The following is a 285,704-nucleotide window of genomic DNA, read 5'->3' on the forward strand; positions in this document are numbered from 1 at the left end:
CTCCTTCTGGGAAAAAAAATAGACGACCAGCTTGTGTAATACAAGCTAAACTACTCAGTTACAACTGATGCATGATAAATACACAAAGACAATAATTAATCCAAATATTGTCATAGCAATCATCATTTTCATTGGATTGAGAAAGAGTTAATATAATGGAAGAGAGGTGGGTGTAAAGACGAAGCAATATGAGAAAATAGACAAGACAGCGATTGAGTGGGAGGCAGGGCATAAGCCAGGGAGAGACCATTTATCTAATCCCCAGTGGTTGATAGCTGGCAAGGCGGAGTGGAAGAACAGGACGTGGTGCTGGGGGGAGTCTGTCCCTGTGGAGAGGGGGTCAGTGTGGATGCTGTGAGGGCTTGACCACGCTGTGAGGGGTTGAGCCGGTTGACCACGCTTTGGGACCAGACCTCCGCTCCCAGACCCAGAGCATATGGTCCCTCTCACCGCTGCCCACAGGACCGTTCACACACACGCCTGGAAGTCACATGTGCTAAGCAAGCAACTGTTACTGAGTGAGGCAGCCAGGGTTCAAGTTCACCATCCCAAGCCCTTCCTCAATGGTTCTCCGGGTTGGTATTGCTTTAGCCTGACTGGTTGGATCCGGTCTAGTGCTGTGTGAGTGTGGAGGTCCCCAATGTCTAGTGACACCTCAGCCAGTGGGCGACTTAAACGGGCCAAATGTGAAAGTGTTTGAGTAGGGAAGTTGAAGGGTTGGACACCTAGGAATACTCATAGGATGTTTGTCAGGGGGGAAGATGGTGTTTGGGCATGGATCATCCCATTACATTGTCTGGCCTTCAAAGGAGGCTGAGGGTGTGAGATGGATTAGCAGCTGTTGAATGTAGGAAGCAGCTGCCAATCATCAGTTAGGGACATGTCAGTTAGTGGCGGCTCAATAAGCATAGTAAATCACATTAGATCAACATTAGTTTGTTAGACTAGGTTTATGTTACATAGTAACACATACATCCCCCATTCTGGAGAACAGCTTGTTTGAATAGGAGTCTTACCGCACCGTCACGGTTGGCTGTTTGATTCTCAGTCTTTGTTTAAGTTTTAGGAACATTTTGTCTTAATTGGCTGTAAACTGATCGAGAGCTGGCTCAGAAATACTATAGGCTCCATGGCACAGAGAGATGACAAGCTAGCTAGGTGTTATGTGCCCAAGTGGTGGTTTGGCACCTTAGTCCTCTGTGCTTGTGACACCTCCCGGTGAACTGGCAAAGCAACACTTCCATTTGGATAAGTTTCTGCTCAAATAAACACAATAAATCCTCTCCATCTGTGTGTGTGTGTGTGTGTGTGTGTGTGTGTGTGTGTGTGTGTGTGTGTGTGTGTGTGTGTGTGTGTGTGTGTGTGTGTGTGTGTGTGTGTGTGTGTGTGTGTGTGTGTGTGTGTGTGTGTGTGTGTGTGTGTGTGTGTGTGTGTGTGTGAACTTCTCAATAAAACTGTCAGCATAACACCCACCTGTGTACCAGTGCGGTCTCAGGGGGACGACATGCACAGCGTGTAGTGTCCCCTAGTGGACAACAGATACAGTGCTCTCAGATGCCTGTTGGGAACAACTTCATTCAGGGTAAACCCTCGCTTGGGTGGGTGAAGTTCCCCTAAGTACAGATGTAGGATTAGCTCCCCCTCCCCCAATCCTAACCATAACCATTAGTGGTGAAAATGCAAAACTGACCCAAGATCAGCATCTAGGCCCTAAGGGCAACTTCACCCTACTCCTTAACCCTCAGACTAGGGAGTTAACGCAGGATATGTGAGACTGGAACTCTTGCTTCTCACAGAGACTCTGGAAGTAAACATAACATTGCCCCATATTTCTACTCTTTTCCTCTCCCCTTGCTCTCCGTTTCTCCCTCTGCGGTGACCTGGTGTCTATTCATTAAGTACGAAACCTAATACTGTACATGAGAGCCAGCCAGTGGGGATAGTGTTGTGTAATAATGTGAAATGACATTATGACAGAAGAGGAAGTCAGAGTTGTTCATCACCTGGACATGGACTTATTTTACAAGGTTACGCACCTTTTAGCACACCCCTCCATGCACGCACACACACCTTTCTCTCTGCCCTCTCGCTATCTATATCTCACACACACATTCCATCTTATACCAGCCCAGTCCTGTGTCTTCATTTTGTTTTACAGTATACTAGAGTTAAAACATGGGGTAGTGGTAGATTACATACCAGCTGAGGCCCTGCAGCAGCCAGTCTTCAGGAGGTCCAGACTTGCAGTCTTAGAGGAGAGATGGTCAGTGTGATGATAATGGACGGAGTCTGTACGACTGGAGGAGCCGGTCACTTCACAAAACCACATGTTGCCATGCTACAAAATTCTGTTTAAGTTCATGAGAGAAAGGGGGAGGATGACAGGAAGGACGAAATCCATTTATAACAATATACACTACATGACCAAAAAGCTTGTCCGACATCTCATTCCAAAATCATGGGCATTAATATGGAGTTGGTCCCCCCTTTGCTGCCATAACAGCCTCCACTCTTCTGGGAAGGCTTTCCACTAGATGTTGGAACATTGTTGCAGGGACTTGCTTCCATTCAGCCACAAGAGCATTAGTGAGGTCGGGAACTGATGTTGGGCGATTAGGCCTGGCACGCAGTCGGTGTTCCAATTAATCCCAAATGTGTTCGATGGGGTTGAAGTCTGGGCTCTGTGCAGAACAGTCAAGTTCTTCCAGACCGATCTCGACAAACCATTTCTGTATGGACCTCGCTTTGTGCACGGGGGCATTGTCATGCTGAAACAGGAAAGTGCCTTCCCCAAACTGTTGCCACAAAGTTGGAAGCACAAAATTGCCTAGAATGTCATTGTATGCTGTATGTAGCGTGAGGATTTCCCTTCACTGGAACTAAGGAGCTTAGCCCGAATCATGGAAAACAGCCCGAGACCATTATTACTCCTCCACCAAACTTTACAGTTGGCACTATGCAAACCCAGATTTGTCCGTCGGACTGCCAAATGGTGAAGCGTGATTCATCACTCCAGAGAACGCATTTCCACTGATCCAGGGTCCAATGGCGGCGAATTTTACACCACTCCAGCCGACAGTGGCTGCTCTGCCATGGAAACCATTTCATGAAGCTCCCAACGAACAGTTCTTGAGCTGGTTGGTAGTGAGTGTTGCAACCGAGGACAGACGGCGGTACCATTCTGTGAGCTCGTGTGGCCAACCACAGAGTTGTTGTTGCTCCTAGACGATTCCACTTCACAATAATAGCACTTACAGTTGACCGGAGCAGCTCTAGCAGGGCAGAAATTTAACAAACTGACTTGTTGGAAGGGTGGCATCCTATGATGGTTCCACGTTGAAAGTCACTGAGCTCTTCAGTAAGGCCATTCTACTGCCAATGTTTGTCTATGGAGATTGCATGGCGGTGTGCTCGATTTTATACACCTGAGGTGTGGCTGAAATAGCCGAATCCACTAATTTGAAGGGGTGTCCACATACTTTTGTTTATGTAGTGTAGCTTGTAAGAGAAGACAACAAATGAAATATGATATGTAGACCTGCAGGCAGTTCTATATGTATATATCAGAAAATAACACACAATTCCATTACTGCAACATTTATTGACTCACACACTCCTTCACTCATTCTCACGAAAACACACACACGCACGTTTTAAAAGCAAGCTGCACCCAAGTATAGTACAATTGAAGAGTGGCCATCACAAGATTGCTGAATGAAAAATACGCTATATGGGGTGTTAATGAGGAAGTTCCATGGTACAATGCAACATTAATTACAGTGTACACACAACCGTCACAGTCATTCTGTTGCAGGGATACCCACCTGCATGCTGTGCAAAAAAACAATCATGGTCCACAAGGACCTGATTTAACACAAGAGGTATATAATATATGCATGTTTTGGCAGTACAAAATAAAATACTCATCTGCAAAACTAACCCATCGTCATCATTGAATCTCAGTGTACATTTAGGAGGAGGCAGAGAGAGCATAGTGAGTCCAGGGAGACGCTCTGAGAAGGAGAGGGAGGAGGAGGAAGAGGAGGAAGAGGTAAACCAGCCGAGGAGGAGGAGGAAGCAGGAGGAGGAAGCAGGAGGAGGAAGCAAGAGGAGGAAGCAGGAGGAGGAAGCAGGAGGAGGTGGTTTAGCAGGAGGAAGATGTTAAGGAGTTCTGAGCTTCCTGACAGTTCTCTTAGACGTTGCGTAGCTTTCCGTTGCCACCAACAACAGACATCGGGTCTCAGATATAGAGTATATACAGTACATACAGTACTTCTGACGTCATCTAATATGTGATATACCAGGTAACATTCAACCCCTCCCTCTTCTCTCCTGTCTTCTTACAACATGGGAACTCTGACTGAGGAATGCTGGGTGGGAGTCAAGAGTAGAGGTTGGTGGAGGATGCTGGTGGTGTAGGTAAGTGTTGTGTGTGTGAAGCCTCATGCCTCTCCATCTTTATCAGATGGTGGTCTAGTCTGCAAGCAGGGCTGGGGCACCTGGGGGTAGGGACAAAGCCCAGGGGGGTAGAGGTCCATTATCACCAGCACTTAGCCAAGGGCACCATCTGGGACGGTCTGATCCTTCGACTGGGACTGAAGATATCCTTCACCTCGGTCTCCAGCCTCACTCCGGGGACCTTGAAGACTGATACAGCTGAGAGAGCGGAGGACGTAGAGGGGGTAGAGAGAGAGACAGATACAGAGGGAGAGAGACAGATACAGAGGGAGAGAGAGAGAGAGAGAGAGAGAGAGAGAGAGAGAGAGAGAGAGAGAGAGAGAGAGAGAGAGAGAGAGAGAGAGAGAGAGAGAGAGAGAGAGAGAGAGAGAGAGAGAGAGAGAGAGAGGCAACTTTTTCGGCTTCACATCGTTATAAAGTCAGGTGAAAAAGTTACTCGGCCACTTCACCAACCGCAACAAAAAGATAAACATCTCCCACACTGACTCCTGGAGAAGCCTCATAGGGCAGTTGGTCTGACAGATACCGATCATGGCAGCTTAGAACCCAAACACCACCACGCCCCCCTTCCAGACTTACTGGCTACTAGCTGGGACGCGATCAAAGTTGGGTGTGGTCACAGTTCAGCTAGAGCCCCACCCCTAACAACTACAATGACTTCTCTTCTCAACACTTGCTGCTGCTCGCCACTGCTCCAGTTATATTGTGACACATTGTGTGAAGGTAAAAGGGCTACTCATTACTACTAGTCTGCTTCTAGGCCTTCTCACTTCTGCCCTGCCGAGACATGGCATCATTAAAATAAGTTTGTTCATCCTGGAGAGAACATTCTCTCCCCACGCTCTTTCACTTCTTAGTCGCTCTCTTTCTCTCAGTTGCCGCTCTCGCTACGTATTCTCCTTCTCCCAGTTGCCGCTCTCGCTCCGTATTCTCCTTCTCCGCTCTGTTCATTGATGTCTCTCCCCTACTGCCTCTTCTCCCTGTCTGGGATGCTATGCAGAGTAGTGGCAGTAATGATGGCTCATTATCGAAAGAGCAGAGTGTGTGTCTTTGTGTCTGTGTGTGTGTGTGTGTGTGTGTGTGTGTGTGTGTGTGTGTGTGTGTGTGTGTGTGTGTGTGTGTGTGTGTGTGTGTGTGTGTGTGTGTGTGTGTGTGTGTGGACGTGTTTAACTATACTTGTGGGGATAGTATACTGGGGACATTTTGCTGGTCCCCCACAAGGTCAAATGCTATTTCTAGGGGGTTTGGGGTTAAGGTTAAAATTATTATTAGAATTAGGGTTAGGAGTGTCAAGACGTTGGCAGGAGCTAGGGTTAGGGTTAGGAGTAAGGGTTAGGGTTAGGAGTAAGGGTTAGGTTTAGCGTTAGGAGCTAGGGTTAGGGTTAGGTTTAGCGTTAGGAGCTAGGGTTAGGGTTAGGAGCTAGGGTTAGGAGCTAGGGTTAGGGTTAGGAGCTAGGGTTAGGAGCTAGGGTTAGGGTTAGGAGCTAGGGTTAGGGTTAGGAGCTAGGGTTAGGAGCTAGGGTTAGGGTTAGGAGCTAGGGTTAGGAGCTAGGGTTAGGGTTAGGAGCTAGGGTTAGGGTTAGGAGCTAGGGTTAGTAGCTAGGGTTAGGGTTAGGAGCTAGGGTTAGGAGCTAGGGTTAGGGTTAGGAGCTAGGGTTAGGGTTAGGAGTGTCAAGACGTTGGCAGGAGCTAGGGTTAGGGTTAGGAGTAAGGGTTAGGGTTAGGAGTGTCAAGACGTTGGCAGGAGCTAGGGTTAGGGTTAGGAGTAAGGGTTAGGTTTAGCGTTAGGAGCTAGGGTTAGGGTTAGGAGCTAGGGTTAGGGTTAGGAGCTAGGGTTAGGGTTAGGAGTGTCAAGACGTTGGCAGGAGCTAGGGTTAGGGTTAGGAATAAGGGTTAGGTTTAGCGTTAGGAGCTAGGGTTAGGGTTAGTAGCTAGGGTTAGGGATAGGAGCTAGAGTTAGGGCTAGGGTTAGGGTTAGGAGCTAGGGTTAGAAGTTTGGGTTAGGGTTAGGAGCTAGGGTTAGGAGTAAGGGTTAGGTTTAGCATTAGGAGCTAGGTTTAGGGTTAGGCGTAAGGGTTAGGTTTAGGGTTAAGGTTAGGTTTTTGAGTTAGAGTACGGGTTAGGGGTTAAGGAAAATAGGATTTTGAATGGGACTGAATTGCATGTCCTCACAAGGTTAGCTGCGCAAGACTGTGTGTGTGTGTGTGTGTGTGTGTGTGTGTGTGTGTGTGTGTGTGTGTGTGTGTGTGTGTGTGTGTGTGTGTGTGTGTGTGTGTGTGTGTGTGTGTGTGTGTGTGTGTGTGTGTGTGTGTGTGTGTGTGTGTGTGTGCTCCTGGGCGTGCATCTGCCAGCATGTGTGTGTAGGACACATTCAGCGGGAAGCCTACTGCTCGACCATATCAGACACTGTATCCTATTGGGCTTTGTTCCTATCTAATACATTCCTCCATTTCACTAATATCTATCCTAGTACTCCCTGTACTCTTCTTCTGTTCACTGAATATTATTTCTATGGCCTTGAAAAACACATCTATGTTTAAACCAAACCAGGCAGACTGTCAGCGTGATAGACAGACAGGTGGAGAGAGACTTCAAATGCAACTTTGCTTACTTATACATGCATTTTCCTGATATATATATATTTAGCCACCCGAGAGCTGTGGAGACAGTCTGATCTTTTCAAAGGAACCATCTGTGCTCACAGTAGGAAGCTCGTGTCTTTAATCATGCGTCGGATGGGTAGACTGTTTAAGTGACAAACTGCACTGGAGTTTAGTGCAACGGAGTGCCAATCTCTCTCACTGGGAGGGAAAAACAGAGAATATTGATGGGGGGAATCAGAGGAGGGAAATATATGTACATGAATACGCACGCACACGTACAAACACATGCTTAATCTCCCACATGTGTACACACACACACACCACATTACGCATCACGTGACTGTTGTTGTGGTGACAAAACACACATTCTTATTGCATAGATAGATTGATATGTTATGGGTTTTACTGAAGTGTAGTGACACACACCCACACATACACTCACTGTCTCGTAGCTGCATGATGGGGGGCGGTAGCGTGTTGAAATAGGGGTGCTGCAGTGCATCCTGGGCCGAGATGCGGTCTCGTGGGATGGTCATCAGAATCTGCTGGGCCAGGTCCTCTGTCTTATAGGGCAACTGGGACAGTCTGAGGGGGGAGCAGAGGGGACTATAAGAGATACACACACACACACACACACACACTGACGGACAACCCCCAATAGATACACATACTTTATGTAAATGATTTTACATCCATAGCCATTAGTCATAAAACAACAACCCAGCTACACTTCTCAGGCATTTGCATTAATTCAAGTCAATTTTCCCTACTGGCGTGCATAGCTCTGTACCCCCCCCCCCCCCCCCCCCCGCTTTGTGTGCCTCCTCGCTGTCCTACCGAAGCAACTTTTATTTCACAATGTAATTATCTGCTATTTCTGTGTGTGTTTTTCTGACAGTGTCCATGTATTTGGAGAAAAGAGTGTTTGGTCCCAACAGGGGGTCTAGTTAATTAAATCCATGGCTAGAACAAGAGAGAGAGGGGGAGATGGGTGGGGGAGAGGGGGGAGGAGATGGGCGGGGGAGAGGGGATGGGCGGGGGAGGAGATGGGCGGAAGGGGAGAGATGGACTCCCATTCATCCATCTTGAAAAGACCTGCATTAAAAATCACACCATAACTCCCCTGAGTCTCGCTCAAACACCCGTCTCTCTCTCTCTCTCTCTCTCCCTCTCTCTCTCTCTCTCTCTCTCTCTCTCTATCTCTCTCTCCCCCCCCTCTCTCTCGTGCTGTGAAGCAGGACTGACTTTGTTGATGACCATGAGGATTCTCTCTTTCTTATCTCTCGTTCTCTCTCTCTCTGTCTCTCCCTTATTCACTGTCTCTCATTTAAATCCATTAGATCCATATTCCTAGTAATGTGTTTCCCTATTTCAGTGGGATTTTTTTCAGCCTAGACTGCATTAATGTGTTATAGACTGTTGAGTGGGTCTCATATTTGTTATGACAGCAAGTCAGAGACTACTCCAGACATCCTCTCTCTCCCATAACCCGACTGTGTGTGTGTGTGTGTGTGTGTGTGTGTGTGTGTGTGTGTGTGTGTGTGTGTGTGTGTGTGTGTGTGTGTGTGTGTGTGTGTGTGTGTGTGTGTGTGTGCCCGTGTGTCCGTGTGTGTGTGTCTGGCCCCCCTGTGGGCTGGTACAGGAGCAGAGCTGTGTTGGGTCAGATGTCATCATGTTGGGAGGAAGGGGGAGAAAGGGGGAGGTAGGCGGGAGGAGGGGGGAGACGCGCCTGGCCAGACAAAGAATCTCCTGTTACCACAGGGCTAACTGCCCACCTCTGGACCACCCTCACCTCCCCCTCCCCAGCCGGAGGCAATGGAATGGGCAAACACACACGGCTGTCCAAAACGGAGTAGTTCCATACCCTACACTATGTACACATGTATCCAAACTCTACCTTTACAGTAACTTATACACTGGAGCGAATGTTCACATTTGCAGGTTGCTGAGATACATTATACAAACATGCACAAGTTAACTAATCTGCAAGACATATTAAAACACATTCACATAGTTCTGACAGAACACTGAGCAAACTGATTTCACCGCACCTTTTCCAAACATTCCTGAATTGCTGGGGCTCACATGGTTGAAACCATTCTGTAGGAAGAGAACAGCACAAGCAGGTTAGTTAGGAAATGTTTGGCCTGCAACTATGGCTGCAAAGGCATGCAAGATGGAACAGTCAGCCCACAGGACACTAAAAAACAAATATCTGTGTAAACTTACGGTAAAGTAGGCCTTGTTCTCTTTGATGATTAATGCTACAGCTATGGTATCCTGGCGGCCAGACTAAGTGAAACATGCTTTGGCACTACTGATCGCAATTTGTGGTTTCTGGGCCCTGGCGTAGAGTTTTAACGGTTGGATAGCCGGTGCTTTGGACAGCCCCGATGCTCCATGATGAATTAATAGTCAACCGTGGAGATTAAACTGTTCGAAAATAAAAACTTTAAACAGAAATGTATGCGCTCAGTCTCTCCTGCAGGCAACGGAGCATAAACAAACACACATTTAGACAGGCATTCTCTATAGTACGGGCTAGCTATCACTTTCCCCTGGCCAGTCAGGTCACTGAAGGAATATTTTCCCAATATTTTCCCTCTTCCCTTCTTGGCCTCTCCCTGTTCTGTGCTGGCCACCCGCTCTGCCCTGCTGAAAGCTGCCCAGGCCTTTATCTATTGGTCCATTCAGCTCCCACATCTGGAGAGGCCCAGCGGTGCCAGCAGCAGTCAGGGGGCCAGGTAGGGAGCTAGCCAGGAGGGAGAGAGGGGGAGAGGGGGGAAGGGGAGAGGAGGAGATACCTAGGGTCATGCCCACACAAGGACATCCAACATGGGTGTCCTAAAACACCACAGTAACGTGCATGTGCACACGCACGCACGCCTGCACTCGCTCCCACACACACACACCTTCCCCCCACCCCCACACTGCCGTTTTCCCCCTATGTCAGCTCGTTCTCTACCCAAAAACACAGCAGATTGGTACAATATGTTTGAGTCTATAGCTGTCAGACACAGAGGTTCTAAGTCCAGCCATCCTTCATGCCCAGATTGCGTGTGTGTGTGTGTGTGTGTGTGTGTGTGTGTGTGTGTGTGTGTGTGTGTGTGTGTGTGTGTGTGTGTGTGTGTGTGTGGAGTTGGTGCTTGCACACTGCTCTAACGCTCCATGGGCTTTCATACTGCTCAGCTAAAAACCGCTCCGGGCTCACAGGGAGAAAAAAAATGCCACACCAAATTCGCTCCATTCATTAAAATCACTATTTAACCAACACCCATCTATTTTTGTGACTACCTGGACCAACCAATTGGTTTTTAAGTATTAAAACCAAACCAAGTATTTGAATAAACATGAAAAGGTGAATGTAAGAATGTCATATTAAACAGCATATAAACACTCTAAATAGGTCAGAACCCAGACAGGAAGCCTAAGAGGGAACAAAAATGAATTATTTTGGCTATATTATTTCAATGATTTCAAGGCTATAGCCTACAAAGAAATACATTGTGAAGCATTTGTGAGTGCGACACAATAGGCTGGTAGGGACATAAAGTGCTCAGCATTTAAACAACATTTTGTTGTATTAAATCATTATAGTCTATAAATTGTGCATATAGGCTGTGACTTAGAATGAAATACAAATTAAACAAAAAATGAAAACCTTTTTAGAAACATGAGTTTGGCCAGTCTGTGGTTTCAGGCTCATGCGATGGTGCCTGGAGAGCAGGCCAGCAGCGGGGAAAATCCTCTCCACAATTGCAGAACAATTGGGGATGCTAAACACCCTTTTGGCCATTCTTGCCAGGTTGGGCAGAGATGCCGAGTTGTGTTTTTTTTCTTCTATTGGTAGGCCTAAAGGTTTTTTAAGGCAAAATTACAAAATGAAAACGGAAAGCTCCTTGAACGTGGGAATATGACAGGCCTATTGGGCCAAAATCAATTATGGCCTATTGTATAGATAATATAACGAAAATTAACAAAACGTTTAAGTTTATAAATACTTTGTTACAATGACACACTTAGTTATCTACACACCTATTTCCTTTCTTTTAGCATGTGCATATAGCATGCTTTTGGGGTATGTGTCTTTTCAGATTCCACAATGATTCTAAATCCTCGCACTTCCTCTCTTGCTCTTTGTAAGTCACCTTGATTTAGCACCTGTGTGTTTTATCAGTTTCTTTATGAAAATATTGAGGGAACTCCGTGACAGTAGCCATAGCATGGGGCAATAACAGCACACAAGTAGACTACAAACGCATGCAGGGGCGGGCGTTCCCTGAGCTCGTAAAGTGAGCGCTACCGGAGCGAAATTGGAGCGGGCGAAAAGATCGACGCTCCAGCCTTTGAGAATCTCGCTCCACACTCCAGTCAAATTGGGCACGCTCTGCTCCTCGCTCCGCTCCAGCTCCACTCTGCTCACATACTCCAGTGTGTACAAGCATCTGCCTGTCTTGTCTGTCTTCTCATCTCCCAACCTCACCGCTCTGTTTGCGTTACACATATTTTATACAGAACGTTCTCTTTTATACTGCCAGACCTTTCTACTAGCCCATCTTATCACCCCCAACCAATGTCAGAGCCCTTATTGAACTGCATGGGGCAGCGCAGACAGGACCCACTGTGTAGTTTGGAGATTCATCTATGCATTTATTCAGCATTTATGAATCTTATGTTTATTTATTAATGTTTGCTGAGGAACTTTAAGACTTTAACAGTCGGAGGTTTTGAATTCCTATGGGTCTTGTAGGGGAGGAATTAGCAGAGCCAGAGAGTAACCCATATTTTCTGCAGCTGCAGCGCAACACACGCATGCACACACACACACACACGCACGCACGCACACACACACACATACACTCTTGTATAACTAACCTTGTGTGGACACAAAATTCAGTCCTTCAAAATGCTATTTTCCCTAACCCCTAACCCTAATGCCAAAATCTAACCTTAGTCCTAGCTCCTAACTCTAACACTAATTCTAACCTTAACCCTAAACCCCCTAGGAATAGCATTTTAACTTGTGGGGACTAACAAAATGTCCCCAGTTGGTCAAATGTTTGTTTGCTTACTATACTTGTGTAGTATAGTATAGTATAGTATATTTTCTGCAGCTGCAGCGCAACACACACACACACACACACACACACACACACACACACACACACACACACACACACACACACACACACACACACACACACACACACACACACAGCTGTGAAATATGTCACCCTCGAACTCCCTTTGTAGCCCATTACTGGAAGAGTGGGAAGACAGGCTGACTCAGGTTCAACTCAGCATGACGTTTCAATCTCAGGGTTGGATGGAAGAGTATAAAAGACTGACAAGCACACACAGCTGGGTATGGTGTCGTTGAGCATGGTTTACAAGGTGAAAGTGAGAGATCAGCATAGGCAAGTCAGAGGAGTAGAGCTCTGTCCAAAACCACACAGTCTGGAGGTCCATTTGAAGGTCTTCCTCGTTCCTGTCATCATTCTCTCTCAGACCAAAGAGTTAACTCCCACACATAGCCTTCACACGGACTCCTCTCGCAGGTGTGTTTGTCGGCCACACGTCAACTCTCTTGAACCACAGTGCTTTAGAAAGAGCTAAAGTACTCTCTTCCCACAGCCGTCTTAAATGCCACAGTCTGGAAAGCAAAAGTAGTACCATAGACAAATAGACCCACAGTCCCATACAACCACAATAAAAATGTATCTCATTGACTTCTGCTGCCCCCTAGTGGTTAGGGATGAGCCACACAGCAAACCACGAGTAGTCTGCTGTGGTTTATGTCGAGCTTTATTAAGTGTGTAGATTAGAATGTAGATTACCCAACCTAATCGCTCCCTGACCTTTCTCTGATCCAATGAGAATGACTGTATTTTCTCAGCAGCACATAGATTGGATTATTGTAATGGTCATGAGGGAGGAGGAGGATAAAAGGAATGAAGAAGTTCTGACCTGGTCTGAAGTTGGGCAGCTCGTTCACTCCTGGCCACGTCTCCTCAGTCGGGACCCCTACGACCTGCAGACAGACAGAAAGGGTCCAGAGTGAGCCATCAACCGTCATCTCTACTAGTTTTTATGGATCTACACTCTTGTAAAAAAAGGCTTCCAAAGGGGTTCTTCGTCTGTCCCCATAGGAAAACCCCTTTTTGGTTCCAGGTAGAACTCTTTTGGATTCCAGGTAGAACCCTTTTGGGTTCCATGAAGAACCCGCCGTAGAAAGGTTCTTCCTGGAACCAAAAAGTGTTCTTCAAAGGGTTCTCCTATGTGTACAGCCGAAGAACCCGTTAAGGTTTCAGCACCTTTTTCCCCAAGAGTGTAGAGAGGGTGATGCCATTGAAAAGAGTGAAAGGGGATCCTACTCACAGCCCATATTTTCTGCAGCTGCTCAAAGACGTCTGCCACCCCTGGAAAGGCTGGCGTCCCCTGGAGCATCTCAATGAAGATGCAACCAGCTCCCCTGGAAGACAACACAGGATTGAGAGAGTCATTTAATAAATCAGTGAAAAGAGAGAGAAGGACGGGACTTCATTCTTCAGTACCTCATAATCGGAACAATAAGTTAACTAATTTGGTAAAAACTAAGGGTAGGTTTTGTATCCTAAGCAGTGTATTCATAGAGGGCAAAAGATAGCGTAGAAAAAGGGGATGAATTCAAAAACGTATCCTTGGTAAAATATTAAAACACGAATTCAAATACCTAGGTTATGGCCAACACATTTGATCATTGCTGTTAAATTACTACCCTGTTGCTACATTTCTCTTTGTATTCAAAGTCCTTAAACAACATGTGGTCCTAATCTCTTCTATTTGGAAAGGTCAAATAGAAACCTGCCCAGATATCATTAACATTAATGCACAGGACGGTTTATACCAACGCTTATGCTATTCATTAGTACAAAATTCCTTTAACTCCGGGGGGAAATAATATTTTGCTTAGGAGAGCAACTCTAAACGTTTGTTTTTCAGTATGGCACCAAAACATCGTTAGACGAAGGCCAAGAGGTTAAACTCTTCTGAACACGCAACATTCTCTGAGCCAACCTGAGGTAACTCACTCTGTAGGAGAGTACTAATGGCAACACTAATGACAGCTACTCTAACACCACCACTGATGCCGCGTTCAAAACAGCTGGGAACTGGGAACTAGGAAATCTCCGACTTCAGTGCGTTCAAGACAACTGGGAACTCGGGAAAAACCCCAGCTCCGACTAGGGAAAATCTTTTTGAACGGTCATCCAACCCGGAACTCCAAGTCGGAAACTCGAGCATCTTTCTAGAGCTCTGACTTTCCGACCTGAAGATCACCGACGTCATGATTTGACCACGGTTTTTCCCCGAGCTCCCAGTTGTCTAGATAACACCATGACACAGTGGTCTAAGTAGTTATGTCATCTCTAGAACAGTGTGGTACAGTGGTATTCTGGTGTTATTCTGGTTCAGTGCTGGTGGGTTCAGATCTGGCTGCCCAGTGGGAAAAAGCTGACTGAAATGACGTTATTGCAACCTTGCCTGCAGGGTGGTTGGTTATGGAGGATGTTCAGACCCTGTTCAGATATGTCCAACTATGTCCAGTCCACTCACCAGATGTCCAGAGCAGTGGAGTAATCAGTGGAACCCAGGAGAACATCAGGAGGCCGGTACCACAGAGTCACCACCTCAGACGAATAGGTCTGGCACGGGATGGACTTGGACCGGGCCAGCCCTAGTGAATACAGACGGATCCATATAGTTATAACATGAATACAATACCACATATAACATAGACATAACACCACCTGTATACGTGACCAAATAACACATTAGAAAGAGAGAGTTATTAACAGAGTTCTACCATGTGGAGCTAACGTTACATGTGTGGGTTAGGTTAGGGACTGTACCTGACTTTTAAGCCACCATAGGCTTCTTCAGAGTTGGACAATGGACTAGCAGGAACTTCAGAGGGTGTGGAGGGGTTGGCTAGGGTTAGGGTTGTGGGTTAGGGTTGAACTGGGATCTGGACATGAAGCTAGGATTAGGGTTGTGATTCAGACTAGGATTAGGGTTGAACCGGAATGTGGACATGAAGCTAGGGTTTACCGAAGTCAGCCAGTTTGAGCTCCCCCAGGTAGCTGATGAGCAGGTTCTGGGGTTTGAGGTCCCGGTGCAGGATCTTCCGACCGTGGATGTAGGACAGACCCCGCAGCAGCTGGAACATGAAGATCTGATGGACACACAGACAGACAGACATGCAGGAAGAGTATGGTCAATGGTGAACAATTCAAACAATTGAAAGAGCAGAGGACAGATTTTAGGGTGAGAGGGAAAATGTATGGTATTTGTTGAGGTTCTGTTTATCGAAATATTGAACTTACCCTGGCATTGTAGGAATGCAGGCCCCCTGGGTGCTGCTTCATATACTCAGCCAAGTCTGTTTGTACATACTCAAAGACAAATGTGAGTGCCTCTTTGGTGTGGATGATGTCATGGAGCAGGACAATGTTGGCGTGTTTCAGGCCTTTCAGGAGGGAAGCTGGACAGACAGACACAGCGCTAATACTAATTCACTTTGTTCACAGTGGAAATGGAATATGATAAGCACGTGCAATTCTCCTAAACATGCTAAAGCTAACATGACTTCACTTCAGCTCATCTCCCGGGGGTTCTCTGAGACATAGAAGTATCAATCCTGTTTTGCATGAACAGTATGTGCCTCCTGGAAAAGCTCTCACCCTCTCGGATGGCAGTGAATGGTACGCCTTCTTCAGTCTTCATACGGATCACCTTCAAGGCCACCAGGTGCCCGTTTATCCTGAGGGCAGAGTAGAGGAGAGCAACAGAGAGAGTGAACTCCCCGCAGCTCAGTTATGGTGAGAAGATACAGGCAAATATAGTAATACAGACAAATACAGTCATCTATTATAATTTATAACGGAGAGATACAATTCATGACCTCAGTAAATGTCAATGAAAAACTCAAACGAACCTCACCTTCCATTTCTGCATTGCTGCCAACCAATCAAATCACATCTCCTACCCGACCGAAAAACTCTTTCTCTTAGTGCAGCTGTGGCTTTTGGCAGCTCTCTGCCTGGTCTTCTGGAGACTGACTTTATGTGTTAATAAAGCTCTCTGCCTGGTCTTCTGGAGACTGACTTTATGTGTTAATAAAGCTCTCTGCCTGGTCTTCTGGAGACTGACTTTATGTGTTAATAAAGCTCTCTGCCTGGTCTTCTGGAGACTGACTTTATGTGTTAATAAAGCTCTCTGCCTGGTCTTCTGGAGACTGACTTTATGTGTTAATAAAGCTCTCTGCCTGGTCTTCTGGAGACTGACTTTATGTGTTAATAAAGCTCTCTGCCTGGTCTTCTGGAGTCTGACTTTATGTGTTAATAAAGCTCTCTGCCTGGTCTTCTGGAGACTGACTTTATGTGTTAATAAAGCTCTCTGCCTGGTCTTCTGGAGTCTGACTTTATGTGTTAATAAAGCTCTCTGCCTGGTCTTCTGGAGACTGACTTTATGTGTTAATAAAGCTCTCTGCCTGGTCTTCTGGAGTCTGACTTTATGAGTTAATAAAGCTCTCTGCCTGGTCTTCTGGAGACTGACTTTATGTGTTAATAAAGCTCTCTGTCCTGAAAACTAGCATAACGTCACCAAAGATTTATATAACTAAAGCAAGACAGACCACAGCCTGTCGTTTCAAATGGGAACAAATTAGTCATAGTGGGCGGAGCAAGGAGGTGGGCAGAGCCAACCACAAGCTAGCGAGATCCTATTGTCACGTTCTAGCATACTTTTGCATATTTCCGTTAGGGAACGCCTACTCTGTGAAGTGGGCGTGTGCAATAACTAAATAACTCAATTCTCCTTCTAAACAATGCAGTTTTTTATAACTTCGGCAAAGGGTAAAGTCTACAAAACTTAGTCCACTCTATTCGTAACGGATTATACTTTTGGGAACCATAAACTGTATTGAGATCAAATGTTTAATCGATGAGAACATTTGCAGAATGTCGGCCAAAATCCATCTCGTTCCATCTTCTCCCACTGCCGGCCACTGGGCCTCCTCTCACTACCATATTTGGTAGTGAGTGGAAACGCCAAGCGGATGCTTCACATCTATACATCCGGTGAAATATCTGTTCTATCTGTGACGTAACCTCTGGCAGCCTCGGCTGTGTGCTGTTTGACCGTATGAAGTGAAACCACTGTGAAAGGCTTTATATGCTCTGTGCTCGTTAGCGTAGAACCGTCCAATAGATCTTCACAAAAAAACGTGTCCTTCGTCAAACGAACAGCACAGGGGACAAATAGGGTCAATCAAATCAATACCAGCTGACATAGCGGTTTAGTTTGTAGGGATAATGTAAAAGATGGGTCATATACGAACGACTACACTGACATATTGGATGTAATCAGGGTGGGTGATGTAATTATTGAGCTGTTCATCAGTGTTGAGTTGTGGTAATGTCTGGCTTATAGCACCAAAACTGACTCCGCTTGCTCTTTGGGGTCAAGGTCGGGTTACTGTATAAGCACTTGAGGACAACTGATTGATTGATTGATTGATTGATTGATACTGACCGGCTGATTCCCTTGTAGACTGTAGCGTATGTCCCCTCCCCTATCTTCTCCAGGTTCAGGTAGGAGTTAGCTGTGCCAAACTGTAGGCCTGTTTTCTGTGAGGACTGACACAAGTGTGTTAGGTGGGGTAAGGTGCCGACCTCAAACATTTACAGTACATCTTCATACTGACAGAGTGAGGTAACTGCAGGTACATTCCAGATCTCTTTGTACGATCTTGCCAAATCCTAAAGTCATTGTCACACACCATAGTAATCATACAGGTGTGTCAAAGCGGGGACCGAGAGACTGAAAAATAGCTTCTATCTCAAGGCCATCAGACTGTTAAACAGACATTACTAATACAGAGGCTGCTGCCAAAATACAGATTTGAAATCATTGGCCACTTTAATAAATGGATCACTAGTCACTTTATTAATGCCACTTTAATAATGATGTTTACATATCTTGCATTACTCATCTCATATGTATAAACTGTATCTTATACCATCTACTGCATCTTGCCTATGCCGCTCGGCCATCGCTCATCCATATATTTATATGTACATATTCTTATTTCATCCCTTTACTTAGATTTGTGTGTATTAGGTAGTTGTTGGGGAATTGTTAGATTACTTGTTGATATTGCTGCACTGTCGGAACTAGAAGCACAAGCATTTTGCTACACCCGCAATAACATCTGCTACCCATGTGTATGTGACCAATAAAATGTGATTTGATTTGATAACAGATCTGGGACCAGGCTAACCTTCCCAGTGCTCACCCATTGGAAGTCCTGATCAAAACTCTTTCCCCCCATAGGGTCACTGTTGCTTCGTCCTCTCTGGACCGTCAGCCTGCGGACCTGCAGCGTGTGGAACCAGTGAGGCTGGGGCTTGGAGTAGGACGGGTCTGCCTCATCCAACTGGCCAGGTTTAAGAAGAGAGAAGAGAGACAGACAGGAGAGAGAGACAGACAGGAGAGAGAGAGAGAGAGAGAGAGAGAGAGAGAGAGAGAGACAAGAGGCAATTTGAGGAGACTTATGGGTTGAAAAGTTTCTCAGCCTCCCCACCAACTGTAGCTAACACGATGAAAGATACAGTGAACACTGAGCATACAAAACATTAAGAACACCTGCTCTTTCCATTACATATACTGACCAGGTGAATCCAGGTGAAAGCTTTGATCCCTTATTGATGTCAGTGTAGATGAAGGGGAGGAGACAGGTTAAAGAAGGATTTTTAATCCTTGAGACAATTGAGACAAGGATTGTGTATGTGTGCCATTCAGAGGGTGAATCGGCCAGACAAAATATTGAACTGCCTTTGACCGGGGATATGGTAGTAGGTGCCAGGCACAGTGTCGAGAACTGCAAGTTCTCGTGTGTATCAAAAATGGTCCACCCCCGAAAGGATATCCAGCCAACTTGACACAACTGTGGGAAGCCTTAGAGTCAACATGGGCCAGCATCCCTGTGGATCGCTTCTGACACCTGGTAGAGTCCATGTCCAGACAAATTGAGGCTGTTCTGAGGGATAACGGGGGGTCCTAATGTTTGGTGTACTCAGTGTGAAAGTCACAGTAGAGTACAGGACGTTTCAACGTGAGCTGTGCTGATACAGAGGCCTGTGATGTCCCATGGGAACGTCATCCACCACCGTCAGGGTCTACGCTATTCAATGGAATTGCTTTCCTCTGTTCCTGTCGACGGCACCTTTTCCCAAAATACGTTTGTTAGACACAGCAGAATGTGTGTTGTGGATTCTCTGAATGTTGTGGACAGGCGTGGGCGAAGAGAAAGAGCTCGCATCCCTCCAGGGCCTAGAGAGACAAGCAGCCCGCTGTTGTGATGACACATCTATTATTGTAACTGGCCATCTTGTAGCTAGTCAGCTAGAATACATTACCCACCAGCTTTGCTTACAACTTTGGCATAAAAACAAAAACTCACAAGCTAGCTGAAAGAATCCCTGGCTACCCCGAGAGAAAAGGTTACTATCAATGCGGAGGTAGCGGCGTTTTCCGAGAGAGAACTCCCCGTCAGGAGCGTTTCACCGAACCTATTTGATGTGTGCACAGGGCACACTGACAGACAGAGAGACATCACTAAAGACACGCCAACGTTGACATCATGACACTCAGTGTTCGTGTCCAACGACACTGACAGTAATAACACAGTGGCACCAGCCATCACCCTAACCAAGCCTGCAGAATCAGACACACACACACACGCTCACTGCTACCTCAGCAGATGGTAAGGACACGACACTCCTGCTCTTGGGAGATGGGGGTTCCTCCATTTCCTCCTCCTCTTGCTCCTCCTCCCTCCCCTCCTCCTTCTCCTTCCCTCTTTCTCCATCTTCTTCGACCTCAACACAGCACCAGCAGCAACTCCGGACACACACAGCAGCCATGGCCCTGACCCTCCATCCCAAATCCTCCATCTTCCTCTCCTTCCTCTCTCACTTCCTATAAACTTTCTCTCTCCCCCCTCTCTCTGTCTCTTTCTTTCCTGTTTTCGGTGCGGTGGGTTGGCGCTGAAGCTCATATGACTAGCATGAGTCTGGCTCCAATTGCACAGTCCCATGACCCCCTCCCTATCCCAGTAGCAGAGAAACAGAAACACCATGGAACTCGACCTAATTTGAACAACAGTGTCCATTCAAGTCAGCACAAGCTGAAGAAGAGACGACGAGTGTGTCACGGTATGCGCGTGTGTTTGTGTGTGTAAAGAGAGGAACTCATAGAGGGAAATCTAATTTGAGTTTTTTATACGAAATGAACATTCTATTTCTGTTCCATTTAAGGGTTGGTGGAGGGGGAAGGGGTTCTGTCTCATTTCCTCTACACACCACCGGAGGCTTCTCCCCTGTCTTCCTCTTTTGGATTTCATTCAATGGAATCCCAAATATGTGCATGGGGCATTCCGAATATAATACAGCGAGTGATTGATAGAATTCCTCAATTATCTCTCAACCGTCATCGCTCATTGCTCCTCCGCCCCTCCAGAGCGTCTTGAAGTGGCGAGAAACACAGTTTGAGGCCTAACACAAGCTAGCTCCAGATCCATTCCAGCCTGTACGAGGGCGAGGTGTGAGGACTGAGGAGGATTGCGCGTGAGAGGAGAGACCAGCGGGTGAAAACAGTCTCCCACAGAGTCGCCATAACCTGCCAATCTGAACCACTAACAGATTTTATTCTCTGTGGTTCACTTTCCCCATTTTCCTAAAACAGGTTATTTCCCCTCAAACATTTTCTTAACTGCATACAGTGCATAACATTTCTGTGCAGGTTTTGGAGGACACAGGGCAGTTAGTACCACCACATAATGATGCTTTTTGGGAGTGCTGAGTGGTCCATGTAGGGCAGCAGCAAATGGGAATTAGCTCCATAAAGAGTATAATTACAGTTTTAGTAGTAGAGGACAGGACAGAGTTGAATGTAGAGCTCAGAGGGGAGGCAAGGCTATTTTTGTCTCACTTTCTTTTCAGAGATGTATAATGTAGAATCTCACGGTGCTCTTTCCGCTATGGGGAGGAGACAGGACTTAATGGCCCTTGAAATGAAATCCTCTCCAACTTCAACGTGACAGCGGGAGAAACGCTGAGTGGTGGGGGTGGAGTGTGTGTGTGTCTACAGCATCTCTCTCTCCTCCCTCTCTCTCTCTCTCTTGCTCCCTCTCCTTCTCCCACTCTTCTCAGCAGGGGGCAGTGTTGACTATTCTTTTCATCTTCTCTTTCCCCAGGAGGGACGGAGGACGCCAGAGAGAAACAGAGAGGGAACAACAAAGTACGTCTAACTGTCTCAAACTCTTGTGATACATAGTCGAATCTGACCCTTAAAAATAGTATTTCGTAAGTGTTTCAGTCACAGACAATAACACAGGGTATCTTACCTCCTCATATCCCAGCTGTCTTTGCTTCAGACCTGCCAGGAACAAAAGACAGAAAGCATGAACTCTTGGATAGAACACCGGTTAGAACACTAGGACAGAACTCTTGGATGGAACACTTGGATAGAACACATGGTTAGAACACTAGGATAGAACACTTGGATAGAACACATGGTTGGAACACTTGGAAATAACACATGGTTAGAACACTAGGATAGAACACATGGATATAACACTTGGATAGAACACTTGGATAGAACACTTGGTTAGAACACTTGGATAGAACACTTGGATAGAACACTTGGTTAGAAAACTTGGTTACAACACTTGGATAAGACACTTGGATAAGACACTTGGATAGAACACTTGGTTACAACACTTGGATAGGACACTTGGATAGAACACTTGGATAGAAAACGTGGATAGAACACATGGTTGGAACACTTGGATAAAACACTGGATAGAACACATGGTTAGAACACTGGATAGAACACATGGTTGGAAAACTTGGTTAGAAAACTTGGATAGAACAGTTGGATAGAACACATAGTTGGAATAGTTGGTTAGAAAACTTGGATAGAACACTTGGATAGAACACTTGGATAGAGCACATGGTTGGAACACTTGGTTAGAACACTTGGTTGGAACACATGGTTGGAACAGTTGGTTAGAAAACTTGGATAGAACACATGGTTGGAACACTTGGTTAGAACACATGGATAGAACACTTGGAAACAACATTTGGACCAAACAATTTGGACCAAACCATAAACTTTAAGATCCTGTGTTACAAGGATGCTACAATGTCTACTGCTGTTATCGTTGCTTTATAATCCTGAATTCAGCTGAAGATAGAATTTAACATTAAGTCCACTGTGGTACAATTCTGTAGCTGGGAGATTCTAATGGAATGTGAAAAGTGGAGCAGAAATGTCAAATTAGAGAGGAGTGGAGCAGGGAAGGAAGGAGAGGATCAGGAGGGAGAGGATGAGTGACAGGAGAAAGAGATGAAAATGTGTGCGTGTGACATGTGAGTGATGATGATGATATAAGTTGGGAAGAGAGAGACAGATAGACAGAGAGACAGAGACACAGATAGACAGAGACAAAGAGAGACTTGGAGAGAGACAGAGAGACACAGAGAGAGACACAGAGAGACAGAGACACAGAGAGACTTGGAGAGAGACACGGAGTGACAGAGAGAGACAGAGAGACTTGGAGAGAGACACAGATAGACGGGGAGAGAGACAGCAAGAAAGAGATACAATGACCGAGAGAGAGAGAGAACTTGGAGAGGAGTCTGGGTCGGTAGCTCTTTCTCATAAGTTTGCAGGAACATGACTGCTCCTTATCGCATCGCTGTACCCACCCAGACAAGACATTACCTTTAGGGCTGCTTGACTTCAATAACAATAGGCTTTACAGAAAGCCTTATTTTCTGTATAGCAACACATATAGTATGTAAACAGAATAGAATACAGTAATATAAAACTATAATTGTTTGTCAATAATTGATCATATCAATTTGATATGGGAAATGATTGAGGGTATAAATGTATGTTGTTGTTCATATAAAAGCCATATCTATAAATGGACACATTGGATAATTAAACCCATACAAATACAGTGAGGGAAAAAAGTATTTGATCCCCTGCTGATTTTGTACGTTTGCCCACTGACAAAGAAATTATCAGTCTATAATTTTAATGGTAGGTTTATTTGAACAGTGAGAGACAGAATAACAACAAAAATATCCAGAAAAATGCATGTCAAAAATGTTATAAATTGATTTGCATTTTAATGAGGGAAATAAGTATTTGACCCCTTCTCAATCAAAAAAGATTTCTGGCTCCCAGGTGTCTTTCATACAGGTAACGAACGGAGATTAGGAGCACACTCTTAAAGGGAGTGCTCCTAATCTCAGTTTCTTACCTGTATAAAAGATACCTGTCCACAGAAGCAATCAATCAATCAGATTCCAAACTCTCCACCATGGCCAAGACCAAAGAGCTCTCCAAGGATGTCAGGGACAAGATTGTAGACCTACACAAGGCTGGAATGGGCTACAAGACCATCGCCAAGCAGCTTGGTGAGAAGGTGACAACAGTTTCTGTGATTATTCGCAAATGGAAGAAACACAAAAGAACTGTCAATCTCCCTCAGCCTGGGGCTCCATGCAAGATCTCACCTCGTGGAGTTGCAATGATCATGAGAACGGTGAGGAATCAGCCCAGAACTACGCAGGAGGATCTTGTCAATGATCTCAAGGCAGCTGGGACCATAGTCATCAAGAAAACAATTGGTAACACACTATGCCGTGAAGGACTGAAATCCTGCAGCGCCCGCAAGGTCCCCCTGCTCAAGAAAGCACATATACATGCCCGTCTGAAGTTTGCCAATGAACATCTGAATGATTCAGAGGACAACTGGGTGAACGTGTTGTGGTCAGATGAGACCAAAATGGAGTTCTTTGGCATCAACCCAACTTGCCGTGTTTGGAGGAGGAGGAATGCTGCCTATGACCCCAAGAAACCATCCCCACCGTCAAACATGGAGGTGGAAACATTATGCTTTGGGGGTGTTTTTCTGCTAAAGGGACAGGACAACTTCACCGCATCAAAGGGACGATGGACGGGGCCATGTACCGTCAAATCTTGGGTGAAAACCTATTGAAAATGGGTCGTGGATGGGTATTCCAGCATGACAATGACCCAAAACACACGGCCAAGGCAACAAAGGAGTGGCTCAAGAAGAAGCACATGTGGCCTAGCCAGTCTCCAGACCTTAATCCCATAGAAAATCTGTGGAGGGAGCTGAAGGTTCGAGTTGCCAAACGTCAGCCTCGAAACCTTAATGACTTGAAGAAGATCTGCAAAGAGGAGTGGGACAAAATCCCTCCTGAGATGTGTGCAAACCTGGTGGCCAACTACAAGAAACGTCTGACCTCTGTGATTGCCAACAAGGGTTTTGCCACCAAGTACTAAGTCATGTTTTGCAGAGGGGTCAAATACTTATTTCCCTCATTAAAATGCAAATCAATTCATAACATTTTTGACATGCGTTTTTCTGGATTTTTTTGTTGATATTCTGTCTCTCACTGTTCAAATAAACCTACCATTAAAATTATAGACTGATCATTTCTTTGTCAGTGGGCAAACGTACAAAATCAGCAGGGGATCAAATACTTTTTTCCCTCACTGTATGTTCCAGTCTAAATATGTTCGTCTTGGAAGAATACAGTACAGCTGGCACATTGCCTTTTCCAACTAACTACAACTCCTCTTGGCTCAGCATGTGCAGCCATGGACAAAGTCAAGTTATAATTAGATCGGGTAGAAACTAGGAATGCAAACCAGGAAATGGAGGTCATGATCTGAGCAGTATAGTAGGAGACATCCTGGGGTAGGGATGTTCTGGTATGACTCTGACTGAAGGGCATTGGACTGAGGTAAGGTAATGTAGGCACCATAGAAATAGAATTCCTGGAACGGAGGCCTCCCGAGTGGTGCAGCGGTATAAGGTACTGCATCGTAGTGCTTGAGGCGTCACTACAGATCCTGCTTCGATGCCACGCTGTGTCACAGCCGGCCGTGACCGGGAGACCCATGAGGCGGCACACAATTGGCCCAGCGTCGTCCGGGTAACGGGAGGGTTTGGCCAGCCGAGATGACCTTGTCCCATCGTGCTCTAGCGACTCCTTGTGGCAGGCTGGGTGCCTGCAAGCTGATTGCGGTCACCAGTTCAGTGTTTCCTCCGACACATTGGTGTGGCTGGCTTCTGGGTTAAGCGAGCAGTGTGTCAAGAAGCAGTGTGGCTTGGTAGGGTCCCGTTTCAGAAGACGCATGGGTCTCGACCTTCGCCTCACCCGAGTCCGTAGTTGCAGCAATGGGACAAGACTGTAACAACCAATTGGACATCATGAAATTGGGGAGAAAAAGGGGTATCCCCATTCAAGTCAATGATGTCATGGTCTGAGGTTCTATGACTGTTCTAGGGATTCTATTTCTATGGCATAGGACTATTTCTATGTTAGGGACCCATGGAGAGGCTGTGTGTGGAGTGGTATGTTTTACCCTCTCACCACTTCTAGGTTAGGATATTATATTATTGCTACTAGCTCTGCCTTGGTACAGCACGTCACTGCAGTCAGGGTTATTTATGGAGGAGAGATGGAGGCACAGAGAGACAGTCACTCATGCTCCATCACACTCCGAGCCGAGCCCACCATTCACCACCTACCCTCCTCCCTCCATTCCTATCCCTCCATCTCGCCCTCATACAGACCCGTATATACAGATAGCCCTCATCAGTATTCCTGAGGCAGAACAGAGCAGAGTAGAGTGGGACGTAACTATTGGAGGTGGACAGTTGTCACAGGCAGGCCGGCAGGCAGGCAGCCTCCAGGCAGCTGGTTAATCCACTACCCACTGGGAGCAGCCTGGGGGGCCTCAGTGCCAGGCAGGCATATGTGCACCGGACCGAGCCACTGTAGCCCTCCAGCCAGGTCTACCAGACACATACAGATAGACATCACAAAGATGGACACCATACAGGTACAGCTTGAGGGGTTCACAAAAAGTGCAACGTTGTCTATTGTCCAACTCACCCAGGGGGGAGTGGGGGTATTGAGGAGGGGATGAGATGTGTCAGAGAGAGAGAGAGCGAAGCGGAAAAAGCACACATAAACACAGATTGGATTCTTCAAGAACCCACTCCTCAACGAATTGAGGTTGAGGCATTTTTGGGGGGAGTCGACGTGTCATTGATGCTCTTATACTATTTCCTCTGAGCTCTATTGGAATTGGAATGCCCTGTGGCGTGTCCCCCTCGTAGCCAGTCTTATAGGTTAGCCTACACTGGAGCTTTGGCCTTGGCACTTTCCTTCTATAATCTTACCTCTGGCGTACTATCATACTGTGTTGTGTGGGATACATGGAAAATGGTACAAGTAAGTAATGATTCAAGACATGAGTAAACTTGTGGTCACGTGTAGAAGCAGTGTACTAGCAGCCTAGTGTACAAACATACTATCAGCCTCTCTGAATAGCATAGAGATAGGCGCTCGTTTGGACATCCTGTGAGATATGCTCCCAGGCCAAGCAGCTGAGCAGTACATCCTCCTGATACGAGATCTCTCTTTCTGACAGAAATGTGCAAAGCACATCCGAGTCTCTTCAGATTAGAGAAAACAACAATTTCCTTGACAGGGCAAGAGAGAGGAACATCGGCTGTCCTTTCTGTGTACAATAACAAAATCACTTAGCATAGTTGCGATTCAAACCACACACAACCAATGTGGCGGAAAAACTGGTTGGAGGACGTGCCATTGCATTTGAATTGGCAGTGACCCTAACAGATTTGCCCTGAGTTTTTTAGAGGACTACAGAGCACTTACTTTATTTTGTTTACACTGCTGCTGTGAGATGATGAATTATTCATCTCCGTCTACAGAACCACCTGCATCCTGCTTCCCCAGCTCTATAACATTATATCTACCCTGAGTGTATAACAGCACTATATCTACCCTGAGTGTATAACAGCACTATATCTACCCTGAGTGTATAACAGCACTATATCTACCCTGAGTGTATAACAGCACTATATCTACCCTGAGTGTATAACAGCACTATATCTACCCTGAGTGTATAACAGCACTATAACTACCCTGAGTGTATAACAGCACTATATCTACCCTGAGTGTATAACAGCACTATATCTACCCTGAGTGTATAACAGCACTATATCTACCCTGAGTGTATAACAGCACTATATCTACCCTGAGTGTATAACAGCACTATATCTACCCTGAGTGTATAACAGCACTATATCTACCCTGAGTGTATAACAGCACTATATCTACCCTGAGTGTATAACAGCACTATATCTACCCTGAGTGTATAACAGCACTATATCTACCCTGAGTGTATAACAGCACTATAACTACCCAGTACCCATCCCCCCTGACAACCAACCTCCCCCCTAGGAACTGGAACCACCTGCACCTTGATGCCTTAGCTGTCTACCTTCCCTCCCCCTGACAACCTGCACCCACCCTGGGGGAGATGTGGGTTACCATCTCACTCCTCTCCCGTCTTCTCTTCCACTCAGCGAGAAAAACACATCTTCTTACCTCATCCTTCACCTCTCTCCTCACCCCTTTCCTCTCCCACTTAGCGAGCAAAACACCCCTCTGCTCCCGCTGGGGCTGCCTCCTCTCCTCCTCTCTTCTCCTCTCTCCCCTTGTGCTCACATCACCCCTCACATGTCTTCTCTCCTACTTAGGGAGCAACACAGCCCCTCTGCTCATCAGCATTTTTATGCTTTATTCAATAAGCCGTGGGCTTCCTAGCTGCATCTGCAGATCGGCAGTATAACTTGCCAGTCCGTGCCAAGCTACTGACACTTGGAACAGTCCAGTCCCTAGGGTTGCCCTCATCCCTGGAACACGGCAACATACCACGCTACAACACCCGACCCTGTTAACGAGCTGCTGCCTGTCATTACCTGAAGAGTGTGTAAGGATAGTTGTCATGCCAACAAGTTAGGTATTGTGTTCCCTAGGTAACATACAGTACATTCCCCATGCATGTGTATCTTGGAATCTGGCATAGTACAAAGATGGAACACAATAAGCATAGCAGGTTAATACCAACGAGAACTCCGTAAATACTGTTTGTGGGTATGAGGAAGCTTGAGAAAGCACTGTTCGATCCCCTAACCCGACTGGAGTCAGTGTGGTACTGTTTCTAGGGAGGGTAGGTTCGACTGATACTCACCCAGGCGATGGAAAGCCTCCGTGGCTACATGTCGTAGGTTCTGCATCCCAGTGTTGGTTCCTGCCTGGTGGTGCTGTGGAACTGCTATAGAACCTCACTTACACCCCGGGCATCCTTAGAACTGGACCCAGCTACAGCAGCACTCTCACCTCAGTCACAGCCCCTCCTTGTCTTCAGAAACCTAGGATGTAAACAGCTTTAGCAGCACAGACAGGATTTTCCTATTTTTCCTTCTCCCTCCTTCCTCCTGCCTGAAGGTGCTCTTGCCTCCTCTATTGCTCTCTCTGTTTTGCTCTCTCCCTCTCATGATATGAGTGTATCCTCCCTCTCTCTCCCTCCTTTCTCCCTGTCTCCTCCTGCTGCCAGTTCCTCTGCTGCCTGGGAGACAACATTCAATAGCCAATCAGCGGCGTCAGATAGGAGACACTGCCCAATGAGCTCTCAGTGGAGGAGAGAGCCGGGGCTGCTGGTGTGTTTTGAAAGGTTGGAGCTTGAGCATTGTGTTCAGGGAGTCACTAATGTGTGTGTGTACTGTGGGCTCCTGGGGGCAGAAGTGAGCCACGCTTTTGATCACCTTCATTCCAATAACTCAAGCATAGATTGGTTAAAAAAAACACATCGAATTTGGCACACAGAAACTAGAGGCCATGAGTAACTTGGTCAAAAGGAAAGGCACCAATTGGCCAGTAGTCTCACTTAAACCCACTTAAATATTTGCCGACCTGTTTGACCTAGAGACTTGAAATGTAGGTGTCTTTCCTCATGCTGAACAAATTTGCGTCAAGGACCCATAAGGTCCATCAGGATAGATTTTCCTCCATCTTGGACATTTTGGAAAACCTGAAAAACGTATTCTCATGACCCATAAGTCCACAGAACACCAAGTTTGGTATATAGGCCCATGGTGCAGCACTTAACTTAGTTTGAGAAACGCTTGGTTGGTTAAGAGATGGCTGAGGTATTGATCAATCAGGAAATCAGATTTGACATGTCCAATTACAAAATAAATCCTTTGTTAATCCACTTCACAATGGCTTATCAACTTGAAACGTTGTAGGGTCATCGCAGACATTACCACGATGAACCATGTTAAATTTGGATTATGTAATGATAATGCTTAGAATAAAAAAATCTTCTCGTGAACTAAGAGTCAGATTCAGTCCCAAAAGAGTATGAGAAAAGAACATTGACGCATTCACAGATGGCCACACTATAACAGTAGATGCATATTAGCATCTATGCTAAAATATGCCAAAAATATACACTACCGTTCAAAGGTTTGGGATCACTTAGAAATGTCCTTGTTTTTGAAAGAAAGGCAACATTTTTTGTCCATTAAAATAACATAAAATTGATCAGAAATACAGCGTAAACATTGTTAATGTTGTAAATGACTATTGTAGCTGGAAACGGCAGATTATTTATGGAATATCTACATAGGCGTACAGAGGCCCATTATCAGCAACCATCACTCCTGTGTTTCAATGGCACGTTGTGTTAGCTAATCCAAGTTTATAATTTTAAAAGGCTAATTGATCATTAGAAAACCCTTTTGCAATTATGTTAGCACTGGTGAAAACTGTTTTCTGATTGAAGAAGCAATAAAACTGGCCTTTAGACTAGTTGAGTATCTGGAGCATCACCGTTTGTGGGTTCGATTACAGGCTCAAAATGGCCAGAAACAAAGAACTTTCTTCTGAAACTTGTCAGTCTATTCTTGTTCTGAGAAATGAAGGCTATTCCATGCGAGAAATTGCCAAGAAACTGAAGATCTCATACAACGCTGTGTACTACTCCCTTCACAGAACAGAGCAAACTGGCACTAACCAGAATAAAAAGAGGAGTGGGAGGCCCCGGTGCACAACTGAGCAAGAGGACAAGTACATTAGAGTGTCTAGTTTGAGAAACAGATGCCTCACAAGTCCTCAACTGGCAGCTTCATTAAATAGTACCCGCAAAACACCAGTCTCAATGTCAACAGTGAAGAGGCGACTCCAGGATGCTGGCCTTCTAGGCAGAGTTCCTCTGTCCAGTGTCTGTGTTCTTTTGCCCTTCTTAATTTTTTATTTTTATTGGCCAGTCTGAGATATGGCTTTTTCTTTGCAACTCTGCCTAGAAGGCCAGCATCCCAGAGTCGTCTCTTCACTGTTGACGTTGTGGCTTATGTTTTGCATGTGCTATTTATTGCAGATAAATAGGAAATTACTAAGTGACCCCAAACTTTTGAACGGTAGTGTATATATTTTTAAACCTGTGAAAAATGTATTCTCATGAACCATAGGACCAAATGACAAATCAAAATGAGTTTTTGACAAATCCAAAATCTGATTTTACGTGTCCATTTAAACCACTGTAAATCTACTCCACAGTGGCCTATCGACTTGAAATGTGTCATCACTATCATGGATGTTCCTAAGACAAACCATACTGAATTTGGTTTTGATATCTGCAAAAAACAAGGAAACTATTAACAACATTCTTTGCATATGTAACGCTAATGCTGATGATCTGCAATCATCTTCTCCTCATGAACCCTTTGGAATTACCTGGATTTATGAATAAATTTTACATAAAATGTATCTGATATCTGATATTCATCTTAGTCACAACAATAGACAAACTCAGTGTGCTTAAACCAATACCACACAAATTATTGTATTTTTGTTGTCTATATTGAATACATAATTTAAACATTCACAGTGTAGGTTGGGAAAAGTATGGGAACCCCTAGGCTAATGACTTCTCCAAAAGCTAATTGGAGTCAGGAGTCAACTAATCTGGAGTCGAATCAATGAGATGAGATTGGAGATTTTGTTTAGAGCTGCCCTGCCACGTAAAAAACACTCATAAAATGTGAGTTTGCTATTCACAAGAAGCATTGCCTGATGTGAACCATGCCTCGAACAAAAGAGATCTCAGAAGACCTAAGATGAAGAATTGTTGACTTGCATAAAGCTGTAAAGGGTTACAAAAGTATCTCTAAAAGTCAGTCCACGATAAGACAAATTGTCTATAAATGGAGAAATTTCAGCACTGTTGCTACTCTCCCTAGGAGTGGCCGTCCTGCAAAGATGACTGCAAGAGCACAGTGCAGAATGCTTAATGAGGTTAAGAGGAATCCTAGAGTGTCAGCTAAAGACTTACAGAAATCTCTGGAAGATGCTAACATCTCTGTTGACGAGTCTACAATACGTAAAACACTAAACAAGAAAGGTGTTCATGGGAGGACACCATGGAAGAAGCTACTGCTGTCCAAAGAAAACATGGCTGCACGTCTGAAGTTCACAAAAGACCACCTGGATGTTCCGCAGTGCTACTGGCAAAATATTCTGTGGACACACAACACTATGTGTGGAGAAAAAAGGCACAGCACACCAACATCAAAACCTCATCCCAACTGTAAACTATGGTGGAGGGAGCATCATGGTTTGGGGCTGCTTTGCTGCCTCAGGGCCTGGACAGCTTGCTATCATTGACGGAAAAATGATTTCCCAAGTTTATCAAGACATTTTGCAGGAGAATGTAAGGCTATCTGTCCGCCAATTGAAGCTCAACAGAAGTTAAGTGATGCAACAGGACAACAACTCAAAAGACAGAAGTAAATCAACAACAGAATGGCTTGAATAGAATAAAATGTGCCTTCTGGAGTGGCCCAGTCAGTCCTGACCTCAACCCGATTGAGATGCTGTGGCATGACCTCAAGAGAGCGGTTCACACCCGACATCCCAAGAATATTGTGGAACCAAAACAGTTTTGTAATGAGGAATGGTCCAAAATTCTTCCTGACTGTTGTGCAGGTCCGATCCGCAACTACAGAAACGTTTGGTTGAGGTTATTGCTTCCAAAGGAAGGTCAACCTGTTATTAAATTCAAGGGTTCACATACTTTTTCCAACCTTCACTGTGAATTTTTACACCGTGTGTTCAATAAAGATATTAAAATGTATAATTGTTTGTGTGTTACTAGTTTAAGCAGACTGTTTGTCTATTGTCGTGACTTAGATGAAGATCAGATCAAATTGTATGACCAATTTATGCAGAAATCCAGGTAATTCTAAAGGGTTCACATACTTTTTCTTCCCACTGTATGTCAGAGTCACTCCAGATTTTGTATTTAGACTCATTACATCAGTCTTTAATGGTTTTTGCATTCAAATATGGCTGCACTGTACCTATAGATGCAAGTTAGCACATATTCTAAAGCTAAAAATACTTCTCAATGTTTTCACTGACTGCACATAAAGAAAGATAGTCCCTACATGATAGAGTGCTTGCTTTTTTATCCAACTGATATTGTCCTTTCTCATCATGTGGACCCCGATCATTGCTGCTTGCAGCTATATTTTTCCAAAATGTACACATTGTCAACTTTCCCGACAATGATTTATCACCTACATACACCTGTTTTTCACCTTGACATTGAGCATTGACACACGTTCATCAAATAGAAAATCACAGTGTAAAACAGCAGAATTACAATTACAGTGTAAAATCTGGTGAATTTCAAAATAGAGAGCTAAGCTACTTGACCGAATCGATGTTATAAAAATAAGAAATGTAAAAAAGGCAAGAAAATACACACGCTTTGTGGACTCTCGGCTTCCGTTCAACTAGTGGTCACAACGACAAAGCAAAAAAAGGATAGCGATTAGCTAGTCAGCTAATCCCTCGCATAACTCAGTCGCAGTACATTTCACAAGTTTATGACGAAATGGACATGGTCAGGGGACCGGTAAGTGAAAGACAATTGCATCTGAGATTGTACATAATATATGGTTAGTAGCTACAGTACAAGGAGCAAGTGGAAGGATACATGTCAGCCCCGAGTTGCTAGCTAACGGTCGTTACACATAGACTATAACAAAGTACTGAGACTGTCAAAGGCTTTGGTAGGCACCTAGTAATTATGGTATGAATGAATCCTTCTAGCTAGTTGCGTCATTTCAAGCAAACTAATTAATTAACTAATTAGTTAATGGACTGAAAATAGGATTTTATCAAATAAATAGTTAACAGTATTTAGCTAACAGTAGTTAGCTGGCTACTCAAAATCAATGGGGGGGTCAGTGTTAGATAGTTTACGTCACTCCCACATGATTGACAGCTAGCCATGTAAACCATGATGAAAAGAACGTGTGTGTGTGTGTGTGTGTGTGTGTCAACAACAACAACACCACAAACTCTCGCGTACTGTCACTCGTGCTCGTTATTTTGAAGCCACCTAGCTACCAGTAGGGGCTGTATGCAATTCAGTGAGGCAGTGTTACCATTAGCTAGTCATTTTTGTAAGTTGTCTTGTGTCTAATGTTGTTTACCGTATTCAATACAGGGCTGAATTTAGAAACGGATTTGGAGTTTTTCAAGTTGAGTTTCACCAGTCTATGCATCAGCATTGCCATGGACAAATCTAAGTGATGGAGTCCCAGAGGAAAAGGTATGTAGCCCCTAGGTAAGGTGTTGTCAATAAATGTTATGTGATCATCATATGACAACTCATAATATTCTTCATGTAAGTCTATGCCCTCACAAAGCTCTTGTTGTTTCTCTAGCTAGCTACTGTATCTTCTGTTCCAGGGCATGTTTTGTCTTGGTAGTTCAAAAACAATGTCTCCTCTATCTGTGTGGTTGTTCAGAATCCTTGAGACATGACTTGTCAATGTGTCTGTCTGACTGTCTACTTCTGTATGTATTCTCCAGCTCTGGTGAGGAGGACAGTTCAGGGGAGCGAGGTTCGCTCCACACCTGGAAGGGCTACTCCTATAGTGTCACCCCAGAGAGAGTGCTCCTGTCCAGGCCTGTGCTGCAGGCTGCCCTGGGGACACGCCATGGGGTTCTACTGGTGGAGGGTGAGAGTCAATGGACAGCCTTTGATATAATGGCAACACTGACATTTATTATTAGCCTGCTTGATCTACAATTAAAATCATTTATTTTGTTTTGGGTTTGTATACTGATGTACACATACTACTGCTAATCATTTCTAATAAATCCTCTTGTCTAATGACTTGAATGTTGTGATGTGATGTATTTAGGCGGGCAGGTGTACAGCTTCGGTGAGTTCCCATGGAAACAGAGCCAGGTCTCGGTGGTGGGCCCTCTGAAGCCTGTCCTAGAGAGCGCTCTCAGCGGCCAGCGCGTGGTCGCCGTGGCAGCGGGCAGCTTCCACAGCGGGGCGGTTACCGAGGACGGCGGGGTTCACATGTGGGGGGAGAACTCCTTCGGCCAGTGTGGCCTGTCCAGCCTCACTGTAGTCCCCAACCCTACTCCAGTGGCTGTCCTGGACCCCGACACTAGCCCCCCTCATACCATCCGGGTCCTGGAGCTGGCCTGCGGGGAGCAGCACTCCCTTGCTCTCTCTGCCCAGCACGAGGTGTGGGCCTGGGGCAGCGGATGCCAGCTGGGCCTGGTCACCACCATCTTCCCAGTGTGGAAGCCCCAGAAGGTGGAGCACCTGGCGGGCAGACATGTCCTTCAGGTGGCCTGTGGGGCCTTCCACAGCCTTGCCTTGGTGCGTTGCCTACCACCTCAGGAGGCCCGGCGGCCACTGCCAGACAAGTGTGGCCAGTGCAACCAGCTGCTCTACACCATGACGGACAAGGAGGACCACGTCATTATCTCTGATAGTCATTACTGCCCCCTAGGGGTGGAGTTGCTGGCTGACGGAGAGGCCAAGCTGGGGCCTGGAAGGTCCCCTCCGCTCAGGCTCCAGAGCTCCCCTTCAGAGCCCCTCTCCTCTCATACCTCGGCCTCAGCGCCTGGTCCCCATCCCTCCATAACAGAACATACAGACTATGAGAGGGGGAGGACAGTGGCACAGAATGGGGAAGTCTTAACCACTACAGACTCTGACATCTCTGCTGCTGGGACAGACTCTGATCGAACTGTTGGAGGTGTGGGGGGTGCGGGGTCTCGGAACTCCCCCTACCCTGATCAGGCAGTGAAAGAATATCTCAAGAAACTGTCTGACACCTCTTTGGCTGAGGAGACTGTCAAGATGACCATAGCAGGAGCAAGTTTTCAGGTTAGTAGTGATGCTTTAAGCCTAAAGCTACCCATTTTTTGCACACTTGGTGGGTGACATACCAACTTTTTGGGAGTTTGAGGGGTTTGAAAAGTGACAATGTGCTGTCATGCTGTGTTTCCTGGGTCGTGTTCATTAAGGCACGCAAAGGTGAAATTTTTTTGCTAAGGAAAACTAAAATCTGCTTTTCTTAAGTCTTCCTGTTTCCGTCAGTTTTCTTTTGTGTGTTGCCTAATGCACCCTGTGTTTGTTTCAGCCCCCAGCTGATAGCCTTGACCTCCTGACCTCTGATCTTATCCCCGGGGTCATGCCAGTGACCACCAGCTCTGCCCTCAACAGCCTGGTCTCATCCTGTGCCTCCGCCGTGGTCGGGAGAGTGGTCTCCACCTGCGAGGCTCTGTCCCTGAAGAAGAGGATTAACTACTACTACCCCGGGGTTGGGGGTGTAGCAGGAGTACCCGGTGGGGTGCCAGGGGGACCCGCGGAGGAGCGGGTGCGTCTGGAGGAGTCCATGCAGGGGAAGAAGAGCTGCAGCACGGGGGATATCCGTGAGGAGGAAGCCGAGGGCCTGAGTCGACGTCTCTCTCTGCCTGGACTCCTCTCTCAGGGTAGATACGCTGTTCGTCTCTTATCCTCCACCTCTGCTCATCGCCTCTTATCCTCCTTATCTTCCTCCTATACTCTGATGTGTAAGTATGTGTGTGTGTGTCCCCGCTCATCCAGCCTGCGAACATATTGAACGTCCATCTGAACTACAGTACTATACAGTATGTTTGGGAATGCTGTGAAGGCTCACCATTTGTCTCAGTGTGGTGTTTCATGGCTCTTATGTGTGTAACGTTATGTGGGCTACAGTCGGTGAACGGTGGTTTTTGTTCTGCGATTTAAAGCTCTCAGCCATCGAGGAATATGAGGCCATATTAATGTGAGTACTTAACCAGAAGGGTTGCAGTAAGGAAAGAGAGGGATGGGAGGAGAGAGGAGTGAGGAGAGGGTGAGAGAATAAGACGGAGAAGAAAGGAGCGAGAGTCCGTGAGATAGTGAGGGAAGGAGAGAACTGAGGAAGTGAGAGGGGGAAGAAGATGTATCTGTGTGTGAGGGAGAGAGGGTGAGGGAGAAGGGGGGGAGATGGAGAGGGCAAGATGGCCGTGATAATCTCTTGAGAAACCCAGTCAGAGTGGTAGTGCCTGCAGTATCGGAGGAATCTTCTATTGTCACTTTGGTAGGGCGACAGCTGAACGGTAGGATTTGTCCCTAGCTATCCGAGGGTGTCTTAAGGGGATTTGGGATATGCAAAAAACACATTTGACACATGCGTATAATACACGCTTGTATATGTCCTGTGAAACGGGACAAATAAAATGTAAAAAATATAAATAATTATTAGCTTCCTGCTGCAGCCAGGGAGGGGACAGACAGCTCACCGCTCCCCTCTCTTGGTGGCTCTCCTCTGGGCTGACAGATGGCTCTTTGTGGGGGACAGATGGCTCTCCGTGGGGAACAGGATGTCACAGTGGAAACAACCAACCCACGCCTCATCAGTGATGCCCTGGTCTGTCTGTCCTCATTAACACTCCCTCCCATATGCTTACTGTGGTACAGGACCTGGCTCCGGCTGGGCACAATGACTCATCATCTGGAGGATGCTGTGAGGCCTGTGTTCCTGGGATATTGCAGGGGCTTAGAAATGTTTTGTTTTTCCAGAGTAGATGAAGATCACTCCGTGACTAAACCAGTCATCCTGAGCACTTCTTTACAGTTGTTTACACTCACCTGTGGAACAGAGAGGACTTCATCCGTAACGTTAGCTGCAGTTGACCGCCGTAACTGAACATGGGCTTGAGATGAAGCACAGAAAATGTATCGTTAAGAAACATATCGGTCTGTCTCCGTCTGCAGTGTCCCCCAGGTTGCTGCGGAGGGCCAGCCGGCCCAGGGTGCGAGCGGTGCCCCTCACCCCTGTGGGAGGGCTCCCAGAGGCGGGGGAGCTGCTCCCCTCCCTGCAGACCGAGGTGTGGAGCTGGGGGCGGGGTGAGGAGGGCCAGCTAGGCCACGGGGACAACCTCCCCAGGTCAGTGTCCACTCAACACCAATCACTGAGGGCTGGGGATGAGAACCATGATGATTGACAGTTGTGTAGACCAGTAAAGCATCAGAGTATGAGCGCTGAATCTGATCTAGGATCTGTTTGGCCTTTGAGATAAATAAGATTACATGGACAGGGAGGACCTGCTCCTAGATTGGCACTCCTACTCTGAAATGCTTTGGCCCTGGTTGTAGACTGAGAGGTGTTTCTGACCTGCAGGCTGCAGCCACTGTGCATCAAGTGTCTGAGCAGTAAGGAGGTGGTGCTTGTGGCTGCTGGGGCACATCACTCCCTGGCCCTGACTGCACAGTCCCAGGTCAGGAACTACATTATCACTCCTCATGGGAATCTGAGTCTGAGGGATTCCTCCCAACTGTGTGAACATTTGTTTGTGTGTGTTCAAGGTCTTCTCCTGGGGTAGTAACAGCTCTGGCCAGCTAGGACACATGGACTGTCCTACTACTATCCCTCGCCTTGCCAAGGTAAGAGTGTGTTTCTTTAATTGAGGAAAATGGTGCCCATGCAGTCATCTTTACCACACACTTACCCAGTGTTCCTCCTTTATTCATTTAGCAGCGACGCCCCGCCGCTGGGCAATGCATGTGAATGGTGTTCTTTGGCACCCCCTCCCGTGCTGCCTTTGCCTCCGCTGCTGAAAACAATCTTAGGAGAAACACTGCTAACCTAAACTCAGCAAAAAAAAAGAAACGTCTCTTTTTCAGGACCCTGTCTTTCAAAGATAATTCGTAAAAATCCAAATAACTTCACAGATCTTCATTGTAAAGGGTTTAAGCACTGTTTCCCATGCTTGTTCAATAAACCATAAACAATTAATGAACATGCAACTGTGAAATGGTCGTTAAGACACTAACAGCTTACAGACGGTAGGCAATTAAGGTCACAGTTATGAAAACTTAGGACACTAAAGAGGCCTTTCTACTGAGTCTGAAAAACACCAAAAGAAAGATGCTCAGGGTCCCTGCTCATCTGCGTTAACGTGCCTTAGGCATGCTGCAAGGAGGCATGAGGACTGCCGATGTGGCCAGGGCAATAAATTGCAATGTCCGTACTGTCGCCTAAGACAGAGCTACAGGGAGACGGGACGGACAGCTTATCTTCCTCGCAGTGGCAGACCACGTGTAACAACACCTGCACAGGATCGGTACATCCGAACATCACATCTGCGGGACAGGTACAGGATGGCAACAACAACTGCCCAAGTTACACCAGGAACGCACAATCCCTCCATCAGTGCTCAGACTGTCCGCAATAGGCTGAGAGAGGCTGGACTGAGGGCTTGTAGGCCTGTTGTAAGGCAGGTCCTCACCAGACATCACCGGCAATAACGTCACCTATGGGCACAAACCCACCGTCGCTGGACCAGACAGGACTGGCAAAGAGTGCTCTTCACTGACGAGTTGCGGTTTTGTCTCACCAGGGGTGATGGTCGGACTCGCGTTTATCGTCGAAGTAATGAGCGTTACCCCTTGGCCTGTACTCTGGAGCGGGATCGATTTGGAGGTGGAGGGTCCGTCATGGTCTGGGGCGGTGTTACAGCATCATCGGACTGAGCTTGTTGTCATTGCAGGCAATCTCAACGCTGCGCTGTCCGTTACAGGGAAGACATCCTCCTCCCTCATGTGGTCCCCTTCCTGCAGGCTCATTCTGACATGACCCTCCAGCATGACAATGCCACCAGCCATACTGCTCGTTCTGTGTGTGATTTCCTACAGACAGGAATGTCATTGTTATGCCATGGCCAGCGAAGAGCCCGGATCTCAATCCCATTGAGCACGTCTGGGACCTGTTGAATCGGAGGGTGAGGGCTAGGGCCATTCCCCCCAGAAATGTCTGGGAACTTGCAGATGCCTTGGTGGAAGAGTGGGGTAACACCTCACAGCAAGAACTGGCAAATCTGGTGCAGTCCATGAGGAGGAGATGCACTGCAGTACTTAATGCAGCTGGTGGCCACACCAGATACTGACTGTTACTTTTGAATTTGACCCCCCCCCCCATTGTTCAGGGACACATTATTCAATTTCTGTGGAACTTGGTCAGTTTATGTCTGTTGTTGAATCTTGTTATGTTCATACAAATATTTACACATGTTAAGTTTGCTGAAAATAAACGCAGTTGACAGTGAGAGGACGTTTCTTTTTTTGCTGAGTTTATATACCCACATGAATAAACTCTGCAGCAGCAATTAAAGGACTCTCCATGGTAGAACAAGAACGGCACTTTTCCACTGACGATTTATCCCAGTGTTTTACCCAAAAGGCTGAGACTTTTCTGTTTCCATCTACGCACGCCGGCTCCCGTGTCTCACTGGGCCATGGCGCCTGCTCTGACTTAGAGCCAAGGCATGTCCCTGGGTACTTTTCAGATTTCATTTAAATAACAATGGCTAGCTGTGAACTTGAACACCTTCTCACGAAGCGACGGTCTTGAATGAGGTTGTTGATTCTGCTCGCCACAAGTCTCCTGATGGAGAAACAAGACTACATTAACATACAACAACGGAGACACCCTGGTGTGGGGCTAAGTCTCAATGGAAAAGCACCCTCGGCTGCTTATAGTGATCACAAATCATAGGACATTTTATGACTATTGAGTTTGTGCAGGACTGTTGGTATAAGCGTGAGCAGCATTGGCGTGTGCGAGCCAGAACTGTTCATAGCTGCATTTCTCCTGTTTCTGTAGCATAGGGCATCTTGATGTACAAGTACACCCCCTGGACAGGACGCTAGTCTATCGCAGGGCCCTTCCTCCAATCTATCTCCTTGATGCTGATTGCCAAGCGGAGACGCATTGGGTCCCATTTTTACAGTCTTTGGTATGACTCGGCCGGGAATCGAACTCCCAACCTTCCATTCTCAGGGTGGACACTCTAACTACAAGGCCACCGAGTTGTAGAAGCCTAGCACAACACAAATGTACAGTGATCTGATCTGCTCTGTTTGTCCCTGGTGTGGCCCTGTAGCTGTCTGAGGGGATTCGTGTATGGGACGTGGGTGCGGGGGTGCAGCACACCCTCCTCCTGGCCGATGGGGACTGTTACCAGCCCATCCTTTACTATAGCGGACAGCAGGTCATAGAGGGGGCGCAGGACGCACCCCAGGACCAGACAGAGGGGTACAGCTACACCCAGCAACCAGTGCTGCTCCCCTTCTGCATGAACGTGAGTAGTGGGTCACACACACACACTGTACTGAACCCCTGCTGTGTTCCGTTTTTAGTATATTCAGCATCTGCTTCGTGATTTCAACTGACATTTGGCCCGATGGTTGTGCGTGTGTCTGTTGGTTTTGTCCATCCATGTTTTAGTTGGGCTACGTGAGTGCCGTGTTTGCTGGGGGCCAGAGCTGCGTGGCGCTAGCTGACCGCAACGTCATGGGTTTCAGCGCCAGCCTCCACGAGCTGGCTACTGCCGAGAGGAAGTTCTACTGCAAGCTGAGCTCTGTGAAGAACCACATACTGCGCCCCCTGTTGGACCTGGGTGAGAACTACTGCTGCCGCTACAGCTCCACTGGACAGAGGCCATGGGTCAGAGGTTAGAGAGGGAGAGAGAGAAGGGCGAGTTTTATTATAATGGTAACCAATGTCCAATCAAAAGGAAAGGGATTGGTCGGCATTCAAAAAGATCTGGCATAAAGCTTACAAATTTGTTAAATGTTATTATTAGTACAGACCTGTAACTTTTGGTTAACCATGTGCTGGAATAGAGTAAGTTAGTACGTTTCAGAGTAAATATTAGGTTGATTATCTCTTGGATGTGTGTGTTTTTCCTTTCACACAGTGTTTTGTTAACAGGTGTGTGTGTTCTCCTTCTAACCCTCAGAGTCGTTGAGTACAGCCCTAGGCCCGGCGTCCACAGTGATGCTACAGAGCCTGGCGAGGTGTTATAGCCGCCTGTGTCACCTCACTGGCCAGCACTCCGCCTCCCTCACCGCCAACCTGCGCCGCCGTCGGGAGGTGAAAAGCTTGGTTATGCTGGAGCACGCCAGCATCTTCCTGGACACTTACAATGAGTATGTGCAGTTGTGCACACATACACACACACAATGTCTGACCCCCCCCACTGTCTGACATTTACTTCTTTACAAAAAGCACCTCTGCACTAGCTGATGTGAGAAATTCCCTCTCTTTGTTATTTGGTTTTTAATAGGTTGTGTACATGTAGTTCTGCGTGTATAATGACCTCTCCTTCTCTCCTCCTCTCTCTCCGTTCCTTCCCCCTCATCTCTGCCTGCCAGGTACTGCTGCTCTGTGGGTAACTTCCTGGTGATGGGGGGCTTCCAGGCTCTGGCCAAGCCCTCGCTGTGAGTGTGTACACACACACACAGTAGGACATCTAGCAGCCCTAGCTGATTATCCTTACCATTTGCGGTGCTCATTATATGTTCATTATCTTTACCATTTACCTAGGCCTGTGTGCTCATTATTCTTAACATTGACCTAAGCCTGTGTCAAGGGACAGCTGTTTGATGCCTAGTCGTTCTGCACACAATGAGACTGAGGAAGCTCATGCAGGTTTACTTCGAAAGGGAAAAGTCAAAGGATAAATTTTTATGGGTTCTTTTTAATTTTGAAAACGGGTGGTTTGAGCCCCGAATGCTGATTGGCTGACAAAAATACCACATATACCACGGGTATGACAAAAACATTTTTTCTACTGTTCTAATTACGCTGGTAGCCAGTTTTATAATAGCAAAAAGGCACCTCAGGGGTTTGTGGTTTGTGGTATGTGGCCAATATACCACGGCTAAGGGCTGTATCCAGGTTCACATAAGAACAACCCTTAGCTGTGGTATGTGGCCAATATACCACATCCCTTCTGGCCTTATTGCTTAATTATTAACCAATGTGTTTCTTCATCAAGGCTTCAACCAAGAGTGACTGAATGACCCTTCTCATGCTTTTAACTGGAAAGGTGAACAGTGAATTAAAACAGGAAATCTCTTATTTCCTTTTCCATCTCTCCTCCCCTACACTCTCCTCCATTCCCCACCCGCTCCTCCCTCCCTCCATCTTCCCCCCCACCCTCTCCTACCTCCCTCCCTCAATCTTCCCCCCCACCCTCTCCTCCCTCCCTCCCTCCCTCCCTCCCTCCCTCCCTCCCTCCCTCCCTCCCTCCCTCCCTCCCTCCCTCCCTGCCCTCCATCTTCCCTTGCCCTCCATCTTCCCCCGCCTTCTCCTCCACCATCTTCTGTTTCTCTGCTCAGAGATTTCTTTGGGAAGTGTCCAGAGCTGTTGCAGCGGCTGGCAGAGTCCAGCGAGGAGAACATTCCTCTGAGTGACCTGTTGGTGACTCTCTTCTACCTGCCCATGAGACACCTTCACGAGTATGGCAGGCTGCTGCTCAAACTGGGAACCTGCTTCGAGGTGGTACGTGGAGGAACTAGGACCGGGCCGTACACACACGCTCACACACCTTCATACAAACTCTCATGTTCGTGTGTGTGTCTCTCCATCCCTGCAGAGCTCAGTGGACTACCAGAAGCTGCAGGACGGCTGCTCTAAGTTTGAGGCCCTGGCTCTTCATCTGAAGAGGAGGAGGAAGGAGGCAGAGTACACGTACCACTTCTGGAAGAGCTTCCCTGGCAAGATGACGGTCAGTGGCCTGGTCAGTTGGTTTGACCACAGTAATCAGTGCCAGATTCACACTATTGAGCCAATGCCAACCGTACTGTGCTCGCTCAGATGTTTTATTTTCGCGTTGTCCTTCTAAGCAAGGTTCCGGCAGCTATGGTGGATGTATAATCAGGCCGGCAGAGTACAGCTTGGTTCGGTTTGGCTCCATAGTGTGAAACGGGTAGATGATGTTTTATTCAGTCCAATATCTCCAGTTTACCAACCTCTTATCCCATATCACCTGGCCATCCTGTTCCAGGATTCCCTGCGTAAGCCCCACCGGAGGCTGATCTGTGAGAGCAGTAACAAGGCCCTGACGCTACAGAACTCTGGAAGGTTCTCTGTCAACTGGTTCATCCTCTTCAACGATGCACTCGTCCACGCTCAGGTAAACACAGCTTCTCACAGCTCTTACAGCTGGCTCTTACAAAGGTGCCAATGTCTCTTTTTCTTTCTTTCACAGTTTCTTCCCCCATTTGTTTTGAACACCCTCAGAGCATTTGATATGAATATATCTGGTGTGTTGACTGACTCCTATCAAGTTGTGTGTTTGTCTTTGTCCTATCAGGGTGTGGTTCCCTATAAAAGCCTTGTAAGTATGCATCAGCAGCCAGTGTACTGCCCCCCTAGTCAATGCAGCGCTCCCGTGTGGCCAGGGCTTGGCTTAGGACGTAGGCTTCCTGCATCATCTCTTTAGGCACCTGCTGCCTGCCGTAAACCACAAACACCGGCTTCACAGCTTGAAATAACACCCACACCAAAACACACCGTTTTTCTGATCTTCTTCATGTACACATGGTGTACTCACTAACACCTGGCTGGAATAAGCCTCACTGATTTGATTTCTTGAAGCTCACAGTAAAGAATGGTAGTTATTTACCTTCTCTGCCTTCTCCCTTTAACTAATGCAACTGCTCCTGAACATTAGGAGCCCCACAGCGGGTTCTGTACACCCCTGTACAGTGAGCAGCTTCTCCTCAGCCGAGCCCGGTGCCCCCTGCCCTCTGATGCTAGCCTCAGGATACTGTGTGGAAAGCTGAACTGATACCTTTAATAACTAAGGCTCCCGGTAGTATATTGCCTACTTTTATGACATTGTCGTAGTCATAGCAACACGTTGACTCTGCTTACAGACGTCAATCTAAAAAGTTAAGTCTGACGTTATTGGGTCTTCCCGACGTGTGCGTCTTGGTTATCTAACTAAGATGCCTTTTTGACCCATTTTTATTTTTTGCTATTTGGAGCCTTAGTTATCATTACTCTGAAACCATGTGACGCAACACGTGAGGATCGGCCGTCTCCGGTTCACTTCTCTCAAACAGTTTCCTGTGATGTGCCGCTGTCTCTTAGTCTGCACCCACCTAGCTGTGTTTGATGACGTAGTGAGCGTTTTTAGCCTCTGTCGGTTGCACCCTGTGTGCTGTGTCTGTCGGCCTGCCTCGTGCCCTGTCACCCTCGCATCTCTGTGTGCCATGCAAGTTGGCATCTATTAGGTCATGTGACTGTGTTTAGCTCCAGTGCCCTGACTACTTCCTGACTGTTGAACCAGTGTACTGTAGCTGAGTGTATCGGTATACTGATGTCTCTCTCTCTCTCTCTTCCCTCCCTCTCCTCCAGTTCTCCACCCACCACGTCTTCCCATTGGCCACACTGTGGGTCGAGCCCATCCCGGAGGAGAACACTGGCCTGTGAGTCTATCTGCCCAATTAGAGTGTTTAGCTGGTGTGTTATTGAGCCCTTAGCTCAGCGTTTCCCAAACTTGGTCCTGGGGCCCCACCCCTGGATGCACGTTTTGTTTTTGCCCTAGCACTACACAGCTGATTCAAATAATCAATTAATCATCAAGATTTGATCATTTGAATCAGCTGTGTAGTGTTAAGGCAAAAAACAAAACATGCACCCCTTGAGGTCCCCAGGACCGAGTTTGGAAAACGCTGCCTCCGCTGAGCTGTGCTTTGTTCCATCCAGGTATGGACTGAAGTTGATCTCACCTGAGGAGACCTTCACCCTGCTGGCCTGTTCTTCCATGGAGAAGGTAGGCCACTAGCCAATAGCCAGGCCTCACTACTCACCTGCTCAGGTTACAAGTATGTAGTGGTTGTGTCTTTGTAGGTTCTTGTTAATCTGCCTAGTTGGGTTCAGTTTGTGGAGCGCGTGGTGACAGACGGTGTAACAACCCATTCAGTTCAATGAAATGCACTTCAATATGACTATTAACCGACCTGTGTTCTCCAGGCCAAGTGGCTTCGCTCCATCAACCAGGCGGTGGACCAGGCCATGAGTGGGGCGGGGCAGAGGGCGGAGCCTCCCATCTCCCGGACCGCCTCCTACACCTTCTACAAGGACAGCCGTCTGAAGGAGGCCACCTACGAGGGCCGCTGGCTGGCCGGCAAGCCCAATGGGAGGTGGGTCTGGCTGGGGAAGGAGGGATGCAGGACCCGGTGCCTCTGGTTCCACTTCCATACAGTCACAATGAATTGAAAATTGTTGTTTCCAGGGGAATGGTGAAGTGGCTTGATGGGAGAATTTACACGGGGACGTTCAAGAACGGACTGGAGGATGGGTCAGTCAGTGTTAATCAATCAATAAACCTATCAATAAATCAATGTATCAATCACCGTAGTCAGAAATAAAGGCATTTCTCATTGTTCTGCTATTTGTTTATGGGTCGTAGTTTTGGAGATTACGTTATTCCCAGCAAGACGTTGAACCTGAACGACCACTATCAAGGCCACTGGAAAGAAGGGAAGATGCACGGCATCGGAACATACAAGTGAGTCTGTTTGGCTGTGTGAGGAGTTCAGCGTTATTTAAGAAAGTCACCCTTTTGTAAGCGTGACCTGGAGTTTGCGGGCATGTCTATGTTTCTGCTGTGTATCCTAACAATGCGACTGTCGTCTATGCAGGTATGCTACAGGTGAGTTGTACGAGGGCTCGTTCCAGGACAACATGCGTCACGGTCACGGGATGCTGCGCAGCGGAACGCTAAATTCCTCCTCCCCCAGCGTCTTCATCGGCCAATGGGTGCACGACAAGAAGACGGGCTACGGTGTCTTTGATGACATCACCAGGTAGTGGACCGCTCCAGCCCACCCTTCTCATTCTGCCGCGCTAAACTGTACCGAGCTGGCCTGGTTACGCATCCAGCTAGCTCAGTACAATTGGGATTGGATTGATAGTGTGAAAAGTGTATTAGTGTATCTGAAGTGCTGATGGTGTTACGTGGTGACCTGTGTTGTACCGGTGTGTTCCGTCAGAGGAGAGAAGTACATGGGCATGTGGCAGGATGACCAGCGGCAGGGCACGGGCGTCATAGTAACCCAGTTTGGCCTGTACTACGAGGGAGCCTTCAACAACAACAAGATGCAGGTGATTCCTGGGCAGTGGGGTTCTTCCTCCTGACGCTAGCTGAACGTTAGCACATTAGTGCCAAGATATTGGAGGAAAGGAAGATAATCACCTCTCCATTTGCTTTTTTCTTTTTTCGCTGTCTCAGGGCACAGGGGTCCTGCTGTCTGAGGACAACACCACATATGAAGGAGAGTTCTCGGAGGACTGGACTCTCAACGGAAAGGTCAGTGAAAGAAGAAAGACACACAAACAAGCCTGAACACTCTGTCTCACACACACACAGCTTGCACTCACACTTATTTTCGCTTAGCCACATACGTTTGTGCAGACACATGTATAATACAGAACATTGCTCTCCCTATCTCTCAGGGTGTGCTGACCATGGCTAATGGGGACTACTTTGAGGGCTCCTTCACCGGGGAGTGGGGCTCCGGCCTGAAGGTCACCGGATCCTTCTTCAAACCCAACCTCTACGACTCAGACGGGGACAAGGGCCGCGCTGTGTAAGTCTCTGTACCATTCAATGCTATTGGTTTTAGTATGGTGGAGGATAAGCATATTCTAAGATTTTAGTCTTGATCTTGAGTGTTTAAAAAAACAAATATATATTTAAATGATAAATAAATTGCAAGGCAATCTGTCCACAGGAGGTGATCCTGCTCTGTTTTTGCATCTAAGCCTTGATTATTTTTTTTTAAATGAACCCAGTGAAGTGAACGTGTATGTGAACATAGAAATAGTCTATTTCCTTTTATGTGTGTCTCCAGTAAGCTGGGGCGTCTGGCGGTGCGTCCGGAGGAGAAGTGGAGGGCAGTGTTTGAGGAGTGTTGGATGAGGCTGGGCTGTGAGGCCCCTGGCCAGGGAGAGAACCAGCGAGCCTGGGAGAACATCGCTGTAGCCCTGACCACCAGCAGGAGACGGCACAGAGACGGGTAGAGAGAACAGAGACCACACACACAGTACTTCCACCTCACACACTCTCACGAATTTCTCTCTCTCACACACACACACAGAGTACAGTTGTCTAAGTGGTATTGATGTGTGTGTTCCAGCTCGGAGATGAACCTGAGTCGGACTCATAACAGAACTCTGGGGAGTCTGGAGTTCATCCCTCAGCAGCATGTTGGCCCTGTTACCATGGAGAAGTATGACCGTATCCGCCATTCCCTCATCAAGGTGAGCCAACGACCTCGGGTGACTTCCTAACCCTCTTAATCCCCCTCAGCAAATGGACCCACGCACCAACGTGTCTGACAGGCAAAAATACCAGCACCCACTGTTTGACAAGCAATATCCTTCAGTATGGTTTAATGATGATAATGATTATTATCATAATAATCATGAAGAAATGTCTGAGCTGTCGTCCTGAGGTGCCCCTGTTCATACTGATTTACTCTTTAGTTCTAACATGATTTATTCTCATTGAGAAAACACCACAAAATAGGAATATCCTGAAACTCTCACATTTAACCTTCACTGTCCTCCATTTTGTGCCCCCCCCCCCCAGGCGTGTGACATGCCCCTGCACCCCCTGGGCATGCTGATGGAGACCCTGGTGGCTGTCTACAGGATGACCTACGTGGGGGTGGGGGCCAACCGCCGCCTCCTACTGCAGGCTGTCAACGAGATCATGTCCTACCTGGCACGCATCTTCCAGCTCGTCAGGTGTGTGTGTGATTGTGTTGCCTAAAACAGTCAGATACTGTTTTTCCATTCAGTTTGACCCAAGGCTAGCCTGTTTTAAGCTATGTACTGTATGTGTAATGTTTGTTTGTCTCTCAGGTTCCTGTTCCCAGATCTGCCTGAGGAGGGTGGAGCGATCCCTGAACCATCCTCTGACCCCCAGGACAAGAAGGATTCCAACTGCGCAGACACCCAGCTAGAATCCCCCAAACCTGGGTACGACCATAGCATATCTTATGTAAAAGAGCACGTCACTGTTGTTTTAAATACTGTTTTCTTCCAGAAGAGAAATATGTTAAGCCCTTGAATGTGTGTTGAATAATGTCCTGTGTGTGTGGTTTCCCCAGGCGTGTAGTGAGTAGCTCTGCTCTGCTCCTGCCGGTGTTGCTGCCTCGTCTCTACCCCCCTCTCTTCACCCTGTACGCCCTGGAGAAGGAGAGGGAGGACGACGTGTACTGGGAGTGTGTCCTCCGCCTCAACAAACAGCCAGACATGGCCCTGCTCGCCTTCCTCGGAGTGCAACAGTGAGTCTCTCTCGGACTGACCAATGAGGTTGGGAATGACTAGTAGCCTCTTACAACCCTTCTGATCTCGCCGTCTTACATTCTGTTGAATCCGTGTTGCGAAACAGAATGTGAGGATAGTCTGGGCCTTTTTCATTTAGCCTCGTACAAGTTTTTTTCCGATCATGTAGCCTGACGGTCCTGACCTGGAAAAACTGTAGTTATAACATGTAAAAATGAATCTCTTTTTGCTTTCAGTAAGTTTTGGCCGGTTTCGGTTCCAGTGCTGGGGGAGAAGACAGAGGTATGACACTAAGTACATTCTGAATCACACTGCCCTCCTGTGGGTGAATTACAACATTATATCAAGTACATGTTAGATTGTCCTTACTGACAGTCTCCTCTTTCTAGGTTGTGTCCAGCACAAAAGACGCCTGTTTTGCCTCAGCAACGGAGACCTTACAGCAGATCAGGTACGCTTTATCCAGAGCAGTACTATATCGTCATGAATGCATGAGTTAATCTTTGAGTTACGATATTGTAGTTATACGTGGTTGATGTGTATTAAGACAGTTTGTTTTCAGCACAACGTTCACCCCATCCGACAAGCTGCAGGTGATCCAGTTGACATTCGAGGAGATCACAAAGGAAGTGATGTCATCTCTGGAGGATAACTTCCTGTGGTCCATGGACGACCTGTTTCCTGTGTTCCTCTACGTGGTGCTGCGCGCCCGGTGAGTCGATGAGAACACACACACACACACACACACGTCTCTATGTTCCTCAGAGATGCACAGAAATCTGTGCCTTTTCTCCAATTTTAGAATCAGAACTACATCTATTTACAGTACCGGTCAAAAGTTTGGACACCTACTCATTCCAGGGTTTTTCTTTATTTTTACTATTTTCTACATCGTAGAATAATAGTGAAGACATCAAATCTATTTGAGATTCTTCAAAGTAGCCACCCTTTGCCTTGACGACAGCTTTGCACACTCTTGGCATTCTCTCAACCAGCTTCATGAGGTAGTCACCTGGAATACATTTCAATTAACAGGTGTGCCTTGTTAAAAGTCAATTTGTGGAATTTCTTTCCTCCTTAATGCATTTGAGCCAATCAGTTGTGTTGTGACATGGTAGGGGTGGTATACAGAAGATAGCCTTATTTGGTAAAAGACCAAGTCCATATTATGGCAAGAACAGCTCAAATAAGCAAAGAGAAACGACAGTCCATCATTACTTTAAGATTTGAAGGTCAGTCAATCCCGAAAATGTCAAGAACTTGAAGTTTCTTCAAGTGCAGTCGTAAAAACCATCAAGCGCTATGATGAAACTGGCTCTCATGAGGACCGCCACAGGAAAGGAAGAGCCAGAGTTACCTCTGCTGCAGAGGATAAGTTCATTAGCGTTACCAGCCTCAGAAATTGCAGCCCAAATAAATGCTTCACAGAGTTCAAGTAACAGACACATCTCAACATCAACTGTTCAGAGGAGACTGCATGAATCAGGCCTTCATGGTCAAATTGAAAAGAAACCACTACTAAAGGACATCAATAATAAGAAGAGACTTGCTTGGGTCAAGAAACACAAGCAATGGACATTAGACCAGTGGAATCTGTCCTTTGGTCTGAGTCCAAAGTTGAGATTTTTGGTTCCAACCGCCGTGTCTTTGTGAGATGCAGAGTAAGTGAACTGATGATCTCCGCATGTGTGGTTCCCACCGTGAAGCATGGGGGAGGAGGTGTGATGGTGTGGGGATGGTAGGGACAATCTGTGAATTATTTAGAATTCAAGGCACACTTAACCAGCATGGCTACCACAGCATTCTACAGCGATACACCATCCCAGCTGGTTTGCGCTTAGTGGGACTATCATTTGTTTTTCAGCAGGACAATGACCCAAAACACACCTCCAGGCTGTGTAGGGGCTATTTGACCAAGGAGAGTGGTGGAGTGCTGCATCAGATGACCCGGCCTCCATAATCACCCGACCTCAACTCAATTGAGATGGTTTGGAATGAGTTGGACCACAGAGTGAAGGAAAAGCAGCCAACAAGTGCTCAGCTCATGTGGGAACTACTTCAAGACTGTTGGAAAAGCATTCCAGGTGAAGCTGGTTGAGAGAATGCCAAGAGTGTGCAAAGCTGTCATCAAGGCAAAGGGTGGCTACTTTGAAGAATCTCCATATAAACTGTTTTGATTTGTTTAACACTTTTTTGGGGTTACTACATGATTCCATATGTGTTATTTTATAGTTTTGATGTCTTCACTATTATTCTACAAATGTAGAAATGAATAGGTGTGTCCAAACTTTGGCTGGTACTGTATATGTGTGTCGTGTGTTAACCAAGGCTGTGTTTCTCTTCAGGATCAGGAACCTGGGGTCAGAAGTGAGTCTGATAGAAGACTTGATGGACCCCTGTGTACAGCACGGAGAACACGGCATCATGTTCACCACTCTCAAGGTACACTCGTAGCATACATTCTATGGCAGATAGCATCCAAATACAGGCACTCAACACTCCTAACTTATTCAGATACTCGTTACATATTCATGCGATCTATGCACGCTTAAACACACCGCTTCATAGGGAATAAATGAAGCTGTAACTATCTGTATAATATATTAATTTTATTTTCCTCTCTGTCAGGCATGTTACTATCAGATCCAGCATGAGAAGACCACATAAGAACCACAGAGAATCTCTGTACTGTATACTGCAGCAGCTCTGTGTAAAGTGGCAGTCAGACAGACAGACGATTTAGAGGGAAGGGATTGGAGAGGTTTTGAGTAATGCTGTGTCAGGGTCGTCACAGGAGGGTCATGATGATTGACAGACAGGCTGCTGACTGTCCATCTGCTCCCCCGTAGCAGGACCCCCTCCCCCTTACATACACACATACACTGACTCATGCGCTTACACACACATACGAAAACACACACACACACTACAAAGCTCCCCGCTCTAACCACTGCCTAATGGTGACCGTGTCATCAGGCTCATACACCTACTTGATTCATCAGGTTGACCTCTGTAAATCCAAGGTGTTGTAAAACTGTTTTGGCAGTTTGGCCAGTTCATCTGTCCATATGCTTTGTAATACCTTCGCCCCTGAATGAAGGAACCTGCTCCTTGAGCCGTCTGGAATAGGGGCTTACTGGGATGTGGGCAGAGCCAGTGGAGTTTCAGCCTTATCTGTTGTGAATATGACTGGCTATTTACTATTCACTCTATATTAGTGGCAGAGATCACTGCCTCTTGTCACCCAGCGCTGGTAGTGAAATGGAAGTCTATGAAGAGAAACTTAAAATCCAAGTGAGACTCACCCTTAACGTGGAGCCTGTCTAATAACAAGACGCCATCTTGTATGTATGAGGTGGCAACAAGTACGCATCGGATGGCCACCTGTTGCTTCCATCGGACCTCAGCCCTCAAAGCACATGTTATTTAATGGACCAACACAGTACATCACATTGATGTCACTTAAAACAAGGAAAGAGTTGAACCTCACAGATGCAGCGACGTCTGTGTACACCGAGCGCCAACCTACGCTCACTCAGACCAACACCAGTTGAAGTTGTTTTGTAGTTGAAATGTAAAATGTACACTCCGTACACTTCCGGTGTTATTGTTGTATTCTATGTTCTGAAAAACCTTGAATATACAACTGTTCAGGTGATTGAAGATGTGAAGTTGGGGGGCGCTCTGTTTCTCATGTAATGCAGTTATGACAGCCAGCTGATGTGCACTTCACCTGCTAGCCTTTAAAACATTTCAATTCATACTGTGTTATTTGTATTTATAACCTCTCTGTTTGCACAGTATTTATAATGCTACAAGGTGGTTCTTTCAGGTCACTTTGTTATTCTACACCAGAGCTAAAACCTCAGCCACCTGCATGAAATGTTGACACTTGATGGGTAACCCATAGAAGAAGACGGCTTATTTTTCTGTTATAAAACTTTTCCTGCAATATAGCTAATGTAATATTCATGTTTGTGGTTCTTCAAATCAGATGAAGACTTTTACTAGGAAGCAATATTGTTTATGCATGTGTTTGGTGTGCTCCTGTCATGCAGACAGACTTATGGCAGTATTTGTACCTGCAAGGCAATCACTACACTGAAACAACTGTCTCTGTTCAACTCGTGGTGGTCTGATCATGTTGTAATGGCAATATAATAGTTAGACAGTGGTTATACAGTGACATTGAAGTCTACCAAAAGAAAATCTTCCTGTTGCAACAATGTTCTTTAAAAAATCTATATCTTTATTCTGGGCAGAATTATTAATGTGGAGAATAGAATTTGTTACAACTGTTAACTGATTGTTCGATGGGACATGCAGGACATAAGAATCTATATTTTTAGCAGAATTTGATTGTAACTTGGTATTTGGTTAATTCTTTATTCAGCTTGTTTGTAATTTGTATGGTCATGCCAAGGTTTACCTCCATTTCCCCCCATAATTCCTTTGGAAAGGACTGTGATTATTTAACTGTATATCTGTTTACACCTGAAACACATGAGGTGCTGCATGATATGATATCTCTACAGTGTTTTACCAATAGACTGCATAACATACAGTTTGATCTATGAAGGAAGCTTGTTTTTATTTTTTATTTAAACTTTATTTAACTAGGAGAGTCAGTTAAGAACATATTCTTATTTAAAATGACAGCCGAACCCAGACGATGCTGCCCTATTGGACTCCCAATCACGGCTGTTTGTGATACAGCCTGGATTCGAACCAGGTTGTCTGTAGAGACACCTCTAGCACTGCGATGCAGTGCCTTAGACCGCTGCACCACTCAGAAGTGTACTTCCAGGTTAAGGTGTGTTCCATTGGATAGAGTTCTCTGTATGTTGTCACGTTTGTCCTTTTTAGGGGAATGATGTCAGCCTTTTGTCTAATGTACATATCTTAATGTAAACAAAGGGCAATAAAGCCAACTGACAAAGTTCCCTTTAAATAAAATTTGCCTCTGTACTAGTTTGTCTTAAATTGCAAACCGTATGTTCCTGTTACTTTGGTTTAATGGGTTAGATACAGTTGAAGTCAGAAGTTTACATACACCTCGGTTGGAGTCATTAAAACTCGTTTATCAACCACTCCACAAATTTCTTGTTAACAAACTATAGTTTTGGCAAGTTGGTTAGGACATCTACTTTGTGCACGACACAAGTCATTTTTCCAACAATTGTTTATACAGATTATTATTTTTCTCCCACTTACAATGAATTATATCACAATTCCAGTGGGTTAGAAGTTTAAATACGCTAAGGTGACTGCTTTTAAACAGCTTGGAAAATTCCAGAAAATTATGTCATGGCTTTAGAAGCTTCTGATAGGCTAATTGACATCATTTGAGTACCTGTGGATGTATTTCAAGGCTTACCTTCAAACGCAGTGCCTCTGCTTGACATCATGGGAAAATCAAAAGAAATCAGCCAAGACTTCAGAAAAAAACATTGTAGACCTTCACAAGTCTGGTTCATCCTTGGGAACATTTTCCAAACACCTGAAGGTACCACGTTCATCTGTACAAACAATAGTACACAAGTATAAACACCATGGGACCAGGCAGCTGTCATACCGCTCAGGAAGGAGATGCGTTCTGTCTCCTGGTGATGAACGTACTTTGGTGCGAAAAGTGCAAATCAATCCCAGAACAACAGCAAAGGACCTTGTGAAGATGCTGGAGGAAACGGGTACAAAAGTATCTATATCCACAGTAAAACGAGTCCTATACCGACATAACCTGAAAGGCCGCTCAGAAAGGAAAAAGCCACTGCTCCAAAACCGCCATAAAAAAGCCAGACTATGGTTTGCAACTGCACATGGGGACAAAGATTGTACTTTTTGGAGAAATGTCCTCTGGTCTGATGAAACAAAAATATAACTATTTGGCCATAATGACCATCGTTATGTTTGGAGGAAAAAGGGGAGTCTTGCAAGCCGTTGAACACCATCCCAACCGTGAAGCACGGTTGCATCATGTTGTGGGGATGCTTTGCTGCAGGAGGGACTGCTGCACTTCACCAAATAGTTTACCTTCCTCATGAAGCCATCTATGTGGATATATTGAAGCAACATTCCAAGACATTAGACAGGAAGTTAAAAGTTGGTCGCAAATGGGTCTTCCAAATGGACAATGACCCCAAGCATACTTCCAAAGTGGTGGCAAAATGGCTTAAGGACAACAAAGTCAAGGTATTGGAGTGGCCATCACAAAGCCCTGACCTCAATCCTATAGAAAATTTGTGGGCGGAACTGAAAAAACGTGTGCGAGCAAGGAGGCCTACAAACCTGACTCGGTTACACCATCTCTGTCAGGAGGAATGGGACAAAATCACCCAACTTATTGTGGGAAGCTTGTTGAATGCTACCCAAAACCATTGACCCAAGTTAAACAATTTAAAAGCAATGCTACCAAATACTAATTGAGTGTATGTAAACTTCTGACCCACTGGAAATGTGATGAAAGAAATAAAAGCTGAAATAAATCATTCTCTCTACTATTATTCTGACATTTCACATTCTTAAAATAAAGTGGTGATCCTGACTGACCTAAGACAAGAATTTTTACTAAGATTAAATGTCAGGAATTGTGATTTTTTTTGTTTAAAAGCATTTGGCTAAGGTGTATGTAAACTTCCGACTTCAACTGTACTTTGGTTTTAGCAGTCAGATTAGAGGTCAAAGGTGACTGTTTTGTAAATACTTGTAGTGCTGCTGATAATCCTCTAAGCTTTGTCCCATTTCTAAACAACTACAGAGGCAGAGGGTGAATTAATGACAATACAAAAATAACTTTTTTAAAGCCAAAACGTTTTACATTGCAGCAAGATAATCTTAGCTTAAAGTTCAGCAACAAGAATAAATTACTGAATAAATCACCATAAACAAACAGTTTCTGATGGTGTTTGATGAAACATTGGTAAATAAGTTCATGTTAAGGAGATGCTGGTGACACTGTCAGTGATTTATTTTGAATTATAGGCACACTTAACCAGCATGGCTAGCACAGCATTCTGCAGCGATACGCCATCCCATCTGGTGTGCGCTTAGTGGTACTATCATTCGCTTTTCAACAGCACAATGACCCGACATACCTCCAGGCTGTGTAAGGGCAATTTGACCAAGAAGGAGGGTGATGGAGTGCTGCATCAGATGACCTGGCCTCCTCAATCACCCAACCTCAACCCAATTGAGATGGTTTGGGATGAGTTGGACCGCAGAGTGAAGGACAATCAGCCAACAAGTGCTCAGCATATGTGGGAACTCTTCAAGACTGTTGGAAAAGCATTCCAGGTGAAGATGGTTGAGAGAATGCCAAGAGTGCAAAGCTGCCATCAAGGCAAAGGGTGGCTACTTTGAAGAATCTCAAATATAAACAATTTTAGTTTACTTTTTTGGTTACTACTTGATTCCATATGTGTTATTTCATAGTTTTGATGTTTTCACTATTATTCTACAATGTAGAAAATAGTAAAACTAAAGAAAAACCTTTAAATGAGTAGGTGTGTCCAAACGTTTAAATATATGTTCCTGTAATACTTTCTAAACCTACCAGTCCTCCCCTAATTGGACTAAACTAGTGAACAACAATGCTTAGGCTTCTACTTCCATCTTAGACATATTATATACATTTTACAGACACTGTCTATTTTACAATTGCTATATTTTGTTTGTTTTACTCCTGTCCTTCCTCTAAGCTCAACCTCTCCCATCTATTTATTTCACAACAGCTCTGAACCTATATATGTTTTACAGACACATTATGTTTAACATTAGTTATCTTGTTATTATTCCCAACCTTCATCTCTGTTCAACCCCTCCGATCTATCTCTTAACACCATCCACATTGGATTTCTGTTTGCCATATATTTTTCAACTGTGCTGTGATGATTAACAAATGTTCTGAACCTTTCTATTCTCAATTTCTACAGATTGTAAATAAAAAATAAACCGTTTTGCTAATAGCATTATATTATTGATCGATTGACTTTTCAGATCACCCAGTAGTGCTATCTGCAGAGTTAGCTCTAGGTAAATGTTGCAATTCTTCAGCCATTCCTGGACCTGTGACCACAAACAAGGTACTTATGGACAGTACCAAAACAGATGATCTAATGATTGTCTCTTCACCGCAAAATCTGCAGAGCTAGAAGGTTGTATCCCCCATATACATAATTCTATTGGCAGTGGTGGAAAAAGTTGCCAATTTTCCTACTTTACATTTTTGTTACGGATAGCCAGGTGCACAGTTCAACACTCAGATATAGTTTACAAACGAAGCATTTGTGTTTAGTGAGTCCACCAGATCAGAGGCAGTAGGAATTACCAGGGGTGTTCTCTTGGTAAGTGACTGAATTAGACCATTTTTCTGTGCTGCTTAGCATTCAAAATGTAACGTGTACTTTTGGGTGTAAGGGAAAATGGAAGGAGTAAAAAGTACTTTATTTTCTTTAGGAATGTAGTGGAGTAAAAGTAAAAGTTGTCAAAAATATAAATAGTAAAGTATAGATACCCCAAAAAACTAAATAAGTAGTACTTTAAAGTATTTTTTACTTAACCTCTCTTGGGTACGTGAGACGTTAGCGTCCCACCTCTTCAACAGCCAGTGAAACTTAAAGATGAACTTCTTGTGAATCCAACCACGTTTTCAGATTTAAAAAATGCTTTACGGCGAAAGCATACCTTACGATTATTTGAGAACATAGCCCAGCAGACAAATCATTACAAACAGTAACCAGCCAAGTAGAAGAGTTACACAAGTCAGAAATTGAGATAGAATTAATCCCTTACCTTTGATGATCTTCATTTGGTTGCACTCAGCAGACATTCATTTACTCAATAAATGTTCCTTTTGTTCGATAAAGTCTCTTTATATCCAAAAACCTCCGTTTTGTTCGTGCGTTTTCTTCAGTAATCCACAGGCTCAAACGCAGTCAAAACAGGCAGACAAAAAATCCAAATTGTATCCGTAAAGTTCAACATGAAACATGTCAAACGATGTTTATATTCAATCCTCAGGTTGTTTTTAGCCTAAAGGCACTCTCTCGGTCGCGCGCATGAAAACGCTCTGTGACACTTTAGGGTCCACTCATTCAGACGGCTCTTACTTCCTCATTGTTCAGAATACAAGCCTGAAACTATTTCTAAAGACAGTTGACATCTAGTGGAAGGCATAGGAACTGCAATTTGAGTCCTAAGTCAATGGATACTGTAATGGCATTGAATAGAAAACTACAAAACCAAAAAGAAAACTACTTCCCGATTTGATTTTTCTCAGGTTTTCGCCTGCCAAATCAGTTCTGTTATACTCACAGACACTATTTTAACAGTTTTGGAAACTTTAGAATGTTTTCTATCCAAATCTACCAGTTATATGCATATCATATCTTCTGGGCCCGAGAAGCAGGCAGTTTAATTTGGGCATGCTTTTCATCCAAAATTCCGAATGCTGCCCCCTACTTTACAACGTCTAATGGTTGCAAGAATTTTGTATAATAATTTAAATTTACAAAATTGAAGTTTTGATTCGACGTCGTTTTGCGTATCAATTCATAAACCATGTGCCATGGAATCAGTACGTCCAAAATCTCTTCCCAACTATTTTGCAATCTATAAGGCACAGATGTCATTTTTTGGTCCTAAAATGAAACCAGTATACTTTTTTATTTATCACAATTTTATTGAACTAATTATGGTCTTATTATGCAGGGCCTACAGACAAATTCCCTAGTTTTTCTCCCTTCCATTTACCTCTTCCATTGTTGTGGTTGTCACGTTCTGACCTTAGTTCTTTTGTATTTTCTTTGTTTTATTATGGTCAGGGCCTGAGTTGGGTGGGTTATCTATGTTTTGTGTTTCTATGTTGTGTTTTTCATTTGGCCTGATATGGTTCTCAATCAGAGGCAGGTGTTAGTCATTGTCTCTGATTGGGAACCATATTTAGGTAGCCTGTTTTCTGTTGTGTTTTGTGGGTGGTTGTCTTCCGTGTTTGTGTGTTCCACACGGAACTGTTTCGGTTTTCTTATCTATTCACTTTGTTATTTTTGTATTGTTGTCGTGTTCAGTATTATGAAATATAATGGACACTTACCACGCTGCGCATTGGTCCGACCTTTCTTACTCCTCGTCAGATGAGGAGGACGAATTCCGTTACAGTGGTAGTGCTTCAATTTGTTTTTTGTAATTTAGGGTAGAGCAGACATTTCCATGTGTGATATAACTCCAGGAGTCCTATTTATGACATCATTTACAAAGATTATACCTTTTTTATGTTTAATCTATTAGTATATTTGAGTTAACAAATAATGTGATTATGTATTTTCTGGTGGATTAAATTTGGGAGATAATTTCCTTTTCAAATAACTGAAAGTGAGAGGTTGTAATCTGAATAAAGGGAAAAGGCCTTTCTTGAACAAGGGGTGAGAAATTCCTATTAATTTGCTAGAGGACCAGTTCCGATTTAAGTATAACTTTTGTATGACTGAAGCCATTAGTGAGAGGTCTAATGCTTTAATATTTAATCATTTCTGCCCTTAATATTTCATTCATAATCATTATATCTGTCACGTTTGTCGTAATGTGGAAGAGAGGAGGACCAAGGCGCAGCGTGATATGAATACATCTTCTATTTATTATAACGAAGAACACTTAACCAAACTTTACAAAACAACAAAACGAACGTGACGCTATATAGAAAATAGTGCTGAACACAAAACACTACACATAGACAATAACCCACGAAATCCCTAAAGAATATGGGAGCCTAAATATGGTTCCCAATCAGAGACAATGATAAACAGCTGCCTCTAATTGAGAACCAATCTAGGCAACCATAAACATACAAACACCTAGACTAGAAAAACCCTAGACAAGACAAAACACATAAATCCCCCATGTCACACCCTGACCTAACCAAAATAATAAAGAAAACAAAGATAACTAAGGCTAGGGCGTGAGAATATCAATAGGCCCGTTTAATTTAGTCTGGCTTGCAGTTCCAATTACATGGAGAATTTTTTTTATTTGTAACGAGTGCGCCGAGAGTCGGGAAGCAAGAACAGGGAGTGTTTTAATAAATAAACACGAAACTCAAACAACGCACCGACATGAAAACAGAGTCAATAACACCTGAGGGGAAAAACCGAAGGGAGTGACAGATATAGGGAAGATAATCAAGAAGGTGATGTCATGAGGCGATGGTGCGCTTGACGATGGTGACAGGTGTGCGGGATAATCAGCAGCCTGATGACCTAGAGACCGGAGAGGGAGTATACTTGACAAAAGTATTATTTGTCTGGCACCATAATCCAAGACTCGATATGCTGTAGATATCGTTTGATAAAGCTTACTTAACAGCCTGCTGATGGGCCATCAACTGTTCCCATTGTACACTGGTTGGGTATTTTAGGCCCCCAGAACATTCACACTTGGCCCAATGGATAAGTACAAAGCTGTGGAAGTGAAGTCCACACAGTTTCAATGTTATTCAATCAAACCAATATGATATCGATATCAGATAAAACAAAATAAAATTTGATAGATTTTACTTGTCAGTGTCCATTACTAAAAACAATTAAGTCTGATGGTTGACTGGGAGGTACTGTTTCACTCTGCAGTTTTCTGTGGTAATGAGCTAATAGATACAACATGTATCAGATATAGATGGTGTGATGATCAGTTTTCACCATTAGTTTGTGTGTATTTTTCACCATTTGTTTGTGTTTTTATACTAAACTGACTTTTTCTTTAATGATACATTGGCTATGAAATGACTACATGTATTTATTCAATTGTATTTTAACTAGATATATTATTTGAGTAACTGATAATGAATGTGTTTGGAAAACTGCATCGAAGCCAACGTAATTAATCTGTCAATGAAAAATAAAATGTGTGCAATAATTTGTGCTGGTTAAACTCTTTTTCTCTTTTGTTGTCTGAAGCGAAAAAAGACAAGAGTTGCCAATGATCAAATAAATGTGTGCATTAATTTGTTCTGGTAGAGCTCTTCTTCTCTCATATATAGTTAAACACAAAAAAACTATGTTTGAAGTGACATATTTAGTGTTTTTCTAAAGCTGAAAGAGACAGGAAATTCAATTGACTATCACAAAGCTAAATATGATCAATGCACTAACATGTTTTTCCCAGAATAAGCGACTTTGAGACCTGTTAAAACCACATCTTTATTGATCTATTGAATCATATGCAATACGGAAAATATTATGTTTTTGTTTAATTCATGGAATTTAAAACAATATTTATATTAATCTACTCATCTACACATCACCATTGAGACAGGCCAATTTGCTCATCCCTAGAATTTTCTACAATGCATACAAATATATGTTTTGCAGTATAAAAGACGTAGACTACATATGTTTTCTTATTAAATGACAGTTAAATAAAACAACATATGTATTATTTGTCATTTTAAAGTGTTTTATATGGTGTCAAAGTCCAGGGACAGCATTACCACTGGAATTCAAGAATGACCAACTTATTATTAGGGAATGGTACCAGACAGCAATCTGGTGTTACCTTTCTCACACCACTACAGTATTGATTTCAACAGACCCTTTCCACGCCCCATTGTTAGAGCTTAATATCTTCCCAGGACTATTGAGGGTCGGGCTGTTGAAATGCCCTGTTGATTATGTTAATAGTCTGGTAGAACTGGTATGGATGGTCAATTTGAGGTTGATTCATTGATATGCATGTTCAGAGTGAAAGAGCTGTGAACTCACCAGTGATGGCTCATGTCTACCACAACCTTTTCTATTGTGTTTGTAAGCACCGCAGCATTTAAAGCAGCCATAGTTCAAAATGTGTTCATACATACAGTACAAAGGGATGTGGTGTGGCCTTCGGAGAGGAGGACCAGGAGATTGATCACAGATTCTATTTAGGACTGGGATCCTTATCCAGAGTTGCCAGATCGACAGTGAGGACAAACCCAGCGTGCTGAGTTCCTTCCACACGGAGTCCAAACCTGCAGTCACTGTGTACTGATTGTGACAGTTGAGGTGCAGTTTGCACCGTAGGATCCAGCGATGGCAGCAGTGAAGCTGGAAGAACGCAGTCACACACTGGAGCTGGATGTCAACATTAAAGATGAAGAAGAGGAGGAGGAGATGGGGAAATCTGTTTATCATGGTAAGAGCAGGTTCTATCTTTCTGTACATTATCTTCGTAAGTTAGACCTCCATAAGTTATGACCCAGTCTATTGCTAGGTTGAGATCTGTAATTCTGACATGACATATCGTTGATGAACTCCAGACTGCACAGAAAAGCTTGTATTGTTCATTACAACTTCCCACTGTGCATGAGAAGTTCCTCTATAGTTGTTTTATGATGAACCATTACAATGACAAGTTCTATGTTACTTCATGCTACTAAGACTTGCATGGTTTGACACCAGTATTGCCAGCGTGTTTTATCCACCGGGCTGTCTGGAGTGCTCAGAGAGTTTACGAAAGAAATGAAGTAGACAAACTGCCAGTGTTTTGAAGTTCTTTGAAATGAGTCTGTGTGCGTACCACGTTTCGGGTGTCAAATCCATTTAAATTCCAGTCAATTCAGGAAGTAAACTGACATTCCAATTAAAATGCTCTTCAATGCTTTTCAATTAGGAACATTTGAAATTTGGTTAAAAAAAAAACTTGAGTTGAAATGGAATTGACCAAAATCCTGGTATGGTATGGGCTTATAGTATTTTTTTTGCTTATTTTGCCTTACTTTAGTACTAGTTTTATTCCACTGTTGTATTGTCCAACCTACTTATATCATGTCATATGTATATCACACCAACTAACTTGTTCATCTGATGTTGTTCACACAGGAGACGGTGTTGAAACATTCTCTACATTCAGAGAGCAACAGCAGGAAGATCACAGAGATAAGAGGTCTCACCACTGCCCACATTGTGAGGAGACTTTCCTATTTCTATCAAAGCTAAAAATACACCAAAAAATACACACAGGAGAGAATCTGCATTCCTGCACTGACTGTGGGAAGAGCTTCACAGCATCATATTCTCTGACAGCTCATCAGAGAGTGCACACTGGAGAGAGCCATACTCCTGCACTGACTGTGGGAAGAGTTTCTCTCATCGGAGCTACTTAAACATGCACCAATGTATACACACAGGAGAGAGGCCATACTCCTGCACTGACTGTAGGAAGAGCTTCACAACATCATATTATCTGACAGTTCATCAGAGAGTGCACACTGGAGAGAAGCCATACTCCTGCACTGACTGTGGGAAGAGTTTCTCTCATCAGAGCTACTTTAAAATACACCAGCGTATACACACAGGAGAGAGGCCATACTCCTGCACTGACTGTGGGAAGAGCTTCACAAGATTAAAATCTCTGACAGTTCATCAAAGAGTGCACACTGGAGAGAGGCCATACTCCTGCACTGACAGTGGGAAGAGTTCGTCTCAACTGAGCGCCTTTTTAACACACCAGTGTATCCACACAGGAGAGAAGCCATACTCCTGCACTGACTTTGGGGAAAGTTTAAAAACCTCAGGGGCTCTGCCAGTTCATCAGAGAGTGCACACAGGAGTAAAGCCTTACTTCTGCTCTGACTGTGGAAAATGCTTCACAACATCATCTGAGGTAAGACTTCATCAGAGAACACACAGAGGAGAGAAGCCATATCATTGCTCTGACTGTGGGAAGAGTTTCTCTCAACAGAGCAACTTAAAAACACACCAACGGATGCACACAGGACAGAAGCATCATCCGTTCTCTCAGACATGCTAAGATTTAAGTTTGTCAGGACAGAAATTACAAAGTGATGTTATACTGTTATTGTATCAAATAGTTATTTCATGCAATAGAATAAGGGGTTGTTAGAATGCTCATTTGTGTGTGTTCTACTGAGGATGGGCCTCTGGAAGATTTACAATGTCTTTGGGTGATACCGCAATCCAGAGCGTAAGTTATTGTTTCTGTTCTATAAGGCACCAGGGAGAGATGACCCCAGGGCTAGACCTTAGTCTCCATACAAATATAACTGTTTTTACAGCAGATACTGTCAGATACTGTCTAATCTTAACCTTGTGACCCATTCCACACATCTGTTGTTTGTCATGTAGACTGAAGAGGGTGTATCTTGGCTATAAAATACTTTTGTACTTTTGTCTCGGGGCTCTCAACGAATCATCTGAGGGTGATTCATCGACCAGCCATCATTATTGTAGAGCACTCAATCGATTCACTTTATATGTGTGTGTTGTATTGACCTGCTCCCTTATTAATAAGTGAATAAAGATTTTGTTTCAGTATAACTCTGACTTGCGTGATATGTTTGTCTTTCCTCATTTGAAAGTTAAGAAATTAACCACCACAAGTCACTCCATCATTTAATTCTCATCTTATGGAAGTGCGACCAGTGAATTGGATTAAATGAAGAAAGAGTATAGATTTTGCATGTCTGATGCCCATCACTAAAAAACAATTAAGTCTGATGGTTGATTGTTCACTTAAAACATTTTTTAATGTTTTAAGTGAATCATTTAGTGTTTGTTTGAAGCTAAAAAAGACAAGAAGATGCCAATGATCAAATAAATGTGTGCAACTCTTCTTCTCTCATAAAAAAATTAAACACAAAAAACGATGTTTTAAGTAACATAAAAAAGAAAATGCTGAAGCTGAAAGAGACAGGAAGTTCAATTGACTATCACAAAGCTAAATATGATGTATGCACGAACATGGTTTTTCCAGAATAAGCAGCTTTGAGACCTGTTAAAACCATAGCTTTATTTATCTATTGAATCATTTGCAAAATGGAAAATATAATGTTTTTGTTTAATTCATGGCATTCAAAACAATATTTATATTTATCTACTCAAAACATATCACTACACCGCTACACATCACCATTGAGACAAGTCAATTTGCTCGTCCCCAGTATTTTCTACAATGCGTACAAAGATATGTTTTGCAGTATAAAAGACGTAGACTACATATGTTTTCTAATTAAATGACCTTTCTCACACCACTACAGTATTGATTTCAACAGACCCTTTCCACGCCCCATTGTTAGAGCTTAATATCTTCCCAAGACTATTGAGAGTCAGGCACTTAAGGCAGCCATCGTTCAAAATGTGTCCATACATACAGTACAAAGGGATGGGGTGTGGCATATTTCACCCGCTAAAGCCCCTCCCCATCCCAAGTTGGGTTGTTATCCCAGTGACCGGCAGGTCACCCCTGTCCCCCCGGATCCCTAGGCCCCCCCAGAGGCCAGGACCCATCCTTTGAAAATAGCACACAGTGCCACCCACTGAACAGAAGCAGATCCACCACTAAAAGCATTTCCACCTCAATATGTTTTATATATAGCTATTCAAAAACGACATATATTCAAAAATCTTGCATGTCTTCATTTCCATCATTAACAATGAATGTGAGTAATAATGTTGACAGTTCATGCAAAGGATTGTTACCAATAACCAGGATTGCCATTGCGTTACATATTTGTCAAGCAATTATTATTTTAGTGATTCATCTTATATTGTCCTTAACATCCTTACCCCCTAGCAACAGATGTGGGATACACGCACACGCACACGCACACACACACACACACACACACACACACACACACACACACACACACACACACACACACACACACACACACACACACACACACACACACACACACACACACACACACACACACACACACACACACACACACCTACACACTGAACCCATTTAGCCCACAATCAACCACAAACTCAGATGCTCAACGGTTGCTACATCCCAGAGCCCAACTCAAGAAAGGACCTGATGTATGAATGCATATACAGTTACAGCTGTTTGAGAAAGCATGCAAGATTGAGAAACATCGGCAAAAATGGGGACATTTGATTAACCAATGTCAAGTCCTAGGTGATGGAGATCAGATACACCCCCTTCCTCTGAAACACACACACACTGGTCGCCCTTTGTGACCATTTTACCAAGCATCTCTGTGCAATCAGACCTTTGATTATTTTGTGCCACCAGGTTCACAATAATATGCCCCCTCTCTGATTGTTCAAGTGTGACCCTCTCCCCATGCTTTGCTGCAGCCAGTGTTCCCAGCACTGCGCTACCTGGGTGGGGGTACCTGTCCTGTTGGAAGGTGAACTTGTACACCAGCGTGTACACACAGGAGAGAAGCTGTACTCCTGTTCTGACTGTAGGAAGAGTTTCTCTCAATTGGGCAACTTTAAAACACACCAGCATGTACACACAAGGCGAGGTCAGTACAGGTGCATCAAAGCAGGGACCGATAGACTGAAAAACAGCTTCTATCTCAAGGCCATCAGACTGTTAAACAGCCACCACTAACATTGAGTGGCTGCTGCCAACATACTGACTCAACTCCAGCCACTTTAATAATGGAAATTGATGGAAATTGATGTAAAAATATATCACTAGCCACTTTAAACAATGCTACTTAATATAATGTTTACATACCCTACATTACTCATCTCATATGTATATACTGTACTCTATATCATCTACTGCATCTTTATGTAATACATGTATCACTAGCCACTTTAAACTATGCCACTTTGTTTACATACCCTACATTACTCATCTTATATGTATATACTGTACTCGATACCAACTACTGCATCTTGCCTATGCCGTTCTGTACCATCACTCATTCATATATCTTTATGTACATATTGTTTATCCCTTTACACTTGTGTGTATAAAGTAGCTGTTGTGAAATTGTTAGGTTAGATTACTCGTTGGTTATTACTGCACGGTCGGAACTAGAAGCACAAGCATTTCGCTACACTCGCATTAACATCTGCTAACCATGTGTACAAATAAAATTTGATTTGATTTGACACAGGAGAGAAGATGTACTCCTGTTCTGACTGTAGGAAGAGTTTCTCTCAACTGGTCATTTGTATATGTAGGTAGGGGTAAAGTGACTATGCATAAATAATAAACAGTGAGTAGCAGGAGTGTAAAAACAAAGGAGGCGGGGGGGGGGGGATTATTGGCCCCAGTGATGTACTGGGCCGTACTCACTACCCTCTGTAGTGCCTTACGGTCAAGTTTTCCGAGCAGTTGCCATATCAGGATGTTCTCGATGGCACAACTTTTTAAGGGTCTGGGGACCCAAGCCAAATGTTTTCAGTCTCTTAAGGGGGAAAAGGGGTTGTCATGCACTCTTCACGACCACTTGGTGTGTTTGGACCATTATAGTTTGTTGGTGATGTGGACACCAAGGAACTTGAAACTCTCAACCCGCTCCACTACAGCCCGTCAATGTTAATGGAGGCCTGTTCGGCACTCCTTTTCCTGTAGTCCACGATTAGCTCCTTTGTCTTGCTCACATTGAAGTAGAGGTTGTTGTCCTGGCACCACACTGCCAGGTCTCTGTTTTGTTTAGTTTGTATAGTTTGTTTAAGTGTTCTTCGTTTAATAAATTGAAGAATGGATTCACATCACGCTGCGTTTTGGTCCTCCTCTCTTTCTCCCAAGGAAGATCGTGACAGAATCACCCACCACAACCGGACCAAGCAGCGTGGTAACGGGCAGTAGCAGCGATCGCAGGATTCCTGGACCTGGGAGGAAATTCTGGACAGTAAGGGACCCTGGGTACAAGCTGGAGAATATCGCCGCCCTTGTGAAGTGCTGGAGGCAGCTAAAGCCGAGAGGCGGTGGTATGAGGAAGCAGCACGAAAGCGCGGATGGAAGCCCGAGAGGCAGCCCCAAAAATGTCTTGGGAGGGGGCACACGGGGAGTGTAGCTAAGTCAGGTAGGAGACCTGAGCCAACTCCCCGTGCTTCCCGTAAGGAGCCGAGGATGGAACCAGAGCCAGTCGGGGTGGAATTGGAGGTGAGCAAGGGGAGCGAAGCAGAGACAGTGAAGGAATTAATGGGGAGATTGGAGGAGAGAGAAATGAGGGAGTTGCTATGTTGGCGCATGAGGCACCAACATAGCAATAATAATAATGACAATTACAACAATACTGAATGAACACTTATTTTAACTTAATATAATACATCAATAAAATCAATTTAGTCTCAAATAAATAATGAAACATGTTCAATTTGATTTAAATAATGCAAAAACAAGGTGTTGGAGAAGAAAGTAAAAGTGCAATATGTGCCGTGTAAAAAAGCTAACGTTTAAGTTCCTTCCTCAGAACATATGAAAGCTGGTGGTTCCTTTTAACATGAGTCTTCAATATTCCCAGGTAAGAAGTTTTAGGTTGTAGTTATTATAGGACTATTTCTCTCTATACCATTTGTATTTCATATACCTTTGACTATTGGATGTTCTAATAGGTACTTTAGTATTGCCAGCCTAATCTCGGGAGTTGATAGGCTTGAAGTCATAAACAGCACAATGCTTGAAGCACAGCGAAGAGCTGCTGGCAAATGCAGGAAAGTGCTGTTTGAATGAATGCTTACGAGTCTGCTGCTCTATCAAATCATAGACTTAATTATAATATAATAACACACAGAAATACGAGCTTTACGTCATATATATATGGTCAAATCCGGAAAATATAATTTCGAAAACAAAACGTTTATTCTTTCAGTGATATACAGAACCGTTCCGTATTTTATCTAACGGGTGGCATCCCCAAGTCTAAATATTGCTGTTACATTGCACAACCTTCAATGTTATGTCATAATTATGTACAATTCTGGCAAATTAATTACGGTCTTTGTTAGGAAGAAATGGTCTTCACACAGTTCGCAACTAGCCAGGCGGCACAAACTGCTGCATATACACTGACTCTGCTTGCACAGAACGCAAGAGAAGTGACACAATTTCCCTATTTAAAAGAAATTCATGTTAGCAGGCAATATTAACTAAATATGCAGGTTTACAAGTATTGATTTTAAGAAAGGCATTGATGTTTATGGTTAGGTACACATTGGTGCAACAACAGTGCTTTTTTTTGCGATTGCGCTTGTTAAATCACCCGTTTGGCGAAGTAGGCTGTGATTCAATGATAAATTAACAGGCACCGCATAGATTATATGCAACGCAGGACAAGCTAGATAAACTAGTAATATCATCAACGATGTGTAGTTAACTAGTGATTATGTTAAGAGTGATTGTTTTTTATAAGATAAGTTTAATGCTAGCTAGCAGTTTACCATGGCTCCTTGCTGCACTCGCATAACAGGTAGTCAGCCAGCCACGTAGTCTCCTCGTGGAGTGCAATGTAATCGGCCATAATCGGTGTCCAAAAATGCCGATTACCGATTGTTATGAAAACTTGAAATCGGCCCTAATTAATCGGCCATTCCGATTAATCGGTCGACCTCTAGACAGGATACCACAAACTCCAGCAGTGAGAAGTGGGTGGCATTATTCCAAAACCTAGGGAAAGCCAACTTGATCAACAGGTTCAGGATTGTCTCATTTGTTCTCAGTGTGACAGGCTCAAATGCCTTTGTAGAGAAGATTTTTCTCTCTCATGACCAAATGGTCACACTCAAGAAACAGATGCAGCACATCTGTGACAGAGCTGATCAAAAATGAACCTCAAATATCTGTGAACTGTGACTTGTCATGTAAGGACTTCTCTCTGGCTTTGCAAAAGGACAAAGGACTGCTTGAATCAGTCAAGAGCAGCAAAAAATATCCATGGAAAAAGTAGACTAGGTGAGTGACTCATGCCGCTCTTTTCCTCTTTTGCATGCATTTGAAATGTTTGTTTTTTTCTGCTGTAAATGTCCAAATTGTGATTTCTTTCATTTATATTGAGGTTTATTCACATAAGATTACATAATGATACAGTTTTAGTAAAGCTATAGGCTAAATGTAATATTAAAAGGTTTTGTCTTTCCAATTGAATAAGAATCTGAATATACACTGTATATTCATTCACACAACACCATACCCACACCGCCGTTGCACCGTGCACTGGCACGCCACCTTTTGGCCCTTATTTGGTAGTGAGAAATTTGGCAACCCTATGTGTGACTATGATTTTAAAAAGTTGCAAAAAAAGGCATGTGCTCTTTCTTGCCTCACTGCACACACTGGAAATCATTCACAAGTGATAATATATCATTCACAAGTGATAGGCTCATGCTGTCACACATCAGACTATTCTTAATTTAATGTTGTCTTTACATATACTAAATAATATATGTGTGAAACGTGAACAAAATACATGTCATCTATGCAAAATAGCAAATGGAGGACGCTTTTCCCATTCATTTTCATGCCAGCCAGGAATGCTATTCTCCTGTTGTAAAGTGAAGCAATGTGCTTAATATTAGGAAATTAAATACATTTAGTAGGCCTAGCCTATAGAAAGCTGATGGGATCCTCTTCTTTTTAAATCAATCAAATTTATTTATAAAGCCCTTTTTACATCAGCCAATGTCACAAAGTGCTATACAGAAACCCAGCCTAAAACCCCAAACAGCAAGCAATGCAGATGTAGAAGCACGGTGGCTAGGAAAAACTCCCTAAAAAGGCAGGAACTTCGGAAGAAACCTAGAGAGGATCCAGGCTCTGAGGGGCGGCCAGTCCTCTTCTGGCTGTGCCGGGTGGAGATTATAACATTACATGGCCAAGATGTTCAAACGTTCATAGATGACCAGCAGGGTCAAATAATAATAATCACAGTGGTTGTAGAGGGTGCACCAGGTCAGCACCTCAGGAGTAAATGTCAGTTGGCTTTTCATAGCCGATCATTCAGAGTTAGAGACAGTAGGTGTGGTAGAGAGAGTGAGTCGAAAACAGCAGGTCCGGGACAAGGTAGCACGTCCGGTGAACAGCTCAGTTGAATCTGGAGCAGCAGCACGACCAGGTGGACTGGGTACAGCAAGGAGTCATCAGGCCAGGTAGTCCTGAGGCATGGTCCTAGGGTTCCGTGCCTCCGAGAGAAGAGAGAAAGAGAGAGAGAGTTAGAGGGAGCATACTTAAATTCACACAGGACACCGGATAAGACAGGAGAAATACTTTAGATATAACAGACTTATCCTAGCCCCCTGACACAAACTATTGCAGCATAAATACTGGAGGCTGAGACAGGAGGGGTCGGTAGGCACTGGCCCCGTCCGACGGTACCCCCGGACAGGTCCAACCAGGCAGGATATAACCCTACCCACTTTTCCAAAGCACAGCCCCCACACCACTAGAGGGATATCTTCAGACCACCAACTTACTATCCTGAGACATGGCCGAGTATAGCCCACGAAGTTCTCCCCTACGGCACGAACCCGAGGGGGGCACGGAACCGGACAGGAAGTTCACGTCAGTGACTCAACCCACTCAAGTGACGCACCCCTAATAGGGACGGCATGGAAGAGCACCAGTAAGCCAGTGACTCAACCCCTGTAATAGGGTTAGAGGCAGAACATCCCAGAGAATCCCAGTGGAGAGAGGGGAACCGGCCATCGCTGTTGGAATTTGACTGCAATCATGACTCGTGACCACCGGTGTGGCGGTAATACGGTCACCATAACAGCCCTATCCATGGGCTTATTAACACTAAAGATAATTACGTTTTAGAAAAATAATGGCATAAATAGCTACTCTCTCATGGAATCTGAAAGGTCCTAATATTGCTATCAAACGTTCCAGCTGTCTTGATATTCCAGCAAGAACCCATTTTTATACACACTGAACAAAAAAATGCAACATGTCAAGTGTTAGTCCCATGTTTCATGAGCTGAAATAAAAGATCCCAGAAATTGTTCATATTCACTAAAAGCATATTTCTCTCAAATGTTGTGCACAAATTTGTTTCCATCCCTGTTAGTGAGCATTTCTCCTTTGCCAAGATAATCCATCCACCTGACAGTTGTAGCATATCAGGAAGCTGATTATTACACAGGTGCCCTTGTGCTGGGGACAATTACACTTTTTAATGTTTTAATTTATCTTTATTTATACAGGTTTTTCTCATTGAGATAACATCTCTTTTCCAAGAGAGACCTGGTCCAATAGCAGCAGGGGGAACAACGTTTCAGACAAAACAACTTACATACACTAACACAACATTAAACAAAACTATAAACACACATACAGTACAACAAGAACATTTTATGTTAAAAACACAAAAGTCTTGACTATAAAAGGCCACTCTAAAATGTGCAGTTTTGTCACACAACACAATCCAACAAATGTGGTGTGTGACAAGGTGGAAGGTGGCGCGGTGGTCCTTTGTGGGTGAGGGGGTGCTTTGCTGGTGACACTGTCAGTGATTTATTTAGAATTAAAGGCACACTTAACCAGCATGGCTACCACATCATTCTGCAGCGATACGACATCCCATCTGGTTTGCGCTTAGTGGGACTATCATTTGTTTTTCAACAGCACCATGACCCAAACACACCTCCAGGCTGTGTAAAGGTTATTTGACCCAGAAGAAGAGTGATGGAGTGTTGCATCAGATGACCTGGTCTCCACAATCAACTCAGTTGAGATGGTTTTGGATGAGTTGGACTGCAGAGTGAAGGAAAAGCAGCCAACAAGTGCTCAGGATATGTGGGAACTCCTTCAAGACTTTTGGAAAAACATTCCTCATGAAGCTGGTTGAGAGAATGCCACGAGTGCAAAGCTTTCATCAAGGCAAAGGTTGGCTACTTTGAAGAATATAAAATATATTTAGATTTGTTTAACACTTTTTTGGTTACTACATGATTCCATAAGTGTTATTTCATAGTTTTGATGTCTTCACTATTATTCTACAATGTAGAAAATAGTAAACATGAAGAAAAACCCTGGAATGAGTACGTGTGTCCAAACCTTTGACTGGTACTGTCTATATATATATTGCTATATATATATATGACAATTTGCTATCTAGCTAAATCTGGTGCAAGAGAATGTTGTACATGATCCCTGACAAATAAACGTAATAATAATGCTTTGGTTTTAACAGTCACGTTAGAGGTCAAAGGTTACTGTTTCGTAAATATCTCTGGTGCTGCTGATAATCCTCTAAGCTTTGTCCTATTTCTATTCCTAAAAAGCTACACAGAGGGAGGGTAAATTAATGACAATACAAAAATAAGAATTTTAAAGCCAAAGCTTTTTACAGCGCCTCACGGTTAAAGTTGATCTCTAAAATATATTCTGTATTGTCCTCAACATAAAAATCATATTTTTTCCCTGACATTACTTCATAAATCACCATCGACCCCCAGTTTCTGATTGTGTTTGATGAAACATTGGTCAAATAAGTCCACAGCAAGGAGACGAGTGTGCGACAGACTTACATTTTCATTTGTATGGTTAGAGAAGCAGAATGTGTAGTAGGGTACTATACTATATAATGACTTAATCATCATCATGTTCTGTCCCTATCTCCTCCAGCTGTTGGGAGCTCAGTACAGTGATGTGTTTAATTACACACTGTGGGCTATCCCCTCTTTTCCCTCTATTCAACACAGAGTAGTTGTGTGGCCATGGGTGCGTCCCAAAATGCACTCTATTCTCTATATAGGGCACAACTTTTGACCAGAGCCCTCCAGGGCCCATAGGGCTCTGGTCAAAAGTAGTACACTGTATCGGGAATAGGGTGCCATTTAGGACAAAAGCTTTATTCGGGCCACGGTCTGGCGGGTTTTAAAAGCAGAAAGAGTTAAGAAGCTTTGGGAGCAGAGCTGTAGGATAGCCTTGGACAGGCCAGCAGCAGGTTCGACACGCTTCTGTCACTTCCGGCGAGAGAGAGACAACAGCTCACTTGCCCAGGATTAACTGGGATAGAGAGAGGATTACACTCTTCTCTTCTTTGCAGTTCGCTACATAGTAAAAGCACAGACCTGTTACCAGCGAATCCCCTGGGGACTCTCACTCTGCGGCAAAAATTGGTAAACTGTATTACACAGATGACAAATCCTCCTCTGGAGCTAAGTATTAAGGGTTGAGGAAGCGGGTCAAAGGGACTGGAAGAAAAGAGACCACAGAGGTAAGTAGTGAGCACGCAGGAATGTGTAAAGTCTTTTATAGTTGGCTCCGAGCCCAGATACAGTAGACTCTCACTCTGACAGTTGAGGAGGTGGGATTGGGCTCTTCTAGTTTTCAGGATTAAAAAAATTGTTTTCCCACCAAGGGATCCTCTGTTTTTAATCCAAGTATTACTACATATTAAAGTCAATTGACGCACCCATCCGTCAATCTAATTAACATGATGAAAAAATCCCCATACTTCGGTTTAAGATGTAACACTACATCACCAGTATTGTTTTGTCTTTCTGTTGAATGGGTGACGTTGACCGACACAGGGACATGGTGGCACGTAGAATACGGAATTAGAAGAGACTGTGCTTCAGTGGGCCATTGACTTTTGAACCCTGAGCTTATTTCACACACAGGGCATTAAATGACCCTTAGGGCTTTTAACGTGTGACAGTGGAGGCTGTTTTTACCTGGGAAGTTATTTGACACCCAGTTGACATCCATTGTAGCAGAACTGATGACTATGTATATAGAGGTCAGAGTCTTATTAGTCTGGATTAATGTTATGTTACTGTTATCTAAAATGTGTAAGAAGATTAGATGTTATCATTCAGCTTTTAGATTAACTACTAAGCAAGAATATCTTTTTATTTAATTTCTCTCTTTCCAAGGTCTGGGTTGGGGTTAATTTCCAGCAGTCAGTGCTGGGTGATCACCATGAGGCAGGCTGTGGAAGCCGAGGTGGTGATGTCGTCCCCTAGACTGGGTGACCATGGTCAGTAATAGGAAACAGCTTCTCTCTCAACCTCTAGCTGATGGCAATGCACTTCTCACCTGTATGTTGTGATAATCCTATGGCTGTTTATCTTTATGATTATGTTGGTGTTGTTCTCCAGGCTTAAGGCAGATCCTGTCTGACGTGGTAGAGGAGGTGAAACATTCCATCAATAAGGAAATCAACGGGGCAGAGCTCCTATACAGCCTCCTCAACGCCCCCTGGCTCAAGTCTCTGCTCAAAGTTAGTCTGGGAGTCTAGTCTGTGATATACTCTCAACTGGGGTTTAGAAAGGCAGTGTTTCACTTTATCTCTACTTTCTCTCGGTCTCTGCTCCACCCAGTGAGTGGAGGGTGTCTTTGATTTGTGTTTGTCCATACTCTTGTCTTGTTCTGGGTGTAGGTTTAACCTTTTCTCTGTCTCTGCACCACCCAGGTGTATGAGTGTCTGCGGCAGCACCAGAGAGAGCCTCCTGCTCCTTTCCTACCATACACAACACAGCTCATCCAACAGGTAGGACCTTTCCCTCTACTGCTTTGCCCTCTTCAATCATTGGCTTGTCAGAAGTGTCAGTGGTGTCAGTCCTGTCCTGTGTCCACTCAACCCACCTTTCTGCTTCTCTTCTAGATTCTGACTGACCTGAGAACAGTTCGGAACACTTCTGCTGAGGCCAGGGAGCTTTACAGTCTCCTCAGGGGACCACACCTCCAGGTGAGAGATCCTGAGGCAAAAAGGGCTCCTATGATCCTAACCTTTGTATCTGTTGTTGCAGTAACTACGTTCTTCTGGGTTGTGTGAGTTATTTATGTGTGTTGAGCCCATCTAAATTAATGAATTGACTTAATAGTTGTGCTCTGTCCTAGGCTCTGATATCAGCCCATGATATGGTGGCCCAGAAGGATTATGAGCCTGTGCTGCCTCCTATCCCTGACAACCTCCCTGACGATGAGGAGGCCATGAGGATTGTCTGTCTGGTGAAGAACAAGCAGCAGCTGGTGAGTCATGGATTGGATACAACTGTTTGTTTTTAAGGAGGAAGGCTTAAAGCAACAACAAATACTAGATTAGAAGTATCATCAAGGGTGCAATCTTTTACACCTTGCTATTTTCTAACGTGGTTAGCAAAAACACACTTTTAGTACTTTGACACTTTTTCCTCCATGCAAGGTTACAGAAATGTCGTATTTTATGCACACCGAATACAAAGCAGCAACTCATGAGGACCTGACAGAAGCTGTAAGAAAGGGCAGATGATGCTTTCATAACATGTTATTAGTTTGATTGTTAAATTGTGTGACAGATGATTTCAATCAGAGTAATCGTAGTAGAGATGGTTTTAATACTTCAAAATTCCAAGATGGCTTATGATTAGTGTCACGATGGGTCAGTTTTGGACACCAAATATACCATTTCCAGTTACTCAGTTTGAACCCCAAAATATTCCCATAGTTATTAAGCTGTATATACTCGGAAGCTCCTACCCATCCACATCTGACATTGCGACCTCTTTTGGAACCCGTTTGGAACAATTCTAAATCCAATCCTGGTGTCAGACAGTTTTAGCAGTACCCTGTGTACCCAGATCCCTATTTCAGGGCTATAGAGGTATCTGTGGTCTCAGACAGAGGTAATCTTGTCTAGCCCTGTCTCTCCCCCTGAAAGAGGAGCTCAGGAGGGGGGATCCGCAGTCGCTGGGACACCCTGAGGAAGATGACCTGCCGAAGGCTGATCCACGGTGGGGCCAGGGCGGTGGAGGGCCCCTGGCACGGTGTGGGGGCTCTGGGGGCCGTAGTGCCCGGGGAGCGACCAGTCATGCCCAGCACAAGGAGAGTCAGCTACCCACCAGCTGAGTTGCTATCTTCTGCGGGTCCACCACCCCTGGGCAAGCCCCGCCCTCCGCCACGTTTTAAGCCAATGAGTAACTGCAGAATGTGCCAGACTGATGCACTCTGGAAAGATGAAGGTCTTAATCGCTCTGCCCCCTCGGTCTGTAACTCTGTCCTGATTGGTAAGAACTAATTACAGTTGAAAAGACCCTGAAAACAATATGATTCAATACTGTATCTACTGCCATGAGTAGTACAGTGCTGTACACTGCAATACATATCAGTTCAGTACATTATAGTACAACACAATGGAACTTCTACTCTTATTCAGGCTAATAGATTACCTTTTTCCAACCTCTCTCTCCTCCCTGCTTCTGGAGATAATGTGATCGAGGAACTAGACAGCGACGAAGACAGAGAGTCAGCCAACACCCTATCCCCTCTCCTACACCATGCTCCACCCCTCCAGCCCTGGACTCTCACCCCTCCCTGCATGGCTGCATACCACCATCCCCCCGGAACTCCTCCGCGGTTCCGGAGCTACAGCGTCAGCCCCCGGATCCGCACGGCTCCCCCCAGCCCCATGCAGCATCGGCGGGTAGATGAGATGCCTCGCGAACCCCCTGTGGAGCTGGCTAAGCAGGAGAGCCTGGATGAGTTGAGGTCCACGGTGCAGCAGGCTGCTAGCTCTATGGAGCGCAGCACCAATGACGTCCGGCTGCTGGGGCAGAAGATGGCCGCCGCCACAGAGCGCATGTCTGAGAGTGTCCAGGAGAATGCCCAGGCCCTGACGCTGCTGACCCAGGTGGTGAGCAGACTGCAGACACTCACCGCTGCCAGCAGGGCGGTAGCAGATACACCGGAACCACACAGAGGAACCAGCAGCAGTATCCCACCAGTCAACATATCAGCCAGCGAACAAGAATACACAGCCAGCAGCTTGAAGACTCAGACATCCCTTTCACACCAGTCCAGAGTATGCTCCCTGTCCTCCTCTTCCTCCTCCTCTTCCTCCTCCTCCAGCTCCTTCACTGGCTCTATGGACGGCATATTCACATCCCAGGGGAAGATCTCTCAGCCTCAGTCCCCAGCCTGCAATGGGTCACCCAAGGCAGGGTTGAAGACCAGGATTCCGCCCATGTCTTCCAAAAAGCATGTTGGTGCTTCCCCCACATCTCAAAAGAAGCATGTGGAACCCCAGCTCCAGCAACCCCACCTCTACAACAGCCTCTCAACACCTCCACCACCTGCCCCGCTTGGCCCCAACCACAACAAGACTGGCTGCTGCTCCAGCCAGGGGAAGAAGAAGAAGAAGAAGAGGAAGTGAACCAGCCAGGAGGACAGTGGTGCTCTCATGTCTTCAGGAGACCTTCTATTCCTCTGCTTCAGGGAATGGTCCTCTCCTCAAGATTCCCTCAGAGATCTCGGCTTCAAAAGGCATTTATTCTTTCTTCTGTTATCTTCGTCACCATCATGTCGCCCACCATTCATCCCGCAATTGTGATGTGTTGGCTATGCCCATTGTTGCGTTTCCATCCTCAAGCCGTCCATCTGTGTTTCATGCAACTATGTGTTTCCCGAATGTCATCTGTTATTTTCACACGATTTCATTTTGTAATTGTAAATAAAGCATGTCCGTTATTCCTTTTTGAGTCATGTTGTTTTCATCTCATATCACATGACACCCTCCATAACCTGTAATAGGCCAAATGTGTCATTGTTGCTGTTCCACCCCAATGATGGATCTACTTGTGTATTAAAGTAGTAAAAAGTTAAGTATTTGGTCCCATATTCATAGCACACAATGGCTACATCAAGCTTGTGAGTCTACACATGTGTTGGATGCATTTCCTCTTTGTTTTGTTTGTGTTTCAGATTATTTTGTGCCCAATGGAAGAATGGTAAATAATGTATTGTGTCATTTTGGAGTCACTTTTATTGTAAATAAGAATATAATGTTTTTAAACACTTCTACGTTAATGTGGATGCTACCATGATTACGGATAATCCTGAATGAATCGTGAATAATGATGAGTGAGAAAGTTAGACGCACAAATATCATACTCCCAAAACGTGCAATAACAGTGGAGGTTTTCTGGGGGGGTGTATAATATTTGTGCATCTGCAAATTAAAGCTGACAGTCTGCACTTTAACATCATAATCATTGCATCATTTAAAAGCCAAAGCAACTAAACATTCTTCAAAGTCCCAATACTTTTGGAGCTCACTACAGGACAATGTTTTAACCCTGGATTCATGTCCCCTCTCTGTCTCTCTTAGGGAGCCACGATAAAGCGAAATGGGATAACAGGGGAGATCTTTGTGGCACGGGTGATCCATGGAGGACTGGCAGACCGCAGCGGTGAGACCACCTCTCTCTCTCTCTCTTTAATCTGTTTCTTCTTTCTCATGTGTGCCCCCTCCCCCCTCTCTCTCTAGGTCTGCTGCATGCAGGGGACAGGATCACAGAGGTGAATGGTTACTCTGTAGATGGCCTGGAGCCTGAGCAGGTCATTGAGAGACTGGTGAGTCTACCAGCAGAACACTGCTTGGCTGCCCAAACATGCACACATTTCACACAGTCAACACAGATGTTGTCTGTAGTAAGTCTTCATCCACCAGTGATGTACATGGGCGTTTATCTGTCTTTGGACCCACAGGCCCGGTCTCAAGGCACCCTCATGTTCAAAGTGGTTCCCATCACAGATAGACCAGTCAACAACCAGACGATAGTGAGTAATGGCATGTTTACCGAGCTACCCTTCCCTGGTAACAGTATCAGACAAGTCATGTAAGCTGATTGAACCATAATGGCACCAAAACCAAAGTCTTTCTCTTGACAATAGGAGGTTACTATTACCAAGAAAACCCTATGGTTCAGTTCCTGTCTTCAGTGGAACTGAACCATACATTGTCCTTGTCTCTTGTTGTCTCTTCTATTGTGTCTCCTGGTGTCCCAGCTGTATGTACGTGCCATGGCAGACTACAGTCCCCAGCAGGACACGGCCATCCCCTGCGCCGAGGCAGGTATGGACTTTAGGAAGGGAGACCTGCTGGAGATCGTGGACCAGTCAGACACCCTCTGGTGGCAGGCCAAGAAACTACCCAGCACCTCGGCCTGTGCTGGCCTTATCCCCTCCACCAACCTGCTCAGGAGGAAACAGAAAGAGTTCTGGTGGTCTCAGCCCTACCAGCCTCACACCTGCATCAAACCCCGTGAGTAGAGTACAGTCTCACCTTTATGTCTGGCTTTTCAGCTCTTTTACACCAAATTATAAGCAGCTGGTAACAAGTATTACTGTATATCCATAACAGTAACAAATGACAATTCTCTTATTCCTCTTGCTTACCTGAAGTGAGCACTGTGAATGAAGGTAAGAACTATGATCCTTTTTTATGGTGCCAGTTTTCAATGAGAGGCAGTTATTGTTACACTACATGACCAAAAGTATGTGGACTCCTGCTTGTAAAAATCATGGGCATTAAATATGGAGTTGGTTTTCCTTTTGCTGCTATAACAGCCTCCACTCTTCTGGGAAGGCTTTCCACTAGTTGTTGGAACATTCAGCCACAAGAGCATTAGTGAGGTCGGGCATTGATGTTGGGCGATTAGGCCTGGCTCGCAGTCTGCGTTCCAATTCATCCCAAAGGTGTTCGATGGGGTTGAGGTCAGGGCGCTCTCTGCAAGCCAGTCAAGTTCTTCCACACCGATCTTGAACAACCATTTCTATATGGACCTGGCTTTCTGCATGGGGGCACTGTAATGCTGAAACAGGAAAGGGCCTTCTCCAAACTGTTGCCACAAAGTTGGAAGCACAGAACCATCTAGAATGTCATTGTATGCTGTAGCGTTAAGATTTCCCTTCACTGGAACTAAGGTGCCTAGCCCGTACCATGAAAAACAGCCCCAGACCATTATTCCTCCTCCACCAAACTTTACAGTTGGCACTATACATTGGAGCAGGTAGCGTTCTCCTGGCATCCGTCAAACCCAGATTTGTCCGTCAGAGAACGCGTTTCCACTGCTCCAGAGTCCAATGGCGGCGAGCTTTACAGCCGACACTTGGCGCATGGTGATCTTAGGCTTGTGTGCGGCTGCTCAACCTTGGAAACTAATTTCATGAAACTCCAGACGAACAATTATTGTGCTGACATTTCTTCCAAAGGAAGTTTGGAACTTGGTAGTGAGTGTTGCAACAGAGGACAGACAATTTGTACGAGCTTCAGCACTAGGGCATCTCGTTCTGTGAGCTTGTGTGGCCTACCGCTTCGTGGCTGAGCCGTTGTTGCTCCTAGACGTTTCCACTTCACAATAACAGCACTTACAGTTGACCTGGGCTAGCAGGGCAGAAATTTGACGAACTGACTTGTTGGAAAGGTGGCATCCTATGACGGTGCCAAGTTGAAAGAAACAGAGCTCTTCAGTAAGGCCATTCTACTGCTTATGTTTGTGTATGGAGATTGCATGGCTGTGTGCTCGATTTTTTTTTACACCTGTCAGCAACCGGTGTGGTTGAAATAGCCGAATCCACTAATTTGAAGGTGTCCACATACTTTTGTGTATATATATATATATACACAAAAGTATGTGGACACCTTCAAATTAGTGTGCAAAGTTAATAATGAAATACACTATATATATATATATATATATATATATATATATATATATATATAGTGTATTTCATTATTAACTTTGCACTGACCTGTCATCAGTGGTGGAAAAAGTACCCAATTGTCATACTTGAGTAAAAGTAAAGATACCTTAATAGAAAATGACTCAAGTAAAAGTGAAAGTCATCCAGTAAAATACTACTTGAGTAAAAGTTTTTGATTTTAAATATACTTAAGTATGAAAAGTAAATGTAATTGCTAAAATCTACTTAAGTATCAAAAATAAAAGTACAAGTAGAAATCATTTCAAATTCCTTATATTAAGCAAAGCAGATGGCCACATTTTCTAGTTTTTTATTTATTTACGGATAGCCAGGGGAATGCTCCAACTCACACATAATTTACAAACGACGCATGTGTTTAGTGAGTCTGCCAGATCAGAGGCAGTAGGGATGACCAGGGATGTTCTCTTGATAAGTGAGGGAATTTGACAATTTTACTGTCATACTAAGCATTCAAATTGTAACTAGTACTTTTGGGTGTCAGGGAAAATGTATGGAGTAAAAAGTACATACTTTTCTTTGGGAATGTAGTGAAGTAAAAATTGTCAAAAAGATTAATAGTAAAGTACAGATACCCCTAAAAATGATTTAAGTAGTACTTTTAAGTATTTTACACCACTGCCTGTCCTACTTTGCTCTTTCAGAGGAAGACCTGATTGATGAAAAGTGTGTTGAAGCTGGTAAGATTTCCCTAATTTCCTCTTCACTCATTTGTTTACTGCAAAATGACTTTGGTGGATTAATTTGAATGGTTTTTTCTATTTTCTAACAGACGAGGAAGATTTTGAATCTGGTAGGTAAGTCTTTGTTAGAGTTAGTTGATCATGCAGCCTATACAAAATACAGTATCACTCACCTATAACCCTGTTTTCTTTATCGCAATCATTTCTGAATTCCAATTTGGAATGTGAGAGGAGCTAAGAGAAGGTGAGCATGATCTGCTCTACTGAGCTCTCCTTTGATCTCAATTAGAATCAACTCCAACACCCTGTCCAGTGACATACACATTCATCCCATTATCAGGCTCTCCCCCTCCCTGTTCCCCCCGCTCCTAGAGGAGGGTGAGTTCAGCACTCACATCGAGGGGATCTATCTAACTGGGTTCAGACGTAGCCTGCGTCTGTGTCGGCGGCAGTCCCTAAGCACAGGCTCCAGTCAGCAGTCCTACACACGCTGCCCCGGCAGCGGCTACAGTACCCTCAACAACCCATACGAAGAGGTGGTACGATACCAGCGCAACCCACAGGACAAACACCGCCTGGTCGCCCTCGTGGGTAAGACACCAGTCCGGCACTAACCAGCAACACAAATAGATTGGCAAAATATTCAGATATGTATTGACTGTCATGAATATGTACTATTGTGTATATGGTTTCGTGGCCAATAATGCAGAGACAGTATGAAACATGTTGTGTTACTGTTTTTGTACATGTACAGTGTGCCTCTGCTTGTATTGACACAGAATATGTGTGATGACATGACGGAGACCTCACAAGTGTGTTCTTCTCTCTCAGGTCCCTCTGGCGTTGGAGTGAACGAACTTCGCAGACGGTTAATCGAAATCAACCCAGTGACCTTTCAAGGGGCAGTGCCTCGTGAGTACACCACCTAAGTGGTGTCAGCCTACTTGACTTTCTTCCATTGTTGACATGGTTACGATCAATGTCTTATATGACGGCTTGTCTTCCGATGATGTCATCTGACATATTTTCCCTTCTACCTCCAGACACGACACGAGCCGCTAGGAGCTATGAGGAGTCTGGTAAAGAGTATCACTTCATTAACAGGGAACTGTTTGAGAACATGGTTTACAACAACAGGTAGGTACTCATTGAATAACGGCTGCTCACTTTCCTCTCACGAACACATCTTGTTAAATCAACTGTCACAACATGAATGTGACTCGTGGCCTTATGTCCGAATGGGGACAAAGAGGATTAAGTAAGTTAATAACATTGATGTGGACCACCTGATTATAAGCCAGGGTTTTGTGTTGCGTTTTTAAAAAAAAACAGGTTTCTGGAACACGGGGAGTACCAAGGTCATTTCTACGGCACTAGTCTTGATGCTGTGAAGGATGTTTTGAACAGTGGAAGGATCTGTGTCATCGACATCGAGCCTCATGTGAGTCCTGCTGGGGTTCTTATCAGTGGGGCTTCATCATTGACTTGGCCCTATTGTGGAGTTAGCTCTTTAAAAAAAAATATATATATTTTACCTTTATTTAACTAGGCAAGTCAGTTAAAAACAAATTGTATTTTCAATGACGGCCTAGGAACAGTGAGTTAACTTCCTTGTTCAGGGGCAGAACGACAGATTTTTACCTTGTCAGCTCAGGGATTCGATCTTGCAACCTTTCAGTTACAAGTCCAACGCTCTAACCACTAGGCTACCTGCCGCCCCTCTGCGGTTGACTTCAGTTACATCTTGGCCAGGTCTTCATTGAAAATGAGAATTAGTTCTCAATTGACCCATGTATGATGACTGTCCCCTTCCAGGCCATCCAGTCAGTGAGGACACATGAGCTTAAGGCCTACATCATCTATGTGAAGCCGCCCACCGCAGAACGCATGAAGGAGACCAGAAAGGACGCTCAGATCACCACCAATTACTATGACAACAGACCTTTCAAAGTAAGCACTCATGGTTTTATTATCATTTCTCCTTTTTTTAATTGACCAGGAAGTCTCTCACGATTTGAACCTCTTTACCTCTTTTTCCAAAGAGACCTGGTAATAATACGCCATCCCTATGATGATCAATTGGTTGAAATACTGACCATCATGCTATAGTTAGGATAGTAACCAACTGTCATGTTATTCTGTTCCCAACAGGAGGACGACTTCCAGGAGATGGAGGAGGCAGCCAGAAAGATGGAGTCTCACTACTGCCAGTTCTTTGACTCTGTGATGGTGAACGACGGGCTGCAACACTCCTGTGTTCAGCTACTGAGGGCTGTGAGGAGGGCTCAGGATGAGCCACAGTGGGTTCCTGCCAACTGGATACGACCCACAGAGGAGTTTTGATGAGGAGAGGAGAGGACATAAAAGGATAACAAACAGATGGAGGGCAGGGCATTGTAAAAGAGGGAATGGAGAACAACATGGATGAGGAGTGGCTGTAACCTTTGGCTGCTACTTCTGAAGATACCCTCTGCTCTCAAGTGGAAGTTGTTTTGGATTGGATTTATTGTTTTGTTTTGTTTAGTGGTGAGTTTGAGAGACTCATACAGATACTGTCCTTGTGTCTGCTTGAATCTGTTGTTGAATAATTAGCATATTCAAGGCTATGATGGAGCTGGATTAAACCAAAAATCATGTGTCTGGTTTTTTTCAAAAATTGTGTGCGTAGTTGGAGATCATGTATTGATGTGCTACACAGGCATGCTATGAGAGTTTGTAGTTTAACCTCATCTTTCGTTTACAATTAGAGCAAATAATTGTCCATGCTGAATTTCTGTATTTTCTTAATGTTTTTATTTTATTTAATAAAAATAATATTAATGCCAAAGAATGTAAATTCAAGTGCTCAAGATTGGTACTATGTTTCAGTATGAAGGTGAGCAAGTAGGTGGAGTTTTGTGCTCACCATTTGAACACAATGTTTTCATAATACTGAAGGGTAAAAAACAGAATAAAAAAACATGAGCTGGCACACACCCAGAGTAACGGCGAATAAACTATAAAAACTAAATTCACCCTGAAGAAGGCACAGTGATGCCGAAAGGTTGGTGATTTGCCCAATATATTACTGGGAGTTTATATTGTAACGACCCTGGGTTTATAAGCGCGGAAATCGACTCTGCCGCTTGAGCATGCTTTTGCGGCACAGTCGATAGCGCGCCGGACCTCGGGCTAGAAGGTCGAGGGTTCGAGACCTGCTCCCTGCCTGTTTCATTACATTGGTGTCAGAAGTGGGATCGGACCTTGCATCCACGACAGTGCGTGTGCTTGGCCGGTGAGCGCGTTCCTGTAAGACGTAGAGTCGCAAGCTAGCGCGAGGACGCGCTCTTTGAAAGGAGGGAGTAGTGTAACGACCCTGGGTTTATAAGCGCGGAAATCGACTCTGCCGCTGGAGCATGCTTTTGCGGCACAGTCGATAGCGCGCCGGACTTCGGGCTAGAAGGTCGAGGGTTCGAGACCTGCTCCCTGCCTGTTTCATTACAATATATATATACGTGCGACTCTATTTTTATAGTTTATAATACTGAAGGATGTCTTCAGTAACATAATGGGATTTAGAATGCTAAAAGATATGATGTATACTGTTACTAATTTTTTTTATACAATTTTGTGTGTGAACACGACTTTTTGAATATGTGTTTGTGTGGCTTTCTGTGTCAACAAGTGCAGAAGAGAGAAGGCTTTTATTTTGAAAACAGGAAGCTCCTTTTTGTGTTCTCAGCTAAAAATCACTGTCATGGCAAGGTCGGGTAAACAGCGTGGCAACCAACATGCAGACGTTACAAGCCCAAAACGTTTTAACAGCTAGGAAGCTAACTAGCTAGTTCTTATCGGGGTTCTGTTTTAAAAGGGTATCGCGCAGAAATGGACCCAGGAGGATTCCAGGTATGTAGCTAGTTTAATCTTGTAAAGGTCGGAACACAAGGATGCTCTAGCTTAAATGTGCTAGCTAATTTAGCCGACTAACGTTACCTAGTTATCATTTACTAACGTTATATCTTAGTTAGCTATAACTATTTATCTATAAATTCGTTATAACGAGTGATTTTCTTTCATATTCCAGTTGCCCAGTTTGTTTTTTAATCAAAAATATTTATTTAGGCACAAAACACGCGACGGAGGGACCTCCCGCCTCTTCCACAGGTACCTACCATTAGCCGCGCATACTACACTTACACGACCATCCATATCATACATCTTAAGTGTATTTCGACTTGTAACTAGCTAGTATGCAGCACATTGGTAGCCTATGAGCACATGCCCAGTCAAAAGACTGCTCTCAGACAGCCAGTTTCCATAGGTCTCTCTGGTTTCTGCACTCAGCAACATGCAGAGGGCCCAACAACAACAAAGCAGGGACCTTGCTGCAGAACCATACAGCATTAGGAGCAAAGGTCAACAACACCATGAAGAGGTGGATGTAGCTAATGTCACTTCAAAACGGCGGCCCATATGGGAGGGAAATAAAACATGGCCCTAATAATCATCAACATTGTTCTTACACCAAATTATTACATCAATAAAGGTGTAGTTTAGTGTAGGCTATTTTTGTTGAGGGTCTTCTTCACGTCATACCTCAAGGGGTCAAATCCCTCAGGTCTGAATAGTCTGATCTGATCTATGCATTGATTGGTTGGTATTCCAGTACCTTGGCAGATGCCTACTGCAGATTTAGCCCAGGATTAGGCAGTGTCACCAAGGCTGTGGCACAGGAATATCCTCAGAGCCCTTCCTGATTCTTGGATGTAATGGTGAGAAAACAACTCACGGTAAGTTCTCTCTCATACACAGTCCTGGGCCTAGTTTTGGGAAACCGGGCCATGGTATTATTGGATCTTCTAACTGTATGAAAAGGACTCTCTTTTCTGAGTACAGGTTGTTGAGTTTTGGAGGATTTTATTGTTAAGATAAATTGGAGAAATGTACTGTTTGAGACTGGGAGTCTACTTTGAAAGCAAGTTTTGTAGAGAGCTTTGTACAACCACTTGCTCGGTTCCGTTGTTCCTTGGTTCCCCTCTGTTCCTATCTCTTGGCATGTATGGATTGAGGGCCTTCCAAGAGTGCAGCGGTCTAAGGCAGTGCTAGAGGCGTCACTACAGACCTTGGTTCGTTCCCAGGCTGTATCACAACCGGCTGTGATCGGGAGTCCCATAGGGCGGCGCACAATTGGCCCAGCGTCGTCCGGGTTAGGGGAGGGTTCGGCCGGGGGTGTAGGCAGTCATTGTAAATAAGAATTTGTTCTTAACTGACTTGCCTAGTTAAATAAAGGTAAAACATATTTTTTGAAATAATGAAGTATATTAACTAATCTTTAAGGAGTGTTATGTAAGATGTTGTCCAAGCCTCATTCTCTTCTTCCTTGTCCTCTTTAGCGTGGACAGCGTGCCCTGCCCCCCATGTCAAGGTGAGCCTCGCCTCCTTATGCTGTTGTTCTGCTGGGATAAATGAGTTGAAACAGTATCACATCTCTCTCTCTCACGCTCTCTCTTTCCCTTTTTTATGTATGGCATTTGAACAACTGCATGAAGTCAAGATACAGGTGGTGAGTTGCCTTCAGAAGGATGTTGTAATAGATAATTTAACTATTGAATTTAGGTTGGTGCTGCTGGCTTGGATATAGTTTTCTTAGCCTGTTTTGTCTCCTATGTAGATGAGATGCCGGTCCCTAAAAGCAAGAGGAAGAAGTTGAAGAGTCAGGTGGATGGTGTAGAAAGCCCAGAGGGTGGGTGGAAAAGGAATAGTTCCAAGGAATTGTTCTCGGGAGCTCCTTCTGTTGAACTGCTGGTGAACAGTGTTGTTCCAAATTTTCAAGGCACCTTGCCTTTAAGTTTCAAGCTATCAATTAATTATAAAGCTTGCATTCCACTGTCAAATAATAATGTATAAACTGTTGAAGTACTAGTAATGACTTGAGCCACATAGTAAGTACACCTCAAGTATATAATAAGAGAGTTGTGTTGTTTGTATGTGCAGCAGACCCAGGGATGGAGATGGCCCAGATGGGGGGTCTGAGCAGTCGCAGGTCATCTGAGGTCATCCAGGTCTTGACCACCGAGTCGCAGGAAGCTGCACCACAGAGAAGGAAGAAGAAGAAAAAGGCAGCGACCGTAGGTAAACAACATATCTGACTATAGGTAAACAGCATATCTGACTATAGGTAAACAGCATGCCTGACTATAGGTAAACAGCATGCCTGACTATAGGTAAACAGCATGCCTGACTATAGGTAAACAGCATGCCTGACTATAGGTAAACAGCATGCCTGACTATAGGTATAAACAACATATCTGACTATAGGTATAAACAACATATCTGACTATAGGTATAAACAACATATCTGACTATAGGTAAACAGCAGGACTGACTATAGGTATAAACAACATATCTGACTATAGGTAAACAGCAGGACTGACTATAGGTTAACAGCAGGACTGACTATAGGTTAACAGCAGGCCAGACTATAGGTAAACAACATGCCTCGGGGGAACCATATACCTACTCTTCCTACATTTGTAACTCAAACATTATCTTGTTTGTGTATTATTTATTCTATCACTTCTGCATGGTTAAGAATATATTCCACTTATATTCAATACATTACGTTCTGTTTTACCATAACCATTTATAGGCTATATGTCATAGTTGTACTTACTGTATTTGTGAAATGTACTAAGTTACATGTGGAGCGTTGTTCGTTCGCTTGTTTGTGTCTCAGACCTGGAGGATGACCAGGCTGACCTGGTGAACGGGGATGGACTGGTCCAGAACACAGCAGAGGCAGAGGAAGAAGTGACCAAAAAACCCAAGAGGAAGAAGTAAGAGACACTATAATATGGCCTATCTATTCTACGGTATCGTAGTCATTTAATGTTTACACATCTGGCATTACTCATCTCGTGTGTATATACCGTTTTCTATACTATTCTACGGTATCTCATTCACTTAATAATGTTTACATATCTTGCATTACTCATCTCATACGTATATACTGTTTTCTATACTATTCTACGGTATCTTAGTCTGTTCCGCTGTTACATCACTCGTCCATATGTATATAGTCTTCATTCATTTCTACTTAGATTTGTGTGTATGTTGTGTAATTTATTAGATATTACTTGTTAGATATCACTGCACTGTCGGAGCTAGAAGCACAAGCATTTCGCTACACCCGCAATAACATCTGCTAATCACATGTATGTGACAAATCAAATTGGATTGATCTATGGTGTTTCGACTCCCTAGGAAGTCGAAAGTGTCAGAGACGCAGTACGTCAACGAGCTTGATGTAGAGGACGATGACATCATCACAGACGCTCAGCCACCCATCCCCCAGCATTCTCTGTTCTCTGCTCCCCTGGGACAGAGCCAGCCTGTGGGGAAGGTGTTTGTAGAGAGGAGCAGTGAGTGTCCCCCTTCCTTCTGTTATTTTATGTTAGCTGTACATGGTAGAGTTTAAGAGTATAGGTTCGTTTCCAGGACACAGATGAATTAACCTAGTCCTGGACTATCAAACAATTGCAATGGAAAACCTCTATTGGAAGCCTTACTTGGTCGACGACTAGTCTCGCGTGTGTCTTGAAAAATTGGCCTTATATGAATTCTTTGGACATCCTTGTGTGTCCTGTCTTCTATGTTGGAAAATGATGTGTTGTTTAACTTTCAGAGAGGTTTCAAGCGGCCGATCGGTCAGACAGGCCGAAGCCCAGCGATCAGGTGGACAACTTAATGGACATCCAGCAGATGTGGACCACCAAGGATGTGTCTGTTAGGGTACATGGTGGCTTCAGGTGTGTGTGTGTGTGCAGGTGTCTGTTTGAAAGACTGTGTGTTTGTGCGTGTGTGTGTGTGTGTGTGTGTGTGTGTGTGTGTGTGAATGTTCCCTCAATATCACATCTCTCTAATATACAGGGGGATTGGGCTGTTCTGCCACGGCTTCCTAGCAGGCTATGCAGTGTGGAACATCATAGTGATCTATGCCCTGGCAGGAAAACATCTCACTACTCTGCCTAACCTACTGCAGCAGTACCACAGCATGGCCTACCCTGCACAGTCTCTCTTCTACCTGCTACTGGCTATAAGCACTGTGTCAGCCTTTGACAGGTAAGGAGGTGGGTGTCTGTGTGGCACATTGTTGTTATTTTGGGTCAGGCCCAAAATAAATGTGCCCTTTGTTGTGAAAATATGGAAGCCTGTGGCTAGAGCTAGGAGGTGTTTGTGTGTGTATGTATACAACACACTGTCGTTCTGTTCCATCAATGGACCCCCTCACAAACACATACACACACACACACATCTCCTTTCTCTAGCTACAGGCTTGCACATTTTACAACAAACCCTTGTGTGTGTGTGTGTGTGTGTGTGTGTGTGTGTGTGTGTGTGTGTGTGTGTGTGTGTGTGTGTGTGTGTGTGTGTGTGTGTGTGGACTCATTCTCTTTCCATTTCAGGGTGAATCTGGCCAAAGGTGCCATGGCTATGAGAGAGTTTGTCACCCTGGACCCAGTTGCTCTAGCCTCTTTCTGTGAGTGAAAACATCTTTACAGCATGTTACTCTATTCATTCAGGACAGACAGAGCCAACCTGTATATGATGCAGCCAGCCCAGCAAGCACTTTGTCTCTCTGGCCTTGGCAAACGGTCATTTCACTGAAGTAACTATCCCTCTCCTCCTTTAGTGTACTTCTCAGCTCTGGTCCTCTCTCTCAGCCAACAGATGACCAGTGACCGCATCAACCTGTATCCCAGTGCTAACGAGACCTTATGGTGTGCTAACTAACTGTTCTTATTATCTTGATATTAACATGCAGTTCTAAGTTAGTTCTTGTATATTGATTATGCTACTCAGCAGTATCACTGTTGGGAGTCGGAGAGAAGAGAACCCCCTTTTCTTCTGTTCCTCTGACTCCAGCCAAACAAACAAAAAAGCATTGTGACTTTTACAACCCCCTCCCATCTCCAGGCCTCCTGGGTCAGAGCAACAGATCCTGAACCCGTGGATCATAGTAAACCTGGTGGTGGCTGTGCTGGTGGGAATGGCCTGGATCTTCATCTCTGCCAGGCCTGAGATGGACTACACCGAAGGTGAGGCTGAAGTTTTTTTTATTTTGTTTTTGTAGATTTAATTAAACAAACAGCAACTTAACATTTCCACAGACGTAGTTCCACATGACATTGACAGAGACTTACTGCACAACAGTCACAATAAACAGAGGCGAAAGAAAAAAGACTACGAAAAACAACACCTACTCAGGCGTACATAAATTGCGACAGACATTGTTGACATGCTCAGTCCTATATGTTACCACGGTCTCAATACTTATCTATATATATTGTTTAATATGTTTTGTATACGCCATACTGAAATTGTATGCACCATAGATATATAATTACTAGAAGGAACAAAGCACCTCAGACAGACCACAGCAATTTGACTGGATTGTACACACACTCAGCAACCTTACCGAATGACACACATGTTAGTCCCTTCAGAGATGTGTTTTCATTTTTCATGTGTATAAAAGCTTTGTATGTCAGTTGCCTTTAGAAAGAACATGGGCTTCTAATCTCTCTATCTCCTAACCAGGATTCCTAATGGCTATGGAGATCGAGTCCTTGAGACCAGAGGAGAAATCAGAAATGTCTACTTGAGGAATATTTTTTTTCAATTTTTGCTGGCACGTCTTTTTTTGTACCGTATTTTATCAGCCAACACAAAATGTACACGTTGTTTGTGGCAATAAGCAGTTTATTTTTGTATGACCCGAATGTGTGCTTGTTTTGTCAAATGTATTGATTACCATTGGAAATAATAAAAATGTTATCCCACTGAGATGCTTCTAAATTTCATTTTGGGGACATTAAACCAAACATACCATTTGTAGTGTATGGCTGTGTCTTGTTATATACCACACCATTAAATAGAGTGCCTTCAGAAAGTATTCAACTGTAACTCAGCCACCTAGGAACATTCACGGTCTTCTTGGTAAGCAACTCCAGTGTAGATTTGGCCTTGTGTTTTAGGTTATTGTCCTGCTGAAAGGTGAATTAATCTCCCAGTGTGGTGGAAAGCAGATTGAAATCAGGTTTTTCTCAAATTTTGCTGTGTCCATTCCGCTGCTGATTATTTATTTTTTATCTGGAAAAACTCCCCCGTCTTTAATGATTACATGCATACCCATAACATGATGCAACCACCACTATGCTTGTGTAACAGTATAACTTTAGTACCGTCCCCTCGCCCTGACACGGGCGCGAACCAGGGACCCTCTGCACACATCGACAACAGTCACCCACGAAGCGTCGTTACCCATCGCTCCACAAAAGCCGCGGCCCTTGCAGAGCAAGGGGCAACACTACTAATACGTTTCAGAGCAAGTGACGTAACTGATTGAAACGCTACTAGCGCGTACCCGCTAACTAGCTAGCCATTTCACATCCGTTACACTTGAAAATATGGAGTGGTACTCAGTAATGTGTTGTTGGATTTGCCCCAAACACAACACTTTGTATTCAGGACAAAAAGTTAATTGCTTTGCCACATTTTTTGCAGTATTACTTTAGTGCCTTGTTGCAAACTGGATGCATGTTTGGAATACTTGTATTCTGTACAGGTTTCCTTCTTTTCACTGTCAATTAGGTTAGTATTGTGGAGTAACTACAGTGTTGATCCATTCTCAGTTTTCTATCACAGCCATTAAATTCAAACTGTTTTAAAGTCACTATTGGCCTCATGGTAAAATCCCTGAGAGGTTTCCTTCCTCTCTGGCAACTGAGTTAGTAAGGATGCCAGCATCTTTATAGTGACTGGGTGTATTGATACACCAACCAAAGTATAATTAATAACTTCACCATGTGCAAAGGGATATTCAATATCTGCTTTGTATTTATACCTATCATCTACCAATAGGTGCCCTTCTTTGCGAGGCATTGGAAAACCTCCCTGGTCATTGTGATTGAATCTGTGTTTGAAGTTCACTGCTTGACTGAGGGACCTTACAGATAATTGTGTGTGGGATACAGAGATGAGGTAGTCATTCAAAAATCATTTTAAACACTTATTGCACACAGAGTCCATGCAACTTATGTGACTTAAGCTTATTTTTTTACTATTTTGGCTTGCCATAACAAAGGGGTTGAATACTTATTGACTCAAGACATTACAGCTTTTCAATTTTTATTAATTAGTATACATTTTCAAAAAACATAATTCCACGTTGACATTATAGGCTATTGTGTGTAGGCCAGGGACACAAAAACCTCTAAACTTAATCGATTTTAAATTCAGGCTGTAACACAATTTATTTAGGAAAAAGTCAAGGAGTGTGAATACATTCTGAAGGCTCTGTATACCACACAATTAAACCAGACCATTACCACACTGTTAAATCAAATCCTGTTAAATTTGTTGCACTGGAACTAAGGCTGGCACAAAAATCGTATAGTCGTGTACCCGACAATGGCGGACAATAACCGTGACATTTGAAAATAAATATTGTCATAATCGTCTTGACATTCATTGTAGGACGGGGGATTCAACTTTATTCACAAGTAGATTGTTTACCCAATAGCAGTTCTTCATTATTAAATGAGGGTAAAGTTAGTAATCGTTTTATTAACAGAACAGCATGGTGGAAAGAAGATTATTTTCCAAAAGTTCCAGGCGATCAAAACCATTCGTTTTTGAGATGTGCTGTACATATGAGATATGTCGTACAGTGGCGAGTTTAGCATGTGAATCAAGGTGGGGCAAAAATAAATAAAAAAGTGGGATGCATGCCAGCAGTCACTACGCAACACTAAACAATACATTAATTACACTTTAACGGTGACAAACGGTGCCCACAAACTGTTAGGGCCTACATAAAGCTGTCCCAACACCCGCTACACCTGGCTATCAGTGGAGCCTTGTCTTACAGCGAAACAGTTCATTCAGCCTCATTCACTGCCTTTAAAAAAACTGCTGATATGGCTGACTTGCTTAAACAAATGTGGTTTTTACTGACATTTGAGATGTACAAACTATAGCATAAGGGGACAACAAACGAATAAAATGAAATCCGTAATTTCGATTGAGACATTAATGAGCGAGCCAGGACAGACTTAGTCAATATAACTACTTGTTCAGCACTTTTGAAATGTACAGCGACAGAGTTCAGAACATGGGCCGTTCTTACAGTGTTTCCCCTGAATACCAAGTCAGAACTGTAGGATAAATAAAGGGGGCATATAAGCAGACAATGAAAGCACATACAATATTCGATGATTACATTCTCAAAAACAGGTTATAGGCTACATGTGCACCACTGAGCCAAAACAGTCAATTTAATCTAAATTAAGAGTTGAAAATATACCAAATTATTAGGGTGAGGCACATGGGCTACTAACAGCTTACTACACAACATACACTTAGTATTACTAAGTCCAAAAATGTATTATATGCTGCTGCATAAATGATGCAATATGCCAGGGAGATATGTATACTGTAGCTAAGAAAGTAATACTAAGTGCATGTTGTGTAGTAAGCTGTTAATTAGCCCACCCTAATAATTTGGTCTATTTTCACCTTAATTTCACCTACAGTTCTGATTTGGTGGTGCACATGTAGCCTATAACCTGTTTTTGAGAAATGTAATCATCAAATATTGTAAGAGCTTTCACTGTCTGCTTATATGCCCCCTTTATTTATCCTGCAGGTTCTGACTTGGTGTGGCCCATGTTTTGAATCTGTCACTGTACATTTCCAAAAGTGCTGAACAAATAGTTATAATGACTACGTCAGTCCTAGCTCGCTCATTAATGTCTTCATCGAAATTACGGATTGCCTCTTATGCCATAGTTTGTACATCTCAATTGTCAGTAGAACCCACATTTGTTTAAGCAAGTCAGCCATATCAGCTATGTTTTTTTTTTAAAATGCAATAAATGAGGCTGAAAGAACTGTTTCGCTGCCAGACTAGGCTCGGCAGTTGTATAGTGCAATCAATGTGCTGTTTAGTGTTGTGTTGTGTAGCGGCTTTGCTGGCATGCATCCCACATATATATTTTTTGCCCCACCGAGATTTACATGCTAAAATCGCCACTGATGTGGATTATAATTAATGGGCATTTTTGTAGGGGTTTATTTATTTTATTTTTTATTGTAAGGGAAAATCAAGTCAGACATTTTAAAGTGGAAAAATTACAAACTTCAGAAGACTTTTTAAACCTAAAATACACTACACGTGTTTTCTTGCAACAGGGTGATCAAAGTAAGATACTAAAACTGTATCTGCTCTTCTCTATCTGCTCTCGTACTTATGATCTACCGACACTTTTGATATTGCCCAGAATATAAATGTGCTGTTCCTATTTTTGGGAAATGGACCATTGCTTCCTCCCTTGCCTAGGTCTAAGTAGGCCTGGCTAGGACCAATCACTAAGTTATCTGGATAGGTGAAAATTCATCTTTCTACGGAATTAATTTGACCAATTGTGCTATGCCAGATCAAGTAGCTAGTAACGTTTTGTAGTTAGATTTTATCTGCTTCTGTGCGTTCTGATTTATCCATGCCCTCTGAGATGCATTGCTCTGGCCTCACTGACTGTGTGCAGGCTTTGCAGTAGAACACAGAGTGGTAATGCTGCCGTAGACGTGGTCGCTATACCGTATGTATAGTATTCCTTTAGCTATCTATCTAAACGTTTTTTTGAATAACACCAGCAAACATGCTGGACTTTGCGATATTTGCAGTGACTTTTGTCATCATTCTGATCGGCGCAGTCCTCTATTTGTATCCAGTAAGTCAGTGCTTATATTAGCCAATATTTGCAACATCGTATATCCACCAATGGCATTACTAGCTACGTGTAAGCTGCTAACTTTGTGCACAGTTTTACAGTGACATGACAGTTAACAAATCACTGAACATATAATGCATCTACTTTTAGTACTCAAATGTTTCAGCAGTTTAAGTGAATTGTAGAACATATGGCAAAGGAGTGGACAAATATTTTGTTCAAAGCTCAAGTTTTTAGAGGTTACTGCCATGGACTTAGAATATGTAAACCCCACACCATTTCTTGTCATGTTTCATTTATGATATGTCTCTCTTGAAACTGAATGTAACATGCGTGATTATTTTTTTAAATCAAGTCATCAAGAAGTGCTTCTGGTATACCAGGTCTCAACCCTACAGAAGAGAAGTGAGTAGCCTATGACAAGATGTGTTTTACAACTTTCTAAGTACTGTCTCTCTTTAGCACTCAGGTAAGGTCACCACACTTGACCTGAGCCTGTATTTATAAAGCGTCTCTGTAGGAGTACTGATCCAGAATCAGATCCCCCTGTCTATTCATCTCCATATAAAAGGCAAAACTGATCCTAGATCAGCGCGCATACACTAGGTTCATATTGGTTTATTTGTCTCATTCTCTTAATCTAGGGATGGAAATCTACAAGACATAGTGAACCAAGGCAGTCTGCATGAGTTTCTGGCTAGTCTACATGGACAGTTTGGTCCTGTGGCATCCTTCTGGTTTGGAGGACGCCCTGTGGTCAGCTTGGGTTCAGTGGACCAGCTACGGCAGCACATCAACCCCAACAGGACTAGTGAGTATTGGGGAGGGAGGGAAACTATTGGGAGGAAAGGGTAACATGTGCTCTGTCCCTACTAACATACCACTTAAAATGCATGCTTAAAAGTTTGCACCATTCTAAGTGGAATGCAGGTATCGATAGACGTTGTAACAGATTCAGGTGATTTCTGTTTTACATGTACAGTGTTGTTTTGAAATTAAGAAACAGTAACATGTTTTCCACTGTGACATCTTCTACCCTTACTTGTAGCGGACTCATTTGAGACAATTCTGAAGTCGTTGCTAGGGTACCAGTCAGGAACGGGTGGAGGGGCCACAGAGGCTGTAATGAGGAAGAAGTTGTATGAGAATGCCCTCAACAACACCCTGAAGGAAAACTTTCCCCTGCTGCTGAAGGTTTGCCTCTTACACAATGGCTCATTTGGCAGTTTTTTATATTTGGCTGTAGTATTCTGCAATACTTTCTTATGTTTTTGTGTATCCATTTAGTATTTGTTTACTCAAAAGCTTTTTGTGCTCACTTCCCTGGGATGTTATAGTTTAGTAGCCTAGTGGTTAGATTGTTGGGCCAGTAACAGGAAGGTTTCTGGGTTGAATCCCTGACCTGACAAGGTAAAAATCTGTCGTTCTGCCCGGGTGCCGAAGACGTGGATGTCGATTAAGGCAGCCCCCCGCACCTCTCTGATTCAGAGGGGTTGGTTTAAATGCGGAAGACACATTTCAGTTGAATGCGTTCAGTTGGACAACTGACTAGGTATCCCCCTTTCCCATTGACACACACTCTCTGTCTCCCTCCCTTCCCTTTTGTCCTGTTCTAGCTGGTGGAGGAGTTAGTGGGGAAGTGGAAGTCTTTCCCTAAGGACCAGCACACACCCCTCTGTGCCCATCTGCTAGGATTGGCCATGAAGGCTGTCACTCAACTCGCTCTGGGTGACCGCTTCCGGAATGATGCTGAAGTCATCGGCTTCCGAAAGAACCATGAGGCAGTGAGTTAGCAGTCACATTTAAAGTCACCGTTTCTTGTGAAAAGATGCCCATTACGACCTGTGTTGTTTGCAGATTTTCACTGATAATTCCCTTTACTTGTCAGATCTGGTCAGAGATCGGAAAAGGCTATTTGGACGGTTCCATGGAGAAGAGCTCCATCAGAAAGGAACACTATGAGAGAGGTGAGTGAGAACTAGTTCACTGCTATGGATCATATGTGTTACATGTACATCTCAGCATTAAGAGAACTTCCACTTCCTTACTGAATGTATCTGAAATAAAAAAGAGATTGTTAGAGTATCTCCCTATGTGTATAAATTCTCTGTCCTCGTGCTAAGTACATAATTTTTTCCTAGCCACCGTGCTTCTACACCTGCATTGCTTGCTGTTTGGGGTTTTAGGCTGGGTTTCTGTACAGCACTAAGATATCAGCTGATGTACGAAGGGCTATATAAATAAATTTGATTTGATTATGTTTTTTTACAGCGCTGGCAGAAATGGAAACAGTGCTTATGTCTGTGGCTAAAGACAGGAAAGGACAAAAGAGCCAGACAGCGTTTGTGGACGCTCTTCTCCAGTCCAACCTTACAGATAGACAGGTGATGCACAGATTCCTTAATTATAAGGAGAATGGACTCATAGGGGCAGAGCATAGAGCCTCTTGTTGCTGTTACTCATGTGTAGAGGAAAATAAAACTTTCTTCCTACTTTTGTTTGAATTAATTCTTGTTTTCATTGATTCTCTTTTGTAGGTGATGGAGGACAGCATGGTATTCACACTGGCAGGATGTGTCATCACAGCTAATTGTGAGTACTAGTAATAAATAGATTATGCCTATCTACGTTAGAACTTGCAGCTTTTATGGTGTATCCAATCGTCATTTTTTTCTGAACAAATAAAATCATACATTTGGTTAGTATTCTGTCAGAAAATCTTTCTCACAAACTGTTGATGTTTCTCTTTGTGGTTGTAATATTTTCCCAGTGTGCATCTGGGCAGTACACTTCCTGTCCACGTCAGAGGAAGTTCAGGAGAAGCTGCATCAGGAGCTGGAGGATGTTCTGGGCTCTGAGCCTGTCTCTCTGGATAAGATCCCACAGCTCAGGTGACCTCTGACTCTGTCTGACAGCCAAATAACATCAACGATGTGATGCAGTGTAATAGAGGTGTTTCAGATCCACTCTTGCATGATGAGTACCTTATATGAGACCTGAAGACTGGTGTGAGCTTCCTGAGCTGATGCCTAAGCTAACAGGGGCTAACAGCCTTGTGGTCCACATGACACCCGGGTTCAAACCCTGGTCGATCACACCAGAAGGGGCAGGTATCCTCATGGTGGCATGTCTTCAAGGTATATTTATAGATACATGTTATCATGCCTATCAAATGCATCTTCTATACTATAGGTACTTCCAGCAGGTTTTGAACGAGACTGTGCGGACAGCCAAACTGACGCCCATCGCAGCCCAGCTCCAGGAAAATGAAGGCAAAGTCGATCAGCACATTATTCCTAAAGAGGTATCTTATTCTCCTCTTCCCTACTTAGTCCCTTTATTATCCACATCTCACTGTCACAGTCAGCAAGTGCTTGTGGATGTAAAATGAACAGAAGTTTAAAGTGAATAATGAAAACACTTTATTCCTATGTTTCTTTTAGACACTGGTGATCTATGCCCTTGGGGTAGTCCTACAGGATGCAGACACCTGGAGCCGTCCCTACAAGTCTGTTCATATGCATTTTTGCCAACTAAAGAGGCAATTTTTGCTGGATATTTTTGGTACCGATTTTGATTTCTTGCACTTTGTCCATCCAGGTTTGACCCAGATCGATTCACAGAAGATTCAGCCAGGAAAAGCTTCTCTCTGCTTGGATTCTCAGGGAGTCAGGCCTGTCCTGAGCTGAGGTAACGGGGATGGGAAAGGATAGTGGCGTGCACTTGAGATTAACCAAGGGGCTAGGGCATTTTCTAGTTGTAATTACACAGGAGCAACTTCTTATACAGTTTTACCATATTTCTTCTACAGTATCAAATGAAAGGAAATGGAGAGGATGTGGGCTTGTAACTAACTTTTTATACCACCATTTTGCCACCTTTCAGGTTTGCATACACAGTGGCCACTGTCGTCCTCAGCACTGTAGTGCGCCAACTGAAGCTGCATCAGGTAAAGGGACAGGTGGTAGAGGCCAGATCTGAGCTGGTGTCAACGCCTAAAGATGACACATGGATCACTGTGAGCAGAAGAAGCTAAACTAACAGTGGACATTTGTCTCAAACTCCATCTGTGGAAGAGGAACTGTGTTATTTGGGAAGGTGCTTGTCAGTTAGCCTAGATTCTAGACCGAGTGGAACTGTTAAAATAACTTTAAACATGATGGCGCGCTTTGTAGGGCTATTTGTCAGTCAGCTCTTGAACATGGTTTTGATTAGCTCAAGTCATTGCCAATGGTGACTCGTCATTTGAGCTAACACCTGAAGTAGCTTTTTGTTCCGCCTATTTCGATATGAGGATCAGTACCTATCTTTTCAAGTTACATGATCATTGATGTTTTGTCTTAAACCTTGCCTTAAACCAACATTCCAGCTGAACTGCCTTCCAAAACACGTGGTCCCCACTCCCCCAGATATATGGCATTGGCATTTTTGACAGTTCATTTTTAAAATAAAGTTTACACTACTCTTGTGTTAGGATAGGAATATAATATTTTGCACATTTGTTGCAGCCCCACTGTTGTGAGCATATCTTGCCACCTTCAAGACATCTTTGCCATTATTATCAACAAGTGCTCACTCTGTATCTGCAGGGTCTCTGGTTCAATCCCCAGCCCTGTTTCCCCTGTATCGCTACATTAGCATTGGTTGTTTAAAATAAAAATAATATTATTAACAGCCTTTTTCCAGGTGGTATTATTTCCTTTCAAAACAGAATCTTGAGGTGTTCTCATAATTTACACCAGTCACAATGTAAATTGACAAGGAATTGAAAGAGCAAAGATCTAGGTATCATATCCACTTAAATTTGTCACAGATTGTCATACACTCCGTCATAATTGGGATGCCCAACGCCACCTCTGCATGAGCGTTGGAGAGGCTGGGATCTGGCATGCATTGATTGCTAAAGATGTGAAAATGGCGGAGTTACAAATGCTTTTGGAAGAGGAGATTCCAGCTGGACGTAGTGCTTTATTAGATAGTTTTACCAATTTGGAAAGAGTTGCCGAGTATTGCGAAAGCAACTATGTTCAGGTAATGATAATTTTATAACATGATCAATTATATATTCTACGAGTATCATCTTTAACGGTAGGCGAGGTGATGGCTACGAGCTTTGCCGATGAGGTGCAGCGACTCAACTGCAAGGGTGCTCCTGTTAGCGCGACCAAGCTAGGCTATAGATAACTAGCTAACCTTAGTTAGCTACTTCATGCGGAACGTAGCTAGCTAGCTATGGTTTTCCTAATTTGAAAACATTGGTTGCCGTTCTCCAACCATCATACATGTGTCGTCATTTCTCAAACGTTTATGTAGTTGTTAGTATTTTTACTAACTTGACTTCGTTAACTATTTACATCCAACCAAATAATGCTTGCTAGCTAACTAGTTGTGCTAACTAGCTGAGTTAGCACGAATTATCTGGGCACAGCTGGTTTCATGATTGACAGTGTCGTGATGGGGTACACAAGGTATTCAGCTAAGGTAAATAAGTAAGGCATTTAATTGGATTTCAAATGATGGGACACGTTCTGATACCAGAAGAAAACCAAATAAGCCACAAGTAAACGAATTATGACTATAGCAAACGAGCTAGCTAATTCCAACTAGCCACGGTTTCTAGTTAGCTGCACTGGTAGCTGCCATTGCTGTCAAATTCTCCAGTGGCACGGGTTTGAAATTCCCAACTCATGTCAACATTAGCTAGCTGTTAACATTGGTCGTGAAGAAAATATATATACCATGTGTGGCACTTGTAAGCGTTCTTCTCCTGCCAATATTTAACGTTAGTTAGCTAATGTTAATGTTACAGCCTTATGTGTGCCAAAGCAAGTCACTGCAGATTGGTTAGGAAGATTGGACAGGACACCCTGTATCATCAATGCCGAACTTATTGTACTACTGACTGTAGAGTGGGAAAATAAATCTGTGTTTCATAGACTACTGGTGGATCTGGCAGTGGCAGAACAAGCTAAATTGTTCATAACGTTAGTCATGCCATAAAGTACGTTTTTCCTAATATAAAGTGAGGTTCTGACACCGAGTGAAACGTTTGTCAATTGTGCCACTGCCCTGGAACTAGAGGTCTTCACGGGTCCAAAAAGTTGGACGGGTTCCGAAATGGATCTGGGCTTTCCCACCCTGACCCGATATGCATAAATTCGTTTTTAAATATAGAGACCCGTTCTGAACGGACCCGAGGACAACTAGACCCATTCCATATAGACCCGGTCGAATCCAGGCCGATCCGAGTGATGGAGCTGATAAAGCCAAGAGGTGGGAGAGAGGTGCTGCTATAGCAGGTGGGGGAGGGGCCATACTTTGAGCAAGTGACATGGGGAGGAGGGAGAGATGAGACAGCAACCATCCAAGCCGACTCGCCCTATAGTATACTAATAGCTGCCATAGCTAGGTTATTTATCATCAAATATGATTATGTAGTACCTGTCTAGGACTGCATCAAACCGGGAGAAGCTAGCTAGGCTAAAAGAGGCTGCAGTGCATGCACGTTCTCATCCTACAGTTACAAATAACTCTATTCAGAATATTAAGTAGCAAGTTGGCTCTTGGTTGTTGTAACCTATCCTTCTTCTTTAACTTTTAATTCTGTCAAATCTAATCTTATTGGCCGCGTACACATACACTCAGTTGCCAGTTTATTAGGTACTCATCTAGTACTGGATTGGACCCCCCTTTGCCTCCAGAACAGCTGGAGTTCTTCGGGGGAATGTACATGTTGGTATCAAGGGTTTTCCACTCCTCAATTATCCAGTGTTGGTGATCGTGTGCCCACTGGAGCCTCTTCTTCTTGTTTTTAGCTGATAGGAGTGGAACCCAGTTTAGTCGTCTGCTGCAATAGTCCGTCCGTGACAAGGACCAACGAGTTCATTCCGAGATGCCTTTCTGCACACCACTGTTGTACTGCGCCGTTATTTGCCTGATTGTGGACCGCCTGTTAGCTTGCACGATTGTTGCCTCTCAACCTCTCATCAACCAGCTGTTATCGCCCACAGGACTGCCGCTGACTGTATGTTTTTTGTTTGTCGTACCCTTCTCGGTACGCGAAAAGCCCAGGAGGCCAGACGTTTCTGAGATGCTTCAAAAGGCGTGTCTGGCACCGACAATTAGTCGACGCTCAGTTGCTTAGGTCACTTGTTTTACCCATTCTAAAGTTCAACCGAACAGTAACTGAATGCCTCGATTGTCTGTGCCTGCATTATATAGCAAGCCATGGCCACGTGACTCACTCTCTGTAGCGGCAAACCATTTTCGTGAACGAGGTGGTTTACCTAATAAACTGGCCACTGTGTATTTTGCAGATGTTATCGCAGGACAGCGAAATGCTTATGTTTCTAGCTCCAACAGTGCAGTTTACCTAACAACACAAAATGGTACACACACATCCCCCAAATTTTAATTAAGAAATATCAGAATGAGCAATGTCAGAGTCCGGTGTATATGTATATAAATCATATGTGTAATGGTGTTAATGGACAGTATATGAATAGGAAAGGTGTGTACAGCAGTAGTTATATAGGATGAACCTTGAGTAGAATACACTATATACATATGAAGTGGGTAAAACGGTATGTAAATATTATTAAAGTGACCAGTGTTCAAATGTCCTGGCACTGAATGCGCAATGACATTATTGGGTTTAGTTAATAATTAACATGACTAAAGATGTCTTGACCTGTGATCTTGCTTCTGCCCAGCTGTGATCATGACTGTCATTCTCACACACACGATTCAAGCACGGACTCCATACTGGTATTTATTAAAACAAATATTTTCAGGAGCTTACGGCACCTGGTATTCCCAGGCGGTCTCCCGCCCCAGTACTAACCAGACCCGAGGTGGTTTGGCCACAAGCATATTTTTTTAAACCAAATTTCTCCCTGAATTAGGTCCCTTGGCTCATCTCTGCAACTCCTCAATGGACTTGGGAAAGGCGAAGGTCAAGTCATGCGTCCTCCGGCCGCCTACTTATCACACTGCTCGCTTAACCCTGTTGTCAGACACACAAATGTGTCAAGAGGAAACACCGTTCAACTGTAGTCGCTAGAGCGCGATTAGCCAAGGAAAGCCCCACCGGCCAAAACCTCCGCTACCCCGGAAAACGCTGGGCCAATTGTGCGCCCTCTTATGTGGCTCCCAGTCACAGCCGGTTGTGATATGCCTCAGAACTCCGGTGCAGTGCTTTTGACCGCTGCACCATCCAGGACTCAAGATATTTAATTAGGCTAATCTGAGATTGTTCAATGAAAGTCTGCTGGTTCCCCAATAGGCCTAGCCTATATAGTTAGTCACAGAATGGATCACTGTTCTTCTGTTTTAGATTAGTCACATGCACAGGGTCACAGAAGTAATTACAGGGTACAGTGAAATTCTTAAGCTCCGAGCACTAACTGTGCAGGTCAAAAAGAGAGGAGAATGAAACAATAATAACAATACAAATATGATTACACATATTTACAACTGTAGTAATGATAAATGTCCATTGGGGGGTGGGGGCAGGGTAAATGTCCGTTGTGGGGGGGGCGACAGTAGGATGTCGATGGTGCTCCTGTAGAACACTGAGGGTCCTCTGGGACAGGCTGGATTTCTTCAGCTTCCTGAGGTAGAAGAGTCGCTGTCGTACCTTTTTCACCGCGGTGTCCGTGTAGTTTGACCATTTCAGTTCCTCTGAGATGTGTACGCAGAGGAAATTGAAGTTTTTGACCGTCTCCATTGATGAGGACAGCCTGGTTCCTCCTGAAGTCCACAATCGGCTACTTTGTTTTGCTGACGTTGAGGGAGAGGTTGTTTACCTGGCACCACGCCGTCCGAATGCCTGCCTGCCTCTCTGTAGGCCGTCTCGTCCTTGTTGGTAATCAGGCCTACTACCTTTGTGTAGTCAGCCAACTTGGAGTTGGAACTGTGTGAAGCCATGCAGTTAGGAAGAGGTTCGATTGAAGTGCTCTGGTCTACCTGATGTAGGCCTATTTGTCAATATGTTTTTGCTGAAGTTTGTGTTGTATGAGTTAAACCTATTTTCGTAAGAGTTAATTGCAGGTTGGTTATGAATAAATGATCTGAAGAATGCTGTGTTGATCTTGAGACTGCTACAAGTGTGAGAGGTTGTGCGCTCTTGTCATCCCAGTTTACTACAGCTGCACCTTTCTTTGATTACTGACAACCTGTTTGTCTTCATGCTTGAAAATGGATGTAATTCCTTAGTGGTGCTCTTGACTCCCCGTAAGGCATGTGGAATTCGTGACTGAGGCTGCCTAGTTTTCACTGTTGTTAAAGTGCATCTGAAGGCAATAAACATATTCTCTGATAGAAAACAGCCTATGTGGCATCGATATTAGTCAGACACATTCATTCTAGTGTCAACATTGACTACAAAGTGGAAATAGGATCATTTTGTTCATGAAGTCAGTTTTGTCCAAAAGGAGTTTTGTAAGTGAGTTTGTCATGACTTGAGGGTTGGGTTTTGATTTCGACAATGCTCACTTGCCCTCTGACACGGGATACACAGCTGCTGTGATTGCGGTCTATCCAATCCTACCGCAGACAGTGAGACAGACCTCCCCATCAGTGCAAAGGATGTGACTTCTGTGCAACGGTTGCACTTTTTTTCTTTTCTTTTTACTTGAGAAATACTGCACCAAACACCTTAACTAGATGTAAAACCTCAGCAAAAATATAAATTAATTACCTATTTCTTGAGTTCTTAGAATCATTGACTATTTTGAAGAAGTAATACTGGCTTTGTTCCTATGGTGTTTCATTGGGGACAAACATCAGTAACTGCCACATCGAACCACACCCCCAAGACTGAAAACTAGTTTTTTCTTAATGAGCAGCAGAGATACGCATGCCAGAATCCCTGCATTCAGTCGGTCTTTAACACACCGTCCATGGAATTCAGGGCAGAAGGGGAGGGTAGAGGGTTGTCCTTTGAGAAAAGTAATGTCGTTCAGTACATACTGTCAACAAGGGAAGTCGTGGTCAGAAAAGCATGGAAAGGTTAATCTCCAGGAAACTCTGTTTCCCTCTGAAAACATATGGGCTTGCCTTGTCATCCTTCAGCCCCTGCAAGATCCTATTTATATGATATCGATGCTCTCCTTTTTATGCTGCCTGGCTTTATTGTTTTGTTATTGCCTCTACTCTCGATTCTCTGTTACTGATGTCTATCTGTTCATCCTCTCTCTCTCCCTCCTCAGTCACCAGATAAGCACAGAGCGTTGGAGGAGACTAAGAACTACACCACCCAGTCCCTGGCCAGCGTAGCTTACCTGATCAACACCTTGGCCAACAATGTCCTGCAGATGCTTGACATTCAAGCCTCCCAGCTCCGCCGCATGGAATCCTCCATCAACCACATCTCACAGGTACGCGGCTGCCGGGATGTGGAACACTCTGTCTACACACACATTGGATGCACGCGTTGCGAAATACACTCACTCACACACACAAACACGCATCCATATAGCCTAAAAATTACTTTATAGGCTTAGTTCAAAAAGCTGTTTTGTTCAAGTCTATTTCTTGTATTTCTGCCCCTTGTGCGGCCCCAGACAGTGGACATCCACAAAGAGAAAGTGGCCAGGCGGGAGATTGGCATCCTGACCACCAATAAGAACACCTCTCGCACACATAAGATCATTGCTCCGGCCAATCCAGAGAGGCCGGTGCGCTACATCCGCAAGCCAATTGACTACAGCCTGCTGGATGACATGGGCCACGGAGTCAAGGTAGGGAGCAGTGGGGCATTGACGTTTACCGACTGGATTCCTGATGATAGTAGTACATTTACATTTTTGTACTGGAGTGAGTTTTCATCAAACTTTTGTAGCACTAAGATCATGGACAAACACTGATCTTAGTGCGACAACCGTTTTGGGGAACTCCCCCCTGTTTGGTACAAAGACAGTAGTAGGCCCTTGGGAAAAGCACGAGGGCGTGGTGGTAACGGTGTGAGTCACTTTGACTAGGACAGTGTGTGACTTGTTCGCTGCTTCCCTAACAACATCTGTGGACTGTAGGCCTATAACATTGCTACACGTGTTTCTGTGCATTTTCTCACTATTAGTCACTAATCCTCCTTTCTCTTTCTCTCTCTTTGCATCACTTATTTGCCTTTTTAAAATGAACCTAGTGGTTGCTAAGGTTTAAGGTAAGGATTTCTAACAAAATGTAAACCCTAAAAACAACGTTGTTATGCGTGTAAGACCAGAGTGTGTTTTGTCTGATCCCAGGTTATGTTTTGTTGCTCTGTTGACTAGTACTTCCCTGTTGTTGTTTTTGTATCCTCTCTCACCGTGTCCTACAGGCCAGTGCTCAGAACATGAAGGCCGGAGCCGCAGGTCTCCCTCGCACCAACCCACCCACACAGAAGCCGCCCAGCCCACCCATGTCAGGGAAGGGAACCATTGGGTATGTAAACGTGGCAGGTGCCACAACTCCTGTCCATGCTGCTCATGTACTTGAGAAAAACATGCTTTCAGTCTCAGCCAACCACGATCAGACATCTAAAACATGTTTGTCAATGGACAAGATCTGATCATGCAGGCACCAGGTGTCCCTTTGTGCTACAGATTGCTTTAGTGTCCCTCTGCTCCTCCTAAGCACCATATGGTGGGCTAGGGACCAGGCTACCCCCGCAACACCCAGCAGCGACCTTCAGTAACATTTAAGGGTCCGTAGCAGACCTCTTTGTGAAAAGGTCAAAGCTAGCCTGTGGCACATGATATGCTGTTTGATGATATAATGAATGTGCATACCTAATTTCTTCAGGTGTGTGGTCGTTCCAGTGAATTGATATCTTCAAATCTGTTTATTGACGTTATGGGCTACTGTTATTGTTGCTCTGTCCTGTTATGTGTCCCTGTCCAGTTTGTATCCCCCTCTACAGACCTGTCCATAACAGTAATGTATGTAATGGTTTATAACGTTGTTTTTATGTCTCTTCTAATGTTTAAGCGCTGTGTGTGTGTGACCTTCAAACATGTCCCCCCTGAAACGAGACGCATGTCGGTCGTCCATGACACACTGCCCTAGTCCAGTCTCTGGTGTAGAGGAGGCATCTCTGTCTGTGGTGTTTTGGTTGCTTTTGTCCCCCCCCCCCCCACCCCCATATGTGTGATGTCATGTGACTCCTCCCCCCTCAACTCTAATTCGGGCTGTTCATGCTCTCCATGGCAACAGCGCTCAAAGTTCCATCCCTTACACAATCACAGGGGGAGAGTATACTTGGCTGCTCATCCATACTTTTGAGGCTTTTTATTCCACTGAAGCACATCAATAGACATCACTGTCCTCGGTTGATGTTGGGCTGTGTAAGAACTGAAGCAGCAGCAGCTGTGGATACGACTGATGCATTTAATGCCTTTTCCCACCTACACCCCATTTTGAGTTTGCACTGGTTCTCTTTTTTATTTATTTTGGTTCCCATGTTTGTCCTCCTTTTCTTGTCCTCCTCCACCCCTCACTTGTGGATGTTAAACTCCTCTCATACCCCTCCCCTCGCAGGCGCCACTCCCCCTATAGGACACTCGAGCCGGTGCGTCCTCCCGTTGTCCCTAACGACTACGTCTCGAGCCCGACGCGCCATGGCAACATGGCGCCCCCACAGCAGAGCCCTGCACGCACTGCGTCTGTTAATCAGAGGAACCGCACGTACAGGTACCCCGCCCCGCATGCTCCCAGCACACCGCTAGCTAAAAACACGTCTAGAACACACTTCGAGCGGCCCTGGACTCACTGAACAGAACCGCTTAGATTCAACTGCCCTGTAGTAAAGATCTGCTGCAATAGATTACAGACACTGTAGCTACATGCTACTAAACTACTTTTTTTCCCAGCCCTACCCACAGGACTTAATATAATATCACTAGAAAAACTGGTCTGAAACACTTTGAATAGGCACTACACCAAGCACACAGAACGAACGTACAGCTCAGATAGGCATGTATTCAAATATGTTTCTTGTTTCCAAGTAATGTATTTTTATCACCTGCGTAACAGCAGAGGAAATTCAGAGAAGCACGAGCAGCTCTGGGTGTCACTGAGGCTCCTACCAGGCAATGAGAACAAGATCTTTAGGATGACAGAGTATCTGCCACCAGAGAATTGAAGCTTGGCCATTGGAATACAGCTGATCCCTTTTCTCCGTCAGTCCCTTCTCTATTTCCTTCTGAGCACATTATTACGTTTGAAACTGACGTTAAATCCATCCAGTTTCTCACTCATTCCCTGTCTCCAGTCTCCTTCCTCTTTTCTTCTCGCCTTGATTTTCTTCAGATGCCTCCAGCTTTGTCGCGTCTTTGTCACGTCATGTCTCACTAGTCAACCACCGCTAAATGTCATGTTGTAATTTGTGACGTTTTATTAATTTCTTTATTGCTGTACATGTCATCTCAAAGCAGAGCTGTTCATTTAAATCTGTTCAGTGCTAGGTAGGTGTGGGGCAGGATTTTGGGCCAGGAGAGACCCTGGTTTGGTAGGTTGTGCTTGCAGGTCCTCTGATACCAATAGGGCTCTAAGGGCCGGTTTCCTGCACCACAGATTAAACCTAGCGCTGGACAAAAAAATCACAGTACTTTTTATTCCAGTAGTAGGCTTAATCTGTATCTGGGGAACTGGCCCTACAAAGTATATAACCTCTAATCTAGACAGTAAATGACTTAATGCCAGCGGGTGTTGATTGGGTTTTGTGATGGGCTGTGTGACATCATTAGCAGTGGCAGCAGTGGAGGCAGCCACCCCAGCAGCAGCAGCCGCAGCAGCAGCAGAGAGAATAGCGGCAGCGGCTCCGTGGGCTTGCCTATCGCCGTGCCAACGCCTGCCCCGCCCCCCACAGCATTCCCAGGTAAGGTCTGGCCACATGCCCTGTCCACTGTCTAAGCTCCACCTACTAGCTCTCAAAAGAGCAATAATGTCTGTCAGACTGCTTTAAACTCTCCTTCCTTCCCCCTTGATAGTGTCTGAGCACCTGTCTTTATCTTCCTCTCCTGTCTTTACTTCTCCTTTCCTCTTTTTTCCCACTGCTTTCCTCGCTTTCCCACCTGCTGATGGTGCAGGTACTGCCCCTGCCCTTCCCAACCCTGTTAAGCCACCTCCCACTACTACTCCCGTCCCACCTGATGGCCTCCCTGTACTCTCTCTAGCTCCTAACCCCTCCCCCACCCCCCCACCTGAGGGTCCACCCGTGCCCCCTCCCCCGCCCCAGCTCCCCACTTCCGTCACTAGCACCGGCCCTGCTGCTTTCAGCACTCCCGCACAAGGTGAGTGCCCCCCCACCACCACCCTCACCCCTGCATCACATCCATCTCTCCCATCATCCCAGGACCTGTATCTGTCTGTGTACCAGCGGGGATATTGTCACGTGGGCTGGTCGTTCTCCACCCATGCATCATCAGAGTTTCTCCATCACCCTCCCTCTCACTGTTTGATCTGTCACTGTCTTTTCCTTTTTCCTCTGGGCGTCTTTCTCATTCCCTTAGGGCAATTCTCTCCCATCGCCCCCAGTCACCACCTGCATGCCATCATCACACCTTGTGCATGAGTTAAATTGTCCTTGTGTTCTTACAGTAAGTGATGTTGAAAAGGGTCTTTGACTTGAAATATGCCATGATGATAAGACATCTGAATAACAAAAACGGCAAAGTGCTTACATCAAACCCTTGAATGAAGTGCATCATGTGATGGGAAACAGAAGTGATAAGTTCAGTGACATAGCTACACCATACCAAAATCTCTCTGGTTCCCCTTGCTGTCTGTACCCCAGGTGCCCCCCAGTTCTTCAGCATGAACCGACCGGTGCAACCACAGAACCCTCCTGCGGTGGGGGGGTCTCTGCCGTACCGCCGGCCCGCGTCATTGACGGGCCAGCCCAACTCCAACATGCCCCTGGTCCTAAACCAGCCTCAACCCAACGGAGGACCCCACTTCAACCAGGTCCCAGGTAACAGCCTGGAGCAGCAACACATCACTCCTACCAGAACGCAAATGGGATTTTGTGTTTAGAGATCTTTCTCATTTAGATTGAGTCTGCCTCTTTAAAGCTTTCTTTCATATATTACTGTCTGGTTTGGTTCCTGGAGCGTTTGGGCTTCTGGTCCATCCTGTAACTCATTTGTAGAAACAAAATGTATACCGGCCCAAATTATTTCTGTTACCTGGCTTAGCGTTTTGGTTAAAAAAACAACATTTTAAATACAAGCTGACAAAAATGTTCAGTTCTTGTGAAAGAAAACTGTCATTTTGTGAGTTCCCAGAACCTCACTTGAGTATTGAATTCATACATAAAAACTCCCATTTGATTTCGGCAGACAGGCGAACCTATGAGTAGGCACAAAGCGCCTAGGTCTAGGCAGCTCGCTGTCTTTTTTTTGTGTGAAAGGATTCCCGCTCTTGATTTAGCCATTTTAATGCCTAGTCTGCCTACTGATCTAACTCGCTTCTATCATGTTCTAAATTCTAATTCCACCACATCTCTCTTTCTGCTTTCCTTCCTCTCCTTTCTTGCCTAATTACAATCTGCTCCTCTTTTTCTTCCCTCTTTATCCTCTCTCGCTCTCTCTCTGCTTCTCCTGTGGTGTGTGTGTGTGTATAGCAGGTCCTCTTGTTGCCCCCCCTCCCCCCTCCATGCAGATCACTCCCCAGCTCCCTCTGATGGGCTTTGTGGCTCGGGTACAGGAGACCAGTAAGTGGCTTTTAGCTCCTCCGTCTTGTTGCCTGGTCTTCGCAGCGGCTCCGTCGTGCATGTGTTTATGTTACTCATGACGTGAGTCTATTTTTGTCTTTACTTCAAAGCTGAACTATCCATCGACTTCGATTTACCTGTCTGAAATAAACTTCCCACCTGTGCGCATTGGAAATGTGTTCTCCTTTTCCCCCAGAATTCTCAGTTTGTCTTCATACACTTTCAGCATGGATACCAAAACAACCACTCCAGCCCTCCGCCACATGCATGGGAATGCCAGTGTCAATCCACATGTAACTAACCAACCAGTGGAATGTAGACAAGGTTCTTGACTGTGTGTTGTCCCCCCCCCCCCCCCAGTCTCAGACGTGCCCCCTCCCCCGCCCCCTGTAGAAGAAGCTGTGTTTGAGGAACCCACCCCACCCCCTCCACCTCCAGAGGACTATGAGGATGATGAGGAGGAGGAAGAGTCAGCTGTGGTGGAGTACAGTGATCCCTACGCAGAGGAGGACCCCCCGTGGGCCCCACGCACCTACATGGAGAAAGGTAGCGAATGTTTCTCTCTTCCACCCTGATCTAAACATGCCCTGTCCACTTCTCCTGTTCTCTTTCATTCGCCCTCCCTTGTGCTCTACCCATCTCCTGTCCTCTTCGCTCCTCTAACATCCTCCTCTCTGATTGGTGGACAGTGGTGGCGATCTACGACTACGCGGCGGACAAGGAGGACGAGCTGTCCTTCAACGAGGGCGCCATCATCTACGTCATCAAGAAGAACGACGACGGCTGGTATGAAGGAACAATGAGTGGCACCACCGGCCTCTTCCCCGGGAACTACGTCGAGTCCATCATGCACTATGTCGACTGAGGAAGAGGTTATAGGAAGGTCAAAGACTTTGTTAGGCAGAGCATGATCATGTTGAGGAAGTCAATGAGGAAGAGACAAGCATTCATGAAGAGTATACAACTATCCTCAACCGGTCTACCAGATGAAGTACATTGTACAACGGCCACTTGTAGATATTTCCTGTGTTTTTGAATGATATGAGACTGTATGGTGGGGGGTTTTTGTATGTACTATTAGGGCTTCATTTTGTCTTTACTATTATTATAAGGAAGGCCACAAGGATTATTGTGATTTAAAAAAAAATATTTTTCTCATTTCCTTTTGCCCTTATTTTAAAGTTTTATTTATTTGGACCATGTATTATATAGGGAGGGATAGTGGCAAGGGCTGCTGATTAAGGATAGAAATAGATGTCAGATAATCCTGATGAAGTTCTCTACTCTCAACCCAAGAGAAGACGCTAGATGAGAATGCTTTTTCCAATAGTTTCTCTGACACTCCCCGAGCTTTTCTAGACTCATATTTTATTTTATTAAAACCAGAAGGAGCTCCTATTGGTTAGTGGGATTAGGAGATGGACTGTTGCGCTTGAACTTTATATAATGTCACGTTTGGTAACATAACAAAGCTGACAGTCGCTGAAAAGACAAGCACATACTGTATGTCTACATATTACAGTGGCAGGTAAGACTGGGGGGGAAAAAACTGAAACTGATTTGTTTTCAGCTCACCTGAACACCCATTTTGAAACTTTTCAGTTTGGATTCAGTAGTTAATGAATTGGTTCTGGCCCAAGGCTAGCTAGGGCAGCTTAGAGCATGCTCAGTCACTACTTCACTTGCCTCACTACACAGGCCAGGTCTAGTATCAGGATAGACAGGTAGAGCAGTGTTTCTCAACCTTTGTCAGTTTTAGTTTTAATTGAAGACGTTGGCTTCTATGGCACAAAACAAGTTTGAGAAACACAGCCATCTGGCCCAAAGTAGAAAGAGAACTCAAATTGCAAAATGAGTGAGTCTAAAGTCTCTGCCTTACCTTGTAATCAAGACAGAGAATAGATTGACTTGGTAGAGGGACTGTCTGGGAGCCTCTTTTAGGTACATAAATACTCTGGCCACTCATTTGCATCAATGATTTCAATATTTGATGCTTATTCGTTCTTATTGTAGTGGGTCTTCACCAAAGCGTAGCATACGGCATGCTTTTGAAAAAGAAAATGATTCATTAGTCTCCTTTTCTGCTATATTATTCCTGTCTTAATATTTTAGATATGGTGTGGTTACTGGTTTGGTTTTAAATATTCACCCATATTACCATCATTGACAGGTGGTTTCATGACGCATTTATAGGAGGTGATAAAGGAAGCTTGTGCCATATTGAAGTGTGTGCGTGTGTAGGTGTCACTTCCATTTGCAATAAAAAAAGCCAGTGGGATGGGTTTGAAAATGTAGATCTTTGAGTTGTTTGGGATTGAAAGCACATTTGTAGTAAGAGTGAATTGTTACTGAAATAAAAATAAGCTGTATTACTGTCTCAGATGAGGACTAATATTAAAGCCAGCCGTTGTAGAAATTATCCAACAAACCGGCACCAAAACCTTTCAATGACTCCATCATGCTGAAACTGATGCATTGAGTGTTTATATAGTCTAGAGGTACAAGTATTATTTCCAATGTGCTTGGCCGTGTCTGAGGGCTCTGTGCTTGTCTGTCAGTCAAATCCTTTATTTTGTATTAAGTGGGTCTGTTCTTGAGTCTTGCATGCCATTTTTCTTAATACTGTAGTGGTGTCTGAAACCCAGTTGGCCCTTCACAAAGCAGCCCCAGAACTGGACCCTGGGGGCATGGTCAGCAGAGCACAACTTTATTGAATATTCAGATATGTTATGCAGAATAAACATGCCTCTGACATGTAGCATAAGGATTCATGTCAGCTCTATTCAGGACATTTCTATCTGCAATGTTCCACAACGCTGTGCAACGCAAAATGCAACCCCAGGTACTATTAAACCAGCCTCATCCAAAGACTAACGTGTAAGCTAAAACCATGTCAACTTTTATCCTGTCTGAAGATCAATAAAGTTATGGGTTTTGGGATTCGACTACTCCAGGAGGAGCCATTCATTTAACGTGTAAATGGAGAATATAAGTGTAAGAACAAGTGTTCTATTCCCTCAGCCCAAGATCTCTCTGGATGTTAAGTAAAACAGTCCATAATGCCATTGTGTTGCACAGTAAAAAAGTTTAACTTTAGAAATATCATATTTGTAAAACAATGAGAACAAAAACAATAAAACGATTAAGATTTATTGTGGTAATCTTCCTTTTTACAGACTATATACACAAGTTAGTTACCACATGGTCCGTTTTCAGACGGACCTGTGGTGTGAGATTCCTCTTGTTTCATCGCACTGTAATGGTGACAGCTGATACAAAAATCATTCATTTTCTATGCTAAAGTAAGCATATTCTCATTGAGTTTATATTTCATCAATCTAGTTATATACCTTAACAGTGTAATTAACTGACTTAACAGTGTCTGTTTAAACACTTTGTTTCTTTTAACATTAATAAACCCCAGAGTAAAGATAGAAAACAATTCCCACAAAATATAGAAAAGCTGAACACATCTTATTCTTTGAAGAGTTGACCCCAAATGAAATGGTACTTACTTTACACAAAGTGGAAAATTCATTAGTTTTACACCTTATACAGTATTGACTTGGAATCATCTTGACAACTCTTCCTCAAAACTACCAGCAGTACAGAAGAGTAAAGGATCTATGAGGGGTGATACGGGAGAGAGCGAGAAGGGTTAAAAATCTCCCTGTAGACAGTGAAACTATACATGGGTTGTCTGAAGTAGCCAGTCCCCTCTCCCTTCTAAGGCTCACAGATGACTGTCTCGACCACAAACTTGTTCTCAAAGTGACGGATCGTCCTGCAGTTCAGGGCTTCACGCTTCTCCCTGCCTGCAAGGTACAGATGAAGGAGGACATATCAAAAATGGGCATGTAGGCCTATACAAACATCTGCTATAGTAACTGTTCATTGGCCAGAGTATAATGCTGTGTGTTCTCAGGTCCACCAAGGAATTTCACAAAATGGTTAATACATGACTATTCATCTTAAAGTGTGTGCCAGTACTAACCCAGTATGGTGTGTGTGTGTGTGTGCGTGCCAGTACTAACCCAGTATGGTGTGTGTGTGTGTGTGCGTGCCAGTACTAACCCAGTATGGTGTGTGTGTGTGTGTGCGTGCCAGTACTAACCCAGTATGGTGTGTGTGTGTGTGTGCGTGCCAGTACTAACCCAGTATGGTGTGTGTGTGTGTGTGCGTGCCAGTACTAACCCAGTATGGTGTGTGTGTGTGTGTGCGTGCCAGTACTAACCCAGTATGGTGTGTGTGTGTGTGTGCGTGCCAGTACTAACCCAGTATGGTGTGTGTGTGTGTGTGCGTGCCAGTACTAACCCAGTATGGTGTGTGTGTGTGTGTGCGTGCCAGTACTAACCCAGTATGGTGTGTGTGTGTGTGCGTGCCAGTACTAACCCAGTATGGTGTGTGTGTGTGTGCGTGCCAGTACTAACCCAGTATGGTGTGTGTGTGTGTGCGTGCCAGTACTAACCCAGTATGGTGTGTGTGTGTGTGCGTGCCAGTACTAACCCAGTATGGTGTGTGTGTGTGTGCGTGCCAGTACTAACCCAGTATGGTGTGTGTGTGTGTGCGTGCCAGTACTAACCCAGTATGGTGTGTGTGTGTGTGCGTGCCAGTACTAACCCAGTATGGTGTGTGTGTGTGTGCGTGCCAGTACTAACCCAGTATGGTGTGTGTGTGTGTGCGTGCCAGTACTAACCCAGTATGGTGTGTGTGTGTGTGCGTGCCAGTACTAACCCAGTATGGTGTGTGTGTGTGTGCGTGCCAGTACTAACCCAGTATGGTGTGTGTGTGTGTGCGTGCCAGTACTAACCCAGTATGGTGTGTGTGTGTGTGCGTGCCAGTACTAACCCAGTATGGTGTGTGTGTGTGTGCGTGCCAGTACTAACCCAGTATGGTGTGTGTGTGTGTGCGTGCCAGTACTAACCCAGTATGGTGTGTGTGTGTGTGCGTGCCAGTACTAACCCAGTATGGTGTGTGTGTGTGTGCGTGCCAGTACTAACCCAGTATGGTGTGTGTGTGTGTGCGTGCCAGTACTAACCCAGTATGGTGTGTGTGTGTGTGCGTGCCAGTACTAACCCAGTATGGTGTGTGTGTGTGTGCGTGCCAGTACTAACCCAGTATGGTGTGTGTGTGTGTGCGTGCCAGTACTAACCCAGTATGGTGTGTGTGTGTGTGCGTGCCAGTACTAACCCAGTATGGTGTGTGTGTGTGTGCGTGCCAGTACTAACCCAGTATGGTGTGTGTGTGTGTGCGTGCCAGTACTAACCCAGTATGGTGTGTGTGTGTGTGCGTGCCAGTACTAACCCAGTATGGTGTGTGTGTGTGTGCGTGCCAGTACTAACCCAGTATGGTGTGTGTGTGTGTGCGTGCCAGTACTAACCCAGTATGGTGTGTGTGTGTGTGCGTGCCAGTACTAACCCAGTATGGTGTGTGTGTGTGTGCGTGCCAGTACTAACCCAGTATGGTGTGTGTGTGTGTGCGTGCCAGTACTAACCCAGTATGGTGTGTGTGTGTGTGCGTGCCAGTACTAACCCAGTATGGTGTGTGTGTGTGTGCGTGCCAGTACTAACCCAGTATGGTGTGTGTGTGTGTGCGTGCCAGTACTAACCCAGTATGGTGTGTGTGTGTGTGCGTGCCAGTACTAACCCAGTATGGTGTGTGTGTGTGTGCGTGCCAGTACTAACCCAGTATGGTGTGTGTGTGTGTGCGTGCCAGTACTAACCCAGTATGGTGTGTGTGTGTGTGCGTGCCAGTACTAACCCAGTATGGTGTGTGTGTGTGTGCGTGCCAGTACTAACCCAGTATGGTGTGTGTGTGTGCGTGCCAGTACTAACCCAGTATGGTGTGTGTGTGTGCGTGCCAGTACTAACCCAGTATGGTGTGTGTGTGTGCGTGCCAGTACTAACCCAGTATGGTGTGTGTGTGTGCGTGCCAGTACTAACCCAGTATGGTGTGTGTGTGTGCGTGCCAGTACTAACCCAGTATGGTGTGTGTGTGTGCGTGCCAGTACTAACCCAGTATGGTGTGTGTGTGTGCGTGCCAGTACTAACCCAGTATGGTGTGTGTGTGTGTGCGTGCCAGTACTAACCCAGTATGGTGTGTGTGTGTGCGTGCCAGTACTAACCCAGTATGGTGTGTGTGTGTGCGTGCCAGTACTAACCCAGTATGGTGTGTGTGTGTGCGTGCCAGTACTAACCCAGTATGGTGTGTGTGTGTGCGTGCCAGTACTAACCCAGTATGGTGTGTGTGTGTGCGTGCCAGTACTAACCCAGTATGGTGTGTGTGTGTGCGTGCCAGTACTAACCCAGTATGGTGTGTGTGTGTGCGTGCCAGTACTAACCCAGTATGGTGTGTGTGTGTGCGTGCCAGTACTAACCCAGTATGGTGTGTGTGTGTGCGTGCCAGTACTAACCCAGTATGGTGTGTGTGTGTGCGTGCCAGTACTAACCCAGTATGGTGTGTGTGTGTGCGTGCCAGTACTAACCCAGTATGGTGTGTGTGTGTGCGTGCCAGTACTAACCCAGTATGGTGTGTGTGTGTGCGTGCCAGTACTAACCCAGTATGGTGTGTGTGTGTGCGTGCCAGTACTAACCCAGTATGGTGTGTGTGTGTGCGTGCCAGTACTAACCCAGTATGGTGTGTGTGTGTGCGTGCCAGTACTAACCCAGTATGGTGTGTGTGTGCGTGCCAGTACTAACCCAGTATGGTGTGTGTGTGCGTGCCAGTACTAACCCAGTATGGTGTGTGTGTGCGTGCCAGTACTAACCCAGTATGGTGTGTGTGTGCGTGCCAGTACTAACCCAGTATGGTGTGTGTGTGCGTGCCAGTACTAACCCAGTATGGTGTGTGTGTGCGTGCCAGTACTAACCCAGTATGGTGTGTGTGTGCGTGCCAGTACTAACCCAGTATGGTGTGTGTGTGCGTGCCAGTACTAACCCAGTATGGTGTGTGTGTGCGTGCCAGTACTAACCCAGTATGGTGTGTGTGTGCGTGCCAGTACTAACCCAGTATGGTGTGTGTGTGCGTGCCAGTACTAACCCAGTATGGTGTGTGTGTGCGTGCCAGTACTAACCCAGTATGGTGTGTGTGTGCGTGCCAGTACTAACCCAGTATGGTGTGTGTGTGCGTGCCAGTACTAACCCAGTATGGTGTGTGTGTGCGTGCCAGTACTAACCCAGTATGGTGTGTGTGTGCGTGCCAGTACTAACCCAGTATGGTGTGTGTGTGCGTGCCAGTACTAACCCAGTATGGTGTGTGTGTGCGTGCCAGTACTAACCCAGTATGGTGTGTGTGTGCGTGCCAGTACTAACCCAGTATGGTGTGTGTGTGCGTGCCAGTACTAACCCAGTATGGTGTGTGTGTGCGTGCCAGTACTAACCCAGTATGGTGTGTGTGTGCGTGCCAGTACTAACCCAGTATGGTGTGTGTGTGCGTGCCAGTACTAACCCAGTATGGTGTGTGTGTGCGTGCCAGTACTAACCCAGTATGGTGTGTGTGTGCGTGCCAGTACTAACCCAGTATGGTGTGTGTGTGCGTGCCAGTACTAACCCAGTATGGTGTGTGTGTGCGTGCCAGTACTAACCCAGTATGGTGTGTGTGTGCGTGCCAGTACTAACCCAGTATGGTGTGTGTGTGCGTGCCAGTACTAACCCAGTATGGTGTGTGTGTGCGTGCCAGTACTAACCCAGTATGGTGTGTGTGTGCGTGCCAGTACTAACCCAGTATGGTGTGTGTGTGCGTGCCAGTACTAACCCAGTATGGTGTGTGTGTGCGTGCCAGTACTAACCCAGTATGGTGTGTGTGTGTGCGTGCCAGTACTAACCCAGTATGGTGTGTGTGTGTGCGTGCCAGTACTAACCCAGTATGGTGTGTGTGTGCGTGCCAGTACTAACCCAGTATGGTGTGTGTGCGTGCCAGTACTAACCCAGTATGGTGTGTGTGCGTGCCAGTACTAACCCAGTATGGTGTGTGTGCGTGCCAGTACTAACCCAGTATGGTGTGTGTGCGTGCCAGTACTAACCCAGTATGGTGTGTGTGCGTGCCAGTACTAACCCAGTATGGTGTGTGTGCGTGCCAGTACTAACCCAGTATGGTGTGTGTGCGTGCCAGTACTAACCCAGTATGGTATGTGTGCGTGCCAGTACTAACCCAGTATGGTGTGTGTGCGTGCCAGTACTAACCCAGTATGGTGTGTGTGCGTGCCAGTACTAACCCAGTATGGTGTGTGTGCGTGCCAGTACTAACCCAGTATGGTGTGTGTGCGTGCCAGTACTAACCCAGTATGGTGTGTGTGTGAGCAGCACTAACCCAGTATGGTGTGTGTGTGAGCAGCACTAACCCAGTATGGTGTGTGTGTGAGCAGCACTAACCCAGTATGGTGTGTGTGTGAGCAGCACTAACCCAGTATGGTGTGTGTGTGTGAGCAGCACTAACCCAGTATGGTGTGTGTGTGTGAGCAGCACTAACCCAGTATGGTGTGTGTGTGTGTGTGTGAGCAGCACTAACCCAGTATGGTGTGTGTGTGTGTGTGTGAGCAGCACTAACCCAGTATGGTGTGTGTGTGAGCAGCACTAACCCAGTATGGTGTGTGTGTGAGCAGCACTAACCCAGTATGGTGTGTGTGTGAGCAGCACTAACCCAGTATGGTGTGTGTGTGAGCAGCACTAACCCAGTATGGTGTGTGTGTGAGCAGCACTAACCCAGTATGGTGTGTGTGTGTGTGTGTGAGCAGCACTAACCCAGTATGGTGTGTGTGTGTGTGAGCAGCACTAACCCAGTATGGTGTGTGTGTGTGTGTGTGTGAGCAGCACTAACCCAGTATGGTGTGTGTGTGAGCAGCACTAACCCAGTATGGTGTGTGTGTGAGCAGCACTAACCCAGTATGGTGTGTGTGAGCAGCACTAACCCAGTATGGTGTGTGTGTGTGTGTGTGTGTGAGCAGCACTAACCCAGTATGGTGTGTGTGTGTGTGAGCAGCACTAACCCAGTATGGTGTGTGTGTGTGTGAGCAGCACTAACCCAGTATGGTGTGTGTGTGTGAGCAGCACTAACCCAGTATGGTGTGTGTGTGTGAGCAGCACTAACCCAGTATGGTGTGTGTGTGTGAGCAGCACTAACCCAGTATGGTGTGTGTGTGTGAGCAGCACTAACCCAGTATGGTGTGTGTGTGTGAGCAGCACTAACCCAGTATGGTGTGTGTGTGTGTGAGCAGCACTAACCCAGTATGGTGTGTGGGTGTGTGAGCAGCACTAACCCAGTATGGTGTGTGGGAGCAGCACTAACCCAGTATGGTGTGTGGGAGCAGCACTAACCCAGTATGGTGTGTGTGGGAGCAGCACTAACCCAGTATGGTGTGTGTGTGTGGGAGCAGCACTAACCCAGTATGGTGTGTGTGAGCAGCACTAACCCAGTATGGTGTGTGTGAGCAGCACTAACCCAGTATGGTGTGTGTGAGCAGCACTAACCCAGTATGGTGTGTGTGTGTGAGCAGCACTAACCCAGTATGGTGTGTGTGTGTGTGAGCAGCACTAACCCAGTATGGTGTGTGGGAGCAGCACTAACCCAGTATGGTGTGTGGGAGCAGCACTAACCCAGTATGGTGTGTGGGAGCAGCACTAACCCAGTATGGTGTGTGGGTGTGTGAGCAGCACTAACCCAGTATGGTGTGTGGGTGTGGGAGCAGCACTAACCCAGTATGGTGTGTGTGTGAGCAGCACTAACCCAGTATGGTGTGTGTGTGAGCAGCACTAACCCAGTATGGTGTGTGTGTGTGTGTGTGAGCAGCACTAACCCAGTATGGTGTGTGTGTGTGTGAGCAGCACTAACCCAGTATGGTGTGTGTGTGTGTGTGTGAGCAGCACTAACCCAGTATGGTGTGTGTGTGAGCAGCACTAACCCAGTATGGTGTGTGTGTGAGCAGCACTAACCCAGTATGGTGTGTGTGTGAGCAGCACTAACCCAGTATGGTGTGTGTGAGCAGCACTAACCCAGTATGGTGTGTGTGTGTGTGTGTGAGCAGCACTAACCCAGTATGGTGTGTGTGTGTGTGTGTGAGCAGCACTAACCCAGTATGGTGTGTGTGTGTGTGAGCAGCACTAACCCAGTATGGTGTGTGTGTGTGTGTGCGCAGCACTAACCCAGTATGGTGTGTGTGTGAGCAGCACTAACCCAGTATGGTGTGTGTGTGAGCAGCACTAACCCAGTATGGTGTGTGTGTGAGCAGCACTAACCCAGTATGGTGTGTGTGTGTGTGTGTGAGCAGCACTAACCCAGTATGGTGTGTGTGTGTGTGTGTGTGAGCAGCACTAACCCAGTATGGTGTGTGTGTGTGTGTGTGAGCAGCACTAACCCAGTATGGTGTGTGTGTGAGCAGCACTAACCCAGTATGGTGTGTGTGTGAGCAGCACTAACCCAGTATGGTGTGTGTGAGCAGCACTAACCCAGTATGGTGTGTGTGTGTGTGTGTGTGAGCAGCACTAACCCAGTATGGTGTGTGTGTGTGTGAGCAGCACTAACCCAGTATGGTGTGTGTGTGTGTGAGCAGCACTAACCCAGTATGGTGTGTGTGTGTGTGTGTGAGCAGCACTAACCCAGTATGGTGTGTGTGTGTGTGTGTGAGCAGCACTAACCCAGTATGGTGTGTGTGTGTGTGAGCAGCACTAACCCAGTATGGTGTGTGTGTGTGTGTGAGCAGCACTAACCCAGTATGGTGTGTGTGTGAGCAGCACTAACCCAGTATGGTGTGTGTGTGAGCAGCACTGTGAGCAGCACTAACCCAGTATGGTGTGTGTGTGTGTGTGTGAGCAGCACTAACCCAGTATGGTGTGTGTGTGTGTGAGCAGCACTAACCCAGTATGGTGTGTGTGTGTGTGTGTGAGCAGCACTAACCCAGTATGGTGTGTGTGTGAGCAGCACTAAACCAGTATGGTGTGTGTGTGAGCAGCACTAACCCAGTATGGTGTGTGTGTGAGCAGCACTAACCCAGTATGGTGTGTGTGAGCAGCACTAACCCAGTATGGTGTGTGTGTGTGTGTGTGTGAGCAGCACTAACCCAGTATGGTGTGTGTGTGTGTGAGCAGCACTAACCCAGTATGGTGTGTGTGTGTGTGAGCAGCACTAACCCAGTATGGTGTGTGTGTGTGAGCAGCACTAACCCAGTATGGTGTGTGTGTGTGAGCAGCACTAACCCAGTATGGTGTGTGTGTGTGAGCAGCACTAACCCAGTATGGTGTGTGTGTGTGAGCAGCACTAACCCAGTATGGTGTGTGTGTGTGAGCAGCACTAACCCAGTATGGTGTGTGTGTGTGTGAGCAGCACTAACCCAGTATGGTGTGTGGGTGTGTGAGCAGCACTAACCCAGTATGGTGTGTGGGAGCAGCACTAACCCAGTATGGTGTGTGTGGGAGCAACACTAACCCAGTATGGTGTGTGTGTGTGGGAGCAGCACTAACCCAGTATGGTGTGTGTGAGCAGCACTAACCCAGTATGGTGTGTGTGAGCAGCACTAACCCAGTATGGTGTGTGTGAGCAGCACTAACCCAGTATGGTGTGTGTGAGCAGCACTAACCCAGTATGGTGTGTGTGTGTGAGCAGCACTAACCCAGTATGGTGTGTGTGTGTGTGAGCAGCACTAACCCAGTATGGTGTGTGGGAGCAGCACTAACCCAGTATGGTGTGTGGGAGCAGCACTAACCCAGTATGGTGTGTGGGAGCAGCACTAACCCAGTATGGTGTGTGGGTGTGTGAGCAGCACTAACCCAGTATGGTGTGTGGGTGTGGGAGCAGCACTAACCCAGTATGGTGTGTGTGTGAGCAGCACTAACCCAGTATGGTGTGTGTGTGAGCAGCACTAACCCAGTATGGTGTGTGTGTGTGTGTGTGAGCAGCACTAACCCAGTATGGTGTGTGTGTGTGTGAGCAGCACTAACCCAGTATGGTGTGTGTTTGTGTGTGTGAGCAGCACTAACCCAGTATGGTGTGTGTGTGAGCAGCACTAACCCAGTATGGTGTGTGTGTGAGCAGCACTAACCCAGTATGGTGTGTGTGTGAGCAGCACTAACCCAGTATGGTGTGTGTGAGCAGCACTAACCCAGTATGGTGTGTGTGAGCAGCACTAACCCAGTATGGTGTGTGTGTGTGTGTGTGTGTGAGCAGCACTAACCCAGTATGGTGTGTGTGTGTGTGAGCAGCACTAACCCAGTATGGTGTGTGTGTGTGTGAGCAGCACTAACCCAGTATGGTGTGTGTGTGTGAGCAGCACTAACCCAGTATGGTGTGTGTGTGTGAGCAGCACTAACCCAGTATGGTGTGTGTGTGTGAGCAGCACTAACCCAGTATGGTGTGTGTGTGTGAGCAGCACTAACCCAGTATGGTGTGTGTGTGTGAGCAGCACTAACCCAGTATGGTGTGTGTGTGTGTGAGCAGCACTAACCCAGTATGGTGTGTGGGTGTGTGAGCAGCACTAACCCAGTATGGTGTGTGGGAGCAGCACTAACCCAGTATGGTGTGTGTGGGAGCAGCACTAACCCAGTATGGTGTGTGTGTGTGGGAGCAGCACTAACCCAGTATGGTGTGTGTGAGCAGCACTAACCCAGTATGGTGTGTGTGAGCAGCACTAACCCAGTATGGTGTGTGTGAGCAGCACTAACCCAGTATGGTGTGTGTGAGCAGCACTAACCCAGTATGGTGTGTGTGTGTGAGCAGCACTAACCCAGTATGGTGTGTGTGTGTGTGAGCAGCACTAACCCAGTATGGTGTGTGGGAGCAGCACTAACCCAGTATGGTGTGTGGGAGCAGCACTAACCCAGTATGGTGTGTGGGAGCAGCACTAACCCAGTATGGTGTGTGGGTGTGTGAGCAGCACTAACCCAGTATGGTGTGTGGGTGTGGGAGCAGCACTAACCCAGTATGGTGTGTGGGAGCAGCACTAACCCAGTATGGTGTGTGTGAGCAGCACTAACCCAGTATGGTGTGTGTGAGCAGCACTAACCCAGTATGGTGTGTGTGAGCAGCACTAACCCAGTATGGTGTGTGTGAGCAGCACTAACCCAGTATGGTGTGTGTGAGCAGCACTAACCCAGTATGGTGTGTGTGTGTGAGCAGCACTAACCCAGTATGGTGTGTGTGTGTGAGCAGCACTAACCCAGTATGGTGTGTGTGTGTGAGCAGCACTAACCCAGTATGGTGTGTGTGTGTGAGCAGCACTAACCCAGTATGGTGTGTGTGTGTGAGCAGCACTAACCCAGTATGGTGTGTGTGTGTGAGCAGCACTAACCCAGTATGGTGTGTGTGTGTGAGCAGCACTAACCCAGTATGGTGTGTGTGTGTGAGCAGCACTAACCCAGTATGGTGTGTGGGAGCAGCACTAACCCAGTATGGTGTGTGGGAGCAGCACTAACCCAGTATGGTGTGTGGGAGCAGCACTAACCCAGTATGGTGTGTGTGTGAGCAGCACTAACCCAGTATGGTGTGTGTGTGAGCAGCACTAACCCAGTATGGTGTGTGTGTGAGCAGCACTAACCCAGTATGGTGTGTGTGTGAGCAGCACTAACCCAGTATGGTGTGTGTGTGAGCAGCACTAACCCAGTATGGTGTGTGTGTGAGCAGCACTAACCCAGTATGGTGTGTGTGTGAGCAGCACTAACCCAGTATGGTGTGTGTGTGAGCAGCACTAACCCAGTATGGTGTGTGTGTGTGTGTGAGCAGCACTAACCCAGTATGGTGTGTGTGTGTGTGTGAGCAGCACTAACCCAGTATGGTGTGTGTGTGTGTGTGTGAGCAGCACTAACCCAGTATGGTGTGTGTGTGTGTGTGTGAGCAGCACTAACCCAGTATGGTGTGTGTGTGTGTGTGTGAGCAGCACTAACCCAGTATGGTGTGTGTGTGTGAGCAGCACTAACCCAGTATGGTGTGTGTGTGTGAGCAGCACTAACCCAGTATGGTGTGTGTGTGTGAGCAGCACTAACCCAGTATGGTGTGTGTGTGTGAGCAGCACTAACCCAGTATGGTGTGTGTGTGTGAGCAGCACTAACCCAGTATGGTGTGTGTGTGTGAGCAGCACTAACCCAGTATGGTGTGTGTGTGTGAGCAGCACTAACCCAGTATGGTGTGTGTGTGTGAGCAGCACTAACCCAGTATGGTGTGTGTGTGTGAGCAGCACTAACCCAGTATGGTGTGTGTGTGTGTGTGTGAGCAGCACTAACCCAGTATGGTGTGTGTGTGTGTGTGAGCAGCACTAACCCAGTATGGTGTGTGTGTGTGTGTGAGCAGCACTAACCCAGTATGGTGTGTGTGGGTGTGTGAGCAGCACTAACCCAGTATGGTGTGTGTGTGTGGGAGCAGCACTAACCCAGTATGGTGTGTGTGTGTGGGAGCAGCACTAACCCAGTATGGTGTGTGTGAGCAGCACTAACCCAGTATGGTGTGTGTGAGCAGCACTAACCCAGTATGGTGTGTGTGAGCAGCACTAACCCAGTATGGTGTGTGTGAGCAGCACTAACCCAGTATGGTGTGTGTGTGTGAGCAGCACTAACCCAGTATGGTGTGTGTGTGTGAGCAGCACTAACCCAGTATGGTGTGTGGGAGCAGCACTAACCCAGCATGGTGTGTGTGTGTGTGTGGGAGCAGCACTAACCCAGTATGGTGTGTGGGAGCAGCACTAACCCAGTATGGTGTGTGGGAGCAGCACTAACCCAGTATGGTGTGTGGGAGCAGCACTAACCCAGTATGGTGTGTGTGGGAGCAGCACTAACCCAGTATGGTGTGTGTGAGCAGCACTAACCCAGTATGGTGTGTGTGTGTGCAGCACTAACCCAGTATGGTGTGTGTGTGGGAGCAGCACTAACCCAGTATGGTGTGTGTGTGTGAGCAGCACTAACCCAGTATGGTGTGTGTGTGTGAGCAGCACTAACCCAGTATGGTGTGTGTGTGTGTGTGAGCAGCACTAACCCAGTATGGTGTGTGTGTGTGTGTGAGCAGCACTAACCCAGTATGGTGTGTGTGTGTGTGTGAGCAGCACTAACCCAGTATGGTGTGTGTGTGTGTGTGAGCAGCACTAACCCAGTATGGTGTGTGTGTGTGTGTGAGCAGCACTAACCCAGTATGGTGTGTGTGTGTGTGTGAGCAGCACTAACCCAGTATGGTGTGTGTGTGTGTGTGAGCAGCACTAACCCAGTATGGTGTGTGTGGGAGCAGCACTAACCCAGTATGGTGTGTGTGGGAGCAGCACTAACCCAGTATGGTGTGTGTGTGTGGGAGCAGCACTAACCCAGTATGGTGTGTGTGAGCAGCACTAACCCAGTATGGTGTGTGTGAGCAGCACTAACCCAGTATGGTGTGTGGGAGCAGCACTAACCCAGTATGGTGTGTGGGAGCAGCACTAACCCAGTATGGTGTGTGTGTGTGAGCAGCACTAACCCAGTATGGTGTGTGGGAGCAGCACTAACCCAGTATGGTGTGTGTGGGAGCAGCACTAACCCAGTATGGTGTGTGTGTGTGGGAGCAGCACTAACCCAGTATGGTGTGTGTGAGCAGCACTAACCCAGTATGGTGTGTGTGAGCAGCACTAACCCAGTATGGTGTGTGTGTGTGAGCAGCACTAACCCAGTATGGTGTGTGGGAGCAGCACTAACCCAGTATGGTGTGTGGGAGCAGCACTAACCCAGTATGGTGTGTGGGAGCAGCACTAACCCAGTATGGTGTGTGGGAGCAGCACTAACCCAGTATGGTGTGTGGGAGCAGCACTAACCCAGTATGGTGTGTGTGTGTGAGCAGCACTAACCCAGTATGGTGTGTGTGTGTGAGCAGCACTAACCCAGTATGGTGTGTGTGGGAGCAGCACTAACCCAGTATGGTGTGTGTGGGAGCAGCACTAACCCAGTATGGTGTGTGTGAGCAGCACTAACCCAGTATGGTGTGTGTGTGTGAGCAGCACTAACCCAGTATGGTGTGTGGGAGCAGCACTAACCCAGTATGGTGTGTGGGAGCAGCACTAACCCAGTATGGTGTGTGGGAGCAGCACTAACCCAGTATGGTGTGTGTGTGTGGGAGCAGCACTAACCCAGTATGGTGTGTGTGTGTGGGAGCAGCACTAACCCAGTATGGTGTGTGTGTGTGGGAGCAGCACTAACCCAGTATGGTGTGTGTGTGTGGGAGCAGCACTAACCCAGTATGGTGTGTGTGAGCAGCACTAACCCAGTATGGTGTGTGTGTGTGCAGCACTAACCCAGTATGGTGTGTGTGTGTGAGCAGCACTAACCCAGTATGGTGTGTGGGAGCAGCACTAACCCAGTATGGTGTGTGGGAGCAGCACTAACCCAGTATGGTGTGTGGGAGCAGCACTAACCCAGTATGGTGTGTGGGAGCAGCACTAACCCAGTATGGTGTGTGGGAGCAGCACTAACCCAGTATGGTGTGTGTGTGTGTGAGCAGCACTAACCCAGTATGGTGTGTGTGTGTGTGAGCAGCACTAACCCAGTATGGTGTGTGTGTGTGAGCAGCACTAACCCAGTATGGTGTGTGTGTGTGAGCAGCACTAACCCAGTATGGTGTGTGTGTGTGAGCAGCACTAACCCAGTATGGTGTGTGTGTGTGAGCAGCACTAACCCAGTATGGTGTGTGTGTGTGAGCAGCACTAACCCAGTATGGTGTGTGTGTGTGTGAGCAGCACTAACCCAGTATGGTGTGTGGGTGTGTGAGCAGCACTAACCCAGTATGGTGTGTGGGAGCAGCACTAACCCAGTATGGTGTGTGTGGGAGCAGCACTAACCCAGTATGGTGTGTGTGTGTGGGAGCAGCACTAACCCAGTATGGTGTGTGTGAGCAGCACTAACCCAGTATGGTGTGTGTGAGCAGCACTAACCCAGTATGGTGTGTGTGAGCAGCACTAACCCAGTATGGTGTGTGTGAGCAGCACTAACCCAGTATGGTGTGTGTGTGTGAGCAGCACTAACCCAGTATGGTGTGTGTGTGTGTGAGCAGCACTAACCCAGTATGGTGTGTGGGAGCAGCACTAACCCAGTATGGTGTGTGGGAGCAGCACTAACCCAGTATGGTGTGTGGGAGCAGCACTAACCCAGTATGGTGTGTGGGTGTGTGAGCAGCACTAACCCAGTATGGTGTGTGGGTGTGGGAGCAGCACTAACCCAGTATGGTGTGTGGGAGCAGCACTAACCCAGTATGGTGTGTGTGAGCAGCACTAACCCAGTATGGTGTGTGTGAGCAGCACTAACCCAGTATGGTGTGTGTGAGCAGCACTAACCCAGTATGGTGTGTGTGAGCAGCACTAACCCAGTATGGTGTGTGTGAGCAGCACTAACCCAGTATGGTGTGTGTGAGCAGCACTAACCCAGTATGGTGTGTGTGTGTGAGCAGCACTAACCCAGTATGGTGTGTGTGTGTGAGCAGCACTAACCCAGTATGGTGTGTGTGTGTGAGCAGCACTAACCCAGTATGGTGTGTGTGTGTGAGCAGCACTAACCCAGTATGGTGTGTGTGTGTGAGCAGCACTAACCCAGTATGGTGTGTGTGTGTGAGCAGCACTAACCCAGTATGGTGTGTGTGTGTGAGCAGCACTAACCCAGTATGGTGTGTGTGTGTGAGCAGCACTAACCCAGTATGGTGTGTGGGAGCAGCACTAACCCAGTATGGTGTGTGGGAGCAGCACTAACCCAGTATGGTGTGTGGGAGCAGCACTAACCCAGTATGGTGTGTGTGTGAGCAGCACTAACCCAGTATGGTGTGTGTGTGAGCAGCACTAACCCAGTATGGTGTGTGTGTGAGCAGCACTAACCCAGTATGGTGTGTGTGTGAGCAGCACTAACCCAGTATGGTGTGTGTGTGAGCAGCACTAACCCAGTATGGTGTGTGTGTGAGCAGCACTAACCCAGTATGGTGTGTGTGTGAGCAGCACTAACCCAGTATGGTGTGTGTGTGAGCAGCACTAACCCAGTATGGTGTGTGTGTGTGTGTGAGCAGCACTAACCCAGTATGGTGTGTGTGTGTGTGTGAGCAGCACTAACCCAGTATGGTGTGTGTGTGTGTGTGTGAGCAGCACTAACCCAGTATGGTGTGTGTGTGTGTGTGTGAGCAGCACTAACCCAGTATGGTGTGTGTGTGTGTGTGTGAGCAGCACTAACCCAGTATGGTGTGTGTGTGTGAGCAGCACTAACCCAGTATGGTGTGTGTGTGTGAGCAGCACTAACCCAGTATGGTGTGTGTGTGTGAGCAGCACTAACCCAGTATGGTGTGTGTGTGTGAGCAGCACTAACCCAGTATGGTGTGTGTGTGTGAGCAGCACTAACCCAGTATGGTGTGTGTGTGTGAGCAGCACTAACCCAGTATGGTGTGTGTGTGTGAGCAGCACTAACCCAGTATGGTGTGTGTGTGTGAGCAGCACTAACCCAGTATGGTGTGTGTGTGTGAGCAGCACTAACCCAGTATGGTGTGTGTGTGTGTGTGTGAGCAGCACTAACCCAGTATGGTGTGTGTGTGTGTGTGAGCAGCACTAACCCAGTATGGTGTGTGTGTGTGTGTGAGCAGCACTAACCCAGTATGGTGTGTGTGGGTGTGTGAGCAGCACTAACCCAGTATGGTGTGTGTGTGTGGGAGCAGCACTAACCCAGTATGGTGTGTGTGTGTGGGAGCAGCACTAACCCAGTATGGTGTGTGTGAGCAGCACTAACCCAGTATGGTGTGTGTGAGCAGCACTAACCCAGTATGGTGTGTGTGAGCAGCACTAACCCAGTATGGTGTGTGTGAGCAGCACTAACCCAGTATGGTGTGTGTGTGTGAGCAGCACTAACCCAGTATGGTGTGTGTGTGTGAGCAGCACTAACCCAGTATGGTGTGTGGGAGCAGCACTAACCCAGCATGGTGTGTGTGTGTGTGTGGGAGCAGCACTAACCCAGTATGGTGTGTGGGAGCAGCACTAACCCAGTATGGTGTGTGGGAGCAGCACTAACCCAGTATGGTGTGTGGGAGCAGCACTAACCCAGTATGGTGTGTGTGGGAGCAGCACTAACCCAGTATGGTGTGTGTGAGCAGCACTAACCCAGTATGGTGTGTGTGTGTGCAGCACTAACCCAGTATGGTGTGTGTGTGGGAGCAGCACTAACCCAGTATGGTGTGTGTGTGTGAGCAGCACTAACCCAGTATGGTGTGTGTGTGTGAGCAGCACTAACCCAGTATGGTGTGTGTGTGTGTGTGAGCAGCACTAACCCAGTATGGTGTGTGTGTGTGTGTGAGCAGCACTAACCCAGTATGGTGTGTGTGTGTGTGTGAGCAGCACTAACCCAGTATGGTGTGTGTGTGTGTGTGAGCAGCACTAACCCAGTATGGTGTGTGTGTGTGTGTGAGCAGCACTAACCCAGTATGGTGTGTGTGTGTGTGTGAGCAGCACTAACCCAGTATGGTGTGTGTGGGAGCAGCACTAACCCAGTATGGTGTGTGTGGGAGCAGCACTAACCCAGTATGGTGTGTGTGTGTGGGAGCAGCACTAACCCAGTATGGTGTGTGTGAGCAGCACTAACCCAGTATGGTGTGTGTGAGCAGCACTAACCCAGTATGGTGTGTGGGAGCAGCACTAACCCAGTATGGTGTGTGGGAGCAGCACTAACCCAGTATGGTGTGTGTGTGTGAGCAGCACTAACCCAGTATGGTGTGTGGGAGCAGCACTAACCCAGTATGGTGTGTGTGGGAGCAGCACTAACCCAGTATGGTGTGTGTGTGTGGGAGCAGCACTAACCCAGTATGGTGTGTGTGAGCAGCACTAACCCAGTATGGTGTGTGTGAGCAGCACTAACCCAGTATGGTGTGTGTGTGTGAGCAGCACTAACCCAGTATGGTGTGTGGGAGCAGCACTAACCCAGTATGGTGTGTGGGAGCAGCACTAACCCAGTATGGTGTGTGGGAGCAGCACTAACCCAGTATGGTGTGTGGGAGCAGCACTAACCCAGTATGGTGTGTGGGAGCAGCACTAACCCAGTATGGTGTGTGTGTGTGAGCAGCACTAACCCAGTATGGTGTGTGTGTGTGAGCAGCACTAACCCAGTATGGTGTGTGTGGGAGCAGCACTAACCCAGTATGGTGTGTGTGGGAGCAGCACTAACCCAGTATGGTGTGTGTGAGCAGCACTAACCCAGTATGGTGTGTGTGTGTGAGCAGCACTAACCCAGTATGGTGTGTGGGAGCAGCACTAACCCAGTATGGTGTGTGGGAGCAGCACTAACCCAGTATGGTGTGTGGGAGCAGCACTAACCCAGTATGGTGTGTGTGTGTGGGAGCAGCACTAACCCAGTATGGTGTGTGTGTGTGGGAGCAGCACTAACCCAGTATGGTGTGTGTGTGTGGGAGCAGCACTAACCCAGTATGGTGTGTGTGTGTGGGAGCAGCACTAACCCAGTATGGTGTGTGTGAGCAGCACTAACCCAGTATGGTGTGTGTGTGTGCAGCACTAACCCAGTATGGTGTGTGTGTGTGAGCAGCACTAACCCAGTATGGTGTGTGGGAGCAGCACTAACCCAGTATGGTGTGTGGGAGCAGCACTAACCCAGTATGGTGTGTGGGAGCAGCACTAACCCAGTATGGTGTGTGGGAGCAGCACTAACCCAGTATGGTGTGTGGGAGCAGCACTAACCCAGTATGGTGTGTGTGTGTGAGCAGCACTAACCCAGTATGGTGTGTGTGTGTGAGCAGCACTAACCCAGTATGGTGTGTGTGTGTGAGCAGCACTAACCCAGTATGGTGTGTGTGTGTGAGCAGCACTAACCCAGTATGGTGTGTGTGTGTGAGCAGCACTAACCCAGTATGGTGTGTGTGTGTGAGCAGCACTAACCCAGTATGGTGTGTGTGTGTGAGCAGCACTAACCCAGTATGGTGTGTGTGTGTGAACAGCACTAACCCAGTATGGTGTGTGTGTGTGAGCAGCACTAACCCAGTATGGTGTGTGTGTGTGAGCAGCACTAACCCAGTATGGTGTGTGTGTGTGAGCAGCACTAACCCAGTATGGTGTGTGGGAGCAGCACTAACCCAGTATGGTGTGTGGGAGCAGCACTAACCCAGTATGGTGTGTGGGAGCAGCACTAACCCAGTATGGTGTGTGGGAGCAGCACTAACCCAGTATGGTGTGTGGGAGCAGCACTAACCCAGTATGGTGTGTGTGAGCAGCACTAACCCAGTATGGTGTGTGTGAGCAGCACTAACCCAGTATGGTGTGTGTGAGCAGCACTAACCCAGTATGGTGTGTGTGAGCAGCACTAACCCAGTATGGTGTGTGTGAGCAGCACTAACCCAGTATGGTGTGTGTGGGAGCAGCACTAACCCAGTATGGTGTGTGGGAGCAGCACTAACCCAGTATGGTGTGTGGGAGCAGCACTAACCCAGTATGGTGTGTGTGAGCAGCACTAACCCAGTATGGTGTGTGTGTGTGAGCAGCACTAACCCAGTATGGTGTGTGTGTGTGAGCAGCACTAACCCAGTATGGTGTGTGGGAGCAGCACTAACCCAGTATGGTGTGTGTGTGTGGGAGCAGCACTAACCCAGTATGGTGTGTGGGAGCAGCACTAACCCAGTATGGTGTGTGTGGGAGCAGCACTAACCCAGTATGGTGTGTGTGGGAGCAGCACTAACCCAGTATGGTGTGTGTGAGCAGCACTAACCCAGTATGGTGTGTGTGTGTGCAGCACTAACCCAGTATGGTGTGTGTGTGTGAGCAGCACTAACCCAGTATGGTGTGTGGGAGCAGCACTAACCCAGTATGGTGTGTGGGAGCAGCACTAACCCAGTATGGTGTGTGGGAGCAGCACTAACCCAGTATGGTGTGTGTGTGTGGGAGCAGCACTAACCCAGTATGGTGTGTGTGAGCAGCACTAACCCAGTATGGTGTGTGTGAGCAGCACTAACCCAGTATGGTGTGTGTGAGCAGCACTAACCCAGTATGGTGTGTGTGTGGGCAGCACTAACCCAGTATGGTGTGTGGGAGCAGCACTAACCCAGTATGGTGTGTGTGAGCAGCACTAACCCAGTATGGTGTGTGTGAGCAGCACTAACCCAGTATGGTGTGTGTGTGGGCAGCACTAACCCAGTATGGTGTGTGGGAGCAGCACTAACCCAGTATGGTGTGTGTGAGCAGCACTAACCCAGTATGGTGTGTGTGTGTGCAGCACTAACCCAGTATGGTGTGTGTGTGTGAGCAGCACTAACCCAGTATGGTGTGTGGGAGCAGCACTAACCCAGTATGGTGTGTGGGAGCAGCACTAACCCAGTATGGTGTGTGGGAGCAGCACTAACCCAGTATGGTGTGTGTGTGTGGGAGCAGCACTAACCCAGTATGGTGTGTGTGAGCAGCACTAACCCAGTATGGTGTGTGTGAGCAGCACTAACCCAGTATGGTGTGTGTGAGCAGCACTAACCCAGTATGGTGTGTGTGTGGGCAGCACTAACCCAGTATGGTGTGTGGGAGCAGCACTAACCCAGTATGGTGTGTGGGAGCAGCACTAACCCAGTATGGTGTGTGGGAGCAGCACTAACCCAGTATGGTGTGTGTGTGGGAGCAGCACTAACCCAGTATGGTGTGTGTGTGGGAGCAGCACTAACCCAGTATGGTGTGTGTGTGGGAGCAGCACTAACCCAGTATGGTGTGTGTGTGGGAGCAGCACTAACCCAGTATGGTGTGTGTGTGGGAGCAGCACTAACCCAGTATGGTGTGTGTGTGGGAGCAGCACTAACCCAGTATGGTGTGTGTGTGGGAGCAGCACTAACCCAGTATGGTGTGTGTGTGGGAGCAGCACTAACCCAGTATGGTGTGTGTGTGGGAGCAACACTAACCCAGTATGGTGTGTGTGTGGGAGCAACACTAACCCAGTATGGTGTGTGTGTGGGAGCAGCACTAACCCAGTATGGTGTGTGTGTGGGAGCAGCACTAACCCAGTATGGTGTGTGTGTGGGAGCAGCACTAACCCAGTATGGTGTGTGTGTGGGAGCAGCACTAACCCAGTATGGTGTGTGTGTGGGAGCAGCACTAACCCAGTATGGTGTGTGTGTGGGAGCAGCACTAACCCAGTATGGTGTGTGTGTGGGAGCAGCACTAACCCAGTATGGTGTGTGTGTGGGAGCAGCACTAACCCAGTATGGTGTGTGTGTGGGAGCAGCACTAACCCAGTATGGTGTGTGTGTGGGAGCAGCACTAACCCAGTATGGTGTGTGTGTGGGAGCAGCACTAACCCAGTATGGTGTGTGTGTGGGAGCAGCACTAACCCAGTATGGTGTGTGTGTGGGAGCAGCACTAACCCAGTATGGTGTGTGTGTGGGAGCAGCACTAACCCAGTATGGTGTGTGTGTGGGAGCAGCACTAACCCAGTATGGTGTGTGTGTGGGAGCAGCACTAACCCAGTATGGTGTGTGTGTGTGAGCAGCACTAACCCAGTATGGTGTGTGTGTGTGAGCAGCACTAACCCAGTATGGTGTGTGTGTGTGAGCAGCACTAACCCAGTATGGTGTGTGTGTGTGAGCAGCACTAACCCAGTATGGTGTGTGTGTGTGAGCAGCACTAACCCAGTATGGTGTGTGTGTGTGAGCAGCACTAACCCAGTATGGTGTGTGTGTGGGAGCAGCACTAACCCAGTATGGTGTGTGTGTGGGAGCAGCACTAACCCAGTATGGTGTGTGTGTGGGAGCAGCACTAACCCAGTATGGTGTGTGGGAGCAGCACTAACCCAGTATGGTGTGTGGGAGCAGCACTAACCCAGTATGGTGTGTGGGAGCAGCACTAACCCAGTATGGTGTGTGTGGGAGCAGCACTAACCCAGTATGGTGTGTGTGGGAGCAGCACTAACCCAGTATGGTGTGTGTGGGAGCAGCACTAACCCAGTATGGTGTGTGTGTGGGAGCAGCACTAACCCAGTATGGTGTGTGTGTGTGGGAGCAGCACTAACCCAGTATGGTGTGTGTGTGTGGGAGCAGCACTAACCCAGTATGGTGTGTGTGTGTGGGAGCAGCACTAACCCAGTATGGTGTGTGTGTGTGGGAGCAGCACTAACCCAGTATGGTGTGTGTGTGTGGGAGCAGCACTAACCCAGTATGGTGTGTGTGTGTGGGAGCAGCACTAACCCAGTATGGTGTGTGTGTGTGGGAGCAGCACTAACCCAGTATGGTGTGTGTGTGTGGGAGCAGCACTAACCCAGTATGGTGTGTGTGTGTGGGAGCAGCACTAACCCAGTATGGTGTGTGTGTGTGGGAGCAGCACTAACCCAGTATGGTGTGTGTGTGTGGGAGCAGCACTAACCCAGTATGGTGTGTGTGTGTGGGAGCAGCACTAACCCAGTATGGTGTGTGTGTGTGGGAGCAGCACTAACCCAGTATGGTGTGTGTGTGTGGGAGCAGCACTAACCCAGTATGGTGTGTGTGTGTGTGGGCAGCACTAACCCAGTATGGTGTGTGTGTGTGTGTGGGCAGCACTAACCCAGTATGGTGTGTGTGTGTGAGCAGCACTAACCCAGTATGGTGTGTGTGTGTGAGCAGCACTAACCCAGTATGGTGTGTGTGTGTGTGTGAGCAGCACTAACCCAGTATGGTGTGTGTGCCAGCACTAACCCAGTATGGTGTGTGTGCCAGCACTAACCCAGTATGGTGTGTGTGTGTGTGAGCAGCACTAACCCAGTATGGTGTGTGTGTGTGTGAGCAGCACTAACCCAGTATGGTGTGTGTGTGTGTGAGCAGCACTAACCCAGTATGGTGTGTGTGTGTGTGAGCAGCACTAACCCAGTATGGTGTGTGTGTGAGCAGCACTAACCCAGTATGGTGTGTGTGTGAGCAGCACTAACCCAGTATGGTGTGTGTGTGTGAGCAGCACTAACCCAGTATGGTGTGTGTGTGTGTGAGCAGCACTAACCCAGTATGGTGTGTGTGTGTGGGAGCAGCACTAACCCAGTATGGTGTGTGTGTGTGAGCAGTACTAACCCAGTATGGTGTGTGTGTGTGAGCAGTACTAACCCAGTATGGTGTGTGTGTGTGAGCAGCACTAACCCAGTATGGTGTGTGTGTGTGAGCAGCACTAACCCAGTATGGTGTGTGTGTGTGAGCAGCACTAACCCAGTATGGTCTCTCTGCGTTCCAGCTTGTAGGTGTCTCTGCCCTTGCAGAGGCTGTAGATGAAGTATCCCAGCTGGTCAACGTTCTCCAGACGCTCAGTCACCATCATCTGCTCGTGGACCAGGTAGGACTGGGGAAGGTAGGTACCAGCCTAGGGGGGTTGCAAATCACACACTTAATTAACATTATTTCCTCCAACATGTGATTGGTTTTTATTATTGAAATACATATAAACAGCTTCAGTCATCTGTGTGTGTGTGTGTGTTACAGGTACCTTGATGTTGATGAGCAGCTCCAGCAAGTCCTTGGGAGGCATGACGATGGAGGTGTTGAGGGGGATGACGTAGCACTTGTTCAGGCTCAGGTCCAGGTAGGCTGTCAGCCTCTGAGGAGGAGGAAATGAATTAGATCACTACAAAAACACCCAGAGGTACTTTACATTCAGACCTGTGTGACATCAGTCTATCTAAACGACAAATCAGTTTGACAAATCAGGTTTCCATCCAATTATTTATTTAACTAGGATAGTCAGTTAAGAACAAATTCTTATTTTCAATGACGGCCTAAGAACAGTGGTTTAACCGCCTTGTTCAGGGGCAGAATGACAGATTTTTACCTTGTCAGTTCAGGGATTTGATCCAGCAACCTTTCGGTTACTGGCCCAACGCTCTAACCACTAGGCTACCTGCCACCCCCAAAAAATGTACAGATTTTCTTGTGAATATTCCAAAATCCACATGCACATTTTCCCATCAGAGGTGCAGAGGGCCATGCTTGATGACTTAGTGCACAAAAGTGTTGCAGTTCAATTCCAATGTACCAAATAAAAACATAAGTTAAATGGGTTTCCATCGGATTTTCAACTCTGATGGTCTCACACAACACCAAAAAAAGACCGTTAAATAGCGAGTGTGCCCACTCCGGTATTACCACATGCGCTCTAGCTAACAGATACATAATGGGAGTATAGCCTACATGATAAGATTATGGCCAAAAGAGAAAGATTATTTTGATTTGTCAAACGACAGCCAAGCATTCATCATGTCACCAGAATAAGACCCTGGATATTTATTGGATAGGAGCACCATGCTCATTACCGTGCAAGTTCACCACTCTGAAGTTCAAAACTTATTTTATCTGTAGCCTAATAAACTGCATGCTTCCCCAACAAGTCATAGTGGGAGGTGCAGGTCATCGCGTGACTCCAAGTTTGCTTCGATATGGCGGTTATCAATATTTCCACCGACATTTCTTGCATAATTTTCACATAACACAAAAAGAGCTCACCGTGTCTAGCGTATTTAGTGTCGGCATTTGGAAAGTTTACCAACAAATGTTCTGTTTAGGCCTGTTGTGACTTTTTATCCAACATGCACTTTACTCGCATAAAAAGGTTGGATGGAAACCTGGTGTGTGTGTGTGTGTGTGTGTAGCAGTGTTCTCCTCTCACGCTTTTGAAGTCATGGACGATGTCGGCCGGGTCGCTGTCTGAGAACTCTGGCACGGGCACGTTGATTAGCTCCACCTCCTCTAGCACACGGATGCTCTCCTGGATGTGTCTCAGAGCAGAGGGCAGGGCCGCCTCGTCCTCGTCCTGAACCATGTAGTCCCGCTCACGGTAGTCCACCCCGCAGAAATACACCGGGTCCTCCTGAGGAAGACAGGATGAGACAACGACAGTGAGGACTTCTCTCACCCTGACTCTCTCTACCTTACCAACACTGTAGATAGTTAGCTAGCACACTCTGGGTTGTTTCCCAGAAATATCTCCCCGATTAGGGGTTCATTCAAAGTGCTTCTTAGTCCAAGACTAGGCCTAATCTGTGTCTGGGAAACCAGCCCACAGCGTGTGCAAATGTGTCCTCTAACCAAGGAAAGGAAGCTTTAACTATACTGAACAAAAATATAAAAAAAACAACATGTAAAGTAATGGTGCCATGTTTAACGAGTTGAAATAAACGATCCCAGAAATGTTCTACACACAAAAAGCTTATTTCTCTCAAATTGTGCACAAATTTGTTTACATCCCTGTTAGCGTTTCTCCTTTGCCAAAATATTCCATCCACCTGACAGGTGTGGCATATCCAGAAGCTGATTAAACAGCATTATCATTCCAGTGTTGGGGACAATAAAAGGCCACTAAAATGTACAGTTTTGTCACAACACAATGCCACCGATGTCTCAAGTTGAGTGAGTGTGCAATTGGCATGTTGACTGCAAGAATGTCCACCACAGCTATTGCCAAAGAATTGAATGTTCATTTCTACCACAAGCCACCTCCAATGTCATTTTAGAGAATTTGGCAGTACGTCTAACTGGCATGACAACCGCAGACCACATGAAACCACATCAGCCCAGGACCTCCACATTTGGCTTCTTCATCCGCGGGATCATCTGAGACCAGCCACCCAGACAGTTGATAAAACCGAGGAGTATTTCTGTCTGTAATAAAGCCCCCTTTGTGGGGGAAAACAAATTTTGATTGACTGGCCCACCCATGGCTGCACCCCTGGAACCCACAGATTAGGGCCTAATGAATTTATTTCAATTGACCAATTCCTTATATGAACTGTAACTCAGTAAAATTGTTGAAATTCTTGCGTTTATATTTTAGTTCAGTATATAGTTGAACCTATGGCATTATAGGAGTCTAACCAACAGTCCATCTCACCTGCAGTATGTAGGACTTGTAGAGGTAGGCCCCTCCCACCACCACACCAGACAGCATGAGAGCCAGGCCCAGGCACATGCACCAGCACCACACCTTGGACTGCCGACGCACCCGCATGCCATCCTCCAGGTCCTGAGAGAGAAGACAAACAGAGCCAAAACGTGACATGCACATTTGATCATTTAAAATACATTACACCAGGCAACAGATACAGTGCATAGGCCTATATTAACGATTGCAGCGGATACATACACAAAAAAAGCCTGAAGACCCCCCCCATTGTGGTCCTCTATAACATACAGAGTAAGGCCTAAATACAGCTGGTCTCCAGCACGTCTGCCTGTTTGTTTCATTACATAATATCGGTTCATCAACCTGTCTCAATTAACAGTATATCAGCCCAGATGAATCATGGCTAACATTAAGGAAACGGACCTCTATAAATCCTCTATTGTTCAAATAAAATCACTCCAACACAACATAGCCAAACAGTGTGATTCAAATAGAGTGCTGCTTAGTCACAATACAGCTGTGGTGTGTTCTGTTGACATCAGTTGGAGTATGGTAGTAGTGATAGATGCTTATGTAACTTACAATTCAAACACAGCCATTCCTCCCTCCCTTTCTCCCCAACCCCCCCCCCCCTCACTTCTCTGTGACCTTTCACCTTTCATTTACTGCCTTATCTTTTCGCCCTCTCCATCATCATCATCTGTTGTTTTGCTCCCTCACTTTAATATTATGGAGTCTAGAGACACATGTTGTAATTTGGTGGCAGGCCCTTTTCCTGAACTCGCTGATGTTGGTTGTTTATGCAGAGGTGGGGTTTGTACTGAAACAAAAGAGTGGATGTCAACAGCTCTCTGGAGATCAGTTTTTTTTCTTCGTTTTCCTCATCTGATCTGAGAGATCCTCATGCTCGTACTTAAGTGGAAGAACATTGCCCCCCCCATTAGTCCACGGTCGATAGTCCCAACGAGAGACGTGCTTGAGGTAAACCAAGGGGCATATTTTCATGAATTCAAAATTTGCAACAGATACAGGGGCTATTGAATGATGGCCAAGCTTGTCTCACTCTAATCATTTCAGGTTAGCTTATTAACGTGGCTAAAGGTCAGGAATAAGGAGGTGGCTCATGGCTGGTCTTTGTGGACCATGCTGTCTGGTCATGTCACAGACCTTCACTAGCCTCTGATGCCTTATCCAGGACAGACAGCATCACCTGTCTGACTGTCCAAACTGCTCTCCTACTTGTGAAACAGACATGATTTCCAGGTCTTTCTATGCAGTGGCATTTTCTCCCCAGGTCTGTCCCTGGCTGCTGCATTCCTCAACTCACTCAGATTCTCTATAGTGAATGAATTCTCTATAGACTTGTAATCTCACATGCACTCTATTTCCAATGGAACTATGTATCCACCCAGATACAGTACATTTGGAAAGTATTCAGACCAGTTCCTATTTTGTTAGGTTACAGCCTTATTCTAAAATAGATTAAATAGTTGTTTTCCCCCTCAATCTACACACAATATCCCATAATGGACAAAGCAGTGATTACAGCCTTGAGTCTTCTTGGGTATGGCGCTACAAGCTTGGCACACATGTATTTGGGAAATTCTCTGATTCTTCTCTGCAGATCCTCTCAAGCTCTGTCAGGTTGGATGGGGAACGTTGCTGCACAGCTATTTTTAGGTCTCTCTAGAGATGTTCAATCTGGTTCAAGTCCAGGCTCTGGCTGGGCCACTCAAGGACATTCAGAGGCTTGTCCTGAAGCCACTCCTGCGTTGTCTTGGCTGTGTGCTTAGGGTTGTTGTCCTGTTGGAAGGTTAACCTGCTCCAGAGTGCTCAGGATCTCAGACCGGGGAGAAGGTTTTCATCAAGGATCTCATCAAGGATCTCCAGTCTGTGCTGCTGAAAAACATCCCCACAGCATGGTGCTGCCACTACCACCATGCTTCACCGTAGGGATGGTATGGGCCAGGTCATGAGCGGTGCCTGGATTCCTACAGATGTGACGCTTGGCATTCAGGCCAAAGAGTTCAATCTTGGTTTCATCAGACCAGAGAATCTTGTTTCTCTGGGTCGGAGTCCTTTAGGTGCCTTTTGGCCAACTCCAAGCGGGCTGTCATGTGCTTTTACTGAGGAGTGGCTTCAGTCTGGCCACTCACCCATAAAGGCCTGATTGGTGGAGTGCTGTAGAGATGGTTGTCCTTCTGGAAGGTTCTCCAATCTCCACAGAGGAACTCTGGAGCTCTGTCAGACTGACCATTGGGTTCTTGGTCACCCCCCTGACCAAGGCCCTTCTCTCCCGATTGCTCAGTTTGGCTGGGTAGCCAAACTGAGCTTGGTGGTTCCAAACACAGTATTGGTGGTTCCAAACTTCTTCCAGAACGATGGTTGGTGGGGGGGGGGGGACTTTCAATGCTGCAGATATTTTTTGGTAACCATCCCCAGATCTGTGCCTCGACACAATCCTGTCTGAGCTCTAGAGACAATTCCTTCGACCTCATGGCTTGCTTTTTGCTCCAACATGCACTGGCAACTGTGGGACCTTATACAGACAGGTATGTGCCTTTCCAAATCATGTCCAATCAATTGAATTTACCACAAGTGGACTCCAATCAAGTTGTAGAAACATCTCAAGGATGATCAATGGAAGCAGGATGCACCCGAGCTCAATTTCATGTCTCATAGCAAAGGGTCTGAATACTTATGTAAATAACGTATTTCTGTTTTTTACCCCCCTTTTCGTGATATCCAATTGTGATTTTGTCTCTTCTCAACTCCCCAACGGCCTCGGAAATGTCGAGGCATGTGTCCCCGAAACATGACCCACCAAACCGCACTTCTTAACACCTGCCCTCTTAACCCATAAGGCAGCTGCGCCAAAGTGTTAGCTTTAACGACGCTCACCTGACAACCGAGGTCAGCCTGCAGGCGCCCGGGCCGCCACAAGGAGTCGCTAGAGCGCAATGAGCCAAGTAAAGCCCCCCTGGCCAAACCCTCCCCTAACCCAGACGATGCTGGGCCAATTGTGCGCCGTCCTATGGAACTCCCAGTCACGGCTGGTTATGACACAGGCTGGGATCGAACCCGGGTCTGTAGTGACGCCTTAAGCACTTCTATACAGTGCCTTAGTACGCTGCACCACTCATGAGGCCTCAAATTTTTATGAACTTGCTAAAATTTCCAAAAACCCTTTTCCACTTTGTCATTATGGGGTATTGTGTGTAGATTGAGGAGTACATTTTTTTATTGAATTGATTTTTGAATAAGGCTGTAATGTATCAAAATGTGGAAAAAGTGAAGGGGTCTGAATACCTTTCGAATGCACTAACTTTATGGGCACTTATACTGATTTTTTATTTAGTGTGTAACTGCGCGCTTATTGGTAGGCCGGGCCCTATAACATGTTATTACTACCCTGCGCCAACCGTAGATTTATAGACATGAATCCGGGCTCTTGGGATGAGTTTTGACTCACAGGCTTCTTATTACGGATACAGCATCTACTAACTGACAGTTGATAGGTTAACAAAAACAAAATGTCTGTACACAGCATGCATTTTGTTATCAAAAGTTCCCTCATTGCTTTATCAGGAGGAAAGACCTCACGCCGACCTTCGACACTAATACACTTAATTTGATCAATACTTTGTGTATGGCGTTTATATAAAACGCATTTACTGTTTACTCTTCAGAACCAAGAACACACACCAACACAAACAGGAAAAAATATTCGAATAAATAGGAAAGACGACCTGAGTGATCTTCACGCATTTCAGTTACAGGCCTCTACTAAATCAACACCGATACAGAAAGCTAGCACGGTTCTGCCCAGGCCAGCAACTGCGAACACCACTAAGCCTACCGAAAATAATTTGCTTAACAGACATTTTCCGACGTCGCTCGGGTCACGGGTTGAATTATCAAGAGTCTATACATGTTTCTAATCGACGTTACTTTGTTTCAGTTATGTTTCTACATTGTTTAAACTGTTACAAAGTTGCGTCATCCACGTTAGTTGCATCGAACAGCCTTCGCAACAAATATTAACTACATTGGTTTAGCTCAGATCAACTCACCCTCTCCTCCGGAATAAGCGCTTCGGCATTGCATGCCTTCTTCAAATCCCTTTGTCCAAAGGACGAATTAAATGTTACTTTCACCATTTTTTAAAATCTAAATGTTAGACCAAGCAACAATCGCCTTCTGCAGGAACGTCTTCGTGTGGCGTCTGATTACAATGACGTTGCTAAATACAAAACATCCCGAACGGGTCACATGAGTGATTGCAGCCGTATAGGCTGCATTCAAGAACCTACACGGTTTTAGAAACGTTCCTGGACGTTTTTTTCTCCCCGCTGGGGGGCAGTATAATCTCAAAAATATATTTAGTGCCTGAGAGGCATTTATCATATGGAATAAAAATGGTTAATTAAATGTTGCACATGAGAGAAACTCAAGAGATCATAATCATTAATAATGTTAGTCAAGTGCGAGGCGATCGAGCGCGCGCATCTGCTCGCCAGCTTGTGGTCTTAAAACCCTGCTTCGTTTAGCCATTCCTATGGGAAAAATGTATGACGAAATATTACAGTTTTGGAATAAACGTAAAAAATAAGGTCTGCTGTTAACACAGGAGAGTTTATACGTTTTTTTTTCTATGATATAATAACATTCAGTTAACATTACTTTAGCGAATTATGAAGCCTTTGTGTTTTTTTTTTTTTACATAAATTCGTCATAACTCACAAAGTGACGTTAGCTGATTAAGATTATTTTATAGAATAAAACGTATAAAATGGCCTAACCCCGTGTTTACCACACTTTTTCTCGGCGTTTATCCAAACACGTCATTAATTTTCTCCATAGGCTTTGTCGAACGAACCATGGCGGATTATAGTGCCTACAAAAAGACGCCATTACTATTTCTGTCTATGCAGGTGTCTCATCGCAGGTGCCTGTTCAGTGCAGACCTTCAACACTGGGTTTTCACTTGACTTCGTATTCTTTTCCTGTTCTCCTCAAGTAGGCTTGCCTAAACTATTTGATTTAGTTTTTTTTTTGCTTTCTAAAACATTAACCATGTATTTTTCAGACGTGTCAAAACTTTGGATTGTTGTCTGCTTAAGAGAAGCCAGCTGGTTGAAAACGATGCGTGAGGTATCAAATTATGCCTGTTGAATAGGCACAGTTGGAGAGGAGGGTAGACCTATGTTTTTCCGTCACCGTTGGTTACTATGAGTGACGAGGTAAAGATGTCGGTGATGGAAAACATAACGAAAGAAAGAGGACAATTGATATCGATTCGCCGTCTTACCAGGATAAACTACAACTGCACAAGCTGAGGGTAGTCGTTATTTATCAGCTAAACGCATTATCGTGTATGGAGTATGGCAGGTGTTCACATATGACAGCAAATTATAGTGACTAGTTAGTTGATCATTATATTGTGAAATAAAACGGGGGGCTAATCGGGAACTTCTGATTGTCAAGAGTTCCCATCCCTCTTCAACATTATGGACGTCGTCGACTACAGAAGCGAGTTCAGGATGTCAGCCAGAGAAGTCAAAGCCTTCCTAGACGCGGACAGATTCACGGGTGTCGGGGACGGGATTCAGGATGATGTTGAATATAGATTTGTGGATGTCCTGCTGTTTGGTGGGGCGCCTTGGGGGTTCACTCTGAGAGGAGGTCTGGAGCACCGAGAACCACTGCTCATAACCAAGGTATCTATCTATCTATCTATCTATCTATCTATCTATCTATCTATCTATCTATCTATCTATCTATGATTAGGATGAAGAAAGATAAATACAGAGAACCCTTATTGACTTAACTTTAGCCACACTAGTTAACAACAGATGTGCAAATTAACATCAATAACATGTACCATAGATCAATTATGCAAATAAAAACAATTTAAATGTAATTATTTCTCCACTGTCATGGATGGGTTTCACCTTTCCTGTTTCCCCTGTTATGAAAATAAGGCTGTGTGGAGATTAAACACTGGAACATCACCGTAGTTTCCTGATTGGTTAACTGTGTGTGTTTCATCCAACACTCACATGTTTTCTCAGTCCAGAAATAGTTGGGGCTGTCCCTATGCCTTTATGCCTTTGGTATGTTGCATGTTTTCACCTTTAAACTTCTGCCCTGGCCAATGTCTTGAGCACATCTCTACTAGTCACCACAAGTTTTGTTCTATGTGTGTTTGGGGGGGGGGGCGCGCGCGCTGTCTTCCATGCTCATCACAGCAGTACCAGGAACCATTCAGGAATGCAGAAGTGAAGATAATGTGTGTTTGGCAGTGGCTGACCATGATTGGCTCAGTCAATGTTGCTCTCCAACAGAATGAGGAAACAGTTTGTTTCCATCCATTTCCATTTCTATTCTCCATTCTGTTTCCATTCCCCTCTCCTGTACTCCTGTATGTGTAGAGAATAAGTGATGGAATGTGCAACAAGTCTGCTCCAACCGTTCTCAAGTTGCTTATGGTTCCATTTTTTTAAATCAGAGCTCTCAGGTTGCCACAGTATAATTCTTCCAGTGCAGGCTGGACACAATGGACTCAGCACGGATCCATGGTCACTGACCACCAACTCTTACAGGGATTGGGTTTACGCCATATTGCTTGTGTTCTCCAGCTCTTCGTCACTTTCAGAAGCTACACGAAATAACAATCCATCCTGTTCATTTTAGATTGATATAATTTACAAAAGCATACATCTCATATAACTTTGTGACTTGCTCCATTCGCTTGTCAGTAGTAGACTAGTCCCCCTCTGAACGTTGAGACGGGGCTGGATAGAGGGGATTTGGAAGGGTGGATATGATAGAACCATTTTTAATGAAGTTGACTCAATGCCAGCATGGCAGAGTTGAAGAGAGGGTCCTGTCAACACAGTCTGTGGATGGAATGTGATATTCTTCTAAACTGATGAACTATGGAAAGTGAACTGTTATTAAAATATACTTCACTAATGAGACATTAAGTCTGTAACATGTTCTTCTATCCACATAACTATCAGACAGCATCCCTTGACTGGGCCCCTTTCCCCCTGCCAACACTATCTGTGTGTATTTGTTTTCTTATACTCTTCACTTCAGAAATCTCAATTTGCCCCAGTATGTTACAGCTGTTTTATTAATGATGAATAAACTACTTATAAACACCTTTAATTAAACATTCCTGTTGTGTGATTCAGGTGGAGGAGGGCAGCAAGGCGGCGACCGTCAGCCTGCAGGTGGGAGATGAGATCGTCAACATCAACACAGTTCCCATCAGTGGATCCAGGCAGGAGGCCATCTGTCTGGTCAAAAGCTCCCACAAGACCCTCGCCCTGGTCGTCAGAAGGTGGGCTATGAGCTGCAACTAAATTACCCTTACACCCAGGCACAATACATTTCTATTGAATTGAATATGACAGACATTGAATACAGGATGTCTCAATGGGTACTATCATAGAGTGATTGCTGCGTACCATCTCTCCCATTGTGCTGAGAAGTGCCCATGTGTTTAAAATGGTATACATTAAACTTACGGATGTACATTAATATATTGTTTTATCCGAAACTGACACACAATACCAAATGCAGCACACGAGTTGGGCATATCAGGAAGAAAGTTTTTTTTGTTGTACAAATGACTTTCACTCTGGACTCAAGTGTCTGCAAAGTGTCAAACAAGCTAACCTTAACCCACAAAGACACTATCTTGGGAAACGAGGAGTCCTGTGTAATGTAGTCGGTGCATTCAGAAAGGGAATTTCAGAACCAGCTGGAGGTGTATCAGTTCACACACTTTGACCTGCTGGGATGAAACGTAAAGCAATGAGGCTGCAGCTGTAATTGGTGCTACAGTCACACATTGCCCTTTGTTGGGGTTTGTTAACAGGTGGGAATATTTTATGTACAGTACCAGTCAAAAGTTTAGACACACCTACTCATTTCAGGGTTTTCCTTTATTTTTACTATTTTCTACATTGTAGAATAATAGTGAAGACATCACAACTATGAAATAACACATATGGAATCACGTAGTAACCAAAAAATGTTAAACAAATCAATATATTTTAGATTCTTAGCCACCCTTTGCCTTGATGACAGCTTGGCACACTTGGCATTCTCTCAACCAGCTTCACCTGGAATGTTTTTCCAACAGTCTTGAGGGAGTTCCTTGTTGGCTGCTTTTCCTTCACTCTGTGGTCCAACTCATCCCAAACCATCTCAATTGGGTTGAGATCGGGTGATTGTGGAGGCCAGGTCATCTGATGCAGCACTCCATCATTATCCTAATTAGTCAAATAGCCCGTACTCAGCCTGGAGGTGTGTTTTGAGTCATTGTCCTGTTGAAAAACAAACGATAGTCCCACTAAACCCAAAACAACTTTTGGCTGGTACTGTATTTGTGAAGACAATGTTTATGGCCTCAGGGACTGTATATTGGTGCAACTCTAACCACTGACATGCATAGACAGGACTGTCATTATACTAGACGCATGTCATTTATAGAATATTGCTTGGTCATAAAGTACAGTATACCTTAGTTTGAACTGGAAGAGTGGAATGCTAACTGATCATTACTAAACCACGAAGGGCAGGGCCACAGCTTGTTATGTCTACACTAGGACTAGGTACGAACTTCACTTATTTATTTTTTTACACTCTTTCATCCGTGATATCTACTATGCTTAGTAAAGAAGTGTGGAGGTTAATTTTTTACAGATATCTATGATATCTACCCAACAGCGAAGGGATGCAGTACATGCCTTTAAATTATGTGAGCAAACTAACCTCTTCACACAACAGTGAGAGAAAGCCAGTGTAGAGAACATTGAAGACCGCCCTATAGGGGAAGGAATGCTCTGAACTTCGTGGCGTGTTCATAAAACACATTCTCATACATTCTCTGGTAGGTGTGAAAGTGTCAATGCCAGCAAATATCTCCTTTGTTCATTTACGACTAGACTGCTCAATAGCGAATGGGAGGCTCAGAGCATGGGGTGGGATGTGTTGTGCGTAATCTCATTATGATCCCGTGTGGCTCAGTTGGTAGAGCGTGGCACTTGCAACGCCAGGGTTGTGGGTTCGATTATCATGGGGGACAAGTACAAACAAAATATGAAAATGTATGCACTCACTACTGTAAGTCGCTCTGGATAAGAACATCTGCTAAATGACTTAAGTGTAAAATGTATTGTCTGAGCTCCAAACGCTGTTAAGACATGTGAAGAAGGAAAAGCAGATACACGGTTTAAAGCTGTGGGAGGATGGGTGGAGCTGTCTAGGCCTGTGAGAGTGTACATCTAGTAGTGTTGTCTTCCATACCAGGTTTAGTATCACAATAATTGATACTAGTGGTTTGCCAACATGGCCGTACTCATATTCCTAATCGTATCTGTAAATTGACAGTTAATAGTCCGATCGGCAAAAACGGAAGTGTTTTAATATGCCTAGGTATTTTGACATCTACTTATCTCCCTGCACGTTTATAGACCAATCAAGTGTGTCTGTTTCCTCAACTTGCAACAGGCAGAAAAGTTTGCTGTCACTCAGTCAGAGAATGCGCATCGGCGGTTCATCTTTTTTCTCTACCCTCGGCCGCTTGTTAGATATTATGCACATTGATAGCTTGCTGGCTAGCAAACGTTCTCGACCATCTGATTTATCATAGTAGCAGGCAAACAGGAGGCAGCAGCAATCTAAATGATCAGACCGGAACATGCGAGGAGAAGTGATCAGATGAAATTACGAAGTGAAGCGAGTGTGGATGGAGAAATACAGATTCACTTTATCCAATCAGAGCAACAGGATTAACGTACAGCCCCGTCCTTCTCTTCACAGACAGGCAAACTATCCAGTTGAGTTATTTAGACCACATAGCACCTTGCACTTGATTGATAGGTGCGTGCTGCCACCCAAATATATATATATATATATCACGGATAATAACAAAAAATACTGGGATCATAATTGTATCAGGAAAATTTCCCATTTCTGTACGATACAAATTTTGTCCGACTTCTCGGCACAACCCTACTCGATACTATCATTATACCACATAAAAAAATAACATTTTAGCCAAAGTCACAGAATGGCACTTGATGTATGTCATTTTTTCAGAGACGGCCATGAATGCATTAATAAATACAATAATACAATCAATTTGACTTTGTCTGACTACATAACAACTTATTTGAATGGTAAATCTCTTGATAAACTGGGTAAATCAAGATTGAGCTTGTTATGGCTGATTTCATCGGGCTACAGTTTCCCTTCCATTTATTCTACTGATCAACAACATTTGCATAGAAGTAACTTATTTTATTAGTGCTCTTTAAAAGTCTCTCTAACCAGTAATGATGTCATTCATTAGGCAAGAGTGGGGCGGCCACCAGAGCCCTATTTTCTCTCTCACACACACAGTCAATAAACTGAGACAGAATAGGTCGTCTTTGGGAGAGACGTTGATTTAAGTGAATTAATTAAGTTTTGCTGGCAATCTGCCTTGAAATCAGAATATTTTGCATTATGGTTCCTCAAACAAAGTACCAGAGAGTAGTGAATTGACATTAGCTTAAGTTGTAAGCTAGAAAGGGAAGTTAGCCTACAAAGCTGGAAGCTACTGGTTTCTTCTTGCATTGTAAAGTGTTGTAGCCTGTATGGAGATTGTTTTGTGAATCAGTAATTAACCGTTTCAACATTTCTACATGCCGTGTCACATTATTCAAGTGTGTTAATTTCTATGCATCATGAGTGGGGAGCTAACATAAGCTAACAGCCCAGACTCCCAGTGCAGGCCATGGAGCAGACACTCGCGCTATAAAGGCGTCGCATGCTTCACAACCGAAACCGTTCGGTAGAGTTCGTGCATATATTATGATGATGTTTTGGACTTCGGCAAGTTTAAAAAAAATATATATATATTTTTAAAGGCTGTTCGGGCACACAACATTTTTTCTGGAGGCAAGCCGAAGTTCGGAGCTGAAGTCGACGCTCCTTCGTCGGCGATTGGTCAACTGTAGGGATTCTTCAAGAATGTCTTTGAATAACAACAAAGAGAGATGACTCGTTTTCATGCAAATGTTTTCACAGAAAAATACTTAATTAGATGTAAAATTGCACGACTAAGCTCTCTTTGGACCCCCCCATCAAATGAATGACAGATTTCTTGAGTTAGATTAACTGAATATTTTGATGAAGTGTATTACTGGCTACGCTGTCTCAAAATGGAGAAACGGTACTATTGCTGCTTTTTTTCTAGTCTTAAGGGTGTATGCGAGCACACTCTCGTTTGGTTTGACTGCGCTGATATTTGACAGAAGTACCGAAAATAACAAATTCTAGTACCAAACCGTTTTTCATGTTTTAATATTGAAAATGTACAGAACTTTTGGTACACCGTGCAACACTAATATCTAGTGCCTTACAGTGTATATTTACACTAGAAACACCAGACTTTTACGGCCTCAGTGTTGTGGTTTTTATCATGCTCCTCTGGCTGGCTGTCTGGGTCTGGCAACCTATTCTATAGCGCAATACTTTTCACGAGGGCCTATAGGGCTCTGGTCAAAAGTAGTGCACTGTATAGGGAATAGGGTGCCATTTGGAATGCAACTAGGTTGTATACAGCAGAAATATACTGCCCATGTCATGACTTAGGCAGGGGGGCTGCATGTCCTGTAGAGACTGACTGGGCCTCCCTTCTCATTGGCTGAGGAAGACAATGGACCCATTGTCCAGACTTCTCTCTCTGTGTCACGGCTGTTATTTCAGGTTAGATAATGACTCTTATTAAATGGCACAGAGGAGTATCTGGGGAGTAGTGGGCGAGGGTAGGGGCAGAGAGAGCGAGATGTATGCCAAGTTTCGAAACATGGGGGACCTTTAGCCCACTTTACCTCGGCTCTCTGTCATCACCAGACATCACTCTGTCCAGAGACACCCATCGGTTCTGTTTCCCGTATGCTTCTTACACTTTTAAATCCCATTGACAGACCCTTGATCATTCTGACTTTCAGCTCCGACTGCCCCACTACAGGTCAAACCCTTCCTCATTATGACTCATTCATTACTCAGGAATGTTACCCTTTTAATGCCAAGGTTTTCTGAGATAACTTGGCAATTGAAAGCAAACCTCCGTTTATGTAAATCAATGATGTTACTTGCGCACATCTCAAGCACCATAGCATCATTTGAGGCGGTCATCTAGTTTATCAGTCGGCCACAAACGTGTGTGTGATACACTAGCTAGCCTATGACACCATTAGAGACGGGACCACGGAACAAAAGGGGAACCATTTCCCATGTGAGTGCACCCTGTCAATCACACAAAGAGGACCAGTTAGGGCCATTGTTTGGGGAGCCAGGGCCAACCAGCGCTCTGTCCCAGGGGCTTTGTCTGAATTCAAGGGTCCTGGCTGGCTGGTCTAGCTGCCTGGCTGTGGCTGTGTCGTTGGCTGTCCCTGACATAGATAGACCGAGACAGCTGGTGGTGGTAGGGGACTGTCACCACTCAACAGGCAGGGCCCCTATGTGTGAAAAGACCACTGTGTGTGTGAATAGACCATGGCCAAACTGCCAACCCGCTGCGTTTTGGCACCACCAGTAACTAGCTAATGACCATATGCTGGTCTAGAAGGCATGCAGAGTATTCTTAGGTGAATTCTTTGTGAACCCCCTGTGGATTTGAGACTTTAACTCTCTCACACACACAGTGAATTGAATGGGGGCCAATGATGGATCAACCCTGATTTTTATTTAGGCATCCAGTATTGAATTTCCTCAATCAGACATTCACACCTCTGTGTTGTATTCTTCTGTTAATGTGATTTCATCTCTCCGGACTCTGGTCTTCCACACGCCCTGCTGCTAACCAGAACAAACAACTGCAGAAAGGATGGGATCAGTAGAAGAGGCACAACAACATGCCATCTAGTGGACAAAGTTGCTTTTTTATATGTAATATAAGCCTAGTGAATTCACGTAACTCCCAGTGTTCTATGAAAATCGGAATGTTTAAAAAAAATATTTTGTCGAATTTCTCTCTGGTTTTTGTGTTCTTATAAACACGTTATTTTCTGTTCAAGTGTGTTGTAGTATAGTAGGCCACACTTGAGGCATATACTTGCATAAAACTGATTAAAAAAAATATATAGAATCTGAATCCAATTAAATATGTTTACAGTAATTTAGTGTAACTCGTGCCTCATAACATCATACGAGGTCCCTGCTGACTGGCTCCAGCATCTTAATGCCTGAATCCTATTACAACTTGTAAAGCCACAGGCATGGATTCGCTCAGCTTAGAGAGAGGGCAAAGTAGTAAACACTGTAAAAAAAAAAAAAACGGTTGAATCTTATGCAAATCCTATACGAACCAGTGTAAAAGTAGATGTTTTATTCCTGGTGTAGACTCCATAGTTTGTGGAGTATCTGGATAGATCGTCTTTTACTGTATTAACTCTTAAAAAAAAATGTGTTGTAGATTTAGCCTCCCCCCGCTTGGTTTGGAAAGTGGAATGTTCCATGTTGCCTAGGTGAGTTGACATTGCTAGTTGGGATAGGTTGTCTCACTAGAGCTCATTGTTTTCATTAGCTCTGCTTTGGGAAGCCAGTGTAGTCAAATGAGGACAGCCAGGCTCTGGGGGTGGTTTCAATTGTATCTCCCTTGATATGCCTGGATGGAGGGTAGGAATTGACTGAAGACATCATTTCAGGTATGCTTTTCTCTGTTATTCACTTTAGTGGTAAAGAGCTATCTAGAAGTGAGACTCACAGGACAAGGAGGGCACTGAACCTTTATCTGCTGTAAAGCGTATCTTTTAGGACTCTTAGTGTTTCAAAAATAGTCATTTTTGGTGGTGTATCTTGCTGCACAGTGACAATTGTCTGTATTGTTTTATTCTAGCTATGACACACTAGTTTTGTCTTCTTCCATGATCAGATTTGAAAACGGGGTTGCTGACAGCCAAAATAAAACAAGGCACTTCTTTTCAACTGTTCCTCAACTTTTAATTGAATTGGGCTGTGTGGTTAAATGATCCTTCAGGGGTTATTGTATAGTCAACCTAAACATGTGAGGAGGAAGATCCTATAGTGTTTACTCTTGTCAGGCAGGAAGTCTCCCATCCTCAGGCAAAGCCCTGGATTAACACTGAACCGTTAACATGACAGCGAGGGCCTCCTCTCCCCTCTACCTCCACTCCCACACAACGACAAACTGTTCAACTCTAGAGTAAGCATTTACTCTGAGACAGACAGTTGACATTTTTGGGGGTGACTTTATCAGATCTGGGTTAGGACTTATTAGGCCATCAGTTTATTGTTCCAGATGTCTTTTGTAGAATGATGGTAAAGGGGACTGACCGTCGTCCCTATGCCACATGCTATACCCACTATTTTACAGGCTGGTATCTGAACCCTGTAGGAACAGAACGGCATGTAACGAGGGTGTGGAGCCTGATGCTGAGGTCTCCTCTCTGTAACCAGCCGATAAGCCCAGCTGTGATTACGCAGGCACTTTCTATTGTGTTGCTTGTTTCATTCGGCCCCCATTTTTAAAAAGCAGAGGCAGCGGGGCTCAGTGGACCTGGGCATAGCAGGGCACACTGCCTGATTCTGTTTGGGTTTGGTTCTTCGGTCCAGCAAGGTGGTGATTCAACAGTTCTAGGTCCTTATTAGAGTCACTGGTTCTTCCCTCGTTATCTGAACCAGTCGAAAAATAGCTCTTCTCTTAGAAATGTTTACTGTTATTTTAAACGGGGATCGATTGTGTCTAGGGACTTGCAGTGTTTGGTTTACATACATCCACCGCCAACCCCCCTCGCCATTCTGGAATGTAATGGTGGAGTACCTGTCGATGACACTTGTTCTTCGACTGCAGGACTAAATCATCTCCACTGGACGTCTGTATCAAGTTGCTGTGTTTTCCACCATGACTGATATCATTCGGATAGAGAAGTCAAGTAGTTATCTTGGCCTTGTCTTTCTGCCATCAAGGTCATTGCGGTGTTCACTAACAAGAGGGGGTAGGATCAGTTGTTTTTCTGTGTTCCTCTCTCCATTGTCAGCTGACCTATGACTCCGTTAATTAAGTGGAGATCTCTGTCTCGTCACTACGATATAGCGTACTTCCCAACGCCAACTGTGTGGTGCGCATTGGTTGGTTGCCAATGACCTGTTTTTGTAATGCTGTCGTCAAATCAGCTTTACAGATTCCTCTGGAATTGGAACTGTTTAAAACTAATCTACATGTCCAAGCTAACTGCAATTAGGTGAAACCCTGTTGATTGTCTCATGCCAGGATTCCGCGCGTGACTAAAATCGAGTGTGTGTGCTGACTGACCATGCAAGCAATCTTACTTTTTTAACTCCACTCCAGTGGTTAATGGGCCATGAGCCAATGAGAAAGCCCCATGGACTGATCTACAGCGAGGACACTGGGCATGACAATAACCATGGCCCCTCCCCTCCCGAGGTAAATCCTCACAATCCCCTAGGAAATATCCCATTGACTACAACACTGGGAGGATACACACTTGTTGTAGCCACACCAAGATGAAGTGTCGGTCAGTGTGTGTGTGTGAAGAGCAGGGTAGAAGAGCTCTCGATCTCTGTGTTTTGAGAGCTCTGTGATTGGACTGATGCAGCAGAAGTTATGGATGTGGAGAATTCCTTTGCACAGATAGCTCCTTGGCCAAAGAAGCTGTAAAATCTGACCAGGGTCTGTAGAAGTGCCTTGTCAATCATTGAAGTGTCTCAAAGGAATGCACTGCGTAGAAAGGCTCTGAGGAGAGGAGCAGTCATTTTCAGCCTGCTTTATCAGTGCTCTCTGAGACGCTGTTATTTGCTGAAAGAGAACTTGACAACAAAAGAGTGCATCTGAAATGCCACAGCAAGATTGATCATTCTTTGGTAAGTTTTCTTTGATTTCTTCTTATTAAGCTCATTGGACTTCCATCTCTCATCCGTCTCCCTACCTAATGCTGTGTCAACTCCACGCCGAGCAACTTAAAATTTGGTTTCAATAAATCTCTTTCAGTTTGAAATGCTAATTCCCTCCATGTGTATTTACAAAGCTTTCATTTTTGATTTATTCTGTTTTTATCTAAGCCTAGAGTTTAGGTTACACTTTTCACGCTTGCTGCCCGCATAGCCTAGATATTCACACCCAATTGGGTCAGTTTCGCTACTGTTTGTTTTCGAATGTCGTTTTCACTGAAACCGGAGGAGGATTTTCTTAAACTAGCCCCAACGTCTCCTCCTCCCCTCTGGGTAGCTGTGGCAGTTCAGCTGTAACCCTGACAATAAGGACTCCTGACTAGAAATCCATTTGCATTTCTATTGTGAGCTGTTAGGGGTCTGCTAGGGCAGCATACCACTCTCAGGACCACTGACTGACTGGAGGAGGAAGGAAGGGGGTGTGTGTCTACATGGTCTGTCTTAGTGTGTGTGACGTGACGCTCTCTGTCTTTATGCTTCTTCTTATTGAGGAGGAGAGCTTCTCAGGTTTCCCCTCAGCCTCCCTCCCATAAATTAGCTTGACTCCATGAGCCAAGTGCCTGAACTTTTGGAAGATTGCCAACGTTGATGTCCCACTTCAGACAGAGCTCCTGTGGGGCTGACTGCCAATCAAAATGCATCTTCACATTCCTTTGGCCCCATGATGGAATGTAGGAGTCTTGTATCGTAGATCAGAGAGGTTAAGGATTTGAGTGGGTGGCTCTTAGCCTTATGCTTATACAGTATCTGTAGTCCACAATGTGTCACGCTTGTCTTGTCTAGTACATTCTGGTCGAGCCAACTGGGTGTTTGTCAGGTGGAAGAAAAGGGACTGAAAATGCCCTGTTCGACCATACCTGGGTTCAAATACTATTTAATTTAATTTCACATTCATTATCTGGGCTTGACTGAGCTTTCCCGGCGCAATGGAACCAATGGAATAGCTGTAAAAGTGCAAATCCCACCCATCCAGCACTCCAGGCAGGCTGAAGCAAACACTAAATGTATTTGAAATATTTCAAATAATATTTGAACCCAGGTTTGTGTTGAACAGACACCAGCTTGGACATAGTGTGAAACCACTGATCTCATCTTTCTAACTGATTCAAAAGGCGAAGCCCCCGTCTACACCATGCTGTTTACACTCAAGTGATCTCTCTGTCTGTTGCCGTACAGCCATATGGCAGTGGGATGACCACCAGACAGACCATGTTAAAGGTCATTTCTATTCTGTCTCAGTGTTCTTCTAAATAACAGATATTTCTCATAGATTACTACTGCAATGGTGGTTTCCTCTTGCGTTTGAGGACTGATTCATCGGACCTCTTAGAGTTGACCTAATGAACTACTGATTATGAAGGTCTGTCACCCGTGTTACATACCATACAATGAATATCAAGCATAAATCTCTTATTGGCCAGAAGGGGGTGCACTGTTGTCGTTGGTCAGTCACTAACAGTATACTGAGGATCTTCTGTCCTTTGTAGCTCAATTGGTAGGTCAGTATGAAAATGTATGTGCTCACTATTGTAAGTCGCTCTGGATGAGAGCGTCTGCTAAATGACTAAAATGATAGTGACCAGGAATTCTTACAATATTTTATGTCTTCCTCTGCTGCATGCCCAGGAAAATGAAAATGGTGGATATTGTCTCACAGACCACCATGCCATCAGAATCAGAAACTGACAAACATGTGGCCAGGAACTTTCTCACCAAGATATTACGAAGTTCTATGAGGTATTGTGGAATAGCAACCTCCTCTAGTACACTAGCTATCCCAAACCGATTCTTCAGTGATCCCTTGTGACTTTCAATGTTTGAACCCAATCCCACTCTGGGTGACATCAACAACATTGCATCCTGCTTCCAACATTACGTGGCATGTAGTTGTCTGTGGTCCTTGTGCATGTGTCAGATTTGTTCAGTGAATGCTTCACATTGTATCTGTCTAGGTCTATATTTCATTATTTTGGATCATATCTTACACACAATGAATGTAAAAAAACAAAAAAACAATTGGTAGTGTATTTTAAATATTTTTTTACTGAATTAGATATTTTTGTGACCTCTCTCCAACATGCATATCAGGAAGAATCGCTTCAAGGGGTGAGACTGAAATGAGAATGAATATTTTTTTTTTTTTTACCTTCTATTTTTAATTAGTTGCATTTCAATAACATGCTTTCCTTAACCTTCTCTCTGTAGGAGGAATGAACCAGTCTCCCGGCCCCATTCATGGCACTCCTCCAAGTTCACAGAGGACCACCCCGAACCCCCAGAGAGTCACATAGAACCTCCACCTGTGTGGCAGGTCAAACATGAAGTCAGGTGAGCTGCTGGAAGAATCTATGACCTCCTTCTCCTAGTGTCAATGTTACTCAGACACTGCCCGTTAGGGTCGTCGCAGTTCCTAGAGAATGTGTCTGCGCTACATTCAGAGAGTTTATGGTTACTCCATCTCCTCAGAGGTAGGGGCAGCCATTATTCTTATGGGGTTCTCATCTCCACTCATTGTATACAAAAATATAAGAGTAGCTCAGTTATCAAAGAACAAGAAAACACTGAATAAAGGCATAATAAATGGTTAATAATACCTAATAGATATCTAATTTAGCTACTGCTAACCAGATTATTAACACAATTCCTTGTATTGATTTCTAGTGCATCCACAAAAGACCTTTCCAGCTGCGGGGACCACGACTCGAATCTACGCCAGTTATCCAGCCAGTTCAGCTCCGTGGGGAGTATGGAGAGAGTAGAGCATCCCTCACACCCCTACCCACCAGGATGCCTCTCCCCCAGCAGGTACCACCGCAGTGCTGAGCCTCTCTCTGGTGGTGGAGGGTCTGGTGGGAAGAGCGAATCAGCCTTCAGTTGCCTGTCCTCTACCAGCCCTCCCCCAGAGCCTGCTCTGGCCCTCACCAACACTGCGGTGACTGAGGGCGGCGTGTTCTATAAGGGGGTCCAGACTCAGACCGGTGAGGTCGGAAGGCAGGGTGAGCAGCGCCACAGCCGGTACCTCCAGCTGCCCCAGGGGGACGGAGGCTCAGAGAGCCCCAGGACAGTCCCAGAGGAGCAGCCTGGCTCCCGCTACTCCAGCTCAGTCTCTGGCAGATCGCACATAGGCCCTGTGTGGCACGTCCCAGAGAGGAGGAAGGTAGCAGCCCCCCCCTCTCCTCCTCCTCCTCCCTTGCGCAGTGACAGCTTTGCTGCCACCAAGGTGTACCCTGCCTACACAGAGGGCACTGGAGCTCCACCACACGGCCAGATGAAGGCCCAGGAACGAGGGGTGGACAAGCTGTCTGAGGCCCCAGAGAACAGCAGCTACAGAGGCCGGGGCAACCATATCTCTCACGATGGGAATGGGCCAGACCCCAGGTGCAATTACAACCCTCCACCTCACAAGAAAGACTTCCTCCACCCAAACATAGCAGCAGGAGCACCTGACTACAACCACAACCAGCTCAGCAACCCAAACAAACTGTTCTCGCTGTCTAGCCAGGATGTGAGACAGAGTCAGTCTCCCTTCGCTTGCCTGCCCAACCACCAGCGGCAGTACAGCGACGAAAGCACCTTCTACCTGCAGACCAGATCCACCCCACATCCACCGAAGCCGCAGAGCGTCGGTAGCTACTACCACAGCCTCCAGGAGCTCCCTACCAACCGCAGGAACCACGTGAGGTCCTCCACCACGTCCCTGTCCACCTCGACCATCGACCAGAACTATGACGGCGGAGGACACATCAGGTACTACTGCATCACAACCAAGCAGCCAGGCCAGCCAGAGACTCGTGTTAGACAGAGCAAATCAGAGGTCTGGATGGCTGACATGGAGCTAGCTAAGGGCTCCAACGACAGGGGTTCCACAAGTTCCTCCCACAAGACCAACAAGGTCAAGTATCATCCTCAGCCGCCTTACGCCAACAGCAAGGAGCGGAACGGAAATGTCAAACCGGCCAACGTTCTGCTTTACGAGCACACAGCCTCTAATTCCTTATCCTCATCTGGTAAACCTACCACTGAGGAGAGGGAGAGGAGGAGTGAGGGCCAGAGACCTTCTACAGAGGCCCAGCTTAGAAGCTCTTACTCTCCCAGTCCACCCAAGGACCACAAGGCGGCACCGCTGAGAGAAGAAGACCCTTGGGTCTCTCAGGAGAACCATAAGATCTCTTCTCAAAAGACACCCATGCTCCACAGTCTGGCTCAGGAGAGTAGGAGCCTGGTGGAGAAGATTCACCCTGCTACGGCACCACCACCCAATGGCGGGGGAGACGCCAGCCACGCCATACAGGAGGCTTTAATGGACAACACGGCAACGGGCAAACTGGCGAGACGCAGCGACCGATACGCCACCACCCTCCGCAACGAGATCCAGCTAAAGAGGGCCCAGCTGCAGAAAAGCCGGAGCGCTGCCACGCTGACCTGCACCAGCGAAACGGAGGAGCCAGAGGAGGAGACAGACCCGGGGGGGTGGAAGTCCACCTCCTCCGACAGCTCCTTTTCCTCATCCTACAAGGACCACCTCAAGGAGGCTCAGGCTAGGGTCCTCCAGGCCACGTCCTTTAGGAGGAGAGACCTAGAACCTCCCGGGTCAGGGTCGGAGGCTCAGTTAACCAAACCCAACTCACACATAGTTTCCCGCATTGGCGGCCGCAAGCGTTTCCCTCTGAACAAGAGGGTCCACTCGTTCTCCGAGCCAGACAAGATAAACAAGCTGGGAGTGGAGGGTGAGGGAGAACATCCTGTTGGAACAGCACGGTCGTTTGTAGACCGGCGGAAGTTCTTTGAAATGGCTGATAAACCTGCCTTCTGCAGACCCATCTCAACCATCCACAAGTCAGCCCAGCAGAGCTCCAGCACCACCTCCAGTACTTTGGAGCACGGAGAGGGCAAGACCAGAGGGAGAGCCCACTCAGGAGAAACTGAGGAGGGCTGGAGGTCAGGCCTGGCCAGTGAGACCTCCAGTGACCACCACCCAGACCCCCTCAGCCCCGCAGGCAGACAGGCCCTACTGGAGCAGCAGAGGCTGGGGACCTTCACTGAGTACCAGGTCACCTGGAACATGCAGAGGAAGGCTTCAGACACAAAGACCCAGGGGAGGTACCACTCTGCTGACAACATCCTGGACCAGGGAACAGAGGAGACGCCTGTCTGTGTCCATGAGAGGTCCAGATCGTCTCCCTCACAAGACTTCTACACACAGGTGAAGCGTTTCCATCGAATGATTCTTAGTGTAGTGGTAGTAAAGTGATCTGCGTGACTTCCTTTTACGTTAGCACAGACATGCATGAGTTTGTTTAAAGATATAAAAGTCCACGCTGTATTGTCTACAACATTAAATCAGCTGGCCAGAGTGCTGTTTTAGCAGAAGGTTATATTGGGCCAGCTATATTATGGCAATTCAGTGTGTTCTTAATTTTCTTTCAGAAGATCCCTGTGCCATGGAGAGACTCTGTTGAAAATCTGGATCACAGACGGGACCAGCAAGGAGGCAGTTACACCACCAGGTGAGCATTCCACATTATTCTCTTCTCGACCCTCTAGTTTCTGTTCTCAGATCAGTTTTAACCTATCCACCTATTGTTGGAACACATTTCAAGGTGATAGTTATCTGTTGACGGTGCAGTAACGTACACTCACATGTACATGAGTGTGTGCTACAGTATAATAACAATATCAGTTTGAGTTAGGGCGAGTGGGGAGCATGCCAGTTCAGCCCAGGTGTAGTTATCAGGTGATCAGGGTTTGGGAGGGAACTTCCCTGCCCAGGTAAAGTTACAGGTAAAAGTGTAAACCTGTTTCAGGCTGTCACAGTCAACACAGGTCTCAGGTTGTAAACCCACTCCCTGCTCCCTGGGTGTTATTACGGAGATTAGTTGATCTTTTATTTTTTATTTTTTTATTGGACAGTAAGTGCTGAATTTGTGAATAAATCAATTCAGAAAGGCCTCTGCTCATCATTTCAGTTGAATATGTGCTTAGTGTGAGTATGTTGTCTTATCTTTGCCTCTTCTGTTCTGTTTGCCAGAGGGCCGAGCGAGAGCCGAGAGCAGCCAGCCCAGCTCGACCACTTCCCACAGCCTCCACAACCGTCTATTCCAAGATTGACCGACACAGAGCCACACAGCAGCAGAGATGTGGCCACCCCCCTCCCTCTCCCTCACCCCTCTGACCACAGATACAAATGTGACTCTGCGGACCCCGCCCACAACCTCCCCGCGTACCCCTCCAACCACACCCTCAACTCTGTGTCTGAGCAACCACTTCCAACGCCCGCTCCCAAGCCCCAGAATACAGGCCTCATCATCATGCCACATTGGCCTCTCCTAGGCCTGGAATCCCCCTCAACCACATCCTCCACCTACAGACTGTCTTCCCAGGAATTCCTGCCTGTCCCTTGCACCCATCAGGCTGACCCAGTAGATCCATCATCCAGCAGCACCTGCTCCCCCCATGGCACAGAGCTGGATCCTGCCCCAAACCAAGCCTGCTCCTTGGGCTCCACCCAGCTCCCCTCTCCATCCCCTGGGAGAACCGCTGGACTGGACACGGAGGAGGGAGCAGCTGATTCAACACTAGAGCCACCCTCCTCCTCCTCTTCCCACTCTCCTTTATTCTCCTACCAGCCTGCCAGTCTGACGGTTCCCTCCTCAGGTGGGACTAGTTTTCCCTCTCCTCAGTTTGCTCCACAGAGGCTGACGGACCAGCCCCCTGTCTCTGTGTCTATGCAGGATGAAGCCCAGAACAGGTAAGCATTAAGCAACTTAACTGGCATTCTTATGCCCGTCTCCTCAGCTCCCCTCAAACTACTGTACAGCCTTACGTAACTGAGGATTGTTGACCTGTGTTGTGTTGCTTTACTTACAGTAAGTAAGCCTTGTCCAAGCCAGAACAGCCCCTGCAGGAGCCTATCTCCTGATTCTGTAGCGTGAGGCAGCTCGATTTGAAGTCTCTCTTTGTCGTAGTAGCAGCACATTGATAGAGGAGGCTATGGTAGATTGTTTGGAATTACATGGTATGATGTGCCACAGACCAGAATGCAATGGTTTAGAGTTTTCCTATCATCCATTTCCCAATGATTTGGTTTAGCTGCTCAGCATTGGGGCACACACAGTATTCTTGCTACAGTCGCCAGGACATTAAGCCTGGCGACAGAAGGCTGTCATCTTATTTGGCCATATGATTGACTGACTGCATGACCTTTCAGTCGACGGCGCCATTCCATCCCTTTAATTACCATTGACTCAACCTGTCCACTGTCAGTCAGTAACATGGACTGTGAGCTTGTATATGGTAGATGTGAGTCACTCCTGGCTCCTGACATAAAATCCTATTTCTGTTTCAGTAAACTGAGCTGTAAAGTAGACTAAAGGTTAAAGAATGTGTTCATAACAATCATTTGTGTCATTTTAAGTGACAACACCTGTCACTCATTTTTCTCATAATACATTGGATAACTGTAAGTTAAGACTAGTTACTGTTGTCTCTACAGGCCAGAGAACAGGACAAACACTGTGATGGAGATGAGCAGTGTAGGGAAGAAGGTCCCTGTGAAGATCGTCCATGCTGAGCGCACCACAGAGAGGGAGAGCCGCCAGTACCTGCTGCACAGTGAGAGAAATGGGGCCCCTGGAGTTTCAGAGGGGCCCGACCTTCCCCCGCCCTTACCGACCAGCCTGCCCTCCCCTGAGCCGCAGCCCTACTCCCTGTTCCGTGCCTACACCCCCTACATACGCCATGGGCCCCAGAGTCCCCCCAGGAACCCAACCCTCACTGTAGCCCCAGAAGAGGCCCTGTCCCCTGGGCGGTCTCAGAAGAGTAACTCGGAGGAGGATGTGAAGAGAGAGGAGCTGGCCAGAGACATCATGGACAAGGATAAGTCCCTGGTGGACATCTTGGACCAGAGTAAGATGAAGACCACCATGGATCTGATGGGGGGGATCTTCCCCCAGGGGGAGCAGATCTTGGATGGGGGGCACCAGAGGAGGAAAGTCTCCCCCAAACAGGGATTGCCGCCCAGGGGCATGGATGACAGGTGAGCTGACTGGGAATGGGATCTGGCAGTCCAGAAATATAACATTTATGAACAAATTAACTGAGCATTTACTGGTAGTCATAACATCATCTAGATAATCACACATGGTGCTGTGTATTTTTTTGTAAATGCGTTTTTATCAGACTGACTTCCTCTCCCACTTCAGAGGTGTTTGTTCAGATGAGTTAAAAAAACACATTATGGTGTTGTGTTTAATATTTCTTTCCATTGAGAGGATGAGTATAGGGAAATGTATACATGACAAAAACATGTTATTTCAATTCTAAACACTTTACACAGATGCCCCCTGTTGGCACTATATTAAACCACAGACTACAACTGAATACAATGGAGGAGGGGCATAAACCTTCCATTTTACCTACAATTTGAACCGACCTCTCTGAGATTTTAGAACGGTAGGAGTTGTTCTGGCCCATTGATACTGAGCTGTCACCTCCTGCATTTCACATGACATCCTATTGCCTACTTTCTTCTCAATAGTATTGCACTACATAGGGAATATACAGTACTAATAACCAGAGTTATAAACTGGGTAGTGTGGCGTACAGCAGGTCAGGCACCAGGGGGAGACTCGTCGAGGCCTGGTAACAGATGGAGTATACATCACGAGGCGATGGCGCCATCTGCTGGACGTGCCAGGTCTCGACGGGCTCTCCAGCCAGGACTAATTGGGGCTGATTGGGAGCTGGTGAGTAATCAAGGGCGGATTGCTCACCAGGTGTGCGAGGCCCATTAAGCTGCCAGAAGGGCAGCACACAGGGAGGGTGGGGGAAGAAAGGACTCCCATGTTGTTGTTGCAGAGGTAACGAGGGAGTTCAGTTTTGTGCCCGACAGGATACAGCCAGATCCGGAGCCCAGAAGACGGTATCCCGGAGAGGGTGTCATGGGAGAGACCTATCCTTTTTCTTTTGATTTATTATTTAAATAAACACCCTTAACTGAGCTAATCCTTCTCTGTCCGTGTCTGATCTGGGTAAACGTCTTGACCAAACCCCCTGGTCTGCCACAGTAGTTTGGGTCCTGGATGCTGATTGGCTAAAACAGAATTCCAGACGTGTGTATCAGATAATAATGACTCAAAACTACTTTTATATTTATGTTGGTAACCGGTTTATAACAGCAATAAGGCACCTCTGGAGTATATGGCCAATATACCACGGCTAAGGGCCGTATCCAGGGACTCCGCTTCGTGTTGTGCTTAAGAACAGCCCTTAGGCGTGGTATATTGGCCATATACCATACGTCCTTGGGCCTTATTGGTTAAATAACCCTCTGCTTTCTGTCTCCATCCCTTCCAGGAGAGAGGAGGGGGGCATGTCTGCTGCCACAGGGTCCCTGGTGACCAGCTCCACCTACTACAGTACATCTGCGCCCAAGGCTGAGCTCCTCAACAAGATGAAGGGCATGCAGGAGGACGAGCTGGAGGAGCTGGAGCAAGACTCAGAGGATGAACTGGACATCGACCTGGCCAGCAAGAAGGTACAGAGACACAGCATAGTACACTGACCCTGTAAAACCGGTTTCTCCAACCCGGTTCCTGGAGAGCTATCCTCCGGTAGGTTTTTTGCTCCAACCCCAGTTGTAACTAACCTGATTCTAATCAACCAGCTAATTATTGAATCAGGTCCGCTAGATTAAGATTGGAGTGAAAACCTACAGGACAGTAGCTCTCCAGGAACAATATTGAAGAGCCCTGCTCTAAAACAACACATTTCACTGCAGCTGTCTGGTGTATGTGACAATATAACATATTATTACTGTTTCATGCCATATCAATCACTGATCATCAATCCAGCTCCTGGAGAGTCACAGGACTGCAGCTTTCGTCGTAATACCCAATTCAACTGATCTTCAACACTTTGGTTAGTTGAATGTGGTTCACTGCTGAGCCAAGACAAAAACCTGCCGTTCTGCAGCTCTCCAGGACCAGGATCAAGGAATAGTGCAGACCTGCCAACATGCACGCATTTTGCTTACCAACTATGCAATTATCTATCCATGCACATGGGTATGAGATCCAAGTTAAAAGTACCGTACGCAGAAATGAATAGGGCCTGATTATACAGTTGAATAAAAATATATCCACTGAGTAAATCTAACATCCAGAGTCTCGAGCTGCAACACACAGACATGTACAGAGTTTGTGTCAAAGGACATGGAGATGAATACATCATTATTGGACGTAGCTACCCGGTGTCTGCCCCTCCTGTTTGTTGTGATGCTGAGTTTCCTGACTGTCAGCTGTACGTAAACACATGGACAAATCCCTTTTCGACTCCGTGTGTTGTGGGAAGGTAAACACTGATTGTTTCAAGCTAACGTTAGTGAACATAAGATGGACATTCAGTGGGCTCTAAAGTGCCAGCAGTTCACTCGCATTTGCTAGTGAAAGAAATTAAATGCAAATACGAAAACTAACTGGTTGCAGTTGTAACAGTATAACTTTAGACCGTCCCCTCGCCCCGACCCGGGCGCGAACCAGGGACCCTCTGCACACATCAACAACGGTCGCCCACGAAGCATCGTTACCCATCGCTCCACAAAAGCCGCGGCCCTCGCAGAGCACGGTGCAACACTACTTCTAGGTTTCAGAGCAAGTGACCTAACTGATTGAAACGCTAGTAGCGCGTACCCGCTATCTAGCTAGCCATTTCACATCCGTTACACTGTAACTGGAGTGTGATATACATTTAATTCTGCGTCCCATTAGTTGTGTTTTACACGTAACATGACGAGGATCACGCAACCTGATAGACTGTGATTATGATCCATGTCACAAAAAGCATTACAAAAGTAGAATCACTAAATGGAGTGGGGAGTTTAGAAGATGATGAAAAAATAATGAGTGTCCGGTATTAGCTATAGAGGCAATGCTTCTAAAACGCATTTGCACTAGTTTTGAGATTTGATCAATTACAAAAATCTGAAATGTATGCTCCGCAAAGAAATACAATAGGCACTGAAACACCACTCTTCTAGAGAACAGCGGTCAGATTCCCTTTGCGGCAGCCTGTAGTCAGTTTGCGGTCTGTGTGATCATTTGCTTTTCTTGTTTTTCCCAAAAGGATTTTGCTTTTTAGTGTTGCCTAGGAACCGTGTCTAAAAAGCCACTACTTGTGAGCTGTTTGAGAAGTGATAAGAGTTCCTCTACTGTAGAGACTAACCTTGGGGGGCATGTACAGTGTAGAATGGAGATAATTATCTACAACGTTTTTCTTAGCACATGTCATTTCCAAGAAGAAGGCCCGTTGTGTGTTCTTTCTAGTTACATCTTGTTAGTGACTTTTACCATATGTGTAAAATGAATGCTGTCAAGAAAGAAGGTATTTCAACCTTTTAGACTTGTTTTGGTACAATTCTATAAGTGCATCAGACTCCCAAACAGCCACGCACCAGCATGGGGGGGACCCCAATTTGGCTTGTGTTATGCGCACAACTTTGAATCACCAATTTTCTGGTACTCTAAGTTGGACAGGTTTGGCAGGTCTGATAGTGCTTCAAGTACTATCCAGTATGTGAAATGGCTCTCTTGAATGTCATCTCCTTGTGTGTCCCTGTCTTTCTCCCCACAGCAAGAGCTGATTGACAGCCTGAGTAAGAAGCTGCAGGTGCTGCGCGAGGCCAGGGAGAGCCTTCAGGAGGACGTCCACGATAACAACTCTCTGGGGGACGAGGTGGAGGCCATGGTGCAGAAGGTCTGCAAGCCCAACGAGCTGGACAAGTTCAGGATGTTCGTGGGAGATCTGGACAAGGTGGTCAGTTTGCTGCTCTCCCTGTCCGGCCGACTGGCCAGGGTGGAGAACGCTCTCAACAGTCTGGAGGAAGACACAACACCAGAAGAGAAGGTAGGGGCTAGGGTAGGGGGTAGGGTGGAGGTTAAGGCAAGACATTGCTCACTCCCCACGCTACTCGTTAGGCAGGATTAGCTGGTTAACACTCATCCGCATTAGCTCAAAGCTATAGTGGTATTACAAACCAGAGTTAAGGGATGTTTGCATTTACCAACTTACAATATTCATGTTCAACATTAACTGATGTGTGTACTGTACATTAATCAGGAAGTTGCTTGCCTGCATTTTTTAAGTATCCCTCCTACTGATCTGCCCCCTCTGTTTGCCCTCCCTCTCTCAGCGCACCCTGTCAGAGAAGAGGAAGCTGTTGATCAGACAACACGAAGATGCCAAAGAGCTCAAGGAGAACCTTGACCGGCGGGAGCGCCTGGTTTACAGCATCATGGCTGCTCACCTCCGCCACGAGAGCCTGGCAGACTACCAGCACTTTGTCAAGATGAAGTCAGCCCTCATCATCGAGCAGCGCAAGCTGGACGACAAGATCAAACTGGGAGAGGAGCAGCTGAAATGTCTGCTGGATAGTTTATTGTTGGAGCAGAGGCTGCTGTTCTGATGATTGTTAGTGCAATCCGAGATCCTTGGGACGTCCATACCTTAACCCCTACCCTAACCTTAACCCCTACCCTAACCTTTCAACTTCAATCGGGTGACATCAGAGTTGGGATGTCCCAGGGGTCTCATTTAGTCTATTCCTTCTGACAATGGCCACAGAGGTGATGTGGTGTACTGACACAGACTGGCCACTAGAGAGCCTCAGAGAGGTGCTGTTGGACTTGGATATGATGGAGGATTTTCTGTGTGCTTTGTTGTAGTTGACTGACTGACTGACTTGAAGCCTGTTACATTTCAGTTCCACAGTACAGACAGGAGCTGTTTTTCTGTGCTGAAAGAAATACCCCGTTTCTGGATTTAAAGTAGCTCCTTAGAGGAAATTCATTAAGATCGATGAAACTTGCTTCGCTAAATGTGTTTGATTCAGGGATGTTGGTGAGGCCTCATGGTAAGGCCTATGCTCTCAAATGATTCTCAAGACGAGGCGGAGCGTCTCTGTTTTATATAATGCGTGTTTGAAAGATGTATTTAGTAATTTATTGTAGCCTTTAAAATATTTACAGATGACTTGACATTTCAGGTAAACTCACCTATAAACCTACGTTGTAGTTCATTACAATACAAATGATATATATTCTTATTGTGAAGTATAGGTTTTATAATTAGATCATTAACAGGGTTTTTACTCAATGGGACAGTGCTGGTTTGGCTCAGAAGTCTAAAGTTATTTTCATATTTGCCCAAACATTACTTGTCTTTTCATCATATTACACACAACACTAATAGCTACAGCACAGATGTGTCTGTTTTCAACCAATCTTGTTCTCAGGCCCCACTTCCCGTACAATAGTATGGTATTCCTTGACAATGTTTATTTCTTACTCATGTGCTGGGATTGATGGTTACTGGTCTTTTTAATTCCAAAAGTATAAAAAGGTAATTAAATGTTTGAAATCAGTTCTGGGCAGCAGGTAACCTGGTTATAGAGGTGAACCAGAGGGTTGCCAATTTCTGATAGGAAAAATCTGTCGGGAAGTGAGTTGGCATCGGAGGGTTGCTGGAATCAAATCCTAGATGCCATTGCATGCCATTTTTCCCTTGAGCAAGGCACTTAAGCCCCTCCCCCACAACAACAGCTCCCTGGGTGCCCAGTGTGGCAGACCCCTGCACCACTCCAAAATATGTATGTGTATTTTCAAAGGCAGTTTCCTTTTGGAGGAGTTGGGTTAAAAGCGGAAGGTGCAATTTACCAATAAATTGATCTTCAAATCAAAGACCGAAATAGCACTTTATAGTCCCATAATTCCCATGTTTAGGGACCTATCTCAACCTGACGTTGTGCCTGGGCGTCTGCCACTGTGAACACTGAAGGATTTGTATGTCCATGCTTTGTATAACCATACATACATGCATTGTACTCTCACATCAATTTGAAGACAATAAACAGTATGACTGATGGTCTTGGTATTTGTGAGCTTATTAGCCAACCTGCCAGTGGCCATAACAACAATGACTAGGTTAATAAATGGCCGGGTTTTAAGTGTGGCCTGATGTAGGATCGGTTAATTAGCCCCACCTTCCCTTTCCTCTTTCTGGTGAATAGCAATTGAAGAGTCAATCATTAACAGAGCTGTTATGACTGTGACTTTATGTAGTACAAGATGACGAAGCGTCGGTCGTGTTTACAGTGGTATAAAAATGAATCCAGGACGATTGATGGCCGGCACACTGACTACTGGTCTGTAGCTCTCATCACTACTAACCTGTCAGAACAGAGGTAAGGTGTTGTTTGTCAGATGTCAGTTTGTATTTGATTCATCAGCACATCCTGTGTATTTTATTATCGATCTAGCATGCTTTGTCCTGCAATTACGTCATACAGTTGATTTATAAAGGCAATTTTTAGACAATTTTCTTGGGTGCTCAATGTAGACGTGGGGATTACGTTGTTTAATGACATTAGTCAAGGTTTTCTAAAAGTATACTATATGGTTTAACCCACTGTATTATATTCAATCAATGTTTTCACATACTATTATTGGTTAGGTAGTCTAGTGGTTAGACCGTTGGGCCAGTAACTGAAAGGTTGCTGGATCGAATCCCCTGATCTGACAAGGTAAAAATCTGTTCTTCTGCCCTTGAGCAAGGCAGTTAACCCACTGTTCCCCGGGCGCCGTGGATTTTGATTAAGGCAGCCCCCCGCACCTCTCTGATTGAGGGGTTGGGTTAAATGCGGAAGACACATTTCAGTTGAAGGAATTCAGTTGTACAACTGGCTAGGTATTCCCCTTCCCCTTACTGCATGTGTCTAATTTGTTATTTTTAACACCTACCTCAGTTATGACATAAATTCCCTGTTATTATCCCACATTCGTCATACTCTTACAAATGTTGATTGTGTTACATTATGGCATGCAAAAAACCTGGGTCATACTACAGCCTTTGAGGTAGTTCAAATGGGGACATATAGCCTATTGACAACATCTAATTAATGTGTCCCGATCCACTGCATTTAATCCCCATTGTAATTTCCCTGTTTGTAGACTGTGTCATGGCAACAGTTGCCTCAGTCATTGTTCTCTCACTTTTTGTCTTTCCTCAAGTATGTATTGTGTTGAGGCTCTTCACATTCACAGGTGTGTTAGCTGCCTGCTCTCACCACATCCATGCTTTTTCTTACCTCTCAGAGGGAAGCAGGTGCTTTGTTTTCCATCCTAGAGACAGCAGGACCGGATCTGGGAAAGCGACAACGTATCCAAGCCTCTTCCTTAATATGAAGTGTGAGTCCGGAGTCTGAGGGTGAAAAAGAGGATCATTTAATAGATCGCTGTTCATTCAATACGGCAGCTCTCTGAGATGAGCTCTGTCTGAGATGATGGGGCTTCAGTTCATCTGATCAGAAGATGTTGTTTGTCTGTAGGCAGACTAAGAGGACTGTCGGTGGATTATCTTGGCTGTCCGTTTAAGGTGAGACTCTCAGTGTGTTGTGATATGACATACCTGGTTCACACGGCTCACCCTCAGTTCGTCAGCCTGTGGTTGAGCGCCGTGGGTTGGGTCCTTACCGCGGTGACCCTTGGACTCATCCAGTGGAGGGTCTGGCACGTGTCCGACTTAACCTTCATCACCTCAGGAGAGGCCTGGGTCGGGATCTGGAGGGTGTGTTTCTATAGCCATACACTTGTGACCTCTGGGTTCAGGGTCATGTATTGTCAGAGTATGTGGCTGTCTGACTCCTTCACGCCCCCGGAGGTCGCCACGGCCCAGGTGCTCACTCTGCTAGGGCTGGTCGTGGGGCTCTGTGGGAACGCCGCCGCCGTCTACGCCCTCAGGAGCGTCTATTTCGGACTGGAGAAGCAGACGCCTATCCGCTGTGCGTTCGCGGTGGCTGGTACTCTCTGCTTGTTGTCAGCTGTGTGTTTTCTAATACCTCTCCTGTGGAACCTGAACTCAGTGGTGACCAATCAAACAATAGCGTTCCCTTCGAACTTCCACATGCCCCCTGCACCTGTGACCCAGAACCCGGGGGCAGGTATCGGGGTCGGGATCATAGGGTCGTTTATGATGATCGTCAGTGGAGTTATCTTCATCCTCTACAGGTTCCCTGTCAAGATGGGACCCAGAGTGGAGCCTTCTTGTCCAGAGGCAAGACACTTTGATGGGTCAAGTGTTGGGACATTGTCCCCTGGGTCTGTGGGACACAGTAGGGATAATCCGAGTAACTCTCAGGCCAGGGACAATCCTGCCTTCCACTTTGATGAGCACTTGTGATTTTTGTGTGAGTTGACCATATCCTATGTTGTATTTGAAGCATTGAAGTGATGTGACATAACAAAGGAATAGACGTTTGATGAAACCTATATGGTTAGTATGAGAACCCCTCAGATCCTCAGAACAAGTGACATCAATAGCCTTCACCTGGTCAGTCTGTCGTGGAAAGAGCAGGTGTTCTTAATGTTTTGTATACTCAGTGTACACCCATTGATTCTTGAAGAATATCATTTATAAATGCATCATGAGCTTAGTTTAACTATCATTCCCCATCAGAACCCCAAATGTAAGCTTGTTTTACTCCATTGTTTGTAAAAAATGTAATTTTAAACAAACACTGTATAGCGTCATCGTGGTTAAAACTATATTTTCGGTATCATGGATGGATGGTCACTTTGTTATTGTTTGAACTGCAGATTGCACCTTTAAAATATGTCATTATATTGATCATACATTGATTCGTAACATTAGAGTAGCAGTAATTGGGAGCATACACACACACACACACGCTCTCTTTTGAGGCTGTACTTGCAACACACTTGTCTTTAGTCATTGCCTTGCAATCACTCCAAAGGGAGTTTGAAAACGGATTACATGAAATATGTTTTACATTTCATATTTGTATTGCTGATGCCATTGAATGTGTTTCTTTGTAAATTATGCAAAATTTGTACTGTTGCTGTTTATTTGATCATATTGAAAATGTATTCTTCAACTTTTAAGGGCTCTTGACATCCAGGTACAATGTTATACACATACACAATTCAGTCAGAAATAGTTGTGATAAATCATGTGATTTAAAAGAGACAATGTTTTAATCAATACAATTTTATCACACACTGTATTTGTTTTGATGTGCAGTAGCAACAAGATTGTTCCTCAGTCTGGTTTTAGACAGTACGGCAAGGACCTCAATTATCCTCTATCCCTGACTGTGCCTTGCAGTCTGTAGAGCTCCCCCACTGACTGGTGAACTCTGGGTAGTTACTAACTGAAAATGTCCCAAGTGGCACCCTATTCCCTATATAGTGCACTACTTTGGACCATAGACCAAATGTGGTGCACTATAAAGGGAAAAGGGTGTAATTAGGGATACATCCACTGTCTGCCCCTATTAGAACACACAGACCACATTGTTTCCTGGTAACGAGGCTTCCGTTAGTGGCCGTAAGGTGTTATCGTGTTAAAGTCAAATATGGCTCTGGCAGAAACAGTCGTAGGTGTTTTGACAGTCGCAGTCCCACAAAATCACATAATCCATTTGATTGTGCTACGGAAGAGGAAGGTGGAGGGGATTAGATTTTTTCCCAAATTTGTTCATTCATTGCTCTCTTTTGAGAATTTTAAAGGTTTTTATTCAGGTTTTTAAAGGTTTTTATTCAGGTGTTTTACTTGCTTTGACAAGTAAAAAAAAATAATGTCCTCCTTAACTATGGTTCAAAAAATGAAGACACCAGAGGCCAAGAAGAAGTGATGTGTATTGTGAAGCCTCTATTTGAGTCATTTGGGCCCTGTACATGTGAACAGTGCAGGAGAAGAGGCTGAGACTGGCAGGGCAGGTGAGTCCTTGACCAGACCTCTCAAAGCAGGAGTAAGGACCATCACAGTGGGGATTGTTACTCTGGCTGAAAGTCAGAACAGTCAGATCCAGTGGACAGCACACTGTGTTGGGAGGGGGAAAAAGAGCTTTTTCAGTCAGGAGTCCAACACTTTTCTTTGTCTGCAGAGGAACTCATTGAGCCGATTGGTTGTGGTCTGGCTGAAGGAGGCAGAGGCCTTTATAGTGGGCAGGACACACCCTCATCATAGGCAGAATAAGGATATTAAAGTACCTGATTGTGGGTCTAGTCTCTAGTCCAGGGCTCTCCGACCCTGTTCCTGTAGGATTTTGCTCCAACCACAGTTGTAACTAACCTGATTCATCTAATCAAACCAGCTAATTATTAGAATCGGGTGCGCTAGATTAAGGTTGGCGTGAAAACCTACAGGACAGTATACTACAGTATAGCTGCGTGGTATAGTGGTGTGGCTGACATAAATCTCAGGCATTAAGATAGAAGGTTGAAAGGAGATGACAGGTTTATTGTTCTGTAGATGTTGTGTAACATGGTCTGGTTTCCCCACCGTTGTGTAATCACTCGCCCTGGCATTGAAGTTCTCAGTTATTGTCCTCAGAGCATTGACTTCATTGTCTTACCTCCTCCTTATTGCCTTCAGCATAATGTTTTAGGGGGGGGGGTATTACGATGTTTGCTAAGACTGAACATACAGTACTATTTTTTGTAAATGACTCTGTAACAACACTAAAGTTGGTACAGTTCTGTTGATAGTGAAGGAATAGATCGATACATCTCATTGAACTTCATAGATCCAAACCCAGAACCTAACCTGTCCTTAACCCGTAACCAGAACCTAACCTGTCCTTAACCTGTAACCAGAACCTAACCTGTCCTTAACCCGTAACCAGAACCGAACCTGTCCTTAACCCGTAACCAGAACCTAACCTGTCCTTAACCCGTAACCAGAACCTAACCTGTCCTTAACCTGTAACCAGAACCTAACCTGTCCTTAACCCGTAACCAGAACCGAACCTGTCCTTAACCCGTAACCAGAACCGAACCTGTCCTTAACCCGTAACCAGAACCTAACCTGTCCTTAACCCGTAACCAGAACCTAACCTGTCCTTAACCCGTAACCAGAACCTAACCTGTCCTTAACCCGTAACCCAAACCCTAACCGTTAATAGTGACCCTAACCACCCTGACCCTAACCCTAACCGTTAATAATGACCCTAACCACCCTGACCCTAATCATTAACCACCAAGCGATAGACATCTCCCACAAGGCATTTCACAATCTGCTGAGAAAGGAACATAACTGTATCAGCACTGTACAACAGAGCTGTTGTGGTGTTCTGTGACTGTGAGATTGAAGTAGGATAGAATGGTTTCGAACGTTCCCTTTCATTGTGTTTCAAAGTGACATGTGACAACAGAGCTGTTTGCTGTTTAACATATAGTGGTTGGCTCCATGTGTTTCTCTGATGTAGGACCAACCACTGCCTATGATAGATCAAGCGATTAGCATAGGAAGCTATAATGACTTCCATTGTGAGGGGACAACAATGGAATCTTTCAGATGACAACATGGACACAGGAGGCGGTGGGGAGCAGTCCGAGCATTTCAAAGTCCAGGCGGGGTCTCGTAATGTGAAGACCTGGGAGGAACTGTAGCAGAGCACACTCGGGAGCAAGTGTGCATCCCAAATGGCGCCCTATTCCCTAAATAGTGCACTACTTTTGACCAGCGCCTCATGGGTCCTGGTCAAAAGTAATACACTGCATAGGGAATATGGTCTCATTTGGAAATGGAATTATAGCATTGAAATAGACAGGAAGTATTTTACGGCTGTTGCTTCCGCTTTGCCGCGCAGGGAACCCTTGAGAAAGAGATTCATATCTCAATGGGACTCAGCTGGCTAAATAAATAAAGGAGAAATTGAATTAAAAAAATTAAGTATAAGAACCTGACCTGCCTGAGCAAGCTTGTGTGTAATGGGCGATGTCCAGGAAATCTGACATTCCTCACATTACGTATCATTATTATGATGTTCATTAACTACAGCTTAGCCCAGGAACCAAGACCCAAATCAGCAGGAATTAGACTTAAGCTCCGTTTCCACTGGACTTGGTCTGTCATCTCACCTTACTTAAACTCACTTCCTCATCGTTGTCTAGCAACAGTTTGAGCTTGTGTAACACAAGCAGGTGTTTTGTGATGCTTAGGAATGAATCATGGGCAGGTTTTTGTCATTTTTTTCTTTATTTGATAATATAAACTTTTTTTAATATTCAGATTTCTCCACGGTATGGATATAACTGGTGTAGGATATGTAGCCTTGTGGCACTATAATGTCTGATCAATTCAGAGTCAGAAAACCACTACAGAGCAATATACAGTATAATGTATATTGGTATATATCTGATATAATCTATGTGGTAAATCAGTAATATTGGCCTCTAACTAGAGAGAATGTATAGTGGAAATTTCAGCAGAAATGAAACAAATACAATCAGATCCTCAAATATCCATGAAGTCATTGTCTTGATATTTTATCGCAATACCAATAATTTTTTACAGCATCTATCATCCTTATTGTCCAATAACTAAATGAAACCAGTTTGAATAGAGCTGGTTTCTCACTAGCAAGTGCATAAAAAATATATCCCTTCTTGATATTCTACACAGTTACTCAATCAACAATGCCTGTACAGGCATAATTAATCGAGTAACTGTAAATAGAACAACACAGAAGAAAGTATATACATTATGCACTTGCTAGAGAGAAACTAACTCAATTCATGCTGAGGAATGCACTAAGTTATTTGGGCAATAAGTGATGTTTCAAATGCTGTGAAATATCATTGGTACTTGCTTGCAACAACTTGACAAGAGATATCCAAGGCAATCATTGACATTGACATACAGAATAATCAACCTTGGTCAGAATTGTAGTTTACAGTCCTTTCACAGACGATATACTGCTTGTCATCAAATTCTCTGGCACCATTGCACACTATCTCTTCCACAGTGCCAACAGTAGGCACAGCGACGTATTAGGAAGAAAATGGCAGCTTTTAAAGCTGTAGTCTCTTTGGTTCCATGAAGAATTTCTGTTTGATAAATGTACAGTAGGTGATATTTTTGCAAACATGACATGCACAAAACCCTGTTCGAGTGATTGAAATAAGTACCAGCATTCTGTCTCAATATATGGAGAAAGATTTGTCCCAGCAAGTGTACTCAATAACTATAGCTAATGTAAATAAGCATGAAAAAGCTTTAGATAAGCAGTGTTTTATTCTCCATTGATAGAGACAGGGCAGAGGCTACTGAGATTACTGTTCTCACTTCTCAATAGCTCATCAAACATATTCCATGGACCTCTTCCTATGTGGGGTATTGGTAGTGTGTACGTATGTATGTCTTCTCGGTAGCGGTATAGGCATTTGTAAGGTGCAGGGTTCCTCTTGTAGGCACACGCAGGAGGTGACCAGCAGAGAGCCAGCCACCAGGTGTAGAAACCCCGCCGTCCAGCCACAGAACAGGGCATCCCCAAACTCCCAGCGCGGCACGATGGCCGGCACGGCCTCATCGAAGAACCGCATGACCGTCAGGTGAGCGATGTAAGAGACAGGTATGAGACCCAGTATCCCTGCGACCAAGCACAATATCCCCCCCAGCATCTTCATCAATCTCTTCACCCTCAACCCCTCAGGCCCCTGGTTGCAGCTGTTGATCCAGTAGATTCCAGGAATGGCTAGCAGGAGACCCAGGAGGCCCGTGGCCACTGTTACACACATGAGGATCCGGGCTAGTTTAATGTCCGGAGGCAGGCCGAGGAGACTGTCATACGGTCTGCACTCCAGAATTCCAAGGTCCTGCACCACACACGTCTCCCACAGGCCCAGCTCATAGCTCTCCGCGGGCAGCAGGTCGGTGGACAGGGTCAGCCAGGTGGACATGATGGTGGTGGCCAGCGAGCAGATCCAGGCACCAATAGAGAAGAGGATCCCGAGGAGTTCCAGAACGCACACCCCCGGATCCATAGTGCTGCCCACTCTGAGAGGCCACTCTCCGGCTCAGCTCAGCTCTGGCTCCCGAGTTGCCTGCTCCCCCTGTCTCTCTGTGCCACAGTCAGCTGCAGCCAGGGCTCCCGACAGCTTCTCTCTACTCCTGTCTTTCTGAACTACAGCCAGTTGAAGCGAGAGGAAGCTACGGCCAGTAGGTTCCTATCGAGGCTCAATTTGTTCAAAAGACCGTACGCCCAATTAGGGTTTACAACTACCAGCATGGGCTGGGAGGGAGTAACTTCTTCAAGCGATCAGTAGCTCACTCAAAACATGCACACATCATCTGCAGTGGAGAGGAGGAAAGTAGCGGCTTGCTGACATGTTGCCCTCCCCTTGGAGGCTCGCTTCCGCCGCTGCTTTGCTCAGTGGTCAGGAGAGAGTGACTGAGTGAGAGTCAGACGCATTGAACAACAGCATCATTCAGATCTATGGTGATGCCCATTTCCACACACACAGTCAGGAGGTTGTAGCTTACGAAGGATGCTTTTAAAATGCAGACAGGATGTTATAAAAATGCTGATTTATTTCACAAAACATACACACACACACACACACAAAGGGGTGTCATGTGAGGATGGGGGGATATGGGGGGACATAATGATTCTCCTCTGGAAGAATTAAGCATTTTTCAAACACCCGAAAGAACATTTCCCCCTGCAATCTAGAACCATAATCATAATGGCTAATTCTATGTAAAAAAATATTTGATTTATTCATCAAGAAGGAATCAATAGGCTACATAGCTTTGCCAAATTATGCCGAGCAAAAATGTAATGCGTTTAAACAATTTCATCGATTTTACAAAGTTACAGTTCATATAAGGGAATTTGTCACTTCAAATACATTCATTAGGCCCTAATCTATGGATTTCACATGACTGGGCAGGGGCGTAGACATGGATAGGCCTGGGAGGGCACAGGCCCATCCGCTTGGAAGCCAGGCCCACCCACTGGGGAGCCAGGCCGAGCCGATCAGAATGAGTTTTCCCCCACAAAGGGGCTTTATTACAGACAGAAATACTCATCAGTTTCATCAGCTGTCCGGGTGGCTGGTCTCAGACGATACCGCAGGTTAAGAAGCTGGACGCGCAGGTCCTGGGCTGGCGTGGTTACACGTGGTCTGCGCTTGTGAGGCCGGTTGGACGTACTGACAATGTTTCTTAAACAACGTTGGAGGCGGTTAATGTGCCCTTTATGGGCATGACGCCACTGAACACACACAAACAGGGTGAAAATGCTATTTAAGTTTACAGAATTACTGACCGTGTCTACCTTTTAAAATAAGGCTGATGGAAATGGGAGAAGACATCTGATCCTTTGGTTGCTATATCAACTAAAAAGACAAAACAAGCTATGCTGCTACTTGGGCATTGACATGTCATCTATAGATTTAGGAGAGATTTAGGGGACTCTGAATTGATCAAATACATTAAATAGCCCGTCTATTAAGTGCTATTTTAAAGAAATCAAGTGATTGTTTTAGTATACAGAGGTACTCAAAGTGGTGCATTTCTTTGATTTGGAACAATATCCGGTGATACATTCCTTTTTCCTGTATCAGATCTCTGACATACAGAGCTTGTGACCCAAGTAGGAGGCTGAATATGCAGGCCATGTCAAGGAGAGAAGAACAAACATTTTCAACACACAATAGTACACAAGTAACACTCTTTATAGAGGCAGTTTAGCGGTCTGGTGGTCTCTCTGAGTGAACAGTAGCCTACGCACAGATGAATTAACGGATAAAAAAGTGTTTTATTTCAGCCACAAGGCGTCGCCATTTCACTACTCACAATTCCACCTTCATGCGTTGACAGGGTGAGCAAATGCATTGTGGGAAGCAGAAACATATGACGTCCTCTTCTCTGTATTTTCTAAACATGTTTGGCTGGTGACGAACTAACACGGCATCAAAATGCATTCTATATTGGTGATTATATAGCTAAGAGATATAGATGTGTTTATTTTGAGGAGTGGGATCGTGTGAACAATGGACGGAGACGGTAAGCATGAATTTCATTGCATGTCTAATAATGCCATAATTAATAAAGGGAGAAGCATATCTGGCCAAATCTTAAATAGCATTAACGTTAACATTATCGGTCTCATTACATCCATATCTACTTAATATAGCTAGCTATGTCTAATATCTACATGAAGGGATCTGTCACTGATCAATGATTTGTAATTCAGTATTCATGCATGGCCCGCAAGTAGCTAGCCTACTCTTGTATTCTTGACTGCTCAGTAACGTTACTGTTGTCACTACCTCTGCATGACGTAGCTACCTTCAGAGGGGGAAAAAATCACAGAATTATAGCGACCATGTATCCAAGTAAGCTGCTAATGTAGTTAGCAATAAAATGCTTGTAAGAACATAAAATAGGCCCACTGTCTGCCCAGGACTAATGTCCAAACTGAAGCTAAAACTTGGACACAGTATCACAAGGTCTGTCTGGTCACCCGAATACCAAGAATGACAATTTCATACATCCCATGGGTATTATTGAGCTTCATACAGTGTTGAGAATCGGAGACCTGACTTGGCTGGGTTCGTGGTCTCTTCAACCTCTGTCTGTGTGTGTCTTTTCGAGGCGTTGGGATAAAGCAGAAGCTTATTGCCGTTGGACATGTGTGAAGACCATCATTAGACAATAAAAAAAAATCGTATTTTGTCTTTCTGTCTAGGGGCCAGCAGTACTGGGGCCACTCCCTCAGAGGAGATGAATGGTACTGGGAACCTGATGGACTTCCTGGACGAGCCCTTCCCAGACGTTGGCACCTACGAAGACTTCCACACCATTGACTGGCTCCGGGAGAAGTCACGCGACACAGACCGCCATAGGAAGGTGAGGGGAACACACACACACACACACACACACACACACACACACACACACACACACACACACACACACACACACACACACACACACACACACACACACACACACACACACACACACGGCTCTACACTCTAAGCATTTTCTTCTTCATCCCCAGAGGATATAATTCTTCTTCTTCAACCTCTTCTTCTTCATAATCATCATAGAAAAACTCTTGATGTCCACCTGATTATGTTAACCTGATGATCCGCTGAACCTGCCGCTGATGGTTGATTGATGGTTGATTGATTGATGGTTGTTCTAGATCACCACCAAGAGTAAGGAGTCTTACTGGGAGCTGATGAAGAGTCTTCTGGATGCCTGGTCAGGATGGGTGGTGATGCTGCTCATAGGAATGCTCACAGGTAGGAACCGCAGAGGCACCCTGCAAAAGGTCTTACACCTTTGGTGCTGCATTAGTCTCTTGTAGTATGGCGCGCGTGGGATTCGCCCCTGGGTGCCGGGATTCATGCTGCACGCACATGACATGACACATGGCTCTCTTCACAACCAATCCGAAGTCACACAGCCAGAGTTGTGAAATACCACGTCTGGTCTGAATCCTTTTGATAGGCTTGCCCGTTCCCTTGCGTAGTGTGATCTGTGATCTCGTGCTGTGTGTCCTCCCGTGTAGGTACGCTGGCTGGAGTGATCGACCTGGCTGTGGACTGGATGACCGATCTGAAAGAAGGGGTGTGTCTGTCTGCTTTGTACTATAGCCGTGAGCAGTGCTGCTGGACCTCCAACGAGACCACCTTCGACGACAGAGACAAGTGTCCGCAGTGGCAGAAGTGGGCCGAGCTGATGACCGGTCACTCTGAGGTCAGCAGATCGTTAACTAGATATCCTCTTGATTAAAGCCACAATGCTGAGCCTGTGTTTTAGCCCGACGAACGGCAGCCGTCACGTGGCTAGATATAGGGGTGTGGCTTGGGGAAATGTAACCTCTCTCAGTTTCTGAGGTTTAACTTGGTGTTTGTTGTGATAGAGGGTGGGATGATTGTGTATCAGGTCCTTAAACCCATACATTCCACCTGTTCTTGTTTCTCCAGGGTCCCGGGGCGTATGTGTTGAATTACTTCCTGTATGTGTTGTGGGCGCTGTTATTCTCTTTCTTGGCTGTGTCTCTAGTAAGGGTCTTTGCCCCCTACGCCTGTGGGTCAGGTATTCCTGAGGTGAGTGTTTGAAATGGTACCGTTCACTAATAGAAAATAACCATACGATAGTATTTTAAATACTGCGTTTTCATTGGCTGAAAAGAGTGTGCGTTCATTTCCGATAACAGCGCAGTTGCAAAGGTTATACCAATGAGGGGCTGCTGTGTGTCGTCTTGGGTAGATCAAGACCATCCTGAGTGGGTTCATCATCCGGGGGTACCTGGGGAAGTGGACCCTGCTGATCAAGACGGTGACCCTGGTCCTGGCTGTGTCCTCCGGGCTCAGCCTGGGGAAGGAGGGGCCCCTGGTCCACGTGGCCTGCTGCTGTGGTAACCTCTTCTGCTCCCTGTTCTCCAAGTACAGCAAGAACGAGGGCAAGCGCAGAGAGGTACGGTTATAGCCCATTACGCTCCCATTTTTGCGGAAATAATACAAGTTGGGGAAATTAAACAATTTATCCAAGTATTTCGTGTAGTCTGCATGTAACTCGGCTTGTCTGTTGTGCAGGTGTTATCGGCTGCTGCTGCTGCTGGGGTGTCAGTGGCTTTTGGAGCTCCGATTGGAGGAGTTCTCTTCAGCCTGGAGGAGGTGTTGTATACTTAAGTCCGTTATAAATCACCTGCTGTGTCCATTCAATCAAACGTCATCTCACTTCCAGATATGTTGCCGTTATTTTTCCCATCCATTACCTTTGAAACACGAAAGTATTTCGGTAGAAGTGCCGTCGCTATGTAATCTCTTTCCTCCTCAGGTGAGTTACTACTTCCCTCTGAAGACTCTGTGGCGCTCCTTCTTCGCTGCGTTGGTGGCGGCCTTCACCCTGCGCGCCATCAACCCGTTCGGCAACAGCAGACTGGTCCTGTTCTACGTGGAGTACCACACCCCCTGGTACATGGCTGAGCTGGTCCCCTTCATCCTGCTGGGGGTGTTCGGGGGCCTCTGGGGAGCCCTCTTCATCCGGGGGAACATCGCCTGGTGTAGGAGGAGGAAGACCACTCTGCTGGGGAAGTACCCCGTCCTCGAGGTAACTGATTTAGCAGATAGTAGCTATTCAGAAGAATGTCTTAATGCAATGATTGTGATTTGGCCCATCTTAGTTGAATGCACTGATTGGATAAGAGCCAACCGCTAAATGACTCAAACATAATGCCAGGTTCTGCTTCTTGCTTGCTTTTTGGGATCTTTGCCGGTTTACTGTAAAGCACTTTGTGAGAACTGCTGATGTGAACAAGGGCTTTATTAATAAACCTGATTGATTTGATTGACTTAAGGTGATCGTGATAACGGGTATTACCGCGGTCCTGGCGTTCCCTAACCCGTACACGCGGCGCAGCACCAGCGAGCTCATCTCCGAGCTGTTCAACGACTGCGGTGCCCTGGAGTCCTCTCAGCTGTGTGACTACGTTAATAACCCCAACATGAGCCGTCCGGTGGACGACATCCCAGACCGCCCTGCTGGACCCGGGGTCTACAGCGCTCTGTGGCAGCTGGCCCTGGCTCTTATCTTTAAGATTGTAATAACGATCTTCACCTTCGGCATGAAGGTCAGTTTGCTGTACGACATGGCTAGATGGGGTTATGATAGCTGACGTAAGCAGTTATGAAGTGTTACTGAACTTCTTATGAATGCGTTATGTATGGGTTATGAAATATGACAATATTAGGTCCTTTGATGTAGGTGCCCTTCAACATAAAGTGTTAGAAGTTTTGAGTAGGATAACTGTGCTCTTTGGGTGATTGTTGTGTTCAGATCACCTCTCAACCATGTTGTTTTATGTCCTCTGTGTTATGTTCAGATCACCTTTCAACCATGTTGTTTTATGTCCTCTGTGTTATGTTCAGATCACCTTTCAACCATGTTGTTTTATGTCCTCTGTGTTATGTTCAGATCACTTTTCAACCATGTTGTTTTATGTCCTTTGTGTTGTACCTCTCAACCATGTTGTTTTATGTCCTCTGTGTTGTGTTCAGATCACCTCTCAACCATGTTGTTTTATGTCCTCTGTGTTGTGTTCAGATCACCTCTCAACCATGTTGTTTTATGTCCTCTGTGTTGTGTTCAGATCACCTCTCAACCATGTTGTTTTATGTCCTCTGTGTTGTGTTCAGATCACCTCTCAACCATGTTGTTTTATGTCCTTTGTGTTGTACCTCTCAACCATGTTGTTTTATGTCCTCTGTGTTGTGTTCAGATCACCTCTCAACCATGTTGTTTTATGTCCTCTGTGTTGTGTTCAGATCACCTCTCAACCATGTTGTTTTATGTCCTCTGTGTTGTGTTCAGATCACCTCTCAACCATGTTGTTTTATGTCCTCTGTGTTGTGTTCAGATCACCTCTCAACCATGTTGTTTTATGTCCTCTGTGTTGTGTTCAGATCACCTCTCAACCATGTTGTTTTATGTCCTCTGTGTTGTGTTCAGATCACCTCTCAACCATGTTGTTTTATGTCCTCTGTGTTGTGTTCAGATCACCTCTCAACCATGTTGTTTTATGTCCTCTGTGTTGTGTTCAGATCCCGTCTGGGCTGTTTATCCCCAGTATGGCTGTGGGGGCCATCGCTGGGAGAATCGTGGGCATCGCTGTGGAGCAGATGGCCTACCATCACCACGACTGGATCATCTTTAAGAGCTGGTGTCGTCCCGGAGCCGACTGTGTTACCCCAGGTCTCTACGCTATGGTGGGCGCTGCCGCATGTCTGGGTGAGTCGTCATTAGGGTAGTGTTCGTTAGGCACCAAACGGAAGAAAACAGACTGAAACAGGGAGGGATTACTTCCCACTATTAAATAAACACTCAAGTCATCAGGTTGACCCCTTTTGTTTTGTCGTTATAGGAGGCGTGACGCGGATGACCGTGTCCCTGGTGGTCATCATGTTTGAGCTGACCGGTGGTCTGGAGTACATCGTCCCCCTCATGGCCGCAGCCGTCACCAGTAAGTGGGTAGCGGACGCCTTTGGAAAGGAGGGTATCTACGAGTCCCACATCCAACTCAACGGCTACCCCTATCTAGACGTCAGGGACGAGTTCACGCACAGGTATTATGGGATACATATTAGGAACTTTGTCATTCCTCCTCCTCCTCAGAGGAGGAACCTCACCCCTCCCCTAGTCAAGTCTCAACCCTGCAGTAGTCAGGAGTCACCCCTTCTCTAAGGGCTGGTTTTACACAAATGAAGCATCCTGAACTAAAAATATTCTCCATTGACCATGCTTTTGCTTCCAGGAGTTGGATTAATCTGTTGTCTGGGAAACAGACCCTAAGAATTCCCAATGTGATCCGTACACAGGACCCTGGCCACGGATGTGATGCGTCCCAGGCGCAGTGAGCCCCCCCTGGCCGTGTTGACCCAGGACAGCACCACGGTGGAGGACGTGGAGACGCTCATCAAGGACACCGACTACAACGGCTTCCCTGTGGTCGTGTCCCGAGAGTCAGAGCGCCTCATCGGCTTCGTCCAGCGCAGGGAACTCACTGTGGCCATCAGTAAGACATTAACCCTGGCTCTCACACACACACACACACACACACACACACACACACACATTTTAAATACTTTATTCAAATCCACAAATCACATTACAATCAAGTAGGATTCAGATATTTCGAAGGTCTTGGATGCATAGGATACAACAAGCACCTTCTTCATACAGCTAGGATGCCCATAACAGCTGAAAGAGAACAGTACCTTGCTAATTGCTTTGCTCAAGTCTTAGGCGGGCCTGCAATCTGAAGGCCATGTACTGTAAGCCTATGTAACATGGCCGAGGCTGCCAAATATCAGTGCTACCCGACTTGCACTCATATCCAAGGCTGTACAAGCGTGATATGAGGGGCTTGTATTTGAGAAGCTTTTTGGCAAAGGTCCACTCCATCCAACAATCAAATGAGTAACCCACTTCCAAAATGACCTCTCTCTGGTCTCCCTCTACGACGTCAATATCTGACGTGCTAAAAGTCCTGGTTCCGTTTAACAAAATAGTGGGACTGTACCATTAGGTTGTTTTCACCGTGAAATTAAAACCCATCAGCATGTGTTGAACAATACTGTATTTAATGTGTCGGTTGATTATTATCTGTCGGGTCTGAGGAGCCACAGCTGATATTTCTCCCTCTCAGAGACGGCCCGTCAGAAGCAGGACGGGGTGGTGAGCAGCTCCGTGGTCTACTTCACGGAGGACAATCCCCAGGTGGCCGAGGCCTGCGACCCCCAGCCCCTGAAGCTGCGGCGCATCCTCAACCTCAGCCCCTTCACCGTCACGGACCACACCCCCATGGAGACCGTGGTGGACATCTTCAGAAAGCTGGGCCTCCGACAGTGTCTGGTCACCAGAAGCGGGTGAGTCTGTCGTCAGTCAATTAACCAATACAGTCCAGGGCTCCGGTTTCCCGATAGCGATGGAATTTAGGCTAACTACTGTTTCAACAACGGCTCTTTCCTACGACGGCCGAAGATGTAACGTGCGTTTCCCGAAACACCACGCGGACAGACCGTTCGCTAAATGCGCTGTTGATGCATGTGGCGATAATAACAGGATCGAAAGAAAGACCGCTCTCGGATCAGCGTTCTCCCTTTCAAATTTTACCTTAACGTCAGAATTATTCCACGATCCTGACGACAGATCAGCTCCTATGAGATATTATCACCTATGGCTACAACTATTGAAGCGTCTAATTCTAATGCTTGCTCTTTAACAATGCTCTTAATCAAGTGCAGCTATAGTAACCACGGTTTTGGGAAACAGCTCGGAGATTTAAGTATGCTCCTAATGAAGATTCTAACAATAAACCCCCCCCCGTCCCCCCCGTCTCTCTAGGCGTCTGTTGGGCATCATCACTAAGAAGGATGTCCTCCGTCACATGGCCCAGATGATGAACCAGGACCCAGAATCCATCATGTTTAACTAGTGGCCCAAGAAGAAGAAGAAGCTTTATTATCCCAAGGACCTCTCTGCCCCTCCCCTCCCTCAGATTGTAAATAGTTAAACACTACTGTAACCTGTAATGAAGAAGAGTCGCTCCTCAAATACAGGCCCCCGGTGGTTAGAATGTAGGGATGGAGAAAGAGGGGTGAAGAAAGAGGGGGATCAGGACTAAGATGGATAAATGAAGGGTGTGTGGGCCAGGATGGAAGGATGAATAAAGAGGGGTGTAAGGACAAGGAAGGAAGATAAAAGAAGAGGGTGTGAGGACCAGGAAAGGAGGACTAAGAGGGAGGAGTGGAGGAATAGGGGTGTGAGGACCAGGAGGGAGAGATGAAGGGAGAGAGGTGCCAATCATGGCAAGGAGGGAAGCACCTTATGTCTGGGATGATGAGTTGTTTTAGTTTGATGTGCCGCTGACGCCATATTTCTGTTTTCAGTGCCGCTTCAACGCCTGCTGTAACTGACTTTGGTCTAAGTAGCCAATGTTAAGTTGGTGGCCCTTAGAACCCATTGTTCCCAGGGTATATTTCACATGTTGATGTTACTTTGACATTTGCGGCTTCTCAAATGTTTCTGAATATTGAACTGTAATAACATAGTTTTAACACTGGTACTGTATGTATTTGCTAGAAGACAGCATATAATGTCAATTGATTTAATTTATCCAGACTTTTTTTTTTTTTTGCGATGAAGAATGCACTTTGGAAGAAAAATAGCTGAACCAGAAAGAGCCACCAAGTCCAATGTTTTTCTTGTTACTTTATAGTTCTCACTCCATGCTGTCCCTCACCAGTTTCATAGGTTTTGTTTTAATATGCTGAGGGAATGTAATTGTGGAAAATAACTGGAAATATTGAACCTGCCTCACTTTGTTTTTTTTTGTTTAATTTGATACATATCAGTCCAGACAAGAGCCACAGTGGTTGTGTGGATTTAGCCACACTAGGTTCTCCTTCTTTGTCTTTTCATACTGAAAGATAATTCCATATTTATTAATATTTTTTCAAATCCATCCATCCATTGTTACTACTGTATTGAGAAACTATCGATTGTCATTATCTCGAGCAATTGAACACTACTGTAGTCGTTTTATATGTATTATTCTAATATGAGCTGTTGTTCAACATTGCTGTAACTTGGAACTGGTACAGAAAACGGACATTTGCACTTTTGTTGGTGTTTGTAAATAACGTCTAAGTGATGCACAATATATACTATTTGCAATGTACACGGTTCTGACATTAAATAAAAGGGGCGTTGTGTCAACAAGAATGAGATGTTATTTATGTAATTGTATTATAACATAGATACAAAGTTTAAGACATAATTCAATTGCAGGCATATGATACTCATCACATGCTAGTAATATCTGTCATATGTGATGTTGAAACACAAGGAACCATGTGGAAAAGGAATAATTGAGGGTTGCTATAATATTATTTTGAGGTTCTACTGACAAACAGGTTATGATCACATTATTTTAAAAAGGATGACCAAGTTCTAAGATAAGGTCATCCCATAATAGCCTGCGTTTGACACCTGCAATGTTTTAAAATTCAAAGGCTAGTTCTACAAAGTGAAATAGGGTTATTTACACAGTGTTTTATTATTACATGTTTTATTATAAAATAAGACAAACTATTTGAGATACAAAACAACACGAACAACACACTGTACAAACTCTTTAATTGTCAGTGTTTACTGTTTTGCAATAAAATATTTGAAAGTGAGAGTGAGCTTTCAGTAATAGACAGCAGAGGGCACTGTTGGCGTGCAAACAAGCTACAAATGTATGACATTCATTGGAAACTATTACTGTAAACCAAATAGCTAACGTAGCTAGCAGAATATTTTTTTAAGTAACTGTTGCTAGCTAGATGATGTCATCACACATTGGATCGAGCTAGCTAGCAGGCTACATAACGTTTGTTGTGAGTACTGTACTTGGCTCCACGCATACAGTACGTGCGGGTTCATCGTCTGGTAACTTACTAGTAGTACTGCTGGAAGTCCAGTGTCCTGGCTCTTGATTTTTTCCGAACGAATCTGAACTGAGACGAGCGGCTGGATGCAGATGATTGGTAATTGTCTAAGTAGCTAGTTAATAATCCCTTGATAAATTAGTGACGAGAATTGCCTAATTCTAGTGTAAATGAATTGACCGCTGATATTTGTTAGCATAATTTCAGTGTTTGCTGGTAGCTGCTAGAGACAGTTAGCCAACGGAAGCTGGCTAGCTGGAGGGGACAGTGAACCCGCTTGGCGTGCTAACTAGCGACTAGCTAGTTAGCTTCATCTAGCTAGTTAACGTCAGCTACGTTTGCTCTCCTTGATTCAGTGTTGGTTTATAACGTTAGCTGCATTTCATCTAACGTTAGCTAGCTAACTATTTAACAGTAATGTTTTCACTAGCTAGATAGTTATTTGTCTTTATAGCAAATAATTCGTCATATTTCAAGTTAGCTAGCTATCCGTTTTGTTTAGCACAAAAGCTATCTAGCTAGCTATCTAATTTACTAAGCTAGCCAGCTAGCTTGGCTAAACCAATAACACTAGCTAGCAACTTATACAACATGTGCAGTAGCTAGCTAACTAGCTAGGTAACTAAAGTTAACTAAGTAAATTGTGTATCGATGCTTCAATAAACATGGGGCTTTATTGCTGTGTAACGTTAATGTGTAATTCTCAGTTCAGTAGTCCAGCTAAATACTATTGTTATTAACTAGCTACTAATTGTTACACTGACTGTAATTACACTGTGTTGCTTAGTTTGTGTTACAATGAGGCCTATTGTTTAGAGTACTTGTTATATTAATTCTGTATCCCCTTGGGATTTTAGGTCCACAAGAAAGCGAAGAATTACTGAAGAATGAAGTACAATCATTTCAGCAATCCTCTTCTTCATCCTCAGTCCTCTTGTCCACGACTGATCATATTTGTAGTTTGATCTGGAACACGAGTGACCTAAAACCTCTGGACAGTTCCTGACTGGACTGCTGTTATCTCTGCATTCTCGCCTTCCCCGTGATTTCATCTCCACAGCATACCCTTGAAATAAAGGGTCAACCTTTTGGGATAAACATTACACACTTTCTGGGATATAGGAAAGTGTGTAATATCTCTGGGATATAGGCCTACACTACAGTTGAGATCTTCTCTGTGAGCAGACTAGGCCTATATATTTTTCCTTGTCTCGTGATATTGTGGTGTTATACCTTTGGTGAGACACTATGGAGTGGAATATGGAGTACTGTATGGAGCAGGTTATGCAGAAGGACCTGGGTCGGAGACTACAGGTGGGCCAAGACATCATAGACTCCATCCTGGACAAGGACAAGTCCCAGGACCTGGAGCAGGACCAGACCATGCTGGACAGAATGGTGGATGGTGTCGCTACCAACTGGGTCAACTCCAGCAATTTCAAGGTATGGGATACCATAGGATGGAACTGTCACAGGCAGCCAAAAACGTGCCACAATAACCATAAGGTGAAAGGTACTGGTGTAACACAAGTATAGGAAAGAATCTGTCATTCACTGGGACATAGTTCTGCAAGGGTGTGTGAGACTGTCACCAGGGGGGAGAATATAACCTACAGGTCCTGTGGCTTCAAACTTCACACAAAGGCTCGTTGTGCACAATATTAGGTGAATTGCTTTATAGGCCTTCATGTGTACTGCAGTGATGAGCTGACCAGTTGAGAACAAGTTCTCATTTCCAACTGCGACCTGGCCAAGATAAATCAAAGCAGTGCAACACAAACAACAAAACAGAGTTACACATGGAATAAACAAGCGTACAGTCAATAACACAATAGAAATAAATAAGTCTATATACAGTGTGTGCAAATGGCGTGAGGAGGTAAGGCAATAAATAGGCAAATTAACACTGGAGTGATAGATGTGCAGATGATTATGTGCAAGTAGAAATACTGGTGTGCAAAAGAGCAGAAAAGTAAATAATAATTAAAAAAAACTATATGGGGATGAGGTAGGTAGATTGGATGGGCTATGTACAGCTGCAGCGATCGGTTAGCTGCTCAGATAGCTGATGTTTAAAGTTAAGAGGGAAATATAAGTCTCCAGCTTCAGCGATTTTTGCAATTCGTTCCAGTCATTGGCAGCAGAGAACTGGAAGTACAGGTGGCCAAAGTAGGTGTTGGCTTTGTGGATGACCAATGAGATATACCTGCTGGAGCGCGTGCTACGGGTGGGTGTTGTTATCGTGACCAGTGAGCTGAGATAAGGTGGAGCTTTACCTAGCAAAGACTTAGGGAGGACCTGGAGCCAGTGGGTCTGGCGACGAATATGTAGCGAGGGCCAGCCGACGAGAGCATGCAGGTCGCAGTGGTGGGTGGTATATGGGGCTTTGGTGACAAAACGGCTGGCACTGTGATAGACTGCATCCAGTTTGCTGAGTAGAGTGTTGGAGGCTATTTTGTAAATGACCAGTGGGTTAGCTCCTGACGGCCGTTGATGGCAGCTCACTACCATGGGGCTTTTAATAGCTGGTTGTCATAAAGAACAGTGCAGAATGAGGTGGATGGACTCTAAACCACTTGGTGTCTGATCCCTGTGTATCCTAGTACTCTGTTAATTTGAAGGTCTTCTTGACCCCCAGATCCCACCAGAGTAGATCTCACCTTGCCAGTCCTAGAAAAGATGTGATTGTGATACATCAGATGTAGCCTAAGCCTAGCTAGCCTACATGTCCAGCACCCCACAACATTACATCACCCACCCATTCTTTCACTATTAGGTCTTTAGCCTCAGTACAGGTACAAACACAAGATGAAGGCTGAGCAGTAAGGAATTCATTATTCACCAAGGGGATGGTTATCTGTTTGGTGGCCTGAATCCTTTGTGTTTGATCTGTATCCACTAGAGACAGTAATACCCTAGGGACATTTCCTGTAAACTCTAGCTAACTACACAATCACTGCACTGCTGAAAGGCCATAGTATAATATGGGACTCTAATGTTATCAGCAGAGCAGACAATTCGGCCCCCTACCCAAGCTTTAGGCTATTATCCTAGCTGATACAATTCCCCAGACTGTTTATGACAGCTATTCCAACTCCACAAATGTCTAGCCGGACTGTCAGTGGTCAGAGTCTCTAACTGCTTCTTCCATTGAGGTGGCGGAGCGGGACACTGTCGACAGTATCACAGCTTGTTTTTGTCGAGCTCTGATGTTGAGTAATCTGTCGACTGAGCTCAAGCGAGGGGTTCGCTGCTTTGATTTGTCTGTGCTTTCAGGCTGGAGCTGACCTCTGAACTCTGTGTGTGATGAAGGGAGAAGCCATGGCAACACACACACACACTCACTCACACGCATAGAAAACAGCTTACCTCTCGCAGCAAATCAGAACGCTGCACCCTGTGCTGCTCTAGAAACGGTGTCCCCTCCAATCAGAGTGATTGCTCAGAGAGAGCAGTACAGTAATGGGGACATGGACTCCCACGGCGATAGTGGTGAGCTTATTTTACAAACTATCATTAGGCTACCCCAGATAAGACCCAGTTTGTCTGGTTTCTATCTACCTGGGCTGGCCCCCACAAGTAGAGGGGAGGAGAATGCCACATATGAATGGCTAGGAATCAATGAATAGGCTAAACCCCTACGTGAAGAATGATCAGGATTTAGTTGATTTTCTCTTTTTGCTAGCTTCTGTCATTACCCTACTAGTAAAGACCAGTTAGTTTTTACCATCAGCGCTGGAAGTGCTGTGTTTTTGTTTCAGCATCAGATGGGAGTAGGTTGAAAGCTGTTGATGAAGAAGGAAGGCAGGCCTAGTCAAACACTGCAGGACTTTCAGAGGGAGGGGGCACTGCAGCAGGCTCACAGCTCTAGACAGCGGTTGACAACCTGTTCTGAAATGGTGTGTTTTTGTGTTCTGTCACTTCTGAATAGTCTTCAGCAATTAAAGCTATTTACACAGACACCTTTTTTGATATGAATTTGTATTTACAACCAGCAATAAGTTGTATGTGCATTGTGAAATTATCTACTAGGGGACATGAGACAGCAGGAAACTGTTGAGAACTTGTTCTCTTTCTACAAATATAAACCCTGGGGTTCCAAAAATTGCACCATAGCCCAAGCAAGAAGCTCAGGTGATGCTAAGGTGTTGATTATGGTGTTAACAGGAATACTCTCACTACACGTTCATTGAGTGTCCTATGCCACCCCAAGACAAGGGAAGATATCTTCTTTAGTGCCAGCCAAGACCTAATCAAATCTCAAAGTGGTTTCCGACATGGTTAGTATTTTATTTTCTACTGTAGTCCTACAGCAGCATCCGTAGGTTGTTACAATATTTATTATTTGTGTTTGAGGGTTTCCTTTGCTTTTAACATTTTAGAAAGGGAACAAAATCAAGATTTATCACATTACCCACAATCCTTTGCAACGGAGCTTGTATTTCAAAGGATGATTTTTTTATTTTATGCATTCTTCTCTCAAAATGTCTAACATTTATGCTTTTGTTGAATGGCCTATGTTATTAAGATAAAAATGTAAGTATGAATTTTTATTTTATTTTGATCTTCATTCTTAGGTGGCTTTGTTGGGAATGGACATACTGACAGCTTTAGTAACAAGACTACAGGAACGGTTTAGGACACAGATTGGAACTGGTAAGCTATCCCTGGCAATTGTATGCATTACAACACATCTTTATGATTAATCGTTTTCTTGAGTCCTTGTCACCTTGAGTTGTTGTCACATAATGAATATCTTTGTCCTTGCCTTCTCCCACCCTCCCGTTAGTTTTGCCGAGTTTGATAGATCGACTAGGCGACTCAAAGGACCAAGTCAGAGACCAGGACCAAGCTCTTCTGCTAAAGATCATGGACCAAGCTGCTAACCCACAGGTAATGTCAGCACGTACTGTAGACTCACCTACGTGTTAGTATAGAAAATAAACCGTTTCATTATAATAATAAAAACGGACTACAATAAATGTATTTATTTGCAGTATGTATGGGACCGAATGTTAGGAGGATTCAAACACAAGAACAATAGGACCAGGGAGAGTGTCTGCATTTGCCTTATCGCCACGTTAAATGTGTAAGTTCATAATAGCCAGTAATGGTTTAAACTTACTATTTCATCTGTTTTGTCTTACAATGTGTAATTTAAATTTAAAAAAAAAAAATATATATATTTTTTTCTCCTTACAGATATGGAGCTCAAGGCTTGACCCTCAGCAAAATTGTCCCCCACATATGTAATCTTTTAGGAGACCCTACAAGCCAGGTATAGTTACATTATTTTAGGCTATTACACTATACGGAACAAAAATATAAACGCAACAATTTTAACGATTTTACTGAGTTACAGTTCATATAAGGAAATCAGTCAATTTATATAAGTTCATTAGGCTTTAATCTATGGATTTCACATGACTGGGAAGAGGTTCAGCCATGGGTGGGCCTGGGAGGCAATAGGCCCACCCACTTGGGAGCCAATCAGAATTAGTTTTTCCCCACAAAACAGCTTTAATACAGACAAATACTCCTCAGTTTCATCAGCTGTCCGGGTGGCTGGTCTCAGACAATCCCGCAGGTGAAGAAGCCCGTATATGGAGTTCCTGGGCTGGTGTGGTAACATGCGGTCTGCGGTTGTGAGGCCGGTTGGACATACTGCCAAATTCTCTAAAATTATATTTGAGGCGGCTTATAGTAGAGAAATTCACATTTAATTCTCTGGCAACAGCTTTGGTGGACATTCCCACAGTCAGCATGTCAATTGCGCGCTCCTGTGGCATTGTGTTGTGTTACAAAAGTGAACATTTTAGAGTGGCCTTTTATTAACAGGGATGTAAACAAATTTGTGCACACAATTTGAGAGAAATATGCTTTTTGTGCATATGGAAAAATTCTGGGATATTTTATTTCAGCTCATGAAACATGGGACCAACACTTTACATGTTGCGTTTATATTTTTGTTCAGTGTACATTGTGGTGTTAAACTGAATTTGACTTTGACAACAGTATTATTGGTGTTTTAGAACTCTCTGGTGGTTGACCTTTGCGCTGTCTCCTGTCATCACGCACTTCAACAGTATTTCCCACTTCCTGTCGGGAACCGGAAGCTGTGTCCATGGACCTCTCTTCCTGTACTGATATAGTGCCAGCCATCTTTTATCATTGTCAGTTTCATATGCACAACTAAATTGACTATTACAGTCAATAAGAGAGGATCTCTTTCTTTTTTACATCTAATTTTATGTTCAATCCAGACAAATGATTATGTCCGCAGTCGAGCGGTTAGTGGGCAGACAGATGAGTGAAGCCGTGTTAATCTGCCCTGTTTTATTTCCTGACACACAGGTGCGAGACGGGGCCATGAACTGTCTTGTTGAAATCTACAGACATGTCGGGGAGAGGGTGCGGATGGACCTGGGGAAAAAAGGACTGCCACAGTCACGGTACCTTCATCCTCTGTTGTATATCCGATACCAAGGCTTTCTGTTGAAGTGCAATCACCACGACCCAGTTCTCTGGTATCTCCAGGGAGCCCGACTGTCTGCTTTTAGGCTTGCGCCCCGTCATAATTGTATTATGACGCCTTTAAAACAATATACCGTCTTTTGTCTTTCCAGGTTGAATGTCATTTTCAGTAAATTTGATGAAGTTCAAAGAACAGGGAACATGATCCTGTCCCCTGTCTCAGGTAAGCACGGTACTTCCTTTGCTCTCACTGTTGTACTTTCCCTCTGTCCAGCAACACATGGAAATATTCATCCCTTTCCATTGAGCTTTGTTATATTGAAACGTTCTGGTGTAGTGCAAGCAGTGCACCGGGATTATGACTATGCTTATGGAGTTGATGGGGGATCCCATATCAATAAAGCATCTGAGTATGATTGCTGATCTAGGATCCGTTTTGGCTTTTAGATCACAATGCATCAAATTATACACAGCCGCTATCTTCATTTGATCACCGTTGTTGCAGAGAATGTTCCTGCCCAGCATGAAATGCAACTTATAGTGTATTTGAGGTTTAGAAAGGCTTCTAAAGTTTGTAATTTGCCCTAACGGAAAAATTGATCAACACCTACGAACATTTCTATGAGTTATAATGCACATAGTAATTCACATTTCCTGTTGCTGCAGGGTTATTTTCCTGCTGTGTGAAACTGGTCAAATTAAGATGAGATGTATGTACAGGCGGGGACCTGATCCTAGATCAGCACTCCTACTCTGAGACGCTTTGTGGATACAGAACCTGGGCTCAGATCACTCAGAGCTGGACAGAAAACCAACAACAGAGGAACCAGTTCTGTGTGCAGGCTCTTTCAGAAGAGAACAGTTAGTATGCATTGAGCAGTCTCTCTGCAGCAATGCAGGGCTGCAGGCAGGGGGTCAGATTCTCCTTTCAGCTGCTCTCTATTGGACATGTTCTTGGTATTCTGCACACGGAGTAGGGCCTTACGCTGACGCAGCAGTATTGAAGCAGGACCGACTGATATCGGAGCTGTGTGTCTTTGTTGCTGCGGCCGTCTCATTTTCCTCTCCTCAGGCCTGTTAAGTCTGGGACATAAAGGGTGTAATTGCTGTGGTCGCGAGGCTTCACTTTCATCACAAGAGTTCACCCTGTAGAGATTAGACTGGAGCTGCTGTAATCTCTGCTTTCATTTAGTAGGCTGAACGACTTCATATCCAACCTGAGCAAATTGGCCAAAGCAAAGTGTCATGCTAGTTCTTTTATGGTAATGCCTCAATGACGTCATTGCCCGACATCTCATTGGAGTTTTCTATTCACCTAGTGGGCCAAAGAAAGGGGAAAACCCTTTGCTGTTAACACAGTTTTTCCCCCCCTGTTCGGCTCGAAGGTTAACCAGGCATAAAGGCAATGCCTTGGCCTTGCCTCTAACACACCAGATACTTCAAAGGGCTCCCTCTCCTGTGCAGCTGACAGCTCATGAATGTCAACTGTCCAGGCAAGTGGAAAGAACCTCTCTCTCTCTCTGCCCAGGAATCCTATGTCCTATTCATTTGGTACCAACCCGATTGAAACAGGGAGGTATTACATCTGAATTTGCCCAATGAGAAACACTCGTTTTCATTTTTTGTACGGCATAGCCCTAATACTGGATTTGTATCTGGGCTATGGGGCTGGCGAAGGGAAAGGGAGAGACAGAGAGGATTAGCCTAGGAAGAGGTAGCAACACCAGGGACTCTGCTGCAGGCTCTTATTTTGGAGAAGAGAGTGGTGTCATTTTGTCATCCGTGCAGTCACAAGACCTAGCTAGAGGGGAGGGGAAGGAGTAGCCTGGAGTACGGTAGGTAGACACAATAGAGAAGAGGCAGACCTACGGCAGTGTTTGTCCTTGTTGCTCACTGTTACTTAGCTCTGTTTAGTGTGTGGAATCAACAGCTCTGCTATGACCACAGGAGAAGGTATGGATCACTTTTCTCTCTACAAAGGCCGTTTATAGCTACTGCATAGGTAGATTAGCTGTAGTCGTGTTTGCATTGGGATTATTAGCCTATGTTATGACTGAATATGGTGTTTACAGGTGTCCTCCATAGGTAAATGAAAGGAAGCGATGTTGGTGAGAAGTGCAGGAGATTTCATACAGGATGTGTCTCTTTCTTTCATTTCTTCTAAAGGAAATAGTTTGGGCTATTTATGTTACTGTGTTTGACATTGTACTAAGATGATGTTAGCTTGGTTCGTTTTAACTCATATTCCTCCCCTTTGGAGAACTTGGACACATGTTTTGGTCAGAAGAAAGAGAGGAGGACTGACTGTTACTTCCTGTCTACTTCCTCATCACTTCCTTGTTGCCAGTAGCCAGTCAATTAAGGTGCCCACTGTGCTCTGTGAATAGCCCTCCGCCCAGTACACTTGTGACGCACAAATTGTGAATTGGGGGCACTGAATGACTGGCAGAGGTACCTTCTGTCTGTAGGGTAGAGTTACAGCTAGGTAGTGCTTTTATAGTATTTAGTCTTTTTTGGTATTTTATTAGGCTCCACAATTAGCTACAGGCAAACCTGCAGCTACTCTTCCCGGGGTCCACACAAACATAAAACATGACATAGTATAGAACATTAACAGACAATTACAGCTGAACTACAGAACTACATTAAACAACATATTACATAACATTAATAGACAGGTACAGAACTAAATAAATGAAAATACATTACAATCCATAGCATTAATAAACATGAAGTACATACATACATTTATAGTAAGACTACACACTTTCATGTTGTTATGGCTTAGCAATCCATGCAACATGTACTCCTTATAACAGCTACACTGCAGTCATCCGTTTGTTTCTTACTGTTACAATTGCAGGTTCTGATCCTAATCTCACAGAACCAGTTGTTCTGCAAACACCAATGAGAATCTCACATTAGGAGCCACCCGTGTCCTTGGTCCTCCCTTTTGAAGTCAATACTATTCGTTATAATAATGTGATTCATAGATTCTCCTGAATGCAAGTGCTCCGAAAACGACAATGGAAATGCGACAATTCCTCCAGCTAAGGCTTCGGCCACAGTTCTTCACCCCAGCAACTGTGCCGTTCAACTCTTAAATGAGCTACAGACGGAGATTCCTCCCCGTTAAAGGCTTCAATTGAATCCTTCACCTCAGCCACCGTGTTGGAGTTTTCTCCAGCTGAAGTCTCAATGGAATCCTTCACTTTAGCTACGTACTTTACCTACCTTTTAGAGATCCATCACTCCAGTCCGTTCAATAAATTGGAACAGAGTCGTCAGACGGGCTTCATCTACCTCATTCGCCTTGTCAGGTGCATCGAAATGAACTAAACCCCTTTGCCGTGTTAGTCTACCGCCCTTAAAGGCTTAGCTAAGGTTTAGTGCGTGGCCTTTGGACTTATTCATCAATTTAACAAAGTCCCCTTGATATGGAGTTTCCTCCTGTTCTCATAAACTTGTTTTGCATGTCCATTTTCATTCCCGAACCACACTCACACCCAGTTCCACCAGTCACACACACAATAAGAATACGCTCTCGTAAAACTCTACTGACTGACGTCAGTAAGCTGACCAGGCTATCATGTCGTTTGGAGCAGTACATTCTTACTCTACTGAGGCTTTGCTTACAAATGCTTTCTCTGAGCGTGCACTGTTATCTTGAGACCGAGGACACATCCTAGCTTTAACTTGAACCCACACACCAAGTGTGCTTGCGAGGGAGATGCTACAACTCATTTCCAGCAATATTGCCCATCTGTCTGTGTGGTGCGCATGTTTGTCTATCACTTTGTGTGTAGCCAGTTGATGTGATGACCGTCTTGTGTGTTGACGGAAATACTTTCCCCAAAACCATCTCAATTAAATGTTATATACAAAGTAGGCTTACCTGGCAGAATTCTATCATTTGTATCGTATTATTTGTTCTTTTCAAACTTTTCCATGAAATGAGAAGCAGGAGCGCAGAATTGTCAATAGACCGGCACATTCGTCACTCGCTAGATGTGCAATTAAAGGGCCAGATGCGCAATTAAAGGGAATTGCACTCCCAAAAATATTTTTGGGTTTTCTTCCAGACCTAAAAAAAATGTCTTCGGATGTGATTTAACCAATGACATTCAGACTCAGAACATCTAATTCCGTTGTTTCTCTATGAACAATTAGATTTTCGAGAGTGAAAAACAAAACAAAATCTAAAACCAGGGAGAATACAAATAAAAAATCTAATTTTATGAAGATATCAAAATACTTAAACTTACAGGCAAAATACCTGCTGTTAACTTTAAAATTATCGGAATGAATTATCCAAAGAGATTGTAAAGAAGATTTTCTTAGTTGTTTATTAACCATTATTTTACCAGGTATATTGACAGAAAACAGTGCGTAACTTTCTCTTGTACAGTATGGAACGGCGAAGAGTTGCAGGGGAGAGGAAAATAGAAGAATGTTCCTATTTGAAAGCTAGAAAAAATGTGTAGCTCGTGACATGTTTCATTTTTTACAAGTAGCTCTCATGTTAGAAAAGGTGTGGAGACGCCTGATCTAGAGCTTAAGGAATGATTTGTACTGAAATACTATGCTCTTAGATATATTCAGAACTAGTTTATTTGTTGGCCACCCATTCTGAAACTAACTTCAACTCTTTGTTTAGAGTTGCAGTGATTTGCTAGTGGTAAATCATTAGTAAAAACAGTAAAGGGCCAAGACAGAATTGCAGTTTTTCTGTTTCTATTAGATTGCCATATACTTGCTCAAAAGCAGAGGGTTTAAAGCCATAACACATATGTTTTTCCGCTAACAGATTATGGTCAATAATATCAAAGGCTGCACTGAAATTGGTCTGCTGTTAGAACCAGAAAAGGATGGTTTACCGTTCTTGGGAAGCGGAATGACTTTAGCTTCCTTCCAGGTCTGAGGGGGGAGGGGGGGGAATTCTCCAAGCTCATATTGTAGATATGAGAAATAGGAGCTGCAACATATTCTATCCTCAGTAGCTTTCCATCTAAATTGTCAATACCAGGTGGTTGCTCATTATTAACATTACTGGCCAGCAACAATTTGTTCACCTCTTCCACGCTAACTTTATGATTAAAAAAAACAAACAAATGAAATGTTAATTTACGTTGCTTTTCTTTCATAACAATGGAGATCTAACCAGAGTGAAGAGAGTCCATGTATGCATGGGATTGGTTATGTGCACATGTAGGCCTATTCAACATTCATTCATTCAGGCCACACCGGATGGATTGTTTTGACGCTGGCTTCGTTTCACTCCTATTTGTCTAGTTGATTGTGAGAAGTGACTCCTGAAATGTGTGTGTTTCCCTTGCAGAAATTGCATTCATGTTTGAAACGAATGGGGCTGTTGAATTATGCTGCTCCTGTGTTGTCCGGTGCTTGAGTAGCTCGTTCCCCGGTGAGAAAGTCTCTCTGTGAGAGGAATGGCTGGTTTGTGTTCAAGGTATCGGATGGTGAAGAGGAAGAGCTAGCTGTGTGTTGATAGTCGGTGTCCTCCGGTACCGTGGAGAATAATGGAGCCTTTTCCTCAGAGGTACTGTAGGTTGAAATCCACAGTATCACTTTCAGGTTGAAGCTGTTGTTGCTCTCTTCTCAAACAACTGGTGCATTTATCAGGGGGCACTGCCATCTAGTGGAGGAATTAGTGAACGTCTGGTTTGCGTGACATTACTGCATTATAAAGTAGGTCTCATGTGCTTATGATTCATTGCTGATTTTGTTGTATTCTTTTAGGATGCACTCATGCATATTGACCTGGAACCATAGGTTCTGTGTCTAAAATTGTATTTTTGACATGGCATGGGGCCCCCATTGTTTTTCTTATAACGTTTGAGTCACTCAGATAGCATAAGCCATGGCAAAATAATTGCAGGAAATTTGCTGTAAAAAAGCTTCTGAAGTTTTTGGACTGTGACTGCACTATTGGCCTCTCCCACCAACTAAGGCCCTTTTTTTTGTTTTTTTTAATCCAGAAAAAACGCAGTCTTTATTTACAATGCAAACACTGCATCCTGAACCTGAACTATACCCTCTCTGCTGGCTTCGAAGCCAGCATTTGCATGCAGCTCATCCTGTACCCGTGAATTTCCCTCCATTTTTGCTCTGCTGTCTGTGCTGACAAATTGCACATCTGTTAAGATAAATTATCTTGAAGGACAGAGAATAACCGCCTGTAGATGGAGTGTGATATTCCCCCATGTCTCTCTCATCACTCACCAGTGATGGCGCTAGGCTCACTGACCTGTTAAGTTTGAATTCACCGCTCATCACTTTCTGTCTGACTCCTCCCACTCCCAGGCTGAGTGTCATATCATGGTGATAGAGAGGGTGTGTCCTTGCCTCCTCTCCCCCCTGTGGGAGGTGGAGCTGTCCATCTGCTTTCTCTGTCGTCCCTGCTCTATGGGCTCACTGTGCTCAGTAGGGAGGGGCACCTAGCATCACAGCACAGTAAGCGCTTGTGTGTTACTGGGAGAGAGTGTGAACTGTGCAGCAGGATGGCAGCCATAGCCTGAGCCTCGGGTGCTCACGCACCAGCGAGGGGAGAGTGTAGCTGGTACTGCTAACTGCCTGCAGCGAGGGAGCTAGCTGGGAGACCTGTGGAGACGGGAGACTATGAGGAGGGGGTCTGGACTGGACTGTCTGTCGACATGCTGAGGAAACTCGTCTGCAGGAAGATCTGTGCCTGTAAGCTCTGCTTCTCTTTCTTCTTGACACGTGGTGGGGGTGGGGGTGGAGGAGAGACCCATTGTATTAATATTAATGAGCGCCGTGGAGGAATGTGGGTCAGGTCAAAAGTGTGGGAGGGAGTCACCTGTCACTAAGATGAAGACATTTTCAGCTGAGGAGTGACAGACCGGAGAGGACTGCTGGGTACAGAGTACGCACTATAAAGACTGAAAGCTCAGATAATCTGAAGGCTATCAGTAACAATGTCTGGATTGTATGAGCTACCCTCATCACAACTGGTATTGATGACAGTGGTGTGCTCAGAGCTGGGTTTTATATGAGGCTGGTTTATTCGAGGCTCGCCTTGTTGTGATATTGACAGCGTGCCTCGTTTTAATATTGCAATGGGGGAGAGGAACAATGTGAGGTAGATGGCACATAACCGATGTGATGTGTTGGTGTGCTGCCGCTGTGTTGCGTGGACCTCTGAATAATGCACGGGGTTGTGTTTCATTGATCGCTGGTCTGGCAGACTACTCTGCTCCCTCCGGGCCGACTGACCGGGACTGACGTGTTCAGTACACTACCGTTTAAGGGGGGTGGGGGTAGTCACTTCACTTCCACAGCATGAGGGTGCAACCACCGGTTACCGGAATCAGACCGAGACAATTACCTACAGAATGAACTCTGATGACCCCTCCCCCCAATGTGTGTTTGTGTAAATGCCAAAAGGTTATGCAGGCTGCTGTGTTGTTGTAGGAGAGGATGGGATTGAGCACATGGTGCTGATATAAAACGTTCTTAGTTTGTTTAGTACAGTCAGTATTCAAATTGTGCCAGACTGTAAATAACTTGAATCCTCTGTTTTGCCTTCCCTCCCAGATAAGAACTATGATGATGATGATTCGGTGGACGGGGGGCGGTCCTCCTCTTCTAAGGGCCCGTCGTCAGGGAAGAAGGCAGTGAGCATGGGGTCGTTCCGTAGGCCCAGCTCTGCTTCCAGCACCAAATCAACAGGTGAGACGCCCCTTCCTGTTCGCACCAGCAGAGAGTGTTTAAGTGATGTTACGTCGAGCCATGTGTATTTTAACATTGTCATTTGTTCTTTCTTCTACCACAGTATTCCTTTCATTTGCTTCCTCGAGAATCCTTGTGTCTGTGTGCGTGCGTCTGTCTGTGTGCGTGCATTGTTTATGTTTTTTAGACATGATGACTGGATTATCTAGATAAGCCTTTATTTGGCAATGGGTAATAACAGGGCTCTGCGGTGCAACCATTTTGCTCACGTATGCACATGGAATTTTCATTTAGGAGCCCCACTGCGCCTAGAAAAATGAATGATTCTAGCTTTAATATCTGAAAGTACTTTTCATTGTGCTCCTAAATTTGTTTGTGTGCGCAATTTTTTTTCAACTTTTTGTAAAAAAGGTCAGCGTAGAGACTTGAATAATGACCTCTGTCCAGGATTTGAATGGAAGATAATTCACTGTGGAGCTGTCTGCTATCTATAACAGAGATAGTGTCTCTATAACCCAGTCACTGTGGAGTTGTCTAGAGTCTATAACAGAGATAGTGTCTCTATAACCCAGTCACTGTGGAGCTGTCTAGTGTCTATAACAGAGATAGTGTCTCTATAACCCAGTCACTGTGGAGTTGTCTAGTGTCTATAACAGAGATAGTGTCTCTATAACCCAGTCACTGTGGAGCTGTCTAGTGTCTATAACAGAGATAGTGTCTCTATAACCCAGTCACTGTGGAGTTGTCTAGTGTCTATAACAGAGATAGTGTCTCTATAACCCAGTCACTGTGGAGCTGTCTGCTATCTATAACAGAGATAGTGTCTCTATAACCCAGTCACTGTGGAGCTGTCTAGTGTCTATAACAGAGATAGTGTCTCTATAACCCAGTCACTGTGGAGCTGTCTAGTGTCTATAACAGAGATAGTGTCTCTATAATCCAGTCACTGTGTAGCTGTCTGCTATCTATAACAGAGATAGTGTCTCTATAACCCAGTCACTGTGGAGCTGTCTAGTGTCTATAACAGAGATAGTGTCTCTATAACCCAGTCACTGTGGAGCTGTCTAGTGTCTATAACAGAGATAGTGTCTCTATAACCCAGTCACTGTGGAGTTGTCTAGTGTCTATAACAGAGATAGTGTCTCTATAACCCAGTCACTGTGGAGTTGTCTAGTGTCTATAACAGAGATAGTGTCTCTATAACCCAGTCACTGTGGAGTTGTCTAGTGTCTATAACAGAGATAGTGTCTCTATAACCCAGTCACTGCGGAGCTTAGTGTCTATCTGTACCCTTGGGACAGTGCAGATGGTGAGGATTTTGTAATGGAACCAGAACACCGAGAGAAACAGAATACAGATTGATAGAAACATGGGATAATGAGAATTGAGCGTGATATACCCTGCCTGAACTCCATAAGGCTGCAGCCAATCCAAGTTTAACATTTGTGTGAATAATTGCCTACTTGAATAGCTTCCTGGTAAAGTTAACAATTCGACCTGGTGTCCCTCTGCTTATATCAGGGAGAGATGGTCCTAGTGCGGCTGCTGCAGGGGCTGTGGATGAGGAGGACTTCATCCGTGCCTTCGAGGAAGTGTCCACTATGGAAGTATGTGTTCACTTTCATCACAATATCAAAACTCATTCCGCGCTATCCTCGCTTGGGCACGTGAAACAGGCCCTATGTTACAAGTCGTATATTAAACACATTAGGAATGTGCTTCCTCTTAAGTGGTTCTTCTTCTTCTTCTCCTCCTCTCAGCTTTTCTCTAACAGGGAAATGGAGGACGCCATGACCAAGATCAGAGAGGTGCTGGCCGACGACAAACGAGACTGGGAGCACAGAGTCACTGCGGTAAGAGACGACCATCCAATCGGCCCTCACCTCCAGATGACTTCATCACACTGGCTACATTCCAGTATCCACGCTAGCGTACCACTTGACTCAAAGTATTGGCCATGCATTCCAAGTGTGGATGTTTGGATTGTAGCCAGTGACCATTAAGTGGCTGTTCTATTAATCGGCCACGTCTATCATTTGATTGGAAGTGTGACGTTGATTGACGGTCTTCTTCTTCTCTAGTTGAAGAAGATGCGTTCTCTGCTCCTGGCGGGAGCGGTGGACTTTGACGGTTTCTCCCAGCAGCTGCGTCTCACGGAGGCAGCCTTCAAGATGTCCGCTAAAGACCTGCGCTCTCAGGTGGTCAGAGAGGCCTGTATCACTCTGGGGTAAGGAGACCTCTCGTCCTATTCTCTTCCTCACGGTATCAATTCAAAATCAAACAAGCTTTATTTAATGTTACCAAAGCCATACTATAATTACGTTATGCAATAAATAAATAAAAACTGAAACTTAAAAGAATTTTAGGAATATTCCCCCCCCCTCTTTATTGTACACCCCCCATCAGTATAAAATAAGATGGTGTTGATATCATAATAACTTGTGTCCGTATGGTCCCTCTATCCTGCAGCCACCTGTCCTACATCCTGGGGAACAGGTTTGACCACTGTGCAGAGTCCATCATGCCCACTCTCCTAACCCTGGTCTCTAACTCGGCCAAGGTCATGGCCACATCCGGCATCGCTGTCATACGACTCATCATCAGGGTGAGTGAGCCATAAAGTTATTCACATTTTGAATGAAGTTGAGTTGAGCTGGGTGGTTCAGATGAGTGTCAGTCAGACAAAATGGTCATGAGGCTAGCCTTTCTTTGTTTGGAACGCTAACACACATTTTTCCTTCCCGAGGGCTGCGAATGACATTCCTATGTGGGCGTTCCTTGTTGGTGGTTGCTTTGCGATTTGTTCTCCAAAGATGCCTTGTGTGTTCCTCACACTTCTATACTAGAACAGCTAGTAACGTAAGGAGTGTAAACTGGACCTGTGACATGACGATGCCTATATTTCTGTCCTCTCTCTGTCTTCCAGCATACACACTACCCTCGTCTCATTCCTATCGTGACCAGCAGCTGCCTGTCGAAATCTGTGGCCGTAAGAAGGTAAACAAACAAAGAAATAGCCTCAGGAAGTCTTATCCCTGATCGCACTCCAGCTGAGCGTCTGTTTATTTTCCCTGACAGTCTTCTTGTTCTATTTCCAGGCGCTGTTTTGAGTTTTTGGACCTCTTGCTGCAGGAGTGGCAGACCAGCTCTCTAGAGAGGTACGTTTTAACGGCTGCTACTAGACAGGCCTATAGACTCATACTTAGTTGTCCCCCCTCCTCAACAACTCAATATTGTATTGCCGTGTTGTAGATAGGTACTGTACTGTAAACCTTTTTTTCTAGCTACTGTCCAGTGAGTTTGTGATGAGCCCGTCCAGGTAATATGAAACAACGTTGTTGTCAGTGAGTGGCTCCTCATCTCAGCAGTTTCCATGGCAATGCCAGGGAGGGATATCTATCCCATAAAAGCACACTGTGCTTCATCATTGATGTGAAACCAAATCTCTGACCGGGATGTCAGGGGAGCTCTCGGGTCCCCTTCTCATTGATTTGCCTTGCGTCCCAAATGGCACCCTATTCCCTGTATAGTGCACTACTTTTGACCAGAGCCCTGTTGGCCCTGGTCGAAAGCAGTGCACTATATAGGGAATAGGGTGCCATAGGGCTCTGGACAAAAGTAGTGCACTATATAGGGAATAGTGTTGGTATTTGGGACGTAACCGTAGCTTTTTATGTTGCGGTGGTTTTGGTGGAGAGGAGGGTATTGGGATGCTGCATGCAGGGAGAATGACGCTTTGTGTTCCTACTCTTCTTGATCCCTCACAGGAATGTAGCTGTTCTGACAGAGACCATCAAGAAAGGAGTCCATGATGCAGACTCCGAGGCCCGATCAGTGGCCAGGAAGTAAGTCACTCTCGCACTATGTCGGACGTGCGTGAACCATGTTTCTATTTGAAAATGCGAGTTCGCCAACATCGCATGTTGTCACGGTAACAACTTTTCCGCCACGTTTGATATTTTGTCTGCCAACCTGAAACGTTGCCCCGTTGACGACAGGCTGTCTCACTGTCTCTGGGCCTTTGTCCTCTCTGTTGTGTTGTACAGGTGCTACTGGACGTTCCACGGCCACTTCAGCCGGGAGGCGGAGCAGCTGTTCCAGGCTCTAGAGTCGTCCTATCAGAAGGCTCTCCAGTCCCACATGAAGAGTTCTGACAGCATCCTGTCCCTCCCTGCCTCAGACCGCTCCTCCTCCTCCTCACAGGAGAGCCTCAAGTGAGACGCTCCAACCTTTCTATCCTTCTCCCCCTCTGTCTTCCTGTCTCCTTCTTTCTCGCCACGTCTCTCTTGCTTGGCCCCCTTTCTGTCTTTCTCTCTCATTTTCTGTCTCTCTGTCTCCTTATGTCTCTTTCTTTCAGTTTTTTCTCTCTCTAGTAGAGAGTTTCTCTTTCTCTCAGTTTCTCTCTCCCTCTCGGTCTGTCTGTGATATGAGAAGTAGTCGTATTGAAGGAGTATTGATCTTAGTTAGTCAGATGAATCACTGTCTATCTCTCTCTGTCTCCACAGCCGCCCTCAGTCTGCCAAGAGCTCCATGGGAAACACCGTGACCAGGAGTAAGGACACTGGCATTACATGACTTGCATTACTACCACAGACATTACTACCTCAGACATTACTACCTCAGACATTACTACCACAGACATTACTACCTCAGACATTACTACCTCAGACATTACTACCACAGACATTACTACCACAGACATTACTACCTCAGACATTACTACCACAGACATTACTACCACAGACATTACTACCTCAGACATTACTACCACAGACATTACTACCACAGACATTACTACCTCAGACATTACTACTGCACACTGGAGGAAATATCTCAGATCTCTTCTATCGATTAAATGATCCACGGCTCTGGATATAATCAGACACCAGAAGACATATTTTTCATATAGATGTCGGTCATGATTTTTCAAGCACAGCAACAATGTCCGTGACATCCACTGTTTGAAATCTATCCAGTGTCCCTGCACATTGTAAATATAGTATTGGAACTGACCCTGTATGTAGTGTCTTACTTTCTGGGGTTCTTCTTGTTTTGGTTCTACCTTGTGATATTTGTAGTACTACATTGATGTTGATCACTGCATTGTTGGGTTTGGAGTTTGCAAGAAAGGCATTTCACTGTACTTGTGCGCGTGACGTTACGACTTGAAACGTGAGTTTGGTTAATAACTGTTAACTTTCCCTCTTTTCTCGCCCTCTCTTCCCTCTGACTTTATGAAATACGTTTGGGTAGAGAGCTTGGCTGATAACCGTTGTTCCTCTCTTCTCCCTCTCTGTTTCCTCTCCTCCCTCCCTCCCTCTCTTCCCTTCACTCCTCTCCCCGAAGCGAAAGCGGCTCCCTCCAGAGGTCCCTCCACCCCGGGCTCTCTCCAGCGTTCCCGTAGCGACGTGGACGTGAACGCTGCTGCCACCACTAGTGCCAAGTCCAGGATGACTCCCGTGCCCGGCTCGCCCGCCCCCTTCAGCGCTGCCTCGGCTCTGCCACCCGGCTCCTACGCCTCTCTAGGTGAGCCAAAAACATGTGTTCTGTCTCTGTGTGTGTTCTAATTAAGCAGTAAGGTCCGAGGGGGGTGTGGTATATGGCCAATATACCACTGCTAAGGGCTGTTCTTATGTGAACCTGGATACAGCCATTAGCCGTGGTATATTGGCCATATATCACAAACCCCCGAGGTGCCTTACTGCTATTATAAACTGGTTACCAATGTAATTAGAGCAGTAAAAATAAATGTTTTGTCATACCCGTGGTATACGGTCTGATGTACCACGGCTGTCAGCCAATCAGCATTCAGGGCTCGAACCATCCCGTTTATAATACTATTTCTATGAGCCTCATAACCTCACAGACGCTTTTACTGACTACGAGGGATATAGGACCATAGCATGGAGATTTAACCCTCATTTCTATTTGACTTTTTAAATATGATGATTAAAATACATCTTAAGGCCTTTCCAAATTCTTGTAACCCCCCCTCAGTCTTCCATATGGGGATTATCCTGCTAACTTCTGCTAACCTTTCTCCTGGACTTTCCTCCTCTTGTTTTTTGCCCTTAGACAACACACCTGGTAACATTAGACCAGTGGGTAAGATGAGATGGATAACTGTGTGTTTGTGTGGGAGCTGGAGGACTTCATCCAGATTTCTCTGTCCCCTTTTTGGTCTGTGTAATGTACTGCACCATGTTTACAGTGGTCGTCTTTGTGGTGTGCTACATCATTGAATTACGGGGCTCATCTGTGGAACTCTGCATGGACTGTCTGCATGGTAGAACTACGTCGAACTGGGTCATCAGGACTGGGCTTCGTAGCCAGAGAGAGGAGACCGAGACATTGATTGTGTCCACAAATAGACCTGTCCAACTCACGTGACTGTAAAGACAGGCAGCCTCAGTGTCTGTTGGGTTATTGACCTTTATCATTGCCTGTTTAACTGTAATTTCATGAAGTCGTTTTGTGCTGTACTCTCCTTTTCCCCTGAATGATCCATTGTCCTACCTAGAACAGACTACTGGAGTATACTTGTTGTGAATCATGTTTCTATATTTGTGTCTGTTGTTGTGAGGGAATATGTTGAGATGAAACATTTTGATAGAGGATGAGACATTTGTGACTTGAGATTTCTCGAACCAGCTTCATCGAGATTTGAGTGCATGTGTCTGTTGTAATGGCTGGTAGCAACCTGCAAGTATAGACTTAGCGAGTGTGTCTCTGTTTCTATGTATGAAGTCTCTGACTGTAGGTGATGAGGGCTGGTGCCGCCGAGCTGGGTGTGTCTGCGGTTGAATGGATCCGTGCCCACGTGAAGTTTAAGTCTGTTTTTCTCCCTCCCCGACCTCTCTCTCTATCACTGTCTCTCTCTCTCTCTCTCTCTTCCAGGCCGTGTGCGTACCAGGAGAACGAGTTCGGGGAGCGGCGTGAGTGCAAGTCCCTCTGTCATAGACAGTAGGGGGAGGAGTCGAGCCAAAATGGTGTCAGTGTCTCAACGTGAGTATCTTCCCCCGATATATGTGCATCATGCCGGAATAAAAAAAATACACACCGTTTCTAGATCAGTGTTTCTTGATCCTGGTCCTGTGTAGTGCAGGGCAAAAACAAATATGTGCACCTTTGGGTCCCCAGGATCAAGAAACACTGATTTGGAGCAATTGCTTGACATTTTTACCACCTTTTCGACATTGTCTGGGTATACATTCTTCTCCCTTTATAAATACACCATGCTATGTCGTGTTGCAGCTGGCAGTCGTTCTGGCTCCCCTGGTCGTCTCCTGAGCCATACATACGGCAGGATCTCCAGGGCCACTGGAGGGACAACGCCAGCAGAAAGGAGGCCTAAAGTCCCCCGCAGCCATGGCTGCAGCCGAGACACCAGTCCAGACAGATCAGGCCTGGGTAAGGACCAGGAAGGACAACACACACAGACACACGGAAGACAGAAAACAGCCCTCTACAGCTGTACTCCTCCTCTCCAACCTCTCTGTTCTCTGAACCACCTAATCTCCTGTCCGTCACTGAATGCAACCTTGTGTCTCCTCCTCTCCTCTGTCCTGGCTAACTCAACTCCTCCTTTACTCCGCTGAGCTCTCTCTCTGAGTGTGTTGGACTCTCTATCTGGCTGTGTGTTATAAAGCTCTTTCTTCCTCCTGCTGCTCTCTCTCGCTGTGTGTCCCCCACCCCCCCTCACCACCACTATGCTAGCGAGGAGTCGTATCCCCCGGCCCAGCATGAGTCAGGGCTGCAGCAGGGACACCTCTAGGGAGAGCAGCCGAGACACCAGCCCCGCTCGGGGATTCTCTCCTCTGGGTGAGTACAGTATAGTAACGTGCCCAGCCCAGAGACCATAGCCACCATGCCCCTCAATGCCTGGTTGCCGGGGGCCTGAACCCTGACTAGCCCTATCTAGAGTAGAACACAAAGGCCATCATCAAACCACAAGAAAACCAACCGAAACAAACCTCTTCTGCTTCTATCTTCTGCATGCCTTTTACTTGTGTCTTTCAAATTTCCCCTTTCACTCCTGAGTGACAACAACATTTTCCTCAACAACCATTTTTTTTACTAATCATGCCAGAGTCATTGATGACATGGCAGGGATGAGTCGACGCTAAACTTGTGTCCACTGTCAGCTTATAGACTTGCGATCAGAGCCTTTGTGTCCAATGCCGGGATGCCTCTCAACATTCTTGGCGCTAATGTTTGCATGAAGCCAGTTAGCGTTGTCACATGGTAGAATGCCTCCTCCTCAGGTTGACAGTCATGTACTGTATGAGTTGAAGAAGATACTCTTTTTAAAGGTGTGTCTAACTTCACTTCCTGGTCACACTTTATTTGGATAGTCTGGGTTTTCCATCTGTAGATCTATAGATGGTCATACTATCTATTGATAAGTAACTGGTTGCTAAGGTTACGGTTAGATTTAGAATAAGCGTTAGGGTAAGGGTTAAGTTTAGGGTTAGGATAAGTATAAGGTTAGGGTTAGTAGATGGACTATCCAAATAAAGTATCACCCCACTCCCTCCCGTGTTCCTCCTCTAGCGTCCAGACGTGTCTCCCGCTCCACCAGTGCTCTCCACTCGGCTGAGTCTGTGGGCCACTCAGGTGACCTGTCCTGCATGTCTCTATTAGACCAGACAAATGGCATGTCAGTGTTCCATGGTGCAGTTCACCTCAATCACCCACAGAGGGCGACGGAGAGCTGAGCATCCTCCTTATTTCAGTTTGGATGCGTCTTATTTTTCAAGTCAATCTGTGTTATTTTGTTTCACTCTTTTTTTGTTAGTACACGTTTGTTTTTATTAGTCCTTATACTGTGCTGTAAAATAAAACTTAATTTCATCATATTATTATTTTGTGCTATACACTGTATCTTTTCTTGAGTTTCTCATGACCTGCTGATGTAATTTTGCTTCATTTGTTTTCCCCCCATGACTTTTACTCCCCATTTAGTTTATAGGTCGACTGCTTTTCCTTTTTAGTACTGTATTACTGTGCTCCTATAATACTACAATACTATTCTAAAAGTATTATTATATCTCGTGTTTCCTCCAGAGCGTCTAGGTCTGGCCCACCAGGCCCGTATCTCAGCTTCTGTCAACGCCATGAGGATCCTCAACACTGGGACCGAGGTGGAGGCAGCTGTAGCCGACGCCCTGTTACTAGGAGACGCCAGGAACAACAAGGTCGATGTTTACCTCGTCACGTGCGACTTAGATTCTCTATCCTCTTTACCATCTGAACCATAGCGTATGCTGATCATAATAGCTTTGACGGCCTTTTCTCTTGGGGGGACATTTTGTTGGATTTACGTCTATGTTGACTCTTATTTGCCTCTCGAATGTAGTCTTATGGCAGCTTGTTGAACAGGAAGCGTCATTGATTTCTCTTCACTCGGTGGCATGACTTAGTGAGTACGCTGTATATGTACCCGCACGACTATTTGACCTCTTGACCCTTGACCCCTCCAGCGGCGGCCAGTCAGACGGCGGTACGAGTCCCCGGGGATCTACTCAGACGACGACGCTAACAGCGACGCCAGCAGCGCCTGCTCTGAGCTCTCGTATGGCTCGCGGAACGGCGGCCCGCCCCACTACATGAGACAGACGGAGGACGTGGCCGAGGTGCTGAACCACTGTGCCAGTTCCAACTGGTCTGAGAGGAAGGAGGGGCTGCTGGGACTACAGAACCTGCTCGTTAGCCAGAGAATTCTCAGGTGGGATAGAGACCATCTATTTTTTGTTTTTGAACTTTTGTAATGTGATGCATTTGAGGCCGTCACCGAGACAACCGTCCTCTAGATAAAAATCTGTCTGAAACCCAAAGGTGTTGCACGATTGATCGCCTTACTTTTTCCCCCGCTCGTGTGTCGCAGTCGTGTGGAGCTGAAGAGATTGTGTGAGATCTTCACAAGGATGTTTGCTGACCCACACAGCAAGGTGAGCCCACAATAGAACCCCCCCATGTCTGATAGAACCTGTGTTCTGACATGAAGCTAATGTAGTTACTGTACTAACTAACTGTCTGTTTTTATGTCGCATGGTGGTCTTTGCGGTGAACATCAGCGAGTAAGTGCTTTTGTTTTTGTCCATCACCTTTTTAATAGTAATGCAATCGAATCCGACTATTCAGATAGTTGATTGATGAATTATTGTTGTTCTGTATGTTGTCCTACTGTAATAATCATTAACAGTGATGTAAATACCTATAGCCTATTATTGAGTGACTGACTGGGTGGTCACTGTGTCTGATCTCAGGTGTTCAGCATGTTTCTGGAGACCCTGGTAGACTTCATCACCCTGCACAGAGAGGACGTGCAGGACTGGCTGTTTGTCCTGCTCACCCAGCTGCTGAAGAAGATGGGAGCTGACCTCCTGGGTTCCGTACAGGCCAAGGTCCAGAAGGCTCTGGACGTCACCAGGTCAGAACTAAAGCTCCGTCTCTGTTCCCGTTCTCACACAGGTCTTTTCCCCCACTTCTTGCTATTCAGCACAATTCCACCAACTATGGTGGAAGTTTAACCAGGCCAGCTCAGTACAGCTTGGTTTGGCTCGGCTTGGTAGTGTGAAAAGCGCTTAGATGTTGCTTTTGGCTGTTTGTGGAGTTTGTAGTGCAGGGTTCCCCAACCCCATGTTTTCTGAGCAAAAAAATAAGAATTAAAAAAAATATATACATTGTTTGCATTTTCATTGTTCAAGTTAAACACCAGGAAATCAGGTCCAGCTGATTTTAAATTTGTAAATCTGATCCAAAGTATTTTCACGCATAATAGAGAGACACGTGATCATACACAAATGTAAGCAAGGTTTAAAGTGATTATGTTTTCGTCAAATATTATATCTGTTTGGTCTGCAGTCTACAAATGATTTGTAATTATGTACCGGCCCCCCGAAAATCCACTCAGCAAAAGAAAATCGTCCCGTGCCTGAATCTAGATGATGATCCTTGTTCTAGTGGATCAATCCCTCTCATCTCATGCCTTTTTCTCTTCGTTTTCCTCTCTCTTTCCCAGGGACTCGTTCCCGTTGGACCAGCAGTTTAACATCCTGATGCGTTTCATCGTCGACCAGACCCAGACCCCCAACCTGAAGGTCAAGGTGGCCATCCTGAGGTACATTGAGGGCCTGGCCCGTCAAATGGACCCCGCAGACTTTGTCAACTCCAGCGAGACGCGCCTGGCCGTCTCCCGCATCATCACCTGGACCACGGAACCAAAGAGCTCCGACGTCAGGAAGGTGGGCAGAGTTGGGTTTGTTTCCATAGCAACAGCGTCAGGCACTTTCTTTTAATTGACTTTGTGTTTCACAGGGACAATGCACATTAATCAGCATTTCTGTAAATGTCGCAGATTTAACCAGCCGGACAATTTCCAACTACTCAGCCAAAGCTCTAAAATAACTATTGTTTGCTGGCTTCATCCATTTTTGGTTGTTTTTATTTTTGTTTTTTTAAACATAATTTCCCCCAACCTACCTGTCGGTCGACCCCCAACCCCAGAGCTTCCACCATAGCTGGGCAGGTGAGGAGTTGTCAGGCAGGCCCAGCACCACCGTAGCCTCTCTACCTGGAGAGGGGAACGTGGAGGAGAGGTGCAAGCAGGTAGTAGAGCCCCCGACCCATCAGTCAGCTGCACGGTCTGCAGTCTGCCTCACATAACTTCCTCAAGCCTGGGCTCTCTGTCGCTAACCCAACTTCGCCTTGCTGGCACTCAGAGATGTTTCTGCTTTATAACTGAATGTAAAGGACAGTGCAGGGGTGGGATTGGGGACTGAATTGGCTCTGAATGAGCCATAACAGTTGTTTCTACTTTCAAAGGTTTCTTCATAATGAGCGAATGTTGAAGTGGCAATCAGCAGTTGAAATGATAACAAGATGTTGACCCCACCACTGTTTCGCTAAAAAACTGAGCAGTTGGGCTGGAGAAATGCAACCACTCTCAAATTCATAGACAGAGCTAGGGATACAAGGAATGACCATGCATGATATCAAAATGATAGTTTTAACTCTGTTTTGAGGCTATACCGGGTTTGTTTACATTGACTTTGTTTACAAACGATGGCGTTAAACAAGCTTACGTTTAGGATTCTGATGGGGTACGACAGTTGAGCTGAGCTCATGAGGCATTTCTAAGTTCAAGAATCAATGGGTGCATATATAATTCACGTAGAAGTCAAAACATTTATCTAGCAACTGCAGATTGCACCTTTAAGCGACGGGGTGGGAATGGGCAACATAATGGCTCTGAATGTGCGGTAATATTGCGTTTTGATAGTAGCCTGTGCTGCTGTTACTTGTTCCTCATGGTTCTTGTTTATCTGCAGTGACCAGGTTTGGTTGACCGACATGCATGGAATTCACACGAGAGAAACATTGATACTGGGTTTTTAACTGTTTTACAAGAACTGACAATGGTTTTAACTCGCCTGACTAACTGAATGCCAACTGAACCTAAACAAATATGTGCTACCGCATTTCTGTGCAATGTTTATGGCTCGTGTATTTGTAAATCCATTGACTGATATGGTTCCGTAAGAGCAGAATGGGCTTGTCGAATGTCCCGTCTCTTCTCTAAGCGTCGGATATGACCTTGAAATGCACATTATTGCGTGATATCATATGTCGATGTTAATGTGAAAAAATGAACCCCCTCTTTGACGACCTCTAACCATTGACCTCTCTGTGACCCTTTAATCCCCAGGCGGCTCAGGTGGTTCTGATCGCCTTGTTTGAGCTGAACACCCCAGAGTTCACCATGCTGCTGGGGGCCCTGCCCAAGACCTTCCAGGACGGAGCCACTAAACTGCTGCATAGCCACCTGCGGAACTCCAGCAACACCAGAGAGGTAAGACCTGACTCTGACGTTAACGTCTAGTCGACGTCTACGAGAGGATGAGACTGAGCAGGGCTAAAGTCGCTGTATCCCAAATATCTACTCGCCACGAGAAGATGAGTAGTGAATTTCCACAGCGCAACTAGAATAGTGAATTTGCTCAGGAAGGTCCTCTCGAATACGCTGAATATCTTCTCACTGGCAGAGTTATTAGCCAACAACCTAAACTTTGTTTGCTGTAACATGGACAATAGTTGTATTGTAATCTAAATATACTGGGATAGCGTTATATAATTAAGCAATAAAGACATGTGTGTTATATGGCCAATATACCACGGTTAAGGGCTGTTCTTAGAGTGCCTGGATACAGCCCTTAGCCGTGGTATATTGGCCATATATCACAAACCCTTGAGGTGCCTTATTGCTATTATAAACTGGTTACCAACGTAATTAGAGCAGTAAAAATACATGTTTTGTCTTACCCGTGGTATACGGTCTGATGTACTACAGCTGTCAGCCAATCACCATTCAGGGCTCGAACCACCCAGTTTATAATGTACTGTACCGTCTCCGATTTCTGTGTGATCCGCAGGCTTCTCCCAGTAGCACCATGGGACGGACTCCTCCCCCACCTCGCCACCCCAGCAGTCGCAGCAGCCCCCTCACCTCTCCCACCAACTGCTCCCATGGGGGGGGGCTCTCTCCCAGGTAGGTGTGACCTTTAATACCTGGTCCCCAACACACCATAGAAGTTAGTTACATCGCTACTAACTTAACTAACAACGAACAACAAGTAGTCCCCCCTCTCCGCACTGTTCCCCCCTCACGTCTCTCTTTTTCTCCCTTGCGACTCTATTCCCCCTTTTCTTTCCCTCCCTCCCTCTCTCATTCCCTCCCTTGCCGTGCTCTGGGCACGTTACAGCCGGCTATGGGGTTGGAGTGCTGATGGCCTGTCAAAGTACCCTCCTCCCTTCCCTTCTCCTCTCTCCTCCACCCCTGCTGCACCCTCCCTCAAGACCCTACGAAGTGCTTACTCTCCCAGGTACAGTGTCACATAGCTGTGTCACCCTTGATTTGTCCCTACCCCACGGTCTAGTTTTTTTTTCCTTTCACTTCCTTTTTTTCCCTTCATTCCGCAGCAGCAATTCACCACATTAACACCTTGACTCACCAGTCTGTTCCACTCTGTCAACACGTACTGTTATGCATGGTTGATCTTTTATATGAAAAGGATCGAAAAGCGGGATAAACTGCTTGAAATGACATCTTTACGTACTAGGTAAATAAAATGGCGTCGTTTCAACCATTTTTTTCCCTCGCTTTTGCCCACTGGGCAGATGTCTTCTTCCTGTGGTGGTGATGTATGTTAGTGTCGTACTTGAATAATAACCCTCCCCTCCCGCTGTGACCTGAAGCATGTTGGAGTACGACACAGAGAACCTGAACACCGATCAGATCTATAGCTCCCTGCGAGGCGTCACTGAGGCCATCCAGAACTTCAGCTTCCGCAGTCAGGAGGACCTCATGGAGCCGGGCAGAGGCAAGAGAGAGGACACGGTGAGGGGCTTGGGCAATTCCCTACTATTCTCCACTCCCTCCCCCTCATTGATTTAAAAGATTTGGATTGTTAGAATGGACTAGAGGGAGTGACTTCCAAAAGCCCATTCCTTTTAAATCCAGAGGGGGGATTGAACAAGTGGACTTGTTTGGCAGCTGTTCTCTGGTCAATATTTTATATTTTCTCTAGAATGGACATGAACATACATTTAGTTATTTTTTATAAAACTGTATGGTTGTTATGTTACGTTTTATCAATAGTCTTGTTTCTCCTCAGCCGGGTGTTGGAACAGCATCACACTCTGGTGTTGATGTGGTGGAGGGGCCCGGGGGTCGCACGGCCCTGGACAACAAGACCTCCCTACTCAACACCCCCTCCCCCCGTTCCTTCTCCGGCCCCCGGGGCCGCGACTACAACCCCTACAACTACTCTGACACCATCAGCGCCTACGACAAGGCTGCCCTGAGAGAGACGGTGTACGAGGACGACGTGGAGCAGCTTCGAGATGGTGAGGCTGTCTCAAGAGTCTGAAATGGCACCCTATTCCCTATATAGTGCAATACTTTTGACCACCCTATTCCTTTCATAGCTCTGGTCAAAAGTAGTGAGCTATATAGGGAATAGGGTGCCATTTTGGATTGACATAATACATTTAAGCAATAAGGCCCAGGTGTGGTATATAACATAAACACCTGAGGTGCCTTATTTCTGTTATAAACTGGTTACCAATGTAATTAGAGCTGTAAAAATACATGTTTTGTCATACCCGTGGTATACGGTTGTCAGCCAATAAGCTATATATTAACTGTAAGGGAGACCCTCTTCCTCGCAGGCCGCCAAGAGTGTGGTGGAGAAAACAAGATGCTGCACACCAAGAACAGTTCCCCTGCGGAGCAGCTGGGACTGGTGATTGACTGAATTCATTTGACAACAATTTCTATGTTTTACTATAGCTACGTAATAACACTTTGAAGTCACGGACATGGAGGTCCTATTAAATTCCATTTAGTGATCTATATGTAATTCTATGGTCACTGACTAATATATATTGTGGTCGTTGAAAGGTGGCTGAGCTGCTGAAGGAGCTGTCTAGCCCCAGTGAGAGGCCAGAGGAGAGGAGGGGAGCCCTGGTGGAGCTGCTGAAGATAGCCCGGGAGGACAGCCTGGCCGTGTGGGAGGAACACTTCAAAACCATGCTGCTCCTGCTGCTGGAGACTCTGTCAGACCAAGATGTAAGGACTCTGGATGAATGGATAAATGGATGGAGAGAGAGATAGAAAAAATACTTTAAAAACAAAGTTAACTCTGTTTTAGGAGCAATGCCACAATCTGATGCTTGAATCCACTGTTCTTCCTTCTGCTGTCTCTGAGCATGTCGTGTCCTTTTCCCCCAACCTGCAGCACACCATCCGGGCACTGGCGCTACGAGTGCTGAAGGAGATCTTACGCAACCAGCCGGCCCGCTTCAAGAACTACGCAGAACTCACCATCATGAAGACCCTGGAGCTACACAAAGACTCCCATAAAGAGGTAGCTCTCACTGGCTCTCTCCGTCTATGAGGCTCTGCTTTAGAGGTCACGCTACACTTCTTGAGTTAATAGCTTTCAACTCTGTGATGATGTGTTAGTTTTTTATGGAGTTAACAGCACTTGAAATATAATTATGGAAAGACTGTCGGGATGAAGTGTAGTCTTGCCTGTTGATGTACAGTACCAGTCAAAAGATTGGACACACCTACTAATTTAAGGGTTTTTCTTTATTTTTACTATTTTCTACATTGTAGAATAATAGTGAAGACATCAAAACTTTGAAATAACACATATGGAATCATGTAGTATTCCATATGTGTTATTTCATAGTTTTGATGTCTTCAGTATTATTCTACAATGTAGAAAATAGTAAAAATAAAGAAAAACCCTTGAATGAGTAGCCGTGTCCAAACTTTTGACTGATACTGTACATGTACCCTTCTCTGTCAATAAACCAAAATGAAGCCATTCCATGATCAACCATTTCACCCTCCTCACTCCACCCTTCCCTCACTACCCAGGTTGTGCGGGCAGCAGAGGAGTCAGCCTCCACCCTGGCCGGCTCCATCCACCCAGAACAGTGTATCAAGGTGCTGTGTCCCATCGTCCAGACGGCTGACTACCCCATCAACCTGGCTTCCATCAAGATGCAGACCAAGGTGATAGAACGCATCACCAAGGAGTCCCTACACCAGCTGCTGCCTGACATCATACCAGGACTACTGCAGGTATAAAGGGCTTTATAGATCAAGTTGACTGATTGGTTAGTCCATTGGTTGATTTATTGATGTACTTACTGACTGGTTGACGTGGAATCACTTGGAATGTATCTACTTCCAATAGAAACACTTGGAATGTGTCTACTTCCAATAGAATCACTTGGAATGTATCTACTTCCAATAGAAACACTTGGAATGTGTCTACTTCCAATAGAAACACTTGGAATGTGTCTACTTCCAATAGAAACACTTGGAATGTGTCTACTTCCAATAGAAGCACTTGGAATGTGTCTACTTCCAATAGAAGCACTTGGAATGTATCTACTTCCAATAGAATCACTTGGAATGTGTCTACTTCCAATAGAAACACTTGGAATGTATCTACTTCCAATAGAAACACTTGGAATGTGTCTACTTCCAATAGAAACACTTGGAATGTGTCTACTTCCAATAGAAACACTTGGAATGTGTCTACTTCCAATATAATCACTTGGAATGTATCTACTTCCAATAGAAGCACTTGGAATGTATCTACTTCCAATAGAAACACTTGGAATGTGTCTACTTCCAATAGAATCACTTGGAATGTATCTACTTCCAATAGAAACACTTGGAATGTCTCTACTTCCAATAGAAGCACTTGGAATGTCTCTACTTCCAATAGAAACACTTGGAATGTCTCTACTTCCAATAGAAACACTTGGAATGTATCTACTTCCAATAGAAGCACTTGGAATGTCTCTACTTCCAATAGAAACACTTGGAATGTCTCTACTTCCAATAGAATCACTTGGAATGTATCTACTTCCAATAGAAGCACTTGGAATGTGTCTACTTCCAATAGAAACACTTGGAATGTGTCTACTTCCAATAGAAACACTTGGAATGTCTCTACTTCCAATAGAAACACTTGGAATGTATCTACTTCCAATAGAAACACTTGGAATGTATCTACTTCCAATAGAAACACTTGGAATGTCTCTACTTCCAATAGAAACACTTGGAATGTCTCTACTTCCAATAGAATCACTTGGAATGTCTCTACTTCCAATAGAATCACTTGGAATGTCTCTACTTCCAATAGAAACACTTGGAATGTCTCTACTTCCAAAAGAAACACTTGGAATGTCTCTACTTCCAATAGAATCACTTGGAATGTCTGTACTTCCAATAGAAACACTTGGAATGTCTCTACTTCCAATAGAAACACTTGGAATGTATCTACTTCCAATAGAACCACTTGGAATGTGTCTACTTCCAATATAATCACTTGGAATGTATCTACTTCCAATAGAATCACTTGGAATGTATCTACTTCCAATAGAAACACTTGGAATGTGTCTACTTCCAATAGAATCACTTGGAATGTATCTACTTCCAATAGAAACACTTGGAATGTATCTACTTCCAATAGAAACACTTGGAATGTGTCTACTTCCAATATAATCACTTGGAATGTGTCTACTTCCAATAGAATCACTTGGAATGTCTCTACTTCCAATAGAAACACTTGGAATGTATCTACTTCCAATAGAAACACTTGGAATGTGTCTACTTCCAATAGAAACACTTGGAATGTGTCACTTGGAATGTATCTACTTCCAATAGAAACACTTGGAATGTATCTACTTCCAATAGAAACACTTGGAATGTGTCTACTTCCAATAGAAACACTTGGAATGTATCTACTTCCAATAGAAACACTTGGAATGTGTCTACTTCCAATAGAAACACTTGGAATGTGTCTACTTCCAATAGAAACACTTGGAATGTGTCTACTTCCAATAGAAACACTTGGAATGTGTCTGAAACTCAATATTAGGAAGGTGTTCCTAATGTTTGGTGTACTCAGAGTATGTCTAATATTGTTCTGATGTCTCTCTGTGTAAAGGGGTATGACAACACAGAGAGCAGTGTGAGGAAGGCCAGTGTGTTCTGTCTGGTGGCTGTCTACTCTGTCATCGGTGAAGAGTTGAAGCCCTACCTGGCCCAGCTCACAGGAAGCAAGGTACACTACCGTCTCATCTCAGCACCCTGTCTCGGTCGCTCTCAAATGGCACCCTATTCCCTACGTGGTGCACTAGGAAATAGGGCGCAATTTGGGATGCAGGCAATGTCTTTAATTCTCTTCTGTTATTTTTCAAGATCTACAGGTTGCAGAATGTTTTTCAATGTCTTGAAACGTCGTGTTAGGATAGGTTGGTTTCATTCAGTGTCTTTACTATCCCACCAGATGAAGCTGCTGAACCTGTACATAAAGAGAGCCCAGACGTCCACCAGCAACAGCAGCAGCTCCTCAGACATCTCCTCATACTAATGAACATGGCCCTCCGGCTCCATCCGTGTGTGTGCAGGTACATACAGTACAGGGTTGTGTTCATAGGGCACCAAACGGTGCAAAACAGACTGAAACAGGAATGGACTACGTGGACTACTGGTCCAATCAGAAACACTAATTGTATTATATTTTTACCGTTTTGAAATATTTTCCATGGCGTGCCCTAATGAACGCGACCCAGATAGGGAAACAGTTGTGCCTCAATCTTTCTTTCCAGACCTCCTTGTAGTTTTAATGTATTCTAATAAAGGCTGTAGGCTGTTCCTTGTTGGGAAACCCTATGCCTGTCGCAATCAACATTTTATTTCCTTCTGTTTTGTCGTCTTGTAAATACTTTAATTCCACATTTTATTAAGATTTGAATGCAACACTACTTCAGACCCAGTCGAATGAATGTAAAGAGCTTTGAAGGAAACCCGAGTCCTTTATAAACCGTCTGAAAGGTTTTAATGTTGATGGAAGCAGAGTGTCGCTCTGTACACGACCGCCTCATTGCCTCTAGTGTTCCTTCTCGCAATGGATAGATAGGCTTATTTGGAAACGTGTGTGGTTATTTGTAAAAGGGCAATTTAAAAAATTTCGATTTCGATAGTAATTGTTCCATAGTATTTGGCGTCTGAAGAATTTGTTCTTGGTGGTGACGCTATGTTTTTAAGCCTGTATTTAAAGAATATTCCTTGTAGAATTTCTCAGTTAGTGAGAATCTAAAAATGTTCATTTCCATTAGTGGGAGAAGATCATTTGGCTGGCCAATGATTAGTACATGCAGTGAAAAGCTGTGTTGAATAAGCCTCTGTTAACTGCCTATGTGTGTAACACCTGTGTTTTGACTGTGTGGTTTGGGCCCCAACAACTGGTGAAGGAGTATTTTCCATTTTCACAAGGATTACATTATCACCCTTCATATGTTATTATGAAAGGGGAGTTATTGGTTGAGTTGGTAGAGGTTTGAGTCTGCTGTTTTTTGTGCTTTAACATTCGGGCACGTTGTAATGAGTCAAAACTACTGGGATCTGAAGTATTCTTGCAATGTAAAACCGCAATGAAGAGTCCTAGAATTTTCAAATGTGAACTATTTTGTCTAAAAATAAAATATGGGCAATACCTATTTGTCATATAGTATGAAGACCTTGACAATCTGACATATTAGTCGATAATCTAAGGACGTTGTAAGTGCCAGTGCTCAACAAAAAATCTTTACCATTTTAAAGACATAAGAGGCAACAAAATAAAGAGATAAGAAGTTTTTGTCTTTTGAATTGAATCCAGCAATAATGAATTAGTAACAAAAAATCCAACTACTTGGATGAACTTTTTTGTCAAAGCACTGTAAATGACCATTGTAAGTTAACCGTCCTTGTTTGAAATGTATAGATGCCATTTTTTAGCGCTCCTATGAAATGTTACTGCTGCTTTAGAAATACTAATCATGGCGTTAAACCTAATGTATTTTACTCTCCTTATTATGAATGTTAAAGGTACAGTTTCGGTTAGAACTACAATTCAGAGTTTGGGTCAATTCCATTTCAATTCAACCCATTCAGAAATTCCATTTCCCAATTTTCCTCAATGCTTGTCTATGGGGATAAAAATGAAATTGGAATTTCAGTTTACTTCCTGATTTGATTGAAGTGAATTGAGCCCAACCCTGTTAATTAAAAGTCAAGATAAGTGTGGCGTGTTACTGAGAACACTATCGGGCCTTACTGTTTCTGTAGTACAGTTTCACTACATTGACTCTTAAAATGTACTGTAACAGTGCACAATAATTCTTTTTTTCTCAAATGTGAGAACTCTTAGCAATTTTATCAGCTATGGACTGGATGGAACATTGGCTGTGACCAAGTCCAAAATGTTGTCAAGTACAAACACAGTATTTCTTTTGTTAGACCTGCCTGTTGCAATTGAATCAAAAATGAAACTCAAAATTAGTGTTTTGTACAGTACTTTTAATCATTGATTCACAAACTTGTTATAAAAAGAGAGTCAGAGAGAGACCTCATTTGCATGTGAGGGAACTTGCAATATTATACCCAGCAACCTCAATGATTAACTAACATTGCCAACTCTGACTTTATGTTGAAGAAACGTTGCTTCTAATCTATGAATGTCTGGTCAGCTTGTATTATATAACACACACACACACACACACACACACACACACACACCACACACCACACACCACACACCACACACACACACTATTGATATCCATCACAGCTACCAAGCTAGGGCTGATTTAACAGACCAAACATTGTATACTATACTGTAACTGTATGCTGTGTGCACACGTTGGCCTGTATCAAAAACCAAACCCTATTATCCTCAAGCCATGTATCTTGAGCGTGTATTTGCTTGTGCCTTGTTTTTTTACAGTACACCTGGCAATATTAATCCATACCAATAGCTTCTGAATACTGCTTTTGAATTGTTCTTTTTGCCCCCATTTTGAAATACTGTATTATATGTCATGAATTATACAGGAAATGTGTTGCGTTGAAGACCAAGGTTATGTCCCAAGTGGCACCCTATTCCCTACCCAGTGCCCTACTTTTGACCAGAGCCTTATGGGACCCGGTCAAAAGTAGTGCCCTATATAGGGCAATAGGTTCCATTTGGGATGCATCCCAAGGCTGCTGTAAATAAAGCCAATAGTTTAATGGCAGTATTTTCCACAGATGTAATATTGGCTTGGCTGTTCTATTCCTTGTGAACCACTTACAATGCATGCTTCTTTTGTTTAGCTTCAGTCATTGTTTTATCCCTCCCGTACCTATATTTATATGCCGTCTGTTATATTTTCTGTGTATTATGACAACTGTACATATTTCATGTTTTGTTCACTTCTTTCTCCCGTGATAGAATTTGTTGAAATTTAAACTTGAAATAAACCAACTTCAGTCCCTGTCCGAAGCATGTAATCACATATGTTGTATATTTGAAGTATAAATTAAGAGCAGATATACAGTATCTTCTCAAGAATGTGGGAGAAAAAATCTCCTGCAGGACATGGGAATAGCAGCAGATGGCGCTCTTTGCATTTTCTTGAGAGGAAAAGCATCCTCTGTGTATTACTTTAATAATAAAAAATTGGCAGCAAAAGTAGGCTACCACGTTCCACCGCGCGGCACCGCGTGCTAGTGTACACGGGGCATTTAGAGGAGGCAAACTGAAAGTGGAATTGAACAGTTATTAGTTGTCCTGCTGCTCTTATGGGCTCACAGCTGCACTGTATCCTCCCCTATTCAGGGGTAGGATAGAGGGCACAGGCCATTACGCTTAGGATGTGGTGAATCAGCAATAAGACCGCAGACTCTCATTTGTCACTGCAGCATCCTTGGTTTGTGTGCGTTCTCCAGTCATCTGAAGGCTCACCAATAAAGAGTGGAAAAACACTATCACCACCTGCATCATTAGTGATCAAAAAGAAAGTGTTAGTAGGCGGGCCAGCTTTGAAGTGGATTCCCTGTAACAAACAATACAATCAGCAGCATATGATTAAATTAACATTGGGGCAAATGTGTGACCGCTGAGACATCCAGGTTTACAAGCTTTAACTAGGCATTAATCTTTGAACTCTTCTGGATCACCCAAGACTCCAAAAAGGTCCTTTTCATTTAGAGATCAAAGCTGAAGGAGAAACAGTGCAGTAGCTGCAGTGCGTGGCCTGTCAAGCAGCTACCTAGTCTCCACCGTCCTTAATACCCTAAAACAGTCTCATTAAGGCAGGTATCTCTGCGGTGGCCGTGTCTCATCTCCGACACGCCACCACCAAGGTCCGCTCAACTCAGCTCTATTAGTATTCACACGCTGTTGAAAATGTATTTCACTAAAGCCCCCTCCATTTCCACTGCCCCGGCCAACCCCCTTCTGTTTAAAGATCTTTATGGTGTATGATTAGCACACATTTCCCCAAGCAGGCAGGGGAGTGGCGGCTGGGTCGGGAGGTCGCCATAATGAAAGAAAACAACTTCATTGTGAGATGACTAGGACATAAATCATCGGCCATTTTCTATAAATCACGGCAGATGGCAGGGAGCGGTGTGGGGACTCATGGGAGCTCGTATGCCCCTGTGCATGATGGGAATGGTGGTAGCATTACCGCGGCAGCAGACGCTGGCAGACTAAGAGGTCAGTGAGGAGAGGAAGACAGTGAGGCAGAGCAGGCAGTGGGGGAGAGAGGAGAGGTTTTCTTCTTGTGGCCCATGTTGTGTGTGTGTGTGTGTGACTGCACTTCCGTACCTGCCTGATGAGAGGCAGCAGGACCCCGGAGGTCTCGGTAACAGCACCTCTCCAGGCTGCCCTCCGTTTAAGGTGTCTAATCTGCCTGTTTAATATGGAAGGGCCCTCATCAGGCCCTTGGCTTAGTCCCCCAGCTGTAGAGAGCAGAGCAGCACCAGTGTCAAACTGACACCTAGATGTCTGCTGATCTGGGAATCCAGGAGGTGAATTTCTCTGTTTTATTATACAGAAACTGGAACAAAGTAGGATTCAGGGATTGATGTGATATTCAGTGTTTTAAGCAGTCTGAACACACCACATTTCATGTCCTTTCAAGCCAGCAGAGAGCCACTTCTAGTTAAAAGGATGTTCCGCAGAAAATAATTCAATCTGACATTATTTATAAAAAAAATAATAATAATAATAATAATAGAACACCTTACAAACAGTCTACTTCAACGCCTGTTATGGTTTGTATCCCTTCTGAAGATGTCTGATTTGAAATATACAGTACCAGTCAAAGGTTTGGACACCTACTCATTTAAGGGTTTTTCTTTATTTTTACAATTTTCTACATTGTAGAATAATACTGAAGACATCAAAACGATGAAATAACACATATGGAATCATGTAGTAACCAAAAAAGTGTTAAACAAATCAAAATATATTTTATAGTTTTATAAAAATAAAAAAAGAGAAAAAAAGAAAGAGAAACTCTTGAATGAGTCGGTGTGTAAACTTTTGACTGGTACTGTATATGTTTTTAAAGAAGTAATTAAATTACACTGTAATTAAACTATAATCAGTCTACACACTGTATGTACAGTATGGTAAAGATCTTAAAGGTGTTCTGTCAAATTGGTTGAGTTAAAACTGTTCCATGTGTGTCCACTAGAGGGAGCTTAAGGGCTGCTAAATTGAGCTAGACACTTCAACCTGTTGAACATGCATTCTACAATGGATCAACACCATTTCATATGTAGGCTATATAATATGTTTTTGTTATTCTGTCTGTATAATGTTCTCTCAACTTACAGTAAGCACTTCAAAGTAGATATATGTTATCGTTTAGGATGTATATATTCATATAAAAATAATTTGTTTAGTATTTTTCATGTCGAAAATATTATTTTATCAAATGAAATTGGTAAAGCTGCCAAAAATGTATTTTTGCGAAGCAGCAGAACAAGCTCTCTCTCTCTCTCTCTCTCGCTCTCTCTCTCGGAGGCAGCACATTATTTTCCTCCTCAGCTCACAGGCTAATTGATCTCCCTCCGTATTGTAGCCTCCTCTCTGCGCCATGGGTCGGGGCCAGCAGCACAATGAAAGGCTGTGATTATGGTTTGATTTAACAGCATAATACAAGATGGCTTCCTCTGAGAGAGGGGATTTATGGGCCTGTCTTGGCAGTGGGCCCGCCATTTCTCAGATCCGCTTTTTACTCTGGTGACCCCTCTGACCTAGGGGTCATTAGAACCCCCAGAGTCTCTCCGATTGGCTGGACGGAGGATTCTGGAACGCTTGTTCTCCATCAAACACTGTAGTTACCATAGCCGCAGCCCGGCAAATCCTACAGACATCTGGTTGAAATTGCCACTTGTGATAATTGTGTTTGTTTTTTGTTTGTTTTTCCCCTCAGTGCTGAGGCTACTGAATATTCATGAAGGTGATATGAGGGGAAGGAGAATCACATTTTGTTTCAACAATCCTCTGAATGAATGCAAACACATAACTCCTCCTGATGACATCGACATCTGTGGTAAAAATAGAAAGGACAGAAAGGGCCATTTTGTTTCATTTAGTTTGTAGAATTTCTTACCTCTCTAAGGCGATGTGTATGACTTGATGCTAGTTAAAGTCTAAATTCTCATGTAGTATACATAGAGTACAACACATACTATTCTTATCTTCAAGAGAATATCTAAAAAGAAGCACATCGATACACCCCCCAACAAAAAAAACAATATTATTCTGTCTCAATACAGTATCTTCATTAGTTGATAGTTGTCAACACTGTATTCATTTCAGGATATTGTTTAACTTCAGCCTCAGTCCTATTTAAATATAGTTGTGAAAGTTCCTCAGCCAAAAGACCGAAAAGGAGAAAAAAACAGTGTTCCTCCTTAGTGTGAATTGGTGCATGTGGGGAATTCTCCACATTCATCTATTCCTCTGGTACATCACACTTAAAAGTGGAGCCCCATTAGCCTCTTCTCTTATTTTTCTACTCCTTTTTTTTGGCTTCTTCTTTTTAGTCCAGCTGGCTCTCCATCAGAGGCTCCGTTTCCCTTGGAGACCCCTCGGTTCAAACACTTAGTAAAAAACAGGACAACTGAACTGACTGAGGCAAATGTTTCCAAGTCCTTGGCTGCTTGGCCGTCTAATGAACATTGCTCTGCTCAAGGGGTTTAAAGACTTGTTCCAGTGGAACGTCTGTGGTTCAGGTCACTCTAGTCGGTGATATTGGACAGATGGAGGGTCAGATGAATGGTCAGTGTCTAGCTTTGGTATGATGATCCTGCTGTATATATTTATCGAAAGAAACAGCCGTGGAAAAGTATGTGCTTACAGAGAATTGTGCATATTGTAAATACAGTTGAAGTCGTAAGTTTACATACACCTTAGCCAAATACATTTAAACTCCGTTTTTCACAATTCCTGACATTTAATCCGAGTAAAAATTCCCTGTCTTTGGTCAGTTAGGATCACCACTTTATTTTAAGAATGTGAAATGTCTGAATAATAGTAGAGAGAATTATTTATTTTAGCTTTTATTTCTTTCATCACATTCCAAGTGGGTCAGAAGTTTACATACACTCAATTAGTATTTGGTAGCATTGCCTTTAAATTGTTTAACTTGGGTCAAACGTTTTGGGTAGCCTTCCACAAGCTTCCAACAATAAATTGGGTGAATTTTGGCCCATTCCTCCTGACAGAGCTGGTGTAACTGAGTCAAGTTTGTAGGACTCCTTGCTCACACACGCCTTTTCAGTTCTGCCCACACATTTTCTATAGGATTGAGGTCAGGGCTTTGTGATGGCCACTCCAATACCTTGACTTTGTGGTCCTTACTCCATTTTTACACAACTTTGGAAGTATGCTTGGGGTCATTGTCCATTTGGAAGACCCATTTGTGACCAAGCTTTAACTTCCTGACTGATGTCTTGAGATGTTGCTTCAATATATCCACATAATTTTCCTGCCTCATGATGCCATCTATTTTGTGAAGTCCTGCAGCAAAGCCCCCCCACAACATGATGCTGCCACCCCCATGCTTCACGGTTGGGATGGTGTTCTTCGGCTTGCAAGCCTCCCCCTTTTTCCTCAAAACATAACGATGGTCATTATGGCCAAACAGTTCTATTTTTGTTTCATCAGACCAGATGACATTTCTCCAAAAAGTACGATCTTTGTCCCCATGTGCAGTTGCAAACCGTAGTCTGGCTTTTTTATGGCGGTTTTGGAGCAGTGGCTTCTTCCTTGCTGAGCGGGCTTTCAGGTTATGTCGATATAGGACTCGTATTACTGTGGATATAGATACTTTGTACCTGTTTCCTCCAGCATCTTCACAAGGTCCTTTGCCGTTGTTCTGGGATTGATTTGCACTTTTCACAACAAAGTACGTTCATCTCCAGGAGACAGAACGCGTCTCCTTCCTGAGCGGTATGACGGCTGCCTGGTCCCATGGTCTTTATACTTGCGTACTATTGTTTGTACAGATGAATGTGGTACCTTCAGGCATTTGGAAATTGCTCCCAAGGATGAACCCGACTTGTGGAGGTCTACAATTTTTTTCTGAGGTCTTGGATGATTTCTTTTGATTTTCCCATGATGTCAAGCAGAGGCAATGAGTTTGAAGGTAGGCCTTGAAATACATCCACAGGTACACCTCCAATTGACTTAAATTATGTCAATTAGCCTATCAGAAGCTTCTAAAGCCATGACATAATTTTGGCGGTTTAAAGGCACAGTCAACATAGTGTATGGAAACTTCTGACCCACTGGAATTGTGATACAGTGAATTATAAGTGAAATAATCTGTCTGTAAACAATTGTTGGAAAAATTACTTCAAGTAGATGTCCTAACCGACTTGCCAAAACTATAGTTTGTTAACAAGACATTTGTGGAGTGGTTGAAAAATTAGTTTTAATGACTCCAACCTAAGTGTATGTAAACTTCCGACTTCAACTGTACATACTAAATCGGTATAAAATGAGTACAGCAGCAGAGGCTTCTGAGGAGGATGGCTCATAATAATTGCTGGAATGGAGTCAATGGACTAACATCAACAAACCAATGGAGTACAGATATCAGGACGCTTTATGCTGTTGAGAATACTACGTTGAATACGTCCCACTGTGCACATGGTTGAATCAACGTTGTTTCCACGTCATTTCAATGAAAATAAGGTTGAACCAACATGGAATATACGTTGAATTGACGGCTGTGCCCAGTGGGATTGAAACAAAGTTCAGGCTATCTTTCTCAAGGTTAGTAATGAGTCCTTATGATAGTGACCATCATCATATGGGATGTAAGACAATCACTCTCTGGAGGCCAAGGACAACGGGTGCTCTTGAAGGTGGACTCGTCCTAACAAACCAGAGAGGCGCGGGGGCCCTAGATAGCTGTCAAGTCCCCCAACACCCCAACCAGACATTAATGCAAATTATGGCCTGATTATTTAACTTTAGAGGCTTGATCTGTCCTTTTTATTACAATTATCATCAGTCGGGGGGCTGCGTTCCATCATCACAAAATAAACATCATCGATCATCCTTGTGGTGATTAGCCGGTGACAGGCATCGGGCTCTGGCTGCTTTGCATAACTGGGTTCTAATGCCGGGCAGTCCGGATGAGGGGCGAGGGGTGGAGAGAGCGAAAGAAGGACTATTTTTCATAGCCACGATTTTAGATATAGTCTGTCTGCAGAGGCTTTATGTGAGGTTATTACTGTGCTGATAATCTGACAGAAGAAAAAGGGAGTGGGTTTTCTTTGGCGAGAGAGGCGATGTGGTGAGAGGATAGGAGAGTAGAGAAGAGAAGAGGAAAGGAAAGGGGTTAAGAGAGGAACGGAGAGGAGAGGGGGAGTGGAGACCAGCTCGCTCTCTGTAGCAGCATTACATCACCATGTACTCTTGCCCAACTCCAGTCCTGCTTTCCCAGCCAAAGCATGCGCTGCTCAGCCGCTGTAGCCCTGTTAAGTCCTTCCAGCAAGGCTAGAAGGAGCCATTCAACATGCCTGATGCCTCAGCCAAGTTACTTTACATCAGGCTGTCTAATTGCTGTGGAAAATGATGTTGCATTTTCCTGCTTATTGAAAAGGCGTGTTAATAGCCACAGTGACTTATAAACTGAGAATGACTGCAGGTTTTCTTTAAAAAAAAGAGGAAAATAATAATGTTCTGGACCCTTTTTACTTGGTAGATTTTGGCAGGCGTGAATTATTTTCTCGCTAGGAAAACCATTAGCATGTGTTACTGTGGAGTTATTGCATCAGTCTGTAAATCCATGATATCAGTAGCTTAGTCACTGTTAAATCCTTTTCACAAATAAGATCATTTTCTTCATGGAGACATAAACTGTATCTATTTTCAATGGCTACAATAGTTTTAACTCTACTTCAAACAGTATCGTCTTTGCCACTGGAAGAACACAATCCCATCGTAGACAGGGACATGTACTTTCACCCTATGTAGCCAACACCGGGCTCCTTTGTTATTTTGGGCCTTTGCTACAGTACACTTTTGTTTTGAAATTCTGGGTTGAAATGAACTTCCCTTCAGGAGAACCTGTCTTCTCAGACCGCAACGGAATGCAATCTTCAAACCAGCTTTTCTTTGTGAAGATGTAGAAATATATTATTCATGTTTGAACCAAACCACCGTTACATTGTTGACCTTGTGTGCCATGCGGATCAAAGAGGGATGGTTCCTGTTTGGGTCTTTGCTCTCTGAGTGAACACGTCAGAGTTTTGGGGAGGTTTGCGCCGCTATGGGGTAAGTGGGTATGTTCTGGGAGAGATTGTCTTGACAGCTTCATGGATAAGATATTCTGTGTCTCAACTGCATTTCCAGTCAAACATTTGTTATTTCCTCTTCTCAAGCCAGCACTAGATGTAGAAAAAAAAAATCACCACAGACTTATATTGTATGGCAGATGTAGGTTTTATGAAACGTATTCTATTGAGGCCTTATGGGATGTTTCATCCCTTTCAGTATAGATTAATTCATGACAAAGTAAGAAACATTCAAACAAATACATGCAAAAGGTGCCCAAGTACACAGAAGTGAAATCCTCTATCTTGATTGGAAGTATCTCAAATTAAATAGATTTTGTATCAGTTCTGCTCATTCAAATAGTTCCATATTAACCGTCTCAGGGCCTTGTTACTACTGTGTCCTTGCTCATCACAGTCCAGGGACAATCACACCATCAATGGCATTAGCCCTGGCCCTTCCCTGCTCGTGATACAACACTACCACCATCCTGGCCCTATAAACATCACCATCCACCGTCAGTCTGTCCCAGAGAGGGTGGTAAAACACTGGATACCCTTTTAGTTGAATGCTGAACCTGACAGTAACAGCAAAACCTCCGCTTTTAGCTCTTGAAAGGTGTTCATCATTTTAGGTGGGAAAACATCTCCGGCATGAGGCCTCACTTGACATCCTGGGTAGTGCAGGGCGAGAGAGGGAGGGAGAGTAGGGCCACGGTCAAAGCACCTCTAGCGTCTCTAGCCCAGTCCCACTGCAGTGATGCTCAGTAGTGATCAGCTGTTGGACTCTAATATCCAGGCCCTTAGTTGCATTTCAGGAAAGTTCCAGGCTGAGACAGCGAGGGAGGGATGGGATTGATGGAGCGTGTTAAAACTCTGCAGATAGCGGGGTCTATGAGAGTCAGGAAGCCAGGGTAGTGGCAGCAGCAGAGGGGGGTCAGGAATGCCACCTTGCTGTTCACAGGACTTCCAGGTCTCCCCTCTCTGGGGCTTCAGGAAGCACTCATTAAAAAAAACCTAGCCTGGCTTCAGGTTCACCCCACTGCCCCCTCATCCTCTCCTCTCGATTTTGAACGAATACTAAATTGGACATTCCGTCATCCACATCAATAAATTACTACGCATCAAAATACCACTGATACCTATTTTTGTGTATAAACTTTCAAGGTAATGAGCATCACAATTGTTTTCCAAACACCTTATTGTGTGGTATTTCTCTCATAAACAATAAATATTACAAAGTCCCTTAAACAGATGGTAGGCTATTGAAAGACAGATGCTATTTTGCATAGCAACACATCATGAATATGTATGTTATATTAGTTAATGACACTGATGGCCTCGCAACCGATTGGATAAGCCAACTGTTTTTGAAATACTAGGATACATATCCGGGATTATACTGATATACATTATTTAAAATTGTGCTGTGATGTTTGTGCTGCAATATTTTGTTAAAATTTGCTGTGATGTTTTTTCTTTGTCAAAATTTAACCCAACACTGCTTTTGTTAGAATATGACAATACACTTTTCCATCACATTTGATTTATAAGAATCAATGAATATTTCTTGGTTTAAAAATGTTCAAAATTAAAATATTTCCTTTCCATTGTATGTTCTCATTTCCATCACGTGATTAACACGGACAACAACTTCACTTGACGCCCCCTGCGTACTTTAACACTTTCTCCCCACCCCTAATGTCTGGGATTTATGATGAATAGGTCCCCAAAACCACTGCATTTAAGCTGCAGAGAGAAGAGAAAGCCTCCACTCCTTCTTGACAGACTGTTGTGTAAGTAGGTAGGTCCCAGGTGAAAGAGCCTGTTTTTGGGCTGTTGATGTGGGACCAAGCTGGACACTGTCGGGCCTCTGCTTAAGGCAAAGACAATTTTACCCTCTAATAACCTGTCCTTTCTTGCATTCGTGAACTACTCACCACCATTTTAAAAGCCTATTTCTTCTACCAGTCATTTTCTTTCAAATCCATGAAGTGAGGTTAAAAAGTACACCCTGCAGGAGAAATGAACTTTTATTGGGACGCAGGGCTGGTGTTTCTGTGTGTTGAGGAGGAGGTGGACGTTCTGTATGAGGGTGTCTACTGCTTAGCCTCCTCTGCTTGGATAGGGGCTGTCTGCCACCAGAGTTCTGCTGAGCTGCTCAGAGCATCACAACTGGGACTTGGTGTTGTTGAACCTGCATCTGGAATCCATTTTCAGTAAATCTTTCAACTTTAAACCACGCCATCTGATTTGACATTCCCCACAAAGCTTTACAACATGACTGCGTGACAGAGGTGCTCACCAGTGGTGGGGAAAAGTACCCAATTGTTATACTTGAGTAAAAGTAACGATATCTTCATAGAAAATGACTCAAGTAAAAGTGAAAGTCATCCAGAGAAATACTATTTAAAAGTATTTGGTTTTAAGTATACTTAAGTATCAAAAGTAAATGTAATTGCTAAAATATGTGTTTAGTGAGTCCTCCAGATCAGAGGCAGTAGGGATGACCAGAGATGTTCTCTTGATAAGTGAGTGAATTGGACCATTTTCTTGTCCTGCTAAGCATTGAAAATGTAACGAGTACTTTTGGGTGTCAGGGAAAATGTAAGGAGTAAAAAGTACATAATTTTTTTAGGAATATAGTGGAGTAAAAGTAAAAGTAGTCCTAAATATAAAGTACAGATACCTAAAAAAACGACTTAAGTAAAAATACTTTACAGTACTACATAAGTACTTTACATCATTGGTGCTCACAGTACACATAAGATCGAACTCATACACACACACACACACACACACACACACACACACACACACACACACACACACACACACACACACACACACACACACACACACACACACACACACGCGCGGCCGTACAGTATTGGTAGATACACACATTCAAACACGTATAAAATACAAGTTTGCAGCTATTTATTTAACTTGGCCATTTTATACGACTTTATCATGAGTAAGACACCAGCTTTTGAAGTGAGTGACTCCCTCTCCCTCACTAACTCAGCCAGTGGGTGTCTTTCTTTCCCACTCCACTCTGACCTTTCAGCAGAGGTAGATTATGCACGGAGCGTTGTTAATATTCACCAGGTACAGAGACATGGCCCTTGACGTCCTACTCTTCCTAGCCCTTCTCCTCCTATTGGCTGTGTGGTGGTCCTATTGTAATGAGCGGATCAGAAGTCAGGAAGTCAGTAGGACATCACCATGAGTTATTAATATATTATTCATTCTCCTTATAAACCACCTCAGAAGGGTTTCTGACTCCCAGGTTGCTGCACTGCTCACCTCAGTGCTGCAGGAGAATACTATTCAAGGAGATCTTTCTCTCTCTTTGGACCTTCTAAAACATGGATCATCAACTAGATTCAGCCACGGGCCAATTTCTTTCTTGAGGGGAGGATCAGGGGGCCAGAATTCCCAAAAATGATCCCAAATTATTGTGGGAAGCTTGTGGCAGGCTACCCAAAACATTTGACCCAAGTTACACAATTTAAAGGCAATGCTACCAAATACTAATTGAGTGTATGTAAACTTCTGACCCACTGGGAATGTGATGAAAGAAATAAAAGCTGAAATAAATCATTCTGTCAACTATTATTCTGACATTTCACATTCTTAAAATAAAGTGGTGATCCTAACGGACCTAAGACAGGGAATTTTTACTAGGATTAAATGTCAGGAATTGTAAAAAAACTGAGTTTAAATGTATTTGCCCAAGGTGTATGTAAACTTCTGACTTCAACTGTATGTCTCTATTATGCTTGGGAATACTTTGGAACATATTTCCAAAATTGAAATCACTTGGAGTGGATTTGCTGGTGTTTTTACAGTCTTATGTCCAACAATAAAACATATCAACGTTTGTTATTGCTCAGAAAACATTTGGCCAGTTGGGGAACCCTGCTCTAAAACACTTGTATCTAGTGTTTGACTCCAAGACAATGCTCACTTAACATTGAACCACCATAGCTTCCTATTTAATTTCTTATTTCTCATGTTTTCTTTATTATATATATATTGTTTTTATTAATTAAACATTTATGTTGATTCCTGCGCTGTTAGCTAGAGCATACAAGTTAACCATTTCACGTTAACTGTGCATTTGACAATAAAACTTAGCACTAAAATAGATATTCATGTGCTGTTTTGACTATTCCTGTAATGTGGTTGTTTAACCATCATTGAGATCATATAATGACCAGGGATATCAAGGAGACGTGGTGTCACTCTAAGCCAATGCTAGTTGTTGGGTTGAATGGTGTCTCTGACCAATGGAGAATTCTGATTAAATGAATGATTGCAATGTTGCTGGTCCAATGAGCACCGGATCCACCCTGTCAGTCAAAGAAAATCTACTTTGTCACAAAGGAGATGGTGAAGGTGAAGCATGTCCTCTAACACCCCCCCTTACACTCCCTTGTGCTGCTTATCAAACACCACATTACACCATTCAAGCCCCAGCCGTGCATTATCACACATATTATTACATATTACATGCTAACAAGGCCGAATCTTCCCCACAAATAGCCCCGCAGCCCTAGTTCCTGCTTGTGATGTCATCCTTGATGGATCATGCATGAAAATCCCTGATAGGGCATTCATTTTTATTAAAATAATATCAAGCCGGGCCTCTTTGCCACTGAAAGACAACGTTCATTTATGAATCAATTTGAGTTCCCATGCGGCCGGTCAAACAGTGAGCAACACTGTCGTCGTGTAGACTGGCTGCCCATATATAAAATGTGCTGTTCCATCTGAGCAGTCATGGGACAATCACATTTCAAACACAATAATTTCCCTAATATGGACCAGCCCAGGCACTGCTACATCCTATATGCAGGGAAAACCATCATCTCCCCCCTCTCCTCCTCATCGGGGGTGCTTGTGCTGACAACTTTGTGGTTGCTCGCTCTCTCTCGCTCTCTCTCTCTCTCTTTCTGACAGAAGCCCCTGACACCACTTTGGGAGAGGAGAGCTTTGGTATTGTGCTATATCTAATTAACAACATCCAGGAGATGTAGGAGAGGCACTTCAAGTGTGTTGGCCCGGGTGTGTCTCATGCAGCAAATGCTCTTCACTCTGGAAGTTAAATGAGAGCGAGCACCAGCAGAGTGGAGCGAGAGGGGGGGGGGGGGGGCTGGCTGCCCCTCTTGGAAGCTCTCACGGGGGCCTGGTGAGAACGAAGAGACCCTCAGATCTCCGGCAGATCACTAACAGACATGTGTAGGCCCCTCCGCAGGGGGAAGTGTGTGTGTGTGTTGAGGCTGATCTGATGAACCACCGTGGATGGTGATGTTCTGACTAGGGGACACAGGATGAAAGCCTTCTCTGACGAAGGTCTGGGGTGCTGCAGAAGACAAACTAGGTGTTCAGAATTTTTATCAGGCAGGGCTGGTTTAGGAAACTTTCACAGCACCATTTTACTGCGGTTAAAATGACAAGTCATTACATACATCATCTTTTGCAATGCTTCATTTGTTGAATAATCAAATGCAATTGTTGTTCTATTCAATGACCCAAAGATGGTTGTTTTAGACCCCATGCTGAGCGATGTAAGGACTTAATCCTGTGTGGTAATTAGGGGGGCCTGCCTGCCTGCCCGCTGCCTGTAAACGAGCCAGCCTGGATCTGCCTGCTTGGTTAATTGATTGATTTTCCAGCATGGCGCTTGCAGCTCTTTGCCCTGCTCTCATTGCTCATCCAATCAGTCAAGGGCCTGTTCCAGAGGACAGCAGCGCTATATTAAAGCATCATTAGTACTGTGCTCCTCTCCTGGGCCTGTGGCTCAGTACACTGCTCTAGCTCTAGTCCCATGTCCCACGGGCTTGACTGGATGGAGATGGTGTATCTCGGTTGTCTTTCATCAGCCTGTGGATGTTGCCAGTGTATCATTAGAGTTGTTCCAGGTCCCGTGGTTAGCAGCGGTGGAGACCAGTCCAGACCAGTGGCAGTGTTAGTCAGCATGTAGCTGCCCCGTGCCGTGTGCCAGACTGTCTGTGGCTAATGTCTGTGGGCAGCTGTATGGAGAGTCGTGTGTGTGTGTTCTGAATACCTTGTCACTCACAAGGAGACCCTGTAAATCACATTCCTCTCCCCTTGGAGACTGAAGAATGCAGGAAATGCTGTAAAATGCATACTTCGAAAGCCCTTTTAATTCACAACAGACGTGTCTGCTTTACTGCAGGGTTTAGAGGGACATGCTTTCCTTTGAGGGCCCTGTGATGAGAAAGGGTTGAAAATGACCTCGGCTAATAATATCACAGAGGACTGAGGACTTACTGAGGACTGAGGACTTACTGCACCGTTGGTTGGTTGACTGAAAACCGAACTGGTACTTGTGGACATGGAGCTAGTGTTAGGGTTAGGGGGGTTAAGGTTGAGGCTTAGGGTTGAACCGGGATGTGGACATGAAGCTAGGGTTAGGGTTGCTTGGATTGAGGTTAAGGCTGGTGCCTCCTGTAATAAACCTGGGTTCTTTTAAAACATCTCCAGATTTCTAAGGACCAAAGTTTTTCCCCACTCAATGTCTGCCTAATATAGACGATGTGTTTGTAGTCTATACATACTGCACAAGTCAGTACATCTCCCTATTATCATCCTATTAGATCTACCAATACATTGAGGTGTTGCTAATTTATGACTCGAGTCTCACTAACCCCTTTACTGATACGATTTCATATCCTCAGGCTATTTTCTCGCTTTCATTTCTGAGAGAATAAGGAATTCCAGTGGCAAAAGCTCTCAAAAACCTCAGATCAAACGTATTCTCGGCTGAATTAGCTGTCAGAATAAAATAATTTGTTCCTCAGCGCTAACACTCTGCTTGACGCTTTGTCCCTCCCTGGACCTCACTCTCGCTCTTTCTCTCTCACTCAACTGGTGTGTGTTTTATGTGGTTTCAACAGGCATTTCCTTTGGACCAATCTGACAATGCTAATGTTGGACTACACGCAGGCTAACTTTTTAAACTGCTCTGTATGCACTCTGCGCTTTTACAAGTGTGTCCTTTCTCATCTGTTTCTGGAGTGAAACGAGTATTGTGTCCATGTCAACATTACAAGCAGGGGCAAGACAGGGTCAGAAGAACCTATTTCAAAGCCTCCATAATCACCTTGAAAGATAGCCGGTGTCTTATAAATGTCTGATATGATAGGATACGGTGTGGAGGACAACTGCTTTGTTGGCAGCAAGGAGAGAGAAAACTTGTGTGGCTTCAAAGAAGAAGGTTTTTCTCTCATATACACTCATATACTTCTAAGATTAAAGGAGATTAAAGGAGAGGTTAACAAAGAACAGTTCAACTCTCTGATGTAGTGGCTACTGTCTATTGTGTCGACTGTCTCCATGTTCAGTTTTGAACCAAGGAGTGGGAAATACAACAACGTACCATTTATATTGTGGGGGGGGGGTTTCTGTACTTTTCTTTTCTAGTAAAGTGTAATATGAATTTACAGGCCAATTTGAATTCAATCGGCCTGGTACTGTATATTAGAGACCTAAAACAACGCAACCTAATTTCAAACATGTCATATTCCATGAGAAAAAACACCCATGGTTTGAAATAACTCAACAGACAGGAATTCTGTAAAAAAACAAAAAAACAATATTGTATTTCAGAAAAAATTTACAAAATATATATACATATCCAACACAACAGAGTTGCATGGAAGTATACAAAAAAACTTTGATTCCATCAAGGGCTGCACTGGAGAAAAAGTCATTTGACACTGAAAAGGAGGATCCTTTTTCCCTTTTCGATTTTTCCTAATTCATCACCAAGCGTTAATGGCAATGTTATCACCCCCAGAATATGTATCATATCAAGTATTTGCCTATTCTTTTGAAATTGTTGCTTAATTCCAGTCACAACTTGTCCCCGACACTGAGACGTCACTGTTCATCTCAATAGTCCAACTCAACCAAACAGACAAATAAGACAATGGCTCATATCGAAGACACTGTATGGAAATAGACCTGACATGACTAAATAGATTAGAAAAAGATTTCTTCTGACTCTATTGAATTATTTAATCATTTTTCTCCCATATTTTTTTTTTTTTTTTTTAGCAATTTCACTGACATAATTTTTAAAAATGAGTTTCAAATAAGATCTGAAAGAAAGAATCAAATCATTTTAGATCAAGTCATTTACACTATTTATATATACGTGTGTCTTTAAGATCGAAAAATCCCAAATCCATATCATACAGAAGGACCTGGTTGCATTTCAACGTGAACTGTGTCATATGCTTGTCTTGCATATTCTGCGGCATAGCCAGGCACTTGGTAAACTTGTTTTACTGCAGAACTGTACACTATCTCATGTACAACATTAACAGAATTGTGCTGTGGATTACATTATACTTACTTACTCATCTAAGGCAAAATATGGCTTCTCAATAGATATGAAATCGCCATATTAGCTCCATAATGATACTGTACAGGATAATACAATAAGTAGCACAAACATAGTGGTGTTTTAGCATGAAGTCTTCAGAATCTCATACATTCCTTAGTCTCTAGTGGTCATCAAAGTTCTCCAATGAGGTGCTTAGTGTTCAATCACATGGTCAGGAGGACCTCTGCAACAATGTTAACTAGTAGGTTCCCCTCTTGTCATTCACACAGTCAGTTTAAACTCTTGGTGGTAGATATACTATCGTTCATAGAGCTTGGGTTACAATAGGTAATTTCTTTTAACACACGTCCTGGGCCAAATACACCAAGGTAGGTACCCTGGTTTTACCTGTGTCTGCCTTCAGTGTATTTGGGATCGTCCTTATGACATCATGTTGAGGAACTTGTTCTCTTCTGCAAGCGCGGTGAGCAGGGAGCTCATATCGCCGATGGCCATGTTGCTGCCCCCTGCAGGGAGGGGCAGGGAGGGCAGGGTGACAGAGTTCTGGGGGGTGGTGAGTCTGGAGGAGGTCTGGGACAGACTCTGGAGGATACTGGGGCTGATGGTGCCTGACATCAGGCTGGAGTGGTCCCCGTCATCCAGCATGGTGTCAAAGTCAATCTGGGGCTCCTCTGCCCCTGTCCCATTGGACGAGTCCACCGTACTAGAGACCTGGTTGCTTACTCCCGGTGAGGTCATGGCGGTCTCAGTGCTGTCTGAGGGACATTGAAGAACGTCCACTACTGATGATGTCATCATCTGCATATTGACGTTTCCGTTTGGCTCAAACACGTGTATCTGTCCTGTGTAGAACATAACATTGCTGTCTGTGTTGTTGCCATTGCTGCAGTGATTGCCAATTGAGTTTTGTCGCTGCATTGTCATTGACCCTGAATGCTGTCTGCTTAGAGACTTAGGTTCTGTGGGCGGTCTTGGCTGGAGGAGTATTTGACCTCCATTTTGGATGGGATGCTGAACCTGGGACGCTATATTATAGTTCTGTGAGATCATCCGTGAAGAATTCACACCGCTATCCTTAAATGTGACTTGAGACGATTGACTCCCCCCTGGCTGCGCCCCCAGCCGGCTGTTCTGCGTGTCTACAGTGTGCACTGTCTGTTGTTGTTTACCGTTTTGACTCAACATACCCAGAGTGCCACCAACTGCCATACTACTACAGGAGGACCGCTGGTTAGCGTTAGCATCGCTAGGACCAAGACCCTGGTTAAACCCATACCCGAGACTCACTGGTTCATTGAGGTTAGCATTAGCGGGCTGCTGTTGCTGTAGGCTCTGTTGCTGGACACAGCTCAGCCTCGAGTCATCCTTATGCTGCTCTATGTATCTCCCCTGCTGGGCTGCGTGAGCCAGGTTGTGGATAATCTGTGCAATGTGTTGGTTGGAGTTAAGATTCTGCTTCTGGAACGAGACAAAGTTCTGTTTCTGTTGGACCATGGCAAGGTTTGGGTTGCTTCGACCGAACGGCAGCTGTTGGGTTGGGTTGTGAAGAGCTTCCACAGTACCTGAGCTGACCTCGTTCCACTGCACCGGCATGGTGCTCGTCTTACTGGGTGAGGAGGGGAAAGACTGCGGCGGATGGCCTGGGCTTAGGGCACAGGAGAGGCGCATGGTTTGTGGTGCAGACGAGGGGTTCATATTCATATTGGTGTCCACCACAGCCATCCTTTGCTGGTGGTAAAACTGCTGTTGCTGCTGGGGGTTAGGGTTTATTGTGTTTCCATGGAAACCACATTGTGCTTGTCGGTTGTACCCGTTGGCACAGTCTGACTCTCCAGCTCCGCCCTGAGAGGCGATGTAGTGAACGACGTCATCAGGAAGTACCATCATCTCCTCCTCACTGTTGTTGCGACTACCGCTCATGTCGCCGGCCATGGTCTCCATGGCCACGTTCTCAGAGATGCTGGGCGGCCGGGGGCAGTAAGGGTATCGCTGCAGACTGCCATCGGAGCGCGGCTGGTGGCGCCGTTCGGCTGCAGACAGGGCCTGGTTGGGCTGGGAGGCGTGTGGGTGGAGGTTCTGCATGTTACCCATGCTGTTGTAGCGCTGCACCTGAGGCTGATGGGACAGCGGGTCCAGGGACGGCGGTCGGGGGACGGGGTCGCTAGCCCGACGGGGAATGTTGGACGGAGCTTCGTGGGGCATCATGCTGCGGCCGTTATAGCCTCCCATATCGCCGCTGCAGCGCCTGGGAACACCACTGGGGGCAATGGGGTTGAAGGAGGAGTAACCAGACGACGAGTCTCCCTGGGAAGCATCCCTGTAGAGGGCCATGCAGGTCTTGAGACTCATCCTCTCCATGTTGGGTAGAGGTGTGGGTGGGGCTCCACCTGTAGCCGCCGCATATTTAGCCTTGAGGTGGTAGTGCTGGGCGGGGGTGAGGCTGAGGTGACTGGGCAGCCCTCCCCCTCCTCCACCACCTCCACACTGGCTGGCGTCGCTGGACCTCCGGGACAGGTCTGTAGAGATGGGGTCGTAGGAGCCGGTGGAGCTGATGTTGTTGTGGCGGTGGCCACTGAACGTGGAGGCGTCGCTGGAGCGGCGGCTGTAGTGGCAGGGGGAGATGCCAGAGGAGCGCCGGCTGATGTAGGCAGAGGAGACGGTGCTGGTGGTGCTGTCCCTGCGCTCCATCAGATGGTCCAGCTGGTTCAGGACAGTCACCTTACTGGAACACAGCTCACTGAGGCTGAGGAACGATCCAGGCCCACCACCCATGTTTCCTCTCTCCAGAAGGGACCCTGAAGACAAGAAAAATGGATTTCACACAGGAGAAATATAGTCTGAGTAGTTTTCTGAATGTACTGAATACTCAAAAAGGATAATTATGAAAACACTGGTTACTTCTTTCTTTTTATGCTCACTCACCGTTTGCTGGTATGGGCGGTAGCTTGGTGTTCTGGACTGGAGGAGATGGATGATGATTGGCCCACTGGCAGGAGTCCCTCACCGTCTTCAGTTTCTCCTTCTTCAGGTGTTCTAGTCTGTGGATGTGGCTGGGGCCTAGGTGTTGACGTAGGTGGAGGCCCACCCCGACCCCTGCTGTCCCAGACCAGAGGCCAGAGAAGGAGGAGTCCATGAGGGGCCCTGAGGGGTCGTCCAGCCCAGTCAGGTCCCCCATGCTTCCCCCGCTGCTGTGGAGGGCCATCTCTATTCCACTGTCATGGTTGGTGGAACTGCCAAGTGGCGACGGCTCGCTGCTACATGACGACTGACCACCAGGGCTGGACTGATACATCTAGAGAGAGAGAGAGGGGAGGGAAGGAGAGAGAGCGAGAGAGTGGAAGAGAGAGAAGCAGAGAGAGACAACATGTTTATAAACTATCTAAAGAGGAAAGGGATCACCATCTAACGAAGAGAAAGTAGAACAGTGATAACATAACAACATAAAGGAGATGTACAGTGAATCATGCAAGTTCTTTTCTCCACAACTTTAATTGTAAATAACGAGTGTTGGTTGGGGTGGCTACAGATTATAGCTCCCTTAAGACCGTCTGTGAATTAGAAGTGGGAGAGATGAAAGGATGCTTGAGTACATGCTAAGCCGGCACACGGGGCTATGAATCTATGGCTCTCTGGGTTGTTGGGCTCCCCAGTCCCTCTTTAGGGACTGGGGAGCCCAACAGTCTGTGGACTTAAAATTCTGTAATAACTATTATACACATTTTTGGACTGTGTATAATAGTGGCTGTGGCTTGTCATACAGCAGTAGTACATGATGATGAAATGACGGGAGATATTATGAAAGATATTCTGTATTAAACTGAAGCTCAAACTGAAGCTGTGCTCACCTTAGTAATGTCTGTCCTTAAGGAAAAGTTCAAAGAGAAGAGAAATGGAAAGGAAACGTGCAGAGAGTGTTAAATAGGAAGGATAAAAGTTTGTTAGGTAAGATTTGCATGCCATTGTTAGTAGGGGCTCAGACTGAGAAAGTAGAAGGGTATTATCTGACTGCACAAATCTATAAAGTGGCTTAACCATAGATTGGGAGGCACACATTTTTTATTTAACAAGTCAGTTAAGAACAAATTGTTATTTACAATGACGTCCTAGGAACAGTGGGTTAACTGCCTTGTTCGGGGGCAGAACGACAGCTTTTTACCTTGGCAGCTTGGGGATTCGATCTAGCAACCTTTCGGATACTGGCCCAACGCTCTAACCACTAGGCTACCAGCCGCCCCCGTATGGTAAACATAACCGTATGGTAAAACTGTCTGTGTTTGCTGATTTATATTTCCACTTCTACTCCAAATGATCTCTCATTGGATGATAGGCTGCAACACCAAATGATCTCTCATTGGATGACAGGCTGCAACCCCAAAATGATCTCTCATTGGATGATAGGCTGCAACGCCAGATGATCCCTTACCACAGAGTTCTCCGTCTTGATAGACGTGACCTGCAGGTAGTCCTCCGTGCCTCTCGAGGTGCTGTCCATCTTCTCCTCCATGCCCCGGCCTGTCTCATTCTCTCCATTCTCTTTGGGTGGCACGGGTCTGCTGGGCGGCAGGTCGCTGCGCTGTTTCTTGGTGATGTGGGCCTCTGGTCCGTGGACTGTCTTCACGTGCTTCCTGAGAGAGCTGGGGTCCGTGTAGCGCTTCGTACACCCGGGGACTTTACACACGTAGGGTTTCTGTGGATACAAGTGTATTTATTTCACCTTTATTTATGAAGGTTATACTCAGAGAGATAAAATACATTACAATAGAGACATGTCATGTACATCTACAGTTGAAGTCGGAAGTTTACTTACACTTAGGTTGGAGTCATTAAAACTCGTTTTTCAACCACTCCACAAATTTCTTGTTAACAAACTATAGTTTTGGTCGGTTAGGACATCTACTTTGTGCATGACACAAGTAATTTTTCCAACAATTGTTTACAGACAGATTATTTCACTTATAATTCACTGTATCACAATTCCAGTGGGTCAGAAGTTTACATACACTAAGTTGACTGTGCCTTTAAACAGCTTGGAAAATTCCAGAAAATTATGTCATGGCTTTAGAAGCTTCTGATAGGCTAATTGACATAATTTGAGTCAATTCGAGGTGTATCTGTGGATGTATTTCAAGGCCGACCTTCAAACTCAATGCCTCTTTGCTTGACATCATGGGAAAATCTAAAGAAATCAGCCAAGACCCCAGAAAATAAATTGTAGACCTCCACAAGTCGGGTTTGTCCTTGGGAGCAATTTCCAAACGCCTGAAGGTACCACATTCATCTGTACAAACAATAGTATGCAAGTATAAACACCATGGGACCACGCAGCCTTCATACCGCTCAGGAAGGAGACGCGTTCTGTCTCCTGGAGATGAACGTACTTTGGTGAGAAAAGTGCAAATCAATCCCAGAACAACAGCAAAGGACCCTGTGAAGATGCTGGAGGAAACAGGTACAAAAGTATCTATATCCACAGTAAAAGAAGTCCTATATCGACATAACCTGAAAGGCCGCTCAACAAAGAAGAAGCTCCAAAACCGCCATAACAAAGCCAGACTACGGTTTGCAACTGCACATGGGGACAAAGATCATACTTTTTTAAGAAATGTCCTCTGGACTGATGAAACAAAAATAGAACTGTTTGGCCATAATGACCATCGTTATGTTTGGAGGAAAATGGGGGAGGCTAACAAGCCGAAGAACACCATCCCAACCGTGAAGCACGGGGGTGGCAGCATCATGTTGTGGGGGTGCTTTGCTGCAGGAGGGACTGGTGCACTTCACAAAATAGATGGCATCATGAGGCAGGAAAATTATGTGGATATATTGAAGCAACATCTCAAGACATTAGTCAGGAAGTTAAAGCTTGGTCGCAAATGGGTCTTCCAAAAGGACAATGACCCCAAGCATACTTCCAAAGTTGTGGCAAAATGGCATAAGGACAGCAAAGTCAAGGTATTGGAGTGGCCATCACAAAGCCCTCCCCTCAAACCTATAGACAATTTGTGGGCAGAACTGAAAAAGCGCGGCCTACAAACTCAGTTGCACCAGCTCTGTCAGGAGGAATGGGCCAAAATTCACCCAACTTATTGTGGGAAACTTGTGGAAGGCTACCCGAAACGTTTGACCCAAGTTAAACAATTTAACTTTAGGCAATGCTACCAAATACTAATTGAGTGTATGTAAACTTCTGACTCAATGGGAATGAGATTACATTTTTTAAAGCTGAATTAAATCATTCTCTCTACTATTATTCTGACATTTCACATTCTTAAAATAAAGTGGTGATCCTAACTGACCTAAGACAGGGAATTTTTACTAGGACTGAATGTCAGGAATTGTGAAAAACTGTGTTTAAATGTATTTGGCTAAGGTGTATGTAAACTTCCGAAACGATTTACAGTTCACTGAGTGTATACATTTAAATGTGGCCCCAGCGGGAAGCAAACCGACAACCCTGGCGTTGTTACCACCACACTCTTACCAAGTGAGCCACACAGGATCCAGAGGGAGATGAATATCATGCAGTTCATATTCTGTTTAATAACATTCAAATACATGACTGGGAATTAGAATATCCATCCCCTCCTACTTACTCAGATTAGCTGTGACTAGCTGTTGTTGTAAACACGCAATTAGAGTGTATAAATTATGTATGTAAGACCAGTGGGTTCTGCTTACAGCCACGGAGTAACACTAAGATTTATATGGTTCCCAGTAATAAAGTTAGTTATATTGGTGGGATGGATCCAGTCTTGTTTTTCATCCCGAGGGATAGTGTGTGTGTGTGTGTGTGTGTGTGTGTGTGTGTGTGTGTGTGTGTGTGTGTGTGTGTGTGTGTGTGTGTGTGTGTGTGTGTGTGTGTGTGTGTGTGTGTGTGTGTGTGTGTGTGTGTGTGTGTGTGTGTGTGTGTGTGTGTAGATCCATGGGATGCTGTGCTCTCCCCCTACACTTCTCTCCTCTATCTCCTGATGGATAGGCCAGTAGGAGGCTTGAAACGGTTCCAGGGTTCATTTTGTATTGGTGATCTGCAGGTGGTCTGGGTCTCCATTAGGGATGCCTACGCTTGATTCACACTAATGCGTTGTGGGGCTGCCACGCTCATTAGTTCTGTACGTCATTATTTACTCACACACACGCCCGCATACACACACACACACACACACACACACACACACACACACACACACACACACACACACACACACACACACACACACACACACACACACACACACACACACACACACACACACACACACACACACACACACACACACACACGCACGCACAGCCGTGGTTTAATGCGGCAAGTATAGACATCCAAGAACAATCACTGTGCGTGATGAGAAAAAGTCCACACATCTCATTTCAGCCTGAATATGTAAAAGGCAGATTGAAGACATGTACGTCCGTTTGCATTCTCTTGATGCCACAATCTTTTGGCCCAGGACCTTACAGTAAGTCACAAAAGGTAGAAGAGTATTGATCCTATGGATGTCTGTCTAAGAGAATATCTAATGGACTCCATAAGTGAGTCTGTCTGAAGTCTTGGCAGGGCAGAATGGAGCTGCAGTGCCGTGCAGTGTGGGAGCGTGTCTGCATCCAAAATGGCACCCTATTGCCTGCATAGTGCGCACCGATTCTGACCAGGGCCCTGAAAGTAGTGCATTATGAAGGGAATAGGATGGTGTTTGGGAGGCAGGCCCAGTAGGACCTCAATGAAGTGTGTGTGTGTGTGTGCGCACCTCGTTGGAGTGTGTGCGGTTCTGGTGCTTGGCTCTGTCCGAGGCGTTGGAGAAAGCTTTGTTGCATCCCTCGTGGTCACACACATATGGTTTTTCCCCGGTGTGAGATCGCAGGTGGGTCTTCAGATTCTCCAGGCGAGAATAGGCCTTACAGCAGCCCTCAAACTGCAAGAGAGAGAAAGGAAAACACCATAGCAGTCAAACACAGTGTATTTGTACACATCTATCCTTGTTTTCCATTTCTGTTTAATTTCTATAAAGATGACCTTTGCAATTATTGTGTAATGAATGACACTCTGGTGTGGAGGCATGTACAGTGCATTCAGAAAGTATTCAGACCCCTTGACTTTTTCCACATTTTGTTACGTTACAGCCTCATTCTAAAATGGATTAAATAAAAACAATTCCTCAGCAATCTACACACAACACCCCATAATGACAAAGCAAAAACAAGTTTTGGGATTTTTTAGCAGATTTATCAAAAATAAAAAAACAGATATTCCTTATTTACATACGTATTCAGACCCTTTGCTATGAGACTCGAAATTTAACATCCCATTTCCATTGATCATCCTTGAGTTGTTTCTACAACTTAATTGGAGTCCACCTGTGGGAAATTCAATTTATTGGACATGATTTGGAAAGACACACACCTGTCTATATAAGGTCCCACAGTTGACATGGCTCGGCTTGCACCCCCCCCCCCCCCAGCGCTTGAGGGCGCCAGGCTGCCCTGCATTGCGCACTCCTATCATCCATTGCGTACACCTGCCTTCCCTCGTCACCTGCAGTGATGTTGGACTCACCTGGACTCACCCATCACCTGTTGTTACCTCCCCTATATTTGTCTGTTCCCAGCTCTGTTCCCCGCTGCTGCATTAGTTGTTTTTTGTTTGTGTTACCTGTTTGCTGACGCTGACGCTTTTCCTGTCTCGTTCCATGTCCTTATTTATTAAATGTTTTACTCCCCGTACCTGCTTCGTCTCTCCAGCGTCATCTCATGTGACACACAGTGGCCTCCATCATTCTTAAATGGAAGAAGTTTGGAACCACCAAGAGTCTTCCTAAAGCTGACCGCCCGGCCAAACTGAGCAATCAGTGAAGAAAGCCTTTGGTCAGGGAGGTGACCAAGAACCTGATGGTCACTCTGACAGAGCTCCAGAGTTCCTCTGTGGAGATGGGAGAAACTTCCAGGTCAACCATCTCTTCAGCACTGCACTAGGCCTTTATGGTAGAGTGGCCAGACGGAAGCCACTCCTCAGTAAAAGGCACATGAGAGCCCGCTTGGAGTTTGGCTGTAATCGCTGCCAAAGGTGCTCCAACAAAGTATTGAGTAAAGGGTCTGAATACTTATGTAAATGTGATATTTCTGTATACATTTGCAAAAATGTCAAAAAATCTGTTTTTGTTTTGTCATTATGGGGTATTGTGTGTAGATTGATGAGGGGGAAAAAACTATTGAATACAATTTAGAACAAGGCTGTATCGTAACAAAATGTGAAGGAGTCTGAATACTTTCTGAATGCACTGTACATAGTCACCAATCCTAACTTCAGAAACAAATCTCCCCTTGACATCAGTGCATGATTTATGTGAAAAGTTAAGGATTTGGCCTGAAGAGAGAACATCTTAGATGTTGTACATGAGGGACTTACAATACAATACCGTAGAGGATATATCTAGGTCTTACTGTAAGAAGGACCCATTGCCCTTACATGATATAATGGTAATAACAGCTGGAACTACTAACATACACCCTACTAACCAGCTTAGGGATATCCTCTATGCGAATATGTAATGTAATCAAACTGGGAGCACATTTTTCTTTCTTTTCTAGAATGATGTGTTTGTGTGTGTGTGTGTGTGTGTGTGTGTGTGTGTGTGTGTGTGTGTGTGTGTGTGTGTGTGTGTGTGTGTGTGTGTGTGTGTGTGTGTGTGTGTGTGTGTGTGTGTGTGTGTGTGTGTGTGTGTGTGTGTGTGTGTGACGGTACACTCTGCAAGTGTTTAGAGAGGCAAATGCTCAGTGAAAGGCCGAGCCTGGCGACGATCAGTTACTCACGGTACACTTGTGTGGCTTCTCCCCCGTGTGTCTCCTCATGTGAACCACCAGCATGTACTGGGCCTTAAAGGGCTTCTGCTCCCTGGAACACTCATCCCAGCGGCACACAAACTCCTTCTTCTCCCCGTGGATGTGGTCGTTATTGATGTGCTGTAGGGAGACACGCCCGGATGAGACGTGTTAATACCTTTCTGGATCCCTACAGCCTGTGAGACTTGCGGACCCGTCCAGTAACAATCCCTAGCCCCTAAACACTTGTGTCGATCTAAGGGATTGGATAGGTGTAAAGCAACAGTCATTCGATTGTAGTAATTATTTTACATCTACATAAGTGCCTAAGGGGAAGGGTCGAGGTTTTCTTTCTGTGCATGTCCTGTAACTTCTCCTGTTGTTAATAAGGTTTAGATAATGTTGACATACTTTTGCATTACTCATCTCATATGTACAGTTGAAGTCGGAAGTTTACATACACCTTAGCCAAATACATTTAAACTCAGTTTTTCACAATTCCTGACATTTAATCCTAGTAAAAAATTCCCTGTCTTAGGTCAGTTAGGATCACCACTTTATTTTAAGAATGTGAACTGTCAGAATAATAGTAGAGAGAATGATTTATTTCAGCTTTTATTTTTTTCATCACATTCCCAGTGGGTCAGAAGTTTACATACACTAAATTAGTATTTGGTAGCATTTCCTTTAAATTGTTTAACTTGGGTCAAACGTTCCACAAGCTTCCCACAATAAGTTGGGTGAATTTTGGCCCATTCCTCCTGACAGAGCTGGTGTAACTGAGTCAGGTTTGTAGGCCTCCTTGCTCGCACACGCTTTTTCAGTTCTGCCCACAAATTTTCTAGGATTGAGGTTAGGGCTTTGTGATGGCCACTCCAAAACCTTGACTTTGTTGTCCTTAAGCCATTTTACCACAACTTTGGAAGTATGCTTGGGGTCATTGTCCATTTGGAAGACCCATTTGCGACCAAGCTTTAACTTCCTGACTGATGTCTTGAGATGTTGCTTCAATATATCCACATCATATTCCTTCCTCACGATGCCATCTATTTTGTGAAGTGCACCAGTCCTTCCTGCAGCAAAGCACCCCCACAACATGATGCTGCTTCACGGTTGGGATGGTGTTCTTCGGCTTGCAAGCGTCCCCCTTTTTCCTCTAAACATAACAATGGTTATTATGGCCAAACAGTTCTATTTTTGTTTCATCAGACCAGATGACATTTCTCCAAAAAGTACGATCTTTGTCCCCATGTGCAGTGGCAAACTGTAGTCTGGCTATTTTATGGCGGTTTTGGAGTAGTGGCTTCTTCCTTGCTGAGCGGCCTTTCAGGTTATGTTGATATAGGACTCGTTTTACTGTGGATATAGATACTTTTGTACCCGATACTTTTTGCCCTTTGCTGTTGTTCTGGGATTGATTTGCACTTTTCTCACCAAAGTACTTTCATCTCTAGGAGACAGAACGTGTCTCCTTCCTGAGCGGTATGATGGCTGCGTGGTCCCATGGGGTTTATACTTGCGTACTATTGTTTGTACAGATGAACGTGGTACCTTCAACCGTTTGGAAATTGCTCCCAAGGATGAACCATACTTGTGGAGCTCTACGAATTTTTTTTCTGAGGTCTTGGCTGATTTCTTTTGATTTTCCCATGATGTCAAGCAAAGAGGTACTGAGTTTGAAGGTAGGCCTTGAAATACATCCACAGGTACACCTCCAGTTGACTCAAATGATGTCAATTAGGCTACTAAAGCCATGACATAATTTTCTGGAATTTTCCAAGCTGTTTAAAGGCACAGTCTACTTAGTGTATGTAAACTTCTGACCCACTGGAATTGTGATACAGTGAATTATAAGTGAAATAATCTGTCTGTAAACAATTGTTGGAAAAATGATTTGTGTCATGCACAAAGTAGATGTCGTAACCGACTTGCCAAAACTATAGTTTCTTAACTTGTAGAGTGGTTGAAAAACGAGTTTTAAGGACTCCAACCGAAGTGTATGTAAACTCCGACTTCAAAGGTATATACTGTATTCTATTCTATTCTACTGTATTTTAGTCTATGCCGCTCCGACATTGCTCGTCCAAATATGATATATTCTTAGTTCCATATGTTATTAGATAATACTTGTTAGATATTACTTGTTAGATACTACTGCACTGTTGGAGCTAGAAACACAAGCATTTCGCTACACCCGCAATAACATCTGCTAAACGTGTATGTGACCAATACAATTTGTTTTTGTTTTGATTGAACGTTTCTCTCCCCACAGAAGTCCCTCTGAGGTTGTCTTTTTTTATTAGGTCTCTACTTGTGTTCTGTTCTGTCTGTCGTTGAGTGTATTTGTACTAAGAGAACACACTATCAACTGGAGACCGAGGTTTTCTCTGTGATAGAGGTCTGTTAGAACAAGTCAATTTCAGGTCGTGACAGAGGCAGGAGCAGCCATTTGCCTATCAAAGAAATTAGGAGTAACGCCATCAATCAAAGTTTGCCGTTAACTTTCCGTTTGTCAGACAGGGAAGAGAAAAGATGTGATTGTGTTGTCGGGTACGCACAATTTGCAGTGTGGCTCTGTTAGTCTTTGATAGATGATTTCCACTGGTCTACTTTTTCCACAAGAGGGATTCTACGGTTAGGGAAATTAAATCAATCGTCAAACAGGCAAATGCTCCTTTGCTCCACTCTGTTTGTATGTGTCTAAAGGGGCAGCCTCTCAACACTTTAATTTAATGGAATTGCCCCGTGACGGATTTCCAACTCTCTTATCCAAGATTGATGTGGCATCACCCCGGTTGGCGTGCATAGCCTAGGACAAATGGGTCTGGACAGGAATTGTGCTCTTCCCTCATTAGGGCTGTAGTTTTTAAGTGCAGGGGCCCAGTGAGCGTGGAGGGATTACATCTCAAACACCACCGTTTCCTGGGATCCCTTGATGAGCACATCTGCCGAAATAGACCTAATAACCAGGTAACCAATAGGAGGCTCGGGTTTCAACCATGCACGCTTATAGAGCTAACAAGCATGTATGCATTCACACACACACACGCACACGCACACATACACACACACACACTTCAGTGCCAAGGACCATCATTGTGGTAGCTGAATGCCAGCATATTCCTTAGGCTACTCTCTCTACTTGTTGGTTTGATGTCTGGCCCATGATAATTAAGCCAAAGACACGGTTGAGCGTGCGTTGACTGCTCTCTCAGACAAGCAGCTCTTTGTCCGTAACTGCCTAACCTAAACCACCCTGGCCTATCATTAGGAAGGTGTTTGTGTGTGTGTGCCTATCATTAGGAAGGATCTCCGAGAGGTTTAACGTTCAGCTGGAGTGTAACTGTCGGTGACTGAGGGAAACAATGAGGACAGATAATGGAGGCCTTAGTCTGAGCTCCTCTGTGTCACAGTGCCCCCCCCCCCCTCTCTCTCTCTCTCTCTCTCTTCCTCTCTCATTTATCTCTCTCTCTCTCTCTGTCTGTCCCCGTCTCTCTCTGCTTCAGTGACGGCCTGGAATGCCCCTGCTCGACCAAGACTCTACATGCCAAAAAGTCCAATGGAGTAAAACAATCCCAGTCTCATGGAAGCTAAAAACTTAACTAAGCTTACTTTATGTGAACAACCAATGAATCATCTGACTCTCAGTATCTATCTGGAGGAGAGCATAATAAAACAGGACCCCAGTTGAAGTCTATTGACAAGCCTCAGTCTTAGACAGCACTAAAATATGGACTCTTAAGTCTATTAGAGGTTACTGTGGAAACAGGGAAATCAGGGAGGGGTTAAGGGTTTAGTGTTCCTGGCTGGACGGCTTTATGTTGGGCTTCAGAGATCAGAGGTTAGGGAGCACATATAGACCAAGAGGTCAATGGGATTTATTCTGGACTTATTCCAGCTGCACTGACAGGCAGACCTCTTCTCTCTCACCACACACTCATCAGATAGCGACCTTCCTCTGCTCTTGGCCCAGGGCCCGGTTTCTTCGTTAGAACCACAGGTAACACACTTAGCCTTAAGGTGCTTTTAGGAAACCGGCTCCAGGTTGGTTGTTTTAAAACAGGCAGGAACATTTTCTGAGCTAGTTAAAGAAAACGGAAATGCTTGTCTGATGCCTGTCCCCTATCCCGTGTCCCCGTCCCCTCCTTACATGGACCAGTTGTTCCTGCGTGTCGTACTCCTTGGAGCATCCTTCCCAGTGGCAATTGGTCTCATACACCATCTCTGGCTCATGCTTGCATTCATCTTTATCCAAGTCCTCCTTCAGGTCCAGCATCCCACCTAGATGATCCTGTTAGAGTTAGAACATGAGAAAAGAGAAGAAGAAGACTTTATAGTCCATTCTTTCTTACGGTCTAGGAAATGTGTATTTTACATTTTAACCCAACAAAAGCCATTAACACTATTAACTGTTACTGATGTGGGGAGGGGACACCCTGGCATTATCCGAGAGAGCCCAGATTGACTTGACTGGAGGAACAGACAGATGTGTTCATTTTTTTCTGACCAGGCAGGGATTCATTGACACAGCTAAGACAGATCCCAGGCCTGCAGGCCGTGTGCGTGTGTGTGCATGTTTGTGTGACGTGCAGCCCATCCCCGGGTCTCTTCTTTCCCTCTCCATAGCGCCAGCCTCCCACCCTTCCCTGCTCCAATGTGCTGACTGCAGCATGTTTATCTCTGCACCTCGCCACTATCTTCATCAATTCTACTGGCCCCAAGACGACTATGTACACCACCATCCCCATGCATCAAACCTGCCTCTGAGTCAAAGAGGAGGGCTCCGCAAATTTGTCAAAAGAGAGAGAGAGAGAGAGTGAAAGAGAGAGCGAGGGAGAGAGAGAAAAAAGAACCTCAGATGACAATAACGTCTGGCCAATATTTCATTGAAATGAAGTGCTGTGGCACAGTTTACAGCGGCCAGGGAGAAAAGAAGAGAGGGAGGAACAAACGAATGGATGCAAAGCTCTTATCACGCAGAGTTTTTCTTCTTTCAGCCGTAGCAGAGAAAGAATCGGGGTCAGGGGACTGGCTGGTTCCCAGGGGTCTGTGTCAATTCAGGACAGAGGAGTATTTGGGCAGAGGAAAGGAAGCAAAGGAAACTGTTTTTTTTCTTCATCAGTTGCAAAGGATTGATCATTTTTTAATTGCCCACAACATATCATTCTCTTTAGATCCTATCAGCCCGTACGTCTCACTTCTTGTACAGGGCAACAAAGTTCATCATGACAACTGATTTATAAAGTAGTAGAGCCTAATCCCATTCTTACCGGAGAACATGGGGACAGTGGCCTCGGACACTCCACCTCTGTCTTCACCTTTGACCTCTTGGTGATCATGGGATTGACTGTACTGCTCACTGCCGAGTCCCCACTTGTGTTCTGGAGTGGAGGAGCGGAGAGAATAGGAGAGGAGACGAGATGAGAGGAGGGGAGAGAGGAGAGGAAGGGAGAGAGGAGAAGAGAGGAGAGGAGTGGAGAGAAGAAAAGAAAAGAGAAGAAAAGATAGGGGTTAATACAGGGCTCGAGTCAAATAGACATTCATATATCAGAGTTGAGCCACCACAGAGACTAAACAATTTTGAGTGTTTTGTGATGAGAGGGTGCAGTATGAATACATCCCATCCATCTACAGAGGGAGCCCACTGCCTGGGGCTTCAGTGTAAACCTCAGGTGACTCCTGGAGAAACTTTGGAGACGAGAGTAGGCACACCCCACCACCTACCCAGTTAACGCTTCACAATAAGCTGACACAGGCCGTATCTGGCAGTTGACTTTAATAGTCATGCTAGACTGTGATTCTGGGATTGCACTAAACCACAGCAAAGTGTTCCTAATCAGAGGAAGACTTTGTTTCTCCTCAGTATCCCTCTGTGTTTACTGTGGTCTGTAACAGAAACGTGGGGTTGGGATCGTGTGTGTTTGGACAATGAGGTTTAACGTCCCCAATCCCCTTATTCATGGGTATGGAGTTTACCTTACGAAGGGGCATTTCAGTGAATGGTATGATAAGAACCACAGAGACAACCACAAACCACAGTGGACGTATACAATGGATGAGGGAAAGGGACAGCGGTATTTATGTTTTAAATCATCTTAAAACAAGTTCACTGAGAACACAAACAAACAGAAGAAAATTGTACGGCTATAGACGTCATGCTGGTTTGATTTGAGCATCCCACACAATACCAGGATTTCCAGAAGGCCACAGGGCAAGGCTCACATTTGGCGGTTATGGATAATGAGAAGATCTACCTCGTACCAGACAATTTAGGTACAGTTCAGGAAGAAGATTGACAAACTGAAGGAAAAAGTCTCCACACATCAAAGCTGGTTTGCATACCACCATTACCAAAGAAGAAGAGCAGTCTCACCTTTGACTGTGAGCCATTGTTGTGGTTGTGTGAGGAGGGGGGCAGAGAGGAGAGACCCAGGGCAGACTGGCGACTGGAGAAGGTGGGTGGGGGCTGGATGAGAGGAGGGGTGTGCCCGAACACACTCAGGCCTCTCTGCTGGGACAGGAGCTGCTGGTAGGCCATGGGGTTGATGTGGTGGGGGAAGGTAAAGGACGGACTGGAACACAAGACAATAATGCACATGAGAGATATGTCTCTTATCTCCACCTGTGACACAAAATTCCACTTTCAACCCAGCTAGCCTAGAGGTTTAGTGTCTTGGGCCAGTAACTGAAAGGTTGCTGGTTTGAATCCCTGAGCCAACTAGGTGAAAAATATATCGATGTGCCCTTGAGTAAGGCACATAACCCTAATTGCTCCTGTAAGTGTCTGCTAAATGACTAAAATGTAACTCACACGTCACAACTTTTCACCTGAACCCAATGTTAGTCATGTATAAGACTGTGGCGGCCATGAAGTTCTGTCAGCCGGTGATTGTCTTTTTTAAAATTTGTAATTTATTTAAAAAATGTATCCCCTTTTCTCCCCAATTTTCGTGGTATCCAATCGCTAGTAATTACTATCTTGTCTCATCGCTTACAACTCCCGTACGGGCTCGGGAGAGACGAAGGTCGAAAGCCACGCGTCCTCCGAAGCACAACCCAACCAAGCCGCACTGCTTCTTAACACAGCGCGCCTCCAACCCGGAAGCCAGCCGCACCAATGTGTCGGAGGAAACACCGTGCACCTGGCCCCCTTGGTTAGCGCGCACTGCGCCCGGCCCGCCACAGGAGTCGCTGGAGCGCGATGAGACAAGGATATCCCTACCGGCCAAACCCTCCCTAACCCGGACGACGCTAGCCCAATTGTGCGTCGCCCCACGGACCTCCCGGTCGCGGCCGGCTGCGACAGAGCCTGGGCGCGAACACAGAGACTCTGGTGGCGCAGCTAGCACTGCGATGCAGTGCCCTAGACCACTGCTCCACCCGGGAGGCCCTCAGCCGGTGATTGTCAAGCAAATAACTGTCGGTCTCACGGTAATTGAACATTAATTAACATAAACACATTTAGCATCTCCTGGCTTCCACACATAGTCTACAAGCCACTGATGCAGACCATTGGAACATCTACATTTTAAAATGTCTAATAAATCTATTTAATATAGCCTACACCATCACAATAAATCCATTATTTATTTTAGACAGGTCTAAAGAAACATGATATGAAGGAAAAGTAGTCTATTTCAGAAGAACAGAATAGCATACTCTGAGTTGTCCTGATGTTAGGCCCTGATCTGGCTATGTTATATGGCTGTGGGCTACACTAGTTCATTTAGCAGACAAGATTTGCTTAGAATTCCATAGCATTTTTTACATTATTTTGTAGTATGAAGAATACAATTGAACATAGCTGAATAAAATAGAAAGGATATTTTCTCCAAACCATTTGAGGGAGTGCACACGTGGCTATTCTGTGTTGAGTTGTTAACAAATAAACAGGTCCTCCTATGCTTAATTTAGAGTTATATTAGTTGTGATACAAACGTTGGGCTATATGTTTGGATTTTTAATACATTCTAAGGCTGCATACTGCGACTCCAATGATGATTTGAAAAAACTTGCATGAAAGGCATGAGCTCTGCTTTGTTTTTTACGCAGGTTGTACACACTTCATCAGTCTCTCATTCACAATTTGACAAGAACTTGATCATGCCTTACATTTCCCAGCTGCATCCCCTTTGTGTGGCCGTAATGCCCCCTAACAAATCCATGCCTTTTGCGGCCCAAGTGGCCGTTGTGCCGTTGGGCTGAATATAATAATTATAATTCCCTTCTCCCGGCTCCTTGCTGAAGCACCTCTCACTCACATGGCTCTCTGTCAAGTAATCAGGTTTTTCTCACAGGCTACAAGTGAAGACAGACACATCGGGAACTCAACTACGCGCGTCCTTATCCAATTCCGAGCCGCATATTGAAGATATTGGAAGAACTGTCCACATTTACTTTTCGTCAGCCTAACGAGTATTGAGTAGGCCTAATAAACATCAAAAGCACTATCCTATGTCAACCTACTATCCCCCATAGTACAAAAGTTTACATATTCTATTCTGTGCGAGAAATAAATATTCCAAACATAGTCTTGGACACTAGCATAAAAAAACAGTTTAAGCAATGAGCCTTATACAACAGATGAGAACGTTTAGCTTAAAAAAGGCAATTTATTCACATTATAAGCGCAGAAATGTGCACATGGCAGTAGGCTATCAGTGCGAATGTTCCATAGGCAGGAAAACACCATTCTCAAAAGTGGCCACAAATGCGATTATGCATGTAATGCTTTTATCATCAAGGTGCATTTTTATGGTGAAAATGACCTTCCCCATACTTGAAACTATGCCAGTTAGGCTCCACGCCCCTTGTAAAGCGGATTCATGTGCTTCATTTTATGAAGTTATTTGGCCACTTTAGTTGTGATACAATCTTTATCAAAATATATAGGCCTATGGGATAGGCCTTATGGGTCTCCCGGTCGGGACACAGCCTGAGATCAAACCTGGGTCTGTAGTGACTAGTTACTGGCTAGGGTACCTGATGCCTCCAACAGAGAGGTGTCCGTAGGAGCTGCTGGCTGCAGAGCTGGAGCGTGAGTTGTTGATGTAAGCCACCAGAGAGTTGGGTGAGGTACGGATCATGGTCTGCAGGTCGATGCTGGCGTCCGAGAGAGGAGAGATGGACAGGGCTCGCTTTCTGTTCAGCCTGTGGGTCAGTCTGGGACTGGAGAACCGTGGCACTGTGGAAAAAAATAACACACAGACACATACAGACCGTTAGCCTGACAACCTCTGAACTTCTCCTCTCAGCTGGGCATAGTTGCATCTGATTCAAGTATGCAGAGACTTATTGTCATAGTTTGCATATACTGTATACGTACATGTGTGACGCACACAAAATGTATGGTCACATTCGTGTTTATGTATTGTTTCTTTGTATTGGGGAAGAATGCTTTTACTGAATTGTCAGTCCACCAAGGTTTCGCCATTGCTATGCGTTGATACTACTGTTGGCCAGTAGGGGGCAGTGAGACGTGTTCGCTTCGCACTGGGACTATATGCGATCCTGCACCTGTGCGTTCTAATAATCAGAGGTGGATAAAGTACAAAATTGTCATACTTGAGTAAAATTAAAGATACCTTAATAGAAAATGACTCAAGTAAAAGTGAAAGTCACCCAGTAAAATACTACTTGATTCAAAGTCTAAAAGTATCTGGTTTTAAATGACTTAAGTAGTACTTTAAAGTATTTTTACTTAAGTACTTTACGCCATGGCTCATAATTGAGAGAACCTTTGAAAGAGAAGCCACGTTCTCCTGTTTCATCATTTATACTGTGTTACAGGTCAGTGAAGTGCAAAAATACACTGAATATCACAATATAGTTTTGTAACTTGCCCGTTGAAGTGATTGTAATGATTTTGAACAACATAGTAATTGTATAACTTTGTACTAGATAGAAAAAGCATGTCGAGTGTAAAGTGAAATGATGGCGGTGAATTCCTTTGATCTAGAAGAAAACGAATGGTTAACTCCTGAACATTTTTATTTTTGAAAAAGACACTCCTGACAATATCCTAAGGATTTAGATAATTTAATGTTGCAACTGTGATGTTTAATAACTTTGTAATTGTTGTACTGTAAATGTTGCTAGCTTAGAGCTAGCTCCGGTTAGCTTTTGGCTAGTTCCGGTTAGCTGTTTGCTAGCTCCGGTCAGTTGGTTGCTAGCTTCGGTTAGCGCTATGCTAGCTTGTTCAGTAATTTTTCAATAATTAGCATTAATCTCAGTTGCAATAGTATTGTCTTTCTATTAGCCCTTATTTCACTTGGGTGAATGTATTTTGAGCATGGGTATAAAGTAACTTCTAATGAGTTATATCAGTCTTTAAAGGTTTTCATTCTTTAGAGTCTCCTATGGGGCTATCGTGGGCAACAGTTAACTACATAATTATAACCTAAACAAGTGAATTAACGTTACAGTTAAGAGTAAATGTGTTTGGGGTATAAATGTAAGGTATTTTTGGATTGGAATTTAATAATTTTTATGTGTGAATTTATGAATTGTTGACATGTTTATGAAATAATATGACAGGGATTTATGAGACAAATTATTAAATACACTTTAAAGAAAACAAAACAAAAAATGTAAATGCAATGAAAAGACAGAAAAAGACAATTTGCACTTGAGAAAATGTAGAATAGGAAAATTGAGAGAACCTTTGAAAGAGAAGCCACGTTCTCCTGTTTCATAATTTATCCTATGTTACAGGAACAATTATCTGCTCCACCAGTCCCAAAACTGGGACCTGTAACACATGCATTACATACAGTATATATACAGTACCAGTCAAAAGTTTGGACACACCTATTCATTCAAGGGTTTTTCTTTATTTTTACTATTTTCTCCTTGTATAATTATAGCAAAGACATCAAAACTATGAAATAACACATATGGAATCATGTAGTTACCAAGAAAGTGTTAAACAAATCAAAATACATTTTAGATTTTAGATTCTTCAAAGTAGTCACCCTTTGCCTTGATGACAGCTTTGTACACTCTTTGTATTCTCTCAACAAGCTTCACCTGGAATGTTTTTCCAACAGTCTTGAAGGACTTCCCACATATGCTGAGCACTTGTTGTCTGCTTTTCCTTCACTCTGCGGTCCAACTCATCCCAAACCATCTCTATTGGGTTGATGTTGGTTGATTGTGGATGCCAGATCATCTGATGCAGTACTCCATCACTCTCCTTCTTGGTCAAATAGCCCTTACACAGCCTGGAGGTGTGTTGGGTCATTGTCCTGTTGAAAAACAAATGATAGTCCCACTAAGCGCAAACCAGATGGGATGGTGTATCGCTGCAGAATGCTGTGGTAGAATGCTGGTTAAGTGTGCCTTGAATTCGAAATAAATCATATCACCAGCAAAGGACCCCCACACCATCACACCTCCTCCTCCATGCTTCACGGTGGGAACTACACATGCGGAAATCATCAGACCAAAGGACAGATTTCCACCGGTCTATGTCCATTGCTCGTGTTTCTTGGCTCAAGCAAGTCTCTTCTTCTTATTGGTGTCCTTTAGAAGTGGTTTCTTTGCAGCAATTCGACCATGAAGGCCTGATTCACACAGTCTCCTCTGAACAGTTGATGTTGAGATGTGTCTGTTACTTGAACTCTGCGAAGCATTTATTTGGGCTGCAATTTCCGAGGCTGGTAACTCCAGTGAACTTCTGCAGCAGAGGTAACTCTGGGTCTTCCTTTCCTGTGGCGGTCCTCATAAGAGCCAGTATCATCATAGCGCTTGATGGTTTTTGCGACTGCACTTGAAGATATTTTCAAAGTTCTTGAAATGTTCTGTATTGACTGGCCTTCATGTCTTCGAGTAATGATGGCCTGTCATTTCTCTTTGCTTATTTGAGCTGTTCTTGCCATAATATGGACTTTTACCAAATAGGGCTATCTTCTGTATACCACCCCTATCTTGTCACAACACAACTGATTGGCTCAAACGCATTAAGAAGGAAATAAATTGCACAAATTAACAAGGCACACCTGTTAATTGAAATGCATTCCAGGTGACTAACTCATGAAGCTGGTTGAGAGAATGCCAAGAGTGTACAAACTGTCATCAAGGCAAAGGGTGGCTGCTTTGAAGAATCTTAAATATAAAATATATTTTGATTTGTTCAACACTTTTTTGGTTACTACATGATTCCATATGTGTTATTTCATAGTTTTGATGTCTTCAGTATTATTCTACAATGTAGAACATAGTAAAAATAAAGAAAAACCATTGAATGAGTAGGTGTGTCCAAACTTTTGACTGGTACTGTACACACACACACATATATATATATATATCCCACACCATGCTTGATCTATAATGGCTATCAGTTTAACCTTTTATGCCATGTATGTAGCCTGCTTTCTGCCCCTACCCCTATCCCCCTATCGCTCACTCCAAGCCAATTTAAAAGCCCAGTGTCTATCTCTCTCTCCCTAAGGGAAGGCACCCACTTTACCACTGTGAGATATTACGAATGTTTGCAAATATTTGTGTTTATTTCATAGAGGCAAAAATAATTATATCGAGTCAATCTTTTTTTCTCACTATCATTGTGTCATTTCCCCATCCCATCCTACCCTGCCCAACTCTGTGCTATTTCTGGAGCTCCAGCGAGAGAGACAGACCTAGAGGAACGCTCCAGCGCAGCCCAGCCTCTAGCCCAGCCTGGGACTGGGTGATGGATGCTAACGCAGCCTCCCTCCGACACCCAACCCCCCTGGGAAAAGAGCAGCACTATCAATAAGTGCTCAAGATTGATTCCTAGCTAATACAGTAAACAATTTGTCTGAGGTGATGGAAACCGAGCCTGGCAGAAGATATTGTTGCAGTAAAATAAACTCATCTCTTATCCGGTGCTAGAATTATAACAGGGGAAGGAAGTAAAGCAGAGGATGGATACGGGATGGAGATGAAAGATGAAAATAAAAAACCTAAAACAACAATCCTCAAACATACTTTACTGTGCCCTAGTGACACACATTTTCAACGTACACGGTCTAAAATTTGAATAAAACAAAATACTCAAAACAAACGGCTTCTATTCCGTTTGAAAAGATCTTAGCTTTGTTGTCTTTCAAAATCGATGCATCGTAAATGGCAACCTATTTTCTACATAGTGCACCACTTTTGACCAGAGCCTTATGTAGGGAATAGGGTGCCATTTGGGATGCACCCATAGGCCATGGTGACCTCATTAAGATTCAGTGTAAAGGATAATACATCCAAGCCTAAATAATGTACTTTAATTAAACAGATAAAAATCTCACTGCGATCGAAAAAACATTCTGTACTTCACTTTGGTAAATGAGGCCAATTTAGAGAATTGATTTCAACTGAAATGCATGCAAAGTGTTTTTGATCGCTCTTATGTTCATGGTTTATAATGTGCATTTTGTCACAGTTTATTTGTATACGTCGCTAAGCTACCTGGTCATACTTTGAAAAATGACAAGGTAGGATGATAATTGCGTAATAACTATCCAATAATTACTTCATGAAAAAGTGCCACTAGGTATAATCTACTACCAGCCAGGTACAGCAGTTACTGTAACCAGTTGTTTAAACATATTTTTAAAATAAAAGCCTTAAACTGAATCGGTAATGGCATTTTGTAAAAAAACAAACTTTAAAAAACACCAAATCACAGGTGAAATTCATAAAGCTGGTTATCCTCTAATTTCCTGTGATATGTAACCGGTGTGTTTCTGGAGTCTGTTGCTCTAGGGGGCCAGTGATGGCAGCAGGAGAACCAGTCAGCCAGTTGTTCAGGGCTCAACAGGTGCTAGACATTAGCAGTGGTGTTAGTGGAGCCAGTCCAGAGCAACAGTGTCATTAGGACCTGTGGGATAATAACCAAAGGCACTGCAACCGGATGTCCATAATGGCTCAATAACATGTGGTGCCAACACCAGGCACTGCACCAGCAGCTCTACACAAACAGTGCCTCGGCTGATTAAACTCAGGCTACTGTACCACCACAGAGAATAACATTCTGAGACATTATTCTTAGCAGAAGCTCTAATGGCTAACTGTCATTTCTACATTTGATCTCCAATACAGTAACACACACGTGCTCAGTTTTAGTGTTTGGGGACTTTCTGAAATGTCCTGGGACATAATGACCAGGGCTGGGGTCAATTCGAATTGAAGGCAGTCAGTTCAGGAAGTAAACTTGAATAACAACAATAATAAAAAAATGCATCTATTTTCAATGACTTCTCAATAAACAGATGAGTAGAAGATATTTATTTTTAAAGTTTTCCATTTCCATTTTATTTATTTTTTAAATCACTTTTAAATTAAAATGACCCCAGCCCTGAAAGGCACTCCACCACTGTCTCTCAGGGGATATTTCTGCTGTCAAACGTAATATAAATACATTTCTCACATGAGCTGTTAAAGACATTGAGCACACGATCGGGGGAGGGGGTTCGCGTTGGAGAATACGTGTTGTAATTTAGCGGTAGTTAACTAGTTAATAACTCAGGTTCATCCAAAAAAAAAAAGCTGAGGTGAATTTAGCCCTTAGTATTTACATGGCATTACTGGCTCTATAGTTTCAGTGACTGGGACAAGCCATTCAGAAATGGCAGCCTTATTTATCTGTGTTAGCGGCTCACCTCAGGGGAGATGTGTTTATTAATGTGCCACTTCCCCTGATAAATGAGGTAATGGAAAGCCGGGCCTGGCGCTCACCACACCTCTCCTCGTCCCCCCTCCCCTCGCAGCGCCTCGCCTCCCTTTTCCCCTGTGATTTATGTCAGCAAGCCAGGCACCAGGCAGCGACCGACCGACTGCTAGGCTGTGTGTGTGGACAACCGACTGCTAAGTTGTGTGTGTGGAGTGGACCCCTCCACCTCCAGAGGCTGGGCTGGCCTCGAGTCCTGAGTGGCCATGTCACTAAATAAGGCTGGCTCTCACACTCACAGCCTGCTCTGGCCAGGCTTCCTGGAGAAGCTGTGTGAGCCAAAGTGTCTGTGGTCTTACTTCAACTTTTTTCTCCTGGTAGTTAAGGTCCATTGTTTCTCTGTGTAGCATAGATATTACACTACTAGCAAGCCAAATGCATCATACAGTACACAGCATTTGTCTTGGGAGCTGGGCTACAGAGAGGCCTGCTCAGTGTATTTCACTGTTTGGGAATTAAGTTATGACAGTTTTTATACGCACAGCAAGCTGAGGCCTTTGGCTGCGTGCCCCTGGTTGGCCTGAGCAAGCAGAAGCTTGGCCCAGACACAATGCAACACAACAGCTCATTCAGAACCCCGGCCTGCTGGATGCTGTACAACTCAGAGACTGGAGGACGATGTTTACTCTCTCACAGTACACCCAGGTAGACCGACTAGCCTCAGAGCAATCATTTAACTTGTACAGGACAGGTAGAAAAACTCACTGTCTGTGTGTCAAATCAAACCCTACCCTTCACCTGGGGCAGGGGCCTCTCTGAGTGTTTGGAGCGAAGTGTGAGCTGCTTGAGGCGACATCTATGGGGTGAGTTGTGTGTTTTATCGGCAGAGGAAGCAGTACTGGTAGTAGCTACCATAGGAACACCGGTGTTGTTGACGGATCAGGGCCGACAGTATCTCCTTAACGTCTTTCGGGATTCCTGTAAATGTCACGCGGCAATACAGTAAAAGGCAAGTGAATATCAGCAGCTGTCCTAATCTGAACCCATCTGTTATATAAACACAGTCAACTTGTTTGATACCCAAGCTTCTGCATAGGGTGGTTTTGATGTCGTGTTCCCTCACACTACACTATAGCCTAATGGGTAACGATACTGCACAGAAACACTATCCCTGTGTATAATAATCCGTCTCTCCCTAGACACCACTACCCTTTTAAGGTGACAGAGGTAGTTGAGGATGAAAGTAGGCATTCATTGCGTTAAACATATTTCTGACCCAGGCGCCCTCTGCCTCACCCGTCCTCCCCCTGTCCCCCTCCTCCCCTCTGAATGAGCAACCTCCTCCAGTAAATGTTGTCTCGGTACAATCAGGTCTGTTGTTTATGGAATGTCCTGGCACAGACTTGAGAGAGGGGAAATACTTACTGAACCTATACTGTGGTTACAGTACCTGAGGGCTTCTGGCCCGCCCTTTGAAGTTGTTTGAAATGAAAAATGTATAAAAGCCTTTTCTTTATTTTTTTTATGTTCTACTGCCTACAGTTCCATTGATCTGAGGTTTCTGAGGTTTCATCATTCTCCTAAGGTGAGGTCGTTGCAATCTCAGTGTTGCTTTTAAAAGTTAAATACCTTCCAATAAAAATGCCACCATATTACAGTCTTAGAGTACACACTGATACCAACAGAGGAAGGGGCAGGGGACACAAAGAAAATCGTTCCCCTAAAATGAATGTTACAATTCATACCCACACACTTCCAAGGGTGGAAGTCTGGGAACTGGCGAAGTCTGAGAACTCACCACTGTAAATCACCAGGAATTGAGCTAAAAAATACTCGTAAAAATGTTTCCACTTTTGTTCCCATGCATTCCAGCCCTTCCCACACAGACAGTATCAACCTGTTGTGGAGATACAACAGATATACGGTAAAGAGGAGTAGGCCTCTGTGGTCCCAGTCTAACTCACCATCCATGGGGGGGATGTATTCTGGCAGGTGTGCAGCTGCCGCCCCACCCCCCTGCATCAGCAGTTCTCCGTAGGGGTTACGATGGCTGGCCATCAGGTGGTAGTACTCAGCAGGGCTGGCTCCAGGAGGGGGAGGGGGCAACCCAAACAGACCCCGCTCTTTCAAGTGTTCATGCGCCACTGCAGGGGGAGAGGAAGGAGGAGAATGAGGGAGGGAAGACCGACATTAAAGAAGAGGAAGGAGGAGAGGAGGGTGAAAGAATAAGTGAAGGGAGGAAGGAGGAGACGAGGGAGAGAATGAGTGAGGGGAGGAAGGAGGAGACAAGGGAGAGAATGAGTGAGGGAAGACAAGAACATTGCAGGGAGAGGAAGGAAGGTTTAGGGGGAATGAATGAGATGAAGAGAGAGAGATAATGAGTGAGGGGGGAGAAAGACATTCCAGATTCCAGCCCCGGTTGGTCTACTTGGTCTCATCACATGCTGCCAGAGCCGTTTGAAAAGGGTTAGGGTTAGGATTGGCGACATGATGGCCCTGTCCTAGGGAGACATTATCTACATCCCAAATGGCACCCAATTCCCTATATAGTGCACTACTTTTGACCTGGGCTCTGATCAAAAGTAGTGCACTATATAGAGCATATAGTGCCATTTGGAACGCAGTCATTGATGCAGGACAAGAAGAACGGGAGGGAATGGGAGGGCTAGGCTGGCTGGGCAGTGAGGTTAGTGATGTGCAGTGAGGCGTGTCAGAAGTCCTGCAGATTAAGAAGACAGACAGAGAGAGAGAGAGAGTGAGAGAGACAGACAGAGAGAGACAGAGAGAGACAGAGAGAGAGACAGACAGAGAGAGAGAGTGAGAGAGAGACAGAGAGTGAGAGAGAGAGACAGCGAGAGAGAGACAGAGAGAGAGATAGAGGGAGACATAGAGAGAGAGAAAGGGCCCCACTCGATATTCCTGCATTTCCTCCAACTCAGAAACAAAGTAGTGTTAGGGTTTCTCTCTTTGAAAACACACACACACACACACACACGCACGCACGCACGCACGCACACACACACACACACACACACACACCCTGAAGGAGCACCCTGAATCCTACAGTAACAATGGTGTTAGTCTGTTAACAACGACACCCAGTAAAGCCCTTTTAAAAGTCTCAGGGGCAATAAGAGTGGGATATGGCCTATAGCTGCTGTTGAATAGCAGCACTCTGTCCCAGAGGCTTCCAAAGTCCATCTGTTTCTCCAGGAATTTAGAAGGAAATATCTGCTCTGTTTATGGTTTGGGTCAGAGTCCAGAGGAGGAAGAGACCAGGACTCCCCTCTTTTTCTCTCCCTCCCTCCCTCTCTCGCTCACTCTCGCTCCCCTCTCTCTCTCCCCCTAATGTGTCACCTCTCCCACTGGAAGGGATCTTTCAGACACAATTAGGCCCTGCTGCGCTAGAAGAGAACAGACGTGTGCTTGTACTGACTTCATATAGCAGAACCAGACCTATATTTTCTCCTTCTCTCTCTCTTTCCTGGATCACATAACCAGTTAAATGGAGGGAGTCACTTTGGATCAGCACAATGAGGAACATGTCTTTTGAAGCAGTCCGATGAAGGTCAGAGCAGAGCTGAGCCGTTCCCTGCCGTACAACTGTTCTTTTTTTTCTTCAATCAAATGAACAGAAAGTCCATAGAAAGAGAATGTGAATGACGAATAGAACACAGCGGACTGGGCCCAAAGGAATCCTGAGGCCTGTCAATGCTAATGCCATGCTAATGGGATGTAGCGCAGAAACGGCAATAAGAAAAGAGCAGCAGAACCTCTGCCTGTTATACCCCTGTTATACCCCTGTTATACCCCTGTTATACCCCTGTTATACCTCTGTTATATGCGTTGGCCCGCGGCCTAAGAAGAGAATCTCCTGAAACCATTTCATTTCCATTGGTAGTGTTCTATATTAAATCAGTTTTAATTGAAAACTAAAGGAACAAAATCCAGACTGAAACACGGTTGCCCTATTAGAAAGTTCTAGAAGACATAACAGTTGTTTCTGAAACGGCTCACATGGGAACATCAAACGTCAAACGAAACGTCCGCCGTCTCTCAATGAAATCCAAGGCCGTCTCTCCTCTCTCTCCAAACCACCTCTTTGCGTTCCCTCAACCGAAAATAGCCTCCTTCATTTTCTCCCTCTTTTCCCTGCGAGATCTCCAACCCTGCACTGCTTATTTAACTTTAAAAGCAGGACCACATTACTGTTGACAGACTGTAAAAGGTGATTTATTTCCTATTCTGGCTCCTCGCCTCCACCCGGTATTGTAATTCAGCTCTGAGGTAAAGGGGGAAAGTTGGGGGGAGATCCAATGGGAATGTTTTGTTTGATCAATTTCCATGGCTTTCCAATAACCCCCTTGTTATATTGACCACGTAGTGAGCAGAGGGAGGTCAGAGCTTCACAAAGAGCAATATGTAGCATGTAAGACTAATTTATGCAATGATGTAGCACCGTCTCTATGTGTCTAACCTAATCTGTATGCCCACTCAAACATGCTGTTTACTGACAATCACAACAGAAAATCCCCTGTCGACACTGAAAACGATTGCATACTCTTCAGAAGTTAGAATCCTTCAATTCTCCACCCAAGCTTTCAGTAATAGATAAATGACATAATTCCTTCTGTCGGGATCCACATTGTAAGGTGATGCTCATTGCAGTGGATGACCATGGATGTCGCACAATCTAGACATGCAGTTGAACTCACAGTCTGCAGGGCTGAGTCCGCGGGCTGCAGAGATCATGGACAGGGTTGGGCTGCTGTGAAGGGAGCGGAGGTAGTGCTCCATGTGAGGGTGGAAGTAGGGGTGAGCGGGGCTGAAGGGGGACTCCCCCGTCCCGGCTGCGTGGGGGGACAGACGGATCAGAGAGATGTCTGACATGACCGGGCTGCCACCTAGTCCAGGACTGGAGGAGAGAGAGAGAGAGAGAGAGAGAGAGAGAGAGAGAGAGAGAGAGAGAGAGAGAGAGAGAGAGAGAGAGAGAGAGAGAGAGAGAGAGAGAGAGAGAGAGAGAGAGAGAGAGAGAGAGAGAGAGAGAGAGAGAGAGAGAGAGAGAGAGAGAGAGGGGGAGAGAGAGAGAGAGAGAGAGAGAGAGAGAGAGAGAGAGAGAGAGAGAGAGAGAGAGAGAGAGAGAGAGAGCGTTATTATCTTAGTTCATGTACACTGTGGTTCATGGCGTATTTAGTCTCTTGTGACAGACGGAAACTATTGAACAGTTTCTTGTATCCATCTCTTGTATCCATCTCAAGTTCCTGTGATTTTCTTTAAGTTACAATGGAAATAAAAACAGTTACAAATTAAAGTAAAACAACGGGACCCTTTGCTGTATCTCACCTGACCTAAGTCCTTACCTGACATAGCCTAAGGCCTAACCATTTTTCCATCTGATACTACAGAGCGGTGCAGACCGTGCTGCGCGATGCAGTCAGAGCACTCATTCACACACACACACACACACACACACACACACACACACACACACACACACACACACACACACACACACACACACACACACACACACACACACACACACACACACACACACACACACACACACACCCACACACACACACACACACACACACACACACACACACACACACACACACACACCTGAGACGTTTGTATAAGTGTATCAGCCAGCCAGGTCTAAGCCTGAATAATGAATCTAAGGTGAATCTGATACGCTCTGTCTCCTTGCTCTGTGTATATAGACTGGAATGAGAATGAGATCACGTCTAATATCATGGTCTGCATCCCAGATGGCACCCTATCCCCTAGTGCACTATAGGGCCCTGGTCAAAAGTAGTGCACTATATAGTGATTAGGGTGCCATTTGGGACGCAGATCATTCCTCATCCTATCAGGGCTTTGATCTGGAAATATGTTGCAACAGAGGTTTCCTGTGAGATGGGGTCATGGAGCAGACTGTAGACTGTGTGAGTGTGTGTGTGTGTGTGTGGGTGTGGGTGTGGGTGTGGGTGTGTGTGTGTGTGTGTGTGTGTGTGTGTGTGTGTGTGTGTGTGTGTGTGTGTGTGTGTGTGTGTGTGTGTGTGTGTGTGTGTGTGTGTGTGTGTGTGTGTGTGAGTGAGAGTGTATGGAACGCAACCATGCAATGTAATGATATTACATCCCTACAGCATTACCTGATGTCACACTAATTTACCCTAAGTTACCTCATCCACAGACAAATACACTGTAACATCAGGCAGGCAGGTAGGCAGGCGGGCAGGCAGGCAGGTAGGCAGGCAGGCAAAAGGTTCAACCCTCAACTTAAAAAGACGTTAGTCTGGCCCTGGCACTGTAGCTGGTTTCAGCATTTCATCTGTCATTGTTCCTTTAACCCCAGACAGGGATGATACTGAAGATAGTCACACGGTGTCTGATACGAGTTCTAACCTGACCCGGAGAGGAGAAAGTGAGGAACTCATGGCATGTCAACGAGAGGTGTGTCTCCTGCCTGGTTGCTGCTAGCTGTACAGACAGACCCTCTGACAGGCTGAAGATCAGAGGATACAGTAGCACACACCAGGTAGTCTCTTCCCACAGCCACTGTATGTCTGAACCTCTGGGGTTGGAGCCATGAGTCTGGAAAGCTAGACTACACACTATGCAGGAGATACCAGACTCATTTTCCTTCAGCACAGAAGAAACTAGTACATACTATCTCCATTCAAATATAGATATACCCAGACTGAAGATTTAAAGCAGGTTGAAAACAACTTAATTTCACAAAACCTTATGCTTAGAGTTTCTCTAGTTACCCAATGAGAAATGAGTGTACAGTTTAGTGTCTGAAGCTGGAATCTTTGTCTATTTGTGCTCCTTCTCTGAGACGCTTTTTGAATACAGACCCATATTGACCTCAATCTCTCAGTTATCCCCAGTACTGTCTGTCTCCAGGGGCCGGTTGGTCTGTGCTTGACCCAAAGTGAGTCCACTCCGTTTCCAGTAAATGCCCCCCAGACGACCAAGGCTTGGCTCAATGCCAACTTTCTGCCAAGGGCCAACTTTCTGCCATGGGCCTTAGCTAACGGATGACCATAAAGGGCTCTCTGTCTGAGGCCTGAGAAGAAACAGATATTCCATACACAGAAAGCCTTTAGATTACTGGGCAACTTAAAACTTCAACCTGATATTATGGACTGGAACCAGGCTGCCCATCATTACGCACACCTGTCACCATCGTTACGCGCATCAGCACTTCATTGGACTCACCTGGACTCCATCACGTCTTTGATTGCCTCCCCTATATCTGTCAGTTCCTCAGTTTCTTCCCCGTGTTTGCATTAATGTTGTTTTGTTTCCCTTGTCCAGACGCTGTTTGTGTTTTGTTTCATGTCCGTTACTTATTAAATATTCCCTCCCTGTACTTGATTCTCGTCTCCCAGCATCTGTCCTCACAGATTTGGCTATTACAGCCATACCCGTTGCTGACAGGTGTATACAATCAAGCACACAGCCATGTAATCTCCATAGACAAACATTGGCAATAGAATGGCCTTACTGAAGAGCTCAGTGACTTTCAACGTGGCACCGTCATAGGATGCCACCTTTCCAACAAGTCAGTTGGTCAAATTTCTGCCCTGCTAGAGCTGCCCCGGTCAACTGTAAGTGCTGTTATTGTGAAGTGGGGCAACAACGGCTCAGCCGCGAAGTGGTAGGCCACACAAGCTCACAGAACAGGACTGCCGAGTGCTGAAGAGTGTAGGGCGTAACAGTCATCTGTCCTCGGTTGTAACACTCACTACCGAGTCTCAAATTGCCTCTGGAAGCAACGTCAACACAAGAACTGTTCGTCGGGAGCTTCATGAAATGGATTTCCATGGCCGAGCAGCCGCACACAAGCCTAAGCTCACCAAGCGCAATGCCAAGCGTTGGCTGTAGTGATGTAAAGGTCGCTGCCATTGGACTTTGGAGCAGTGGAGACGCGTTCTCTGGAGTGATGAATCACACTTCACCATCTGGCAGTCCGACTGACAAATCTGGATTTGGTGGATGCCAGGAGAATCTGCACCAATGCACAGTGCCAGCTGTAAAGTTTGGTGGAGGATAAATAATGGTTGGGGGTTTTTCATGGTTCGGGCTAAGCCCCTTAGTTCCAGTGAAGGGAAATCTAAACGCTACAGCATACAATGACATTCTAGATGATTTTGTGCTTCCAACTTTGTGGAAACAGTTTGGGAAAGGACCTTTCCTGTTTCAGCATAACAATGCCCCCGTGCACAAAGCGAGGTCCATACAGAAAAGGTTTGTCGAGATCGGTGTGGAAGAACTTGACTGGCCTGCACAGAATCTTGACCTCAACTCCATCGAACACCTTTGGGATGAATTGGAAGGCCGACTGCAAGCCAGACCTAATCACCCCAAATCAGTGCACTAATGCTCGTGGCTGAATGAAAGCAAGTCCCAGCAGCAATGTTCCAACATCGAGTGGAAAACCTTCCCAGAAGAGTGGAGGCTGTTATAGCAGCAAGGGGGGGACCAACTCCATATTAATGCCCATGATTTTGGAATGAGATGTTCGACGAGCAGGTGTCCACATACTTTCGGTCATGTAGTCTATGTAACATTGCGACTCGAGAGAGAAACCAACGGTCGTATTCTATTGCAGCAATACAGTGTGATTGCGTCACGAGTGAAGCAAGACCTATTGTTGGATTTGAAGGAGATAACGATCTGATTGATAGTTAAAATGCCTCGACGTCATTAACCCTCGCACCACCATTAACTATTAACACGTTATCTGCATGAACTGACAAGACCTTGTCATAGAATACCCCGGGGTTACCGGGGTTACAGTAAGCTATTTGCATAGGACCTGAGATGTTCGTATATCATAACAATAGCAAGCACCTACATCAGGCATCAGTCCCTTCACAAGATCATAGACCTGAATAGATTTAACTAATGACTTTTAAATATGAAACACATAAATATTGATCTCTTTAGCCAGCAGTCATGCAAAAAACGAGAAATGCTAAACTTAAACAAAACCCTCGTTCATAAAGAAGCGTAGGCCTTTACTTAAAATGATAGGATGTAGAGAGAGAGCAGCACCCTAAATAAGTAATACAATATTCAAATGTTAAAGGCCCTCCTGTGGAATTGTTTCATCATTACTATGTGGAGGCCTGGGCTTCAGATATACAATGCCAGGCTGTGGAGCGTATCTGGGCCTGGCGCCTGGTGGGTGTGAGATCAGGGAGGTTGTGGGGTTCTCAGTCGCCCTGCTGAGCAGGAGGCTCCTCCAGTCCTACCCTGGCTGTTAGCTCGCACAATGTAGGACTAGACCAACGAGTTCCTAGCCTATACAGTTGTATACTTGTTCTAATTAGTCCACTTAGTGTTCTGTCTGGAACACTTTGGGTAATTGAACAGTGTATGTTATCCCCCTGCTGTTCAGTTGACGGTGGTTTTATATAGGCTGTCTGGATTTAAAGTGTGCTCAATATGAGATATCATTTGTATAATGAGGTGTGGATAATTATGTGTGTGTGTGTATGCTTTGTGTGTGTGTGTGTGGTGCATGTATGGCTGGTGTGTGTGTTTGTGTGTGTCATCTCCCTGCGCTGGGCCTCTGCGGTGAGCGACACTAGAGATGTATTACAATGTGACGGTGTCTCCTCTGTAGCTGCCTCAGGGCTGGAGCTGTGATTTAGATAAATCACATCGTCCACTGCAGGGCTGGTATGAACTACTGCTGTAGATTTATATGGGCCTGGACTGCAACATGATATGAATGATTTGGGCTTAAACTTAGCATGCGATACTTTCAGCAGTTCCACATATGCAGAAAGTGGGGGGAAATGACTTACAACAAACAGTTAATTGGATTATGGGGTTTGAAACAATGGAATGTTAACATATCACTATTTCTGTGGACACAACCATGCTTTGTTGACTCGGGTCAGCACAGTATTGCTACCAGTGGCGGTCAGTGCCGTTTATGATGAGGGAGGACATTTTTATTTATTTTTTTTACAACGTAGGTGCACACAGGTCAAGAAAGTTTATCTACGGGGTAATCATTAGTCCAACAGTTGCAAACAAGAGTTTCTATTGGACAAATTCAGGTTGTTTTTTTTGCTTCCGTTTAAAAAACGTTTTCCAACAGAATCGGTGTAATGAGTACACCCCTGATTACGCGTAAACACAGTTCACTTTCATAGCATCCAAGGTGTATTCCTTCTCACCTCTATGCACTCTCCTCCTCTCACATGTTCCCATCATTTGTGGACTTCACTGCACAACACATCAGCTGTACGTGATCAGGCGGGAAAAAAACTTTCCAAGCCAAACCATGTCATAACCGCTACACACAACCTACAACGTAGTCCCCATATTAGCTAAAGTAATGTCCTAGTCAACATAGCTAATAAAACTAATGCGTTAGTAAACCTGCTACAAATATGCAGTAACGTTACAGTGTATAGTCACTGTAAGCAGTTTAGCAGTTACACCGGCGAGCCCCGGTGGCAATAAATTCAACAAACCAAAAACTTACCTTGACTTGGAAGAGTTCCAGTGTTGTGTTGGATAGTCATAGTCAGCTAGCTGACATAGCATCCCTCTGTTTGAGCCGGGTGTTTGAGTAGGCTAAACTAGCCAACTGCATTTGCTAGCTAAGTAAGTAAAACTGAAAGTGAAAAAGAAATTATGAAAACTCTCTCTCTCTTGCTTCTCCTTCATTTTTGAATAAATTAATTTGTTCAAAATTGTTCAACTATTGTCTCTCTCTCTCTCTCTCTCTCTCTCTCTCTCTCTCTCTCTCTCTCTCTCTCTCTCTCTCTCTCTCTCTCTCTCTCTCTCTCTCTCTCTCTCTCTCTCTTTGAGTCAACTAGTCACCACATGTTATGCACTGCAGTGCTAGCTAGCTGTAGCTTATGCTTTCAATACTAGATTCATTCTCTGATCCTTTGATTGGGTGGACAACATGTCAGTTCATTCTGCAAGAGCTCTGATAGGCTTCCTCCGGAAGTTGTCATAATTACTGTGTCTATGGAAGGTGTATTGAAGTCAGTGTACCCAGAGGAGGACGGAAGCTAGCTACACCATGGTGCTATCCTACAGAGTGCTGTTGAGGTTACTGTAGACCTTCATTGCAAAACAGAGTGTTTTAATCAATTATCTGTTGACATGGGAATATATTTCGTATAGTTGTATCTAAAAAGTAACTTTTTAAATGTTTTAAAAATGTTATTTGTATTAAATTCACTGAGGAGGATGGTCCTCCCTTTCCTCCTCTGATGAGCCTCCACTGATTGCTACCTACTAGGAAAGCTGGCCAACCTGTAGCATCATTTGCCGATCGTTAAAACATCTACTAATTGTTGTGTTTAAAACTACAGCTGACAGGTACAACTGTAGAAACAGTACTGCCGTAATGACATTATAAATAGTCTTGCTTGCCTGACTCATTGCGATCCACTGTGGGAAGAAACTACATGATTCTCCTCTTAAAAATTTACCTTCTGGGCTGACAACACTTTACCAATCAACCAAACAAGTAATCTCTGCAGAGTTGTTCCTGACAGCTCTAAACAAACAGATGGGAAATGGAAATGAGACAGCGATTATAGAGTCGTTAGAACTGAAGTCACAGAGCAACAGAGCCAGAAGCTACAGTGTTAGGATATTAATGGGAGTGTTGCACTCACTGGCAGCCTCTGTCAGTGACTTGATCTGATCTTATAGCCCTGGGCAGTTTAGTAGACTTGACACAATCCTCCTCATAGATAATAATGGGCAGACTGAGACACTGTGCTGTTTTTTCCCCCCTAGTCTGGGATACTCGGGATGGGAGCAACAACATCTAAAGAAACTGAACGTCTTGCCTCTGTTCAGGCCACAACTTATCCACTTTGTTTTAATGATCATATTGATAAAGGTAAAAAATTATTCTCTCTGGGAATAATGCGTGTTAAAATTAGATCATATTCTCTCTGAATTGTCATTCGTTGGAAAGTACCTAACTATGCTGTAGCTGTGGTTATATCTTACAACAGGTCTCGAGTGAAAAACTACTCAGAGAAAGTTTTGGGAGGTTTCTAGAACAGACGTGATTTGTCATAGTGCCATGAAAGCCAGGACAGCTTGTGTCAACGCACACACTCCATGTGGGAGTCCAAGCTCCTGCATAGCTACCCGGCACAGCAAGGAGGTTAGTATCCCCATCCCCACTGTTCTCTGTCTCTAGCTGAGCCACTGCTTTGAGCCCAGGACTGCTCCTGTCCTCCCATTTGACAGTGATTAAAAATCTCTCCTCCATACAGTAGAAAAATCCCAGAAGAAGAGACTTTATGCTTCTCTTCCTCACTTCCTCCCACTGCCGCTGCTTCCTCCCCACTTTATGACAGCTGTGACAAAATAACCAGCCCTCTCATTATGTTATATGCAAACAATGATAAAGGGGACTGTATGGCAATGTCATGTTAGACAATCAAGCAGGGGACCTCTGACACGCAGCCACCAGCGTATAATAAAGTGGGCCTGACTGCCGCGTCTCCTCGACAAATGACACCACACTTAATTTGCTGTGCAATGTTCCTGTAATTAGAGTGAATTTGGCACAGGCACGGGGAAAGACAGCTAGATCAAGGTCTTGATGAATTAGGGGTCCACTGTCAAGATCAAATCACATTAATCAAGGTGGCCGTGTGTAGAGACAGATTTTCTTCCCCCTCTACTTCCCTGGTGCTGTGATAAATAGCCCTGCTGAAGCCAGGCAAACAGTATGTATCACCATCAAATCTACTGAATTGAAATGGAAATGAACCTGAACACTATTTCCAGAATTCTATTGACTTTTTTGTGTTTTACTACTATCGTTTTTAAGATAAAGCTAAAGTCTTTACTATAGCAAAGTCAAAAACGTTCTGGTTCAATTTCAGTTGTTAAAGAACTGAGATGTTGCTACCAAACCAACCATGGCCACTACTAACCAAGCTAATTATCCAACGGACTGCACAGTAACCTGAAAGTTGAATGAATGTACATGTAACCGTCATAGAACCAATTACTATACTGCATTGGAGACCTCTGTACTGTGTGAGAGCGTAACGATGTTGTTTTCTTGGGACCAAACAGATTTAGGTCCACTATAACACAGTAAGGAACATAGAGGACTGTTGTAGGTAGAGAGGGAAAGGTTGTGTGTGTGTGTGTGTGTGTGTGTGTGTGTGTGTGCGTCATGTCATTTGTGATGGATCCAGCACTGTACAGCTAACTAATGGAAAGAGGGATGTGTATTGGCTGGCCACAGGCTTGTAGGTTGATACCTGGCAAAAAAAGCAACGCTGTCCCCCATAATCATCAACTGTTATAGGAAATGAGAGATGTAAGGAAAAATGTTAACATTCTGTATTAAATAACATTGGATAGTAATTTGTAAAGATAACAATATTTCACCTGTGATATTAAATCTGGCCAACACTTTTGCTCTCATCCTTTAAAGGGAAGGTTGCCCTTTAAATACTATGCAGTGTTGTCTAAAACAAGGCTATCTAATAGCTAATTTCTACTGTATTAGTGTAAACAGCTTGTGTATACAGTAGAAACCAGCCTGAAGAAGACTTACCCATGCATGGCATGTAGGGTGTGTGGTTCATAGAGGTATCTTCCCTCGTGGTGACGCATGTCAATCGGGATGGGCGTGTGGAACGTCGGGAATACGTGGTGCGGGGCTGCAGAACAGAGAAGAAGAGGGGCGAGACGGAGATAAAAATTGTTCAGACTTAAAAATAAGAGCTGGGCTTTTCAAAAGCTACGTTTTCAAAGGCAAAACGGGGCTACAATAAAGCAACATGAATTTCAGTGCAAGCTGAGCAGTTTCGCCTAAAACATTGGCACTATCACACAAGAGGAGTGGAATAAATAAATAATCAAAGTCATTCTAAGAAATCCTACATCTTGAACATAAAAGATCTCCAACTGGGCTTTTGACAAAGACCTGTAGCTAGTCAGTCTTTGAACTAAGGGGGATGGTGGACTGCATCAAGGAGAACTGGAGTCCCGACGCAAACCGGGCCTGACAGCATTGGGAAGTGGCTTCTTCTTCTAGCCCCCTGCAACAACACTACCCATCCAAACAGTAACAGCACAGCCCTCCTCTGACGTCTGAGCAGGCGGTAGACAGTAGACACCTTAGACAGCACTGACTGGGTAGTATGTGTACCCAGCTACTCACTCAGTCACACTCTAGTCTAAAGCATGCTTGTAAACATGACAGAATCAAATTCCCGAAATGCCACAGTATTATTTAGCTGTGAGAGAAATCATTATTCAGGGTTATACAGGATTACAGGCTCAGAGTCAGAGCCCAATGAAACACACATTAAATCAATTGTAGTTTAATTTACTTAAGATATATTAGTACATTTACATAATATGTCTTAGTAAATGCTTAGTAAATTGAAGCCCCTTTCTCAGCAAGGCTGTTGGAAGAGACCTACTTTTTGTGTAAGACACACAGATCATTTTATGGTACTTTTCAATGTCATGTTACTGTATTAGGGTTAGCATGAAACGGGAATGCTTTAAAAACAGCTTTACAGTCTCTTAACCAAAACCAGACCCAGGGACACAGGAATTGTATTATTTATGTTCGGAAACACAAGAGAGCACAGCTGGCTACTCATGGAAAATGGAAAAAAGCAAGAAAAGAAATTGAGGTTTTATGAGGGTCAGGTCATTTTTTATAAAACATTGATGTTCAAGGCATTTCAAGACAAATTTGAGGGCCCCCAAGCAGACAGTCAAGGAGAAGGCCGGTCTCCAACCCGGGAACTCCCCCCTGCTAAGGCACCGGTCAGTCTTGGATCCAAACCAACAGGAGGCATCCCTCCGCAGGCGGCATCCCACAGCAGCTGGTCCTAATTTATGTTTTACAAGAAACTCCCTAGCTGAGATTCTCCATCCAGAACCTGTTGAAGTGAACGCTATGCCGCGTCAACTGTAACAGCATTGCTGTGCTTCACAGCAGAGGTTTCTAAAGCAACCCTGAATGACTCTGGCCTGAGGGGGATCAAATGGAATCCAGTGAGGAGGTTAAAAGCTAAAGTCCCCCCACTATCTCTCTCCTGACCACACCTCTTTAATGGAGAGAGTGCTGGGCAGGCAGGTCACTCCCGAGGAGCTGAACAAGTTCTTTGTATAGAGAGGGCAGAGTTTGTATAAGTTAAGGACACAGAGGTCAGAGGGCAATGTGGGCGGAGAGGAGCCGGGCCAATCCTCTTATACTAGCATTCACAGAGGAGACCTCTGGTAATCTGGGCTGAAATAGGAGCTGTTCTGTCCACCCACCACCACAGAGTGGTTTCTGTAGTGGCCACAACTGTTGGCCTGTTTGAAGGGCTTAGTTGTAGTGGAGCTTCCCATTCTGGGAAGACTTGGAGCTCTTTCTAAACATCCCTGTATGAAAGCCAGCGAGAGGGGACCTGCTTTACATCACAAACAGCAGTAAAGTACCTCGGACAAACAAACTGTGAGAAGTCAAACCACTAGGCAGCACTAGTAAGGTCACGGGATATGTGTCATGAGGACCGTTTCCTTGTTTGCAAATACAGAAGTTATAGAGTTGCACATTTCACTTGACAGGTCATGGATACTGGGCAGCGTCCCCTCGAGTCAGAAGAGACTGTTTATAAAGTGCTGAAAGGACAGGGCCGTTGGAAGACTCTTTCTATTTTAGCGTTGTTAGAGGGATCAGACTAGGAAGCAGGAGAGGAGCGTTGAGGAGCGTTAGGAGGCAGGAAGCGCTGGCTATTTCTGGCTCACAACCATCCATCACCGACAGGGCTGTATACAATGAGGAGAAGAAGAGGAGAAGAATGGTGCATCATTCATAAACAGTCCCAGCTTCGTTATTTAGTTCCCCCTCCTTTCAGTAACATCCCACACCATTGAAAGAGAATACCCAGATTGTCAGACTGAGATCCAACCTCATCAAGACGCCACTTCACACCATTAATCAGCTGATATGGTCACAGCTAATATACACTCTTATATACACGCCGTAAAAAAGTCACTCGGTTTCAGTTGTTATTTTCAGAGCTCAACAAAATGTTTTTCCCTTTTTTGTTTGAGATGAACTAGGACCTTGTTTAAATTTGCAGATCTAATGGGCCTTTGGAGTAATTCCCCATTCAGCTGGTACCTACACCCTTCACTGAGGTGTAATCCCATCCGCCCCCTGGAAAGTGTTCCAGTGGGGTAATATGAATGTTAGCAGAGCAGCACTCTGACAGCCGCGGCAGCGCCATATTTAATGAATTGTATTTTAATTATGTCCCTCATTCACCTGGTACACAATCTTCCTTGGCTTTTCTCAACAGCCTCCTTTAGATCACCGGGCTCAGTCGTAAAGATAATACAATTCTGGTTTAAGGTAATTACTTAATCAGGACAAACCTGTGTGTTAAGCAGTGCTATTAGGCGGTGCGGTGATAAATCAGAGCTGTAGCGACGGTGTGATGCTGCTGGGTGATTACATCCACCGTGTAATCAGTCTCTGGGAGACCCTCGCAGTCGTTAAGTACCTAAATTACACAAACAGCATGCTAACAACACGGCGCTTGTCGCGGGCCGTGGTGGAGGACAGAGGCCCATCAGGATGTTTGTTAATGCCAGCCAGGTAGCCACCAGCACAACGCAGCATGCTCACCTTCTGCACAGTGATGCACGGAGGTTATTGGTAGGTGGCTCAGGACCCAGCTGACAAATTCTGATAACTTCCCCCTCCTCTCCCTGTCCCGCAGCTCATGGTGGGGTACCGTAAATATTACACTGAAGTTAACTATTAAAATTGACCAATAACAGGAAGGACATGGTGGAGCTTTTGGTGTAATTCCTTATAATCACATTTGTATTTTCAAAGCTTTTAAATTGAGAGGCTACTGAGAGAAAGCCAATCTGAAAATCTAAACCTGCTTGTTCCCCTGTCATCTCCCAGAGTGCCGTGCAGCATGAGGCCCTGTGTGTAGCAGCAGTTGGCATGGGGTTTTGTAGTTAGGACCCCAGGCAGATTGTACTGGAGGAATTTCCTGTCTGAGTGAGGCTAATTTCCCCCATCATTCTGCTAGTAAGACAGAAAAGCTTTTAATTTCACTGCTGAGGTCTCTCCTCCCAGGATATCCATTAATCCCAGTGAGCCCATTAAGCCATCCAGATCTGGGATCAGTTTGGACCTGAAACAAGAGGGATTTATTTTTGCCTGGATAACAGAAAAGCAATAGGACTGTCAACACCTGATGTAAGTATACGCTGACTTAAAGACAGACACAGAAAGGATTCCACTTCGTATAATTGTGGGAATGTCCCTGAGTGGATGGATCTCTGTGTGAAATAGCATGAAGAGTTGGAATATATATATTTTTTTTAATCCACCATCAAATGTGTTTAGTCCTCCAGGCCAGTCCAGTTCAGGCAATGCAATGTACAGTACGGTCCCATTAGAACCCAGTGTTTCTGCATGTGTGCGTGTGTGTGTTCTGTGTGTGTGTGTATGTGTGGAGGGGTGTGTGTGTGACTATGAGAAAGTGAGAGGGCCTGCTGCGGTGCTCCACCAGATGTAAAAACAAATGTTATCACCCAAAGACTAATAGATGTGAGAGCCTAAGCACCGGGACATTCCAACACTGCTTCCCCCATGGGGGGATTGGGCCCAGTCAGTGAATCAGGTGAACGCATGCAGCCTCCTGAACTCTCCAGAGCGCTCGCCTTTTGTTCTCCCCCGCTGCGTGTGAACAATGGACCTGTCTGGGTGATAGAATAAACCCTGCTCAGGGTTGGTCAATCCCCCCACTGGTCCACTGAGCTGACTGGCTCAGGACGCCCATGCTGCCTCTTCAGCCTGCCTCGGGGCTCTCTCAGGGCTACGCTACAGACAACGTCCACCCGAGTGGTGAAGCCTTTTGTTGACATGTGAGAAATGTAATAGCAGGTATCCGTAAGGGATGGAATTAGTGGCTAACACTGTATGTACGCTTGTGGAATTAAAATAGCAGCTTGCGGTCATTTTCATGTGTGATTGATTCTAGCGGACTTACATAAAGTAATCTGAGTCTTATGTTTAAAAACAGGGGCCCAGGCCAGATAAAAACATTACAGATGGGTTTTGTCATAACTATGAACAACTGCCAACGTGAGTGAGTGCTGTTTCCATTGTGAAAGATAAATATCCTCCGTTCTCACAATAGTCACTTTTCCGGAATAGGTCAGTGAGTGTTGAGTGTGGTCACACCATGGTGTGGTGTTGGGAGCCGCTTCGCTCCGCCATGTTTAGGTGACCTAGTTCTGGCTACTCTTTGTCTCCTGTCCCACCTCGACCCCTCGACCCCTCGCTCCCCTATTATCCCCTCCCATAATTCACCCCCAACCATTATTAATGGTGCATTAACTTGGCCGGCACATTGAATGAGCCTGTTTGGTTTGCACCCACTCAACCACCCTGTGCAGTCACACAAAGAGGGCTATTATTCTGGTGTCAAAACATCACTATGGTGGAAAACGCCTGTCCCACACACAGGGGAGAAAGACACACAGAGGCCGGTCAGATAGATCCACTGCTACAGACTACGGAGAAGACAGACAGTGATCTGCTGAGGGGATGGGAGTTAGTTACAGCAGCAACGCTCCTCTGTTTTCCAGGTTGTGTTTAAAACAGCTGTGGACCATTATTGTTGTGCCGCCTGCCTGCCTGCCTGCCTGTCTGCTGGAGTTTTGAATGTCAGGTGTACTTTGTTTTATGAGGTTTTAGATCAATTAAACAGAACCCCGGGCATGTTTCCATGACGAACACTTCAGAGGGGGAATATGACTCAGGCATGAGTCACTCACACAACAGCTTTAAAGGCCCACTCTGTGGTAAAATGCCACTAGAAGCCCAAGCCCTGCAGTACAAAGCGTTACTGAACACTACAGCAACTCTATGCGCTGTGGCTGTAGGACTAAATCGTGTTTTCAATTGAAAAGCAATGACTTAATATGATCAATCAGTCAAGTTACCACCCTTATTCTAGAACACAATCACATTTCTTAAGCCATATGTTTTTCACCAGAGCTTGCATTTTTTTTGCTCGTCTCTAAAACTAAATAAAGCTCAGACACCAGAGAGAGGAAAGGTAAAAACAAACATGGGCCATCTTGAGACAAAGCATATACCCTCAAATAACCACTCCTCTTAAATCACAATACTCTGTGGCATTGTGTAGACCTGCTGGAGTGGGGCCATTTCCTGTGTCGTGGGGACGGGCCTGTCCATCATGTTGTCAGACTACAAAGTGAGAAGAATGGCCTTGGAATGCTGACTCACACAGGTTCTGTCCCTGCACTGTGCTCTGTGGGGCCCCGGCCAGGTCCCAGAGGCCCCTAGTGTGCATGGCAGGTACAGATAACGATCTGTGGCCCTGGCCCCTCTGACTCTCTGCTCCCTGCGTTCCCAGGTCACCCTATAACGCGACTCCCGCTGGTACCCCCAGGGCGGGGCTCGTGACGCCCAAAGACTTTTAATACGATCCAGATATCAGCTGGTTGTCCCTCCTAGATCTCCGCTCAGTGCTCTCCTCTGCTCTCCTCTCGGCAGAAGAACATCACACAAGTTTACAATTAGAAGGTACGAACGTAAGTGAACATAGGATGGAAACGTTCCAAGTTCGTAACAACTACCTTGATAAGGAACAGGAGAATAAAGAGAGTTAATGCCCTCATGGAACGTTTCCAAACATAAAGGGCAGAGTAAAAGAGAACAAACACACACTGTTAATGAGAAACAAAACTCTGTTAAAAAACATAAAGACCCAAAACTCGCTATTTATATGGCACTAAAAAAGAGGCTCGCCTGCACCACACGTCAGCTGTTGTTATCACAACAGTTAATGAGGAACGTCTGTTGTTTTTATTAAAGATGACCAAACATTTTCTACTAAAGGATTTTTTCCCGAACATATGAAAATCGCCACAAAAGAGTTTGCATGAACAGAAAAAAAAAACTTAATACAGCCTTGCTGTAAGGAGTGCGTACTGGGATGTAAGGAGTGCGTACTGGGATGTAAGGAGTGCGTACTGGGATGTAAGGGGTGCGTACTGGCGGCAGAGAAGTCAGACGCAGGAGAGCAAAAACGGTGTTTCCAAACGGCACAGTTTAATAACTAAAAAACCCCACCGGAAAACAGAACAATCAAATAATGGGTACATAACCCGACGCACACCAGGACAGACGTGCACAAGCACTTCCAATAAACAATCACCGACAAGGACATGAGGGGGAACAGAGGGTAAAATACACAACATGTAATTGATGAGATTGGAACCAGGTGTGATGGAAGACAAGACAAAACCAATGGAAAATGAAAAGTAGATCAGCGATGGCTAGAAGGTCGGCGACTTCGACCGCCGAACGCTGCCCGAACAAGGAGAGGGACCGACTTCGGCGGAAGTCGTGACACTTGCTTTTTATGGAGAGATGACGGCAGGAGCCTGTAGCCTCACTAGCCTGTGAATCCCAGACCAGTGTTTCTGACTAGGACCAAATATCACTCCCCTGACCCTGCTCCTCCACTGCTTTTCTTTCATCCCCCTTTCTTTCGACGTTGCGACGGGAGCCTGCTCCATTTTTGCTCCAGCTCTGCCTGTGTCGTGCTCACTGCTGTCGCTCTCACTTCAGCACTAAGCAGCAGGCCAGGCCACACATCGAAACAGCCAACAGGGCTCAGCCAGGAGGATACCTCCACTCTAGTCTCAGAACCCTGGCCAAGAACTTCCGTCACATCCTTTGACATGTTCTGTAGTCTGGCTGCAGTAGCAGCTGCTTGTCTCTGTGTGTCAGTAGGCTACATCCCGCCTAGCTTTCCTTTGGTCATGCACACTAGACTATTCAAAACCTCTTTAACATTCTGGCAAATATTGTTGAACAAGCCCTGTGCACACTTGCAACAATATGGGCCTGGATGAGGCTGGGGCCAGTCCTTTATTAAGACTGCTGCAGTGACTTGACTCCACCACCCTTTCCAGCCGTCCCTCTCTCCCTCTCTCTCTCTCTCTCCCTCTCTTACACATCCCCAATAGGACACCCCTGACCCCCGTAATTCAGGGGCTGAATACCAATGGCAGGGGCACACAAACCAGGCAAACAGAGCAGTGTGTAATGATAGTGCTTAGTCTGGGAAAGTGGCTGGCCACACAAAGAGAGAAGAGTACACAGTCAAACACGGAACTCAAACCTCTCATCTAAGCGAGTATAAGATTAACAGAGATCTCGACAACTCACAATCAGATGGGGGATATTTTAACAAGAAATTCAAACAATGGAAAAATCATTTTTTATTAAGCAATCAACTAAAGCAGCGGTAGGCAGTTAGGTTCCAACTACGCATCACACCTGCCCAACTGAGCTAATTGATCAGTTCAGTGATTGCCTAAATTCAACACACCTGGTCTTCCCGGTCGGTTAAATGAAAAACACGAAGTGCCGCAGGGTTGCCCAGCCCTGATCTAAAGGTTAGTGCTTTGAGATCACAAAGCAAACAACACAGTGATGAGGAGTTCAGAATCCCCACTGTATTAATGGCCATCCATTGCCCATGAGACAAGCTATACAGTGTGATAGACTGTATCATTGTGTGGTATCATTCAAGTGAGGCATTGTTGAAAACCTCTTCATTCAGTAATTATAATTAGAACATGTATCCATGACTTGTGAAATTCCTTAATTAGAAAAGGATAAATGAACAACGTGATTCGTGACCTTATTCTAGTCTGGGCCTGCTTAGCTAGCTAATTAGTGTGTACACGCTCAAGCATCGGGTGGAAGACAAAGCATGTTACTCCAACAATTACTCTACAGAAGGACCATTGGCCTACTGAGAGCATCAGAGACAGTAATAACAAACACTATACTCATTTCATCCATTTGTCGTATATACCTTAATTAACATACATACTGTACAGAAAGAACATTGACGACATGTATAATCCAAT

At 45.0% G+C, this 285,704-nt stretch overlaps 13 protein-coding genes, 1 non-coding gene and 1 pseudogene across 72 annotated transcripts in view; 10 read left to right on the top strand and 5 right to left on the bottom strand.

Moving 5' to 3' along the window:
- Window positions 1–3,581: 3,581 nt before the first annotated feature.
- LOC139566239 (cyclin-dependent kinase 15) lies at window positions 3,582–28,589 on the bottom strand. 4 transcript variants are annotated; one of them, XM_071387273.1, is made up of 13 exons: window positions 28,284–28,589; window positions 21,511–21,542; window positions 18,400–18,540; window positions 17,637–17,731; window positions 15,785–15,864; window positions 15,428–15,585; window positions 15,153–15,276; window positions 14,658–14,778; window positions 13,440–13,533; window positions 13,029–13,092; window positions 9,113–9,161; window positions 7,504–7,646; window positions 3,582–4,656 (listed from the first exon to the last, which is right to left on the bottom strand). In XM_071387273.1, exons 1-13 carry the CDS (start codon window positions 28,327–28,329, stop codon window positions 4,541–4,543), a joined length of 1,263 nt encoding a protein of 420 aa, XP_071243374.1. In that variant the 5' UTR covers window positions 28,330–28,589; the 3' UTR covers window positions 3,582–4,540. The 4 variants fall into 4 exon arrangements, with proteins under 4 accessions (XP_071243374.1, XP_071243373.1, XP_071243371.1 ...); XM_071387272.1 differs by having other exon boundaries at window positions 17,637–17,740; window positions 28,284–28,474; XM_071387270.1 differs by lacking the exons at window positions 21,511–21,542; window positions 28,284–28,589 and adding an exon at window positions 19,859–20,075 and having other exon boundaries at window positions 17,637–17,740.
- Window positions 28,590–32,867: 4,278 nt separating this feature from the next.
- On the top strand, window positions 32,868–53,550 carry LOC139566162 (alsin-like). Of its 16 annotated transcripts, none has more exons than XM_071387127.1 (35): window positions 32,868–33,014; window positions 33,612–33,716; window positions 33,980–34,128; window positions 34,315–35,303; window positions 35,560–35,992; window positions 37,203–37,374; window positions 37,609–37,705; window positions 37,794–37,871; window positions 40,370–40,567; window positions 40,714–40,939; window positions 41,228–41,417; window positions 41,643–41,708; window positions 42,612–42,774; window positions 42,869–43,012; window positions 43,280–43,408; window positions 43,589–43,612; window positions 44,638–44,708; window positions 44,989–45,055; window positions 45,256–45,425; window positions 45,518–45,583; window positions 45,695–45,793; window positions 45,927–46,091; window positions 46,278–46,389; window positions 46,517–46,594; window positions 46,741–46,874; window positions 47,139–47,303; window positions 47,424–47,547; window positions 47,879–48,036; window positions 48,154–48,270; window positions 48,402–48,578; window positions 48,816–48,861; window positions 48,969–49,030; window positions 49,127–49,291; window positions 50,925–51,021; window positions 51,208–53,550. In XM_071387127.1, exons 2-35 carry the CDS (start codon window positions 33,697–33,699, stop codon window positions 51,244–51,246), a joined length of 5,190 nt encoding a protein of 1,729 aa, XP_071243228.1. In that variant the 5' UTR covers window positions 32,868–33,014; window positions 33,612–33,696; the 3' UTR covers window positions 51,247–53,550. The 16 variants fall into 16 exon arrangements, 15 of the variants coding, with proteins under 15 accessions (XP_071243228.1, XP_071243230.1, XP_071243229.1 ...); XM_071387129.1 differs by having other exon boundaries at window positions 49,142–49,291; XM_071387128.1 differs by having other exon boundaries at window positions 42,869–43,000.
- Window positions 53,551–59,774: 6,224 nt separating this feature from the next.
- Window positions 59,775–69,111, top strand: LOC139566230 (zinc finger protein ZFP2-like; annotated as a pseudogene).
- A 5,097-nt stretch (window positions 69,112–74,208) lies between these two features.
- Window positions 74,209–84,527, top strand: LOC139566281 (MAGUK p55 subfamily member 4-like). The gene is given in 18 exon segments (XM_071387348.1): window positions 74,209–74,240; window positions 74,395–74,509; window positions 74,702–74,779; window positions 74,894–74,977; window positions 75,130–75,261; window positions 78,374–78,455; window positions 78,533–78,618; window positions 78,754–78,825; window positions 79,054–79,330; window positions 81,402–81,449; window positions 81,542–81,562; window positions 81,682–81,696; window positions 81,825–82,043; window positions 82,284–82,364; window positions 82,496–82,589; window positions 82,785–82,893; window positions 83,268–83,402; window positions 83,604–84,527. Coding segments are annotated over 18 exon segments (1,872 nt in total). The 3' UTR covers window positions 83,796–84,527.
- A 623-nt stretch (window positions 84,528–85,150) lies between these two features.
- Window positions 85,151–91,277, top strand: LOC139566282 (transmembrane protein 237B-like). Of its 3 annotated transcripts, none has more exons than XM_071387350.1 (14): window positions 85,151–85,337; window positions 85,554–85,595; window positions 86,825–86,856; window positions 86,981–86,994; window positions 87,103–87,174; window positions 87,429–87,563; window positions 88,168–88,267; window positions 88,695–88,852; window positions 89,116–89,239; window positions 89,361–89,552; window positions 89,897–89,970; window positions 90,124–90,211; window positions 90,408–90,529; window positions 91,032–91,277. In XM_071387350.1, exons 1-14 carry the CDS (start codon window positions 85,317–85,319, stop codon window positions 91,094–91,096), a joined length of 1,239 nt encoding a protein of 412 aa, XP_071243451.1. In that variant the 5' UTR covers window positions 85,151–85,316; the 3' UTR covers window positions 91,097–91,277. The 3 variants fall into 3 exon arrangements, with proteins under 3 accessions (XP_071243451.1, XP_071243452.1, XP_071243450.1); XM_071387349.1 differs by having other exon boundaries at window positions 85,153–85,337; window positions 87,426–87,563; XM_071387351.1 differs by lacking the exon at window positions 85,554–85,595 and having other exon boundaries at window positions 85,152–85,337; window positions 87,426–87,563.
- A 3,530-nt stretch (window positions 91,278–94,807) lies between these two features.
- Window positions 94,808–99,898, top strand: LOC139566322 (cytochrome P450 20A1-like). The gene is made up of 13 exons (XM_071387436.1): window positions 94,808–95,224; window positions 95,580–95,629; window positions 95,869–96,035; window positions 96,273–96,418; window positions 96,841–97,008; window positions 97,113–97,191; window positions 97,496–97,608; window positions 97,762–97,816; window positions 97,995–98,115; window positions 98,417–98,528; window positions 98,668–98,732; window positions 98,825–98,914; window positions 99,110–99,898. The coding sequence occupies exons 1-13, from the start codon at window positions 95,153–95,155 to the stop codon at window positions 99,258–99,260; spliced, it is 1,389 nt and encodes a 462-aa protein (XP_071243537.1). The 5' UTR covers window positions 94,808–95,152; the 3' UTR covers window positions 99,261–99,898.
- Window positions 99,899–100,053: 155 nt separating this feature from the next.
- On the top strand, window positions 100,054–114,070 carry LOC139566305 (abl interactor 2-like). 17 transcript variants are annotated; one of them, XM_071387398.1, is made up of 12 exons: window positions 100,055–100,255; window positions 105,436–105,603; window positions 105,790–105,966; window positions 106,371–106,388; window positions 106,545–106,648; window positions 107,744–107,896; window positions 108,952–109,082; window positions 109,294–109,497; window positions 110,001–110,177; window positions 110,829–110,918; window positions 111,279–111,464; window positions 111,608–114,070. In XM_071387398.1, exons 1-12 carry the CDS (start codon window positions 100,085–100,087, stop codon window positions 111,781–111,783), a joined length of 1,755 nt encoding a protein of 584 aa, XP_071243499.1. In that variant the 5' UTR covers window positions 100,055–100,084; the 3' UTR covers window positions 111,784–114,070. The 17 variants fall into 17 exon arrangements, with proteins under 17 accessions (XP_071243504.1, XP_071243516.1, XP_071243505.1 ...); XM_071387399.1 differs by having other exon boundaries at window positions 110,832–110,918; XM_071387403.1 differs by lacking the exon at window positions 107,744–107,896 and having other exon boundaries at window positions 100,054–100,255.
- LOC139566308 (integral membrane protein 2B-like) lies at window positions 114,055–142,973 on the bottom strand. The gene is made up of 6 exons (XM_071387418.1): window positions 142,758–142,973; window positions 138,673–138,804; window positions 137,452–137,652; window positions 136,276–136,386; window positions 136,002–136,152; window positions 114,055–114,733 (listed from the first exon to the last, which is right to left on the bottom strand). Exons 1-6 carry the CDS (start codon window positions 142,842–142,844, stop codon window positions 114,645–114,647), a joined length of 771 nt encoding a protein of 256 aa, XP_071243519.1. The 5' UTR covers window positions 142,845–142,973; the 3' UTR covers window positions 114,055–114,644.
- Window positions 142,974–143,472: 499 nt separating this feature from the next.
- On the top strand, window positions 143,473–168,599 carry LOC139566303 (protein Shroom2-like). Of its 6 annotated transcripts, none has more exons than XM_071387392.1 (10): window positions 143,478–144,404; window positions 145,887–146,035; window positions 156,889–157,011; window positions 157,345–159,886; window positions 160,111–160,190; window positions 160,712–161,431; window positions 162,176–162,718; window positions 164,038–164,218; window positions 166,312–166,584; window positions 166,871–168,599. In XM_071387392.1, exons 1-10 carry the CDS (start codon window positions 144,195–144,197, stop codon window positions 167,141–167,143), a joined length of 5,094 nt encoding a protein of 1,697 aa, XP_071243493.1. In that variant the 5' UTR covers window positions 143,478–144,194; the 3' UTR covers window positions 167,144–168,599. The 6 variants fall into 6 exon arrangements, with proteins under 6 accessions (XP_071243498.1, XP_071243493.1, XP_071243494.1 ...); XM_071387393.1 differs by having other exon boundaries at window positions 160,114–160,190; XM_071387395.1 differs by lacking the exons at window positions 143,478–144,404; window positions 145,887–146,035 and adding an exon at window positions 152,263–152,399.
- A 123-nt stretch (window positions 168,600–168,722) lies between these two features.
- Window positions 168,723–171,783, top strand: LOC139566307 (claudin-34-like). Its single transcript, XM_071387417.1, has one exon. It carries the CDS (start codon window positions 170,134–170,136, stop codon window positions 170,911–170,913), a length of 780 nt encoding a protein of 259 aa, XP_071243518.1. The 5' UTR covers window positions 168,723–170,133; the 3' UTR covers window positions 170,914–171,783.
- Window positions 171,784–175,754: 3,971 nt separating this feature from the next.
- LOC139566158 (putative claudin-24) lies at window positions 175,755–176,638 on the bottom strand. The gene has a single exon (XM_071387123.1). It carries the CDS (start codon window positions 176,520–176,522, stop codon window positions 175,839–175,841), a length of 684 nt encoding a protein of 227 aa, XP_071243224.1. The 5' UTR covers window positions 176,523–176,638; the 3' UTR covers window positions 175,755–175,838.
- Window positions 176,639–178,399: 1,761 nt separating this feature from the next.
- Window positions 178,400–186,783, top strand: LOC139566157 (H(+)/Cl(-) exchange transporter 4-like). The gene is made up of 14 exons (XM_071387122.1): window positions 178,400–178,548; window positions 179,234–179,394; window positions 179,696–179,795; window positions 180,065–180,252; window positions 180,483–180,605; window positions 180,769–180,975; window positions 181,095–181,175; window positions 181,339–181,611; window positions 181,859–182,131; window positions 183,102–183,288; window positions 183,422–183,623; window positions 183,876–184,072; window positions 184,706–184,925; window positions 185,404–186,783. The coding sequence occupies exons 1-14, from the start codon at window positions 178,536–178,538 to the stop codon at window positions 185,492–185,494; spliced, it is 2,316 nt and encodes a 771-aa protein (XP_071243223.1). The 5' UTR covers window positions 178,400–178,535; the 3' UTR covers window positions 185,495–186,783.
- A 524-nt stretch (window positions 186,784–187,307) lies between these two features.
- Window positions 187,308–223,567, top strand: LOC139566487 (CLIP-associating protein 1-B-like). 18 transcript variants are annotated; one of them, XM_071387738.1, is made up of 41 exons: window positions 187,308–187,592; window positions 188,351–188,936; window positions 192,071–192,149; window positions 192,283–192,386; window positions 192,491–192,582; window positions 192,696–192,771; window positions 193,848–193,945; window positions 194,120–194,190; window positions 201,540–201,674; window positions 203,196–203,281; window positions 203,435–203,527; window positions 203,756–203,901; window positions 204,144–204,279; window positions 204,601–204,671; window positions 204,773–204,832; window positions 205,442–205,519; window positions 205,721–205,888; window positions 206,180–206,226; window positions 207,021–207,200; window positions 207,750–207,779; window positions 208,572–208,679; window positions 208,929–209,084; window positions 209,391–209,495; window positions 210,228–210,290; window positions 210,741–210,871; window positions 211,157–211,401; window positions 211,561–211,624; window positions 211,943–212,106; window positions 212,698–212,920; window positions 213,183–213,284; window positions 214,384–214,527; window positions 215,108–215,223; window positions 215,438–215,557; window positions 215,931–216,072; window positions 216,350–216,581; window positions 216,906–216,979; window positions 217,138–217,305; window positions 217,475–217,603; window positions 218,125–218,331; window positions 220,214–220,330; window positions 220,556–223,567. In XM_071387738.1, exons 2-41 carry the CDS (start codon window positions 188,742–188,744, stop codon window positions 220,637–220,639), a joined length of 4,839 nt encoding a protein of 1,612 aa, XP_071243839.1. In that variant the 5' UTR covers window positions 187,308–187,592; window positions 188,351–188,741; the 3' UTR covers window positions 220,640–223,567. The 18 variants fall into 18 exon arrangements, with proteins under 18 accessions (XP_071243839.1, XP_071243844.1, XP_071243842.1 ...); XM_071387743.1 differs by lacking the exon at window positions 215,438–215,557; XM_071387741.1 differs by lacking the exon at window positions 213,183–213,284.
- Window positions 191,588–191,717, bottom strand: LOC139566533 (U4atac minor spliceosomal RNA). Its single transcript, XR_011673126.1, has one exon. It is a non-coding gene; the product is annotated as a U4atac minor spliceosomal RNA (small nuclear RNA).
- A 14,923-nt stretch (window positions 223,568–238,490) lies between the features above and the next one.
- LOC139566344 (zinc finger protein GLI2-like) overlaps window positions 238,491–285,704 on the bottom strand; it is a 73,287-nt gene continuing 26,073 nt past the window's right edge. The window contains exons 3-14 of the mRNA XM_071387461.1: window positions 277,309–277,414; window positions 268,433–268,632; window positions 265,682–265,861; window positions 258,059–258,260; window positions 255,450–255,648; window positions 254,347–254,457; window positions 253,227–253,367; window positions 249,068–249,217; window positions 247,009–247,173; window positions 243,687–243,950; window positions 242,186–242,555; window positions 238,491–242,058 (exon numbers count right to left, since the gene is read on the bottom strand). Of these exons, the coding sequence (XP_071243562.1) occupies window positions 239,684–242,058; window positions 242,186–242,555; window positions 243,687–243,950; window positions 247,009–247,173; window positions 249,068–249,217; window positions 253,227–253,367; window positions 254,347–254,457; window positions 255,450–255,648; window positions 258,059–258,260; window positions 265,682–265,861; window positions 268,433–268,632; window positions 277,309–277,414 (4,463 nt within the window). The 3' untranslated portion in view covers window positions 238,491–239,683. The remainder of the gene's footprint in view (window positions 242,059–242,185; window positions 242,556–243,686; window positions 243,951–247,008; window positions 247,174–249,067; window positions 249,218–253,226; window positions 253,368–254,346; window positions 254,458–255,449; window positions 255,649–258,058; window positions 258,261–265,681; window positions 265,862–268,432; window positions 268,633–277,308; window positions 277,415–285,704) is intronic.

This window comes from Salvelinus alpinus, chromosome 38, assembly GCF_045679555.1.
Source record: "Salvelinus alpinus chromosome 38, SLU_Salpinus.1, whole genome shotgun sequence".
Lineage (NCBI taxonomy): Eukaryota > Metazoa > Chordata > Actinopteri > Salmoniformes > Salmonidae > Salvelinus > Salvelinus alpinus.

What these genes read in the sequence shown, in the direction of transcription:
- LOC139566239 (XM_071387270.1), bottom strand. Translation starts at nt 20,059, where the DNA reads ATGGAGGATTTGGGATGGAGGGTCAGGGCCATGGCTGCTGTGTGTGTC. An exon ending in GTCTACAAGGGAATCAGCCG is followed by an intron (nt 15,865 to 17,636) that starts GTCAGTATCAAT and finishes CTCTGCCCTCAG; the next exon opens with GATAAACGGGCACCTGGTGG. An exon ending in GCTCAAACTGGCTGACTTCG is followed by an intron (nt 14,779 to 15,152) that starts GTAAACCCTAGC and finishes TGTATTCACTAG; the next exon opens with GGCTGGCCCGGTCCAAGTCC.
- LOC139566162 (XM_071387127.1), top strand. Translation starts at nt 33,697, where the DNA reads ATGGAGTCCCAGAGGAAAAG. An exon ending in TGGGAACCTGCTTCGAGGTG is followed by an intron (nt 42,775 to 42,868) that starts GTACGTGGAGGA and finishes CCATCCCTGCAG; the next exon opens with AGCTCAGTGGACTACCAGAA. An exon ending in CACGGCATCGGAACATACAA is followed by an intron (nt 45,794 to 45,926) that starts GTGAGTCTGTTT and finishes TCGTCTATGCAG; the next exon opens with GTATGCTACAGGTGAGTTGT.
- LOC139566282 (XM_071387349.1), top strand. Translation starts at nt 85,317, where the DNA reads ATGGACCCAGGAGGATTCCAG. An exon ending in GAAAAAGGCAGCGACCGTAG is followed by an intron (nt 87,564 to 88,167) that starts GTAAACAACATA and finishes TTTGTGTCTCAG; the next exon opens with ACCTGGAGGATGACCAGGCT. An exon ending in TGAGATGGACTACACCGAAG is followed by an intron (nt 90,530 to 91,031) that starts GTGAGGCTGAAG and finishes TCTCCTAACCAG; the next exon opens with GATTCCTAATGGCTATGGAG.
- LOC139566322 (XM_071387436.1), top strand. Translation starts at nt 95,153, where the DNA reads ATGCTGGACTTTGCGATATTTGCAGTGACTTTTGTCATCATTCTGATC. An exon ending in AAAGGAACACTATGAGAGAG is followed by an intron (nt 97,192 to 97,495) that starts GTGAGTGAGAAC and finishes GTTTTTTTACAG; the next exon opens with CGCTGGCAGAAATGGAAACA. An exon ending in ACCTGGAGCCGTCCCTACAA is followed by an intron (nt 98,733 to 98,824) that starts GTCTGTTCATAT and finishes TTGTCCATCCAG; the next exon opens with GTTTGACCCAGATCGATTCA.
- LOC139566305 (XM_071387398.1), top strand. Translation starts at nt 100,085, where the DNA reads ATGAGCGTTGGAGAGGCTGGGATCTGGCATGCATTGATTGCTAAAGAT. An exon ending in GCGAAAGCAACTATGTTCAG is followed by an intron (nt 100,256 to 105,435) that starts GTAATGATAATT and finishes CTCCCTCCTCAG; the next exon opens with TCACCAGATAAGCACAGAGC. An exon ending in GCCCCCCACAGCATTCCCAG is followed by an intron (nt 109,083 to 109,293) that starts GTAAGGTCTGGC and finishes CTGATGGTGCAG; the next exon opens with GTACTGCCCCTGCCCTTCCC.
- LOC139566308 (XM_071387418.1), bottom strand. Translation starts at nt 142,844, where the DNA reads ATGGTGAAAGTAACATTTAATTCGTCCTTTGGACAAAGGGATTTGAAG. An exon ending in CGCTTATTCCGGAGGAGAGG is followed by an intron (nt 138,805 to 142,757) that starts GTGAGTTGATCT and finishes CTTCTCTCTCAG; the next exon opens with GACCTGGAGGATGGCATGCG. An exon ending in TCGTCCATGACTTCAAAAGC is followed by an intron (nt 136,387 to 137,451) that starts GTGAGAGGAGAA and finishes CCTCCTCCTCAG; the next exon opens with AGGCTGACAGCCTACCTGGA.
- LOC139566303 (XM_071387392.1), top strand. Translation starts at nt 144,195, where the DNA reads ATGGACGTCGTCGACTACAGAAGCGAGTTCAGGATGTCAGCCAGAGAA. An exon ending in CAGGTCAAACATGAAGTCAG is followed by an intron (nt 157,012 to 157,344) that starts GTGAGCTGCTGG and finishes ATTGATTTCTAG; the next exon opens with TGCATCCACAAAAGACCTTT. An exon ending in ACACAACACCAGAAGAGAAG is followed by an intron (nt 166,585 to 166,870) that starts GTAGGGGCTAGG and finishes TCCCTCTCTCAG; the next exon opens with CGCACCCTGTCAGAGAAGAG.
- LOC139566307 (XM_071387417.1), top strand. Translation starts at nt 170,134, where the DNA reads ATGACATACCTGGTTCACACGGCTCACCCTCAGTTCGTCAGCCTGTGG.
- LOC139566158 (XM_071387123.1), bottom strand. Translation starts at nt 176,522, where the DNA reads ATGGATCCGGGGGTGTGCGTTCTGGAACTCCTCGGGATCCTCTTCTCT.
- LOC139566157 (XM_071387122.1), top strand. An exon ending in ACGAGGGCAAGCGCAGAGAG is followed by an intron (nt 180,976 to 181,094) that starts GTACGGTTATAG and finishes TCTGTTGTGCAG; the next exon opens with GTGTTATCGGCTGCTGCTGC. An exon ending in TTCTCTTCAGCCTGGAGGAG is followed by an intron (nt 181,176 to 181,338) that starts GTGTTGTATACT and finishes TTTCCTCCTCAG; the next exon opens with GTGAGTTACTACTTCCCTCT.
- LOC139566487 (XM_071387738.1), top strand. Translation starts at nt 188,742, where the DNA reads ATGGAGTGGAATATGGAGTACTGTATGGAGCAGGTTATGCAGAAGGAC. An exon ending in TAGGAGACCCTACAAGCCAG is followed by an intron (nt 192,772 to 193,847) that starts GTATAGTTACAT and finishes CCTGACACACAG; the next exon opens with GTGCGAGACGGGGCCATGAA. An exon ending in AGGAAGTGTCCACTATGGAA is followed by an intron (nt 203,282 to 203,434) that starts GTATGTGTTCAC and finishes TCCTCCTCTCAG; the next exon opens with CTTTTCTCTAACAGGGAAAT.